Below are 283,897 nucleotides of genomic sequence, written 5' to 3'. Positions count from 1 at the left end.
CTTAGGAGCCTTTTTGGAGACTTCCCAGCAGAAATCCCCCAGCTCCACAAGGGCTCCTTCTTTACTTTTGGAGACATGGCACTTAACTGATTTTTAATCCATTCAGTGTTTGCTGGCTTCGTTTTTAAATCATTCTTTTTGCTTATTCAGAATGTCAGGCAGGACCAAAGCCAGAGCCTCACAGAAGTCAGAGTGCAGCCGGAGTACTGCCTTCTCCTGGCACGGGGAGCTGAGGGACAGCCCCATGGGCAAGGGATCCTTCCCACTGCACAGGCAGGCTCCCTGCCTGCCCCCTGCCCAGACTCATGCAGCTGCAGAAGTGATACGAAGGCATGACTTTATTCTCAAACATCTGAGTTTGGTGGGGGTGTCCATCCCTCTGCAGCTCACCTACTTTCCCCCAGCACTGCAGTTACTGAAGCGATGCAGGAGGAATGGGGAGAGGGGAAAGGAAGAAGCCACTGAAGGAGAAATTAAATGCAAATAAATGCACTATCTGCCAAAACACCATCCTCAAAGTAATATATCAAAGTCTCAGCGCAGGCAGTAAACTCTTGACAGTATTAGGCTAGAAAGATGGAAGTTTTTCCTTCCTGAAGTGCTTTCATATCTGAGTATTTTCTCCAAAACTTCAGCTTTTTCCAGATGTTGACTGTGCTAAATTAGCATTACACATCAGCCCACTTGTTTTCTAGAGGAAAAGCAGGGAACACTGCATTTGGACCTTGGCCAAACCGGGATGGAGCCACACTGACAGTTGGCAGGTGGGGGCTCGTTCAAGAAAGCTAAGACGGGTGTTAATAGGTTATTAACATTTTAGAAGATCAGTTGGGCTGGAGGGCAAAATCATTGAGGATCCATACGAGAATTGATCTTCCATATTTTCACTTGCAAGTCAGCATAAGAAGGAGGGGTCCCTTGGTGCCACTGAGACAAAATCGAGTCTGATTGATGATGGTTCATCCTGCAACTGCATCCTGGTGTGAGGCATGCTACGCTCCCAATTTGGGGAGAGTCGGGTGATGGGAAGCAGGAGAAGCTATTCTTCTGCCCTACAGAACACTGGGTACCTCCCACCACAGAGACTCCCCCAGGCTCTCCAGATTCCTCCCTGCCCCCAGCAGCAGCTGGCAGCCACCCACCATGCTGATGGATGCCCCAGTCACTGCTCAGCTGCTGGGCACGGTCTCCCCCAGCCTCAGAGCCACCCAAATGGCACCTGTGTTAGCACCCAGTCAGAAAACCCACCCTCCCTGCTCATTCCCTCAGCTTAGCTATGAAAAGTCATGCTTCGGGGGCGGTGCCTCTCATCCACCTTCACAGCCACTGCTGCAGCCACCACTGCCACTGAAAGCAGCTATCTCCAGCCTCCAGCACTTTGGAGACATGGGTAATCATTCTGGAGTAATTACCAGCTTACACCCTTGGAGGAGTTTGCTGGTGAAAAGTTGCTGGCAGCTAATTACTCCAATTACTTCCTGACACACAGAGCCCAGGTGCCCAGGGCTCTCTGCAGCAGCACACAGCACTGCTCAGGAGCTCCCCACTCCCCACATGCCTCCCTCCCCAGGGCACTGGATCTCCTCCTGTAGGACTGTACAGGGTATGCTGGGGTGGATGGGTGGTGGTGAGGACCCACCAGCACCAAGGACATGGAGCTAAGTGGTAGCTGAAGAGATGCCCCACCGGCTCAGCACTGCTCCTCTGGGGCTGCCCCACCACATAGCTCAGGCCCAAGGATGCTACAGGAGGACCCTAAGCCTCCCTTCCTCAAGCAGGCTGATGCCCAAGAAAGCTCAGCAGGGATTTCTAGTGCAGGTACCTCTCAGCCTAAGAGGCTGGTGGTCAATGAAACCAGACTGCCTCTGGAGCAGGACTGGGGTGCAGTAAGGACTGAGAAGTCCCAGGCATACTGACGAAAGAAAAATAAGTTACTTGCAGGCATGGGGGCACTATTATATCTCAACTCCTAACAAGGTCACTTAATTCCCCATCCTCCTGCAAAGGCCTGAGGGTAAGGCAGACAGTACTCAGACTTGCTATTAGACCCTGCCTTATGGACTGAGCTTGTAGATAAAGGACTCAAGAGGCTCTCCCCTCACAGTGGTAGGGTGCTCTGGGAAATAAGAGCAGGTAATGCAGTTATCACCACCCTCCTCAGTGGTAGCAGCTAACCCAAGACCCACTACAGCTGTCCTGCACAGCTATGCTGGCAGACATCACAGAGAAGATCACACACTAAGGAGACAAGGCTCTCTGGAGACCCCCAGCAGAGCCTGGGCAGACAGGGACCCCCACAGCCCTGCATCCCAGGGCACTAGTGAAAAACAGCTGGTGTCAACCTCTCAGTTCAGCACCAGCACTTCAAGGCAGGAGCACCTGCTAACATCTCAGACATCACCACATCTCTGCCACCACACAGAGCTGGCCCACGGCATCATCCCCAGCCTTGCATCTGACCTGGGAGGCAAGTCCTGGCCTCTCACCAAGCAGAGGACAGCCCCTGCTAGGCCTCCAGAGCACCACAAAGCAGATGGTCCCAGTCAGGACCTTGACAGGAGCAGGGATTGAGGTGCACACAGGCTCTCCCCACCCACAAGCCAGTTTCAGAAAGCAGCCAGGGAGGGGAAACACATTGCCCAGAAATCACACAAGCAAGAGTAAAAAACTGCACAGGACCAGGAGTGGAAGAGTCTTTATTGCTTTGGTTTCTTTAAGTGAGATATTTTTGCAGCAAGCCTGGATGCTCACAATGCAAAGAGACACCTGTATTGTATTCAGCTTGCAGCATGGCACAGGGGACACTAGGCACACAAAGTTCAGTCTCTCTGCCTTCTCCCAGGCACCACAGAAGAGAGACCCTAGGGAAGTAAGGCACCTGCCAGCTGTGAGAGAGTAAAGGATTGTGTGAAAGGTTATTGCTACAAGACCAGAAAGGTCAGGGACAGCTTCTCCAGAGCCTGCAAAGGACACTGGCTTCTAATTTAGCATTCCCAGCAGACAGACTACAGTGGGGGCACAAACAAATCCCCTCCCTCTACCAGCCTCTGCTCCCTCTAGGGAAAAATCAGGGCAGCCAGAGGCAGGTATTAAGAGCCAGAAAGCCAAGGTGGCATCGGTGCTGACCCCAAGTGAAGCTTTTATTCCACTTAGCTAGGAAGAACCCAGATCAAAGATGCTCCTCCTGTAAAGCTGAGCACTCCCCAAGCCCCTCCTCACCTGCAGCTAAACCAGCACTGCTCTGCTCACCAAGGAGACACTGGGCACCTCCACATTACTCATTCAAGCAAGTGCCTGGGGCAGAGAGACCTTCACATCCTCTGTCTCAAGAGGCCTGGCAACATCCTGCGATGCTTGCACAGTACTGCCTCCCTTGCCTACCCTTCAAGCACAAAGAGAGGACAACCCCCTTGCCCCCTCCTTTGGGGCAGCTCAGTGCCTTCTCCTTCCACTCCTCCCATCTCTTAGAATGGGCACTGCGAGGATGCTCCCAAACCTGATTGAACCACACAGAAAAGAAAGCCAGAGACTAGGAACAAAAAACCAAACTGAAACAAAAGTTAGAGCAGGGCCCGGGCACACCACCAGAGAGCCAAAGGGCACATCAGCAGAGGAGCTGCGGCCAAGCCAGCTGGCAACCAGCACTCAGGCATCCACAAGTGTCAGCCCATCGTGCAGGGCACGTTTCCACATGTAATAGGTAGAACGGGCTGTGAGTGGGAAGCGGGCACTGAACTCCTTATAGGTGGGGAAGGTCTTCGACTCAAAGCGCTGCTGGAGGAACAGCTTGGCCTGTGCCTTGAACTGGGCAGTGGCAATCACATCCATCACGAACATCTGGTTGTTGGCTCTCTCCGACATGGCATACCCTGAAACAGTGGTGTTGTACGGCACGGTTGGCACTGACTTGTCTAGGTGCTTGGTGGCTACCTCCATGCAGCACTGGGGCTTAAGGCCTGGCTCTGCTCTTGGAGGCACCAGGGAAGCCACCCGGTTCAGTGGCCGGCCAGAGCCGGTCCAGGGCAGGCGATGCTGCCCATGGGCCCAGCCACTGCCCTTCCAAAACCAGTAGGCTGTGGAGGAGAGAGACGGGTAGCGCAGGCGGTACTTGCAGAATGGCAGCCGCCATTGCTGGACCTGCCTCCTGGCCACATCTCGCAGCTGCTTTCTCCAGCACAGAGAGGGCTTGAGCTGCAGGAGACTCCTGGGCGCTGGCCGATCTCCATTCAGCCTCTTCCTAACCGGCACGCTGCTTGGCTTCAGCTGCAGGAATGGCTTTCCTATCGCTAGAGGTTTCTGGTTATCCAAGTGAGTCTGGGGGGGTTTGAAGTTGGGGTTCTCCTTGATTGCTTTTCTTCGCCAGTTGTAGTAAGTGGACCTGGAGATGCCAGGGAAGCTGCGCTTGAAGCACCTGTAAGGCACCAGAGTGTTCATGGAAATGCATTTTTCCAGGTAGGATTTGGCTCCTTGCATGAAGATTCCTGCTTGGATGGGGTCTAGGGAAGGACTTGGGGTTCTAAAGCTCACCCCTGAATTTGCTGGCTCATCCACATTGGCCTTTTTTGGGACATCCCTGCAAAGCTCCTGCAACCTGTGGGCCTCAGCCAGAGCAGAGGCATCACCATTGACCATGCTCTGCATCTCATGCTTCCAGGCATAGTATGTGGATCGGGAAATTTCTGGAAACATTTGTCGGAAGTGCTGGAGGGGGATTATATTGCCCTCCTGAAAGCAGGACTGGAGGAAGTGTTTAGCTGCAAACCTGGCAGCTGCTTTCTGCCGGTGTTCACGAGACTGGCGCTTCCAGCGGTAGAAGGTGCTCTTGGTAATGCTGTACCGGTCACGCAGGTTGGAGTAGGTCAGCTGTGGGTCACTGTTCAGCAGCTCAAGGGTCTTCATGGGCTGGACAGGAGGCTCTGGCGAAGGCATTGTGGGTTCTAGCTCCTCCAGGCCAACCACAGCCACAAAGTACTGTGCTTTGAAGACTTGCCGAGAAAGCTGCTGCCCTGACCACATGATGTGGAGTGTGGAGGTTCGTGGGCCACACTTCCTGGGCCGGATGAGCCGGTTGAAATAGGGCCGGATCTTCAAGTTGCTCATGGGGTAGATGGAGTAGATGTTACACTGCAGTACTGAGGCAAGAGCATAGACATGCCACATATTGGCAAAGGTGCCAGGAAAACAGGTAGCTTTGATATCAGCATCAAAGATGGCCTCCAGGATAGCCATGGGGAGGCTGGTCATCTCTGGGGTCTCCTCAGTGCAGAGGGAGTAGCGGGCAGCCTGCAGCATCACCTTGGAGTCAATCATACCATTCAAGTAGTATTGCTTGTGCAGCAGCATCTCCACCACCGTACGCACCTGCAGCTCCAGGCTGAGGCTGGGGTTGCCCCAGAGCAGCACACTGGCAGCCTCAAAGAGGCGGTTCCCCTCACCTTTGCAAACCAGAGGCAGCATGTTACTTGGGGCGTCCTCAGGATAGAGACTCCTGGCTACCCGGTCAACCTCCAGCTCCTCTTGGAACTGCCTCCCACAATAGCCAGGCAGGGAGAAAGATGACAAGGTCCTCTCTGCCTCCAGCGCGGCACTGGTGAGGCCCTCCAGACCAAAGCATTCGGTGGCTTCCTGCAGCTCCTGCAGCACAGACTGCACCAGCTGGTGCCGCTGGATCATCCTAAAGGATGGCAAAAAGAATGAAGATGGAGATGAAGTCAGTGCATGCTCCAGACTGCCAGGGGACCTGGCCTCCAGGTCCAGCCCTTCCCCAAAGGGCAGAACAGGGGAAGAGGGTAGAGGAAAGGCCACTGGTCACCCCTCCACTTGCACTCCCAAGGACAAAGGAAGAAGTCTGGGTCCCTACAGGCAGAGCTGGGACAGGGATACAGGCTCAGCTTGCTCTCCAGTGACTTCCTGTGGGCAGCACACATAGCCTCCAGAAACACTTGTCTAAGTGAAACTAAAGAGTGACTATATCCATTGGAGTGGTAAGCTGGGTCACCTCCTACCCCTGCACACTTGGCTTTGCGCCTAGTCTCATCCCTACACTTGTTTCTCCCACCAGTAGCTCCATCCCTTTTGTTTTAGCACCCCACTTCCAGCACCCAGAGAGAAGAAAGCCTCAAAGGTGAAACACTTGTCATCTCTGCAGAAAGAGACCTGTGATGGACCAATGCTGCGTGGGGGTGTGGAGGGACCTGGCTCAAGGTGTTCAAGCCCAAAAGAAGAAGGGGCAAGGACCTTGCCTCCTCCCTCAGAGCAGGGCACTAGAGTTGCACCACCCATTGCATGCACTGAAAGCTGCTGTCACAGAACCTGGGATGGGAGGAAGAGCCAAAGCCAGCCCAAGCCACAGTTACTACTGCCTGAGCTGACACTAGGTGTCACTTGCTGCTCAGCAGACACACACCACCGGCCAGGGAAAAGCTGCAAAAAGAGGGCTTCTGCTAGACCAGCTACTAGGCAGGAGGCAACCCAAAAGTGCAGACAGCATGAGCACTGGGTGGGTAGTTCAGAGGCTGTATGGAACACTCTTCCCTGCCTGAGCCCATCCCAATCCTGTCCTCCCTCCCTCCGCATGCCAGTTCCCACTCTGGCAATCCAGAGGGTCAAACCTGCATTCCCCTCTTCATCAGCTTTTTGACACCTATGTGGCTTTGCTCTTGCCACTCCAGGAGCTTTCATGACAACTGCATGGTCCTTACCCCATGATCCAGCTCCATCAGTGCAACTCTCTTAGGCACCGTTTCCCCACCAGCCAGCCCAGGTCCTCACCCCAGCCAGCCCAAGTCCAACTCTTGAGCCAGTTTTCCCAGGGACCACAACATTTCACCCAAACAGGGAACGCAGTCTCCTCCATATTCTTACCCTAAGGCTCATTCACACACCACCCCCAACATGCAGGGCATCACTATGTAGTCTACTTGATTCACTTTGCAGCCAGAGACCCACCTTCTCACACTTCACAAGTATCACGACACACTCATGGGTCCACAGTGAGACAGCAGAGCCAGGTAGGAAAAGCAGCAGCTCTGCAGTAAAGCAGGTGTCCTGCCTGACCTCTCCTAATTCTCAGCCCTGCACACTGCTGCAGTTATTATTGCTGTAGCATCTACAGCCCCTGGCCATGCCCAAACAGCAAATGGAATGAGGTGCCACAAAATCACATGGCTGCATCCTGGCTACTTTATCACAGGGATCCTCCAAGCTGCTGCTACCCCTTGCCTTTAATCAGCTAGTCTGCTGGCCCTTCTCCTGCTCCAAGCTCCTCCAGTCTCCTGCACGTCTGAGGCCAGGGCCCTCTTACAGCTGTTCCCACAGCTGTGGGTCATCAGGTATCAGAGACAATGCAAGAGAACACACACAGCTGTGAAGCCAGGGAGATAAACTTGTCCTAAAATCCTGGTCTGAGCAAGTATGGGGTTGTCACTTTAGGTCAGATCTGTACTTTTGTTCTCCTGGAGGTTCAAAGAAAGTTATTCTGTAGAGCAGTGTTTTGCCTAACCCCGTGGTGAACAATGTGTGCTAGAGGAGCTGAAGCAGAGGTGTTCCTTGTGAGAGCCACAGGGCTGGCAGAACTCAAGTTCTTCTCCATGGCCTGCCAAACCCTTTCAGTGTTTAGCATCTCCCCCTAGAGCAGCCACTGCTGCCTCCCCTTTCAGCCCCTGCAGTCCAGCTGAGCACTTGCCTGCCAGCAGAGCCAGGAAAGGCAAGACAAGCTTTTCCCCTGGAGGGGGGTGAGAAGCTAACACAGGCTAGGGAGCAATAGCAACAACCCTGGTCTTTATGGCCTGGTGGGCATTTCCCACCCCCTTATAGCTTAGGGGGGGAGGAGGGAGGTAAAGGGAGAGCTGCAGGCAAAGGACTTAATCCTTTTCTTCAGCAATAACCCCACAGCCTCAATGTCACTGTCTGCTCCTGCTGCCCGGAGCAGTGGGAAAGCAATCCTAAGGCAAAACCCACAGCTGAAGAAGCACAGGACAGGGTGGAGAGGAGCCAGGTAAGCCAAAACAGCTAAACTGGGGGCTTGGGTTCATCACTGATTAAAACTCAGCAGCTCTCAATGCAGAGGACCTGCTGCAAAGGGAACATTTTTCCCCGCACACTCATGGCAAAGCCAGCTGAACACGACAGGCAAGTGCTCCCTAAACCACCTCAGCACCAGGAGGTAACCAAGGGAGCTTTTTGCCCCTGATAAAGGAGGCTTTACCTAACCTGGCTGCTTTTGCATTGTAACAGATAAGCAAACACTTGCAGATCACGTTCCCTCACCTAAACTGATGGGCTGGTGGCATCCAGTAGTGCAAGTTCCCCCAGCCAGCCCCAAAAACACTCTCACCAGCAGGAATCCAGGAGACCTCAGCCCTCGCCACCCTGGTTCCCTTGGGACTGCCAGTGCCTTGCAGGAGCAGGCATGTCCATACACCCCAGCCCAGCTGCATTAGGCAGCTCACATGCCAGCCTCAACTTCAGGCTCAGGCCACCCCAGCAGTAAGGGCTCTCATTTGAGAGGAGATTTGAACCACCATAACCACACAACAGAAGCTGTAGTTTCCAGGAGCTGTCTAGGCTAGAAAAATAACCACACAAGAAATCCACGGGGGTTTCCTGTGGGTGAGCAGGACTGGCAGCCCAGGCAGAGGGAGCAGCCCGCTCTGCCTGCAAACACCCGCATCTCCACCAAAGCCCAGAAACGGGCCAATGTTCACCTGGAGAGAGGAAAGCCACGGACCCGCCTTAACCTAGGCCAAAGCACTCTGGCTAAGCCTGGTTTCAGCCATCTCTCAGGCAGGGGCACCGACCGCTCGAGTGCAAGCGGCGCCTGACAGCCGCCTCCAGCCCCGTCCACCCGTGAGAGCGCACCCGCCGCAGCCTCCGCGGCCGCTCCCACCTCTCCCGAAGGCGGCGGAGGCGACTCCGTGCAGCTGCCCCCGGGACGGGGACAGCCCTACGCCCCGGGTGGGAGCACGGGCGGCCGCTCCCCTCGCCCGGGAGACAAAGGGAGCAACAGCCCCGGGGCGGGGAAGAGGTGGCCGGTGCCCGGGCAGCCACCGAGCAGGGACCGAGGGCAGGGTGGGACGGGGCGCCTGCCCTCCGGGGGAGGGTGCCCGCCGCGGCAGGGCAGCCCACGGGGTCAGGATTAGGGAGGGACAGCGGGCAGCCGCGGCCCCGACGGCCCCGACTCCGCACTCACCTGGCTCCACGGGTCGCGCCCCGCCCGGCCCCTCGGCCGCCCCGCACCTTTAAGGGCGGCGGCAGGAAGCGGCGCGGACCCGCCGCCGCCGCCGCCCCGGTGCCAGCCCCGCAGTGACCCTCGGGAGCGGGCGGCAGCGTGCGGCGCCGGGCCGAGCGGAGCCGGGCCGGGCCGGGCCGCCCCTCCCCGCCTGCCCCCTCCCTCCCCTCCCCCGCCAGGAAGCGGGCCATCCCCGCGGCCCCGGCCCAGATGAAAGCGGAGCGGGCCGGGGGTCACTTCCAAAGCTAAAGTGATAATGGCCATTGTCCCGCCGCCGCCGCCGCGCTTAAAGGGCCCGCTGCCTCCCGCCGCTCTGCCCCGCTGTGCCCCGGTGCTCCCCGGCACCCTGCCGCCCCACAGCATCCTCCTGCCCTCTGCCCCGCCCGGGGCTGCAGCCACACGATGGGCGACAGACCCCACCGGGGCTGGGGGGTGGGAGCTGGGTGCCAGCATGGGGCACCCCTCGAGTCCCACAGGGTACAGACAGGCCCCGAGTGGGTGTCACTGCAGCCATGGGACCGTGGGGTTGGCACAGCCCACGTGCATGTCTGCTCCCTCTTCCCACTCGCTCCTGCCGTGGCCACGGTCTTTCCTCTAGGCTGCCAGCTAGGAGATAGCTGCCCTTTCCTCTCCCCTCCCTAAGTGGTGCCCCTGGCAAGGGAATGCTGGTGGGACCCCCGGGGTTGTAGGGCTGACGAAGGGCAGCTGTGCTGCTCCCTTCAAAACCTTCTTGTTTGTCTGCAGGAGGCACCAAAATGATGGCAGGCTTTTTGCTGCCCTTGGCTCTGGGTAGCCTCCTGGATGGGCTTGTGTCCCCCTGCCCATGCCTGGGCCTTTGGTGAAGCAGCCTTCCTTCCGCTATCTCTGCCCCGCTGCCTCCCCAGCCTAATCTCAAGACCGAGGTCCCCTTCCTTAACTCCCGCTCGCACAATGGATTCATCCTATCCCTCAGGCATCACGTGAGGCAGTGCAAACAGCCTGTGCGCCAGGCACCTCACTCCAGCATCGCTGAGCTGCCAACGTCAGCTCCAGCCCATGTCTTCTTCACAAGCCCAGAACCCATAGAGCTTCCTCCAGGACCTGACTCATTCCAAGCTACACCACCCCAAAATGGGTCCTTGAGGAGCCTATCTACTCTTGGGTGTGAGGGCTGGGAGCGCTTTAATGGCAGGGGTGCACAGCTTGGAAAACGGGGAAGAGTTGGGCTCTTCACCAGATTGTCTTGGTGCTTCATGTCCCCTGGTTTGTGTAGCTCTGGTTGCAGGCAGCATCTAGTTTCTACTCCCCAGCCTACCCTCGGGGAACCTGGGCCACACCACAACCCCCTCACACAGTGAGGGACGTGAAATAAGTCCTGATGTCAGACATGGCAAGGGCTTCCTTCCCTGCATGCCACCATCTGCAGGGAACCTCATGGTGGCCACTCATTTCTGCTTCAGCATTTGATAATGAGAGGGGAGAATCCACGTATGGGATTCTTTTGCAATTTGGGCAGAAAACTAAACATGGACCTTTCAAACAGAGGAAATGTGCTCAGCTCCCTCTCTTGCTGCCCTCCCTTCCATGGTAGTCTGGGAGCAAGCACTGCAGCACACAAGGCATACCTTCGCTGCCCTGCATCCTACCGCCCCCAGAAGCACATACCCCAAGAGCATTTTTTCCTACTTCTCTTGTCTCACCTCTGAGCCCAGGAGCATGGGGGAGGCTGGGTGCAGAGAGTTTGCCAGGAGGAACGGGCTCCCTGGAAGCTGACTGTGAGTCGTCCCAGCCTCAGCTAGGAACCACCACCCCAGCTCACACTGGACCTCGGCCATCAATGCTCACAGGGGTCACTCTCGCTGGACACAGAAAAGTTACAGCACAAGGAAGAGAGACCTAAACCACCCCTTGGTGAGCTTTTTCCCCCCTCGGGCAATCATCATATCTCCCAAGCCAGCTCCACTCTCACTATCAACCTGGCCAGTCCTGGATCTTTTCCCTAGCAGGCTGGTGTTCATATCCACAGCTGCTGAGCTCCCCTTCTCATCCTTCATCCTTTTAACTTCTTTGGTTGCAAATGCAAAGCAGTGCTCACAGGGCAGTGAGACACTGGCAAATGCCAGAGTCAGCAGGGTCAGTGATTAACATAGGAGCTGGAAAACACACAAAGAGACAGCCTGGGCAGTTCTGTTATGCAGATGACTGCACACACTGGCTTCCAGCATATAAACAAGTAGTTAGCATTTTTCTGTTCCTTGGAGGAGTTCGGTGGGGGACCAGTGTGCTCCCTGGTTTGGTGCAGCATGCTTCAGCATGACAGTAGGCCGTGGAGACCTTTGCAGTTTAGCTCTGGCTGCCAGAAGCTTTTCTGCCTGTTGTGCTTTTACCTGCCTGCTGCAGCATCTCCTCTCAGACAAGTCCCAGAGCAAAGGTGCAGAGGTGTCCAGCTGCACATGGGTCTCCGGGCACTATGTTTCCATCCACACTGGAAGGCAGGTTTTACTGCTCCAAGTTTGGGCATGGAGTCTTTTCCCAGGCCAAGAGCAACCTCCATGTTCAGTAGATAAAATTGTCATTGGTAGGGGACCTCCAGGTGTGGAGGGACTCAGAGCATCCTGCCCACTGCAGCACTGTCCATGGCTGCAGAGGAGACCGTTCAGGTAGGATGGGATATGGCAGAAACAGCTGGGACAGCCAAATGCCATTCAGGCCAAGTCAGACTGGGGACCGGTTGCCAAAACCACCTCTGGAATTGGAACAGGTTGACCTAAATGGGCTAAATAGACATGTCCATCCCCTCAAAGCCATTGCCAGTGCCCTGGCTTCTGTTTTTTCCACCTTTCTCCCTCCAGGGAACTGCAGAGTCAGAATCTTCCTTCTGAGAAGTTGGGGGAGCTGGAACTGCTGAGACGCTGACAGGACTGAAAGCATGGGGGATTCCAGGAGGGTCCTAAGTCTGGTCTATTGGCTGGGTTTCTCCCCTGTGACCGGCATTGCTCCATGAGGAGAAAGCGATGAGCAGAGCTTGCAGCCTGAGATGGCAACAGAAATAGGGTTGTTGTGGCTGCAGTCTGCCCACCAGTTTTAGTGGGAAGGAAGGTCAAGTGCTTCTGGTGTAACTATGCCCAACAGGGCCCTGGAAAACATGGAGTGCACCCCAGTCTTTGTAGTATCTTGCTCAAACTGAATGACAGAAGTCCTGTTTTGGGGTTCATGTTGTCTGGTACTTCTTATTCCCAGCCCTGAAACCATCTCTGAACCCACTGCCTCGTGCCTGAGCTGGAGCCCTTAAAGGGATGCTCAGATAGACAGACTGCTGGGTTCTACAGAGAGGTCCTGTGAGGCACCCTCATGTCTGTGCATGCCCCAGGACGATGCTGGGCACCAGCAGACAGACGACTTTGTTCAGTTCTGCTCACATCACACCAAGAAGGAGAGAGGCAAACTACAGGGGGTTTTCAGCTAGGAGCAATGGAGCTGGAGTGATTGAATTACAGGATACGACGCAAGGAGCAAAATCTATTTAGTGGTGCAGAAGTGAGAACTGATGGGCAGGGACAGCCATGTGCATCAACCTCAGCGAGCAAGAGCAGTTAACAGGGGTGACTTCAGCTGTGCAACTGAGGACAGAAGGATGGCACAGAGGGAAGAAGAATGTGGCCTGAACTTTAGGACAGCTTGGCAGCAAGGCCCAGCCAGTAGTTTCATCACTCCCCAAGGGACACAGGGAGCTGGCCTGGGGGCTAGGTCCCATCTTAGATGGGATGATGTTCAGGACTGACCAGTCTAATGCACAAGGAATGCACAGAAGAGCAGGTCTGCCTGTTCCCTGCCCTGGGATAGCAAAGCCCTGACAGTAGGTCCCATCTCTAATTCTCCTCTGCTTGGCACAGGGCTGTTCTCCCTTCTGGCTTCTGTCCAGCTGGGCTCCCTCTTCCTTCCTGCTCCATGAGATGGGAAGGAAGGTTTGAACTTGGTGCCAGTACTGTGCCCTTGCTCCCCAAGGCTTCCCAAGACTCCCCAAGGCTCCCAGGCACACGGGAAGGAATTAAGAGTGAAGCACCAAGCGCAGTACCACAGCTCCGGGTGAGGACCAGGAGTCTTGGTTACATCCTGGGGTCCTGGCCATAGGTGGGAGGGGTGGGGGAGAGCTGGGAACTGCAAGAGATTCAAAGTCAAGATCAAAGCGTTTCACTCTGAAGCCCTAACACTCTCCTTTCCTCCCACTTGCACATAAAAGCACTCTGCCCTCAGCAGGCTCTCTGCTGGGGAGGGTGGGTGGAGGAGGGGGTTGCTTTCCCCCTCACTTTTCCTGTGTTACTAATAACTCTTCCCAGAGGTGAAATGGTGAAAATTCTTCCACCCCTCCTCCCACATGCCTGCTTCTTGCCCAGATCCAAAGGGCCTGAAGCCATTTCAATGACTAGTGAGTTCATGGCAGACCTGGCCTGCTTTGGGGTGTTACCAGCTGCTGCCGGCACAGGGGAGATGCAGGGAGCAAGGCCTTTGAAGTGTACAGTAGAAAGCCACTGTTTAGAGGCAAAGCATGAGGAGGGAGGATTGAAAAGAAAGCAGAGCAGTTTGGCCCACAGGAGGGGGAAAGGCTAATTAAGGCACAGAGCGTGGAGGAGGAAAAGGCAGAATCATTAAGATATCACAGCAGGAGCCTGTGGTGGGCCTCCCTGGAGGTTTAAGCCATGCCAAGCCTGGCTTCTGCTGTTCACTCCCCCTCGGCTCTCCATTCCCACCCTCTGCTTTGGGGTGGCACAGGAGTGTGGGGGACCGTGTCAGTCAGTTCAGGTTGCTGATCCAGCTGAAAATGAGTTGGTTTAGTTCATGCCCTAATACAGACAGAGCTGAAACTCAGTCTCCATTACCCCTTCCTTGCTAATGATCAGAGAGAGGGCTAAAGCTTGTAGGTGATCCCAAACTGAAGAAGCTGCAAGCTCGAGTGAGGACAGGCATATATGAAGCAGCTGGAGACCGGAAACATGGGCAGGAAACGGCAGATTCAATTTTGGAAGGCCCAGGAAGGCGATACTCTTCTGGCAGTGCTTTATTACGCAATATTGCACAAACCCAAAACCTGGGACGGGAAACCCAAGGGAAAGCAAGCTGCAGAGTCAAGGCTGCAGTTTTGTGTTTCTTTTGGTGGTCACGGCAGCTGCTGTTTGTTTCAGAGAGTGCCCAGGGCCACTTACCCCCAAAGGCACTGAAAGATGTGTTTGTCAGGCTGCTCCCTACATCCCAGCTACAGGCCAACAGGCAAAGAGGGACCAGAGGGAAGTGGCAGCACAGGGGGGCAGTGGGGACCATTGGGATGCAGGGGCTGGGAGGCTGTGGGTGTGGGAGGACCTGGACAGGGACTTCCCCCACCAGTCCTGGGCAGGGGGAAAATGCATGGGACAGCAGGCAGGGGAGGACGGGGGATGGGATGTTTCACACCTAGCAAGCAGGAGCAGATGGGGCTGGGGTTAAACACGACAAGGAATTAACTTGCACTGCCACAGGGAGCCCAGGACTTGGCAAGCCATGCCCGGCTCTCTCTTCCCTGGGTCCACGGCAGACTGTTTAGTAACTGGTTAGCAATGCGGAGGGGGTTTCTCTTGGGTCTGTAGCTAGTCAGGGAGCCGAGATATGGCCCTGCAGTGTAAACAGAGCCATACAACCCTGCTCAAGTTGTGATTCCCCAGTCCTTTCCCAAGCCCTGCCCCCAGGCACACTCTGAAATGGCCATGGTGTTTGCTGGGGGAGAAACATGAGAAGCAGAGCCAGAGTGCTGTAAAAGATGTAAATGTTTCGGTCTTGAGAGCAGCTCTGAGTTTCTAGGGCACAGCCCGGGCAGGGGGATGGAGAAGCACTGAGAAGGCACTTCTCTGTTGTTCTTGATCTTGGCTGCCTTAGGAAGGGTCCCAGGAAAAATCCTCGAGCTGATTCACTAAAGGGAGCTCACAGCATGTGCTTTATCAGGTGGTGGTCGTGGGGTGACAGGGACACGACAAAGGGCAGGGAGGAGGAGGAAGAGGTAGGAGAAAGGGTTTGGGATAGACAGTTGTGACGGTCTCATCTCGGTGTGAGATCCCCTGGCTCCCTTGGTGCTGGGAAGCCATTTCATCAGCAGGGGAGGGAAGTGGAGGAATATTCCCTCGCTGTAAGGTGGGCAAGGGAGAAGGGAGTCAGATCAGTCCCAGTAAGCACTGGCATGGTGACACACACAATTGCCACAGCCGCTATACTGTACCATGAGAGGACGTCTAGAAGCACCCGTCACCCAGGTCTGATGCAACAGCTGAGAAAAAACCAGATCCTTTTAACATAAAAATTAGTCACCGCTGAGGTCAGGTTTTCAGAGGGCTGATCTCTGCCCTCTAGAGCTTAACCTTTAGGTATGACTGATAGCATTGTGAATTCCAGCAGTAAAAGAGCTGAGAGAAGGGAGATGAGGGCAAGGAGAAAGGGACACCACTGAGGAAACAGACTGATGCGCATTCCTTCATACCTGAACATATTACCCCGATTTTGTGTTTTAAAGTGCCTGGACCCATGAGCAGATAGCAGCAGAGCAAAGATGAGGGAGACAAAGCTGAGGGAGAAGAAGAAAGAGAGGGCTGGGTGGTTGGGAACTGCCAGGAGAACAAAGATACTTGGGGTATGGAAAGAGGGATCTACACAGTTTGTGCAGAAGCCCAAAGACTCTGCAGAAGAAGCAGCATAAACAAGATGGTAGGTGTGAGAGGTGCTTGAGGTAGGAAGGGACTCCAGCTTGTATCTGTTATCATCAGACATGCCCAGAAATGTACTTGCACTGAAACATTTCATAACCTAGAGTTCAGGTGACAATTCAAACCTGGAAAAAAATTAGTTGGTTTCTGTATTAAACTTGGGATCACTGAGAAGCCAGAGGATCAATTCACTGACACAGCCCATTGCTGCTTTCTTGGAGTCCCCCTCTACCCTCTGCTCAGGTTTTCACCCTGCCCCACTCCCTTTAGTGCAGGAAAGCGGGGAGCACACGCTGCTGGTCACCACCACGCCGGGGATCGCTGCCTTATCCTGAGGTCCCTGCTTGAGAAGTCCCCTGCAGACAGCGGCCACCACAAGTTGTGTGTCCTTTTAGAGCAACCCGAAACTTTGCTACCTGCCCCAAAATAAGCAAGAGGGGCTGGAATCGGCCCTGCCCCTCCCTTCCCGTGTCCCCTGTGACAAGTGGGCTCCTCCCTCAGGAGAAAAGGCGGCAGGCAGGCGGCGAGGGGGCGATGAAGGACGCGAGCACACCCCCGCAGCCCCGGGGACCGGGAGGAGGCCGCAGGGCCGGGCAGCCCGAGTGCTCCCCCTCCCTTCCCTCCCGGCGCCGGCAGGGGGCGCTATGTCCCGCGGGCAGCGCGGCGCCTCGCCAGGGGGCGCTCCCTCCCGGTCGCCGGGCGGGGAGAGGCGGCGCTGGCGGGCGGGGTCTCTATGGTGACGCCGCAGTCGGAAGCGCTGGGCGGCACGGCGGCGGCCGCCCCTGCCCGGGCGGGCGGCGCGGGCCTCATGGACGGCGAGGAGAGGTGATGAATATTCATGTTGTAGCGCCCGGGGGGGCGGGACCTCTTGCCCGGGCGGGTCCGGCCGCGCGCTGATGGCGGGCGGCAGCGCCCGGGCGGGGGGCCGGTGAGGAGGGGCTGGGCTGGGCTGGGCTGGACTGGACTGGGGGTTCCTCCGCGGCCGGGGTCCCGGCGGGGTGGAGGGGAGGGAAGGTGGGCACTCCCGAGAGCTCACCGTCGTCCCCGCGTCCCCCTCCGTTGCAGGCATCCCCCCGCGCAGCTGGACGGGCTGTTCTGGCGGCGCTTCCTGCGGCTGCAGGCTGTCCTCTTCCCGGGGTGGCCCTCCCCGGGCGTCCTGATGTTCCTGACGCTGCTCTGTGTCGCCTTGCTGGGTGAGGCTGGGGTGGTGGGGCGGGGGGCTGCTCCCCGCGCCTGCTCCCCGTTCCCCCGTGCTCCCCACGCCTTTGCCGTGTTACCACTGTCCTTCATTTCCTTCCCGTGCTCGCCTCTTTCCTCCAGAGCAGCTGGTTATTTACCAGGTCGGCATCATCCCCAGCCAGTACTACGAGGTCCTCGGGAACAAGGACTTCTCCGGCTTCAAAACACTGACTGCTGTTGCCCTCACCCTGATCGTGCTGAACTCCATGGTAAGACAGGCCGGAGGCTCCTGTGTCTTGGGAGGGGAGGAGAGGGGAATGCTTCCTGTGGCTCTTGGCGTGATTCTGGCGACGAAGGGTCTAGGTCTGCCCTTGCCCTGGTAAGTAGCTATGTGTGGGACAGATCACTGGTACAAACTGTTGGTTTTTATTTCATTTTGGGAAATCCTTGTTCTTCTCACTTATCTCTTCCTGTCTGTCTCTGCCTTTATTCCAGCTAAAAAGCTTTGACCAGTTTATCTGCAACATGATGTACGTGAGCTGGAGGAAATCCCTCACTGAATACCTCCACAGCTGCTACTTCCAGGGCCAGGTCTACTACAACCTGCACGTGCTGCGCGAGGACATCGATAACCCGTAGGCTGCCTGTGGCTTCTCTCAGCCTCTTGCTTGGCTTCCTGTGGGCTGCTCCATGCCTTTTCCTGACTTCTCTGTGTCCCTGGGTAGGGGCTTGAACCCTGGAAGCTTTTGCCATCTAGGCAGAAATACCCACATCTGCCTTGGGTGGGAGGTGGTACCTGTGGCTGGAAACTCCTGTGACTGCTGGTCATGATGGCTTTAGGGGTAGGATGTTTCTGTTGCGAGGAAAATGGAGGCCTGCCAGAACAGGGATCTAGTGCTGCTGTAAAATATACTGTCTGCAAACTCAACCCTTGGCACGCAGTGTGACGTTGCAAAGGGCCTGGCTGTAGTCAGAGAGCACTGCCTGTCCTTGGCCTTCATGCAGCCAGGGCATTAGGACAGTCCCTGTTGTTCTGTTTGAACTTCAGACACCAGTCTCCAGCTGAATACAATTTTGTTGAGTTGGGTTTTTAGTGGTTTTGATAACCCATGAGAGCCATATCCAGAAAGCGCTTTGTTTTGCACTGTATGAGGGCTGCATTTCCCCTTTCCTGTTCCTAGAAGGAAATGTGAGGTGTGACTTGAAATATGAGAGGGGTGTTCAGTTCCTCCTTGCTTATCCCAGCCAATGCTGACATCCCCTTTCCTGTTTGCTTCATACACTGTCCTGCTTACTGCAGAGCTGCTTGTCTGCCTGGGCTGTGCAGCAAAGGTCAAACACCTCCCTTCCTTACAACAGCCTGCTGACTCTGGCCTTCCAGCCTGTCCTTGCACACAGGACACTGCTGTTGTAGTTATGCACTTTGAAGATTTAAAGATCCCACATTAGATATCATGTGAGAGGTAAAGGCTTTTTTTTTTCCCCTCCAGAGCTTAAATAAGTTATTATTAAACACTTGCTGAAAAACTAGAAACCAGGGGATAACTTTTTCCAAATTGTGTGGCTTTATTCAGTTGTTTTGAGACCCCAAGCTCTCCTCCCCTGGAGGGAGCACCCCTCATCTCTAGTCACTGCACTGGTGCCATCTCTCACATTGATGGCACCAGAGGAGACCAAGCCTGGGGTCCCTGTGAGAAATGGCTGTGTTGCAGGGACTGCTAACTATTGCTAATAGTGGTGGCCTCAAGGAAACGAAGCAGCCTCTGTGCTTCTGCTGCCCGGTGCTCCTGGCTGCCTGTCCTTGCCCCTTCATTGCACAGTGTGGTAGTTTGTGTGGCTGCACAGTGAAATCGTGCTGGGTATCTCAGATAGTGTTTTTGTCTGTGTCGGTTTTCAGCCAGACCCGTTCCCTGGATGGTTCTGCTGGCCCAGTGCTAGGAGACAGCCCAAGTAATAGCAACCAGCTGTGCACAGGGGCAGCAGTAAGCAAGGAAAGGGTCAAACAGCCCTACTGCCAAACATGAAATCACAGTTTCATCATGCTGATGCGGTGTCCAGCTGCTGTCGGGGTTACTCCCACCCTCTTTAAACGTTCATTTCTGATAGTGTTTTGCAGTGGTATGGAGTTGCAAGGAGAGGTCAAAAAGCTGTGCCTGTCACCAACGCATGCAGTGCTTCCCAGGCACACTGGCCATGGCCAGAAGCTCCTGCATGCCTGCCTTTTCCTTTGGCGGGGTGGGGGGAAGGCAAGAACAGAGGCCCCTCACCACCTGACTATCCTGCTCAGGTTTATTTTTAACCAGGGCATGTGTTCAATTGTGCAGTGCAATGCATGAGATAACTGGGTCGGTCTGCTCCGCAGCAATAGAGCCAGCTCTCCTGACCTTAGAAGACTGAATGTGTGGGATTGCTGCGAAGTATTTTTCATTACCACCTTGCTTCTGCTCAAACATCAAATCTTATTGTTTGGTATCTTTTTTGGTGCCACTACAAAAATTCTCTTTATCTTGCAATTCCTTGATGAGAATTTTTTCTCTGCACTGAGTACTTAGAGAATGAACTAGACCAATGAAGTGCAAACCAAACTGAGAGTTAGTTGCACGGTGTCATCGATATAGAAGGAACGAAGAGTGGGTTCTGAGTGGCATACAAACACTTGCAGCGCCTAGCAGGGCATTTGAGTTGTTGTTTATGTGTTATCATTACACATTGCTTAATAGCTTGGAAAAAGCAATATCCTGCCTTGAGTCTATAGCGTGTCTTAAATGGTAACTATGGGAACAATTACAGTCTGAGGAAAAGGAAAAATAATGACTGTAAGGTCAGTCAGGGTGAGAGCTGCCCCAAAATTAAATCCTTTGCTGTTTCAGGACTGCAGAATAGTTGAGAGATGAATGTCCTTGTGAGTGTACCTGCACTGATGGCTAAGCAGGAGTCCAGCCTTGCTCTTTACTGGACTCCAGCATTTGCAGTCATGGCCTTTCCACCTGTGCTTAGTGCATCAGACTGAAGCCCTCATCCATGTGCTCTGGACAGGTTAGGTGCCGAGGGAGTAAATATGCTGAAATCCTTTCGAGTTACCCCAAGTGCAACTCCTGTGCAGCAGTGGGATGGATGGGACTTGAGGGTCTGTCACCCACGTGCCTGCTGCCGATGGGACAAGGAAGCTTGGTGCGCTTCTGCCTGCTCTTGTGGGATGGGGGTGGTTGGAAGCACATTCCTCCTTGTAGCAAAGGGGCACTCCATGCAGAGTGAAGGGACCAGCTGCTGTGGAAGGGTGGCTTTGATGGAAGTGTTTGCTGGCGAAGGCCTGGCCTGTACCCTAGCCAGTCCTAGTAGCCCTGGTGCCTGAGATGCAGGACCAGTACTGAAGCTTTGGGGGACAGTCAGTAGTTTTTGGTAGTACAGGGGTGAGTCCAGGAGAGGAGTAAAGGACAAGGATGTAGAGGCCTTTAGCACAGAGTTGGACAGTGTTGTTGAAAGTGGAACAAGGGGTTAATACAAGGAATGGGGTGAAAGTAACAGCAGGAGATGTTCTTCCTGGGTGGCTGGAAGGCCCTTGGCTGAGTCCTGCTGAGAATTTCTAAGGAAATTGTCCTGTGGGGGAACAGGAGTCACAGTTGCAGGACCCTCCCCAGCGGGGTTGTTTACTTGCACCCTATCCTAAGTTCAGGCAATGAAACAGCCTGGCTTGTGCCCTGTTAGGGAGTTAGTACTGGTTCTTGTTCCTGGGCTTTGACACTGTCAATGGCTCTTTGCGTTGAGCAGGGACCAGCGCATCAGCCAGGATGTGGAGAGGTTCTGCAGGCAGCTAAGCTCCATGGCCAGCAAGCTCATCATCTCTCCCTTCACGCTGGCCTACTACACATACCAGTGCTTCCACAGGTAAAGACCCATCCTGATCCTGCTTTCACACCTCTTATTCTCTTTTTTGGAGCCTGGCACACACATTACAACTCCCCAGAGAGATGCTTGTACATATGGGTGGGTGGTCTCTGCACTCCAGAGGGAATTCTGCCTTGGGGATGCTGGGTGCACAGTGCTGGCCCCCAAACCTCTGTGAAAGCCAAGAAAGGTGACAACTGAGGGCTCTAACTGCTTGAGCCCAAGGGTGCTTGGGTGTCCTTTTGTTTGGACTATTAGCTGACCTCTTTTTTCCCTCCTATGTAGCACAGGCTGGCTAGGCCCAGTGAGCATCTTTGGGTATTTCATTATTGGGACGATCGTCAATAAGGTATTGATGAGCCCGATTGTGTCTAAACTTGTGCAGCAGGAAAAACTGGAAGGGGATTTCAGGTGAGTCCCAGCACAACAGCTTTCGCTGTCTCTTGGCAGCTCCTGCAAAAGCTGCATTTTTGTCCCTGTTCAGTGCTGTGTGCGCAGCTACTCTTGTCCGTGGCTTTCCTCACGCTCAGAGAAACCTACCTGCACAATGCTGCCCCGAAGGCTGTGTACTGAGCCCCTGCCACCCCTTTCACTGCCCTGTGTCATGGCAGGCAGTGCCCTTGGTTCAGTCTCCTGGTTCAGTCTCTGACAGAAATCATGTTTTTGCTACACCACCACCTTCATGAAATGCCTAAAACAGCACAGTCTTTCCATATGCCTTGTAACTCATCTCTTCCCCTTCCCCTGCAGGGTTGGCTGGGTGTGTGGCAGGGGCTTTCCAGCTTTCCCTGGGGCTTGGGGCATCCAGGGACAGCAGCAGAAGCTGGTGTGACACAGGGAGTCCAGACCCAGGGCAGTTGATTGTCGTGATCCTGTATGGTGGAGATGCTGGGCTGGTACATGGGAAGCCCAAGGGCTGAGAAGATGGGCACAGACAGCGGGATATCAAACAAATGTGCCACTGAGCTGGCCCAGAATGATGTCATCTTGTGCTAAGCCTTGATCTGTGGTGCCTTTTTGAGCCTATCAAGTATTTCTGTCAAGAGATGCCTCAGATCAGTGCTCTGACAGATGCAAGACAAGTTTCCTCTAGCAAGGATGTTGGCTACATAATTCACTGGGCATTTGTGCACAATCCTGATGATTTTTTTCTGGGTTGTCCAGGTTCAAGCACATGCAGATTCGTGTCAATGCGGAACCAGCTGCCTTCTACAGGTTAGTAGCATTCATTTCTTTATGTCCTTGTAAGGATCCTCCCAGTTCAGGGCATCCTTGTTGTATTTATGTATCCCAGAGGAGTCCAAGTCCTGTTGCTGCAGTTGGAGCTTTGTCCCCTCTACCTTGCTGCAGTGTCATACAGCCTGACACTCTCTTCTCCTTTGCATTCTGTGCATCATCTGCAGAAATACGCCACAGCAGGTGGAGACAACTATTTTTTCTCTGCCTCCCTTCTAACATCCCCAGAGGCCTGATACAGATTTGGTGCTGGCTTAGAGACCATTGCTGATGTTTTACCAGATCCTTACCTGGAATATTTCTCAAGGTCTCATTATGTCTTGTCAGGATGTTCCCCCAGGGACTTGTTGCAGGTTACTTCTGGCCACATCCTGCTGCTGCCAGCCTGTGTGTCTTCTGTGGCTATGCTAGCTGTTGCCTGGCCTCCTTACCTCTGCTTGCTCCTCCAGGTCAGCCTGTGCCCTGACCCTCCCAACACTGTACTGCTGCTCTCTGAATTTGCTCAGTGCCATTTACCTCAGAGCTGAGCACACAGTCGGGAGCCTGGCAGCACCTCCCCACTTAGTGATGCCATGAAGCCTGTTGAGCTGCTGCTTGGAGCCTTTAAGATGTTTCACAGAAATGGCTAGAACCCAGGAAGAGGGCCACGATTTTACTGTAGCTTGTGTTGGGGTGCCTGGTCGGTGACAGGAGGTTGTTGCACCTCTCTTGTCACATGTCTGCCTTTGCCCTTCACATTGAAGAAGCGCGATTTCACCAGGAATTAAAGCATGCGGTAGCTGTCCTGCCTCTGGTCTTACCTGCTTGTGATCTGTATTTGGTTCCTTCATGCTGTACTGACTGAGCATTTCAACTGTTGTGATACTGTCCTCAAAGTGGTTTGATTCAAAATCACCAATTTCATAAAGATTTATATTGACAGGTGTGAAACCGATGTAAATAACTGAAATCAATCTTGGTTTGCATTGGCAAGTTTGAGTTATTTCTTTGTGGACTAGTTGATTCTTATTGGTTGATGATAATTTTTCTTAATGGAGAAGATACTCTAATTACATGCATTTATTTAAGCTGCAGTACTTTTCCTCAAAATTTTGAAGTTTTTTATTCAATTACTAAGTAGAAAATGGAAAGTGAACTATTATACCAGAAAACAGTGTGTCTTACTTCAGTACAATTCATTAGTAGAAAAGCTTCACTTGATGGGAAACTAGAATTTATTCAAATTGTACAAAACCAGGAATTTTCATGATATAAATCTTAATTAAAAACAAAGAAATTTTCTAGGAATGCAACCTTTTAAAATCCTGCAAGAGGAGGAGCACATGGCAAGTGGCTGGTTTTGACTGCAGGACTTCTCTAGCTTGTAGAAGCTGTTAGAACTTGTCCTCTTGAACCTACCTAACCATTGATTTGGTAAAGGAAGAAAAACCTGAGCACTGTCACCTTTTTACTACTTTGGTTTCTAAGCCTTTGGCAAACTTACTTTAAAAGTGAACTGAATGGGAGGAAAAGCCAAAACCAATATAGCAATCTCTCATCTGCAAAAGAAATAATAGCTCTGGTCCCCAGTGTCTTCCTCATCCTTAACTCCATGTGTCCAAGGCTTTGTCATTTCTGAATACCCATCAGCAAAGTCCGCAGCTCAGTAGTTACATGAGATGGGTTGTAGGGCAGTAATGCCAAATTGAATTCTAGCCAGATGTATTTTTGAGAAAGAAAATGTATTTTTCTATGAACCAAGAATAATTAGAACTGAGACTCTTCAAAAATCTTAATTTGTATTTTTATGTGCAGCTTTCGGTCCTATCTGCTTGGGCTCTAGTGACTCTGCAGTTGTGCAGACTATGATGGGAGCGTGGGTGTGTGCCGGGCACAAGCATGAGTTGGTTGGCAGGGGTAATAGCTGCCGCGGCAGGTGGGAGTCTGGAATGAGATATGGAGTGCTCTCTGCATTTTGCCACCTGAGGGCAGCCCAGCCCTTGCGAAGGAGCAGAAGGAGCCGTCATGTTTGCTGAAGGTGGTGGTTTAGAGCTGAGATGTGCCTCCTTGGTACTGGCTCAGCCTGGCTGTGGGAGCATTACTGCTAGCTCGGGTGGTGGGTGACCCCCTAATGCCTGCAGAGATAACCCTGGGAAAGTGGGGGGTGGGCGGGCGCTGTAGGGCTGGGGTCACCAGCTCTGGGGCTGCACTGCTTGCAGCTTGTTTGTGTCCCACTCCTGTGGGGTGGGGAGCAGGAGGAGGTGGACTGGGGCTGCTGGCTGTGCAGGTGGTATGGACTGGCAGTCACCTCCTGCACTTGCCTCCGCCCTTTCCTTTCTGGTTCTGGCTGTGTAGCAGTGCTGTCCCTCTCTTCCACCAGGCTCAGCTTGGAAAGTGTGTTTGACCTTGGGTGTGCATTGCTCCAGGCTGGGGCCTCACTGACCGTGTCTGGCCTTGTATCTCCTCCTCCTGTATGTGACAGCAGCATCACCAGCTCTGGGAGAGATTTGCAGGGTTGCTTGTTTCAGACAGAGTTTCTTGGTGAAGCTTTTCAGGAACGCACTTTTGGCTGTTCAGTTCCTGCTCAACAAAGAGTTTATTGCTCGGAGGCTAAGGTGCCACATTCTTTTCAAGCCTCAGTCCTAAAGCCCATGCTTTGATCTCATTGTGGTGCTCCCAGAATGTCTGTGGCGTGTTGCAATCTTATTTTACAGGGCCGGGCGAGTGGAGCACATGCGCACGGATAGGAGGCTGCAGAGCCTTCTGCAGTCCCAGAGGGAGCTGATAGGCAAGGAGCTGTGGCTATACAGTGAGTGGGGAGTTTGGGGGGTGAAGTGGGACATGTGGTAGCTCCGTTGCGGTCCACAGGCTTGGGAACCCTACTGCTAGAGCAGCAGTGCTGGGTTTTCTTCTCCCACCTCTTTCTGGTGCATGAAAACCCTGAGGGTGAACAGAGGGTGCCTCTTGCAGTCCTAAATGGGAATCCTGGTGTGAAAAAGCATTGTAGAGAGCCAAGTTGTGGAGGACCCAGTTAAGTCAGAGAACATGAGCCCCAAAAGGGGAATCTGCAGGAATCTGTGCTTTTTGTGGGGCAGGTGTTCAATGGCCAGGAAGAGAGGGAAGGGCTTGAACTTTGAGGAAGGAGAAGACTGTGTGGTTGGGAGAAGTGGAAACTTCTTTCCTACAGAGCCTGTTCCTTGAGCATAGCTGTCCCCTGAAAATCTCCCTTCTCCCATTGTCACTGGGTCCAGGTTTGGGGGTTAAATGATCACTATCAAGACAGGTCTTCCAGATCTCACCAGCATAGTGAGCTTCTGAGCAGCATAAGGTAGGGAGAGCCCTGAATGCGGGTGTGTGTGTGGGAGTTTGGGGTCTTAAGTCTTTCTGCCTGTCCTACGCTCCAAGACAGACTTCATGGCCAACCATCTTGCCCCAGAGCTTCCTTTTTGCCCTCCCTCCTGTTTCGTGTGAATCAGCCAGGCCCCTGAAGAGTAGAAACAAGCAGGCAGAGTGGCTTTTGCCCCATGGTGGTTCATGAACTGTGTGTCTGGATGACGTTTCTCTGCTCAGGGGCTTGCCCCAAGGTGCTCTTTGCTTAGCAAATGGATTTTCACCCTGGTGCTTGTGCTGTCCCGTGAAATGGGTTCTTCTGCTGTGGTGTATCCTGAAGGGCTGAAGCAAGACCATGGGTCTTTCTCTGGCCAGGCTTATGGGCTGCACTTGAGCCTGGCTGGGAAAGAGGTTCCCACCCTAACTCACTGTCTTCTTTCAATGTGCTTCTGCCCAGTTGGGATCAACACCTTTGACTACCTGGGCAGCATCCTGAGCTACATGGTCATTGCCATTCCCATCTTTACTGGGGTCTACAGTGAACTGAGTCCAACAGAGCTCAGCGCCCTTGTCAGCAAGGTGAGCAAAGGGGTGATCTCCCAGACCCCATTGTGGTGGGTGAGCAGGCACTGAGGATGGAGGTTTCATTTGGGGCTAGTGGCATTGGGGCTGGATAACCTGCAGCAACTGACCCTCAGGTTAGACTGTCCCTGCCCATGGTGGCTTGGAAGTGGGAGCTTGGTGCCAGCTGGTGTATGATTAACCTGTGGGTAAGAGCCTTCAAGGGCATGTCTATGTAAGTGTTTCCTAGCTCAGGCCTCTGCATCTGAAAAAATGGGAGGTTGGAAAGCCTCTGGCTTTCAGCAGTGTGGGTGAGGATGGGGTCCATGCAGTGCTGTGGGTCCAGATTATGCACTGGGCTTCTGCTCATGGTGAGGCTGGCCACCTGCGAGGCTGAGCTGGCTTTCATTCACATTCCTGACCTGACTCATTCCCAGATACTCAAAACTGGCCTGTGATAGAGAGTGCAGAGCTAAAAATAGCTAAGTGGGCACTGCAGGCTGAGATACCCAGCTCTGAGCCATGTATGGTGCTGGGGCAGGGCTGGTGGAATGGATGTGTGTGGCTTAGATGGGGTGAGCGTGCTGGGCCCATGGCTGGCCAGCAGGTACTCTGCAAACACCATCCCTGGGTGGCGGGAGATGTGTCCACCTGGCAAAAACCGCTGTACTGAGCAGGGAAGTCCTACTCCCTCCAAATATGGTCATCTTCACTCACACTGCCGTGGGTGACTTCTCCATCCCTCCTTTGTCTTGCTGGGACTGCTGATGTGGCCAGATGTCTGGACTCATTGGCTGCTTCCTTGCAGCCATGGTGGAAGGGGCAGTGCCCCAGCTCAGCGCTGACCCTTGCTCTGGCATGTGATTTCTCCCCAGAATGCCTTTGTTTCCATCTACCTCATTGGCTGCTTCAGCCAGCTCATAAATATCTCCAGCACCATGACTGATGTAGCTGGCTACACGCACAGGTGAGCTTCTCTACAGGCAGGTCTCTGCAGGAAAGAGAAGTGTGGGACAAGACTCTGCCCAGGTCTGTACTAATTAAATAAGAAGCAGTTGCTTGTGAGCAAGCGTGGACAAGTTTGGATATTGTGAGGAGGCTGCTGGAGTTGTCCCTGGCATTCATGCAACCTCTTGTTTGTCTAGGATTGGTGAACTGCAGGAGACCTTGCTGAGCCTTGGCAGAAAAAAAAATGCTAACTACTCAGAAGCCAAAGTCAGCTGGGATTTGGACAGGTGAGTCTCCTCTCAGCAACTGGCTGGCTTGTAGCTTACATGCCAGAGTGTGGGGCTGTCACAGGATGGAGGTGGCCCTTGGTGTCGGAGCCTGTTGCACGCAGTTGATTGGAGAAGGCAGTGCTCACTGCGATTTGTCATTCCTGGCGTGTGTGGGGCAGGGCTGCTGTCACAGAGGCACAGGATGTCTAAAGTGCCTGATCTTTGCCAGTCTCAGCATCGTCACCCCAGATCTCTCCTCCTTTGTCTTGGTGGTGGCCCAGCAGCCTTTCTGGGGAGAACCCAGTGCCAAGGGACACAGCTTTCCTTCTGGAGCAAGTGACGCTCTCAGTGCCATCCTCTGGCAAGCTGCTCATCAAGGACCTGAGCCTCAGGATCTCACAAGGAAACAGCGTGATGATTGTGGGGAACACTGGCACAGGGAAGACATCTCTCCTGAGGGTCCTTGGGGGACTGTGGGAGAGCACACGGGGTAAGGACTGCTGCTTGCCGCAGCTTTCTCTTTCTCAACCAGGGCTGCCCTGAGTTTGGAAAGTGGCAGTGTGGGGTTGTGAGTCCAGTGCCACCTTGTGATAGTGAATGTGTCACTGATGCATTGAAGCCACCCATCTCTATTGCATACTCTGCTCTGGGTCTCATTGTTTTGCCCTGTGTAGCAAATATAACTTTTCTGGGATTTGTTGGCTACTTTACAGGGCAGGACTGCACAGAGGGTGGTGGGGAGATGTTGGCTGGCACTGCAGGCTTGGCATGAGTGTGTTTCTGTGCAGGGAGCATCAAGATGCTGACCTGCTTTGGCCCCCGGGGAGTGGTGTTCCTGCCGCAGCGGCCCTTCTTCACCGACGGAAGCCTTCGTGAGCAGGTGAGCCCAGGGGCTGCTTCTGCTTTGGCCCCAGTTCTGCTCCCAGCTGTAGTTGTGCCCTGTGAACCTGTGTGCTGCAGAAAGGCCTGTAAGAGGGAGGATGCCTGTAGCTGATCCTTCCCTCATGCCTGAGTTCATGGCACCACTGTTGCATCTCTGGTGGACTGTGTCCAGCTCCCTCTGATGTGGCTTCTTTTGCTCTCTTAAACAGGTGATCTATCCCCTGAAGGAAATCTATCCAGTTTCAGGTATGTGGAAATTCATTAGAGCAATTAGCCAACCCTGTGGTGTCAGCTCCCTGTCCTGTACCCAGTGCAACTTCTCCCCTACCATGCCCCATTAGGTGTACTCATCTGTTTTGGTTTTGTTACCCTCTGTGTTCCCTCCCTTTTGGGGTGGAACATACCCTCTTGATAAGAACATATTCTCTTGGTGCAATGAGGACAAGCTGGCCATGCTTTACATGTTGTGCTAGATGTGATATATGTTGAGGCACCTTGCTGTTGGGATACATCTGTCTGGTACAGCCTGCCTTTGGGCAAGCTATGCTTGCCTTCATCTCATTTTCCATCCTGCTCTGTCTTTCACTGTTCCTCTTTTTCCTCGGCCTTGTGTGCTGCCAAGGTCAGACTACATGAATCCTTTCTCTCCCCTGCCCTCTTCCCAAGCTGACCACACGTGGTCTGCTGCAGCTTACAGATGTCCACGTTTAAGTTTCTGTCTGAGTGAAGCAGTGGTACATGCTGCTTTCAAACACTGGGGAGTCACAGTCTTGCAGAGAGTAACTGTAGCCATCAGCTACTGTTGTGGCTTTTCAGGAGCTTCAGAGAGGTCCATGGCAAATGCACAGCACTTCCGCTCAGCTTCCAGAGCTGCCGACTATACCAGCTCATGTGTATGTTCTGCTCCACAGCTGGTTCACTTTGAGGTTTTTCCCACCCCACATAAGATTCTTTTGTTCACCTGAGCCCTGCTCCCATGACTCCACCACCTGCAGCGTACAGTGGGCAGTCCACCGTTAGAGAGCGGCTGGTGGGCAGGGTCTTGGCAACTGAAGCCTGGATCCTTGTGTTCTGGCTGTGTCCGTCTGTGACCATGGACTAAGTCAAGTTTTAGGTATATCTGTGGGGCCCAGTTACCTCCTGGCATGCTGCTCACATGCATGGTTGATATTTTTAAGGAAGGTCAGTCTTTGGGAGCACCCTGTGCCAAAGCTCAGGACCTGGTATATTTAAGTGGTTGAGTCAGCTACGCTGGACCTCAGGAGACCCTCCAGTACTTCTGTCCTGCCCCACTGACCCCTCCTTGCTGCTGTTGCCTCAGCACGCATTGTCTCTGCTTATACTTTACTGCCTTCTCCCCTAGGGCCTGCAGATGATGAGAGAATTGTGCGATGCCTTGAGCTGGCTGGGCTGGTGAGTTCCCGGTAGTGCTGCTACCTTCTTTCCTGTTGTTGCCAGTAAGGGAAGAAGAGATAAGGTTTTGTTGCAGCACAGCATGACCTTGTGCTGGACACATGGGAGGACTTTGTGTGCAGCTGAGACAGGACTGTCCATGGGACAGGCAGAGGAGGAGGGATATGGAGCAACTTCAGCTCAAGCAGGAAAAGAGAGTAGCAGGAAGGGGGTGGTTATGCTCAGGGCCATGGGCTGACAGGATTGGGGCCTGTGTTCACAAATCTGCTGTGTGCTCTCTGCAGATTGATTTGCTGGAGAGGGCTGAAGGACTGGACGAGCAGGTGGACTGGAACTGGTAAGGGAGCTTGCTGTCTGTGTGAATTTGGGTGATCCCTCTGGGTGGGGAACACTTCTAAGCAGGTGCATATTGCTGCTGGACTTATGAACATCCATGTTCTGTGGGAGGTGGGCAGTATACAGGGGTAAAGCCTTCATGCCCCAAGCATCAATGCTAACAATCACCAGCCATGCTGCTCTGCAGGCAGCTGATTGTGCACAGGGGTGCAGAACCTGCCCCAGCATGGAGGGGGACACGAGGGACACACAAGGACAGTAGCTTTCTGGAGTCTCTGCTAACAGCAACGATAAGCTCTTCAGCAAACAAGTTTTTTGTTGAGGGAGATTTTGCATCTTGAACCTGCTGTAGGTATGACGTCCTGTCCCCAGGGGAGATGCAGAGGCTCTCATTTGCACGGCTCTTCTACCTCCAGCCAAAATATGCGGGTGAGTGAGTGACTGCAAAAGAGAAGAGGGGGAGTGGGAAGGCAGGGCCTTTGGTGTAAAGAGAAGCTGGTACAGAGGCAGCTCATGAAATCCCTTCTTTGCTAGGAACATGCTTCGTCTTGGCCATTATTTTAGCAGTGTAGCACACAGAGGATTCAGGGGTGAAAATATTTAATTATCTGTGCGGAGGTGATAAATCAAGAGGCTGTATATAAGACATTCTTTTCTTAGGGAACTAGTGATTAGTGTTCTTGGTCCAGGTCTGATGGCACCTGAAGAAGCCCCCTTTCAGCATGCTCATCAGTTGCCACATAAAGAAGCATGCATGCTAGAGAGCATGGCGTCAGCTGCTGTCTCTGAAGCTCATGAACCTCTGTAGGGTTGTGGAAGCAATGTGGGAAATTTAGCTGTGACACTGCAAAAGAAGAAAAGGAGCAATGGGAGAAATGGTCCTGAGAGATCACAGAAGCAGCTCCTATTAGCGGATAGGGCTAATTCCTTTGCACGCCTGGATTGCTGGTCACTGCGGGGGGATGTTGGAGGACTTGCCATGAGGGCTAGGGTGGGTGTGGGTACCTCTCTTCCCCTGAAGCCTGCAGCATGGCTCAGTGCTGTCTGGGTAGAAGGAGCCTGTGGATTGCAAACTGTGTAGAGATTATGTAAACCAAATTGCATTTTTCTGCTCCAGATCTGTAGTATTTACCCTTAATTGACAGGAAGGTGCCTCACCTGGGTGCTCCAGGTGGGATGTGGGCCAGCGGTGTGCACAGGCTGCTCAGCCCGGTGCTCTGGCACATGGCCTGCCTTGAGAAGGTCACGTCTTGGCTTTCACAGTGGTGGGGATGAGGCAGTGGCTGGCAACTGTTGAGGGAGAGGAATGAGGTGAACGGCACTGTTCAGGTGGATTTGAGGGCTTGTGGGGAAGGGCAGTTGACTGACACCAGTTGTGCCAGAGGAAAAACAGAGTCCTCAGGCTTCTCACTTGCATTCTGCAGATGCTCTTGGTGAACTCTGGTTAATATGTGAGGTGTTCTTGGCAGTTGCTGCTCTTTTGCCTAGGGGAAGATGACTGGCTGGGAGAGGATTTGTGGGGCTTACAACTTTTCTCTCAGTGCTAGATGAAGCCACTGGCGCCCTGACAGAAGAGGTGGAGCATGAACTATACCGTGTGTGCCTTCAGCTAGGCATGACGCTGATCAGTGTGGGACATAGGGCCAGCCTGGAAAAGGTGAGATGGGGAGTCAGCGCTCCACACCTCCCTGGGGGTGGCAAGACAGGGGAGGTAGAGAGGGTTCCTGGCGAGCAGAGGGGAGTGACTGAGGCTGGTGAGCCTCACTGTGGGAGGACATGCCCTCATAGAGACATCCCTCAGTCATTGTGTTATTGAATTGCAGTTCCACAGCTGGATTTTGAAACTTCATGGGGAGGGAAGATGGGAGCTCACTCGATGCGAGAAGATGAAACGGCTCCCAGCTGGGGAAGGATGCTGAAAAACATGCCTTTGTCTGGCCAGCTGCAGAACCTGCACACGTGTGGGAGAGCTCCGGAGCTGCTGAGCCAGCAGCTGTCAACAAGGGATTCACCCAGTGCAAGACGAGTTCTGGATTTTGCGGACGGACACAGAGCCAAGTCTGAACTCAGAGTGTGGGGTTCTGCTGGGAGCAGACACATCTATGCTATCCTTCTCCCAGCCCCCTCCTTCTGCCTCCCTGCCTCTCATGGGGGAAAGGCCTGAGCTGCTAGGCTGCCCAGAGAGAAGATGCAGCCTCATGGGGCTTATAGAAGCAATGGCCTGAGGAACCTCACTTGTCTAGGATGCAGTGGTGTGAGGCTAGGATGCAGCCTACTGTTCTGCCCTCTGTGCTTCACTGGGACCCCTCTTTAATACACAGCTCTGTAGGACAGACTTCTGTACCTGTGGCTGTCTTCAGGGTTGTGCTCCCCAGCAGCAGCCAAGGGATACACTGTAAGGAGAGGAGAATGTTGGCACAGAGAAGGGGCATGCCTCTGCTCTCCTGACAACACAGAGTTACAGGTCAAAGGAACATTTTTGTATTAAAATCTGGGGCCTGTTTTCCAACGATGTTTATGGAAAAGAGTCAGTATTCGTTAAACAGACTGCTGCATCTTTTCCTTTTGGGGTTTGCTCTGGAGGAGATGCTTGTGTATTGGCAATTGTCCTGGGCTAGACTACTGCTGAAGAGCAGATTGGGGTAGGAGTAATACACCTATCTGGGGCTGGGCATCCTGCCCTGCTGCTACCTCCACAGCTACTGCAAGACCCAAGGAGGGCTTTTGGCCCTCTGCTTTTAGGGGAGGAAACAGAGCTTGTCTCCCCTTAGTGTTCTGCCTATGATGAGTAGTCATGTTCTCTCCCCTGCCTCCCATAGGTTTTGGAGGTTTTGAGGGTCTCTGCTGCAGAGTGGTCACTCTGAGACTGGAGTGGAGGTATGGGCTCTGAGCACTTACTGGCCACCAGTTGCTTAGTGACATTTCTGGATGTGGCCCTTGTTCTGCAGTGAAGGAGCAGGAGGTGGCTGCTGGCAGAGCCAAGCTAGCAGCTCTTCTGTCCCTCCACCTGCTGCTTGCATCTTTCTATGATCTGCTGCACAGCTCATCCAGAGTAGTTAGGTCCCCAAGCTCATTGCCTTGTTCTCCACAATTTTCTTTAGTACCTGACACATAATCTTCCCTGAGCATGTCTTGGGCAGCTGGTGGGAAGGAGTAGAGCTAATGCTGAGGGAAAGTGGTTGGCCAGGCAGCTGGGGTGGGTGTCGGACCATCCTGCATGTGTTACCTCAGTGTACTTTGGAGCTGTGTACTTGGCAATCTTCTGTGAGATCAGGTCCCGTAGTTCAGCAGCAAGAGTCTCCTGTGCGTAGCCATTGCCCTTCTTCAGCACACAAAACACATAGGCTCCTGGCAGAAGGACCACCAGGTTACTGAGCAATGAATGCAGCATGCTCCCAAGAGCCTGTGTGGGCCTAGTGCCAAGAGAGATCCCTCTCTGCTGGTAGGCTCAGGGCATGCTCTGTAGCCTGAGCTGTAAGTGATTTTGGCCATGGCGCTACTGCTGCTGCCTTATGCAGAGCCCAGCTGGTCTCTTGTGTAGGTTGTGATGGCTGAGCTGAGATCCCCACTAACATGCTGTACAACATTTGCATGGCATTGTTACCCGGGGTTGGTGTGGCAGTGCCGCTCCCCACTGCAGTGCAGTAGCCCTGGGAGAGACATTCCAGGGGCAGGAAAGCAAACATCGTACCTTCTCCCTTTATCTCATGTGGGTAGCCAACGACAGCAGACTCAGCCACTGCCACATGGTGATTCTGGAAGAGAACAGGTCTAGGATTTGGATCAGTGCTTTTGCCAGGCTGGCTGCCACCTGGGAGCTGCCCTGACCTGGCTTGGCTGCTGCAGCCCATGCAGAGCGATAAGGAACAGCCTCAGATAGCCTCTGCCCTTTTTCCTTCTTGCCTCAGCAGGTCTGTCTGCAAACACAAGTTTTCCCCCCTGCACCTGGACACTTCAGGCTTGCACCTTCTAGACTCTATTCTGTGCCACCAGGTTGCTCCTCCAGTTTGCTCCATCAGGTCCTACAATCTTACTGGCCCACAGATGCTCCTCCTTGACATGTCCAGCTGCCACTTTGGGATTCACTTGCTTACAGCTTCAACCTTATCAGGCTTTGTCCCTTCCTTGCTGCAGAGAGCCAGAAGGGGAGGGGAGAGGGTGGGAAGTGGTTCCCACAGGCAGGCTCTGGGCCAACGCTGTTCCCTGCTGCTATAGCAGCAGTGTGTTTCTATCCAGGTATTTCAAAGAGGCTTCCCTGAGCACCACCAGTGCGCCTTTGTTGTCCCTTTGAATGGCTTTACCTCCCACCCACACCTCTTACCACAACATCCTCCACCTCTGCAGTGCCCAGCTGGTTTCTGCTGATGTTAATGATGTCATCCAGTCATCCTGTCAGCTCATAGTAGTCCTCACTGGTACGATACATGCCATCCCCAGTGAAGAAAAACCCTGCAGTGGCCAGAACCACGCCACAGTCACTTGTTGCTGCTTGCCAGCCATGCACTCACCTCAGCCCTTTCTCCTCTCTGTTGGCACCAGGGCTCATGTACTCTGTTCCTTCCTCAACTGCTCAGGGTGAAGGTGTCTGCCTTCCTTGTTAGTCTTCTGCCTCTGTTGGTACCTGCTCTTTCATCAGGCTCTTTCCCTCATTCTGCAGCATGCTGGTTAATGCCCAGACTGCCTCATTACTGCAAGCCGGGAGTGCTTTGCTCCAGTGCAGGTGCCTGTGCTCCTGCTGCTTCTCCCCTTTGCTTGCCATTGAGCCACACACTCTTGGGCTTGCTCAGTGCCTCTGGATGAGTGACAGAAACTGACAGGGTTTGCAAGAGATGCACTAAGAGGCCTCTCTGTGCTTGAGGGGACTGGGAGCAGAAGGGCAAATCCACTGCCCTAAAACCAGGTGATCCAATGGGGAAGGTTGGTGAGAGAGACTCATTCCCAGGGCAGTGCGGAGGTATTGGGCATGGGGAGATGAAGGGCCTCAACACTGTGGAGGATCTGTGCAAGAATGGAGCAGCAGTACCAGCTCTCCTGAGTCCTGCCACCGTGCAGAAAACCAGCAGGCAGACCCAATCGTACCCAACCAAACACCTTTGCAGTGACCTGCCATATGTTCTCCTTACCTGGATAAAGAGTCAGATAGGTTTCCAGAAATCTCTTGTAGAGATTTTAAATGGTTTGTGGCATACCTGGCCAGGCTTGTGAGATGCAAAGGGCTCCAGAGATGATGTTTTCCAGAAGGACATTTCCCTGTAAAACAGTTACCTTTTAGTAACCATGGCTGAGGGCACTTGGGATCTTTAGTCATTGCCTATTTAACAACCCTATGATGGGAATGTCAGGCAAGGCGGTGAGGAAAGTCCTGTGCCCCTGACTCCAACAGGACAGGCTCAGTCTCTCCCAGCAGATGTCTGCAACCAGCTGCCTACCACGGTGGGACGCAGGGCCCCTCCAGGGAGGCTGGCTGTCCCTGCTCAGCTACCTTGCCTTGGAAAGACGTGCCAGGGAGCTCAGGCACAGCCTGCCTTGTCACGACAGAGCAGGCTAGAAAACAACTCAACTTCTGCACTATTTGGAAGAACAGCTTTACTCTTAGTCCCTTTCCAGGAAAGAAGGTTGCCGTCTAGCAGAGCTGAGCAGGAAAGATGCACTTACAGATCTCCACTCCCATCCGCAAGTACATGCTGCAAGTGCCCAGGGGCAAGCAGGCTGAGTCACTGCCTGGCCTGCAGTTATAAATGTACCTTGTCATCCAGGAGGGAGGGGCTGATCCCAAAAAAGGGTCTCATAGCCATGCCTGGAAGGGTTTCGGCTCCAGGATTAGAAGGACAGGGTGAGATACAGATGCCTCCTGTTTCTGAAGCAAAAGAAACTGTCATGTTCATCAAATTCAGGGACAAGAGGAAAGCCAGGTAGCACTGCTTGGCCAACATGCTTTGCCCTGGCCCTCACTGCACCCTACTGGATCACAGGCTGGGGCTGCATTTACCAGAGCTGGGGAAGATTTTCTGCAGAAGGATGATCCTGCTTGTTTTGTTCAGCAGAGATCTGCTCCCTACCATCAACTCCCCCATGTTTCTCTGGGTTAGATTTAAAGGCCATTTCTGCTCTCATGTTTTGGTGCCTGTGGCCCCTTATGGCATTGCTCATACAAGAGTGTCAGTAATAACTGCTCCCACTTGGCCAACAAAGCAGCAGGTCACTCCTGAAACTTGGAGCAGAAGCTGGAATGAGGGTTTGTATGCATCTCACTGGTTTGCCACTACGTGTCCACTACTGGGCACCGTGTCTCGCCAACTACATGGAAGTACCATGCCCACACCTCCTTGTTGATGGGTTCCGTTACTGCAAGAGGAAAACAAGGGGGACAGAGCTGAGAGATTAGGTCAAAGACGCAGCGTCCCAGGGCCTGCTCACGGAGCTACCCCCAAATAGCACAGTCTCCCGACTTTCTGCTCATATGTGCTGCTGATCTTGGCATTTGTGGGAAGAGGCACAACCTGATGCCCAAGGATTTGCTGCTCCAGTCCATGCCGCCAGCAGTTACCTGAGCCAAGCACTTTGAGAGAAGAGCGGTCGTACTTCTTCACCCATTCATCACCATATCTCAGGAGCAGGCAGATGGCAGCAGGTGCCCCGTAGAACTGGTTAATTTTTAACCTCTCCACTGTTTCCCAGTATCAGCCTGGAATGGAAACAGGGCCAGTGACCATCCACACAGGTCCTCCCAGCCCGAGACCAAGACAAGAGGAGAGGAGGTGAGAGCAAGGGCTCTCTAGCAGTGTCTGGACCCTCAGCAAAGAGAATCCTACACTAGAAAGGACTAAAGCAATTCAGGAGCAGCACCGTCCCCTTTTCTTCTACATCACCTAGGTCTGGTACTCTCCCTGCTGCAGGGAGGGACAGGGAGAAACAGCTTTACCCCTGGAGAAGCAGCAGTGGCTTCCTAACCAGAGGAAGAGACTCTTCCCCTCGCAGCTCTCCACTGGGCACAGCAGCAGCAGAACCATTGCTGCCTGAGTCCTGGTATCGAGCCGCCAGCTCCCTGCATGCTGCGGGTCTCTCAGGATGGCTGTGGCATGTCCCAGCTCCCTGGAGACACCTTCTCACTCACCAGGGTTAGGATGGACAGGAGTGCTCTCAAAAAGGACTGTGGTGCCGCCATTGCACAGGGGGGCGTAGACCACATTGGTGTGCCCCGTGATCCAGCTGATGTCTGCCACACAGCCAAAGATGTCCCTGTCCTGGTAGTCGAACACATACTGCACAAGAGAGGAGAGGCAGTGAGGGGTACAGCCTGGCCTGCCCTCTCGGCAAGGGGGACAACAGAGAGCAGCGTACCCTCCCTCAGCCCTATTGTTACTGCATCCTTCCATCTTCCCATCACCCCTGCAGGGACACCTTCTTCCTGCAGAAAACATTATCAGAAAAAATAAAATGTCAGGTGCCTTATGAAGGTGCAGGAGAAGAGAGTCACTTAAAAATTAAAACCAAAACAAAACTAACCAAAAAAAAACACCAAACCCAAAACAAAGTAAAATTTGCTCTTTCTCAAAGGAGAGAGCTACAGCCTTTCCTTCCTTTTGCTGGTGTCTAGATAAGGCTGATCCAAGTATCCTGTAGCATCAAAACAGGAGAACTTTCGGGGTGAGGATGGTCCCTCCACACCTACATGACCACATGGAAGGAGAGGAGTTGTAGGCAAGGGCAATGTGGTGGAGGACTCCGTGAGCCACCCCCAGGCACTGCTGGGCTCCAAACACACAGTAAACACTCAGGAAAACCCTGAGCTCAGCAAGGAGCCCAGCGTAGGAGCACTGAGGCAGCAAGCAGAGGGAGCATGAGATGCTTCAGCCCAGAGCCGCCCCAGCTTGCCCGCAGGAGTTGGCACCTCTCCGCCTCAGCTGGGTGAGCACAGCCTTGTGCCTGCAGGTGGGCAGAAAGCAGAACAAGCTCTTCTTCCCACTGCCCCATTTATTCCTCAGGAGACCCTTGGCTGCAAGGCTGGAGTATGAGGGAAAGCTGCCTGCCCTGTGCAGGGCAGAAGAGAGTGCTGTCAGATTGGCAGCAACACGTCCAGCTTCCTCAAGCACTCTCCTTCATTTCCTTCACTTAGTGCCAGGCAAGCTCCCCAGGGCCTACTCCCTCTCATACTAGCCCATCCCTTCTCACCTTCTGCTCTAGCATCTGCTGTTTCGGACCTTCCCATCTCTTCCTGCAGCTCCCTGTCTGCAGGCTGCCAGCTGGGGACTCCGGGGCTTCAAGTGCTCCAGAGTGCTTGTAATGGAAACTTCCCCTGCTTGCTCTGTCTCTTTTCAACTGAGCAGTGAATTATGGTAGCAGCGGTCTGCCCCATCCAACTGTGAGATCTGAGCATGCCAGCCCTGTGTCACAGTTTCCAGCACTAATGTGCTAACGCGGCCACGTGCTGCTTGCTCCCTGCATTGCCACTCTGGGATGGCAGCCCTGGCTCTCGCAAACCAGCTCTGATGGTCTCAGGAGGGTCACGTATCATGCTGGGCACAGCTGTACAGACAACTAGCTCAGGGGAAAAACAAGGGCTTCCACACACATGCTGCACACACCCCAGGAGGTCTGGCCTCCAGCACTCATGGCTGACAGAGAAGACCCAGCCACCCCTGACCTTGCTGTCTCATAGGTTATGTGGTCTGAGGCACTACTGGAACTTCAGCCACACACAGGGAGAGCCAGACCCAAAGTTAAAGGACTGTTTAGAGACGAACTCCCTCTCCCAGAGGACTCCATATAATGTCTTAGGAAATGTCCCTTGCAACCCTTCCTGCAGCCAAGTGCAGCTCCATGCTGTGCTCAGTGCCCTTTTATCCAGCTCTGTTAGAATTTGCTTTGGGCATGCTAGGGGTTAGAGTCTTTCCTCTTGCCAAAGATGACCCACACTCTTCAGGTATAGGCCCTTTGCCTGGAGGGTACTTACTGGCTTTTACTCATATCCTCAAATGTGCCCCTCCCAGAAATACTGCCTTCGCTCTCCCACCTGATTTGGGGTAGTTACACTCAGGCTAAGCAAGCCAGAGTTTTCAGGAGAAAATGGGCTTCTTCCTCCTCACCCAGTAATATAAAATTATCCTTGCAAGGATGAGCATCCCACCCAATGATTCAGTCTAGGATAGGACTGTGAAAGAAAGAAGAATGCCAAGAAGGTAGCTCAGAGGAGTATGTGTTTGGGAGGTCCTGCTCCAGAGCATGTGTTGCTCCTCCCCACTACCTGTAAGCAGATGTGCTCTGAGTTGATGCCCTAGGAGGCCTTCCCAGAGACTTTGCTATAAAGATGAGCTTGTGGTGCAACAAGGTAGCACATCTATTCCCTGCACTGCCTATGAGCTGCTAGCTCCTGAGTACTCTGTGGCTGGGATCCATTACCTTTGTGTATAAGAGCAGCAAATACCCAGTTTGGGAATGAGCCAGAACCTTGGGTTTGCCGGTGCTGCCTGACAGGTAAAGAAGGAACAACATGTCTTCACTGTCCATGACAGCAGGCTCACAGCACACATCCTTCTTCATCAGCTTCTGCAAGACAGAGCAGTTCTCTCTTGGGGTCTCACAGGCTTCCCTGTGTTGTCCCTACAACCACTTGCGCACCTCTCCCCCAAGCCTCCCTCTGAGCACCTGCGCCACCCTGCTCCCCCCATACCATCCTCCCCACCTCTGTACCTCTGCTCCCCTTGTTTACCAGCCTGAGCTCTCTTTCATCTTGCTGAGCTGGCAAGTGCTCTCCTCAGCCATAGCAGACCTGCTGAGTAAGAGGCAGCTATTTTTAAACTGCTGCTGCTCTGACCAGCACAGAAGTCTTCCAGGAAGCCTTTCTAGCACTAATTCCTTGCAGATGGGATAAGCAGAGGTGGAGAGACCGCTGCACAGCTCCAGGGAGCTAACAGAAATGCACAGCAGTGGCTCACCTCTTCAGAAATGGTGCTCCTTGCTGGCAGCCTGGCCAGCCTGTGTGCCACGAGTAACGGGCACGTGAGCAACCTCACTGCCTGCTGCCTCTGACAAGCTGCAAGCAGCACTCGCAGGGGGTGCCAGGTCCGCTAGCAGAGCAGTGTGTGACAGTGCAGTGGCAGTCCAAGGCTGGGCTCACTATGTGTCAGCCTGTGGCTGGGGTGTTTCTAGCCCCTGGTTGACCCTGCTGTGAGCCCTGACAATATAGGGTTGGTGCTGTGGTAAAAGGCACCAGTTGCCCATTCTGATGGCTCCTGCGACTGTCCTGAACTTGTGTGTAGCTCCAGCTGCTGCTGTTGCTGCAGGACAATGTCCCCACATCGTGTCAAAGCCAGCAAAACTGCCATGGCCAGCCAGGACCCTCTCTCCCCACCCTGTCCCTGCTCCCAGAGCACGTTGCCCAGGGGAAGCGGCACTAGTGCCAGGCAGCCTCTTACCTCCTCCAGTGGCACGTCCAGGGCTGTCATGGGAACCTTGCTGTCAGTCCTCATGGAAACCAGAACCCATTTCACTCCTGGGCACTGCTTTACAGCCTGGTCCATTGTCTTTAGCTCAATAATCTTGCCTCCTCTCAGCCCCTGGTTCACCATAATCACCATCTCTGGCCCACAGAAGGCAGAAGAGCCACATAAGCCACAAGGCTCTACCATGACCCTGCATCTCTCCCTCTGTCTCCCAGCCCCTGTTACCTGTCCTCGCTTTAGCAAAAAACAGCAGCTTTGCATCTTTGTTTCCCGTTTATTCCTGCCTGTGTTGCATCCCCTCAGAGGAGACACTGTATCCCAGCCCTTCAGTCTCTTGCATGAAGGAGAGAACCAGTCCCTCCCATGGGCTGGAAGATATTTAGTGAGCCCATGCCATTTCCTGGAGTGCTAATCCCTGCTCCATGACTGTACATCATGGCAGGACACCCTCAGTTAGCCTAGGGAGTCTCACTCAGAAAACCTTTGCCATCAGCACTACCCTGAGCCCCCAGCTGCCGAACCAACAAGCTAAGCACCGTCCCGCAAGGGGAACACACGTCGCTGTTACCCACTGGCTCTTACCATCCCAGATCCTGTCTGCTAGGGACTCTGCACTGAAGCTGGCGATCACCAGAGCATGCACAGCCCCGAAGCGGGCACAGGCCAGCATGCTAGCCACTGCTAGTGGGCATGGGGGCATGTAGGTTGTCACCCTGTCACCCTGTTTCACCCCTTGCCATTTCAAAGCGTTTCCCAGGCGGTACATCAGCTCCATCAGTTCCCTGCCCAAAGCAATGGCACAGAGACTTTCTTGCAGGTCTTACCTGCACACATAAAGATGGGGGGCCCCAGAGTCACAGGTATGCAGCTCACATCCCTACACACTCTAAGCCCCCATGCTGGAAGTCCATGGAACAGCCATAAAATGTCAGTGGGAAGGAAAAGAGAGGACAGTCACTAACATGGGCCATTATTTATGGAAAAGAAATAAATCAGAACGGCCTCTGTACAGAGCCTGACACTCTCATTGGCTAGCATGAGAAGAAAGGCATAGGGCCAGCAACGGTGACTGGCAATTCGTCAGGCTTAGCAAGCCCACAACATCTCAGCTGACTTTCCCAATGACAGCCCATACATTTCTTATCAACTTGTACAACTAGAGCAACTTACCACCCTGCAAGACTGGAGGGTACACATGACAAGTTAGATATCTTCCCCCATGAAAACAGGGCCCTGTGCTTTGCTAAAGCTGGGAAGGTCAAGTCATCCAGTGAGAACAACAGCTGTAGGAAAGCGGTAAGCAAAATGATGCCTCTCCTGAGAAGCATCCCTCCCAGAAACCACGGCTTGGCTGTCAGTGGCTCATTTCATGGAAAAGCTCTCCAGGGGAGATTGGCAGGGGTGGATGGTCATGTTTGTCACATGAGGTCTGGAGCCAGCGAGGCCAGCAGGACTTGCTCTGCATGCAGAGGGATTTACGTGGATTCTGCAGTGGAGACTCAGAGTGGGCAAATTGAGCTGGAAAGTGTGGGATCCCAGACCAACCTAGAAGGGCTGGACAGATGGTCCCCCCAGAGAGCCAAACCCAGCAGTGTTGCTGATGTGTGGATGAGCATGGGATTTCCCTACACCCATGTGGCTGTGAAGCCTGCATCTCTTGCAGGCCATTTACCTGCAAGTTTAGACAACAGGAACCTTGCTGGGAAGGCATACATGTGACTTTCCCATGTGGTCTTACCTACAAGCATTGCAGTGCTGCCATGAAGGGCTTACATCTGCCTCTCTGGCTAGGTAGGGACCCCTCGGGGCCCAGAGGGTTAATCAGGAGGTAGGCTGAAGTCTCAGATCAGCACAGGCAAGCCAACAGCCACCATACTGTTGATCTATCTATGCGAAGGAACGCTGCAACCCCTCACATGACCCACATCAGCAAATCAGCCCTGTGCAGTGTTCATGCATGTTGCAATACATCTCTTGTACGCTCAGAGGTAAGTACTGACCTGTATGTGACCCGCACCTCCTTCATCCCACATTAAGGCAACCTTGTCTGGGTCTACGTGGACATGTTGGTCCAGACAATTCACTGGAAAAGATGAACCCAGTCTCATTGCCAGAGCAACCCTCAGTACCTCTTAACTCCCATAAAGCCCTCACTGGCTGTCCCACTTTCAGATCAGAATCAGGGCCGTATGCGAGTCTTCTCAGCGCTAGCTTTGTGCATCCACTGAGGCAACCTTTGTGGATACCAGCTGGCAGATCACAAGCACTGTCCCAAGCCCATTACACTCCTCACCACTCCAATACCTACCAATCCCCACTATCAGCTTCCCCCTTAATTGCAACCTAATACAGCCCAGAGTAGAAACTGCCTGAAGTCCCTTTGGACGTCACATCCCCAGCACCCTCAGAGGGCCTGGCAAACATAACTCAGCCACCACTCCATCCAATACTGCCTTGCAGCTGCCTCTGGGGTGGACTAGGGAAAATTTTAGTGGCAGTGCTCCTAAATAACAAATGTGGGATGAAACAAAGCTCTGCGCAGGAAGGCTGCAGGATGCGTTTGTCCAAGATGGAAGAGAGCCAGGGCCAGGAGTGCACAGCCCTGGCTTTCCAGGGACATGGCAGGCTGAGGCTTTCACTGTAATTCTTCTGAGAAAGGTTTCCTGCATTGCTGGCAGCTGCAGTTTCCTCAGAAGCCTTGTTCCACCCTGTGTTTTCCTTAAACCTGCTACTTAGGTCATGGGATAATTCAGCAGTCCCAGTTTGCATACTAAAATGCCTTTTTCTCCTGACCATTTGTATTGTTGCGGGAGAGAAGGAAACACACAAAAAGGGGAACAGTAAGATCTCAAATCCCAAAGGCAAATGACTCCTGCTGTCCTGTCCAAATGGACTGTGTAAGACCTGATTTATGAGAAGTCTGTCTCATATTTTGAACACTGGGACCAACAGTGCTGTGACCACAGTGTCACGAGCCCCTGTGTCTTCTCCTAGTGCCCCCTCTAACACTGTAGCCCCAGCCACAGAAGAGCCTCCCATGGCTGTGGGGACTTCCAATACTGCTCATTGCTCCCGTGTTTTGCTTTCTGCAGATACATACTGCCTTTGCTGGGCAGGGATAACCTAGTGCAATACTGCCCGTTGAATGCATAGGGTTCAGTGCTGCTGCCTGTGGTCCTGCAGAACAGAATCTGCACTGCTGTGGGATCCACAGAGGCTGAGAGAGAGCAGCCTGGCTCCCAGCACACCCTGATCCAGCTGCAGTCCCTCCTGTAAGACCTGGTTCCTCCCTTAGGACCAGTCACATCCTTACACTGCAGACACTGCAGGACCAACCAGACCTTTTGGGGATCCCCCTCATTGCAACCCTTTAACTCCGTGCTCCTCCAGTCTGCTCCTGGGGCTGAAGCCCTTTGCAGAGAGGCACCCATAGGCACTTGATAGGCTCCCATGTCTGTCTCCCTCCTTACCTGCCACATTCAGCTTCCTGCCCAGGAACCAAGAGACCCTGCCCTGCTGCAGGTCACAGTCGTGGACAGAGTGGAAGGGTGTGATCCAGGTGAGCCGGCTCCTCCGTAGCGCTCCCCAGAAGGTGTCCCCCTGCTCCACTGACACCTTGTACAAGCCTTATTGATCCTTGGGTCTGGGAAAGGTGATGGCTTCAGGCATGTAGGTGATGAGGGGCCCGTGGCTCCAGGCTCGGGCAGCCACCCAGATGCCAGGGGGGCATCTGGGAACCTGAGGAAGAGCTTTGGGGCAGCAAGCCCTGGCCAGCAGCCTGGCCATCATTGCAGGGCATCTGCCTCTCACCAAGAAGATGGATGGCTGGAGCCCTTGCAGCTGCACAGGACAACCAGCCAGTGCAAGACAGGCCCCTGTGGGAGCTGGGGCTGTGTTGCCCTGGACCAACTGGACACAAAGCAGCTCTCCCGCACAGGGAGCCTGGGCACTCCTCCTCCCCCACCTTGTTCCTCTCCTTGTCTCTTCCAGAGCACTATGGGAAAAAGAAATTCAATCCCTTTAAGGGAGGAGAAAATGGTGGGCTGTAAAAATATTTGACTGAAAATAACCTTCATGCTAATCTGAGTCCTGACGGCTGCCCTTGAACAAGAGCCAGGTTCAGTGGATGCCTGGGCCAGGCTCTACCAGCCCACTCCCATTCATGCTCTCCCAGGGCTGTGCTGTGTCTCTGGACCCCCTGCTTCACCTCCACTCACCTCCCTCCCACCTCCCTCTACTCATCCCCATCCCTTTTCTCCCCACAGCGCCCCAGCTGCAGCTCCCCAGTCCTCTGCCAGCCACGAGGGCAGCCTGGGGCAGCTCACCTGCAAAAGTTAGAGCCCCCTCCATGCTATTCTTGGGTAATGGGACCATCCCCTTCCTAGAATTAAGACCCATTCCCTGCAGAGCACTAGGCTGTGCTGTCTCCAATGGGCCAGGGAAGGTTTTTCTCCTGCAGCTGTCTGCTGCAGGAGGGGGATATCGCATCCCATCCCACCTCACTGCTGGGCAGCTATCAGAGCTGTCCCCTCCGGCAAGCTGGGCTGGGCTCTCTGCCTCCTCCCAAACACTTCAGACCAGTCTGTACCACAGGGTGGACTGGGAGCACTCAACAAGGCCGTGGTGGAGCAAGGGGTGGTGGTTTGATGTGAAACACTGCAGTCCATTTCCTCATGCTGAGACCTCCCACCACCCACTGTAGTAGAGCTAAGCTGCTTCCCTGCCTCGACACAGCTTTTTTGATACCTTCCTTTCATTCAGACCCTATATAGGTAGTGTTTTTTAAGGCAGAGCTTGGAGGTTTCCTTAATTTCATTGACCAGGTTGCCCTCCCTTCCTGGGGGCATGAGAGAGGAGCAGAAAGACTCTCCCTGCAAGCAGGGCTGTTCTGAGCCGGACACATGGATGGGATCAACAGCAGAGGTGAGAGGGTTAGTAGATCTCCTCTTTGCTCTTCATAGTGCGGCACCACTCATGGTTTGCAGGGCTGATGTTTGGTGAATAGGCTGAACACCAGTGTGGGAGACAGGCACTATTTGACAGCAGGTGCACTCATCCCAGACCACACACCTGGTTTGTATCAGAGCTGCCCCCAGAGCTAGAAGAGGACCTACAAGGGCTCTGTCCCCCCAGGGAAACAGTCCTGTGGATGTGCAGCCCCTCCACAAAGTCAGGCCCAAGCAGCCTCATTGTTTCACAAGCAAAGTTTCTCATTCCCTATGGACATCTGCTCTGCCTCAGTCTTTTTGCCCTGCAAGACATCAGTTTTTTCCATCAGACCATCCCCAGATGCCCTTAGCAGGGCAGACAAATCTCAGCTCCTTCTCTGGTAACTCAGTATAGGCTGCTCTCAAATCGGAGCTCGTCTTGCTGGACGAGCAAATCCCTGTTGGTGCCCTTCCCTCTCAGCAAACTCCCCTGCGCTTGCAGCATCTGGCTGCTGCCTCCACTCCTCAGGCCAGCTGGGCTCTGCAGCCTGCTCCTGGCAGAGAGGCTGAGCCTGCCCGAAGGTCTGCCCGGTGCATGTGATATGGAGCGACCCAAAGCACCAGGGCTGTTCTGGATGCTGAAGTGACTTGTTCTCTGACCAGTTGTATGCCATGATGCCTAACTTTTGCACCAGGTACAATCACATCCCTTTCAGCTTTGTCTTTCACTGCAAAGGGAGAGCAGCACCCAAGCCTCGTCTTCTCCATGCCTGGGTAGGGAGGAATGTACAGACCTCTCTCTGTGCCACTTTGGAGCTCCCACCTCTCTCTGGCTTGTGGTCTGATGTCCAACCTCCTCTCAGCTTTGGCTGAATTCACCCTCCTTAAACATCAGTGACTGGACTCATACAGAGTATTCCCGTTTAGTTTTATTCTTGTTCATATCTTTACAGAAAATGGCACATAAATCACAGATGCTGGATGACTAGAAGTTGTTACAGCTCCATATCTCAAACACCTCAACACTGAATTCTTTTCTCATGGTATATACATTATTTACACACCATGGGCTATCATCTAACACGTCAAACGACTGGGGGACAAAGACAAACGGGCTCAATGGAGGGGCTTAACCTTTGACGGAAGAAAAACAGTAGCTCTGGGGAAAGGGTGCTCACAGCTGAAAGCAGGACAGAAAGGGTTGCCTGGAAGTCACTGTCCTACGGCTTTCAGAGGGGAATAGCGCCTTACCAGGATGGGAAGGTAATGGAACCACGGAGCAGGTTTGGCTGCATGGGTCCACGTGTGCTTGTGTGGAGCCAGCTAGAAGAAATATGTACATGTTATGGGGTGGATCAGGGTGGATGTGCATGGCTGTCATTCCCTTTAACACTCAGAGGGTGAGCTGGACAAACTTAATTCAATAACTACATTGGGCAGATGTTGTTTTCTCACCTGGAATAATGTATTCATCATTTGGCCCCTCTGCAGGGGTGCAGGGCATTGGCATTTGGGGCAGACTCAGACCCGGCTGTGGTGACCAGCCCTGTGGGAGCCAGCAACATGGGCTGGGTCACCTCAAGGTGACAGGTGGGACCAGGGTGTCATGTCTGTGGGCTAAACTTGCCTCTTCCTGCCAAACAGAGACAAAACTCAACTGCCCTAAAGCTGCAGCCCCTTCCCGGCAGACCCCAGTGCCAGGCAGGGAGAGATGGGGTGGAAGGTGCAAACCTTCCTGGATGGAGAGTCACCTGGATGGAGAGTCACCATTTCATGCAAATACTGCCATGGACTTGTCCCGCTGTGGCCTGGGACAGAGGCAGAGGTGATGGCCAGGGGAAGGCGGCGGGTCTGCCTGGGGCACAGTGGGGCAGGGTGCCAGGGCAAGGGGCCCAAGCAGCACTGGGGAGAGACGTGCACCAAGAAGGGGCATGGAAGCAGGGGACAGGCTCGCTCCAAGATGGCTGGTGGGGTCTGGGGCTGGAGCAGGAGGAGAGAGCCCCAGAGCTGGTCACGAGGCCGGAGGGACCCAGAGCCTCAGTGTCTTCTTGGGTGGTGACGATGATGGGACACTTCCCGGTCCCCCAGAAGGAAGGGGTGGGAGTGTGAGGAAGGCCCGGCAGGGCAGAGGAGCGAGGGGCAGTGGTACGCTCGAGGGGAGCAGGCAGGGGGACACCTCTGCCAGGCAACCCCAAATGCAGAGACTGGGGCCCCGCTCCCCAGGCAGGGGTGGCCGGGGGGTGCCTGGCAGTCCAAGGGGGAATGTGGCCCCCAGAGGACACAGTGTCTGTCGGGGCTGGCTTCTGCCACCTCTTCCCCCCCTAGATCAGCTTCTCCTCCTTCTGCGACAAGTTCAACTTCTCTGTCTGTCTCTCATCCTCCGCTGCTGTCGCCTCCTCCCCTGTCTCCAGCTTCCTGCCTGGGGCTGGGGTGTCCCCAGCAATGGTCCCCAGGACTTTGGTGCTGTGCTCCTGAGCTTTGGCCCTGAGGGCAGCAATGCTGTTTTCTCTCAGTTCCTCCTGGGAAATGGTGGTTTTGGGATCCGGGCCCCTCTCTTCCTTGTCACCCTTGTCAAGTTTGGGCAGGGCCTGGCGCTCCACCTCCGTCTTCCTCCCCGCCTCAGCCGCTGCCTCCAGAGACTTTTTGTGCATCCCTAAAAAGAATTGTTGGTATTCGGGTTTAGAAAAGCGCCTGGGCATGGGAAAGCCATCTTGAACTGAAAACAGCAAAGATAAAGAGAGGCCAGAATTAAGGAAAAGCAGAAACCCTTGCTTCACGCAGCAGTCACGGCGAGCCGCTCACTCTGGCCCCCACGCGAGGGCAGCCCAGCCCTAGCATCCATGGCCTCGGGCCTGCGCCCAAAGGTCTATAATTACTCTCCCCTTCATTTCTCTCTGTGAACCTAAAGCTAACTTGTCCCTGCATGGGGACGAGGGTCTCAGACAGCAGCACAGTTGCCTGAGCTTCACTGAGGGTGGGGAGGGAGAGCCCCCATTGCCTATTCCTGTATCAACCCGCTCCTCACACAACCCACCCCTCTGCCTCTCTCAGTTTCACAGATAGAAGGACAGACAGGACAGTCCATCGTCAAGACACCAGACACTAGTTTTGGGGCAGAACCAGCCTGAAAGGTCAGAAGGTGGGAAGTAAAGAGCAGAAGTGTGGTAGGGTAGCTGCTCCCTCCAAGTCTGCGCCGAAAAACAAGTGAAACCAGGCAGAAATGCAGCTCCCCAGATGCAGAGAGCAGGAGGAGGCAGCAGCAGGTTCCTCCTGGGAATTGGAGAGGGGAGAGCACATCCTGGCACCCCATACAGCATCATGGGGCTGGAAGAGTCAGACTGGGTTGACCTCCTGCCTTGGGCAAGGGTTGGAGCCCCTGCTCCAGGGCTGAGTGTAAGGGATGCTCACACCACAGGAGTCGAAGGCTAACACCAGCCTGAGCATGGGGCACAAATTCCTGCCCTGGCCAGATCCTGCCGGTCAGGATCCAAGGACCATCAGGGATTTGGGATGAGCAGCCAGACCCTATTGACAAGGGCTGTAGTGGGAGGGGGATGGAGGGTGGCGGGGTAGGGGGGGCCTCACCCCGCTGCCCTCCACCCATGTTATTGACACAGCTCTGGTTTCTTCTTTGCATCCCCCACTTCATCTCAACCCACTTGCCCTCCCCTATGAATGCGGCTGCTCTCTTACCCAGGAGCCAAGGGGCGCAGGACTCCATGATGCCATCCTTGGCAGACTTGAGGATGGACTCAGGCAGCGGGATGGAGTGACGCACCATGGCACCATAGAGCCCGTACTCAGCCATCACGCTGCTCCTGCCCCAGCACTTCTCCCTCTTCCGCCATTTGGCCCGGCGGTTCTGGAACCAAACCTGGGGTGGGTGACAAGGAGGGACATGGGTTTTTTTGGGGGAGAAGGTGTGCCACTCCCCTTCCCACATGGGAACACACAGGTGCTTATACAGTGGGATGAAAGCAGACAGGCATATGCTCATCCCAAAAGCATTGTGACCTCTTCCCCTGTGCAGCAGCCGCCAGGTATCTCCCCCTCCCTCGCTTGCAGAAGAGGTGAGGGCCAAGCGTGAAAGCAGGTCCCATCCCTCTCTGCAGGATGTAATTAATTTGCCATCGTGGCGTCTTTTTCTAGCGGCTTTTGGCTCTCATGCCTGGGATTTTCTTTCATTATTTACTGGGTGTCTGAGCTGCGGCACGGAGCTGCAGGCAGCGGTGCCTGCAGGGAGGGCTGGCATGGGGGTGGATGCTTGGGAGAGGCAGGAGAAGGGGGAAGCTGATCTGTGCGCTTCTCCCTGAATTCCCAGTTTGAAAAGCCCCTCATCTTCTCAGAAAATTGGCAGAATAATCTCTGAGCTGTGACCTGGGGGGCAGCCAGCAGAGAGGCGGGTGGCAATGGGGGGGGGGGGGGGGGGGAGGGGGGAGATATGCTCGCAGAAATCTATTAGCGCTCTCTCTCTGATTTCCATTCCTCTTGTCTCCCTCGCCCTCCTCCCTCCCCAGCTCCCCTCCCTTCCCGCCGAGCAGAGGCATCAGCTTTAGATGAAAAATTGCTCGAGGTCTATTCAGAAGGAGGCAAAGGAAGAGTCAGCCCCAGGGGCAGCCCAGGCCTGATTGAAAAATAAGTTAATTTCAGTTTGAATCGATGGGCCTCAGGCACTGAAATATCACGGGAAATTAAAGCAGCTGGTCCCCAGGGAACCACACCATTGACCTGCGCTAATTAATGCCATGGAGTTACCAGGCCCCTCTCCGAGAGGCAGCCCCTCCCTCCCCACGGACACCCCAAACACCTCCTCATTTAACTAATTAGACTCACAGAAAATTGGGTGTTAATTTGTTTAGGATTTTTTTTCTTTTCTATTTTTTCCCTCCCTTTCCCGGAAAGTACACGGCAGAATGGAAATGAATGGCGGGGTCTCGCTGGCAGATGGATGCTCGGGGTCACTCCGCAATCTTCTCCGACTTGATTGCTTGATTAGGTCGTTAGCACATTAAAAAAAAAAATTGCTTGCCGTCTGGCGCTGGCCTGATGAGTGGGATGAGGCGGGAATCGCCTGGGTAATTTATCTTTTTATACTGCAAAGAATTTGATTTCAATCTGCAGATATATGGAGGTGCCTTTGACACCTGTTTAACATTACAGAGCTGACAGCTTAACCCTCTCTTGTCCCCACCTCCCGTAGCCGTGGGGGACCTTAGACTGCAGTGGGGAGCACTTGGGGACCGTGGCAGACCCCCAGCTCTGCCGCAGGGACCACAAGACTGATGCCATGGAGTGAGGTCCAGCTCTCAGCTGGCAAGGCAAGCCCTACTCTTCTACCTGTGCAGAGGGGAGTTGCCCAGCATGGAAGCCTTACTGGGAGAGAGCTGCAGGGTAGGTGAGTGGCTTGATAGCAGATGTGACAGCCAGCCTTGGCTGTTCCTGGGAGCCTGGCCATCCTGGCCCCAAAGAGATCTCTGTGGAGTGGGTAGGGTGGTGGTCCCAGGAGCTGTGATCCCAGCTTCTCCCAGCAGAAGACACTCTGTGCATGTCAGAGGGGATTTTACAGCCAGGCTGCTTCACCACATGTCACCTCCTTTGCATGATAAACAGTGTGAGTTACACTTTCATACTACCAATATGTAACCCCTGGACCATGGAAGGCTTCGGTTCCACTGGGACCTGATCAAGGGCCCTCAGGATTGCACAGCTTCCTCTCTCCACCCACTCCTCCATGCCTGCGTGTCCCACGGGTTTGCTCGATAGTGCAGTCAGCAGGATGCTGGCAGGGTCTCTCACTCCACCAGACAGGGGCAGTGGGGCAGCCACTCCCAACACCTGCATGCTGCGAGGGAGCAGCTCAACCCACTGGGGCCAGGAGAGGGATCCACCCTGTTCTGCCCTGGATAAACCAATGCAGTATGTCACTTGCCACAGAGCTCCTTGCTATCTCCCTTGGCTTCAGGAATAAATTCCTGCACAATCCAAGGGCTGGTGCCCACAGATCTGCCTTTGTTTGGGGCTCTAGTGACAACTTGCCATGTACCCAGAGCGGCTTGCAGGGCTCGGCTCTGCACAGCTGGCTCTGTCACCAGTTGCCACACCTGGGATCTCAGCCAGGAACAGGTTTTTCCATCAAGTACCACATGGGCAACTTTTTAAACTCTTCTTGATCCTCTTTTATCACCCCTCCCTTTCCCCTCCCTCCTGCCTTGATGCCCCAAACATCTTCCCACATGCCTCATGCTCCCCTGCCCTCCTCCTGGGCCAGCCCCAGCGCTGCCCACTGCCATTAAACCTGCTGCCCTGGAGCATCCCTTTTCCCATGGCAGGGCCACACAAATGCCAGAGCCAGCAGAAGCTTTGCCAGCTGGCAGGCCAATTTTGACTAGAGCCGGTGGAAAATTTTCAATCAAAAAATGCTGATTCAATCGCACAGGAAAAACTGCATCTGGCCAGTGGAAGTGTGATCAAAATTATCTATGGCTTTCTTCTGAATGCTGTATTTTAATCTCAGCCACCTAAGACATGCAAAATCTATGCTTTAAAGCCAAATGGGAAAATCAAAATGACATCACACATCCGTAAGATCATTCTGAGATTTCCCAAACCGATTTTTGTCATTTGATGAGAATTTCCTCTTGGTTTTGGCTAGGAAAAAGGAGTTTGAAATCCCAGAATTTCTAGCAGAACAGAAGTCAGGAGGACTGAACATCTTGCTTTAACACCAGGACCCATATCTTCATCTCAGGCATGAAGTCGAGTGAAACCAATGATGCTAAATACTGAATATTTCTGGGGTCAGACCCCAGGCCAGTATCTCTGCCACAAGACCATCCTGAGGCACAGGGAGGGAAGAGCTCCAGCATGGCATTGGCAGCCTCCATGCCATTTCAGATCAGCAGAATTATTCCCCATGGCCCATTCTTGGGATTTTGCTCTCATTCAGATGGCTCCATCGGTGGGATGAAATATTCTGGGAGATCTTACTGCTTTCTTCAGACCTCTTAGCGTGTTACCAAAATTTTCCTGTGCCTTGATTCTGAACTGAATTACACACTAGTTTTAGTAATTCTGAGGTAATTTTGGCTGTGTTGGTACATCAGCCACAACTTCCAAATATGCAGTTGTTTATTATTGGCATCTCACTTTTCCTGGAGAAGGTCTCACCCTTACACGTAAATTTACTTGCGGTTTTGATATTCCATGTCTTCTCTGGCTGCTTTTTGTTTTTGCTTGGAGATATCTACTCTACAACTCCCTCCAGCTCTGTAAAATTCAGCCTGCTTCAAGCAATGTTTAGGTTTGTCCACGTTTCCTCTTGCCCCTTCTCATCATGTGGATCAGCTCAGCTTTGTGAAATGCTTTATTGACGTGGCTGTGTACCACCCACCTTCCTTCTCACTTGCTTTAATCTGATTCTCTGTTATACAGCCCAGGGTATGGTGAAAAGATCGTGTTTGTGCTTCCACACTTCATGAGCAGTGGTGAAAACTGCTGTGATTAATGTTAGACTGAAGCATGCCAGATGTTTGTGCAAAGCTATCACAATCTGATGCGCAGAGGTGTCGTTTGGACCAATGTGCTACATCTTAAGATGATTTACAGCTTTTTATTATTACACAAGCACCCTCGGTGAAACATGGGAAGCTTGTTCCAGGAACCCTGTCCTCAAAAAATGGACAACAGAATATAGAGGACAGGTTTGTCTTGCTATCCACCAGGTGCGTTAGCGTCTAAGTTCAGCCCATGCATCACGTTTGCTGTTTAGCAGCCCAAAGCCCTTTCCTGGGCTGCTCCTGAGGCTCCAAAGTGCTGCCCTTGGCACATCAAGGGCTGGATGTGGGGTGGTCACTGCTGTGGCCGAGCTGGGGGCAGGAGGCAAGCATGACTCTGACAAAGCTGCCAGACACCTTCTGTGTGCAGCAGCAGCATAAGACGATGTTCACTGCACACCGCAAGTTGGGTATGCCTGCACACCCTGCAGAAACTGCAGTCGTTTCCATATCAATGGGCTTTGGTTCTCTATGCATAGAAAAGCTGCAAGATCAAAACACGTCACCTTGCAAAACCTGGTCTCAATACGAAACAGGCAAATAGATGGTGGTAACATAACACGTCACTCAGAGAGGATCTGCCCATCAACCTAATCCCTATCATTTGGTCAGAGCTGAGCATCACACACTGAACCCACTGGGCACATCACGCTGACACTGTCTCCTCCAAGAGCAGCCACAGCCTATGAATCAAGATAGCAGCAAACACCAGCACCTTCAGTGCGCCTGGATCCTTGTTCCACATGCCTGTTCTTCTGAGGCCCCCTTACTGAAATCAGCAGTATTGCAAAGTCTTATAAAAGGAGACGTTTCTAGCCTCCATCATCATCTAATTCTCACCCTTGGTGCCCACTGCCCAAAGCAGTAAAAGTTGAGGCACTCTGTGCTCAACCACAGGGTTGCAGCATTTCAGAGCCAAGACTGGCAAGGTTATTCTTGCCAGTTTCCTTCTCTGAATCACAAATGATGACTGATACTTCCTCAGATTATTGATGATGCAGAAGAGCAAATTGTAGTAGGAGGAATCTCTCATTTTGTAAAGGGACATGAGACTCAATGTGTCCTTGTTATCCGCATTCATCATATTAGTTTGTTTACCTAATCAGCTCCTGAAACATTGTCTGCTAAAGAGAGAAGTCTCCCTGAGGTTTGTCATGTGCCAGGAATCTGAATTAGCAAAGGGATATTTTAAGGTGTATAGGGCGTTGCTGTATATTGCTTCTGTATTGTTTCAACCTAAAATTTTCACTGGTTACACTCATTTTCTTGTCTGCTACTTTTCAAGCTGGGGCACACAGATAGAATTGGTAGTGGCCTTTTTTGTCTTTCTAAATAAAAAAATGTTATTTTCTCTGCCCAACCATTCCTCATCTCTTCAAGGAAAATTCCAGGCTAGATAATGGGGAGTTTTTGCTTCACCAAATCTTACATACTGCCTTTGACATATCATTATAACAGGGGTCTTTCAAGTAACAAGCTTTATGGAGCACAAGATGGTCCCAGCCCAAAGTGGTGCATGCTGAAATGTCCACTAGAAGGCCACAAGCAAATGCACATCCACACATGCACAGACACACAGACACACCAGCACTCTCCCCACCAGCACATGAGGAGCAGCCACATGCACCTGTTGGCAAACCAGCAATTAAAGCAAGGGTCAAAATCCCAAGTCCCTCCAGCAGCAATGCTGAGACCATTTACCCCCCTGCCGCCCTCCCATCCCTCTTTGGATTAACAGGTGTATCTTCTTTGCTCTCTGACAATTTCCATGGCACAAACCAGCTTTGGGGAGCTGAACTGTCACTCTGTATGATCCCTACAAAGAAGCCATTTCTGATACTGGGCTCTGTCCTGCCCAGCCAGCCAGGCAGCCTGCGAGCTTTCTGGACTTCTTCTGTGTCATTGCCTTGGGTTGTAATCTGCTGTCATGGTCCCACCTGATGTGATGGTGCTGACAGCTTTCTGACCCAACACACTTATGTCCATCCAAGACACTCTTCACCCAGGGATCCAGCATTCTCAGGCTGAACCGTGCAGAAGCTTCTCACATTCATCCCTGAGATCTCTTCCCTCTACGGCATTTACTGCCGTGGGAAACATCCAGACACCTACACCAATGCCTTGTAGTTGTTTATGTCCCTTTCACCAACACGCTTCTCTGGACTGATCCTGTCACCTCACTGTATACACAGCAAAGCATTGGCACAAAGAAACTCTCTTTCTCAGTGCAAGCTCTTCACACCTCTGCCCGCATACCGTTTTCTCCTCTCCTGGACTAGAAAAACCTGGTCAGGCCTGCTATTTCCCTCACAGCAGAACACTACTAAAATCAAGCCCAGCAGCATACCTGTCACTTCCCCACTTGAAGCCCTTTGGTGAGTCCAGCTGCAAACCAGAGAACACCTCCAGCTCACCTCCACGGCCGGGGCCCTGCTGCCATCTCAGCACTCAGTTCCTCCTGACAGCTACACATCTCCCTTTCTTTCTTCTTCCTTTCCAACGAAAGCCTCTACAGTGAGAGTATTCAAAAAGAAAACTTCCTCTGAAAAAATAGCAGTCTCCTCACCTTCATATTGGGCAGAGCCAGTGACCCTGGCTGGGTTCAATCTGAGGATGTGAGCACTGCAACGAACAGCCTTATAGCTTCCTTGGAGCTTGTCTCATCCGCGCTCATGGGACCTGGGGCTTTATAATGAATTGCCACAAGAGTCTAAAGTCTGACTGGGTCCTGGGGCTCCCCTGAATCCCTCCCCTGTACTGATCACCCCAGGAAAGCTTCCTGTCCCCAGGCTGCTGGTGGATACTGCACCACTTGTGTAAGCCTGGAAATGGTTTATTGCTGTCTTTTCAAATGTAATGTTAAAATTATTGGCACTGTTTATGGTGACATCACTTTCTATGGCTGGTGTAAAGTGGGTATGAAGTTAAATGAGAGCAGTAAAGGTTGTACCTGGGCTGCATGGCTGATCGCAGGACTCATCATCCTTCCTCTCACTAAACACAGGGAAAGAGCTTTCTGAGCTCACATTAGAAAGAGCAATTCCCATACACAGCATGGCAAGAGCCCTTCCTGGTAATAGGTAGAGTCATGTCTGACCCGCTTGGCTAACAGGTCCAACCAGACATGCTGAGATGAGCTGTGAGATGGTACTCATCCCTCTTGAGCAAAGACATGACGGTTCATCCAAGCTTGGTCTCCTCTAAGCGAAACTAGCACAGGGCACACATTGAATATGGGCTCAATACACTACCCCGCAAAAATGTACATGCTATTACCATGCCACCGGTCCCGCAGGCCAGGCCTGCCTCTGAATCCTGCTCTTAAAAGCATTATGTGGGCCAAGTATAGCTCCTTGTTGCAATTTATCTGACTTATGCAGCCAAAGCTGTAAAACCCCTCTTCACCAGGGAATATGTCTTAAACCATGTCCCCTTGGCAAAGCTGGGGTTTTCACCTGGCCTTGCCACCTCATGTGATGACATGTCTTCTCACTTGTAACCTACAAAAACTGGAGAACTTCATCAGGTGCAGGGGTCCCATCTTCCCTAAAGAAAAACAAGTGTGCGCATGATATGCATGATAGGTATAGTGAGATTGGTGGGTCAGTACACACTCGATCTGTGCAACACATCTGCACAGCAAATGCATCCCCGATACATTGATTTCATCATTGCCAGACCATGATGCCAGCTGACCAGCAGCTTAGCTGGAGCTACACCTCTATATAGGCTGGGACATTGCGGATAAACACACAAATTCCTCCTTTCCTAACATGCTGATTGAAAAACAGGAAAACCATCAGGGTCCTGAGTGCATGATAGTCACAGGAAAGCTGGCAAGAGTGCGCCCATCATCCTAGTCCACACAAACCCAGGGCGACGTTTGTCATTGTCACAAAGGGTAAGACTGCACATACATCCTTTGGGAGCTCACAATGCCTGGCTCCATTAACCATGCTGCTATCCTGCCTGTATACTTTCGTTTTGCCTCCTTTTGCCCCCCTAACACTGCTCTGAATGTCCTCAGACACAGAGGAAACCTTAGCATAGATCTTCATAAACATCCATATGCAATGTGGGGACACACCATATTATTACCTTCATGTTAGAGCAAGATGAATCAGGGCAGTCAGAGGAGAAATGTCACATCCCCTTCATGATGCCTTTCTATGGGCACCAAAACCAGAGCTTGGGACGCCAGCCTTCCTCAGATGCTGTGGAGCGCTGCCTGTTCTCTGGGGCTGCCTCTTGCATGCCATTAGCAGCCACACGTTGCCCTTTCCGTTATCAGTACACACAGAGCAAAGGGCAAAGGTGTGATCTGGCCTTCTCCAGAAGAAAAATGTAGGAGCCAGAGGCTGTGCACCAGCAGGAGATGATGTCTGCAGCACTACCTGGTGCAGCACTGTTCCCCAAGATAAGGCTCAAGCCTGTCCCTGCATGCATGGGGACAGCCTGCAAAGTTCCCCCCTGAGGGCTACAGCGTGAGCTCAACAATGCACAGGAACTCTTGGTGCACTGAAGCATTATCTGGAAGATATCTAGGGAAATGTGTTATGTATTGTAAAATGTTGCAACATGTTGAAATAGTTTTCATGCAGCAGCTTGGACTGAGCACCAAAAGGAGAAAGTTGCAGTCCTTTACAATCTTCCCTTAGGAAGATACATGGTAAGGATGGTGTTTGCAATTCCTTGCCTCATGCAGTAAGAGATATCTAATCACCCAACCTCGGCAAATCCTTCACCAGGCTGTCTTGAATCTGGGGAAGGAGGAGGACCACCAGGGCCAAAGAGCAGGCCGTAAGAGCAGTTTGTTCCCTGACCGCCACCCAAGAGGTCAGCACTGGCAGTTACGTTGGCTGCAATGGGGTGGCCCTTCAGCACTCTACTCCTACTACATGTCTGCTCCTGGCTCTACATGTTCCTCAGCTCTGTGTACCCTTCACCTTCTTTGGGTAATTCACGACTCAAGGAATTTTCACATGACACCTTACAGCTGCAGAAGACTCATGCTCCAGGCACTGGCTGCTGCTGTGCCGCTGACGCCTGCAGCTGACATTGTCAGCTCAGGCTAGTGCACAGCACAGCTAATGCTGTGACCTGCAGAGCCATCAACAAGCAACCCACTCACGGACGTTGCTCGCAACAGGGCAGCACATCCAAGCTCACCAGGACATTCCCAGGTATTCCCCCATGCTTAGTCTACCCAAGCTAAAATCTCCCAGGCAGGGACCCTCCCTTAATTGCCCTTTAGTCGCTGAAGCCTTGGTCTCAGTCACAGTCAACATACAGGCTCAAGGAGTTGGTCCAATTAACTAACAAATGGCGGGGTGCTGTAGGGACAGTCACGGGGGACTCTGAGTTGGAAGGATGGCAGTGAAGCCAAAGATACAAGGGACCTAGAGATATCAGAAACAGCTGATGGATATAAAACAAGTTATCTTGGAACGGACATCACCGGCACACCTGGCTGAGAGCAGTGACCAGCAGAGATACTCATCATGTACATTTACATGATGAGTTGGGTAGATCCTTCCAAGGGCTTGTTTCCCAACAACGCTCAGAGTTCAGCCTCCCTCTGGCTGAGCCAAACAGTGCCTTTAGAGAGTGAAAGGGTAGCACGAATGAGGTATTTCCCCCAGCAGCATATCCTGCAGACGCCGCAGCTGCAAGTGAGCCAGAGCTTCCCAGACGCAGGGGTGGGCAGCCTGGCTGCACTGGCCTGGCTGAACAACATGGGTGCGGGCTAACCCAGCCTGGCAAAGTGCGGCTGCTTATCCTCACTGTAGCAAGTCAGTTCCAACAGCCAGGCAGGAGTCAGTCAGTAGGCTATTTCTAGACTATGGACGGGACATAATCCCCATGTTTACAAATGTGCAACATGCATGCCATGGGCCTTTATATAAGTCTCAGGAAGGTGACCAGGTGTAAGCAATGTTTCACTTGCATTCCCTTGCTATGAATTTGGAGAGAAAGCTGCAGCTGAAGGCTCTAATAACTACCAGGCAAAGTTTCAGCTCTGCCTTTGCTCAGCTGGGAGCCTAACAGAAACCTGGCACAGAAAGTAGGGAGCAAACTGTGCTTCTCACACCAGGTGGGGCCTAAACAGGACATCTCTTGCCACTCCCAGGACAACGCCACTCAGAGCAGACAGAAGAGCCCCTTATGCTTTCTCACAGCCTCTTATGAAGGTGGTCTGGTCCCTGGACCCTGTTATTGTAGCAACAGTTTGTTCTCCAACTAAGTTCCTCTTTTCTGCTCTACAGAAAGACCTGCGAGCCTCACACATGTGAAGATGAAGGTCATCTGTATGTCTGTTGAGAACTGGACTTCTCAGCGCTGCACAGGCCTGTGCAAAGTCTGGCTTGCAGAACACCCACAAAGAAGGACAATGAAGAGGCAGAGAGGTTCATGCTGCCAGAGAAGAATCAGAAGAACTTGTTGAGATCTATCAGGGTAAAAGATAAACACTATAGAGAAAAATAGACCCATTAAGAAATAAAGGGGAGAGTAAATTAACCATGTCTGTAAAGTGCTTGTGTTATTGAACTGTTAAAAAAATCCCTATTCAAAGTCAGGAAAGGAGGAAAACTTTATAATAAAGGGTCATTAAAGGAAAACGTGAACACACAACCATCAGCTGGTCGCTCTGCCAGCTATCCTAAGGTTGCAGGGGAATTAACTATTGAACTTGCTGGGTTGCCCAATAATTTTTTAAAAAAATCAGTTGTGAAAAAGTGCAGTAGTATCAGAAGAGAGAAAGAAAGTTCATCATTAAAAGGAGTGAATGCAATTGTTCCCAGCACAGAGATTTAGGGTAGCATTTCCAGAAGAGCTTAAGTGATTGAGAAACTACAGTGCCTAAGCTAACTCAGAGAAGTGTTACCCATAACCTACCATTGTTAAGAAAATAGGGGGGTAAATTTAAGGAAGGGTTGTTGCAGCCTGGCATTAAGCCTGCAGAGCCATTCCTCATTCCCCTGGCTGTAATGGGGAAAGTCTTTGCCAAGGCACGCCACAGCAACAGGCTACGGCATATTTTGTTGCTTGCCTGTCTTTGCTCTTGCAGGGAGCTTAAGTGCCCCAACACTGGAAGGTATCTGACCCTCGGAGATGGTGTCTCCAAACCATGGAGAGAACAAGGAAGGCACTGTCAAAGCAAAGCCCCATTTCCCTCCAAATACTGTGGAGGAACACACCAAAATCACACAGTCCCTTATGCTGTGACAGCCATAAACATCTTGCAAGGAACAGAGCAGTGGGCAAGGACAGGCAAGCTTGGTTTTATTTGTTTTTCTGTCCAATTTAGAAAATTGGTCAGTGGCTGAAGCAACTCAGGGACTGAACATAGAGGGATAAAAACGTACCTGGGTATACAAAATATTCATACTTCTATGTGTCCATCTCTGCACTAAAAACCACCTTTTGAACTGCACCTACAGCCTTAGCTGTACCAGGGTAAATCCCACAAGATTGTCTAGCAGCAAGCAGCAGACTCCCCATTTCACAATAAGCTGAAGAGAAGTTCCCAGTTTCTGTCCTGTCTCCTGCCACATTTTATTCCTGTGTCCAAAGGCATGTGGCATTAAGAGTTTTCAGACAGTAAATCCTTTTGGGAAGGCTTGCCTGGGCCCCTGCTTTTGCCCATCACCCAGCCCCTCTCTTTGCAGCTCTGGTAATTAACTTGTAAACGAAGTTCTAGCACATGGACTGAAAATGGGCCATAGATAAAGGGTAATGAAAACACTCTGTTACAGAAAGGGCCAAATTAAACAACTCTTAATTGAAAAATGGAAATTAATATGAATTTAGATCAACTAAACAAGCATGTTATTGAAGAGGCAGCAAAGTGAATGAACTCCTCACATACCAATTAAAGACATGGAGGCAGAGAGGCACCATACGCCACGAGAAACACTCATAATGATATTCTCACCAAGCCAGTAAGTTTGATTAGTTTTATTACTCTCACTTGTACCCTTCCTACATTTCTAAAAGCATAGGGGAAGTTAATGACTGTGATCTGGTATCACACTGCTGTGGCTCAGGAATTATTGGCAAAGGTAGCCAGCACTAGCGGCTCAGCAATATTTCATGATTAACTTCTTGCAGGGTTCTTAAAAAAAATTAAGATATTGAAACGGTTGGCTCACACAGCAGCAATACTTTCAGCTTCTCCATCACCTTGGTAATCTACCTCCAACCAACCTAACTGCTCTGCTAATTACCCTCCAGCTACAAGACCTCCGTGAATGTGCTGCATAGAGATACGGGTGGGAACCCGCTGGCACTGTGTCTCATGCTGGCCTGTCTTTCTTCTAAGTGTGAGAGTCACCCAAAGTTTTAGCAAGAATAGACAGGTCCTCACTTATTGAGAGTAATAGTGACAAGCATACCACCAGTGCTTTCGGCAGCACTAAGAAATCCCTCGGCGGCCATTCCAGGCACAGATGCAGGAAAGGTCAGCAATTGCATGGAGCAATCATCCCCATTCCACACTTACACTGTGGGATTAGGACTACAGTTCGACATTCTGCAGCAAGCAGGAAAAGCTGGTGGAAGGGGGAGAAGCCAGGGCTGCTAAAGCTGCATAAAGCAAATTTTTCCTTCACACTGTCTATCATGTTCCTTGAGGAGACTCCGTGGGTTCACTCCTGAGCTCCTGCTCAGTGCAATACAGATTCCTCAGGCCTTTCCAAATTACGTTTACCTCTAAACACAGAACAATTTTGCAAACTGAAGCAAGGTAAGCCTCTTCTGGAGAAACACTCTTGGTATGAATGCTTCCCTCCAAATGACCACCCCTCCTGATTCCTCCATCCCCATTCAATTCCTAAAGGGCTACACAGTGATACCGAACTGTGTTAATCTGATAGCAGCTAAAACAATACAATTTTAATTAGAGTTTTAGTTGGCTTTGGGGGTTTTTTTTAGCCAAAATTGACCTCTTATCTGCCTGACAAAGCTTGCTGGATGCACAGACAATCCCCACTCCTCAAGCATGGCACCAGTATCTCCTTGGGCTTCCTCTTGCTTATGTGAGCAATTTTATTTTGTCCCAAAATGCTTCATCCGTGTAATTACCATAAAATCATTTAACAGCAAGAACTGACAATTTTTAGCACGTTTATTCTCTTTTTTAATTGATTAGTTCCCTTAAAAGGTCTATCTAGTTTCCCCACAATGGCAGTCAGGATCTTATTTTTTGGAAACACTGAACAGATTAATTGATTTGTTTGATCAGTAGGAGACATACTGTAATGACAAACATACACAGTCATTTCAATAATTCCAAATCAAACTGTTACTGAGCTTTGATATTGTAGATACTGGTGTTTAAAGTTTGGAACTGTCACATATTAATAAATTCAATAGGGATAACTTATCTAAAATCTACACATTACACTTAAGAGTATCTGTTATGAGAAACACACTGATTTAAGTCAGGTGTCAGAATACTTGTCAGCTCGAGGCCATTCTGAATATTTCATGTTGTCTACTAAGGATATACTTCCCTGCAGGAACCTATTTACCTCACCTGGATTTTACAGAATGGTCTGGGTTTATTCTAATAGCATCACTTCCACTCTTCTGAATATTCTTTCAAATACATAGCCTTCCTTAACATAGCCTTTTTCAAGTATCTTGCAAAATGGCCACAGTGACATCTGCTCTGACTTGTGCAAAGTGTCTCACCAGGAAAATTAAATTCTTTTCCCACGTTGTCCAACGGGTGGATGCTTATGTTCCTTCTGGGAGCAGCCAGCTCAATACAGGAGGAAGATGCATGCAATGTGAAAGAGTGCTGCCTTGAAAAAAAGCACACGTTCATCTTCTCATTAAATGGAAGATTTGAATATTTTTTCCTGAATTCAATGTTCTCTCAAACCAATAACTTTCTTGGCCTCTGATGGCTATTTGTAGCATTCTGCTGAAGGCTTTACATGCAAGCAGTTCCTATATATCATTCTCTCAATTGCACCCTTTGAATTTCACTTTCATATTGAATTTCACAGGTGATTTACTTTTTCTTTGACGACTACCTCCTGAGAAATAATTCCATGAATTAAAATAAGGAGTTGATATCACTCTTAGGTGTGGATCCAGTGGAAACCCACAGGAAACGCTGTGAAAGTTCACAGCGTGGGATGCTCACAACAATCTTAGAAAACCCTTTCATTAATGACCTACAAGAGGGAGAGAACAATGTTGAAAGATGGGAGGAACTGCAAGCTACAATGAAAATGCAAAAATATAGAGCTCCCTTGAGCAGTTAGAAACTCATGCAAGGAAAAAAAAATGATGACATGAAATTATGATTATGAAGAAGGGGATAAAGAGTCATTGTCAGCTGTCCCTTCCAAGGGGCATTAAATGATGCTAATAGATTCAAAACAAGATTTACTTCACTGCTGCAGAACTTGCTGTGGGATATTAAGATATTTACCTGTGTTCAAAATCCCAGGAGGCTGTCAAAGTACTCAGTAAGTATCACTAGATATCTGCCCTGCTCTCATACTCTTCTCTAACATCCACCTCTTGCTATTTTCAGAGATGGTAAGGCTGTTGTTATCCTTGTTAGGCAAAGTTAATAAAATGCCAAACAAAACCCAGAACACTGGCGGGAAAATCCTGGGGATTAAAAAAAAAAAAAAATCTGTCTAAAAAAGCTTGAAGTGACCGAATTAGATAAATAGAAAAAATAAATATCAAAGCAAGTAGACCAGTGATAATCTGAGGCTGTTTGTGCAAGGACTCGGAAGTCTAGCTGAACCGGTGAGAACATACCCAGTGTGCAGCTGTAGGCATGTGGTCCCTTATCTCCAGGAAGACTGACAGGCAGGATGGGCTTCACAGAAGAACAACTACATGATTAAGAGACTAGCGTGTGATTTATGAAGAATGATTTAAGATCTTCACACAGCTTGCTTAAGAGATGATGAAAACCAAAAGCATCAGGCACAAGAAGAAATAGCTTAGATTTATTTAAAGAGTGTGAACATCATAACAAGGGGAGAAAGAATTAGGCTTATACAAAAGGGGCTAAAGTCAAAAAGGAACATGGAGTGAAAAATCAAGAAGCATGACCAAGGTTGGGAATCATCCTATCATGATTTGTGACAAACAAAAAACTATGGACAAGGAGACTTCACAGAATATGGTAAGGGATAATTGGGTGCTGGCCCATTGGAAAGGTCAGTGGTGCTCAGGACTACTACGTGACCCTGATGCTCACCCTGGGAGGGTGCTCATGCTCTCACACAGCAGATACCACAGAAATTCTGCTGGTTTTCATGATTTCTCCTTTCATGATGAGCAAAAGTGTTACTCACAAGCACTTTCTCCTGGCATACCTGTGCCATTAGCAACACCCGATGTTCAGAACAGCCACACAATTTAGTACTTCTGCTGTCCAAGTCTAACCTCATCTCTAGGGCAGAGGGGTCACAGTAAGGAGACTCCTAGGCTTAAAAACTCTGCAGTACAGGAAAAGTAGGCAGTCGTTTATTAGCCAGCTGCAGAATGACATGCTGGCAGCAAGTCAGTGACAGCTAAGATATGTTAGCCACTATTTCAATTCCACATCAAATAAAACACTGAGTCTCAGCACTAGAAGGATGCTCCAGATGCTGAAGCAGTACATGCAGTGTCCAGCTTTGCGCTCTCTGCCATAAAATCTCTCTCCACCTCACCCATAGTGAAGGCCCTCAGCCCTGGCCAGAGAAATGGTGCCTCTGCATTTCAAAATATACTGTGCCACTAGATGAACCTCTTCCTTCAAGAGGCCCTTTATGGGAAATCAAAGGATCTTCTTTCCAGCCCAGTATCAGATGGTGGCTGCAGGCAGTGCTAAACTCCCAACCGGTCCCCTCCCTCTTGACTTGATGCTCTACAGGGTCAGGAGTGGAGAAGTGACCCTCCATCCAGCTCACTCTCTAGAGGCAAAGCATCAGGGCCTGTTGCTCAGAGCAAAATCCTAATGCATCAGGTAGGATTTCAGGTGATGGGCCATTATTTCTGAAGACTGGTGGAAATCCTGTCAGCATACAGCTTATCTACAAGCTGTTAGGTCAGCAGGAGTCCTGCCAGCACAACAGGATAAGAAGCACAACTTGCTTTTATAAAAATGTCACTCTTGATTCAGCACAAGGATAAGGCTGGTGAGGGGGGCTCAGGACTAAGGGAAAAAGGGCTGCACTTTTTTTGGGGAGGGTCTACCTGTCCCTGCACAGGGTCATGCCTCAGCACCTTCCAGCATCAGCATTATATTGCTAAGAGCCTTCTGAGCTACCTTCCAAACCCACAAGGGAGCAGCCTCTTGGGCTGTCTCTTTAGCAAAGAGCACGAGCTGAAGGAACAGATTGGCAGGTGCTGGGCATACATGAGGACTGAGCAGAAGGATGAATCAGGGAAACCAGGTCACTCCCACCACCATGTGGCACTCAGGCCAATGCCTTTTGTAGAAACTGTTGTGCACCAGCCATAGAGGAAGCCACCGCCACTGTGCAGGGGACAAGGCCTGTTTAGCCCCAAACAAGTGAAGAAACATCACCTGCACCAGCAAAAATGGGTTAAAGCCTTGGCCATTACAGCCCTGTGCCTTGTGCAGCAACATGGCAGGAGCAGGGCATGAGGGGGAAGGAGGCAGCAGAAGCCGCTGGAGTGTATCCTTGTGAATGTCATGTTTGGTCTGCCCAAGCACATTGTGTCTCCCATGGTGTACACAGCAGCTGTGTCTTCTCCAGACTGTAGTGATGGCTTGCATACTGGCTGCCATGCATGCCAAAGGCTGGTGCCCCCACAGCCCTGTGGCTCAGGCTGCTCCTTGCCACCAGAGGATTCACCACACAGTGGTGATGTTCCACACAGTCTTGTGTCATGCCTCCTCATGGTGGCATGACAGGACTGGCATGCGATTAAACCTCAAACATTAAAAATCACTCCCAGAAACTTCCAGGGAAACTTCAGTTGAGAAGGCAAATGCAGTGGAAGTGCAGAGACGGTGCAAACACCTCACTGGGACTTACCCATCATTCCCACACTGTGGTCCTAGCTGCCTGTGACATCCCTGCGCATCCTCCTGCACCCAAAGGAGCAGAGATGAGGTCTTTCCCACCCACACTGCCCACCCAGACCCAGTCTCTGGGAGGCTCTCTTCTTGCCTATACCACCAAGTCCTTGAAATGCCACGGTGTTTCCTTGCACACCAGTTCCACTTCAGTGATTGAGCATCCCCTCAGCTATGCACACGCTGAATCACCATTACAACATGCCATGTACAGCACATGTTGACATACAAACACCCAATACAACTCTGCCAAGAACAGCTGATCTGTCTACCTACTCATCAAGGGCAGGGGAGTGGACAGTCTGGGGAGGTCTATTCAAAGCAACGTCAGCCTTCCCATGTTGCTACCTTTTCTTCAGGGAGAGACGAACATGGCTGAGAGGGGCAGGATAAGGGGGTCCAAGAGATATGATTACCTGTATCCTGTCTTCTGGCAACTCTGTTTTCATGGCCAACATCTCTCTAGCATATACGTCAGGATAGTGGGCCTCATTGAAGGCCTTTTCCAGCTCCTCCAGTTGGTAGGATGTGAAGATTGTCCTGAGGGGAGTAAAACTCTTTGATCAAAAAACATAAGAAGAAGAAGCAAAGATGATGAAGAGTCAGAGAAATGAACACAGAAGCTTCAGAAGCCTGGGTAACCTGATAACGTATGGCTTTCCCCCCCCATCTCCTGCGTTTCTGTGCACAAAAGGTCAAGTGCCAGGGTGAAAGGAGAACCAGAAAATGCCAGAAGACAGCGCTTTAAACAGTTACAAATCACCTTCCCGTTAGGGACTTCCCTCTGGAGACGGTCCCTCCCCAGCAACAAGCACCTGCAACCGGCAGCAATGGCAGCTGCTCTTACATATCAGACCCTACTGCCTCTTGTGAGGATCCTGGGGGTGTCCCTACCCCTCACCCCTCCTCTGACAGGAGGTCACACCCACCCCTGGCCTGGCTTAAAACCAACCTCCTCCCCCTCTTGCATCCAGAGGTTTCTTAACCCTTTGATAGTCACACTGCGTTAAAGAAGCATCCCCTAGGCACCCCATCTGGAGAAGTGCTGAGCCCTTCCCAGCTGCTGGTCCTTAGCCTCTTCAATCTCCACAAGCAAATAATCCTCCCCTGGAGCCCTGGCCCTCAGCTGAATCCTCCAAAGGTTTTATCCACTCAGCTCTCCACTGCTTTTCACCAGTCCTTCCCTATGAGACCCAGTGCCAGCTCCTTTCCTCTGCCTTTACCCTGGTTGCTTCCACTCCGATATCCCATTAGCTGCTCCCTGCCAGTTTGCATTACCCCATTATCCTCTGGAAATCCTCCTGGACCGCCCTGGGTGGGTGGCAGCCCAACCCGCCTCTGCGCAGCCAGTTCTCAGCTCTGGACAACCAGATTGAAAAATCAGCAGCTGGAAAGCTGAGACGGATGAAAGCCCTTCTCCAGGGGACCCTTCTCCAGGGTCTCGGACCAATTCCACTCCCCTGAGGGCTAAAACTCCCACCCTCCAACCCCACCCTCCCAGTGCACAAAACACATTTTTCAATAAAAACTAACAACACTCCAATGGAAAAAAAAATGCAGCCTTTGTTCAAAGCAAATGTATAAATATGCCATCAAACTAAGAAACATGTAGCTCCCAGAAGGGGGAAGGAAAGAGGAAAAAAAAGTATTTTTCTAAAATACATCCGAATTTCAGAAAAGCCTTACAATTCCAGAGAGCATAAACAGAAAATCTCAGCAATATCTTCTGCTATTCAGAATCAAAAGGATTCCACCAGATCGATAACGTTACTAACAAAAGCAGCATGCAAATGCAAGAGACCTGCCGGCAATCAGATCCTTCTCTAAATTCATTCGTAAATCCATTCTCTTTTCAAATAGTTTTCCTTCAGCTCTGACAAACCTGTGAACTCTAGGGACAGCAGAGTCACATTAACTCGTGTATTTTCTCTCTCTGGGACCACAGGAAAAATTATTCCAATTTGATCCAGTTTAGATTTCAAGCATTCTGCTCCAGCCTCCTCTGACCAGAGCGCCGAAGCCCAGCAAGGCTCACCGGCGGGAGGGTTTTGCCTGATATTCAACTGAAGTTTTCCCTTTTTAGATGTCGTTCCTGTCTCTTTCGCAATATACAATCCACTCTCCTTTTTAGCGTTTCTATCCTGCAGATATCTGCAGACTATTGGGCTGTCACCTCCCAGCCCGTTCCTGGCACAACTAGAGGTCTTAACCATTTAGTACAACTACAGCGAAATACTGCAGGTTTGTTTCTGTCTAGTACTGAAAATAAATCTGAATTTCGTTTCCTCTCTCTCACCCAGCCCGTGACCTGTACACCAGCCGCTACTGTGTTTTCACCCAGCCCTGTCTGGTCCACAAAGAAAACGGACCCGTATTTACCCCAGAGCACCCAGACTGGGAGCAGTTGCCTGGTGAGGGACCCCGGGTTTGGGATGAGCCCTCCAGACCAAGCCTCCTGTTGCACGACCAGCAGAACGTCTCCTGGGAGAGTCCGCCTCCTTCCACCCCGCATCCTGCTTAGCTTTCACTGGGGCAGCTTTTAATCCACCCTTCCTGCACCGTGGCAGGATTGATTTAATTATTGCTAAATCACCCTCGGTGGATGGTGCCTGGCCTTCCTTTGTCCTGACTCTCCGGCCACAGCAATGCCAGAACCGGGCACGGGATTTTTCGTTTCTATTTGTAAGGCGCAGACAAACCAACTCCATTTAACTGCCGGATAAGTCAGGAAAAGTCTGTTACCCTGACTATTCCCGAGGGGAAACCAAATCCCCTCTGGATCTCCCAAAGTGGATCTTCGTTGCTTTAAGCCATTCTCCAGCCTTCTTCAGCTTCTCTGCAGGCTGTGGCTGAGTTCCAACTATTTGATCTATCGGCAAAACATTTATTTATAAGTAATAAAATATTTAAATCGTTGATAAAAATTGTCCCTTGCCGATAGCCAATATTAAGATCGCTATATGCGGAGCAGAGAACAGTTTTGATTATTTAACTGCCTCAGTTTCGGACAGGTTGATGATTTTTTTCCCCCTGAACACCGTGATCCGCATCCCGCCCAGATGCTCACGGGATGCTCGGGTTTGCGGCTCGGGATACCTGGATCCGCAGCCAGAAAAATTAAATAACCTGACGCCTGCGGCCGATCCCCCCGCTCCCTACTGGCGGGTCGCCAAAACGGGCTGATTTTGGAGAAAGAAAAAAGCAAAGGTGGCAGGGGAGCAGCCGCCGGGGCTCTCCGGCGGCCGGGCCCAGAGGGGTGTTTCGCTGGGGGCCGGAGCGGGGCGGGAGCGGACCGGGCCCGCCGGGGCGGTGGGGCTCGGCGCTGCCGGTGCCCGGTGCCCCGGGGAGGGGGGCGGCGGGAGCCGGCGGGGTGGCGGCCGCTCGCTTACCTGTGCCGCCTCTTCTTTCGTTTCTTGCTCTGGTTTAGGGAGGATTTGGACATTTTCCGGTCGCTGGAGGAGACATCCTCGGAATCTGCGGAGAGACAGGCAGCGGCCGTGGGCCGGGGCTCCTTCCTCGCCGGGGACCCCCGGGCAGGGCCGGGCCCGGCGGCTCCGCTCCCTCCGGCTGCTCCGGCCGGAGCTTTCGTTGCGATCGCGCCGCGGACGGGGCCCGCCGCCGGCCGCTCCCTCCAGCCGGCGCGGCCCCAGCGCTGCTCCCGGTCCCGGCGCCGGTCCCGGTCCGGGCGGCTCGGGGCGATCCACCCGGCCAGGGAAGGCTCTGGGCCGGGACCGGGCTCTCGCTCCCTGCTCTTTCCCCCGGAGTCGTTTGCTGGGAATGCTGTTGTCGCGCTGCTAAAATGCAGAGACGGCAAGCTCAACAACACCGTAGGAAAATGGGGGAGCTGCAGCCCCCTCCCCGCCGCCGAACACCCGCGGCCGCCTGCCCCGCCCGGGGATCCCGCACTTCGCCGCAAAAACACTGGAGCGGGGAGGAAAAAAAGATTGAGGTTTATGCAGCTACCAGGAAACAAAACAGATCCCGGGCGGAGCAGGTGCCCGCCCGTGGCCCCCCCCGCTCCCCAGGGGTGCCCCGGCCCGGGGGTGCTGCGGGCAGGGCGGCACCGCCTTCGCCCCGAAGGAGCAGCGGGGGGACGGAGCCGGGACCCGCATTTCGATGGACGCCGCTGTACCCCGCGGCGGCGGGGGCTGGCCCCGGGGCTGGCCCCGCTCCTGCCCGTGGCGACCAGCCACCCGCCCGGCCCCGTCGCCGCGCTGCCCGGCGGGCCGTGCTGCGGGCGGGGGCGGGGGGCACGGCACCGGCCGAGCCGGCCACCGCGCCGCTCCGGACGGCTCCGGCCGCTCCCAGGAGGAGGCTGGGTGTTGCCCCCGGGGCCGGGACCGCGAGCTTGCTGCCTGCCATCCCGGGGGGACCCGCGGCGGCCTGGGAGCGGGGCCTGCGGGCAGGGTTGCGGATGGCTGCGCCGTCTAGGAAAGGGATACCGAGCGGCCCCTAATTCCCCGGCAACGAGTTGGGGTCGCCGGGGCCGCGGGGGGGCTGCTTCGCCGGGGCTCCGCGCATCCCCGGGCCGGGTGCCCCTGGCCGAGCCATCACACCGCGGCTGCAGCCCCGGGCGGGGGGAAGACGCGCTCCCGCCGGCTCGCCCACCCTCCTCCTCCTCGGGACCGAAACGAAATCGCCTTCCCGCCGCCGGGCACGGGGCCTGCCGCCGGTGCGCCGGGTGCCGGCGACTGCAGGGGAGGGCGGGCAGCGGCGGTGGCGGGGCGCAGCGGGGTCCCCGGGGGCCGGGGACGCGCCTACCTGAGCTGGCCGTCTGGCTGCTGTCCAGCTGCCCGGGGGCCCGGGCCAGGGGCTGCAGGTGGACGCTCTGGGGGTCGGAGAGCACCTCCAGGAAGGTGGGCTGGGTGTAGAAGCCGGGGATGCCGCCGGCCCCCAGCAGCCCCATGCCCACGCCGCCCACCCCGGCGGGGCTGAGCACGGAGCGGGCCGCCAGCAAGTGCCCGGCGGGCAGCGAGTCCAGGGCGGCCCGAGGGTGCGACGGCGGCTCCTTGTTCAAGCCCAGGATCTCCTGGATGCCGAAGCCGGTGCAGCGGGGAGGGGTGGGCCCGGAGCTGGGCTTGGCCCCCGCCGCGGGGGGCGGCGGAGGCGGCGGGGGCGCGGCGGCGGGGGCGGCGGCCGCGCCGTCGGGCTTGGGCTTACCGGGCAGGCTGGGGGCCAGCGCCGCGCCCGCTTTGCCCGTCATGCTGCGGCCGGCGGTCCCTGGTGCCCGCTCCGGGAATGCCTGGGAGCCCCCGGCTCAGGCCCCTTTTATCCGCCCAGCCGGGAGCCCGAGCGGGGTCAGAGCCGCGCAGCCAATCACAGGGGCCAGCCGCGATTAGGGATGCCAAAAAGCCGGCACCGGCGGCGGCGGGGCCGCTGCTCGGCGGGCTGGGGCCGGTGCCCGCCGCCGGGCTGGGGCCGGTGCCCGCCCCCGCGCCCCGGCGGGCCGCCCCGGCGGGCAGGCCCCGGCCCCGCTGCGCCTCCGGCCCTGCTGGGGGAGGTGGGGTGAGGGACGGACAGAGGTATCCGTGCTTTCAGAAACAGGGCTCCAGCCTGGCCGCCCACGGCAGCGGGCACCGGGCACCGAGAGGAGGTGCGCAAAACAGCCGTGGAGGAAAACGCTGGCGTCCCCGGCTTTCTTGCTCATCCCGTATTCTGAGATAAATACCTGTCAGCAGGGAAATAAGGGTGCACAGAGGAAACCTAAGGATTAAAGCCGAGATGTGCTCCTTGAGATTGTAGAGCTGGAAGCACTCTACTTTGGAGAACCATCCGGTGTCATGCCATCAGAGGTGGTGGAATAGCTGCTTGGGCTCTCTAGACACCCCTGCCCATGAGCACGGTTTCTGAGCCACACAGTCCTACAGGAACTGAAAGCGCCTTTCACCACCTGTGGACAAGACACCACACACCTCGTCCCTGCCAGCCCTACCCCAACCAAAGACATTAAATCAAGAGAAAGCCTAAGGCATCCCGTTTCACTCTAGCTGAGGCAACAGCTCCACCACAGCATGTACCTTGATAGCTGTAAATAGTCCACAGCAACTTTAGGTCTCTGCTCATGGTGGCCAGTTAATCAGTGGGACACTAAGCTGGGTCTGGGACTGCAGCTCCAGATCAGCACAAAAAGCCCATCTTCCATCTCAGCTCTGAGGGGATGCGTTTCCCCGTCCATCCTCTTCCCAGCTTTGCAGGTCTCTGGGTTTGGTCCATCAGGCCTAGGGGCTCTTGCCTTCCTCTCAAGGGGAGGTTCTTCTGGTCTGTGAAGGAGTCTCTGCAGTGCCCAGTGCGTGATGGCACAGTGAGGGCTGGGAACTGCCTCTGAAATCGGAGGGATCTGTCCAGGGTGGCCACAGGTTTTTTGATATGCCCACAGGCTGTGTCCCGCATACTCCAGCAATCCTGATTTAGAGTCCTGGCCTGCCAAAGGATTGGGGCTGTGGCAGATGCTCAATGTCATGCCTTTCCTGAGCAAACTGAGGGCACTTCCACCCCAATGGCAGTATTGCCAAGGCTGTCTCCTGTCAGAGCTGCGAGGGAGTCATGTACCAACTTGGTGTTTGAGATATTCCCAGCTGTGACTGTAAAGCAACTCATGTCTCCACAGCAATGGAAATAGTTCATAGGAGGTGAATAAAGGCTGCCAGGGCACTGCGGGCACCATTTGCTCCATAAGGGACAGGGAGCTGGGAGCCAAGGGTGATAAACACAGCCACCACTGCAGGAACCCCCTAGCCAGGGCCCCATCCCACCATACCTTAGCAAGGCAAGCAGAGCAGTTTGTGGGCAGTAGCCAGGATCAGCCACCAGTCCAGATCACAGGAGGAGTTGATGGGGATGAGGCAGATCCCAGTTCAAGCTGGGAAGTCAAGTCCCTGGCTGAGGTCCAGATGAGTGGGGCACTTGGCCAGGTACAGGTACTGCTGCAGAGTAGCTCAGGCAGGAGCCAGGAATGAGCCTCAGCTTCAAAGCAGCTGCCAAGCAAAGGAGGGGGAAATGCCTACTAAGGCTCCCTCCAGGTCTTCCCCAACAACAGCCCGTATCAGTGAGCTGACCTTGAGCAGCCAGCTTTGCTCCTAGAAGTCAGGGAGGCTGCGCTACAGGCCCTGACAGGGTCGCCACAACCCATCCTACCACCTCAAACCTTGGTTGTATCTTGTCTGTGTTAGCGAATGCATGGTTTGCCATCTGTCCCACCCTGCCGGGGCTCCCCAAGCGTGGCACGGAATTTCCTTCCCCAGCATTCAGCCTGGAGTTACACAAACCCTGCTTCAGCATGACTGGGTCTGTTAGGATAAAAATTCAAGCTATCAGGTTGCCAATAAATTATTCAGAACTTTATTCTTATTATTCCTTTAATTTTCAAGTTCTCCAGGAACTCATTCAAATTTCTCCAGAAATGGGTCCTCCACACACACTTCTGATTCAGCTCTGCATTACCTGGGTTATATGGCCCCAAGCTGCAGTCCGCTGCAGAACCAAGACCACTAGGTCTGAAGACCTCTGAAATGTTGCAACGATCTCTCTTTGGTGCCAGCATCCGCGGGAGGAGGTGCATGCTGTGGCTCTGCCTAAAGAACTGCCCAGGGCTCACACAGGGTGTGGAGATGCACAGGGGCTGGCTCTCAACTTGAGCCCATGTTGTCATCCTTTATGTGCACCACCCTTTGCCTCCTTTTTCTTTCAGACCTAACTCTTCATCCCTACCCGAGGACATGTACAGGGGGGTGGGTTATTTGAGTATGATGTTTAAGTAGTTAAGTACTAGCTTAAGCAGTACTGCCACAGAGCCCAACTTGGCTTCATCAGAGCTTTTCAGCCTGAGGTCCGCTCCACAGCATGTGTCACCTCTATCATTTTGTGATCCTTGACTGGTGATTGGAAGCAAGCATTGTAGTTCATGCAAAGTTAATGCTCTGAGCACTGCCAGGCTGTAGAGTCGTAGATGTAGGGTCTTGCTGATATGTACTGGAATTTCGTGGGTTTTGTCATTGCTTTCCTCCAAACACCTGCCCACTGGGGTGTCTTGTTGGCTTTGCAATAGAATGTCACCCAATGGTATCCTGCATATCTTCACCTCCATTCCTCCTGGGGGTGCGGGAGGGCCCTCCGTTCTGCTGGCCATGCCTCCAAAGCTGTGAGGACAGCTCTGTCCTCTTCTGCCAAGTTCTTTGTAAGTCTCTGGTCACAGAGCTGCAAAACTCAGTGCTTGGCTGCCTGCTTTTCAGTACGCCTTCTCTTATTCCTCTTTGCCTTTCAACAAGTATTTGCGATTAGGAAACTGAACTTATATTTCAGTACTTACATGTATTTCAAGACCTCTGTGACTACTCTCTGGCAACATTTTCAGCCTGTCTTGACCAGAAGAAATTCTGGCTTTATGTGAGCTTTCCTCATCTAAATGGCCTAGATGCTCTCTTGGGGAGAGGAACCTCAGTAACCTCAGATCCTCTCACATTTTCCTGATCCAACTCATCCTTTGCCTTCTTCCATTATTCTGCTGCATTATCCTTGATGCTGAACTTTTCCACTTATCCCATTTCTCTTTGCACATCTGTCCTTCATCCAGGGCACACATACTGGGCTGACTTGGTTCTTCATCCAGTCTTGACTTTCTCCCAGCCTCCTTCTGTGCCCATGGACATCCTGAATCCCAGTGGAAGCAATGTTTGTCATCAGCCCCTCAGTCTGCACAGAAGTGTCACTTCTCCATTCCTATCACATAAGTCTGTTGTGTGTAATTTCTTCCAGCATAAGGTTCAAAGCTGCCTTGCCCTTTGTCTAGACAAACGTAAGTGGATTCACACCAATAGGTCATAGGCCTGATCTCCCTGTGCTCTTTCATCTCCTCCACAATGGCTTTTGGGTCCTTCCAGCACAGCCTCACTTGTCTTGGTCTCCTCTGCATGTTCTCCCAGTGGAAGTGGCCACACAGCTCCTGCCCATGTCCATGCAGCTACTGCCTATCTCCTTTTAAATCATATATGGGGAAAAACGCTTTGAATAAAAGTCTCTCCCAGTACATTTTTATTTTAGCTGTGTTCTTTCACTTTGGGGAGCACTGGTGATCTACTGAAGTCGCAGGCACTGGGCATTTTCACATTATCCTTCCACCATATGTTACAGCGTAGATGGATATAGGACATGATGATGCTAATATGACAAGAACAAACACTTGCTGTATTAACAAAAACTGCTGAGACACAAAGAGTGACTAGAGCTACCTTCCCACAGATGTTGCAGATTCTGTCACATAAAGTCTTCAAATCAAGGCTGAAAGTCTTTTTAAGAGATGATCTGTAACTCACCCATAAGTTATTGGCCTGATGCAGAAATTATTTGGTGAAGTTTTGTAGCCTATTTTATGTTGAAGTTCAGGCTAGAAGGTTGCAATGCTCCCTTCAGGCCCTAAAATCTCGGATTCCATGGAGCTCATGTTGCCTGTTAGATATGTTCTACCTAAAAAGAAGCCTTCACATATAAGAAGCTTCTGATGTCTATTACAGTGTCCTATGGAACATATCTTTTTCTTTACATGTCAGTATATTGACGTCTAAATAATCACTGGAGATACAAAGTACATGATGACAAGGAGATTATGGCACCTGCCATGCCCATTGCTAAATGCTCTCAGCTGGCACCTGCTGGCTGAGTTACTGCAGCCCTGAGCAGACCTCTCTGTTTCTGCCTGCTCTGAATTATCCTGGTAGTCCTGAGCTGCATCTCTTAACTCCTGGGTAAAACCTGCATCCTACTGAAGTCAGAGGGACCTTGGTCACTGACACTTAACAGAGCTAGGATTTCACTTTGTGTAGCACTTCTAGCATTTTCCTTTTTTCCCATTATACCTCACCTTCTCTCCGGACACAGATGCATCCATATTTCTTGTCTTGTTTCTCTCCCGTGGTTGACTACCTCCAGTCATGCCATGTGGGCATCCAGCTTCTAGGACTCAACCACACCACACCAGAGGCCATTGCTCTGCCCTCCAGTTTTTCTGTGGCAAGGACAGAATAACTCATGACACCATTTCCTCTGGCATTTGTCAGCTTGAGGTATTGAGCAGCTCTGCCCTGCTCAGGACAAGGGGTTAGACAGTATCTTTTTCTGCATAGGGCTTCTGAGGAGTAAGGGCTGGACACCAAGCTTTCAATTAGCTGAATATATCAGCTACTCCCAGTTACCTGTAAATCAGAGAGAAAAATCAGAGATTGGCCTTCGGGCCAATCCGGAGTGGGTACGGCGTGTCAGTGTCCCATCACATCTGATCCCACCTCCTCTCTCTGACAGCTGGCAGTGCTGAATGGGGCAACACCAGAGGGTCCTTGCCACTTTCTCCCATCCCCTAAAATAGAAGACAATATGCAATGAATAAAGGTTTCTGTCTCCTTTTGAAAGAAGCTTGCTAAAAGTGATATTTAGACCAAGCTAGACCCATAGTGTAGACATGCTTGTATATGTTCTGGAGCAACTGAGCATATTTTTGCTCAACCAATTTCAAGTGCTTCTGGTGTTGACTCATTAGAAAGCAACAAAGCAACCAGACATGGGCTATACCAGGCTACAAGCAAGTGGATTAAAATCTGTTCAGCATAGATAATTTTAAAGACAGTGGCATAGGAAAGTAATGACACTTGACCTGGTCAACCTAAACAAAGCTGCCATGAATGTGTATAAAGATTCCCTTGATCCACTGTAACTTTGGGCCACCTCATTAGTCATTTAATTCTAATACTAATTTTTGGGTGAGGATGTCCTGCTCAGTTCTAATTACACATTGTGCCAAAGGATTTTCTCTGGTGCGTTGTCCTTTAACTGTGTTAAGCTTTCCCGTTTCTTGGTTTGTCAGGAAGAATAAATTTGGGAATCAATTTGGTGTCCTTTCCATCATCAGGTGACAAAATAGTCTGTCCTGTTTAAAGGAAAGCATGTGTTTGAGTTTGGAGGGAGATCCGGGGAGATCAAGTTTTGTCCAGGGCATGGAGCCTTTAAAGAAAATAAACATATAGGAAAATATTACTAGACCCAGCTTGGGGCTGGGTCTAGGCCTGTAGGCGAGTGTCCATACTGGGGAGAGTATACAAGATAAAGGCAAGAATCTAAAGCAACTTTCTAGCCATTCCATGGCCTGGGTACACCCTGCTCTACCCATTCTGGGTACTGGGCTTCAGGACAGATCTGGACTCATTGGTGAGGGACCAGAAAAAATGAGATGTCCAGAAAGCATAGATTTCTTTCATCTAGAGAGAAGCTGACTGAGGAAAGATACCATCGAATCTTCAAATACATTTTAAAAAATGTAGCAGTGGTGAGCTTCCAAAATTGTCCACTATATCTACTAAGGACAGTAGATGCAGTGGACAATATGGGAGACAGCTTAGCCTGTAGCAAGACAGTAGTAGAAGCTCTCTAACAGTAAGGAGAGTGTTAGGACAGGATGCCTATCGTCTGTAGGACAGGCATTAGGATAGGATGCCTATCTTGGAGAAACTTCATTGGGTGGGTTTAATGACAGGTAACACAAACATCTCAAATAAGATGAGATGAGAAGGCCTGCCGAGGTCCTTATGAGCTGTAATTGCTATGTTTCTACGGATAAGAAGTGAAGATGCCAAGAATCACTTATTCCACTGTCATTTAGAAGACATAAGCCTTCTACCAAGGGTCAAGTCTAACGATCAAATTTGGGAAGACAAGTGGCTTTTTTTTTCCCAGAGGAAGCAATCATGTTTTCCAGACCCTAAGCATTAACTAAAGCAAAAATTATCTTGCCTATAAAATTGCATCAATAATCTTAAAATTACAAAGTGAACATGAAATAATGCCAGGGAATCTGAGCAGCCTGAAGCTCCAGTGCTGTAGGGATCTGCTGTTATTCATGTCACTTATTGCTGGTGGTGACAGTTCAAATTTCATTGTCTCACTTTCTTATTTTGGAAACAAGTTTGCATTTCATACTGGAATGAGAAGTCTAAGCAGGTAAAGGCTTGTTCTTACGGATTAACCAGATGTCTTTCATTAAGTTGGTTGTGAGGGAGCTCAGCATCCTCCCAGCTTTGGCAAATGTGCTTGGCTGTAACCCACTGCAAATGGCACCTTGCCTGGGAGCATGCTGTGGGCTTTTGGCTGTAGCATTGGGAAGAAGTACCCAGGTGGGATTTTTCCCTCCAGTACACCCACAGAGAGGTTAGGGTTTCCAAAGATGAGGTGCACAGACAATCTCAAAATGATCTAACGAGGTGGTGGGATCAGCTGCAACCTTCCTCACCACACTGCCTATGGGGAGCATGTGCCAGGAGGCAGGCTGCTGCAGCAGCTCCCACCACAGCACCCACCAGCAGCTGCAGTGATGCCCTTGCCCACACTCATGCCACCGCCACAGGGCTCTGCCCCTCCTGCAGGTCATGCCTGGAAGCTGCTATCCCATGTGCGGGGTGTGAAGCTGTGGGTAGGGGGAGTGTGGCCGGGACATTGGGTCTGTCCAGGCAGGAGACTTGGAAAGGCAGCATGCCCCAGCAGCAGGGATGGGTTTCTTCTCTGCCTTGCCCCACTCCTTTTAAGCTGCTCAGGTGGCAGGAAAGGAAAGGAAACTCAAGCTCCCAGACCTCTGCTCAGAATAACCACTTAGTGCAGCTCCTCCTTCCAGCATGCAGCAAGCTGTGTTTCCAGGTCCCAGAGGTGATGCCCAGGGAGGCCAGCTGGGTGAGCTGGTTGGGGACCCTCCTCCTCAGTGGGGTGCTCCCACAGGCGGATATTGCCCAGATCCCAAGCTGGGCACCTTGCCATGCCCAGCATGAGCTCAGGATGACACCGGGAGCTGCCATGATGTGTTACAGGTCCTGGAGCATGGGGCAATCCAGCACCCCAGCTGAAGATTGTGGGTGGAATAGAGACATCCTGGGCACATGGCATTGGCTGGGGCAGGGACGCTGGGGTGAGAGGCAATTATTCAGAAGACGTGGGCTGGTGTAACCTCAGATGTGCATGGGTTTGGGGGTGCAGTACAGTGCCATGGTGGGATGTGGGTAAAAACCACCCCTGGGGAGGTGGGGTCAGGAGCAAAACTTCTTCCCTGCAGCTACTCAGCACCACATCCTGCCTTCCCCTGTGTCCAGAGAGGCTGCGTAAGCTCCTGCATACCAAGAAGGACCAAGACCATCCAGTGGCCTCCTTACTCGGAACCTTTTTAGGAGGGATTTTAATTCATGTAAATGAGTGTTTTTAATTTGTTATACTGGCCTTTATCTCTATTACCATCTCATTTGCTTTTAAACCTAGTTTTGCCATCCTGACTGAATTCCATTTGATGCATTAGGAGTAATTCTCTTCCCAAGGGGTTAGACATTTTCTCTCCACATAAAAGTCGCTTATTTTGGATAAAGAGACGATTAGATTTATCTTTAATATTTTAATGGCAGCCAGGATTATTGGGTGGGCAGCCCTGGTTTCGGTTGTTGTTGGGGGATTAGACTCTAATAAACTCTTCAGATTGGGATTTTTTTTTCTGTTTTGCACAAAGTACTTGTATTTATTTAAAAAAAAATCACTTCTTTTTGAGTCATAAATTCCATTTGCTGTTTCCTATTAGTAGTAAATCAAGTTGATTAAATTCGTAGTGACTATTTGCACATATATCTTTTTAATTTTAACATCCACAACATAAAATCTTTAATGGTGCAATTTGAAATACCTGCAACATACATTGCTGTTGCTGTTTAAACAGATGGAAATGAGGATCCCGAGGGAGGGTGGCGGGAGAGACGAAGGGATGGAGAGACGGACAGACAGACGGATGTTGAAAACGGGGTGACCTGGCTACCCCCCTCGCATGAAATGTTACAGATCTGGGGTTTTGTAAGGAGACAGAATTTGGAAAGAGCTGCCTTCCTCCCCTCAAAATCACCAGCGTCTCTGGTGAGCAAAAGGAGCTCGCAGCCCTCCCAGGGCTGCAAGTCCAGCTCGCCTCGCAGCCCTTCCAGTGCCAGGAGCCAGGCAGCCCCTGGAAGAGAAGCGTTCAGAGCATTTGCTCAGAGCAGATGCTTGCGGGGCTGGGCGGGTGCAAACCCCAAGAGCGGGCGCCCCTTGCCCCTCGGGCTCTGCACCCTGCCTTGGCTGTCCTGGATCCTAGTTTAGGCTAATCGGAAACTTGGTAATAGAATAAAATGTCAGCAAAGTAGAAATCAATAAGTGTTAATGCTCCAGGACTTTCACTGCTGGGCTCCCCTTTCGGACTTCCCCCTCCCACACCATCCTGTCCCTTTGATTTCAGTCCCTTCTCTAATCCCCACCTCATCAGCTCCGGGAAGGGCTGATCTGCAGCAGAAAATCCCTCATTCGGGGCAAAATCAGCTTAATTTGCAGCAATTTGTAGCAGGTCTTTGCTGGGATTTGAGTCTCAAAATTATCCCGCGGGTGGGGGCTGCAGCCCCCTGCAATATGGGCAGAGATTTCCCCGCTCTTCTGCTTGCAGAGATTTGTCTGGGGAGTAATTACAGCCGGGGCCCCCGGCCCGGCCCGGCCCGGCCCGCCGCCGCCGCGCCCCTCGGCCCGCGGGGCCTGGCACCGGGCGAGCGGCCGAACACGCCGCCGCCCGGATTAGCAGCATTAGCGGCCAGCGCTGAGCAACAATTAATCATTTGCTGGTAAATACAAGGGGGAGCCTCCCCCGGCTGGCGGGGAGGGAGGGGAGAAGGGGGTGGCTGACCGGCCCACACACCCCCCACCCCGACGTGCAATGGAGCAGTGAGGGAAGGGAAGGGAAGGCAGGCACCCGGGGACCGTGTGGCCTCGGGACGGGAGATCAGAGCGGGCAACTTTCCTTCCGCTAATGCCGCTAATTACAGGCGGGAGCTCCGGCCTCGGCCTCGGCGGGATCCCAGGCGCGGGGACCCCCGGTTCCCCCGGGGCAGGCAGGGTGCCGCCGGCAGGAGTCCCCCCTTGCAGGGCCGGGGGCCCGCAGCTTCCCCCGCCCCCTTCCCGCGGGGGGCAGCCCCCGGTGGAGCCGGACCAGCTCCAGGCTGCTGCGGTGCCGCTTCTACACGGCGGGGCGAAGGTGCCCGACTCCACAATCCCGATAATCCCGGGGAACGCGTGCCCAAAGGGGAGCATTATCTGGAGCGCAGCTTGTTTTCCAGGAGAGGGAGAAATGACGCGGCGTGGAGGCAGCTGTTGTCACGGCGCGTTTAGGTGTCGGGTTAGCGCTTCGCTTGGCACCCCGTGGCCTTCTTGGTAAAAAATTAGCTTGAGGTGAAATCGGAATTACACACATTAAATGAATTAAAAGCCGACTAATTAGTGGGTCTGAAAAATTCAGCAGGGAATCGTCCACTGGTGGAGAAGTTATGAAGATGGGTTGCCTGGAGATGGGTTCTTGGTCCATACTGTGTAATATCTTTGTGGCGACTCAGAAGAAAATACGAAATCAATGCTGGTAATGATTCCTACTTGACATAAAAATTGGTGGAGTGATAAATAATGATGGGAGCAGGTCAGTTATACTGAGCAATCTGGATCATTTGGCAGGCTCTGCTCATTTGAACAATATGTGATTTTAATATAGCCAAATGCAAGATCATACATCTCAGAACAGAAAATGAAGGTCACAGGATGCTGCCATGGAAAGCAGTGGCTCTGAGGAGAATGCAGGAGATGTGGCACATAATAAAGACTACACGTGGATTTTTGGTGTAATCTGCTCTATCAGACCTATGCAATTTTTCGATGTATCGGCAAGAAAATATTGCCTAGCAGGATGAGGATGGTCTTGGCGTCCCAAGGCCGTAACAGATTCATACTGTGTCCCCTTCTGTTGTCTGCATTTCCAAAAACAACACCAAAGAACTGGAAACCATTCAGACAAGAGCTTCAGGAGCAACCGTGAGCTGGAAAACCCACCGTACAGTGAGAATTAAGCAGCTCAATCTATTCAGCTTGTTAGGGAGAAAATTAGGAGGTGGCTTGGTCACCCTCTGTAAGTAGTTAGGAGAGACGCTTTTGGAGGGTGGAAGGTTCTTTAATTTATTAGACAAAGGCATAACAGGATTCAGCACTGGAAGGTCAAGCTAGCTAATTCATAATTAAATTAATTAATTTAATTTAATATAAGTATTAATATAAGGCCTGGATTTTTCACAGTGAGGATAATTAGTAGAGTAGGTGAGATATTTTTAAAAGATCATCTTGTTGGAAAAAAGCTGTTTTGATGGAAATGTTTTGGGTTTTGACAGAAAAATAGTTGTCTACAGAAATTCCTACAGCAATGTATTTTGAAATAGTTTGTTTAATAAAATTGTCCTGAAATGTATTTTTCTCACGTTAATTTATGCATTATCATTTTATGTTATTGTACTATCTTCACGTTATATCATGAAAAATCATTGAAATCTATTTTCATTTTAATTTTCAAACTGTTAAGTACATTTGCTATGTGGTACTGAATGAATCCTGAATTGATGGAAGCTTCTTTCGTTATAACACAGCAGAGAATCTTCACGCTGCCAGAAGTGTGAAATATTTCATGTGCCATGAAGTTTCTGATGACCTTAATGATTTTAACATATAAAATAGGAATCACTATCTCTGTTGCCAGTCTTAGCGTGTTGCCACCAATAGGTGTGTGTATGCTGCAGGCAGTGCTTGCTGTCAGCTGTTGCTGATGACCTGTAAGACTAGTGGAAAGAAAAAATGAAACAAAGTTACAAACCAGCATTTTAAAATTACAGCGTTAATTCTCCGTGGAAAGAAAATACTTTAAAATGTTAGAATTTCCCATAGTATGAGAAAACCTGATTTACAGCCACCTCTAATATTTCAGCATTAAAACTGTTTACCTGAGGAATTGCCTTTCCTGCTTAAACCTTCTAAAATACGTGCTCCAGCACAGACAAAGCTTACAGCCCTGGCATCCATTGCATTGCGCAGGGGTCTCAGGAGATGCAACCAGGTGTCCTTGCAGACGAAACAGGGAGGGAAGATGATGTGGTATGGGCCGCCCCTCCCAGCACCCTGCAGCTGCTAACAGGTCTTTGATCCATGGCACCAGAGAAGAGCTAATCCAAAGAAATTACCCCAAACATCTACAGCACAGGTGCCAGGTCTTCAGCACCAACGGTCACCAGTGCCTCCTGGCCACCCCTAGTGACTTAATAACATGCACAGCAGACAGAGAAATGTCTAATGGAAGCCATGGAGCCAATAGAGAGCACGGTCATGGAGAATTAGGGTGGAGGGATGGAGTCAAAAGATCCCTTGTGTGGGCAACCCCTGGAGGGTGTAAACAGGTGATATTCCCAAACCAGGGCTGTGTGGAGGCTCACTGTGACCCCATGGTACCCTTGCTCCTACTGCAGGGAGGACTGTTGTGCTCCAGCTGCCCAGGCATCTAGCAGCAGGTGTCAATGGCACCACTTTGGTTTGAATCACTGGAGTCCCATCAGCCCTCTGCTTCCCCTGTGGTGACCCAAAGGACTGAGATGGCAAAATGAGCCCAGGATACCCTTTTGTTTCCTCTGACTCTGTATTAGCAGCTGGGATATCTCATGTCTATCCCAGTTTCAGGTTGCCTGGGATAGGTCCCATGTTTATTAACACTCCCGGGCCTCTTTCTCATCCTACATGCTTGCATAATATCTTCCAATATGCATCACATTTTGTTGGAAAACATGTCCCTTTCTGTTGGAAAATAACCTCTATTTAGCAAAGCATCTCTGACTTCATCCTTGTGTGGAGCTGCGCAGCCCACCTTCAAGTCAGCATGGATTTCTTAAAATGCCAGAGTCTCACTCCCCATGCTCTTTACGACCCAACCTAGGAGACTTAAAAGAGCATTTTGACAGTCTGGGTCAGAGGAAGCCTCTATCAGTGCTGCTGCTCTGGTGTGGTAAAGCACGAGCAAAGCTGGCTGACAGCTGCCTGCTAGAGGTTTGGTTTGTGAGGCAGAGGTGGAGCCCAGGGGAATGAGCCATGACGTAGGCATGTTTGTTAGGTGGAAATGGGTTAAAGAGACAAGGAAGTACTTTGTGCTGAACTGGGGTGTTTGGAGGCCCTGGAGGGAAAGTGGTGCTTGCTCCTCAGGGTTGAGGCTGGGCGAAGCCAATGGCGCAGGACGTTCCACTGCCTCTCCCAGGCAGCGTGCAGGAGTATCAGCGGGAGAAGGTCCTGCACAGGGGGTGGCCTGGAGATGCCACCTGGCTTTGGTGTGCTAAAAGCCATTGTCTTCTGACAAAGGTAGGGCAGGAGTGGACTGCAGTGCTTCTGGTCCCTCTGCTCATGCCATGGCACTGCCCTTCACCTTCAGACTCCTAACAAAGCCTACACTGAAAAATACAGCTAAACATTGCTCAGGGCATTGCAATACACTCTTAGATTTGTTGTAAATAAGCATCCTTTCCCCGAAAACCTCTGTAACAACCATCAACAAAACCAGCTTCAAAGTGAGGCTCCTCCAGAGGTTAATAACCATTAGAAAAGCAGATACCAAAACCCTGATGGAAACAAAGCAAAAAAAGGGAGAATGAAAATATGTGTTAAGGGTTTGATTATGCTTCCAGTTCACACATCCCCTAACATAAATCTAAACCTGGGAAAATTAATGGTAGAGAAACATTTCAGTAATCCCTTTACCTTTGAATCTCTGCAACAGAAATACCAAGGTGCATAATGCTTTCATGTGGGCTTCAGAGACAAATTCATAAAACAGAACAAAACACTTTTTTCGAAACATAAAACATTAATATACCTTCAGTAACTTTGGCTTGTCTTGCATTAACCTAAGGGGCAGATTTGATACCTCTCCTCGTATTATCATGTTGAATAATACTCACAGAAGCCAATGGAACTACTTGTGAGTAAAATATTACTCAAAAAGGTAAGACTATCAAAGCCAAATCATATGTAAATAATATCCTTCAAAGTCTGCTGAACATGTCTTCTTGCCACAGAGAACTAACACTTTAATTATCAAAATATAAAAATGCTTACTGCAAAAGCCCAACTGTCCAAAGTTTTTTAATTAAGTCCATAAAAAAATTATATTAGGTTGGAAATTATGGAAGGCTTTAAATAATGCATGACGCTTCTTTTTTTGAGCATTAGGTTGGCTTCAGTTAGTGTTGTCAAACCTTTTGCAGCAGTGGTGGTGGAGACACGTTTTAATAAAAGCTGAAATTTTCTTGTAATCTTTTGATTCTTAGAGGTCTTTGTGAAAAACCACAAATACACTGAGATGCGTGGCATCATCATAAAATTTGGCAACAACATAGAAATTACAATCAATGAATTATTTTGCTTGCAGTGACCTGTAAAGGAGATGCGTTACCTTAACAATATCTTGATCAGCTTCCTTCAAAACTGACAGGCCATCCTGGAGTTACCGACTAAATAGGAATAAATGCAGACCCTGTGCTTCCAGAACTTACACAGACTAGCTCACCAGAATAAACCTTCATAAATATTTTTGAAGGGCAATGTGGGCTTTCCACAGGAAAAACAAGATAATTGACCAAGACTGCATGTTACTGGAGTGACAAAGTAAACCTTCACATTTACACTTGTGCTAATGAAAGGGGGTGAATGACAGGGTAGTCAAAACTTTACACATTTTGTAGTAATTAATTTCTATTACTTTTTAAATGGTTGGGGTTTTTTGATGCTAACATTCTCAGAACTGATTTTGTGAAATATTTGCTGCTTGTTAGTGCAGTTGTAATATTAACTAAATTCTAACATTAAATTCCTTTACGTCTAGAGATAACCTCCTATTTTAAAGAAATAAAAGGTGCATTAAAGGGTAAAATAACCACCAACTTCCATCACAATGTCATTGATTACCTCAGCAAAATGGTCTGAAGTCCATTAAATTGTGTGTTAAGTTTTCTCTCTGGGCTTCAGGCCTTTGGTCTCTCTGATCTCTACTTCTCCTTGGTAGAGCTGACTGGGGTTATGCTCTCCAGCTGCACAGAGCCAGGCTGGATACCTCAAAATGCAGCAGCTCCTGTAAAGCTGGCACTACAGTCTTTACCTAAGCTGAGGAAGCCTGTAATAATTAAAAAGGGAGAGAACTGTTCACCATACAACTGAAAGAAACTCCTCCTTAAAGTTTTCTTTGACTAAGCGGTGTAGAAGATAACAAAAACACCAACATACAAAGTGTTATTTATATCAAATGTTTTGTACGAAATTACATTCATAGGATGCTCAGATGCCATGGTAATGAACACAGCGTAAAAGTAAAGATTAGATGCTTCAAATAGATGTTTGTAAATAATATTATATGCAAATACTTCCATGCACAACACTGCTGCACCTGAAACTTTTGGAGCCTGAGCCATGCTTGGTCCTTCTCCCCTCCTTGTTAACTCAGACCTCTCTGCAGCAAAACAAGATCTCAGCTTCAAATTCCTGTGGAAGTGATGAACCTGATCTGATGTCACAAATGTCAATGTTACAGGATAGATCTTAGTACTGGCGCAGCTTGGGAACGAGGATTTAATTTGATGCTGGAGTTTCAGTTGACTTTCCAAACACTGCAATTGTCCCTGAGTGATGGAGCAGACATCTATGGACTGGTTTTGGGGAAAGGATATGGACTACAGATGGTTCAGTGCTTAGAAGAGAGAAAGGTGGACCTGCTGCTGTAAGCAGTGCTCTTAAGGGTGACATCTGAAGGGGGAGCAGAGCTTCTAACTCAGAAGCAAGGTGTCAGGGAAGACAGCATTCACACAGTAAGCCAAGATGCTGAAGGTTTTAAATACCTGGTACCTGAGTAGAGTTAGATGAGTCTGTGACAGTGAATCATGTTTGAGTTTTCAGCTTCATTTTTCTTGTAAAAGAGTCTTTCTCTAAGAAATATCTCTAATCGTTACTGCCCACATCTGACAAGCTCCATGTTGAACTAGGGGGTAAATTTGACTTAAGTTGTTAACTGGTAGTTTCCAAACCATGTTATGAAATTACCTGCAATAAACAGTCCATTCCAGCTCAGCAGCAGACATCAACAAATTATCTTTTTCCTTGTTCTAATTTACAAGAGGAGTACAAATAAAGTAATATATTTTTTAGTTATTTAGCTTCATGCCATCGCAAATCACAGCGGGTGATGGAGGTTTGCACCAGGAGTCCTAGCTGACATAGGTAGGTGACAGTGGGGAGGGAGGGAGCTCTGTTAGACAAGGTGGGAGACCCCCACATAGCATTCAACTAGCAGGGTGATGTAATTCTCTCCCAATTTTTTTCTGCCTCCAATACCTAGAAAAGTGCTGCAGTCTGTCTTTCAGCCTGGCTCTGGGGCATAGTTGCTGTATGCCTGGGAGAGGAGAAAATATCACTGAAAAAATAAATCCATGACAAGATTCCTGGAAAAGTCCCCGGGCGCTCAGGGACTTGCTGCTGGTTCTTCCTGGTGCAAGAGGAGGAGCCAGAGCCTCTGTGCTGCTTATGATTTTATTACATCCAGCACAACATAGAAATTGCTCTGCACGACTCCGAAAGACACGGAGAGGGAAACCTGAAAAGAGTCTGGCTTAGGAACCTGGGGAAAAGGCAGCGATTCAGGAAATGTTTAACAGAAAAGTGAGAGTATAATGACACCATCATTAACATGGCTTGAAAGACAGGACATTAATGCAGCTGAAAGCTCTTGCTGGTCGGAACTGCCACGACACCTCCAGCTCCACGGGTATATCAGCTGCTGGAGGCACTTTGACTCTGTTGACGTAGGTATGTATAATCAGGAGGAGAAAGTGGAGAGAAGGCACAAGAGGGACGGAGACCAAGAAACGAAAAAGAAAGAAGAGGGGGGTGGAGAGAGAGGAAAGAAAGGACAGAGATAAAAGGGAAAAGGAGAAAGAGAGAAAATGGGGGGGGAGAAGAAGAGAAATGGGGAAGGCAAGCAAGCGAGACTGTATTTGTATAATTACTGTGGATTGGCTCGGATTAAGGGCAACTAGCTATCTCTTGGTTTTTCCTTTTTATATAACAACTAATCTCCTTCTAATCAGTTATTATTAAATTATATTCCATTTTTAATTCATTCACAGATCATTGGTGGCACAGTTCGGACATCTGGACAGATAATTGAATAGAGATAATTTATGTAAATGAGGAACAGTTGTGTACAGAGGTGGGGGAGGGGAGATTTCGGCTCCTGAGGCTGTTGACCTAATGAGGAGTCTCCAAAAGCTGCCCTTGCTTCCTGAGAAGACTCAGGTGTGAGGGGGGATGCTGGGTATATTTGGGTTTTGTGTTCTGGATATTAACACACATACAAGAGGCCATCAAGCCTGAGTTGTCTCACTTGACCCAAGGGACCAACCTGTATTGAACATAATTTCTCCCAAGGCTGAAGACACTGACCAAATCAGCATCTGAAGATGTCCCTTCCCTCTCAGGAAGAGGTTGTTTCTAACCCAGATCTTTTCATCACCCCGATTCAGTGTGGTGCCCCAGCATTGTGCTGACCTGTCCATGGGGCTGGGGCAGCAGCACAGCAGCTGCTCCATTTCAGTTATCCCAGGTGGACTCGAGCAGCCCAGGGAAAGGCCCTGGGCGATGATGGTCTCTCCCAGGGAGTGAGCCCCCAGCTCAACCCACTCAGGGCAGCTGAGTGGCCTGAGCCAGGGCAGAGGGACAGAGCAGGCTTGGCTCAGCCACAGGCACACCAGGCTTCACAAGTGACTGAATGTCATTTCCCCATGCCCAGGGGCTGCTGTCTCGCAAAATTAAAATTTCTCAACAGCTAGTGACCTGCTGCCAGCACTGCTGGGTGGCTGAACACAAGCTGGCTGCCAAGCCTAGTACCTTGTGCAGGCCTAATCTTAACCCCGGGAACTATTTCTTACTCCTCAAAAATGCCTCTGTGCTCTTTGATAGACAGACATGGTCTAATCCCTCATTGCATGTCTTGAACACTGAATTTGTGAATCAGGACAAACTGATGTAGGTAGCCTTCAAAGAGAGCTTTCATGATCAAAGGCAATAGCCAAGCACCACAGAGGATCTGGACTAAAGCATTGTGTTAGCAGCAATAGAAAAAGCTTTCCCAAAATTCCTGCTTATTGTCATCTATATGGGAACTGTTAGAATGGGCAAATGGACATCTGGAGTCAAATAATGTCCAGAGAGAGAACAAAATGCGGCAATGGGATTCATCAGACCTAGTGTGAACCCCTGCAGCACAGGGAGTCTACACTGAGAACATTCCCATTCTATCCAGAGGTCTCTGGTCAATAAGCTCAATAGAGCCTAGGGCACAGTTCATCTTATCTTGAAACAGTTGTCCACACTGGATTAGAGTAATTGAATCTCCATTGACTTTATTGACAAGATTGATATTGACTACAGAAGTAAAGTAGCCCATGACTAGCTTAGGTGTAGGCATCTAAAGTTAGGTGAGATGGAGCCCACTCTAAGGGAGACAAGGTATTATTCTGTTTTTTCAGTAATGGAACAGCACAAATGCATATTCCTCTGCCTCAGAACAAGGGCAAAGATTAAAAAGAAGTTCTTGTTCTGGGCTGTGGATGTATTATTTTTTTGCTACATTTGGATGCCTCAGAGCTAGGTGCTGAAGAAACAAGCATGGTATATAATTTTATCTTCCAAATGGGGAAAGAATGCTAGACTCAGTTGCAATGGCAAAAATCTAATTTCCATCACTTTATCATAACAGCAGGAATTTTGCTGTGCATACTGAATTGTCTTAGCGTTATGGAACTGTTAGAGGAAGGGAACACCACAGATGCATTCAATGTGTGGGAAAACTACTCACAAGATTTGTTTGTCAAAATAAATTCAGGTTGAATTGCCAAGGACACAATCCAAATGAAATGAAACTGGTTCAAGTGACCTTCTTGCCTGGTGTCAGAAATACGCTGGGCTTTGTTCAGCTCTGTGGTTTATTTTCTTGATTAAAAAAAAATTCCTTTTCAGGTCTGTCCTTGAGGTTCTAATTAGCAAAATGGGAAATTGCCACTGGGAAACTTATTGTGAATTTTCAGATAGGAGTTATCAATGAGAATGAGAATGCAGGTAGATGACTGTAAATAATAGGCTCTGAGTGTAACTGTCAGGTTGGGACAGAAGTTCTCCAACAAGGAGAGTTTAAATCTGCCCTTCTTCAAGTCTTCATAAACCATGGAGAAAGCAGACCAAGCTGTATATTAATGCCATTTGCAGATGATACCGAGTTGGAAGAATTTGTGCTCATCACAGGGAGAGAACCAGAATGCTGCAGCGAAAAGAACATAGGTGGGAGGCAACTCAGCAAACTGTCATAAGGGGAAAATCTCAGAACCAAAAATAGGCCTGAGAGACAGACAGCTGGACAGTGAGAACAGCTGGAAATAATAGTTTGGTGTGATCACAACATACGTTTGCAATATGACAAAGTTTAAGGTTTGAGACAGCTCCACATTCAGAAGTATGACATTGTGGAGCTGCCCATTAATGCTATTAGCTCTAATGTTAAGACTCAAATTTTTTGTGCAGTCTTCCACATTTGTGTTTTAAGGAAATACTGACAAACTGAACAGAGTCTAGAGAAGAGGAAAGAAAATGACTGAGAACTCATGGTTTTGGTCTGTGAGTCATGCATAGATGTGCCTGACTTGCTTAAGTGGTAACTAAAGGGAGGGGAGTAGTAATCCCTCAGCTACCAGAAAGGCACAAAATCTGATTTGGGCTAGTATCAGGAACAGGAGTGGTAGTCACTAAGTGAAATGTAAATCACAGACCGCCCATGCACAGGATAAAGGTGAGAATTGAGAGGGGCTGGATGTTATAGACTGATACTTTCCCCCAGAATAACTGGTAGAACTGTAGGAGCTCTGTCATGGGGAAAATTTACTAGATTGGATGTTGCCCTTTAACTGGTGGTAGCCACCAGTGCCCGACACAGGAACTGTGCAATGCTGCTGACCCCTTACATCCTGCATGCTTGGCTTGTACAGGTCCTGGTGAAGGCATCTGCATTGCAGGAAACTCCTGCACCATGTACCACAATCTGCCCCAAACCTCCTCACCCTCTTCCCCAACTTCTTTGACATGTTTTCCTGCAATATTCTGTACACCTTGTGTCTTTCCTGATACTGCCCTTCCTTAAGCATACTGAGGGCTTCTGAATATCTTAGGGTCTCAAATAATTTTTCCTTATGAGCTTTAAACTATTCTGGTAACTGCTAATATAGTCTTTTAAGAAGGGAGTATTGCATTTTTAAATCATATTTTATAATATTAAGCCTCCTTTTCTGTTACAATAGAAAAGCTTCTTAAGAAAGGGAGCATTGCTGTGTGTCCTACCCATATCCAGTCTGGAGTATTGTATTTCCTTTGCAAACTTATTCAGTAGTCAAACCTCCTTGACATTTATCTTTAAGAATGTTTGAAATAGTTGCTTTTAGAACAAACACAACTGTGGGACATTTACCTCCATTTCATCTCCAGTTTCCCTCACTTCATCATGGACTTAGTCAACTGCATTTCCCAAAGGAGCAGGTGGGCTGTGATGACACTGCAGACTTGGACGTAACTGACTCTCAGAGAGCTTTGAAGACCAGAGCTAATAGCCTGGCTTGGCAGACATTGCAACGTGAGAATCAGCACAACAACTAGAACACAAGACTGAGGTGCTCATAGTGGCCTGAAGAAAGATGGAGGCTGGGAATGTGTCCACCTTTAGTCCCAGGTACAGTGAATTTAAGTCTAAGGCCCATCTGGCCAAGGAACCATGATCCTCTCATGGTCCATCTCTCATCTCAAAATAAATCATGAAAGCCTTTGCTCTTCTCAGACAGACAAGGGTGTGTGGAACATCAAGTGTGATACAAGGGTATGATACATCCTGGCTTGTATCAAGGGTAGTGTGGCCAGCAGGAGTAGGGAACTGATTGTGCCTCTGTAATTGGCACTGGTGAGGCTGCACCTAGAATATTGTGTTCAGTTTTGGGCTCCTCAGTACAAGAAAGTCATTGAGGTGCTGGAGTGTGTTGAAAGAAGAGCAACAAAGCTGGTGAAGGGTCTAGAGCACAAATCTTCTGAGGAGTAGCTGAGGGAACTGGGATTGTTTAGCCTGGAGAAGAGCAGGCTGAGGGGAGACCTTATCGCTCTCTACAACTACCTGAAAGGAGGTTGTAGCGAGGTGGGTGTTGAGCTCTTCTCCCAAGTAACTAGTGCTAGGATGAGAGGAAGTGGCCTCAGGTTGTGTCAGCGGAGGCTTAGATTGGATATTAGGAAAAATTTCTTCACTGAAACGGTTGTCAAGCACTTGAAGAGGCTGCCCAGGGAATTGGCTGAGTCACCATCCCTGAAGGTATTTAAAAGACATGCAGATGTGTCGCTTAGGGACATGGTTTAGTGTTGGACTTGGCAGTGTTAGGTTAATGGTTGGGCTCGATGATCTTAAAGGTCTTTTCCAACCTAAACAATTATTTGATTCTATGATTCTACTCTATGAACAGGAATGCATGGGGCCAAGGAAAGAAGGTGACAGAGGACAAACATACAGACTGAAAACAGCCGGGAATACAGAAAAAGGGGCAAGGAAAAATTTTCCAACCTTTACTTGAGACTCCATTACTTGAAATTCCATTACTTGAGGTGGATACTTATTCCAGCCTGATTTCCAAAATCTCCCCAAGGAAATGTTGCAGAAATAGCTACTTCTATTAAGGTATATAGGTAGTTTATAGTAAGTCTTCAAGCCACTGATTGATTTATATTTCCTAGCAGGGAGGATCCCAGAAGATGGTAGGGGCCAACACTTTGTCCATCTCAAGGGTTCGGTCATCTCTTAGACCTCCATCATTTCTCAGGTCTCCATTCTGTCATCATTCCTGGTTAGTAAGCACATGCTGGGGTGTGAGTGAGCAGAGCAGTGATGTGCTCAGTGAACCACTGAGTGGTTCACTCAGTGGCACTTCCTTATGCCTCATGCTTCTCCATGTACTTCCATCTCCAATATTGCTGAAGGTTAGATGGTGGATGGCAGAAATGAGGAGATGGACACCTAGAAAACTAGGACTGGAAGGGACCCGGGGAGGCCATCTCTTCCTCCTCTCTGCCTTGTGGCATGGCTGGCTATATCTGTCTCATCCTTGACAGGTGGACAAATACCTAAGCAATCTCCTCCAGCGTCTCCTTTGCAGTCTCTCTCCCCTGCCCTCATTTTTCTTAATTTTGCTCCTAATGTCTAACACAGACCTTTCTTGCTATGATTTCCTGGGGACTTACCTGCCTGCCATGGGCACAGAGGACAGATTTTTCCTTCTCCCTTTACAGCTTTCATGCCTGTGGATTTTCTTTTATCTCCTCTCAGTCTTCCCTCATCAAGTTACACAACTCCACTTCTTCCAGTTTTTCCTTGCAGGACATATCTCAGATCATTCTTGTTGCCCTCATTTAGTCACCCTCCAATGGGTCCACATTGAAAGGCAATGCCAAAACTAGACTCAGAACACCAACTGAAGTCTCACCAATGCTAATTAGAAGGAAAGTTAATTTCCAGAGGTCTTGACAGCTGTAGTCTTATTTATTCCTTACAGTAGGATGTTTGCTTTTTTGCAACAGCATACTGTTTTTGACAGGGCTTGTAATCCATTCTAACCCCTACTGCTTTTTTTGGAAGAATTGCTGCCTAACAAGTTGTTTTCCAACCCCTGTTTATGCATTTCATTTTTTCTGCATCACTGACATTCTTTGCATGGTTTCTCACTGACTGTCATCTATGTTTTTTCAACCATTTTTGCAATTTGCCAAGATGATTTTGAATGCTAAGCCTGTCCTCCAGTATACTTAAAGTGCCTTCCAGGTCTGTGTCTTCCTGATGTGCCCGCTCTCTCTTTTGTCATCCATGTTGTTAATTAAATCAGTGAGCAGAACCAGATCCATAACAGATCTTCGTGGCGCTATTCTCAATATATCCTTTATTTTGGTAGTAAACCACTAAGGACTATTCACTGAACACAGTTATTAAGCTAATTTTTTATCTCTCTAACAGTAGTCTCTGCTAGGTTATATTTCCATACTTTACTCATAAGGATATCTTTTGAAATGGAGCCTAAACAGCTTACTGAAGTAAAGACACACAACATCTTCTGTTCCTTCCTTATCTCAAGACCTGTTGCCTTCTGACAGCAAGAAATTAGAGTGACTGGAAAGGACTAATCCTTGACAAATCCACACTGAATGCAATTGGTTGTCTCATTTGCCTTTGATATTTAGAAATAACTTGGTGATTTATTGCAGAATTTTAATGGGAATTAAGCTGACTGGTCCATAATTACCCATCACCCTTTCCTTCACTTTCGAGTGATGTCTGTGGTTTTCCTGTACTCCACCACATCTCTACAGGTTCTGGAAGTCAGCCACTACTGACTCTGAGACTGCTGTAGCCAAATCTCTAAGTACCTCCAATGAAGCTCATTATGCCCAATAAATCTGAATACATCTAACTCAATTACATTATCTCTACCATACTCTTTCCTTATTCTCTGCCGAGATCTTACCTCTTTATCACTGTTATTAGTTTCTCTAATATTATCCTCTGTCGATAATTTTCACTCCCTGTTGAGCAGTGATCCAATATTTTGCTTAGTGTTCCTCTTGCTACTAATGAATTTACAGAATGATTTCTTGTTCCCTTTGATTATCTTGCTACTTGCAAACTTATTTTACGCTTGGCCTTTTAATTGTTCCTGCATGCCTCTGCTGTTCTCCTATATCCACCTTTTGTGCTCCAGCCTACTGCTTATCTTCTGCATCCTTCCTTCACAGGTGTGAGGTCAATGGGGAATTTGTGAACTAACCAGGTTGTTTTAAAAATATTTTTTCCTATTTTACTAGAAGGCTGCCCCTACTGGAGCAGAGAAGGACAAGGTGGCTCAGATAAATAAAGCTTGTGCTGCACGATCTTGTTGTTGTCCCACCTTGTGCCAGTGGAAGAAGGTTAAGGGGCAGGTTGCAGGTTGGCAATTGGATTGAGAGATGCCAGAGGCAGGGAAATGCAGGACAGCTTTTTCCCACAGTTGTGTTTGTTGTAAAAGCAACTATTTTGAACATTATTAAAGATCATAACCACAGCTCTAATGACATTTGTTTGAAGGCAGTGTAGGCTGCATGCTTGGGTTCTACAGCTTGAGGCGTTAGCCCGCTACTCCAACCTGGGTGAAGCTAGTTGGTCTGACCCTCAGTCCACTGACTAACAGTGCCGGGAGTGGGTGAGTTGAGGAGGGGTGGGAGACCAGGCACCCAGGGACAATGCCAGGGTCCTGGCATGCCCCCGTGGTGTGGTCCTGTCACCTCTTGCTATACCACCACCAAGCCTTGACAAAGCCAGGGGCTGAGTGCATGGGCAGAGGGCTTGGGGCGATGCCAGAGTGAGGTCCTCCTCAGCGCTCTGTCACATCACCTTGCCAATGCTGCCCCAGTCTTCTCCAGCACCCCAGCACCAGTGTCCTTGCCTCTTTATACTCTCCCTTTTGCCCTGACAACAGGTCCTCCTCTTCTTCCTCCTCCTCCTGACACCCTGGGGATCTATGCAGACAGTTCCCCACCCTGCACTCCTCATTAACACCCCTCCAAACCCGGCAGGTGCAGACACCCCCAGCAGCTCCTTTCCCCTCCAATCCCCTCCCCTTCCCTTCCATAATCTATCTACATATTAAAATGAGTTTGTCCCTGATTTACATGCGTAAGAAGGGATGTAATAATGAGGACGTAGATTAGAAGATTTAGCACAATCGTTTGTGTAGATTGTGTCCCATCAAAGGGCAGCTCTGACGAGCCGAGATTAAGGAGCAAACAGCTGCTGCTGGAATTCAGTCCATTTGTTTGCTGTTTTCTCTCTTGACTCCAGCAAACAGTCTCATTAACATGCAAGTGATTTGCCCCTTAAGCCTTTTCCTGTTTATTATTGGGGGAGTTGCTGACAACGGCTTTGTAGAGTCCCTGGCCCAGTTCTGAGAGATCGACGTGCAAATCAAGATTAAAATGGGAAGTAATTAAAAACAAAGAAGGGGCCACCAACACCTTGGTCCCCTCTTCCTTTTGAGTGGTCTTAAAGTTAGGGCACCTGGAGAAGCTGTAGGGCGGGGGAAAAGGGAATGCTGCCCACCACGCCTGTGTGCCCTGGCGGGTTCCTCTCAGCCGGCGGGCAGGGCTCTCCCTTTCTCCTGCTCTCCTCCACTCCCCCCCTGCCTCCCCCCCCCTCAAAATGTCTGGCTGTCTACTAAACTCATTTGCAGACTTTGCTTCAACGGCCCCATTTGGCGGCACCTTCCATATGGTCCCTGCTTGCTCCCCGCCACAGCCTCAGGATGCTGGGCAGCGCACCCTGCACCAGCTGCTGCCTTCATGTGTGCAGCCCCTAGCCCAGGGCCACCAGTGCCCACTGCCCTCTAGCAGTGGTGTCCCCATCCACCACCGTGACCCCACCAACAGGCCCTGCTGCCTTCAGCGTCCATGGTGGGCGAGGGACTGGGACACTCAGGGATCATGCAGCGGCCACACTCATGGGCATGGATGGTGATGCACTGAGGGCTCTTCATGCAAGGGTCTCCTGGAGCCACCCTGGTTGTGAAGGATAGCTCAGGTCACTGGAGCAACTGGAACAAATCAGCACGGTGTCTGTATTTCAGTAGCATTCAGATTCAGCTGGGTAACTGCCACGGCTCCAGGTGAATGCCACTGGTGCCCTCAGCACCTCCAAGGTGGCACAGCACCAACCAATGCCACTCCCTGGGCTCTTCTGCCTCTTTGTGTCTGGGCTTTTAGCTGCCCAGGGCTGGCCAGACCCTGCTTGGAGGTGGCTTTGTGCTGACCCGCTGCTGGTGAGAGCACAGGGACAGCGATGGTGTGGTCATCTGCTGGCTCCCTGTGTCTGGTGCACCCTATCCGCAGCTGGCTAGGGATGCCTACTGTGAGGGATGGCACGAAGGATTTCCTGGGCTGAGAGGGAGAGTGTCACATAAATCCCCTGCAAAGCAAGCAGCATTTTCTCTCCATTTATCAGAGCACTTGCTGTATCCCCTGCAAGACAAGTAAAAATAAAATGAGGCCTAGAAAACTTGCTCTGGAAACAGTACTGGTTATTATCTGTGTGCCTACACAGACAAGCAGGGACAGATGTGGGTTTGCTCTGGCTGGCAGCCGGCTCCAGCCTGGCAGCGTGGAGCTGTGCTGGAGCATCTCCACACCCAGCTTCATGTCTTGGTCCCCCTCAAGGCCCCTGGCTCAGGCACAGCTGCTCCAGGACCCAAGGTGGCTCCAGCCCAGGGACACAGCACGCTTGCACCTTGCTAAGCAGACATGCATGCACACGGGTGCACTCTACCCTGAGTGCCAGGGTGAGGCTGCTCAAGAAGTGCTACCATACAACACTGAATAGTTATGAAATTTGTGACCTCCTTTCGTGGTTTTCGTAAGTGCCTGATGTTGACAGGCTGCTGTGCCCCTTTCTGTGGGGCCCAGGGCCAGCAGGAGCTCAGGACAGGCAGACCACTCTAGGCTAGCCCAAAACCCCTGGCCTGGGGGGCTGGCCATTGTTTTTGGTGAGGTTACCCAGTTATCGCTGAAGTTAGTTTCATGCATGACCGGGGGGAGGCTGCAGCACTGCAGACATGATCGCAGATTGCATTGTAATGAACAGGTGTAGGCGAATCATGATGCGCGTTTTAAGTACTTTCTAACCTGAGTGCTTTATTTTTATAATCTTGGGGTAGAGCTGCACAGAGGGTTGGTCAGGAAGAGCTCGCTCTCCTCCTCGCTTCAGCTAGCTGTCAAGTCCAGAGAAGCTCACAGCTTTTGTAGAATTGACTGTTCAGAGCAGCAGTGCCTTCCCCTCAAACCACTTCTGCTACTTACCAGGGCAATGCAGCAAGGAACAACCAAACCAAAATGTGTCCGGCCTTGATGTTATGGCATTGCGCAAAGTAAATGAGGTGGTGGTCGTGACCCTTACAAACACCCAGTACTGCATACAGACAGAATGACAGGCAAGTTTTTGTGATTTCCCTACTGTTGTTTCTAATTCATTGACCAAAATAATTAATGAAATAGTTATAGCTTTTGCTTTTTCAGACTCAGAAAATGGCAGTTTCACTGCTCACCCAGCTTTTTTTTTTGTGTTTGTTATGATAGTGGCAAGGGGGAGAAGAGCATTTTCCCAGCCAGGGCACTACCTGCAGGACAGCAAAGTCTGGGACAGCTGAAGTGGCCAGTAAGGTTCAGACAATGTCAGGGATAGGAATAAATATCTATCTTTTTCTGACTTGTACCTAAATAGCTGCTGGATTCCTTTGATCTACTTTGGTGCTGCTCCCGTACCCTTCATTCTCCTCTCCAGGATGCACCTTGCCAGCCAGTGGCCAGGCTCCAGGGGTGCTCCCCTAAGAGGTGGCCATCTGCAGTCCCAGCCAGGCCCTCTGCTTCCCCAGCAAGGCAGTGCTCGGCTGTACAGCGCCTTGCACGCTCGCCCGCCATGCAGCCCCATTGGCAGGGAGGTCTGCAGGCAGCAGCTGCAGCAGCAGCAGCGCCCCCCCAGCAACAACACTGCCTCTCTCAGCACGATTTTTCGGTCTGTAACAACACAGCCCTGTTGCAATTGATTTTCAGTGGATCATTGAAAGCTGCTCCATCAGTCTAGCCCTAACAGATTTCTACTGCCTGCTTCGCTGTTGTTTTGGGTTTTTTTCATTTCGATAGAGTTTTGGTTTATAATAGAATAAAGTTTCTGTGGCTTGGGCATTTATCCTCATAAACATCTGAGCCCTTTTTGCTCAAACACAGCACAGTCAAAGCAACCGCCTCTTCCTTGGATGGAGATCAGATGTGGAGAACTTCACACTCCCAGACTGAAAGAGTTATGAGTGATTAAGAAGGCAGCCGATAATAGAAATGCTTAGTCAACCTTGATGTAAGTCATTTGAGTGCTCCAGATCTAAATGGGAATCAGCCAGTGAAATCAATGTGCAACTGCAGCATGCCCGTAAATAAAGAGGGAGCTGCAGGACAGCACTGCTTGCCGCAGCTCATGTCATCATCTGCAACACCATCACACAGAGCATCCCTCCCAAGCTGGTCCTTGGGAATATGCTGATGGACCCCAAAGAGTGGGGCCAGTGCTTCAGCCAAAGGAAGACATGTGATGGAGGTGGGGAGGAATAGAAGAAAAAACCCTCATAAATTGAGGAACATGATGATACTGGGGTGGTTTCTGACTCCCAAAAAAAGAGCTGTCTCCCCAGGAGGGTCTAGAGATTTGCCCTGAGATGGCAGGTGCAGGGGAAGCTCTGAAAAGTGGTGTCTTTGCCAAGGAGACAGAGGGGACACTGAGTCCCCAAGCATCTCATGGGCTCCTGCATTATGTGTGCAGAGGGGTCCCTGCCCAAACCTCCTTTTGCAGTAATAAACACTCAACTGAGAATAGGGCAGGCAGAAAAAAAAGAGGGACCTCGTGGGTCCAGCTGCAGCATGTGCCACTGCGTGAGCTGGGAAGGTGGGGGAGTCTCTAATCCCCCGGGGCCAGGCCAGCTGCCAAGATCCGGCTCATTTCCCAGCATGGCAGGACTGCAGCCCCCCTCTCGTCACCCAAGGACACCCTTCCAGGGCAGGGGCTGCCTGCAGCCTCTCTTCTCAGGGCTTGTGCTCCAAATAGGTGCAGGCACAGAAATGCCACATTTGATGTGCACCTTCTCTTAAGAGGTCCAGGGGACTTTTGGGCCTTGCATAGACAACTAGCAGGGTTGAGGGGGCAGGCTGCATCTCCCTAACTTGCCCCTCTAGTTACTGGTGGTTTCATGCACCATCTTTGCCAGGCCTGGGCTGGGCTGTTGCCTTCTGGACACAAACAGAGAGATTTTTAATCAAAGCCACTCCAATGCAGGCAGCTTCTCTCTTCAGAGCTAAGAGATCTACTCACCCACCCTCCACCGCATTCTTCTTCCCTCAACTATGATTATTGTTGCATTACTGTTGCTATTATGTCATAAATTGACGTCTTGTGTTCCTGATTGTTATCCAGGGATTCTGCTCTAATCTTGACGATTGCTAATGCAGTGTAAATCCAGCGGGCTGGGTGATAATCTGGCTACGTAAAAAAAAAAAAAGGACTTTCTAGGCATAATCAAAACCTTTCACTTTAATATTGTGCACAATACTTTTACTGTGAAATTGCATTTCCCTCAGCCCTTCTCTGCGGCTCAGAAAGGCCCTGTGCTCTCTTTGCATTTAAATAAAGCACAGGGCACAGGATCTGGCCCCCAGCGCAGCAGAGAGCAGTTCACGTCCTGTGCTCCAGTGACATCTGAAAGTTGGCAGGAGTACTTCTCCCTCCCCGGCCCCAGCAGGGAACGCCTCCCCTCCGCCAAACAGAGCTCTGGAGGATGGGGGTTTTTTGGGTTGTGTTAATTTCACATGAAAATTAATGCAATATGACTCATTTGTATAGGTAGTAGTTAATACCCATTGAAACTCTATTTTCCATCTACATATATCTTCACACCATTAAGCAGGTGCGCTCATAACCAAGGTGGGCCTGAGTCAGTGAACATGAGGTGTGTTTCAGTCCCCCTTCTCAGACTGACATTAAAAGCACAGGAGTGCAGAAAGCACGGCAAACCAGGGAGAGAAAATGCGGATGGCAAGTTGATACATTAAGGCACAGTGGCACAAATATTAAGCAAGCAAAACCCCCACCCGACACCCACGCCACAGCTTTTTGCAGGCCAGGCCCCCCAAGCAGCGCCTGGGGGCTGCCCCACGCTGTTGGGGGCAGGAAAGCCTCCACTCCTCACCTCCGTGGGCCCCCATCCCTGTGCCCCGCCACCACGCTGCCCCACAGCGGCAGGCCTGGGGCCGGGGGGCGGCGGGGCCCCGGGCGCCCGCAAGCGGGTCGGGCGCCCGGGTGTCGGTGGTGCAGCGTCCGGGAATGCGCCGCTGATCCTAACCAAGTTTGCCAGCCATGCTTTTCTCATGGCTCCCGCACAATGGCCCGTTTTCTGCCCACCTGCCGATTATGCTTAATTAGGCGAGGAGTTGATTAATTTGAGGTAATTGACAGCTAATTACAGGCCTGAGGGCTCATTAACTTGACGTCCTGTCTGAGGGAATCGGCTGGAGGGGGTCAGGTGATGTGCAGCCCCCCTCCGGCACCCGCTCACCTGGGCGGCCCGGGGATGAGGACAAGCGAGGCCGCCCCGTGGGAGCTGGGATGCTGCAGGGCCATGGCCGCAGGCGCCTAGGGAAGGCAAACACCCCCAGAGGGAACATGGCATGAGGGATGCTGTGGGGCAGGAGGGCTCCTCTCAGTGATAAAGAAGGCTCTGGGTGAGAGGAGTTTTGGAAGTTGGTAATGGGGCGGGGGGCTTACGGAGCAAATGGCCAAGGATGTGGGTAGGAGGGGAGGGGGATGTGGATGGGGTGAGGGCTCCCAAGGCTGCGGTTCGCTGTAGGGTTGGCCAGCAGTCCCCACGATGCCCGTGGCTCCAGTGGGGGTCTGTGGTGGCGGAGGGCTGCCACAAGTCCATTGCCCCAACAGGAGCCCACAGCAGCTGCTGGCAGGCTGCAAACACCCATGCTCACAGTACAGCAGGTCTTTGCAAGGCATCATTAGTTGCTTCATACTTACAGCAGAGAATCCAACTACTGATTGAAAACACAGGGAATTTTTTCTTTCAATAAGGCTTTTCTCAGTTGCTCTTTACTGTCTGCAAATCATGAGACAGTAAGAGAGCTGTTTGCCTAATATCCTATATGTCCTCCCTCATCGGATAATTTGGGCATGTTCTCTGGATTTACAAATTTATCCTTATCTTGCCCTTCTGGAGCCGGTGGGATCCCTGCACAGAGAGAGGCTAAATGACATAACCAAAGTCACACTGAAAATCTAAGAGCTGAGTCTAGCTTTTTCAAGCCCTAAACCCAAGCTCTGACCATAAAACCAGCTTCACCATATTCCCCAAGCACAAGGCAGGATACCTGAACATGACTGACACCTGCCAGAGGTCTGGCCTTGCAGCCACTCATCTCCTGGGGGACAGGCAGCTGCAGTGGAATGCTGACAGGTCTCGGATGTTCCTGGCAATGCTGAGGAGAGGGGCATGGGAGGCCTATATACCTTGCTGCTGTCTATTTATGTCAGGCAGGATGTGGCTGAAGAAATGTGCTTGAAAGGTCACAAAGGGATGTCCAAGGTCTGTGGTGGCTTCTTGGTGCTGTGGGATTGCTAACCACTGTTAGAATCCACCTCATCTTGCCCCAGACATGGTACATCCTGGATGTAACAACTGATTATTCAGCTTCGTTCAGGATGCAGAGGTAAGCCAGCATAGAAAGTGGCAGAGGGGTTGAATTAAAAGTAAGCCATGCCTGTGAGCAGAGCAACTACAGCACACCATAGTAGCTGGACTGTCCTAGGAGCCACAGGCTCCATACCAAGGTACTTTGCACTGCTGCTGGGCATGAAGGCTTGGATAACTGAAGTGGAAGGAATGGGATCTCCTGGCAAAATTGCAGACAGCTCTTCCTGGGTGCCCATATGGAAGTCTGATGAAGAATCCCAAAAATCATCTTAAACCACAATCTGACCTGACCGCTGGCGCTCTTCAGCCAAAAGAAGCTGCATCGCAACTGCAGCCTTCTCAAATGCTTCCCTTCACCCACTGGCATCACCCCTCTGCCTTACTTTGGCCTTACTTCTGCCTGTGGCTCCTATGAAAGCACTGTGCTGTCCTCACATTCTTGGTGTGATCAGAAGGGATGATAAATAGCTAGAGGTGTCTCATCTGCATGTTGCTGACAGTGGATTTTAGAAATCTGACTAAACAACTTGCTTCGATATCCTGCTACTGCATTTCACAGCTAACATACACACTGCCCTTTATCGCTTTGAAAGGTACTGGGGTTTCATTTTCTAGGCTCTCTTGTTTAAATTTCATGGAGCTGGGTAAAGCTGAGTTGTCTTTATGGCAAATATTATTTAATACCCTCTTCCCATTTGTTGTTCCTTCTTTCTACCCTAAATACAGCCAGACTCAGTGATGATTCATGGTATGGAGGCCAAATGGACCCATGTGATGAATAAATTTTGCTCACCTGCTCAGAACCTCTCCCATGTCTGTCTCTTTCAGGAGAAAGTGTCCATAATTTAAGTTGTATTTGAGAAGAGAACGCCCCAACAACCTTTACTATGGAATTTGTCACTTAGAACCTGGGAGAGGAGTTATTTGGAGAGACCCAGGCAAGTATTTTCCTCTTTTTATCTCTTGATCCATTGTTGAAACTGGCTAAACCTTGGTCATTTCTCATCTTGACTATTACAAGGCTGTTGCCTTCTAGTGTAAATACAAAGCCTATACGTTGGTACAATGGTATTAACTGTTAGGTATAGCACTGGGCCACCTAGTAGTGAATATCTTTTCTGTGTTGACACAGATTCCATCAGTAGTGCATGAAAGTCTCATAAACAGGCATACATTTAACCATATACATTTTCTATCAGATCACAACGTTATCATCAGTTTAAAGATGGAGCACTAGGACCCAGGTAGATTAAGTGGTTGCCTGCATTTAACAGGATGCCTGAGGTAGATCCAGACAGGAAATGGGCATTCTCTGTGTTTTAACTCTCTGAACCTTTAGAGCTCTCTCTTGCTACAGAAAGCCTCACCCACCAAGCACCGCAGTGTGATGCTGAGTGCCTTTCTGAAGGAGGAATGTTTCATGGGGACCACGACTCTTCCAAGGCCTAAGCTTTAGGAAAACTTAAGTTTTTCGATACTGAATATTTGCCTGAATTCTCAAGTCATCACTAAAAGCCAGAAGCCCCACTCAACCGAGTCAAGAGCTCCTGTCTATAAGGAAATTGCTGAGTCCAGGCTTAGGGGGTTAGTTCTAGTAGCAGGAAATATTACACAGCTGTAAACCTCTGGGTAGGCAGCAACAGATATGATCCTTGAGAGACTGGTAAGTAGCCTCACTAGGATTGTCACATCAGATCGACGGATCAGGATAGTGTAGGATCCTTCATTTGAGAGGTGGTTCTTCAGAGCAATCCACGCTATAGCGGTATATTTGGACTTCAACTGATGTCACCTCAGCTGGAAAGACTGGTTACTGGTATATGTTCATGACAATTTATTAGTATTTGAATACAGGTCACTTGGACATCCAGAATATGAATATGTATGTCCAGAATCCAGGACATACAGAAAGGGTCATCCCCTTTCTGTACTAAGTCAGTGGATGCTGGAGAAAAAAAAATTGAAAACTCACCAGTACTCAAAGAGAAGTATATAATTCTGATGGCCTGTTTTACAGTAATAGAAGTGCAAATATTCCCTATGCAAACTACATGCAAGCTTTCTAAATAAGTTGGCAGAATGGAAATTATTGCTGAGATCAAAGACAGGGTAACCTGTCTGTATTTAATTTGCTTTTTATCTCAGAATTTTTGGCTTTGGAATCCTCTGGCTCTTGGGACTCCAAAGAAGAGGGGAAGGTCTCAGCAAATCATTGGTCAGTGGGAGCCAACTCTACCTTGAAAAGCAATCTGGACTTCCAGCAGGTTGGAGTGTTTTAGGAAGTCTCCAGATTTCAAGGAAGAGGGTAAGATATTCCTACTTCTGATCATTACCAAAGTAGTTGCAAGGATGCAGCTCCTGATGTCCATGCCAGTGTAAGATGCTGCATCAGCCATCACTTGAAGCAGTCATCTGTGCTGCCTGGACAAGAACCGTGCTCAGATGTGGACTGGTGACATGGCTTGTTCTTTCTGGGGTACCCTTTCCATTGCTTTCCTCATTAGACATCGCTCAGGCCATTTCAGGAGGAAAAGCGTTTGCTCTAAAATACTAAGATTTTCTAGAATCTTCATCTGTTCTTCTCTGATTTGGCAGACATGAGCTGTTGTTCAGCACTAACATCCCTGGACCATGTGTCCTGCCGTGGATGCCTACCTCATACCTGCATTTGCAGCTGAAGCTGTGTCTGAACCTGTTCACAACACTATTTGTAATCAGTGACTTTTTTTAAAGCAACCTGCTGATTCTCCAGTATCTTAATTTAATTTGGGTACCTCTGTGGCATGAGATAATACAACAGGCCAAGAGGACGACTCTGAGCCCAAGGAGTATGAATGTCCGGAGGGAGGGATTTCTTAGCTCTGAGTTTTCTGAAATAATTCCAGCTCTTTTTCTTACCGAAGATAATTTCTGTAACACATGGACGGAGTGGCCACCAAAAATAAGCTTTTCCTATTAGGTCTGGCTCTGGAAGTCTTTTTTTTTTTCCCCAGATACACAGGGTTTGTGTGAATTAACACAAAGCTGTGATGCCAACAACCACAGCTGGATGAAACATTGCTTTAAAATCCATATCATAACTACTATGTATGTATATATGCCCATGTTTGTGCATGCGTATGTTGGCACCTACTCTGCAGAGGCTGGAATGACAACTCTCCCAGATCTGTGAGAAGGCTGGTAGTAGCATCACTGAATTTTAGGTCAAGATTCTGGTAAACAGCTTCAAAAACTACCACAAAAATCCTTAGCCCATGGTTACACCAACCAGGTCAACTTCCTAGTTCTGAAGTTCAAAAAAAGGTATTTTTCAGGTGCTGCCTGTGTAAGTGACATAGCTCCCAATCACCAGCAAACCAGCCTGTATTTTACGCTTATATGAGACCTCAGAATTTAAATTCTATACTCACAACCCAAATGCATGAGAATTCATCTCGTTTTAGGTTAGCAGAAGAAATAGCAATTGTGAAATTTATCATTAGCCCAAATGTATTTTTATTTTGCTGATGAATAAATGTTGAATGACTGACCTTTGTGCTAGTATTTTTCCCATTATTTCTGTAGGAATTTTATATTAAATTTTCCATAAAATGTTGGAATTTTTCAAGACATTTGATCCAAATAAGAACAAACCACCTTATTCTCATGTGTCCTGCATTTTAATGTTTCAAGGTGAGAGGAGAACTGAAAGCCATCAGGTTCCATGCAGTAGAAAATAAGGAATATTTTTGAACACTTAGCTTACATGAGACTGTTTATGTTCATGCGCAGCAGTTCTGACCTGTCGCAAACTTGTTTGAATTAAACTGAAGGGTCCTAAGGGGGACCTCATATCAAATTTGTCTGAGGGTGCTGCAAGGCAGTGTGAACCACAAGAATCAAACAGAAGGAAACCTTTTTGTTTAGATCAGCAAGTCACCAGGAGGACTAGTCTCCTGGAGTCCCTGAGAGCAGCTGGTTACCTTGGAAAGAAAAAGCCACCAAGCAAGTTTCTCCTTCCTAGAATCTACTTCTCTGTACATCCAAGCGAGGACCAGAAGTCCAGAGTGAAGAGGGCACTTCGGTAAATGCGGGACTGGCAAGAGGGTATCAAATGATCTGCCATCCAACAGCAGAAGTCAGGTGCAAGCAGTAAAAGGTTTGCCTGTGCCCCATCTTTTGACTAATGCACCAACCAACAGTACCTCCTGCAGATCAGGGGAAGTGAATCTGAGGAAAGGAGTATGGGGACGGCTGATTCAGAGTATCTATCCACACTTTCTCCCAAATAAAGGTATTTTTAAGTTGTGTAGCTGCTAGACATTAAAAGACATCAGATCCTGGCCCCTTCAAAGTACAGATTCTGTTTACTTTGCTATAACTCCGAGCTGGGATTCATAACCAGTTTAGGAGGACAGCTTCTCAGAATTTATAGAGGTTGATTATTTTAGTATTAGTTTGATGACTGATCTCCAATCCAGTGCTGAGACTAAACTAATTTACGGACCTGATAAGACAGTGTTCTTTTGTTTGCTTCCCTCAATAATACATATAGCTTACATATGTATATAAATATCTAGGTAGCTTATTTGGATGCTATTTTTATTTCATTTTAGTTTAAGACTTTTAAGAACTTTACAATAAAAAACATATACAAATACCCTCCTGATACTTCTTCAGTAGGCAATAACTGTTGTCCAGAATTGATATTACCAGGCAAAAAGCCTGACTGGATTCGCTTAAGAAGTTAATGATTTCCACAGGTTTGTTTCACTGACAGCACATTTGGCTCATCAGATATATAACACTCTGCCCATACATTCAAGTTTTTAGGACGGGGGCTTGTGACAGAGAGACATCTATCCTTCTGCTACAAGGAAAATGACAAATGTTACTTTTTTTACCACAGAAAATAATTTTGTTAAGTTACAAAAACTAGGAAGCTGCTTAGAGAGTAAAATAATAGAGTAAAAAAAAGGGGAAAAAATCAGTAACCACCTAGGGATAAGAAAACAAGCATCAGCACTAGGGATTTATAAAGAACAAATTGTGCTGGAGAAACCTGATTGCTTTTTTTAATAGAATTATAAAATTAGTGGATGAAGAGAACACGATGGATTTGATACATTTGGATTTTAGTAAAGATTTGATACATAAATCCTACTCAAAATTAATTCAAACTGGCTTAGCTACACCACCACATGGAATGAAAAATTGGCTGGAGACCCACAAATAAAGGATAATGATGCATAAAATGGTATTGCATTGGAGGGAGAGGTCTCCCCCCCTCCCTCCCAGACATTAGCAGTCACTTCTGTCCTATTTAACACCTCTTGACATGACACCTTCTGCCTGGAAATCAGGAAATTCTGTTAAGAGAGTGAAATATAGAAGGACATGTAGGATAGACCAGCTGAAAATAAAATGGGATCCCAGTAAAAGATCATGTATTGTTCAAACCACAGTATCCAGTCACGAGGAGGTCCCTAGAAAACACCAGATCAGAGTCACTGCAGCAGAACCCAACAAGATGGGAACTTGCAGTGAAGGACAGCAGAAAAATAGCTGGAGCATCTGAGTAATAGAGCTGCAATTCATCCCAGTATAGAAAGATGAGAAGACTTTTGCAGTATCTGTGTCCCACATGTGCTCTCAATGTGGTCCCGGGCAGGTTTTGGTGGTATAGCTGGTAGGGGAGCTCCTGGAGTCTCTCCTATCGCATGCCAGAGACAAAACTGCAGCAAGACATTTTTCTCCCCAGAAACAACCAGCGCAGACGCTCACAGTGAAGTTAGCCTGATTTGGGAGGAGGGCTTTAAATAGTTCCATGTTAATTTTTCTTTTTAATGTAAAACCATGAAAGAAAATGGCAGCAAAGCAAATTAAATGCATTAATAGCAGACTCAAATCCCAATTTTCCTAATGTTTTCCCCTTTCTATCATTCACTCAGTCCATTTACAATTTCAGCTATTCACCATCTTATCTTAGCACCCATCCGCAGCTGTACATGGGTGTCCCAATGACTTTGGAACCTGTAGGCCAATTTCAGACAACTTTGCAGAGGATAGGTAATACATTTCTGTGTTTTGTTACGTTAATCAGCTGACAAAAGAAATCCAATGACTGCCCTCACTGAAGTGTAAGCATACCCTCTGTTAGGCATCAGAGAATCCACACATGATGCAATCTTGAGAGACATATCTACAAGAAAAACCATGCTTCCCTGGCTGGTTCCACCGCTCATGAAACTTCTGCTTTTCTCTGGCCTCCTTCTTACTGAAAACCACTACCTATTCCTATTTGTTCCCCTTCTGTTTTGCTCTTTTCACTATTTCTCTTCTTAAACTGTATTTCTAGCAGTCTGCCTTCTTCACTCTTTTGCATTCTCCCCAACTTCCTGCCCATGCCTTGTTGTCTTCCAAACTGTGCTTTCTTATCTTTCTTGTCTCCTCTCCTCTGTTTTTAAGTCCCTATTTTTAAATTCTTCTCACTTTCCTGTATTTTTTCCAGTCTTCCATATCACTCCATTTCCACAGTCCTCTCCCACCAAAATAGGTTGCTAATAATATTTTGACACTTGCTAGTGAAAATCCTGTAAACCTTACCCAGATGCATTACGTTAATGGGGTACACTAATATTTATTGTACCAAGTTCCTCCCTTTCCAAACTATTGAAGTGAATGAGAGAAGTTATCTCTCTCTTTGACTAGAGCAAATAGTATTAAGCTCCCTATAGTGCTGCACTGATCGTTTTAATGACATTCTCTATTAAGGCAGGATCAGACCCACAGAGCATCAGAGCAAGAGCAAGGATTTCAACATGGCAAACATTTGGACTGAGCAAGTGTAGAACTACATGAAATCTGGAAAGTAGCACTTACACCCTCTCTGCCTGAGTGTAAAGGGCTCAGGAAGGTCAGAATAAGTGCTCTACATCAATGAAGATGTTCTAATTATTATTAGACTCTCTATAAAGCCCATAGCTCTCCTAAATGCATGTGTACATCGTGCTCACTGTGGCAGTTAATAGAACTGTAAGAAACCTTGATTTTTAGTGTTCTGTTTTTAAATTCTCAATCTTTAACACTGCATTGAAGTGACTTTTTAAAAATTTCATTCTCTGAATAGTTCTTACAGGTCTTTGAAAGAAGATTAAAAACAAAATAAATAAAAATGCAGAAGCCTAAGCAACTGGCAGGCATTAGTAATTTAAATAATAATAAATTACAGTGCAATACCAGACATTTTAAAGCCACATCTAGTTAATGAAACAACAAGGCAGATGGAAGCAGTGGAAGGGCCACTGGATTGTGGCTGAGAAGTTATAGGGTTTAAACTGTGTTTGCTGGATAACCTCTAACAAGTCTCTTTACATCTTGGTGTCTACTTTTCGCCTCCTACTCTTTTATTGCTTCATCTGCTCATAAGCCCTTGAGGACAGAGACTTTCACCTAATTATGTGTTTCTATGATTTGCAGCACAATAAAGTTTCGATACTTGCTGAGGTCACTGTGACTTAAATGACTACTGTAATGCAACTGATAAACTGCTAAAGAGATGTCCTCCAAACACCACTCCAGGCCACAGGTACCGTACAATTAGTAAGTGGTACATGAATGCCAGAAGGCCTTAGTGAAGGACACAAGAAGCCATTGCACCCTTTCCCTCCATCTGCATATTTTTCACCCATCTTCACAATATTCTCGAGTGTTGCTAATCTGTATGAAGGATGTTCTTCACCAGAATGTGTTCCTCACAAGGACACAAACCCAACAATTTTTCAGTCGATCTTTATCTGCATTTGGAAGTCAGAAAACTGGCATGATATTATTAAAACAGCAAGATGGCAGGCCAGTAAAATAGAGGTGCAATAAGCAAGGACCCTAATACTTCCTTGGGCAAAGAAACCAAGATAAAGTGGGAAAATGAGCAATGTGTCTTCTTGGATACTTTTCTCCTGGTGTCTGCCAGTGAGGTTCAGTCTCTTGAGGGAGGCTTGACATGGGAAGTATCCCCAACCCTTACTCAGGGAGGTCACTCGACCCCTGAGCTTCCAGAGCATGAAAATGGAGGTGGCTATGATAGTCTTTAGTTTTCTGCCATTGATTTGGGACTCCTCCTTAGACCAAGACTGAAGCATCTGGAAGGCAAGGTTAGTGGCCACTCGGTGTTAACAGGCAGTAACAGTAGTTTTTCGTTCTTCAGAAACTGGTGTTATGGATCTGTTCTGCTGGGACACTTGAAAGCAATGGTGATGTGGGTTTCACTGAGCATCCACCAGAGAGCCTCAGGTCCAGTGGAGTAATTGCATTCCTGTGTTTCTCTTTCTGCCTCTTTCTATTCATGAGGCAGCATAAAAGCTGCCAGCTCACTGGGGTAAGGCAGGAGCAATAAAGCTTTTTTCCTTTCCTCTCTGGGTTTTAGTAAGAGGATTACATATCTCCTCCTTCTAGAATAAACCTCTTTGCAGGGAAGATACTTCTCAAGCCCTCTTTGGAGATCAGTCCCTGCATCAAGACTCCTAAGATTCAAGCCATCACAGCAGCCAGTAGGAAAGGGAAAGGCTTTTACAGCTCTGGAGGGCTAGCACATGGTATACATGCTGCCACGGGGAAAGGGTCCTTTCTGGGTTCACAGCTATCAGAGACAGAAAAGTAAGGAGGCACAAGCACAAAGCAGAGTTCAGGCTTCCTCCAAGATGACAGGAGGCTGTTGCTGGAGCCTTGGAAAGACACAGCTAACCCTCTTGCTGGAACAGCTTCACCATCAGGGACAAATAACCCAAGAAAGAAAAGAGGGAACCTCTTGTTACTTCAACACTTGACCAAATATGTCTCAAAACAGTACCCAGGCATGCATGAGTGCACGCAGTGAGTACATTGTTAAAACAGAGAAAGCAAATTGTAAGCTTTAAGACATCATTATATATTTTACTACATCTAGCCCAAAGACACTGATTAATTAAGGACCTTTAGAAAGAACATAACATCTAAATCAGACTTAATCACTAATGTACTGCCATAACTTTGGAAACATCAACCAGCAATTACTTCTGCAAGTTACTACATTCCTTCACAAATACACCTATGCATTAAAATGAAAGTCTGTGTGACAAGTAAATAAAACTACTCACTTCCACCGACCCTCCTCAGCATCCACTGTTCCCTTCCGCTGAGGTTATCTCCGCTGATGTGGCACTATGAACTTGCTCTGGCTTCTGTTTCGTCTTCCATCTCTCCCGTCCCTCTCTCTACTCTCACTGTAGCAGGTTTAGGCTAATGGCATGAAAGTGCACATTTATTTTTTTTTTTAGCGTTTCTTATGGCTTCTTTGGTCATCATCTTCACCTGCCTTAACGTATGTGAATCATTTCAATTTTGCCTAGCTGCCTTTCTGGGGCAAAAGAAACATCCTGATACACATGTACATCTTGTTTCTCACCTCAGACCATAAGCATCCCACCACCAGCATAGAGAGGGATAGTCTGGTTCACCTCCATGTCACCTCTCGTCTTTCCAGCTTTCCCCTTCCTGGCCAAACCAGGACCTGTGATGATCACAACAACTCACAGGAGAGGTATTTGTTGACAGCACCTGGAAGCCTCAGGTCACTCCCTGCTGCCCACTTCCCACCTCTGCAGGGCAGAAGATGACAGTTTGCACTCTGTGAAGGAGCACTGGGGAGAAGGAATTGCTGGAGCTCAACCTGATGCTGCTGCAGTGCTATGCACTTTCCCTCCCTCTGTTGACCATTATTTTAATGGGTCTTCTGCACTTTTGGATGGCTGATTGACGCATCACACATAAACCCCCTTCCCCTCATACACGCAGCATTTGCCTGGCTTGCCCAGCGAGATGGTTGGGTTTTGGAAGCACCAGGTGCAGCTGCTGGGACCGCTGGTTGGAGAAACATTTGCCTCCTGAGCCCGTTAATTAGCACAGTAACGGTAACTGTGCTCCATTAGCCAACCCATGTGGTCAAGTCCCCTCCCCGTCCAGCAACCTTGCCCTTAATGAGAGCTGGAAGGGGGACACTCACAAAACACTGCCTCAGAATAATATTCGGCTTTGTCCACGCCGGTAACAAGAGCTGACAGGATCACTACGTCCATTTCTCTTCTAATTAGCACACTTCCAGCTCGGCCTGAGCCAGCAGCCAGAGAAAAGCGATCGGACAACCGTGCCGAATCACAAACACAAAGAGGCCCATTCCCCGTAATTAGGTGAGACAATCCCTCAGTCTTTTCTCGGCTGGAGCTTGCCGGTAAGAGTCTCGCTGTTTTGGTAAGTCCCAGCAACACAAGTTACACGTCTCCCCAGGACACTAATAAGCCCCTAATTGTCTTCCGCTTCACACGGCTTGTACCATAGGTCTGACTTGGGGGAATTCTTCTAACGAGCGGCAGCCAGCCCTCCCTGTGCCGCAGACGGACAGGGAGCCGCCTCTTGGGCACCGGGAGGAGAAGGGGGACGGGGAGAAACAGCCAGAAAAGCAGCCCAGGCTCTGGGGCCGAGCTACACAGCACGGGGCCTGTGGCTGGGCGGGCAGCCACCTGTTGCTGGGGACATGGACCTTCTCTACCCTCTCTCCGTCGCCACCGTCCACCTGCATGGTGGTAACCCGAGTTCAACTCTCTGGCCTGCCTTCTCTTTTCTCGTCTCCAGTGGACACAGGCACCTGCACTTCCATGCAGAAATGTACCGTCAAAACTGAACATTTGATTGCAAAGATTTGCCTTAAGTCTCTGCTAAGGCTTGTTGGGGGCTACCCTTAGACAAATGCAGCACCTGGCATGTGCTTTGCTCCAGTGAGGCCATGCTGCTGGTCTGCCTCCAAGCTCAGGCTGGGAAGAAGCATGGGTGTAAATGAGACCCTGTCAATTCCCATGAAAGGGAACACATGCTGGGTCTCACAGGACAGGTTTCTAAAGATGCCCACAAAATGATTAAAAACCCAAGAACTTCGAGAAGTTGTGAGGTGGGTAGGGTACCCCAGCTCAAAGTCCCTGATCAAAACAAGGCAAAGAAAGACCTACTCCCTCTATCTTTCAGTCTGACACTTTCTTGAGAAACCATCAACCAAATATTTTTCAGCAAAACATTTTCCCTAAGTTTTGATGACAAGCTCATTTTGAGCAAAATATCACAGCTGATCCTGTTAAGGATACTCAGGGCCTGCAGATCCCTTTGCCTTCTGTGCAGCTGATTACAAACTGATCCCCCCTGCAAATCAGGCCAACGGGTTGGCAGCCCAATCCAAAGTGCTTCCTCCACCAGTTTTGCATGTGCTATTTGGCTTCAGTGTGCTAAGCAGGTGGAGAAGCCTAAGACAGGGTGACAAACTAATCTATGCAGAGTACAAGAGGAAGACAGGCACCAGTGATTACCTTGAAAGACAAATTAGGATAATCAATTAAAACTAGCTATAACTAATAAGTTACTTTAATACAGGGAGAGGAAAACGAACTTACGGCCACAGAACCAGGCCACCTGAACATCCATGCCCACGCCCATGTGGCCCACTTGGGTCACACTGCTGGTCTCTTGTCCCTAATTCTCATGTAGCTGATGAGCCCTCTTCCTGCCTTTTCGTACATAACCTGCTGTGTTTTGGGCTATTGTAGTAAGTGGAAGATGGCAAATGGCAAATTTCTGATGCTTCAGAATTAGCTTTAAAATTCTGCGATTACAAGGAAAGTTGTTAGTCACACCCAGTATTTTTGGGAGGGGAATCTTCCCTGGCATCCAAGTGCCTGCAAGCACAAAATTTAATTACCCTGTATTATTACACCTACTCATCAGCCATTGGCCACAGAGCCAGCCCTTCAAGCGATAAGAACCAAGTCAAGTACTTTGTACCCCCAGAGATCTGGTCAATAAATAAGGTGCAAGGTCATTCTTATTACCCATTTTTTCTACTAGCAATTAAGTAAGGGCTTTCAAGCTCAGCCCTCTTCCTCTTTTCTGTTCCTTACCAAGGTGTCTATAACAGAGACAGGCAGGGAGCATTCTGGCTTCACTAGTCACTGATCTGTATTATAGGAATCAGCAGGCAAGCCAGAGGTCAACCACACAAACCCAACAAGAAAATGCCTATTCTGTACACGCATCAGCTGCCCGGAGTCAGCCATCCTGCTCAAAGGGACATGACGGAAAAGGTCAAGTCTAAAAATCGGCAATTTCAGTGGATGATGAAGTCAAAATGTGAAGAGATCCTGCCATGCTGAAAATCTAGCACAATCTAAATAAAAATGGCATTATTCCACACAGTCTATGCAGAATGTGAACTACACTCTTTTGAAACTGGATCAGCCCATACTTCTCTGGCCACTTGAGCTTTTAAGTATCTTTACATGGACTTCAAATGACTGGCCACAACTGACTTCAGGATTTTGCATTTCACATCCTCCTGAAAGAAACTCATAGCACTGGCTTGCAGAGATAACACATCTCTAGAATAGCTTTGATTCTAAGAATCACAGTATCATATGAAAACAAAAGGATCCAGTCTTCTTGTCTTTCTCTGCTTCCTTGTTTTCATTTTTTTCTTTTTGTTTTCCTTTTCTTAACTTTTAAAAATATCAAGGTTCACCTCTTACCAGGGCAATGAGTATTTGGCACCACACATACAGTATCTTTGGAAGTATTTGGCACACTGGCAGGTGTATATGCTGGGATGTGCATGGAGCAACGGTGAGTTCTGATATTTATGTGGTGGGACATTTTACTGTAGTGATTATAGAAATGTGTTTACAACATTTGCATCTGTTGTTCTCATCACATTGATTCAGTTCAGAGTTTTCTGGTCCACAGGAAGTTTCTGTCCAACTGTGATTTTGCTGGACTGGAGATACAGAGAGGATCTTCTGGGAAATTTTCTTTCAGTAAATTATCTTCTATAGCCTGATTATTTAATGACTTTTTAAAAAGTGTCAGTACAGAATGGTATATAAAATTGAGGTACAACATTAAGGAGTAAGGATTATTTTCATGTTATATTAAGTTAGCATGCCATATTTAAATAGTTCACTCAATGACATGACACATTTCCCTGTTAAGAGTTGTCTCTTTTGATTGCACATATCTAAAAATTTCTATTAGTTGAGAAGTATTACAGAAATATTTATGCACTGTTACTGAACTTGTGTTAGGATAGGAGTCCAGGATTTCAGACCATATGACAAAGATGTAATTTATCTTTTTTACATACCACATAGGCTGATGATGGAATTACCCAGTATCACTTCCTCAGCATGAAGTGGTTGGCATAACTGTTATCATGATTTGGAAAAAGTGTTGCCTAAGGCAAGTTACTGCGGGCGAAGATGAAGTGGATGAGATTAGCTGCATGCACAGACTACGAATCTAAGTGATGATCCTGTTCTTAGAGATACTCAAAACAGGATTTAGCTCATGATGATGTGGGAGAAAACAGCAGAGGAACGAAGTATAAACTGTAATTAGGACTTACACACCTCCACAGTATGCTCACACACTGAATACCGTGCAATTTTGATTATGCCATCTCAGGCTGTATAGAAGACAGACAATTGAACATTGTGAACATAAGGAAGGCAAACATAACCATGGAACCAAAAACATAACAGAGCTGAAAAATCATAAGTAGAGCACAGACAGCAAAGAAAAAAACCAAACAACTGTTTCTGACAATAAAAGAAATGAAAGGCTCAACGTGTTTTAAACTTGCTTACCTGTTAATTCCGAACAATGACTTCCCCCACTCCTTTTTTTTTTTTTAACTTTTCTTTGTGTATCTGAATTATGGAACTCACCGTCCAGGGGCATTTTAGAAAACAGAAGTACAGACAAATTAGGACTAAGACAAATTATGGAGGGTAGGGTCTACTGTGGACCAGATTCAACTGAAACAGATTGCTGGATGCTGGGTAAGTTACCCTAAAGCAAAATCGCACTGTGTAAGCCTTTTATTTATATCCTTCCCTATGAGTCTACAACTGTTTATAATCAAAGAGAAGATTACAGATAAGATGGGATTGAGATTTGACTTGTAATAGCACCTTACATTTTTATGTAACTTAAAAATCAGTAAGATAAACCAGAATAAGGTTCAAACATGACCTCCAAGTTGAATTAGTCACTTTTCACTAATCTGTTATTTCTAGGTGACTTGTTGAGGGAAATACAAAGCAGAGTTGAGAACAGTGGTTATAGGATTGTTCCAAAGTTGTTAATTTTATAATGGCAAAACACTGAGTTAAATGGAATATTATGCTCTTCAATTGCCAGTGCAACTAGACTTTTGTTTGATAATTATTAATAAAACAAACAAGAATTTCTTCTCAGTACAATTAAACATCAAAGCATTTGATACTCCAAGACTGAAGTGAATAGCCTTTACAAGCGAGTATATGTAACACTGGCATTTAAAAGGAACTAAATACATACTGGGTTTATTTCCAAGAACCTCACAGTAACATTTAACATACCAACACATTAAAATTTTATAAAGTAATGCATTAGCTCAATTAATATTACTAAATCTTCATCATCTTATACTCTTATCTTATCCTCATGTCGTTAATTTATCAAAACTTTTTTTTCTTCTTTCAAAATACAGAAGGTTATCAGCAACAAAAAGTCATCCAGATTTTCTTGCATAGATAGATACTGCAGGGGTGTCAGGAAGGACATCACTGAAGGGAAAAAATAGGGTTCAAAAGGGTATGAAAACCCTTAGTACCATTTGGATATTGCCAAATATTTATTTACTGATGGGAATGGAGCATCCACAGGCCAAACCCTGAGGTGGTGGCATGCAGAAGTGTGAAGAAAAGCCTGATTTGCCTAGGTGGCTAAGCAAAAGCTTTTGCATCTCGGGCTATTCTGGAAACCCAGATGAATCTCTGAGCTTTGCATTTGTTTATTATCAAACCACAAAGCAGTAACAGACAGATTACAATTCTCTGGCTAACACATAAAAATACATATAAATATTACCAATTAAAAAAACACATAACCTCTACAGATGACAAGTACAAAGCCAATAAATATCACAATTCTAAAGCATACATTACTGGCTGCCCAACAGGAGATAATTACTGCATATGGTAAAAGGGTTTTCTTTGGGTTTTTTAAAAAAACACATGTACGTTATTAAAAACCATCTAGTCTGAAATGCCTTACTCAACATACCAGAAAATGTACATACACTTCTGTGCCCCGCTTTCATTTCTTCTCCTATAGTCCTCCTCCTTTCAGATCTCAATTTCTTAATGTTTTGGATCAACAAACCTCTAGAAAATGCATAAACTTGTATAGGTGTTAGAGGTGAAGTATCCCATTATGTCATATATGTGTGTATATATATTATGTACCTAGTATACAAACTTAAACTTGCATTCAAAATGTATAATTTAATACTTATAGCTACATCAACATCGGTTCACACCAGCAGGTTTTTTCTCTGTCTCTGAACTACCACTCTTAGCTTCTCTTCACATTTATCTGTCTTAACTCTTGCGTTCTGAAGGGATGGATTTCCTGTTAAGCTCAGCCCTGCATAAAATATGAAGTACAGAAATAAATCAGTTAAGTTTAAAATCAGACTCCTGACATTCCTAAGTATTCCGTATTTGTGCTGAGGTCTTCCCAGGATGTGGGTTTTAACTGCTTAAACTTAGTTAACAGGAGCTGTCCAAAACGAGCCTAGTTCTGACCAGTAATAACCAAGACCACAGACTGCAAACCAAAAGGCCACCAACATTTTAGTAAGAATTCAGAGAAGTTTACTTGATTAAAAAATCTCCTCCTCTTTATTGCACATGCACCTGAAAAGTCTCCTCTCTCTGCAAAGACAGAAAAATGCAATGCTCTAAGGACAGTCTATTTCCAAGTCATTTCTCCTCTCACGTGTGACTGCGGCCTGGGAAATGACAAGTTTTGAGAAGGTCTGCATGCTAAAACTAACATTTCTAAATGGAAATAAAACCCTGCTCTACATCCAATGTTTCAATATTACATTGTAACCTAAAAAGAACATATTTACTAACGCTTAAAATGTTTTCTAGGAGAAGCAAAGAGGATGAAATGAAAAAAAATTCTTCTCTTAAATAAAAGCCTGAATGTGCTCCTTACCTCTTCTCAGGGGTGACATGCAGAAGTGCATAAACAGAAGACATTAAACTGTAAGATGAATAGAACCCAAAACTGTGTGCTGAAAGAGACCAGGTCACAGAAAATTTGACTCTAAAAATTGTGGGTTTATAGGGGAAGAAAATGTTGAGGTTGCTGTTTTGTAAGTAATTAAAAATACCACAAAATGCTCTTTTCAGAAGCGTTAAGATTCTGTATAAACAGACCATCCTTGCAGTGTGGCTAACAATCCTGTTGCCCCTTCTTGGGGTGCTAACTGAAAACATTACCACCTTTCAGCTTTGTGACTTTCTTCAGTTTCTAGTTCTGTAAGCAGAGAATTGCAGTGGACTGACAACGCTGTTCCTTTGTGTACTGGCCAAAGTTTCTGTAGGGATATTTTCCTTCATGACACAGTAACACCTCTTACTGCCTATGGTCTGTCAGTCTTGATTTTACTAGAGAACCGTTTAGCGGCAAGGTGAAGCTCCTGCTACACTGGAGGTCTAGAGGTCCTCCTTGGAGTACCAGACATGCTTCTCTAAAGGGAGCGAGTAACTGGAATCTAACACACAGACTACACTCAACTTCAACACTAAAAGCATATGCTTCTGCTGAATCAGTGTTATCGGCCAACTCACACCCCAAACTCTGCTCATATCTTTCAGCACAGAAGTTTCACATATGAAATCAACACGTCTAAGACAGAAGACACAAAAGGGTCAATGCCTCATGATGCGCATTGGCCAGTGTCAGATCTGATGTGTACTCCAAACAGGTGCTGCCCCTGAGAGCAACTGAATAAGGACACTATGGCTGTTCACTTTGAAGAGCTGATTAAAACAGATAACTTTGCCACAGCACATCAGGGCCGAGTCCTCCTGTTGGACGTCTTACAGTCAGATGAATTTCAACGTAACCAATTGCAGTCCTTGTGACCTGTGTATGCAATACACGTCTCCCCTGTAATGAGATGAGCTGTGGAAGCAAAAAGAAATGTTTGCTTCTGAAGGTCTGGAGCAAGAGCTTTGTACTTCTAAGAAGTCTTGGGGTTCATCTGGATCCACAGTACGTAAAATGATCTAGTTGGGGTATTTTTGTCCAAACTCCAGATATGGCAGCTACTTCTTGGGTTTCTCTAGGATGTTCAGGAATTTTCCTCGAGTCATTTCTCTAGCTGAAATCACAAGGGAGGAAAAATATATTAATATTTTTTTTTAAAGCCAAGAAACCCAAACAATTGTGTAATTTACAGATTTTAACCACAGCATAAGAAATTAATTTAGATTTCTGCTTATACCATAGGGAGTAAGGATTTTTTTATTTATTTGCTTATTAAAGTTGAAAATAAATAAAACTGCATTCCAGCTTGAATTCCTGACATCCTAGAAATGCAGGCAGGGCCTGGAATCTTCTAAACTCAGCAATAATTCCCACAGCCTGTCTCATTACATACAATCTATGCTTTCTATTCCTACTGCATTATGCTCTTGCAGCATCTCCTTTTCTATGTACTATCCGTCTCTGAATGGTGTAATCCAGATCTCCATCACTCTATCTCAGAGCAATTGTTCCTGGATGTTATAATCCATCAGAGATTATGGAACTCTCTCTTTCTCCATTTCAGGATTATTGGTCCCTCGATGCTATGATCTTCAACAGAAATTAGACAGCATTTTCTCTCTCTCAGCAGTGTCAGTCCCTGGATGCTGTAATATAATGGGGTTTATATTCCTTCAATGCAGTTCATCTATGGACGGTGTAATAAAGTAAAGTTTATAGAGCTTTGGTCTTCTCTCTCTCTCTACATTGTCGGTCCTTTGATGTTTAATACAGCAAGGCAAGGTTTATATGTCTCTCTCTCACTCTTGGCACCATCAATCTCTGGTAGCTGTATTACAGCAGGGTTTACACAGCCACTTTTCTGCACGAGACATTTCTGACTTGTGAGCCCATAAGCTCACAAGCTGGCAGAGCTGCCCTAATACTATCTTTGTCTTGCAATAACAATGCAATGCATCAAAGACAACACAATTAGCAATTGATTCCTGGAGAATGACAATCTTCCCACCGGTGCTTCCCTTCATTTCTTTTAAATAAAGGTGTAAGCTTTGTGCTGGACTGACAGGCATCAAAACATGGAGGTTTTTATTCACGGGATTGATGAAAGCATGCATGTTTCCCACACCTAGCCTAAAGAGACTCTGAAAGGAGATGGGAATTCATTTTCTGTTTTATCCATGCAATTCTTTACCTCTTTACCAAGAGGAGCACCTGAAATTACAATTACCATAAAAACTGGAGGTGGGTTTGTTGCTTATGTTGGGTTTTCTTTTGACATTACTGACTATCTGTTAGAACAGAACTAAAATGTAATAAAAATTTTCAGCTTAAAACATTCAATACACACGCTCAGGTAAAGACATTTTGTTATACTTTAGTAAAGGTTAGAATTTGTGCCTTAAAGCCTCTTCTTTAAATTATCGCATTCTCATTTGTCTATCCAAAATTGTACCACAAGGTACTGTCACCAACAAGATCCCTGTAAAACAATCAGTGGTATTATGAACTGCCTGGTACATATTGATATTCATAGGCTGCGAAGTCCACTGCCATGAGTAGAACATGCTTCAGACTGGCTGCAGATTCAGGCAGATCACTGCATTCGTTGCCTGGTTCATGTCTCCAGCTGTGAGTTATATCATCTGGGATCCATTCCCAACTCTGCTTCTGATTCACAGCATGAACTGCCACAAAAGTACTCATTTGTACCTCTACTTCCCCGTCCACAAGATAGCTTGTATCTTTTAAGTGCTGCTGAAGTGACACAAGGATAGAAGGTGCTGCAGAAGGGCAAAGTGAATTGTTATTTTGTCAGGAACTAAGTTGTTACACACAAAGAACATGATGAAATAAAAATGTGAGTTTTTAAAAATTTCAGCTAGGAATAGATTTGCAGCACCAGTTCTTTGACACCTCCCCGCCTTGCACCATCAACAGTGCATGGTTTTAAAACACTCTTAACGGAGAAAGCACAAAGTCGAAGTGTAGTTGATAGAGTGGAAAGTTTTCCAGAGTGCAAGTCCCATATAGAAGATATACGAATGCATGACAATTCTGTTCCCCCATAGAGGGCTGCACCCTATAAATCAGGCAGAGAGCATATACTCCTTCTGCGTGCTGAGCGAAATTACTGTGGGTTGGGGGTTGCTCCAGAGCACGTGCCCTCCTGTTCACTTGTCATTGGAGATGTTAACATTTCTGATTAATTCACAGACCTCTCATTTTACTCTTCATTCCTTTATCCTTGCTTTCCTGTTCTGCTGCAGCTTAAAGATTCTTACCGACCTGCTACAATAATCACCGCCCGCTTCCCCCCCCAACCTGGTGAAATTGTTTAGTGATGCCAACCGCGCTTTTAATTTGCAAGACATCAGACACAGAGGTAATTTATACCAACATCTGTTCATTTCTGACTTCTGAAACAAACTCGCACATGCTGCTACAAAATCCCATTAGGAGCAGGAGACAGCCTTCTGCTATTCTGTATTCCTCTTCTCCTCTCATAACTCCGGCTTGCATTGGGGCTTTACTTTGAAAGATGTGATGCCAAACTGAAAGAAAGGACCTTACATCTTTGTATGTGTATGAAAATGGCCAGGAAATAACATCCTCATATCACAAAAAAAAAAAAATCACAGCCAAACTAAGGGCAAGTTTCCACAAACATTAACAATCATGTTTTCCCTGCTTCAGCTGCTTCTCTTATCTGCCCAGGAACCACAGTTCAATGTATTCCTGGTAAACACAGTCCAAATACATATTACATGGTACTGCGTTCAAATGTCTTGGCTATTCCTTCCCCATTGTTCCTCTTTAATCTGCACTGGAGTATGATTTGAGCTTGGGTTTTGCACAGAAAAGCCTCTAATTAAACTGACTCCTCTGCTCAGTATTGCTTCTGATAAATTAATTCTTAATAATGGGAATATCATTTCCAATAGGGCCTTTTGGAGCTTGCTGGAGTGAGGGAAGAGCTTGTGAATGAAGAAACCATCACCCACATTCTAAATATGACTACAGTCTAAGAGAGACCGTAAAACCTGCCTTAAGCAACTACCCAAGGGACAAGCAGAAGCCAGTTGCGTAGCAGATAGAGGTGGATTTTTTAATTAAAAGGTTGGACAAAACTGTAATGAAAACCTTAGGGATTTTTTCTTTAAAATGGTTGCTTAAACCACGGACTTCAAAGTGAAGAGAGGCTTGAGCACAGGTTTCATTGTACCAGCTGAAGAGGGGGCTTGAGTGCAGGTTTCATTGTACCAGCAGACACCACAGAGGCTGTGCAGCATGAAACAGAAACATGAATCTCCATGTCAAGTCATGATTTACAACCTTGCCAATGCTGTGCATCTACTACAATAGAAAAATCAGCACTCGGTATGATCACAATAGCTTGGATACAAATTAATCTCACCTACTAGGGAGGAGGAAGAGGATACCAAAGACCATAGAAAAACTCTTTAAGATGTTATCAGCACTGGTTACAATAGAAGTTGAGTGCTTTAATAGACTCTTTCAGAGAAATGTACTGAAAAATGGTATCAGGCTACTATAATTAACTGAGAAAACTGTACTGTACGAATTAAGTTTGCTGCCTGGCAAGTTCTGCCAAGCAGATCTCAAGGACAGGTATTAGGTAGGAAAGGCCGGGGCTGAAAGGAGAAGAGGAGATTTCCATTTGATAGGGGAGCAGAATAAGGTTTAATATAATCTCCTCTTTAGAACTTCAATCCCTCAATCCCAAATTTAGCCTTGTTGCCTGGGGCTCCTTTTCTGCTACAATTGTCCCCAGGCTGCCTCTCTGCAGTAAATTTTGTGGTTGCTGGTTGAAAAGATTCAGTAGTATAGATTGATTTCCTACAAGTGAGGAGATGAGGGATTACCAAAAGCAGTCCTGGTTAACAAGATTGGGTACAGAATCTCCTGCTAGAGCAGCCCACTCTGCCAGTGCTTTGCATCCTTTCACTATGACATATGGGTTTCATTACACAAAGATTTTCCTGATTTTAACTTGGAGGCGATTACATTGGAAACTCAGAGCTATCTTTACATCTGTAGCAATTTAAAGGTTAAGTAACTTTTAATCAAATGACAAAGACTCATAATGTTTTTTCCTCGATTGAAAATGAAAACTGCTGTTCTGGATATTCCTTCCAGTGACAACTTAATTAGAAAAAAAACCACTGCACTGGAGATTGGGGTCCAGCCTGATTGCTCCCCATAAAAAGCCTTCTCACACATATGATAGCACAGGACATACTGTGTCATAAGGTCTGGATGGCCAGGAAATAATGGAAGGATTTAGTTCTGTAAAATCAGCAATGAAAACAGTGATTTACACTTATATAAGCAACTTTCATCCAGGAGAATCCCTAAGCAACACACATATGTACACACTTTAACATAATATATACTTAAATGCAAAAGCACAACACATTTGATATCACACATTTATCATGATCATTATACCTTCCACTGCTTATTACTTCTGGGCTTATCTAAATATCTCAAAACAAAGCCTGTGAGCATCTTCAAATCACAGCTATTTTAAAATAAAAATAAGTCACCAACTAAAGCAGCAATTCTCTGCCTCTCCCCCAGATGTACAACTTACGGGACAAATTTGACTGTGCTCCTCCTCTGACCTGAAAATGTAGCCTTGTTGAAATCTAAAGGTTTTGATACTAAAAGGAACTGGAAATACAATTAATGGCCTGTGAACAGAACATGTTTTTAGCCCTGAAATGCCTTGTAGTATCACACTTTGAATGCTACATTCTTGACTACAAAAAGGTTTTTTTAGGCACTGTCATACTTTGGTAGCTTATCAGTTATTCCTCCCATTCAGTTGTATTTATGGTAACTAAAGGACTTGTTTTTCAACATGGAAGGATTTCTTTAAAATATTAATCATGCACTCCCAAACTACTACTGTGTCTTTGGGCTACACAGAAAACAAAAATAAAAGGGTTTATTTCTGAAGAACTATCAGTGGAAATTACCAGTTCAGGGCAAAGAACATGAGTTGCAGAGAGACAGCAGAACACTCCTCTGGTTTTTAACACTTCTATCACAAGGGTCTGTTGCATCAGAAGTTTCTTCTTTTGTCCTGAGGCACAATGTTAGTATAAGAAGACATAGCCATTCTTTTTCCTAGTTGGTAGGACATAAAAAAGGCCTACAGGAATCTGCCTGTGAGTAACCAAGAGAGTCTTGCTTGACTGGACTTGTGAAAGCCAATGGCAAAGCCACATCTTTTGGCTACGCTCAACTAGTATTGCGTTTGGAAGGGAAATAAAAAAATCAGCCCCGGGGTGGGGGGGGAGTGAAGGCAAAAAGGCAATCTAAAACCAGCAAAAATATTTAAGATTTGCATTATTACCAAACAGCCGTCAAAGGAAAAAAGAGGCTTATTTCAGACAAGACCAACAGAATATTATTACCCAGCCAACATAATCCGAACTTCTATCAGAGAAAGAGATCTGTATGGACCACTTTCTATCTTGAGACCAGATCCCCAAACTCCTACCACAACCTGGATGCCTGCTGGCACCAACCTGCTCCTCTTCCTTCATAAAAAGGCCTCCAATTATCCTGCTAACTGTGTACTTCCTTAATGTAATTGCCAAATGAACTGCTACTTGATGACTGAGGGCCTTTGACAAATACTTATCAGTGAATGCTACACCAAGGCTAATTTCATAAAGAGCTGGAGCTGCCATCTCAGGAGAGCAGTGGTTAGCGAAAGAAATGTCAGTTGCCTTTACGGAAGGTAGAACTAGCACATGCAGGTACTCAGACCTGTGCTTCAGGAACTGTTACATTTACACTGAAGACCAGCATAATCATCTAGCACTCCTGAAACACATTTTTCAGGTAAGACGACAGAATCAGCATAAACTTCCAGGTGGAATAAACTTGCATTACCGTGGCATCTTTCAATAATCAATATCAAAGCACTTGCAAAGTTTATCAAGCTTCACAATATTCTTGAGACATACAGTGATTTAATTCCCACCTTACAGATGGGGTCACAGCCTCAGTAAGGAGTGATGTACAGATGTATACTAAAGGAGTCAGCAACCATGCTAGAACTCAGGCTCTGAAAGATGAGCTCTGTCAAGTCTTGCTGCAGCATTTTAAAATATTAACACCACCCTTGGTACAAAACATCACCGTCCTTCCCTTGGTGAGTGAGACAGCAGAATCTGCATTTACTTCAGCTGTAGTTCACAGTGTGGCATTACTTGTTTTTAAATGCCAAGGAAGGTGGGGGTTTGCAAAAAACCAGGCTGTGAACCAGAGCAGGTGAGGCACATGGACCACTCCTCACAGTGTGCTATGAAAGAAGTAATCTCTGACAGAGTAGTAGTAAATAGCTGAGACTGATAAAGTTTTAAAGCACTGAAACAATTTAGTGAGTGTTAGCTAGAGCCTTAAGAATTGGAATCATATACCTAATGCTTTTCTGAATCATGAAATCCTCATGTGACCTCTTTCCACCTCATTTTTCTCCCCCCACAGTAGTGGTGTTTTATCATATACCTGATGAGAGATCTCCAGTGATCATTCAGGATTATCTAGAATGGTGGCAACAGATCTGCTGCAGATTAAGATATCCTCAAAAATGTTATTATTGCTATCAATAAATACTAAAATTATATCAGCTCTAAAAAAATTAGATTCCCTCTCTGCAGAATAATTTACCTTGTTCTCCTAATCAGATTTCCCTACCTTGCAAGGCAGCACTGTTCTGTTTGCACTCAGTTGCAAACAATGATGTTCACAGAGCTTTGAATGCAAAAACTACAGACAGTATTCATTCACATACAGATGGGCAAAGCCAGTCAATGAAAACGCTTGAAGTAAGGGGCAATGACAGCCCTGCCAATGCCCGGGGAGCTACTAAACTTATGTTCCAGGTCACAGGTATTAGAATGCACAGATATTTTGCCCTGAGTGACCCCCATATTAAAGGAAACCCTTACAGTACCTCCCACTTCTAGAAGCTGCCTGCAGCCAGCATCCTGTGGAGCCAAAGATCTGATTCCCTTTGACCCCCAAAGCAGGGAAAGAGTTACATCTTCTCTTTGCGAGGCCAATAAAAACCTCTCTTGATTATAATTTAGATAAGAGCCACTGGATTGAATAATAATGTCTGAAACTCCCCTGGCTGTTTCACCTTGAGACGTCCATCACTGGGTTAAACATGATGCTAATTGCATTTGGATTGATTAATTTCTCTCACTCCTGTCTATTCGAATAATGCTTAACAAAATAATCACAGCACCCAGAGCCAAATCTTCTCCGTCAAAGGAATGAAGCCATCAGAACTAGCAGAGATGAAAGAAATGAAGATGACCCGTAATTACTGCTACGGTGATATCATTACCATATTATAGAAAATGAGTGTATGTGGGGGGAGTGGGGGCTGCGATTATTATTTATTTTTTAATGGAACCTCACATCCCAAGAATATAGATCTGACACAGTGGAGCATACAGGAATACAGAACTAAAAAATTATTGCGCATTAAATTGCAAAATACAGTGAACACTGGGACTCTAGATGCATCGAGTGTTTTGTAGTGTGAGCTGCTGTTTATTCACGTCACTATTTCTTCATTGCAATAATACTTTGTGTATATAACTAGCATAGAGATTTAAGATGCTTACCTTCCCAAAAAGATCCTCAGATATCTGCAACAGAAATCACCCATAACCCTGATATTCAAGCCATTCTCCTTCAGTATTATTACAAGTCATCTTACTTTGAACACTGGCATTCAGATTTTTAAACCACAAGACCTAACTTGATACTCAAAGAAAAGCCAGCATGCAAGAAATTTTTATTCTTAAATGCTGATTCCTCCTATCTGAAGGCAGTTATAAATTCCATCAGCAGCAACAGTAGATCACTTTCAACCGTTCATTATGCTGGTTATACAAAGGTATCAAATGTATCAAGTCCGGAAGAATTTAAACTAGGATTTAAAAAAATAATTAAAAAAACAAAAAACAACACCCACACCCCCACAAAAACCCCACACAAACAAAAAAAAAACACCCACCAGAACCACAACCCTAACATCCAAAAGGAAGGCCTTCTGCTCCCTTTATTCTCCCAAATACACTCCCAAAGCCCCTCTCATTTGAGAAACAAATAGCTTGGCAATTGTATAAGATCTTCAGACACCTGTGCACTGCAATTCTAATTGTGGTTTATACAGTTCACTTCTCTCAGTGCTGCTTATGTCTGCCCCCTAGTCTCATACCGAAGACAAAAAAAACACACACAACTAGCAGCATAAAATATTTATTCTGGAATAAAGCCAAGGTCAAATACACAAAAAAATTTCACATGCCAAAAATGTCAAGACCTAAGACCAGGCACTGACTCATGAAGCTAATTAAACACAGAAGAATGATGTTCAAGTATTTACAAGACTAAGGGAAAGAAATTCAAGTTATGCTTCTAATATTAAAACCAGTATGAAAAGCAATTTTATATAAAAATTGTGGATATTTTCAAGTATAACTGAAAGGGACTTCACTAGCGTAAGTTATCACTGGAACAGCTACAGCTTGGGAGAGCTTCGACCACCAAGTCCCACAGATGTGGGAGGCAAATGGTGGGAAAGTTGCATGTTTTAACAAGAGGCACTCTAAAGGTTTTTTTTCTACCTGCTTGTACCAAAAGGAAAACAATCTCTTCCTGGCAGCCCAACCCCTGCGAAGGACCAAGCGTTCCTTATGATTTAAGATTTCTCACCACAGTATCTCAAAGAGGAATCTTCTTTATCGAGCAACATGGAGAAATTAGATCAAAACTGTTCACTCAAGAACTCTTGAGCATAAAACACATGAAGAAGCTAAAGGTGGAGAGATCTGCACTGAATATACACAGAGAGCTGGCTATGAAAGGTTTCTGGATGTGAACGGACGCTTCTCAGAAGGCATGCAGGCAGAAGCGCTGCCCAAGCTCTCGCAAAACAGTCCACTGTGATGTGGTGCCCCTGCCTACACTGGGGAGCAGGTATTTACCAGTTGGGAGCAAAGCAGGTGAACCTTGAAAGTAACAACTTTTTCAAGTCTTATCAGTGGCTGGGACACACAGGCCATCACAAAATCTGAGCCCAGGAGCCAATGGGAACAAAGGGATTAAGAGTTATTAGGAGTAGGGAGAATTACATATTTACAGTACAGTTACTGAAAAATAATCATGTAATGATTATGTAAGTCCCTATACTCCTTTTGGCTAATAATGTGGGATACACACTGTACGGTTATGCAAGTCAGGGCACACAGATCCAATCAGAAGACATCAAGGCGTGTTTACGAGGAGGCTTGCAGCTCTGGTTCAAGAACAGTACGGCTTCCTTGACCTCCAAAAGGCAGAAACAAGCCCCTGTCAGGAGGTTAGCTAATGGTTTGAGCTGTGAAGCAGAACTGATTTTTTAAATTTAACCTCTGTCAACAAGCTTCGTGGGAACAGATACCTGGATGAAAGCTCATACTATGGTAGTCTGTGTTTGTTTGTCCAGAGATACGTCTTTACTTTAAAAAGCAGACTAAACTTTTAAAAATGTTTTCTAATGCCAAGATTCCTTATTGAAACATTTTTCCATGCAGATGACTGCAGCCCTTGACGTGACAATGAATTATCAATACTGAAGGTCTCTATGAAAAGAAGATTCACACTTTTTATGGCTGAACAATATTATTCTGTATTGTTTGATTTACACATGAAGTAAAACAAGATTCCTTTTGCCATCAGTACAACAATACAGCACATGAAATTAGACAGAGGACTTGTTTAATTTCAAAAAAATCAAAGTAAAAATTCTGTATGAGCAAATACAAGTAAATGAATGAAATCTCAGTGTTCCAAAGCTAAAGTTTCAACCTTAGTTAAACCAGAATTATGGAAAAGCAGCAATACTCAGTTTGTGGACTGCAGCAGAAAATCTTCACAATTGCCTCCATCATTTTACTCTTTCCTCCACATGAATCAAAGGCATTTTCTTTAATGACTACCCTTATCCCTATCCTCATCCTTCCCAGTATATTCAATGCTTGCTTTAGTCCAGCTTTTTCAGTTTCACTACTGACTAACTACTTTCATGCACTCTGCCTGCCACAATCCTCTTCTCCTGGCAAAAACACCCTGAGCTGAGGAATATCTGAAAGTCCGGAAGAGAGTTCAGGGAATTCAAAACTATCTTTACCAACTCTAAGTTGGTCACAAGACATCTGAGGAAATACACTGATTTAGAAATGTTACAGTTTTTACAGCATCCAAATGCTACTGTTGTATTATAGTTGCATATATATATATTATATACCTATACTTGCATAGTATATAAATATACTATTTATACTATAAATGTCGAGTTCAAATGACTAGAGAAAAAAATGTCTGTTTGGAAGAGTTAAAAATCATGGGGAAAATTTTTGTTACTCAGAGAAACTATCACTAGTTTTAATCTGACCTACTTGATAACAAAATAGTAATACCACTCAAGGCTGTTTGGAGTAGATATTAAAATATAAACAATGCAGGCTCTGCTACAATTATTACAATTTAGCTGTTAACGAGCTCAAAGGCAACTAGGCAAGGCTCAGTCATAAAAGCAGATGTAAAAGATGCACCCAAAAATAAACCCTCCCAGACCCATGAAGAAATGTGAGAACTTCTTTCATAAACACCCTCACACTTCTAGTACCCATGGGTTTCGAAGAAAAGGTTAAAGGCATGATTCAAATACAAGAATTACAGGGGTATCGGAGCCTGCAGATAACTCCTGCGAGTAGCAGCCAGAAGAAACTCCAGTTTCTTGAAACCCAGAAATACAGGGTACTAGTCAACTGTCATTCGTAAAAAAAACCCAGGCCAAAACCAAACAAAACAATATTTTTCACTCCAGAAGGTCTACTGAGAGCAGCCCAGTAAGCTTAGGTACTCTTTTGCTTCCAAAAATCTCTTCATGTTTATTCCCAGTCCATTAATACTACTGGTCTGAGGCCACGTCTACCGCTACTTTCTTCTCTTAAAAAAGCTGAATACAGTGCCGTAGCTATCTTTTAATGAGCAGACTAGTGTTCTTCATCCATTGCTGGAAACCAAGAATGGAAACACTGCAGTAAAGCAGAATGCAAACCATCTAAAAGACAGCTCAGAAAGTAAAGGAGAAGGTAGTGAGGGCCATGAGGAGTCTCCATAGATTTTAGTGACTGTTGGGATTGCTTTTAGGGTTGAGGGTCATTGAAGAAACTTTGGAAGCCAGGAGAACCCAGAAGACTCCATGATCCAGTGACAATGGGACTATCGGACATATTTGGAGGTAGAAAGGCACAGCGGAGTAGAAAAGGTATATGTAAAAAGAGGATATAAGGAAAAAAGTGATGAGTGAAGAAAATCTAATCTATGAGAAGTGAACAGCTCAAATGATAAGGTATACAGTACAATATCATATAAGGAAAATTGTATCGAATCAGAGAATCATCCAGGTTTGAAGGGACCTTGGCAGGTCTCCAGTCAACCTTCTGTTCAGAACAGACAGGCTGTTTAGGGCTTTAGCCAGTCAAGTCTTAAAAACATCCATGAATGGAGACTGCACAACCTCTCTTGGCCATCCTTCCAATAATTGACTGCTCCACAATGAAAAAGTTTTCTCTTTAATCCAGTCAAAAACCTTCCTGCTTCAATTTATAACTGTTGTCTCTTGTCCTCTCACCATGCAGCACTGTGCAGAGCCAGACTCCATCTTCTCAATAACCTCCTTGCAGGTACTAGCAGGCAGCTATCAGGTCCCTCTGAAGTCACCTCTTCTCTGTGCTGAACAAGCCCCATTCCCTTGGCCTCTGTTTACAGGGCAAGTGCTCCATCCCCCTGATCATCTTGGTGGCCCTCTGCTGAACTCACTCCAATTTAGTCCTAGTCGTCTTCATGATGGGGCCATGGAGGACACCACTGCATGTGGCATTGCAGATACAGTCTAATGACTGCCGAGTAGAGGTAGATAATCAACTCCCTTGATCTACTGGCCATGCTTCTATCAACAGATGTATTGTTGATGATGATGAGATGAAAAGAATATAATCTTACATTCCTTTCCCAAATATTGCCTACCTGCTATATTCCTGTTCAACACTGTCTCCTAGTCCCAAACCTCCACCCATCCACTGCTTCACTTGTTGCTCCAGGAAACCTGAGCACCCTGGTCAAGAGCCAGGGCACTTCATGCCCTGAGACGGGGAGGAACTGTTTTCTCCTCCAAGTTTTATATGCAAATGTTATAGTAAACAGAAATTGTAAGCCTTTTTAAAAAATTAATATGCTCTCTATTTTCAAGTAAGCCAGATACTAGATGTGAAAAACTTGAGGCAACAGAGAACTGTCTGTTGAAAACTGAATGACAGCTTGGCCTGCTACCCAGAAACATCCATCACCCAAGCCCTTTTCTGTTGGGATTTGTGTTGAATGACGTCTTCTGCAGGTTAACAATTAGTTTTTAGCATAAGAGTCCTGTGTCATTGTCGTCATCTCCCCAGGAGAGAGAAACAGGCTGAGTGATTTTTAGATTATATGCTCTGATAAGACACCGGCTCCTGACTCCCTGTGTGCTTGTGCCATGCAGGCCACCTGCTCTATGGAGCTGCCACTGGGGACACCCTCAGAAAGGTTTAATAATAATGTTCTCTCTAGAGACGTAACTCAGAGCATGCTTTGCATTTACATTCTCTATCACTGACTAAAATCTTGTATTAAAAAATCCTATCAATAGGTAGGATCTATGACTAGCCACTAAAACACCACAGTAATACAGTATATTGTAGAAATATTATTTCCTATTAAATAACAATCTGTCAGGTCAGTAGTCATAAAAACTGTAAATGGACACAGCAATTGATAGAGGAGGGCAGATCAGTGATCTACCCAGTCAGGTATCCTCTCTGACTGTACCCAATATCAGAAACACTGCAGGGGAAAAAAAAAGGCAAGGAACCCCATTATGAAGACATATGGAATAATAATCTCTGAAAGATTCCTCCTCTTCCTAAGTGCTTGTTTTGTATCTTGAAGCAGTTGATATTTTCTACTTCATTTTGTATTTTATTCTGCTGTAACTAGAAATGTTCCCATCATCCCTTTAATTGCCTGATTCCTTTTCAATAGCTGCTAAGTACATGGTCTGAAAAAAAAAATTCCAGTGTGGCAGAAAGTTCCACATCAAATTATTCATTGTGTAAAAAGCATTCCTTTTTGCTACTTTTAATCTGACTGGCTTCCATTACTTTCTTCTGAATTCCCCTCTCTTATTCTTTTCAGGTTTGGGAGTCAATAGGAATTTTCAATTTACCTTCTCAATTGTAGAGATGTAAAATAACAATGGCACTACCTTCCAAAATCAGAGATCAATTTTTTTTTCACACTCTCATGAAGAAATCTCTTGATTTATAAGCAGCTCTCTAGAAGTGAGTGGCATATTTCACACCATCTCTAAATTATTCCTACCAAAAGACTGCCTGAAGTGACAGAGTATCTGAAGTTACAAGAGAGAGAAGAGGACTTAATTCCTTCCTGGGAAAAGATAATGAAACCTTATGCAGAAATATGGGTTGTAAAGCATAAACAATTATTGAAGTCAAGCAGAAGTGGTGGGAAACAGCACTTTTGCTCTGTTTTGGAGCTTCACTCAAGCCTGAAGGCATACATGAGTAGAGCAATCCACTCTGCTTCCCCATGCTGGGGACTGTGCTTCCACCTGCCTGTTCTGGATCATCCCAGGAGCTCAGGAAGCTTGAGGGGTACATGCAAAACATGGTTAAATGCTGCCACATTGACCAGCTGAACACAAACTCCGATTACTTTGTGTAACTAAATTGTCATGAAATAGATTTGTCATGAAAATTCTGCCAAACAGCACGTTTTGAATTCAGAAACATCAAAACCCCATTTAAAAACCCAACATATAGAATATCCGAACAACTTAGCATAACTATTCTTATCAGTCCAAGTATAAAGTGCTACCCAGTGAAGTCGGCCCAAGTATAGATCCTTGTGTCACCACCTCCTATCCAACTCAACTTATGCCAAATATTTTGAAACCTACTCTTTACAAACCTACCAAAGTGACAAACCTTTGTTAAGGAAAAAAACTACATCAGTATAGTTTAACTAAATCTTTGTGATTACAATTGCATACGAAGATCATACGTGATTTGTTAACTTTCCCAGACTTACCTAACCAGAAGTAAATAGCAAATTACAATTACAACTTCTTGAAAAAAAGATTTTGCTATTTACGTACATAACATAAAACATTTAAAGACCCTTCAAGCAGCCTGCAATTTATACAGAAAGTAAAGGTCCAGAGAACAAATTTTACTCCACTCTGTTTCATAATAGAAGAAAAAGAAAGGCTGTGACTAATTGTTTCCATGTTCAAACTTCAAGTATGTCCTCTTCTGTTTCTGATAATAGTTCCGAACGATATTATTTTGGTGTCAGAACGCATTATCTCAAATACAACAAGTATAAGTTGTGTTACTTATAGGGAAAGTTTTCTCTGATAGGTACAATTTTGGGGCTAGAATGACAGCATGCCCCAGCCAACAGCACTTTAGCCTGCAAATGGAAACCTGTTTTTTATTCCTGATGCAGTCACTCCTACTATGTGACTTCTCCATCCATCCCTCAGGTTCCCCCGCCCATGAATATATCTTTCTCTGGCAAGTTCCAAGATTGAGGGAATAGAATTATTATGAAACAAGAAAATCCCATTTTAATCTCATGAATATTGTTTTAGATCCATGCCAACTGAATTAAGGTTCCAGACTCAGATGCCTAGGTTGAGAACCTCATATAAATCTACAGAAAGATAAAAATGCCTCCAAAACAGCAGTTAAGTTTATTTAAGATTCGTCTGCTTGTACAGCTTAGAGTGATTCTATTTCTGATTTGGAGAGCCCACGTAGGTGTCAAAAGGTAACAGCTGTGGACACCAGTCCCAGACGTCAGGCATATCTATGTGGCATTTCCTAGTACTGCTTTGTTAAGCAGTCAGTTAAAAGAGCCTTGAACACTCCTGCAGAAGACTGTTTTTTATGTAATCAAAGCCCTTCAAGGAATACTCCACAAAGTTTATTCCCTACATGTCTGCTGTTAGGACATGTAATGCCAAAGCAGAAGAAGCCAACATGTTCAACAAGGTGTCAATAAAAAGAGAAGAAAACAGCCAAGGTGCTAGCTTGACAATACCTTTAAATAAATACAGCTAGCTAGCAATGCTGAGCACATCGTGAGTAATTATTTTGATGCCTGGAAGTTGTTGTTGATCAAGTACCCTCTCCTTGAGGGTACAGTACTCTGCTAGATGGTGTACGAACACAGGACACATTATTTCTGCCCTAAGGAGCTTAGGAGAGACACTACATAAATACAGATGGACAATAGAGGTACACAGTTAAATGAGACATCACTGAAAAGGATCACACATCATCTTAACAGTTATGAAGATTTCTATACATACTGTACAGAAAGGTGGAAGGAGGATGAGCTAGCTCCCTGGATGTTTATAGAGTATGTCTTTGAAGTGTGCAGGGAAAACAGTTTCTTAGAAAACACAGCAAGGGGTCATAGTAATTTGCATTCTTGACAACAAACACTTCCAGTCTATCTTTCTGTTACTGAATGCAGTATATTACATAAAGCACCAGAAAAACCATGAAGAGAAAGAAGTGGTTTGATACAATACCAAAGTGTGTCGGGAAACGTATGGAGATCTTGATCACAGTCAAAATGATGAACTCATCTTTACGAGTGGAACAAGATTTGTTAAGATCAAAGATTCTGAAAAATGTGTAATATTATAAGAACTTGAATAAGAGCTGTATGAATAGATAGGAGAGGTTTTATTTCATAGCTGTTATATAGAAAAATGGAAGAACATTTAGGTTACAGCTTGGATGCCCGGACTTACCGGAGAGTCACGCATTATACTTGGTCAGAAGGCTAAATGAGGGACAGAACAGCAGCAGTGCTCACAGTCATCAAAAGAGGGATCACAGACAATTTGTTTGGAATAGGAGAAGGAAAGAGTAAAAAGCTCCAGTTTCCACATCTACTCAAGTCCTCATAGTCTTCAAGTCCCTTTCCTATAGAGGAAATGAAAGGGCTGGTAGAAGATATTTTTAATCCCATAGGTTCTAGAAAGGTAGCAAAGTTCATTAGCTCCCAGTGTGGTCTAAATACCATGAAATGGGTATGTTGCTAACTTACAGTCACAATATGGAACAATATATAAACAATATGAGGCAAGAAAAGCCATGCTACATAGTTCTCATGTGGGCATTCATGCTAACTCCACGTGACGGTTGTGTTTCATGTACATAAATTTTACCATTTCTTTCAAATTACTGCTCAGGAATAATAAAACACTACCTTGCACGAGTACAGTAATGCTTGTACAGAAATTACATTAAACATCATCAACATCCACAGTCTCTCCTCCTCCCAGTGACTCTCACACAAAGGGCCTACAAAATCCTACTGCCACCCGCCTAAGAAATTCTCTCACTGGGACAGAGGCTGCCATCAGCTTGAAGAACTTGTGCCATCTCTGGGAATCCAGCAGCAGGTCTGAGCTAGTGAGTGCTGTGCGACTACTCAAAAGGATGAGCACTTAACATTGCCATTGGTGCTGAGCTTATTGAAAGATCACTGCTTATTTGCCCACATGACACAAATACCAAGGTGACTGGCAGACAAGCAGAGGGACAGACAAACAATGTAAGTCAGGAAGGAAAAGCCTACTAATAGGGCTTGCCCAAATGCTAAATGTTTAAAGGAGTACTTTGAAATCCTGAAAATCAATTTTCTTGCAGGGTACAGTACACCAGCCTTAAATTCCTTTCTTGTAAATCCATGGATGTGTTGGCTTTTGTTTTACCCATTAGGCAGGGGGCACTCAAAGTCCTCATTAGGAAGTGATCTGCAGCTATGCACCAGAGAAGAGTACAGCCTGTAGGATTTCAGATTTCATTTAAGGCACAGCTTAGCAAGAAGGGATAGCAGCAGGTACATTTTCAATGCCATCTGCTGGGTAAGATGGACAACTCTAATAAACGTGAGAAACCACTGTTTTCATCTGTCATCATCAATACATACCAACAATTCCCTCCTCTTCATACCTTACCTAAACAGATCTCAAAATTGAAGTTGTCTTAATAAGCACTTTTTATTCCCCCCACTTAGTCAATGCATCCAAGAAAGAAAATAAGCCAATAGTTATGAAAATGTTTGGATGTGTAAAAATGACTGCATGTTACTCCTGCTGAGAATTCAGGGGGTTCTGACACTAGAAAATATTCAAATTAGTTTTGATGAGAAGAGCCTGATGCCTAGGTTGCAAAACATATTTCTGCACTTGGCTCATCTCATTTCCCATCCTAGAAAAGCTAATACTTCTTTCTGAAGACAGCAATGAAAAAGTCACAAGACAGGAAAGTTTCTTCCTCTTGCCTGAAGATTATTTTTCCCATTGGAAAGACCAACAACTGACAGTGTTCACTCAGCTAAAGGAGTAGAAACAGACTTATGTGTCACAATAAAATGCAACAGACCACTACTTTGAAGAGACATGCAACTTCTATTGCTAAGGAAGTCCAACTCAGAAAATACCCTAGAATTTGAGAACAGGTATTTATTAATACAGAGTGAATAAAACATCGCTTGATCTTGAAGATGAGTGACAACTTCCTGGCTTTTGTGAATTATAACTTACATTCTGGTTGTTCAAATTGCAAAGCTTCATAAAATGTGTCTCAACCATTTGCAGAAACCACTGACGCTACAGACACCTATAATTTCTCATAAAGGACATCTGGACAAGTTCCTCTTGTGACACTGTAACCAAAGAACTTCTGGAGGCTCTGGTGGAATAACCCTCTTGGTCTATCATGCCATACACAGCCTATCGGATCACCTGGATTCAGTAAAAAAAAGAGGGACAGATATGAAATGGGGGTCTGGCATGAGGTTGATAAAATTCATATAAGAGATGCTGCAACAGATTGCACTCCCAGGTCCTCAAATATGAAAATCATACTTGCTGACGTGAAAAAACAATTGTTAATAAACAGATATTCTGCTCTTCAAGACTCCATATGGCAGTCTGATGGATTAAACACCAGCAGAGTGTTGATCACTCTAAAAGCTCATATTGAGATGATCTGGAAAATCTGTCTATCTACAATTTACGAATTCTGGTTAATTTAATTAAAATGCTGCATCACTAAGTGCCTTAATATGTGGAAAGCCATAAGCTTGTGAGGTTCCTGGCACATGCCTGCTTTCAGAAGAAGCTACACAACAAACTAGCAAGAGTCTCCTTTCTAATTCAGGGTATGCAAAGGAAGACTCCTGAGCTACAAAATCAGTCTAAGTTTACATGCAGGAAGAGGAGAGCAGAAAAATCTCCAAAATAGGCAGAGGGACAGGTGATATGGTGAGGCTAAGGATGCCAGTAGCATGAAGGAAGCAAGGACATAGGCTGTCATGGTACTTGTCACTTCTTTGAAAGGGGCTAACCAAGGTTAAAGGAAACTAGATGGGTTACAAATAGTTAGCAGTCTGAGAAATAGAGAAGAGTGGGGTTCAGGAGAGGAACTGTCCCCTTGAAAGGTGACAAAAGCCAGGAATTCCCAAGACAGAAGGAGCCCATGATCAATATGCTTGGCCAAAGGTAAACCCAATGCTGTAATCTACCTTCACCAAGGGAGGCTTCAGAACTGGCTGCTTCATAGATTGAGACAGGCTACAGCACATACACGATCAATTACTGCAATTTAGCTAAGGGGTGGTACCTGTTAATTTTCAATTTAGTGCCAACACCATGAAATAGAATCCTTGAGGCTGAGCCAGCTTAGAAAATTCTTTTCCTTACTAGAAGTATGGCTGGATGAAAGAATACAGATATTCCCAATGCAGAAACCCTCTGACAAAAGACAAGTGAGTAGACTGCTGGGGTGTGGAAGCAGATGATAGTTTGGGAAACCTTTTCTGCATCTGCAGCAGTTAAAGGAAGCCAAGGCATTCCCAGTATGCTCATTACTGTCTCTGTAATGGACCCATCCATATTTATCAATATTTTTCTTACACTTAATAATAGCTACTTTTGTTCTTCCTAAACCAAAAATGATGATGCTGGGTTCAGTTCTTAGCAGCTGAAGCTGAGGATGCAGCATCTACGGTTTTCCAGGCATGACTGCTAAAATTTGAGAGAAGTCTGAAAGAGGAAAGTGGTGTTATCAGGGAGATATCATGGAGGAATAGACAGAAATTCCCATGTTACTACTGCCTCAGTCTACTATAATTCAGCAAAGCATAAATCCTTTTTTTCTCTTTGCATTCTCAAAACTATCTAGAGTAAAGAGAAAAATTTCTAGAAGGAATGAACAGCAATTTTCCCCAGGAACACATTAGTTTAGGCTCATTTTTTGTTAAGAAACATTAAACAGAATCAATTTGGATTTTGTTTTGTAAAACGATCATCTTATTTGGGAAAAGAGGAGCAGTCTCTCTAGTATGGCAGTTGGCCCCCTACTTGTACAGGCAGATGAGGTTCTGCCTGCAAAACCCAGGAGGATCTGCTCACTTTCTGCAACAGAGGATAGGGCACGTGAAGTTGTGAAGAAGGCCTGATTGTGTTCTATGCCTAGCACAGTATTATAAAGGAAGACTGTAAGAAGACCCATTAAAGGCCACTTCAGCTGTGTTTCTACAATTCATTGCACGACAAGAAAGAAAGCTGACGTTTCACAATGCATACCCCTATACTAATCTTTCCCATAATGGTAGAACTCAGAAAAATTGATCTGGAGTAAATAAAAATCAAAGCCATGTGCTTAGAGAATAAAACCCATTTTAAAAAAGCCAGATCACATTTACATTTCACTCTCCAATATCATCTCTACGCTTCCTCTAGAGTATTTCCAACTACTTTTCAGGACATGTGACCGAGCATGCTGGAGCCAAAGTTATTTCCATATTCAAATACAAGCATAACAGTCAAGAAAAAAGTGCCTAAGACAGAAAGCAAGGTGGTGGAAAACACCTTCCTTCCCCTAAATCTTCTCTGTTTCAGAGAGACCAAGCAGGCTGGCTTCAAAACAAGAGCAAGTGGAATAACCAAACAAAAGCAGATCTGAAAGGTGAGCAAACTCCACAAGCCACACAATCATTACTGTGTCGACAGCACACTTGTTAAAAATGTATATTTTAATTTTCTGTATTGCTAAAGGTCCCAATTTGCCCAGGGATCTAGCTAAGCTGCCATTTTCTAACACGACAGAGTCTAATCTTTATTTAATGGATTTAGCATCTATCTTCACTAGAGTGGTCTCTAAGGGAAAGGGGAGGGGAGTATGAAGGGGCATGAAGAGATGATCAGAGCCCCCCTCTCCTTCATCCATCCGGCGCTCATGTTTGTGTTCAAAATTCAATTACCTCCTTATTGATACTTCACAGAGATATTTAAGCTGCAAACATGAAGCCCTGATTTCCCAGGGGGCCATGCCCCTCTCTATTTCACTGCTCTGCTTCCCCCAGGGTGAATTCCTGAGGCGTCCATATTAATAGGTAATCAGTCACAATTCATTTATTAAACAGCTAGCAAGGTTTATCAGCCTGCCCTGATTAGCCGGAAGAAGCCACTGAATTCCTAATTTATTTATGGAAATGTAAGTGTCTTTTTGAATTCCATTCATGAAAGACAGGGGTGCCGTGGGCCCGGCACACTGAATTCTAACAGGGAAGCAGCAGGCAACCTGGAGACTGGGGACTTTGCAACTTCAGGCCGGGAAATGCACTACAGTGACCCTAGCCTGATCAATAGATTTAGGGCCAGAACTGCATACAAGCATTCACAAGCTGGCTCTTCAGGGAGTAGTCCTTGCCACCCACTTCAACTAAAGAATTACCATCCTGATAGCTCAGGGTGTGGATTGGCTGAACAGTGTTCCCTAAACAGAGCAGGTGATGTGGTGATACTGGGTCAAAATAAATTTAATGTTTTTTTAAAAAAAAGGCATTTTTAAAAGTTCCAATAAAACATTCAGAATAGTGCTGAAAACACCTGCCAGGTAACACTAATATAAGCATTAACATATAAAGTTCAGCTTTTTGAAAACTGCAGACTGCTAAAACCTTTAAATTATTTTTGCTATAATCATTTCAACTGAACCGGTTTTCAAATGCACCAAACACTGCCACTGTACTTTCAAACTAAGACACAGAAGCTCAGTGATGCAGAAGGTGAAAATGGCTAACAAAAACAACAAAAGTCACTTCCCTGTTGTTTTAAACAGCGGAATGGAGAACTCAGTAAAAAGCAGACCTCGAAGTGAAAGGACTTTTATACATGCACTTAATACACCTTAAGGCAATTAGGATACAGTATCTGATACCATAAAACTTATATACAGGCCTCTGAAGGTTCAAGGCCACCACTGGTGAAAAACAGTTTCTTTTTATCAGTCTCAGTTGTGCAGTGATCTCTGAAACTCAGAGTCACCTGAATTTTACTGACTGTAGTTACTTAACCATAAAACAACTAGGAATGCAAAACCACAGAAAATGTTTATTTCCTTTTTCTTCTCCATACAAATTTGTGCCAAGTAACTTTCACTGCATCCCCCTCTGTGTTCAGTGGCTTTTCTGAACAGCTCAATTGGGAAGTAAAGGCAGGGACTGTATTTTTAAATTCTCTGAACATGGAGGACGTCCCTCAGGCAGACGCAATAACCAAAAGGGTATATTTAACACATTTTTTCCTAAATTATTTAGATATCAATACATTTAACAATGTATGGTGTTACACGGAATATAGACAGAAGCATGTTTAAACATATTGGGAGCATTTCTGTAACACTAACTCTGAGACGCTGTTACCAGACATTTTGTCCAGTGACCTCAGTACTCTGATCTGATTACTAACCAACTAGGAAAATATTCAGAACTAACAAGTCAAAGCATAAATAATGGTGGATGCACATGCCACTCCACAATATTTTAAGTTATTTTGGTTCAATCACGATTACTTGAAAATATATTTTAAATAAAAATGCAAAATCTTGTGTAGTTTAAAACTGGCTACACCTGTGTTTACCCTCTGAATTTACAAGCACAAGGTCACTAGTTGCATACAGGCTTTTAATTTGCTGAAGATCTCATTATGCAAAAATTTCACTAGTGTATTAAAACCAATATAAAATCCCCACTTCAACTAAACTAGAACAACCCATACCCTTCAATAAAAAAGGATATGATTTCCTCTCAAATTACAGTGGTCAGACATGAAAAGATGTAGTACATGCAATAAATATATCAAAAATGCAGGAGGAAAGAATGTTTGAATTCATCTATGACCAGAACTCGTGTGTTGCAGGTGTCTGAAGTCAGGGATGGCATGGGGAAACAAATCCCGGAAGAAGCATCTTTTCACTGCCCAAAAAAGTAATCAATAGCTTAATTGTTATTAGTTTGTATTTTATGCAGACAAGGGTAATTCAGCATATCTTTCCTACTACAAAAAGTAGCTCCTAGAGGAAGGAGAAAACAGGATTTACGGGAAAGATTTCTCAATATCTTTCCTCTTTTGTATAAGGAGGATTTCCACACTGGTACAACCAGCAGACATCACAGGATTTTACAACAGGCCCAAACATCTAATCAAGATGTGGCTCTCAACAGCCAGTTTCTCCAGCCCTCATTGCTTGGGGAACTGCAAATGCTACCAATGAAAATAAAACAACCTGTTCCTTTCCTGAATCTAACAATACTTCACCTTTTCCCCCTTCAGCAGTAAATTCACTACAGTGATTTCAAGCGAGGGCTTTGCAGAGTACACAAGACAGAACTCACCACAGAGCAGGTGAAGTAGGACGCTCCTGCATGTTCTTACTGGGGAGCTCACTGAGCATCAAACTCATCACTACTTTCACTCCCTCAATACCTAAGCTCCTTATCATACACAAAACTGCAGCACCATCCATAACAGGCATCGAACCCAAATGTGTCGGAGAATAAAAGCTGTAATCACATTGCAGCCTTCACAGATATTATTTCTAGTCTTCTCACAAATGCAGCACTGGTTTTCTGAAACCAGACAATTGCTCCAGGAGGTGCTAAGTGTTGTCATTCACATCAGTAAATATATCTTCCTTGGCTATGTTTAAGACATCAGCGTTAGCACTGACGTTATTATGCACCGCTGCTTAAGTTAGTGCATGCACCCAAAAGGGCTTACCTACCCAACTGCACTGTCAGCACAAAACCACAAATATGGAAAAGCAAACCTACAAAACTGTAAGAGAATAGAATTTAGTATTACAACAGAGAGCACAGCACTATAATCTTTAACTGCTTGACTAATTTTTAAACTAACCATTTTGAAGTCCATTTTAATGTAACCAAATCTGATACAGAATACCCAGTCAAACCCAGCAGGTTACTGCACATCTACCAAGGCAGAACTGGGATTCATGTCCCTGTGTAACACCCAAAGGAAGGGTGTGGAAATAAAAACCAAAAGTATTACATAGGTATTCCTTCCTTTCTAAATGCCACTTGATACACCTTGATGACAAATGCCTATTACTCTGCTGAAAATTACTGCTCATGCTTTCATCCTGTCTCATCTAGTCATCCATCTTATCCATTTATTTCTAACACTCCTGTAACACTGTCCATATACTTCTAAGGTTACTACAGTAACGAACTGCATGATTATAATAAAGGCTGTGATAATTATTTCCTGTCTCACACACATAGCCAGTGCTGAAAACATCATACTTCTAGTGACTTACACAAAGAACTTCACAAACCGCATACACAAAAATTATTTCCTACACTTAAATGCTGTAACTTAAGTGACAGCCATTTACACACAGAGCAGAACACAATTCAGAATAAAAATGAGAATCTCTAATTGACACTGGAGAAAATTAGATTCTAATTGCATATGCTGTATTTTGCTGATGACAAGGTTAGCATTTGCAAAAAAAAGTGTTATGAGTTCTTTAATGACCAACAGGTTATTAAGACCTTTCTCATATAACTCATTAGAAATGTAACATTTCCAACAGCAGAGAGCCCTCTAGAGCTACCACAGGATAACAGTTCAGCAACCAACGGAGAGAAGGGCACCAACGCTACTTATTGCCACACTTGGGCTCTTCACAGGTCCCTCTCCAGCTACTGATCAAACCTGATTTTACTTGGTTCAGCAGAACAGAGATTAAATCCTAGAGTGAGAAAGCAGAAGCCACATTTTAATTTGAAGAAAAATGAAGCTAATATTTGTTGAATTGCTGCTGAACCTAGAAAGCTTTAAAATGTAACAACAGGTATTGGAGATGTCGTGCAAGGACCTAAAGAGAGACTTATATTATTTATAATACAGATGTTTTTAAAACATCACCAAATGTCTGGAAAGCCAGATTTTACATGACAGTGTATACTGACACCAAAATAACAGGCACTTTGAACAGTTTAAACAATATGTGGATGTATGCCTTGTAGCACAGAAACCTCTCCATATGGAAATGCCCTATATGTAAAATAATTTCTATATAGAAAATATATTCTGCTGACCTTTACTATAATAAGCTTCACTAGCTTTCACTAAAACAGTGCTCAGAAGAACACACAAGTGAAATCTGATTAATTGGTTATTAGGATGTCTTTAAATTACCTCCACTCTTATGCTTGTGCTGTAGGAAACAATCAGTAAAAATATGTCCTCAAAACTAAATTATGAATCGAAAATCTCTACTTATGCAGCATGGAGTTTCCTATTCCCATCTCTCCAATTACAGTAAAAAGTTGTAAGATAAATCACAGGAAAATAATCGAACTATATCCTTTACCTTTACTGTCAAGCCTTACCACCGTGAGAAGCAGTAAATGCAACTTGATTCTCTCCTCATTGTGACCAAAAATTTCTGCAAGAATAAAATTTCTGAAAAAATAAACCCACCCATTTTCTCAGAACCAAAACCCATCTATACATAACGTTTTGGGACTGACAAGTGAAGTACAGCATGCCAACCACAGGTTTGGTTCCACATTTTAAGAGCCTTAAACCACTGGAAGTTATGAGCTTAACTTTCTGGGTGTTAATGTATCAGGCTTAATTATGATATGAGTTTGCAGTGTGCTCAGGGAACAAAAATCTCTTGGACACTTCAAAGAATCCACAAACAGCCTTCAAACATGATTTCATGGGCAAGTATAAAGTAATGTTTTATTATCAAAATAAATTTCTAAGAGCCAGCACTTCACTCAAGGGGGGAGATGAAGAACAAACTTGCAGTGAATATGATGAGAAGAGGTAGTATGTTTACTCTGCTGGCAATGGCATTAAACATCCTTTTTTGATGTCCAGCTAGAACTCAAAAAGCCACTGCAAAACCCTCCTGTACTAACAGAGACAATTCAAAACGTTTCAACACCCAAACAAATTCACATTACGATCAAGAGCTGGATTTTTAATAGAGAAGTCAGCAATAGGTATGTAGTAAATTAATTTGGTTTAGTGGGACAGGATCTTTTTTTTTTTTCTTAAAAAAGACACTTTTTAAACAAGGGAATTCAGGCAAGAAATTAAGTCAAAGAAGCTTCCTAGCCACATGATCAAAATTTTTCTTGTGACTTTCTAAACTGTACCTCTTTCCCACAGCTCAGGCTGGGTCTCATTTACAAGCTCCGTTTCCTAAAGTGGCCTTTTAGGATGCTCTTGAAGAGTTGGAGGTAAGTGCTCTCTCTAAATTCTAGTCTTCTCAGAAGATTGCCCTTAGGCCTGAAACCAGACAGACCTACACTTACTGAGTAATATATGAGTAACAGCAACAAAACATGGGTTTCAACGCCTAAATTCATAAAGTGACTGGAATGAATTAGTATGACCTATTTTAACTTGTCCCGAATTTACTAAGATACTTCACATTGATTTCAGAGTGGGCTGAATTGAGTCACCTAAAACCAGAGATGAAACAAAAATAAGATTTAGTACCAAAAAATTAGGTTCATTCCCTTCACATTCACTCCCTGCACATTTCTGTCTTATTGTCTGACCTTGTGCATCTGTTGCATAGTCTCATGATCGATCTAGTATTAAAAACCCTACCTTCAGCCAATCTGTCCTTTCATGTCTCAGTATTATGCAATTGGTAGGTATCTGGTGAATATACACTTCCAAGCATCCTCAACAACTAGGATGAAGAAAATGTTTTCCATTTGACAAGGTCTCCCCTTTCCTACCTCTTTTTCAAGCTCCCCCTCTTGGACACTCAGCTTTGTGAATAAATCCATTCTCTCCTCACAGCTTTCTCAAGTAGTAGCAACATGAATTTCACTCTTCCTCTGTCCAAGCCAGCACCAAGACAGAGGACACCCGTTATTTTCACTCTGTAGACTCTCAGAAAAGACCAGCCTTATAAGCAGCAAAGTAAACCACAAGAGGTCTCAGTCCAGTACGACAGTATCACACCAGATCCAGTTAATTCATACATGAGAAGTCCCTTTCTAGCCATTAAAAACTTATATTTGTTTAACAAAAACAAACTGTATAGAAATTAATAGAAAACCCCAGAGAAACAATATTTAAATCAATCTAAAGAAATCCGTAAGAGGAAATAAAGGCAAAGTAAAATTTGCTAGGAGATCAAGTGTTATATTATTAGACTAATGGATACAGCCTGGGGGGGAAATGTAAGCTTTCATGCACTCAAGTTATTAGCTCTTTAATTAAAAATTATGTGACATTATGTTGTTAAATTTAACAAGATTCTGAAGAAGTATTACATAAAAATGTAGGAATAGGTAAATTTTCAATAGATTAAGCTATAGAAGCTTCATGTTTCAGGGAATACTCCAGCTGCTCTTGGGGAGGGTTGGCAAGAAACCTCCCATAGCCTGCTCTTCCATAACTGCACAGAATGGTGAGTGGCTCTTCACACTGAGAGAGTCCACTGTCAGGGGCAAAAGACTGGAAGAGTACTGGTCTGAGTATGGCAATTCTCACAGTCCTGTTAGAAATTGTTTCCTGAATTGATACAATGTTGTGACCTATGCTATTTTGGCAGAAAACCTCCATTTAACCCAACCCGCTTCATCTGCCAACCCCAACACAGCACTTAAACAAGCAAACAAAAAACCCATCCAAAACCCAGCAAAAAAACCCACCCCCCCAGACAAAAAGGTTATTCAGGAAGTCAGAAGTGCAGTTCCTCATTCCAGCTATTTTTATCTCAAGCCCACTCCTATATTCAATAATGCTTTTCTAAAGGAGAAAATCATCAGAAAAAAAATCACTTTGTTTTATATAGATTGCTCAGTTCTCTGTCCTAAACCCGCAAAAGCTCATGGCCATAAAACTCCAGTCCTGTTGGGACACATGAATATGCTAGGGTTTTTACAATCTTTTTATTCTATCTTACATCCAGTTTTCAATGCCTAACAAAACGCAAATAGCTATCATTACTTCCACACTATTAATACCAGTGATCCTTTGATATTCTGAAATAAAGTTATTATGTTCCTTTATAATCAAGCACAATCTCTGTGCATCAAGGGTCGGCACCACAGAAAACAAGGCTTAGACCGAAAAAATATGTTCAGGTGAAATCAGCTGGACACACCTGGGCAGAGACAATGAGCAAATCCACACGAAGACCTGAGGGGAGCAAGAACACACAGTCATCCTCATTAGAAACACATCAGGGCAGTAAACTAGATGTAAACCGAGGGTCACAGCAGAGAAGTCAGCTTCTTTTCCCTCCCCCCATAAAATCTCTATTTCTGCAGGAGATATATGGGAACTAGTTATGAAAGTCAAGCAATTAAAAAGCATTTCTGAGGTATTCATGGGACTGTACCAGCCGCAAGTGCCTGACAGCTCTACGCGTGTGCAAGTCCCTGGAGAGCCATCACACTTCAATTACTATCACTAACATTAGTCATTATCGGGCTGGCTTCAGTCCCTGGGGAAAGCAGCTTGTGATGACAATATCCAGCCTCTCCTTGTAAAACAATTCATTAGGCAAAGCGGAACAGCTGGGGCAGCCACGTGGAGGTCTGCAGAGTGGCCGCCCCACAGGGACCTCCAGCCCCACTTTTCCTTTTGGAGAGGGGCAGCCACCGCCCCCATGACAGCTGTAAAAGCCTCTGGGGACACTTCAGGTTTAATCAGTGCTCCTTATACTCAGGGGAAGCATTTGATTGCAAACTTAAACTAATGGCACTCAGAAGGTTACAACAATCATCAGATAAGAGGCTTTAGGGCATTTTTATCTTGTTCTAATGCTCACAAGTTAATGAGGCAATAAGAGACAGATAACTATCAGCCTTGGTCTAGCAACATTATGGAGACAGAGCTGCATTTACTGAAGATGCAAGACATAACGTGGCAAGTTCATTACTGATCTTATGGAAGACTTCATGCTCAGAACAACTGAAACCACTCAATAAAGCAACAAAATGCTAGGAGATTTTTCACATAGCCTTGTATGCATTATCTCTTGATTCAAAACAGAGAAAAGTAAAAAAGAACATAGCAATACCCCTCCAACATATGTTCAGCCTATTTGACAAATACACGGTTATGTCCTTTCTCAAAGCACAAATGCGGCTGAATGAAACAGTGAGATTGATCCTGACGTACTGAGTAACTGCTACCTCTGAGCTAGCAGGGCAAACGCGCCACCAAACAGATAAATAATCCCTGGTATTAGTATGTATACATACTAATGATTTTAGCCTTTATGCTGCTTGTAAATAGAAATATTTGTATTTATAATGTCTGTAAACAGTTGAGAATAGGCTTGCTTTTCTTAGTTACCTTGCTTGGGCCGCAGAGTGAAGAGCACTTGATATCAGGATCTGTTTCGTCACCACATTCGCATTTTACTTTCAGTGATGACATACACAATATTCTAATGATGCCTTCCTGTGGCATATAATAGGAGGAAGCAGAGGACAATAACAAACAGCATAAAGGATGGGATACTGTGTTTGGTTTGCGTGGCCAGGTTTTGGTAGCAGCGGGGCTACAAGTGAGAAGCCGCTAGAAGCTTCCCCCATGTCTGATTGAGCCAGTGCCAGCTAACTCCAAGACAGACCTGCCACTGGCCAAGGTCCAGCCCATCAACGGTGATAGTGCCTCTGGGATAACACAGTAAAGAAGGGGGGGGGGGAGAAACTGTGACAGAACCAGAGCAGCAGAGAGAAGAGTGAGAATATGTGAGAGAAACAACCCTGCAGACACCAAAGTCAGTGAAGAAGGAGGGGAAGGAGGTGCTTCAGACATCAGAGCAGAGATTCCCCCACAGCCTCTGGTGAAGACCATGGTGAGGCAGGCTGTCCCCCTGCAGCCCATGGAGGGCCCCACGCTGGAGCAGGTGGATGCTGAAAGGAGGCTGTGACCCTGTGGGAAGCCCACGCTGGAGCAGGTTTGCTGGCAGGACTTGTGACCCCATGGGGAACCCACACTGGAGCACTTCGTGAAGTACTGCAGCCCATGGGAAGGACTCATGTTGGAGAAGTTTGTGGAGGACTGTCTCCCATGGGAGGGACCCCACACTGAAGCAAGGGAAGAGAGTGAGGAGTCCTCCCCTTGAGGAGGAAGGAGCAGTAGAGACAATGAGTGAGGAACTGACCACAACCCTCATTCCTCACCCCCTGTGCCGCTCTGAGAAACTGGGAGTGAAGTTAAGCCTGGGAAAAAGGGATGGGTGGGAGGAAGGTGTTTTAAGATTTGGGTTTTATTTCTCATTACCCTCTGTGACTTCGAATTGGCTATAAATTAGATTAATTTTCCTGAGTCAAGTCTGTTTTGCCCATGACAGTAATTGCTGAGTGATCTCTCCCTGTCCTTATCTCGACCCATGAGCTTTTTGTTATATTTTCTCTCCCCTGTCCAGCTGAGGAGGGAGAGTGAGAGAGCAGCTTTGGTGGTTACCTGGTGTTCAGCCAGGCAACTCACCACAGATACTTAATGATAATGGCTTTATATGCTGTTTTTCCAATATCTTGCAAAGAACATTAACATGAACTCCACCTTATACTTGGGGAAATAGGGACACATGCGAAGGCAAATAAACCAACCAAGCAGAACACTGGTACTGCCAGAAACTGAACCAAGGTCTCCAATACCACACTCCAGTGAAATTCTTCACTAGGATCAGCTGCTGCTATTCAAATAGGTCCAGCTACCCATACTGTGGAAAAAAATTCTCTCTTCGCTGCTGCCAGAAGCCAAAATTCACAGGAAAACATTTCAGACAGAGGTGATATAAGGATGATCTTTCCAATATTTGTAGATACAGAGGAAATGAGCTATTAAAACAGAAGTAGAAAAGTTTTAATTGGATAAAGGTATAGACAGCAAAAGAATTTTAAATAATAAATACAAATCAGTTGTAAAGGTCTGAGAATCCCTGCCAGAGCATCTCCTGAAATTTGTTTGGCACTTTTGTGTTTTTAAAACATAATGCAAAAATGCACGCAACCTTATGCTTGATCAAACTTTTCCCCGTCTTCAATTCCTCCACTGACAGTAGCCTACAAGTTAGCCTGTCAGAATGAGAGTAGCAAAAAATAGGCTTCTGACAGCATAATGTAAGAACATTTTGTTTGTAGTCATGTTTCTTTCTGTGCCAAGTGTGTGGCAGGTAGAAATGCTTTAATGTGACAGCCCATTCCTTTACTTCTGTGGCTAAAAACTCTTCAGTCAAGCCCCATTGACCCCTTGCTTGTCTAGACAGATGATGGTGGTTTCACTCCTCATTTAGGCTGAGACACACAAGAACCTCTGTGTATGTTGAGGACCATTCTCTTCCTCTGCTTAAAGAATGATACTGAATGGACTGTATCTTCCTGCACAGAAAAACAGGCTCCCCAGCCCAAGTTGCACAGACTCATAATCAGCTCTGTGGATGAAAGTATTTGGAAGTCCTTTCATCATCCCCCAAAGCAGGAAAGCCATCACTGCAATATGAGAATCCTTAGGTTTCTTGATCCTAATCAGGCTGCTCACATGGAGGCAGACTTGCACCTGAGATGATCTGCTCAAAGCTCATAGGCTGAACTAACTGTTTGATGCTGAGTTCAGCTGAGATTGGGGAATGTAGGCTTTGAATTAACTAACTTCTAGAAAGGATCATCGAATCACAGGATCATCGAATCACTGGATGATCTGGGTTACAAGGGCTGGGGAGGTCTCCTACTCAAAGTACTGTTGATTATGGGGTCAGATCATGTTGCTTAAGGCTTTATTCAGTCAGGTCTGGAAAACCTCCAAGGACAGAGACTGCACAACCATCCTGGTTGCACAACATGTTCCACTGCTTCACTGACAAATGTTAATATTCCAGATGTCCTCAAAAAGCACAAATTACTGCTTTGAGTAGCATACCAAAAATCCTGCAGAAGCTAATGGTGATGAATCAGATGAGTGATTTCAGAGTCTTCAAAGCAGTTTGGTCAGTTAGCCTGCAGATTAATCAGATCTCTTCCTTTTCTTTACCACTAGCACTGAAAAGGTTCCCTTCTCCGAAGCACAGTAAGCATCTAGATCAACTTTCACTCATCGACATAAACTCAACAACTCTTTTCCAGAAAGGATCAAACTATTGCAGCATTTCGTCCTACTATCGAACAAACTATAGGAGCCAAAGGGGACTTTCAGAAGAGACATTTTTACACAGGAATACCAGGGTGTAACACAGGTGTTTTGTGGGGTTTTTTGGGGGTTTTTTGTTTGTTTGTTTTTTGTTTTGTTTTTTGTTGGGTTTTTTTGGTTGGTTGGTTGGTTTGGTTTGTTTTAATATAGCAAGCAATACATCCTGGTTGAAGTACCTTTCAGAGGTGACCTTTGTTTTAACGAAATCAGATCCACAAACTACGGATGGGGATGTAGATAAGGAGAGGAGGAAGATGCAAGAAAAGGCAAAAAGACAGACATTTCAATAAAGATCAGGTAAAAAGCATCTCATAGTAACTCAGTTTTTATTCAGAACGTTGCTGTTGCATTGAGCAAGATCAACAGCAGTTTTAAGAGTTATCTGCCAGTTATTGGGCCACATGGTATGTAGTCCTTATATTACTTTAGAAACTCAGTTACCAGAGCTAGATTGACACTGTCTAACACTCGAAAAGCTCCCCTTTGTAGTTCCAACACTAGGCTCCAGAATAAACCAACATGCAATGGCAGACGTCATCTTAGCATTTCTAACACTCCTATGCACATCTCAAAGCTATCTACACAATCAAGAGTTTACATTGTTTATGATAATCTCCCTTTTGTAAAAGGTGTCCAGCAGACTTAGAAAAATTCAGTCAGCTGCATTTGGGGGTCTCAATGCACCCCTGGCATAATGGAAATTTCGGGTTTTACAGTCACTTTGAATATTTAAAAATAATTCTGTGAGAAAATAATTACCTTTTTACTGTGACAAAAGATTAGTAAGTCACAGACAAAAAAATCCAACCCAAACTATACAATCAAACAAAAGGAGATTCCATACACAAATACATCAACAACAGGCACCAAACAGAAAAATAAAAGCAGAGACAAGCCGCATAAGTTTGAACTTTTGACACATTTAGGAGAGTTTTAGAGATTTTCCCCCTTTTCTCAGACTCCAACAGTACACACCTCCTTCTGCAGCAAGCAGAGTCATCAATGCCTGGAGATTAGGATGCTCTATTAGTAATCGCCATTGAAATCCACAATAGCACTTTCCGCTCAGAGTAGGGGAGGGGGAAGAAGGCAAAGATGCAGAAATTTCTTGAAGCTTAGAGAAATATTTATTCTACTTCACCAGAAGACAGAGAACACCCTAAGGATCCATGCAGTATTTTTTCCATATATGACAGTTACCTAGATACAGCATTTGTTTTATGGTAAGAATGCACAATTTATGCATATGGGTAGTATCACATTTGATATCATCAGCAGACTGTATCTCCCTGATTTTGTATTTAAAAACAGTCTAGACCCACTTTTTTTTTCCCTGCATGTAGAGGGCAACTCAACCACACACCCCCTTATTTGAAAAAACAATAGCAGCCAAGGTCCAGACTCAAATTTCCATCCTTGCCATCGCAACCTAATCTCCTGGCAAGTTAATGCAAATCAAAGCGAACACTTCTCTGACACTGGTAGCAAAGCGTGTTCGTCTCCCAAGAGAGACCTGTAAAACAGGACAGTCACTGACAGCAGTACAATTACTGACACAGATACAGACTTTATGGACATGTTTATCTCTGCTGTAAATCCACACTCTCTCTCCACTCCGATTCATGAGTCATAAAGAAATTGCAGATAATGAAAAAGTTGGAGAAATTTACAGCGTGTCGGAAACCTCAGACAGCCAGAAGAAATTAAAGAGCTGACTGAGGATAAATCACACAGGTACAATTAAAACTTCCTATACCTTCTTCACTTCCAAACTGGGGCACAAGCCAATGGAGATGATGAAAAGTTGAGGTCATGACTCCTCTGACTGTAATAATTTCTTAACTACCTACATGCCAAAATTAGCCAATTCACAGCTCACATATGAATGGCAATTTCAAGCCAGCATTCTGATGTCTTGCTCTTCCAACAGGAGCTGCCCTAGAAGAATCCTGCCTGTAAATAAGCCACCCAGTAAGCAGTATAAGGCAAGGTGATTTTCTTGTCCCTCTGCGGATGCAGGGTATCTCTTACCATAGTGCTGTGCATCAAAATGAACAAGCAGGTGTGGGAGGAGGGTATAAAGAGAATCAGGAGAAAGGCCAAGGTTTCACATGGAAATCATAGCAGCTTGGACATCACGGTGACGTGGCCATATAAACACCTTAATGAACAATGTCAGCGTTCTTTTCACCTCTCTGAAACAATTGAATAAGGACCAAGAATTACTACGAATGCAAACTGAAAACAGCCTCCATATTTTTTCCTACCAAGGAAAAAAAAAACCCAACCATTGCAACTGAATGTGTAGTTCCTGAAAAACTCTGTGATCATCTCCTAACCCACAAATGAAGCATCCAAAACATGAGACATTTTCTGGGAGAAGTCTACTAACTGTGCTAAGTAAATCCTTAAGCTAACTGCACATTACAGAAAGCCAGTGCCCAAAGAGCATAATTTTGCTGTCCAGCTATAAAACTCTGCCTTCAAGCTTTGAAGCACATGAAGTATACTATTTCACATAAAGTCCTTGCCAAACACAGTACTAAATAACAAAATAAGGGAGAAATATGCTTTCACGCAAAACTGAAACACGATGAAGATTCATTCAGCACGGCAGGGAATGTAGAAACTAACCGAGAAAAAAAAAGAGTTGCTACAAAGAAACTTCTAAGCAGAGCAGAAATAACCAAAGTGCAGGCACATCAAACTCCTTCCTCCTTTGCAGGAGGGATCAGCTTGCAAGAGTAAATAAACTGTGCATTTTAAGTTTAAAGACATAACGAGGACAAAACTTGGCATACAATGTTCTCTTTTGAATCCAACATAATTAGAACAATGTAGGCGATGACAAAACATTTCCTTCTTTCCTGTTTCAGATTAATACAGACACTCTAGTGCTAGAAGCACTATACTTCTGGAGGTGCCAGCTTTTAACAAAGAAAAAGTGAGCATCCTCTTTACTCTTTTGTCAGCAGTCAAGATGCGAAGAACATTGCTATATTTTTCTAATAACAGGCACTGCAACCCCACTGTGGGATCTAGAATTGGATCCATATCACATGATCCTCTTTTACTTTATTTCCTTCTTCCTTCTCCAAAAGCCAGTTCTCTTCTCCAGCTCCACCACAACACTTTAGGCAGTCTATTTCTCCAAGGAAATGAGGAAAGAGTTCACGTTCAGGGAAGAGTCTGCTCTTTTACATAGACTCCAAAACCTCATTTTGGCTAACAAGAAACTTTAAGAATCCAGTTCACCTTTTCATGCAGCTTCCCAGACTGCAGTGAGTGGACATACAGAATGGACCAATGAGAGCTATCCAAATACGTCATGAGACAGACACTTCACTGACACTCTGAATATTAAAACACTCTTTACTTACACATACCTGTTGATATGTTGATTTCCTACAAATGTATGAATCTGAAACATTTTGTTACATACAGACCAGAAAAGGCACTAGGCAAATGTACTGCAGGAAGTAGCGGCATGTTCACAAATGTAAGGTAAGGCTTCTGAGCTTAAAAAGCCTCTGTGTCGACTAACTCAGGACTAAATAAAAAGTCGTTATGGTCAGGAAATATTTTTATCTGATCAATTACATCATTGATATAAGTCTGTTTAGGTAGGAAGGCCAGGTGTTTTGCATGGAGCCTAAATGCTGCATGTTGGTACTACATGTAGACACTCCTAGAAAAGAGAATGCATTAAAGAAAGGAAAGACATGTTTCAGAAAGAGGACACGTTGTACTCCCTCCTTTCCTTACTTTGATTCTGATTCACCAACTTACACAAAGTTCAAGTTTAATAACTGTCATGCCCTGTTTTTCAGTTTAATAGGTAATACAAGTTCAGTCCACCAAAGATGGAGCCCCTGATTTAAACATATCCTACCTACGATCAGCATCAAAAAAGGAGAAAAACTGAAACAAAACCAAAAAAACCCCAAACCAGACAACTCAATGAGTGAATTCACATTCAACAATGTAAAGAAGAGCTACCCTAGCTTTGAAATTATCCATGTCAAGAGTAGCCTGCAAGGATCATAGGCAGAACTAATTAGATATGTTTCAAAATATGCTACAGTCAAATCCTGCTGAAGGAAAAAGATGAAAGTGCTCTACCCCTCCAAACCTACAAAAAACCTGAACTTGCAGGCAAGAGACCACGATTGACAGTGTTTATCTGAGAGAAATGAAAAACCAAAGAACACCAGTCTGAAAAAGAGTGGTGATCTGTAAATAGCCTGGAGTTCAAAAGGACTCCTTTATGATTTTCCAGAAATTTCAGAAGCTGCAGAGGACTACAATTCACAACCAAGGACAGCTTAACTTGGGAGCAAGGTAGCTGTTCCTCATTCATGTGCCTATCCATCTCTTGCTGTCTCTGGAATGGTCTCTCCATTATCAGGACACCTCAGTGATTTCTGGTAGTGGTTGCTTAACTACCGTGCAGTCTAGCCTATTACTACAATAAATAAACAAAAACTCCACTGTCAAACAAAGGGTCCCCCCAGTCCACCAACCTGACTCTGACATGCCAGTGGAAAATGCCTATAGAAAAGTGTAAGAGTGGGGAAGCACATAGCTGTACCTGCCTAGTAATCTCTCCCAGCCTTCTGCATCTCCAAGATTTCTAAGCCACTGGTGACTTCCCTGTGGTCAGACACCCCTGATGGATTTATCTTCCAAAAATTTGTCTCATTTACTGAGCAAGATAAACTCCATGCCCACAACCTCCAGCAGTGATGAGTTCTGACTTCAATGCGCAGCACAAGCATCTCCTCGTGTCTACCCTGACATGCTATTTTACTCTCTCCAGCTCCTACACTATGTCGTACCCGATTCACACCTTCTCAGCATTAATACATTTTACAGATCTTTTCCACATGCTGCACCAGTTTTCTCCCTCCAGGCTAAAAGCTTCTAGTCATGTACTCATTCTTCATATTAAGGAAAACTATCACTGACTGACTAAACCCTGGCTGACTTTTCCTTTATCAGTCTGGGGTGCTATAAGATGGCCAACTTTCTGCTGTTCACCTGACATCTCCCAGGTCATCCAGGTTTAATTCTTGGGCCCTTGATAGCTAGCATCAAATAGCTCTTCCACTGTACTCCTGGTATTTAATTTGCTTGAACATACATGGAAAATAAATCAGTATTACAAAGAAAATAGGAGCAAAGTTGCTGAAGTCCAGTAGAAACCAGGGCACACAAAACCACAGGGGACTATGCATAGGGAGACTTGGTTGAGCATGTTCAGTAACTGTCTTATTGCCCTTTCAAGAGTGTGCGGATTTGACATTGGATAATATAGCCATTCTCACATCCCTCATTTTACAGGAAGAAAAGCACAAAACAGCTTCAACTCCAAATAAAATCTAACGTAAGAGAGCAGACTAGCAAAAATCACTGACAGGGAGATTATAAATGGTGTTCACATCTGTGGGGTCAGTTATCCCACATTTTCTAATATTTAAGGCAGATACTGCACAAAAGCACCATTACCTCCACAAACTTATTAGGGTTTGAAAAGAATAGGCTTTTCAGGAAGTCTTGCACTACTGATATCACCAAAGCTATACTGTGACATCATAGCAGCCAGATAATCTCTCTGGCATCAGTGAGATTCTATAAACACTGCTGTGATACCAGACATATATATTCATACATTTTAGGACTTCTGAATGAGTATAGAAGCTGTTATCTGAAAAATATCAGAGATTCACACGGGAGCAATAGCAGGGCCTTCAGAAAGTCCCTGGACAACCACATTCCCTCAGTGACATCGTGCTTTTCCTGCTTCCTCATCCTACCTCTCTGCTGCTTTTACATACAGATTTGTTCCAAAGTTGGGGAAAAAAACAGATTTTTTTTAATTTTACTTTTTGCATGTGTGTGTGTAGTTCTCAGATACACCTCTCTGTATATGTGTATTCAAAAGGATGACAGGACAGACCTTTAAAAATAACTGCCATCAAAGATACAAGGCATAGCCAGAGAGTGCAGAGACGCAGTCAGAAAAGCAAAAGCCCAATTTGAATTGAAACTGGCTGTAGACATAAAAAATAACAAGGGTTCTTCCTACATGTCAACCACAAGCAGAAAAAGAAGGAAAACATAGGCCCACTGTTAAACAGAAAAGGAGAATCAACCACCAATGATGCAGAAAAGGCAGAGGTCCTCAACACCTTCTTCACCTCTGTCTTTACCAGCACTGTAGGGTCCCATGCTTTGGGAACAAAATTGCCAATTGAACCAAACACCGACCCACCATCGGTGAAGGAAGAATTAGTATATGAATTACTACAGGAGCTTGACTCCCACAAATCAATGGGCCCTGACGCCATCCACCTGAGGGTGTTGAGAGAGCTGGCTGACATCATCGCAAGGCCACTCTTCATAATCTTTGAGAAGACATGGAGAACAGGGGATGTCCCAGAGGACTGGAGAAAGGCTATCTACAAGAAGGGCTCGAGGGAGGATCCGGGTAACTATAGGCCCATCAGCCTTACTTCAATCCCTGGGAAAGTTATGGAAGGAATCCCCCTGGGGTCCATCACAAGTCAATTGAAGCACATGATTGGGAAAAGCCAACATGGCTTCACTAAGGGCAGATCGAGCTTGACAAACCTGGTGGCCTTCTATGACAAAGTGACTTGTCTGGTTGACATGGGGTGGGCGGTGGACATTGTCTACCTGGACTTCTCCAAGGCCTTTGATACAGTTCCCCACAGTCTCCTCCTGGAGAAATTGTGTTATGGCCTAGACAAGTGGTCTGTACAGTGGGTGGGGAACTGGCTGACAGGCCGCACCCAAAGGGTGGTGGTAAATAGATCTTTCTCACACTGGCAACCTGTCACTAGTGGAGACCCCCAGGGATCGATACTGGGCCCAATGTTATTCAACATCTTCATAAGTGATCTAGATAATAGCATCAAGTGGAGCCTGATGAAGTTTGCTGATGACACCAAGTTGAGTGGGGAAGTAGGCACTCCAGAAAGGAGAGCTGCTCTGCAGGGAGATCTGGATAGGCTGGAGGAGTGGGCCAGCAAGAACCTTACGAAGTTCAACAAGGACAAGTGTAAGATCATGCACCTGGGAAAACATAATCCAGGAGTGCAGCCCAGACTGGGATCCACCTGGCTGGAGAGCAGCTCTGTGGAAAGGGACCTGGGGGTCCTGGTGGACAGGAAGTTCAACATGAGTGAACAGTGTGCTGCTGCAGCCAAGGCGGCCAACAGGATGCTGGGTTGCATGAAAAAGGGCATCACCAGCAGAGATAAAGAAGTCATTATCCCACTCTACTCAGCGCTGGCCAGGCCACACCTGGAGTACTGTGTACAGTTCTGGTCCCTGCTATACAAAAAGGATGTGGACAGGCTGGAAGGGGTCCAGAGAAGGGCCACCAAGATGATCAAAGGACTGGGAAGCTGCCATATGAGGATGGGCTGGGAGAACTGGGTTTGTTCAGCCTTGAGAAAAGGAGGCTCAGAGGGGATCTCATCACCGTGTACCAGTACCTAAGGGGTAGTTACAAAGAAGATGGAGACTCCCTTTTCACAAGGAGTCACATGGAGAGGACAAGGGGGAATGGACACAAGTTGCTCTTGGGGAGATTCCGATTGGACGTGAGAGGGAAATTTTTCACAGTGAGGACAGTCACCATTGGAATAATCTCCCCAGGGAAGTGGTTGACTCAGCCACGTTGGACACCTTCAAGAGTCATCTGGACAGGGTGCTGGGTCATCTTGTTTAGACTCTGCTCTTCCCAGAAAGGTTGGACTAGATGATCCCTGAGGTCCCTTCCAACCTGTGATTCTGTGATAATAAAAATCTCTTAACACCAAGCTAAGTTTGCTTACTTGCAATGCATGCACTTCCCAGAGCTGCTAGCTCATGAAAGCAAGGCTTTAAAAATCTTCTGATGTCAACTTCAGCAGTTTCTCTGAAAGCTGTAGTGGGTCATACAGCAGAAAAAGTAGAGCTAGGTATCTAAATTTGCAGTTATTTACACAAACTGTTTTGAAACTTGCTGCTTTGTGGGCCACAAACACTAAGTCAGGATCTGCGACTGGGTTCCCAGATAAAATCTACCTCCCTCTTGCTTGCCACATCAGCTGGGGTCTCCTCATTCTGCAGTGCTCACTACCCCAACTCCAAGCAAAGCTAGAGGGACATGGCAGGGAAAAAGTCCCATAACAAGGCAGTATGCCTACACCTTTTTTTTTTTATTTTCCCAGACTTCTACCAACAGCAGAGATGAGACTTACTGAATGGCTGCAGCACACATTCAGCAGTGATACTATGCCTCTCAAAGTCACCCTAAATACATGAACAATTAAAAGTACATGTGTTCACTGAGCACTGTTCCTCCTTCCACCCTTTTCAATACCCACATTAACAGGGACAACAAAATCCACACAAAGCAGGATTTTTAATACTAAAAACAGGTTTGATGTATTCTAACCAATAAAATAACTCTTTAACAGAAGGAAAACAGCAGCTCTAATGAGAGAGCTCAATCAAAAAGAGAAAAGCAGTAACTAGCAAGAGAACAAGGTAGAATTTTACATAACTTAAAAAGGAGGCAAGGAAACAAGCTGAGACCTCAGAAGAGGTGTTGAGAAGTAATTTATTTTTTAAAGATTTTATTATTGATACCAGGTCCTGAGCCTGGAAGCTGCTGGAGACTCCAGAACCACCTTGCAGCAAAGAATAAATACATAAACCAGACACCTAACGGTAGCCTATCCTTTAAGAGGAGAGTAAAAAAAAAAAAGAACAAAAAAAATTGGTTCATGCTACAAAAGTCCTCCTTCATTCAAGGCAGGCTATCCTTTAGGTGAATTCTGTGCTTAGGAAGGGAAGAATATTCTGCAAGGAACAGACATCAGCGAGCAGGAATTCACCTACTAGCATGCCAGGAAGAAAGCTGAAGAAGAGATTCCCCATGATCACCTTCGAGATCCTTTCTGATCCACAAAAAAGATCTTTACATAAGCCATCAGCAAATTAAATGGTGCAAATAAGAAATTCTGATTTATGGAACAATGCCCATCTCTTATTGGCAGTTTAATGGTCTGCATCTTAGTAAAAGAGAAATGAAAGTACAGGAGATCATGCAGCCAGCAGTCAGAAATATATTTTTTAAAGAGCTCACTTATCCATTAGGTTAAAAAAAAATGATGACAAGGTTGCAAAGTATCTGCCAAACAGAAGTCTTTTTAAACTACAAAGGTAAAACACCACCAAAAATAAGCAACTTATCTTGTCTGATTAGGAACTAAATAGATTAGGTACTACCGAAGCTAGCAGAATTGGATACACGGCTGAGGTCAACAGTTACCTTATGCAGAAATAAGTAACTGAACCCTCAGACAAGAAGGAGGGAACTGACATTATCAAAAATAGCATTAACCATTTCAAATGTCAAAGGTCTCCTTTGACGACGTCATCCCACATGCTCAGACACTGATGTGTTATCAGATAAACCTGCTGCAGTCTAAACAGGTACATGCTACACTGTACAGAAATTGTAACAGAGGGTAAGAAGCCTGACTTTTCCAATGCCCATATAAAATACCGCAGGAAGCTCTAACATTATTCCAGCCTGAATGACATTCACTGTATCTCAGACCTCTAACAGTAAAAGTCACCTCTGAAGTTTCTAGTCAACTCTTTCTTGAACTTACTGTTACAATCCAAGCAGAGCAAGTCTATTTGGTTTCATCTGATGAAGAAAACTTTCACAGAGCTCTGCACTAATTAAGATACAATCATTTAAATGACTTAAGAATACACATCTTAAAGGGCAGACCAGTGAAACAGCAGTGGCTGTAAAACTGGCTACTTTTAAATGTGGAGGACAACTGTAAACCAAACCAGATGTCAAACAAGCTGGAAAGAAAATATAAGTTATATGTTAACAATTTAATTTGATTCACAGAGCCATGGGGCTTCAACAAAATAGCCAGGGTTACAGAAAGTAAAGGTAACCCTACAGGAAAAAAGAGGGGAGAAAGTTACTTGTAAAGAAGAGAGATCTGTGAGAAGCAAGCAACCAAACAAGGAACTGAGAAATCCATGGCCAAAAGGTTAGGGACAGCAGGAATTATGTATGATAATAATGTGGAATCCAGCTAATAGTATTCAACCATTCTTATATGAAAGCAGCAAAGACGGGCAAAGCATTTGTTCCAAATTTGTCAAGAATGCCTGCTTATATAGACAAAATAGTAAGACAGTTCATACGAATTTAAGAAACAAGGTATGTAATTCAGTAATTATGAATTTATCAAACTACATAATGTCAAATCAATTGCTCAGATTTCGATTTTAGTGTTGCAACAGTACCTTGATGAATAAACTTTTCAAAAGGTACCCAGTCCCACCTATCACTTTGCCTAATGAATTCTAATGCAAAACTGCCATGAAGTGTCTTGTGAACTGGTTCAATAACAGACCTCACAAGATAACTATGAAGTCACTCAATAGACACACTTGTCAGGGAGTGCTGCAGGAATCATTCTGGTCCTGTACAGTATTTTATCAATACCTTGGATGAAAACAAAAGTCTTTGAAAATATAAAGGATTTGAGATGGGATGTAGAAGAAGAGAGTTTGAAGGAAAAGTAAGTTGCTAGCACAATGAAGCAGAATTGTTTCTCACACTCAATACAGATAAAAACTTTTGAAAATACTGTAAAAAAAAAAAAAAAGATGGTGCACATTCAGAAAAGGAAATATGTCACAGAAAATCTTGGGAAGAACTTCAAATCATGACTGAAACAGTACTGTTTTATAAAAAAAGCAGCAAGACTTCTAAGGAAGCCTCATGTTGCCATCTAGAGGAGACTGGTCAGCAGCAGTTCTAATCCTGCTTTTGATCACCAGTTGCAATTAACAAGTCCAAAGGGGACTATTAAATTTCAATACACAAAGATACAATCAAATCAAATACCTCTGGACCAAAAACACAAGTCCCTTAACATTAATAAATACATCTTTTGGATTTTTCTTCTTGTTTTCTCACTTATCTAAGTCTGTAAGAGAAAAGAACTTAAAGACAGTATTAGGAAAAACAGTCCTGAAAAGATGTTCAAACTCTGCATCTAATCTTCTGTGAAAATTTTCCTAAGATAAACGTGTATTATGACACACAAATCAATCTATTGTAGCCTAAAGGAAACCAGACTTCAGTGACAGGCAGTTAGAAGCAAGCTTTCATAAAGCTTGAAAATTCAAGATTTCAGTTACTATAGACTAAAGGTTTTAATGTTGGACTTCAGATTGTTCGCTCACTTTGTCTTCTTTCTGTATGTTTGTTCTCAGTAAAAGTAAATGGAAATGCAGGCAACAAATAAATATTGCTAAGGAAACAACCACCTTGTTAGCTTTAATATAACTCAGGCTCTGCTTAAAGCCCACTTAGCAGAAGGCTGTCTGATATCTAAGCCTACAGTTTAACTGAGAAAGCCAATCATCAGCCAGTCTTTGTATTTGACTCAGTTTTACATTGTTACACTTTTAACTTCTACTCCACTTTACACAGTCTTAACAGAGGTGAGCACCAAGTAAAATAAACTTGCAGGGAGTGTGTTAAAATAGGCTTAATGATCTGTTAATATGAAAGCATTAGGATATCCTAGGTTTACAGCCAGGAAAACTAAAGTCTATTACTGCTTTTTGTAATCCACTGAAAGACCTGTAAGTTTTAAAACCGTTGGTGCTTTGGGTAGCCCAAGAGTAGCTACAGCTAAGGCCTGTGCTGGGGGTGGGGAATCAAATATGTCAGTATATACAGGTAAGTAACATTTAAAAGAAACACAATCCTCTTGAAATCCTCAAAGCTGGATCAACCTGTTAACAGTCCTAAATGCAATGACGAAAGCAGCTCCTTCTTCAAAAAACTGATAAAAATTGGCTGTTTGTAAGTGGGATGAACGTCAACTTCAGTACCAAATAACATCACCTCCTGCCATAATTGAGTGTAGAAAAAAAATAACAGTTACAGAAGCAAAACACAGTATGAACACTAAGTGATAGCAGAATCCTGCACACAAGTGTAAGTTTCCCTGTGGAGGCAGTGCATGAAGTTTGACAGAAGTACTGCCACAAGTATTCCAAGAAATAGCTTTACTACCTCAGTGGGATATTAAGCAGTGACCTGATTTATCTAAATCAACGTTAAGTCAGGAACAGAAGTCCATGTGCTGCTAGACAACACTAGACTGACATATGACCTCTTGTTATTTCTGCTAAGATGTTTCCCCTGTGCAGGTAAGTTGGAGATATAAGCTTGCGCTCTCATCTTGTTTTGGAAGGTCACTAACCGTGACTGTCAGACACTCGCCAAATCTGCCAACATGCTTTTCCAGCTACAAATGCACCAGGAGCACACGCTTTAGTCGGAATATTTGCAATGCAGTCAGTCGCATCTGCGTACAGCACTTACATTCATCCAGTCCCAGCTGATAAGCCAGGTTCTGCAGGCCACGAACTTTTTCCATCAGGTTAGCTGTAGTGAGGCTCCCCAATTCTAAGAGAGAAAAGTGTGAATTTTAACACTGTTTATAGCCTTCTAGTGACAGTTTACCTGTTTAGTACTTCACAGAGCACTTTCAAGTCAGTGACTTCAAGTCACTTCCAACAACATCTATTTCCAGTGAAAAGAGTACATTCAAAATTCAAGATGATGACACCCCTGATTATAACATCCTGAGAAAAGACCAGCTTCCTCTACTGAAAAAGACAGCCACAAATCTGGTTCATACTGTAATCTGCCACGAGTGCAATAAGCAATTTGCCCCATATTTTGCAAGTTCTTTTAAGTTCACATTGCTCTGCGAACAAGCTACAAAAGCTTATGTTAGGGAATGGACTTACTGTACATTAATAATGTGTGTCTAAGCAAATTTCTTGCAGCAAGTAAAAGCTGATTTGTCACACTTTCACTCTGGAACACTTTATCTATAGTTCACAGGAGAGGCAGAGCATGCTCAAGGATGTTTACTGCAACAGCTGTAAGATGCAACAAATATACATGCTAGCTAGCCCTTCTGTAACATGCTCATGCAGCCTTACCATTTGATTAGAGAACTTGAATCTGTGAGAGAAGACACATGCAGAGAACATCACTGAACAAGTCAATCAGCAAGTCTAGGCTGCTCACAAAGTCTGATCACTAAAAAATTCATGCCACTTCTCAAAATACAGGAGACACCAACTACAGTTATGCAGTGAGAGACTGGCAAGCAAGGTAAATGAAGCATATGTAACACTACACTGCTTCAACTAGTTATTGCATGCTTGTTTTGAAAAATGAGCCTGCCACCAACATCTGGATATTCTTTTGGAGACAACTAGACTAGTGAAAAATATGTTAACAAGATAAAGAGACTCTCGAGCTGGAGATTCAGCAAATGTGAGGGCTAGAGATCTGAAGCCACATGCCCCCTCCAGAATATTTAAAGAACAAGCGTTTTAAGCCTCTTAAGTAATGGATTCCCATCTGCTTGGGCAACATTACTTCCTACACACAATATCTATACTTACCCTTTAACATATCAATATCATCATTTTCTAATTCAGCCATCCACTTGGGAGGAGAACTTGTAATAGGCTGTTTTGAAATAAATAAAAGTTCATACTCAGAAAAGTGCATTTTTAGAATTATACAACAAAGCCTGATCACGTACGGAAAATTAGTTAGAATCACAGAATCATAGAATGTCCTGAGCTGGAGGGGAACAGCAAGGACCATTGAGCCCAACTCCTTTCCTTGCATAGAACAACCCCAAAATTCACACCGTGTGTCTGAGGATGTGGTCCATAGTGCTTCTTGAATATCATCAGGCTTGGAGCCATGACTACCTCCCAGGGGAGCCTGTTCCAGCACTCCACCACCCTCTGGGTGAAGAACCTTTGCCTAATATCCAACCTAAACCTCCCCTGGCACATCTTCCTGCCATTCCCTCGGGTCCTATCGTTGGTCACCAGAGAGAAAAGACCAGCACCTGCTCCTCCTTCTCCCCTTGTGAGGAAGCTGTAGACTGCAATGAGGTCTGCCCTCAGTCTCCTCTTCTCCAGGTTGAACAAAACAAGTGACTTTAGCTGCTCCTCATATGGTTTCTCCTCTAAACCCTTCACCAACTTCATGACCCTCCTCTGAACGCTCCCTAGCAGCTTTGTATCCCTAATATACCGTGGCACCCAAAACTGCACGCAGCACTCGAGGTGAGGCCGCACCAGCACAGAGTAGAGCGGGACAATCACCTCCCTCGACTGTCAGTTACACTAACACCAAAAGTATGTGAGTTCCAGGTGCTCTGTAGAGATATTTTTATGTTTAGCCTTACTTTCTAGCTTTCCCTGGACTTTTTAGAGTTAAAAGCAGCACACTGCCACCCACAAACCAAAGTTGGTATGAAAAGCAGGATTTCCTAATGTTTAAAACCGTTTATTTCTTCCAAAGTATAATTCTCATTCACAGTAAATTGTATGTGGTATAAAAGAGATATTAAAAACTAAAGGGTTATGCCAGCATATACTGGAGTTATAATTGAGATTGGCTTTATAGAACAAAGATGTAAAGCCCCCAGGAGGAAAGAGTAGATCTACCACCACACGGGAAGGGGGCAAACGCGAAAGGCGAAGCAGCGACCACTCACGCTTTTGAAGGAGGCGGCGAACTCGGCAACCCCGGGCACTGGGAAGAGAAAAGGAAGGGCGGCGGGGGGTGAGGGCCCCTGGCGGCAGCACCCCCGGCCACCGTGGGCTCAGCCACCTCCCGCTGACAGACGGCCGTGGGCCCGCCGGACTTACGCTGCTCGGGCCACAGGTCCGGGGAGGCGCGGTCCAGCTTCTCGAAGCTCAGCAACGAGGCCTCCAGGTCAGCACCTGCAACAGAGAGAAGGGGGGGGGGGGGGGCGGTGAGACGCCGGCCGGGCCCCACCGGCAGGGCAGGGCAGGGCAGGGCAGGGCAGGGCAGGGCAGGGCAGGGCAGGGCAGGGCAGGGCAGGGAAGGGAAGGGAAGGGAAGGGAAGGGAAGGGAAGGGAAGGGAAGGGAAGGGAAGGGAAGGGAAGGGAAGGGAAGGGAAGGGAAGGGAAGGGAAGGGAAGGACGGCGGGGTGAGGTGAGGTGAGGGGAAGGGAGCGGCTGCGCCCACCCGTCCCGCCTCACCGTCCGCGGGAGCCGCCATCTTGCTCGCCTCACGTGACGCGTCGCCGCTGCTCGCGGGACATCCCCCCGCCACGTGACCCCACCCTCGCGGCCAAGCCCGAGAGGGAGAGGAAAAACAAACCCCCGCCCCTCCGGCCCCCACGTGCCGCTCCCGCCGCCACCGCTAGGAGGCGTCGCCGCGGGGCGGTGCTCGGCCAATCCGGGCTCCGGGCGACAGGTGGGCGGCTTAGGCCTCGCGGCCAATCCGCGACCCGGGACGAGGGGCGGGAGGGGTGGGGGGGAGGACGCGACAGGTTTTCTGACGGCGATTGGCTGCGGGCGGCGCGGGCTCCGCCGGAGGGGGGGCGCGGAGTGGGCGAGGCCGGTGTGCGGCGGGCCAATGAGCGGGCGGGGGCGGTGCCGCGGGCGGGGGGAGGCGTGGGGCGCCGTCGGGGTCTGAGACGAAGCGACCCTCGGCTGGGATGGCGGCGGCGACGGCGGCGCGCAGCGCCTGGGGCGGGCGGCGGCGCGTGGCGCTGAGGGTGAGGCTCGGGGGATCTGAGGGGGGGGAGTCGCGGGCGGCCTGGCCCCGGGGCCCCGCGGGTGGGACGGTCCCGAGCGGGGGTAGCCGATGGTGCCGTGGCGGGGTTGGGTGGGTGCCGGGGGCGGTCGGGAACCCTGAGGAACAGGGCTGGTCTGTGCTTCCCCTCCCGTCCAGCTGCCGCGGAGAACCGGTGCCCCCTGGATCGCTTCAGCCGCCGCCTCCTTCTCCTCCTCCTCCTCGGTGGTGAGTGCCCGTCCACCTTCCCTCGGGTCCTTTCCGCCGGCTCGGCTCAGCTCGGCTTGGCTCGGCTCAGCTCGGCTCGGCTCCCCTCCCCTCCCCATGGCTTCGGGCTGGTATTTCTGGAACAAACATTCGGGACTGCCCTCACTGGGCAGGGGGGGCCCGCGCTCAACGGGAGGGAAGGAAAAAAAAAGTTCAATGTCAGGTTTGTTTGTCTCCGGAGGTGAGAAGTGCCCGCCCGGGCACCTCCCGCCGCGGTGTAGCCGCTCGGGAGTCGCCTCACATGACAGCTTGCAGCGAGCCCGGCCTGGCTCAGCAGGTACGCCTGAGGGCGGTATGTTAGTTCAGTTAATCGCATCCAGATTTGTTTTTCCCATGTTCCTTAAGCAGCACACGTTGTGCTACATAGACACCAATTTTTTTTTCCAATTCTTAGATTTCTTTTACTATGTGTAATACCTTTTCAGTGTCTCCCAGCCAGCACGGGTTCATGAGAGGATAGTCCTGCTTAAGAAACTTAATTTCTTCTATGACAAGGTTACCCACCTAGTTGACCAAGGACAGCCAGTCGATGCGATCTTTTTGGATTTCAGTAAAGCTTTCGATGCTGTCTCTCACAGTATCCTCCTGGACAAAATGCCCAGCACACAGCTGGATAAACACATAATGCAGTGGGTGAGCGATTGGCTGGTTGGTTGGGCTCAAAGGGTTACAGTAAATGGGGTTACATCAGGCTGGTGGCCAGTCACTAGTGGGGTTCCCCAGGGATCCATCTTAGTGCCAGTACTCTTTAATGTCTTTGTAAATTACTTGGGTGCAGGACTGGAAGGAATACTAATTAAGTCTGCTGATGACACAAGATTAGGAGGAGCTGTTGACACTCTCAAGGGCAGAGAGGCCCTGCAGAGAGATCTAGACAAATTAAAGAGCTGGGCAATCACCAACTATATGAAGTTTAAAAAGGGCAAGTGCCAGATTTTGCACCTGGGGCACGGCAACCCTGGATGTACATAATGACTGGGGAACGAGAGGTTGCAGAGCAGCCCTGCAGAGAGGGACCTGGGGGTTCTGGTCAACGGCAAGTTGAACATGAGCCGACAGTGTGCCCTGGCAGCCAAGAGGGCCAACCACGTCCTGGGGCGCATCAAGCACTGCATTGCAGCCGGTCGAGGGAGGTGATTGTCCCGCTCTACTCTGTGCTGGTGCGGCCTCACCTCGAGTGCTGCGTGCAGTTTTGGGTGCCACGGTATATTAGGGATACAAAGCTGCTAGGGAGCGTTCAGAGGAGGGTCATGAAGTTGGTGAAGGGTTTAGAGGAGAAAACATATGAGGAGCAGCTAAAGTCACTTGTTTTGTTCAACCTGGAGAAGAGGAGACTGAGGGCAGACCTCATTGCGGTCTACAGCTTCCTCACAAGGGGAGAAGGAGGAGCAGGTGCTGGTCTTTTCTCTCTGGTGACCAACGATAGGACCCGAGGGAATGGCAGGAAGATGTGCCAGGGGAGGTTTAGGTTGGATATTAGGCAAAGGTTCTTCACCCAGAGGGTGGTGGAGTGCTGGAACAGGCTCCCCTGGGAGGTAGTCATGGCTCCAAGCCTGATGATATTCAAGAAGCACTATGGACCACATCCTCAGACACACGGTGTGAATTTTGGGGTTGTTCTATGCAAGGAAAGGAGTTGGGCTCAATGATCCTTGCTGTTCCCCTCCAGCTCAGGACATTCTATGATTCTGTGATTCAGTAAGATCAGCAAAAGTGAATATAGAATATATGACTACTGATAATGTGCAAAAAAAGATTGTTTCAAGCTGTGTGGGCTGGCCTTATATAATCTATTTATGGCAGAGAGAGAGGATCTGATTTCCTTTGGGCAGTATCGAACAACTTTAACTGTTATAGTACCTTTTTTGTTCTGGTATCCATGGCTGTACATTCTCCAAGTTCTGAACAGCTAAATCACGATTCTCTAAATAGTCTGCTTTACTACAGTCCTTGTCTGCATAGCAGGCTCATTCTCTACAGAGAAAAGGTGGTGACCTTATGGACGAAGTGCGATCAATCTTAATTTAGCATTTCATGGCTTGCTAACTATTTTTTTTTAATATGCAATTTTCTAGATATCCCTTTTAAGCAATTCAAAAAAACATAAATTCCATTGCACTCTAGTGATTGTGGGTCATAAAGCACTGGAGCTTGTAGGTTCACTGCATATACGTGGCACTTGGGCTAATGGAGTGACTGATAGCAGTAGGAGTTCGTCATTCTTCAGTCCAGCACTAGAGACCTTTTCTGACAATCAGGAGACTCAGTCAAGGGACTAAGTGATATTTCCTGCACTTCTTTCCAGGTTGTAGAGGGGAATATGTTTTCATAGGCACAGACTTCTGCCCTTCTTTCCCAAGTGTAATTCCAGCTACATAATCATCTGCAACTTTTTTTTTTTATTTACTCCTGCTGTTACCTCCCAAATCACTAGGTCTTGCTTATCCATTAACAGCCTTACTTCACACTTCTAATCCTAGCTTTCTCATCACCAAGCTTTCTCAGCTTGTCCCAAGTCTCATTGCTGTTCACTTTTTTCGTTCTCATTCACTTTTCACTGCCATTACTTGTCCAGCCAACAGCATTTATATTCTCAGTTCTTCCTCTGATCTTTTTTCCTTCATTACACCTTGGATAGCACCCCAATCCTCATTTCCCCATTAGAATTCCACACCCTAATTTCTTCACAGAGTTCCCTGATATATTTGGGTTTATATCCCAGTTCTGTTGATCTGTCCCATTTCTGTTCAACAGCAGATCCATTTCCCATTCCTCTTACCTGTTCTCCCCAAGCCACTGTTTTGTGGCATGATGAACTGGTTCTTGCTTTCTCCTAGTTCTCTCCTTACCTCCCAGTATCAACTCCTAGTTTCTAGTTTCTTAATTTATATAGTCTCAGTCTATTTTCCTGCATGATACAGTTTTGTTGCCTATCCAGTGCTAGGTACAGCTTCTACCTCTGCTTTTCCTTCTGCCCTACATTTACCTGAACTCCTTTTTCCAAACTTTGCTTTTCTGTCCTCTGCATCTGAGTCGGAGAGTTCTGTTTTCCATGCTGCCTGCCAGGACAGTAACTGTGAACTCAGCAGATGCAGAGTCCTTGCTCTTAATTGCAGGACCAAGTGGGGAGCAGGGAAAGTCCAATTTTATGCCTGTAGCTATGAACTGAAGAGATGAACCTACTTAGTGCCTTGGTGGGAAGGAAACACATACTACAGTGTGCACTGGGTACATGGAATTCTCACAAGGTGAATTGTTAACTGTTTCTTCAGAACATTTATGAATTGCAGTTTTTCAGTTTTCTAACTTGGTAAACATTGGGTGATTACATAGATTGAAATATTTCTGAACGTAAGCATAGGAATGTATTTTTTCTATAACTGTTTTTAGAAAGAATTTTGGCCATTTTGGTGTAAAGTGAGAGAAAAATGGGGCAGAGAGCATGAAAAAAATCAGCTGGGGTTAGCTGGGTTTTGCTGAAAATACTGGATCTAGACTGTAGTGGGCAGCATAGCGATAAATGATGAAGGCTTTCATGTAATAAGGCACACTGGTATTTAGGCACCTTGAGACAAAGATCACTCACTGTCCAGTGTTTTGTCCTCCACAGCCAACAACCAAACTCTTAATTGATGGGAAATTTGTTGAGTCCAAAACTACTGAATGGATTGATATCCACAACCCGGTAAGTGAAATGGTCTCAGCTTCTGTATTAGCGACCACTGTGCAACAAGGCTCTGTGCCTCTGTTGAAGCATTTGGCAAAAGGGGAAAGTACATACTTTCTTGAGAAAGGTTTAGCCTTGGAGCTTAAGTTGGATTTAGCACTGTGTAATTGCTTCTTAATTTCCTTTTCACAAGAAATGTCGATCTTAGGAAAGTGATAATCTCCTTTATGTCCCCTGTGTGGCAAAACCCTGATCTCCAGAAAGGAAGCTTAAACTCTGCTTACATTTATTTTTTGATCATAGTAAGGGTCTGTGATCAATATGTCTAATTTCTGAATGGTTTCTTTCATCCTGTGTGATTTGATGCCAGCTGTATGTGAAGTCCTGATAGAGACTGATTTCACTCTCAGGCCAAGGTAGAAAATCCTGACAGCTGAAGCTCTTCTCCTTTCAGAGAGCTTCTATCTATGAGCCACAATATTCATAGTGAATTTAGAGGTTGGTTGCTATGCAGTGCAAAATAATCTTAGATTAGTGGCACTTTTACTTGCCTGAGTCCTCCACCAAAGACAGACGGAAATGAGGTTGCACTCAGAATTCTGACCCTTCTGACCCCCCTAGTAAGCGCTGGGACAGCAGCTTCTAAAACTTTTCTGTGTAAAGCCCTATTTTGATTTGCTTTGTGGAAGCGATCAGAGCAGCGAGCCATGTTCATGAAGCTCATTTGGACTCTATGTGGCGACCAACGTTCTTGTTTAATTTTCTTTCTCTTGATTTGAGTCGTTTCTCTCTTAGTGATGTGCCTGATGTTTTTGTTGTGTCAAAGCAGACTTAATCTTTAAGAGTGCATTAGAAGGAGGTTAAACTGGCAAAGACAAGCTTTTAAAGTTAAAATACTCTAGAACTAAGGTTGCTTGTAAAAATCTTACTGTGGTCTACTGGTCTAGGGAAACTAACATCAGTGCCAATTGCACAGTCATGAACTGCTTTTTCCAAAGGAACTTTGCTTCATATAATGCACAAGAGGGACAGCAGATGAGCCAAGATGATGCAAAGGGAAAAGACCACAGTCCACAGAAACCTTTGCCTTATACTCTTTAGAAGCTTCGAGATAGACAAGTCACTTCAACTCCAACTTGGAAGTCAGCACTGCATTTACAGCATTTTGGGTGCCTAATTTGAGATGTGTAAAGTGCAGGTTTTCAGAGCTACCCCAGGCCTTTTGTGTGCACCAAGGAAGGAGTCTCTTGTGCTCTCCCCTCAGAAGTACAGCTCCTTGTAGAAGAAGGATATTAGGTGTGTGGTGTAAAAGGGCTGTTGAATGGTTGGCAGGGACAGATTGAAAAAACTGAGGTTTTATGCAGTTTGTTTTTTCCTTCAGGCCACAAATGAAGTGGTTGGCCGTGTACCAAAAGCCACAGCTAGTGAGATGGAGGCAGCTGTGGCTTCCTGCAAAAAGGCTTTTTGGAACTGGTCAGAAACATCTGTTTTGAGTCGCCAGCAAATTTTCCTGCGTTATCAACAACTCATCAAAGACAATCTGGTGAGACACCATGGCTGTGTGTGATGGCTGTTGCTGAATGCATTGCAGTTTACTTTAGGAATTAAATGGAGAGCCTCAGGGTTTACAGAGTTCTTGATGGGGAGGTGTTGCCATGATTGAGGAGCCAACTGAGACGCTTGTCATTGAGAGGTGTAGCAAATAGGGATAGAGAGGCAGTGCTTCATAGGAAATATTATTCTGCATTTGTCCCTTTACCAAAAGAACACAAGAAGAACTTTCAGACTTAATGGACAATTTGCCAGTTGATAAAGGCAAGGGAGAGAAGTATGTTACTATGTCTTTGGATTTTCCTGATTGTTTTTTGGTGTGTCTGTGATGTGACACCTGAAAGCTGCAGAGTACAAGCTAACCCATGGTTGTTTTTTCTAAAATGTCACCAGTGTGGCTTATTGGCTTTCTGTCTATGAGGAGCAAATCAGTCAGCATAGGCTTCTCCAGGTTCTGCTTAGACTGTTCATTGTGTTGTTCAAATCTGTTAAACTGTCTTATCCCTACACCCTATTTCACAGGCAGGTGCTTTTCTCATGTTCATAAACTTTGTGTTTTCCATTTTCAGAAAGAAATTTCAAAAATCATCACCTTTGAGCAAGGGAAGACCCTGGCTGATGCTGAGGGAGATGTGTTCCGAGGCCTCCGTAAGCTGCTGGCTCCTCCTGTTAAAAAAGGGGCTTTGAGAATCCATAGGAAGGGAGGAGGTCTCCTGAGCAACTAATTGTTCTGGGAGTCTCTACATGGAGCTCCCTTTATAGCTTCCTACTGAAAGAAAAGGGGCAATTGTAACTCTAACCGGAAAAGTTCCCTAAGACAGGGTTTCCTTAAATCACGTCCAAGTTGTTAGATCCTTCCTTTTCCTAGGAGTGACTACAGATTACTGTAAAGGGATACAAACATCTCACGTGTGCTCAGATGTCTAAAGTTGAGTCCCACCTGGGACAATACTCCTATACCTATGCTTCTTTTACCAGGGCTGTTCTGTCTGTGCTCCTATCACAATGACATATAATGCACTCAAGAGAGAATCCATTCACAATGAGCTCACAGTGCTTGGCAGAGCAAAGGGATTTTCTGGAGCACAATGAGGTTTAAGTTCTGGAGAAGGAGGCTGGAAGAAAGACTTGGGTCAAGGCAGTGGTGAGAAGGGAGTTCGGGGACTAATTGTTAATAGTGGCATATTGCCCTTTCTGCTGCAGAGGTGGTTGAACATGCTTGCAGTGTGACATCCCTCATACTGGGAGAGACCATGCCCTCCATCACTAAAGACATGGACACTTATACCTATCGTCTACCTCTGGGTGTGTGTGCTGGAATTGCACCATTCAACTTCCCAGCCATGATTCCTCTTTGGATGTTCCCCATGGCTATGGTTTGTGGAAACACCTTCTTGATGAAACCATCTGAGCGCGTACCAGGAGCACTCATGTTCCTTGCCAAGCTGTTTCAGGATGCTGGTGCCCCCGATGGCACCCTGAATATCATCCATGGACAACACGAAGGTAATAATAGCCCTTCTTGAGACATGGCTGGAGTGTGTAAATGTTGTGTTGTATGTTCACTGGAGGTAACATTTGGAGATTCTGATACTGCTGCTGTTAGATAGGTTTGGACAGATGCTTCAGCCCTCTTGGTGGAGATGAAGGGAGGTGACTGGGAGATGATCTGCTATCTTACACCAAAGCACAGAGATAATGGTGGACGGAGATAATGGCGGGGGTCAGAGTTCCCAAGGCATATAAGTGCTCAAATTCTATTTCGCAACCTAAGCTCCAACTGAAATAAGGAGATAAATCATCTTGGATTCCCAAGGAAGCCTGAACAAGAATTAAATGCATCACTGAATATGCAGTGAATGCCAGTATTCTAGCTCCTAACATGATATTTTTTACAGCACACAAGTAGCTTCAGAACATGATACAAACAGGCAACAGTAACTTCTCTTTGGCATCATTCAGGCACTCTGGGAGATGCCCAAAGCATGAAGAGATGGCAGAGAGCCAGGCATATGAGGACAGGGGCAGGAGTACACGTGCTGAGAAATTAGTGGAGAGATGCATAGTCAGGCAGTGGGGGAACTCAGGTGTATGAAACACAGAGACAAGAATTTCAATAAGAAGAAAGATACATAGATTTAGCACTGTGGGGATGGGAACAGAAGGAAGCCTTTGTGCACCACAGTTATAATGTATTATTTCCTATTTGAAGCTGTGAATTTCATTTGTGACCATCCGGATATCAGAGCAATCAGCTTTGTGGGATCTAATCAGGCTGGCGAGTACATCTATGAGAGAGGATCCCGGAATGGCAAGAGAGTCCAGGCCAACATGGTAATGCCTCTGAATGGAGCACACTTCAGAACGTAGACTGCCTGTGTCTCCTGTGAATGTTAAGAGAGACGATGGCACTGAGCATCAGAAGCTGACTTTGCTACTGATAGTTAAGTGATGAGGCTGCTCTTCTTGCCAGCCTGTTGGTAGCAGAGACATAGCTATTATATGAAGATACTACCAGAGAGCTAGAGAAGAAGTGGACTGGGGTGGTTAATAATGGGAGACTGTGTATGTGTTATCTTTCAGGGAGCCAAGAACCATGGTGTGGTGATGCCTGATGCCAATAAAGAGAACACCTTGAACCAGCTGGTTGGAGCTGCTTTTGGCGCAGCCGGCCAACGCTGCATGGCCCTGTCTACAGCAATTCTAGTGGGAGAAGCTCAGAAATGGCTGCCAGAGCTTGTGGACAGGGCCAAAAATCTACGTGTAAATGCAGGTACAGACTGTGATAATTTCTTAAAAGGTGCTTCACTTCTGTACAGCTGTAGCTATTTACGTCAGTGTATCTGCCATACTAGACTGTTATTAATTCTAGGAGAATTATCTTTTTGTTATGTTCAATAAAGCCCTGCAAAGGGGAAAAGTTTCCTTTCTGAGAAGAGTCTGTTGATGAATTTTGGTTTCCCAGTGATCTAAAATTATGCTTATGACTTCTGTTATTTGTTGATTAGGAGAGTTGCAGGCTATTACTCCTGTTTATTAATGTGCTATGTCTCAGAAACATCAGGATTTTCAGATTTTTTACTGCCAGTGTAGTTATCTCCCTGATGCCTGTGAAGAGGAAGCTGTCAGGGTTAAAAACTTGGCATCTCTGCCTCTTCACAGGAGACCAGCCTGGAGCAGATCTAGGGCCTCTAATCAGTCCCCAAGCTAAGGAACGGGTTTGCCATCTGATTGAGAAAGGAGTGAAAGAAGGTGCCAGCCTTCTTCTGGATGGACGTACTATCAAAGTTAAGGGCTATGAAAATGGCAATTTTGTTGGGCCAACAATCCTTGCCAATGTCAAGGTAAGATGACCAAAACCAGTGCTTGGTAGTGTATTTTGCAGGGTCCATTGAAAAACGGGTTATCCACATCAGTCCATGATCAATAATCATACCAGGTAGAAAGCCTATAAATGGCTCAGCCTTCCCTTGCACAATTCCAATGAAGTGTTCATTGTAATGCTGTTGTAGAGGTGATAAAAGGATTTGCAGTAGTGCAACATACTCTGAATGCAATTAATGATCTTAACTCAAATTGATTGCAGCCACTTAAAAGAAGATATGGGCAGTTTGCACTGTGTTAAACTAAATGTCCATTGAGCACAGTGTAATATCTGTAGTAATGGTCAGCAGCAGATGCTCAAGGAAGAGTATGATGAACAGCCAAACTTGCAAATTTCCTTCCTCGATTATAAGATCCTACAGTTTGTAATTTAAGGACTTGCAGAAACAGAAGTTAAATATTTGTGGAAATCTTCACAAAAATAATTTAGGATAAGGTACAAAAACTCGTCGTTGAATATATTCACAAGTTCATTGAGTCAGCCTTTCAATATAATGCACAGTGTACAACGGATGGACACTGATGTGGGGAAATATTCTTTACCAGGCACACATCCATGTGAGTTTCCAGACCTAAATTCATTCTTTTATGTTTATGCAATTAGCTGTTACGATTTCCTTTAATATTAAAGTATTCAATTCCTTGTGGGCCTTTTGGTGAGTGATTCCATGATAGCAAACCAATCTTGATAATTCTGCTATTGTACTCTATATTTGTAGAATTTTATTGATTTCATGCTATTATATAATTCAGGCTTTTAATTTACCTTAGAATTTTCTTGCCTTATTTTCATTAAACATCTTAAAATACTCCACTTTCCCGTGATGTCATAAATATTGTTAGGTATTTAAAAGTAAAAGTTTCACTGAGATTTTGTGATTCTTAGTTTCCTTATACAGTGGTTAATAATATGGACAGCCATGTAAAACTTACAGCTTGTCAAATTAATGTTTTGTAAGTTGCTGTATTAGCTATTAGTGATTAAAGTACTCTCCAGCTGGTGTTTTTATATTTGTCAGATGTTGCTAATTATCAGACATAAATCCTGGACAGTGAGTTGGAAAGGATAGCAGGTTCTAGTCACTCTGTCAACAAGAACTGAAGCAAATTGTCCTGAATTAATCCCAATCTTAATCAGTCTTGGTCAGAGTAGACCTGTAAGTGAGGTTAGGCAGGTAGTGAAGGCAGAAAGTGCTCTGAGATGAAAAGCGGTGCCCTCTTCAGTGGACTAGATAGGTGGCAGGGAAATGGTGAAAAGGCAAGGAGGACTTGAAGGATGGCCTGTGGCAATGCAGTATGACGGGTGATCCTAGGAATATCCTGAGCATTAACGGCATGTGTGTTTATTATATCCTGTTTACTAGGACATTTTTATTATATCCCATTTATTATATCCTTATATACAAGCTGCTTTTTCTGCTGTTTGTCTTGGTAGCCAAACATGACTTGCTACAAGGAGGAAATCTTTGGGCCGGTGTTAGTGGTTCTGGAAGCAGACACTTTGGATGACGCCATTGAGATGGTGAACAGTAACCCCTATGGAAATGGAACTGCAATCTTTACCACCAACGGAGCCACAGCTCGGAAATATTCTCACTTAGTAGATGTGGGGCAGGTATGCTGAAGCTAGAATTGTTGCTATTAGTACTCACTGTTTCAGTGGGTAGCCATCCAGCTAGAGTGACTAATCACTGACTACTCAGCCAACAGTACCCAGCCTCAGATTTAAGGAAACAAAATGCAGTAGCTCTTGGAGAGTGCCCTGCAATTTGCTACTTCCTGTGATTAACTTGGCACCTTTCCTTTGGTTTAGGTCGGTGTCAATGTTCCAATCCCAGTACCTCTGCCCATGTTCTCTTTCACCGGCTCTCGTGCTTCTTTCAGAGGAGACACCAATTTCTATGGCAAGCAGGTAACTTACTGATTCAGAGTACTCTGTTGGGTTGAATTGTGATAAATCACATTATAAATGGCAGTGGGGAGATGGTCATCTGTGGTGGGCTGACGTTGGCTGGATTGCAGGTGGGTGACAGAGAGGAGAAAATATACCGAAAGGTTCATGGGTCGAGATAAGGACGGGGGAGATCACTCACTAATTACTGTCATGGGCAAAACAGACTCGACCTGGGGAAAATAATTTAATATATTACCAATTAGAAGTCAGAGCAGGGTAATGAGTAATAAAACCAAATCTTAAAAAACCTTCCCCCAACCCTGCCCTTTTTCCCAGGCTTAACTTCACTCCCAGTTTCCTACCTCCTCCCTGCCAGCACTGCAGGGAAGCCTCACACTTCAGGGGAGGACTCCTCACACTTCCTCTGCTCCATCATGGGTCCCTCTCACAGGGTGCAGTCCTTCAGGAACAGACTGCTGCAGCATGGGTCCCCCGCAGGGTCACAAGTCCTGCCAGCAAACCTGCTCCAGCGTGGGCTTCTCTCTCCACGGGTCCACAGGTCCTGCCAGGAGCCTGCTTCAGCATGGGCTTCCCACAGGGTCACAGCCTCCTTTCAGCATCCACCTGCTCCAGTGTGGGGCCCTCCATGGGCTGCAGGTGGATATCTGCTCTGCTGTGGACCTCCATGGGCTGTGGGAGAATCTCTGCTCTGGTGCCTGGAGCACCTCCTTCCCCTCCTTCTTCACTGATTTTGGTGTCTGCAGGGTTGTTTCTCTCGCATATTCTCACTCTTCTCTCTGATGCTCTGGTTCCGTCGCAGTTTCCCCCCCCAGCCCCTTCTTCTTTACTATGTTATCCCAGAGGCGCTACCACTGTCGCTGATGGGCTGGACCTTGGCCAGTGGCAGGTCCATCTTGGAGCTGGCTGGCACTGGCCCAGTCAGACATGGGGGAAGCTTCTAGAAGCTTCTCACAGAAGCCACCCCTGTAGCTCCCGTGCTACCAAAACCTGGCCATGTAAACCCAATACATCATCAGACCTCATTAGTAAGGAGACTTCTAATCCATCTCAGCCAGGAAACTGAAGACCAGCCAGTAAGTACAGTCACCATAATGTTAAAATAGTCAGTTTCTTCTTTTATTTTTTCTTAAATATGCAAGAACAAGTCTGTTTTTCAGGAGATTTGAGAAGGGAGCAAGAACTAAGTAGCAACCTTTCTCACAGAACCAGAATCTTTGGGGAACTGGTAAAAGGAACAGACTGACAGGAATTGTTCCCGCAGAGGAAAACTCAGCCCTCTGTAGATAAAACTGACACACCAGTAGCACAGACCTGAAGAATTCATAAGGCCAAACCTGATCCTTGCGTTTCTCCTTTCCTCCAGGGAGTGCAGTTCTACACACAGGTGAAAACTATAATTTCTCAGTGGAAAGAGGAAGATGCCACCGTCACCAAGCCTGCTGTGGTTATGCCAACTATGGGAAACTAAATCAGCCTTTGCAGATGCTGTTCCTGGTGCCCTTCCCCTCCTATGCTGCACTTATGAACTTTGTCCTGTCATCATTTCCTTGGGAATGAATAGAAAGCTCCATTTTCTCAAGGACCTCTGTGTGCAGATCAGGCAGGCTCATGTAACACACGGTCTGGTTTTCTGTTGCTGTCAGTGGTTTTAGGCTAGCTGAACTCAATTTTTTTTCCTACAACAGAGGAAACAACCTTATCTAATTGAAAGGGCAGACAGTGAGATTGGTCTTAATACGTATTTCTTTCCAGACCTGCTGAACTTGAACATTACTCTGGTTTTCACTTTGATATCTTTAGCCTTAGTGACTCACTCCCAGCTACATCCTGTAGCAGTTTTCTTTACCTCTTTATCTTACATCTTAAGATTTTGAGTTCACCGTACTCAAAGATGACGACTCATTTTAAGTGACATAACTGGGACACCTTGGGTGTCTCATCGAAGTGACTTTACATACAGTGAAGACAGTAAGTTTGGGAGTCAAAAATGTCAGTGTCATCTGTTGAGCAGTTTCCAAAACACTTGGGAAACAGCTTTCAAAGGATTTTTCATGAAAGCATATTTGTGTGCTTGTCTGAGGATGAAAAAAATACCTGTGTGGTACCGTGACCTTCACTGTGCCTCTGACGGCTTGAAAACTTCTGTTCCTGTTGTGCATGTGGCTTGTATTCTCCAGCTTGCTGTCAATTCCGTTACACCCAAAAGTTGTTTGGTGCCTTTTACTGAGCTAACAGATATGTGCCTACAGGTCCTGTAACATAATGAAACTGTGGAAGCAGAGAGAAGCATGTATATGTGTCTTAGTGTCACAGCATCATGTGGGTCTGGATGGAGGGGAGAGTAAGTGGACAGGTCAGTAGGAAGGATGAACACATTTTTTTAATCCCAGAGCAGCCAGGCCTGCTCTGTTGGTCTGTTTTCCTGACTACAGCTGTATTTCTTGTGTTGATTGATTGACTCCTTGTCACATTTGCTCAAACAGTCATGTTCTCTAGGGATTGCAGGTCCCATTACAAGAGAAGGGTAAGACTTGGTGTACCCTGTTTTTAAGAATCCATACATTTGGAGCTGGAGAGCTCCAAATTTTTATTCCTGGTTTCTGGAAGATGATGCAGCTATTGGGAACTCATTCAAGCACCCATGGAAAATAGTATTATTCTAATAATTGTAACCATGACTTGTTCTAATTAAACAACCTGAATGTGAACACTTTGTATCCTGCCTTCTGGTAAAGATGCCTTGTAACTGGCAGTTATGTATTAGTGCCATTGCTGTGCATTCACTGATGTTTGTAGCTTGGTTTTTTCCTCTGCTATACCCTAGAGGGAAATTCTCACCACGCAATTTGATTACAAATTAAAACTGTGCTAATACATTTCTGCAGAATATGACTGTTTCTTGGTAAGACATTATATAGGTGTGATGTTGACTTTATTCCCTTCTTTGCAGAGGCTGGTCTGTGACTCCTGTAACCCATGTATACAGCCTCCTTTTACAGTATTTCAGGGACCTCTGTTCTAATTTCTTCATACAGCATTTCAAGGAAAGCCTTGTTGCTGTTTCCACATACACATCATTTGATCACAGAGACTCGTAAACTTCACGTAAATTACTTCATTATAAACTGAAAATATATCTTCATCAAATTATAGCAACACCTATGTACAGAGTTCTAACCACTAGTCCAAATCCTAGTGCATTGTACAGGGTCATCCGGGCTCCTGGCTTGGGAAGGAATAAAATCTTTACTTTAAGAAGGAGGAAAGTAACTATATTTCAGATGGATTTCAAACACGTAGTCAAAGTAGCTGTGCAGCAGACAGGATTTGGAATTCGCAGCTTTGCTCACAAGACAAATTCCAAAATGAAAAGTGCAGATGAGGCGGTAATTGCTGTGGCTGCTGTTCCTGCGAAGCATACAGCTGCCTTACTCTGTCTGTGGTGTTAACTTCCGAATACACGGATGGATTACTGCAGAAGATGATGAGTCTGATATTTTGGCCTGCTGTGTAATGAATATTAGGTCAGGAGAAGTATTTTCTGTGCTGCGAAGGTAAAATATTCTAGGTAAATCGCTATGAAGACATTGGCATTCATTCATGCACCTGGGAATGGAATGCTAATTAACAGCCTCTAATATTGTCTACAGTCATTCAGTTTCAAAACACCTTAGTTTTCTTCCTAATCAGTATTGCTATTCTGAACTTTCTGTTGTCCTATTAAAACCCATTATATCTCTCCTTTAGAAATTCTAAAATCCAGGTTCCCTAATAACAAAAGCAGTGTTTATGAAGCTGACCTGCTCCATGAAGAATTTCATAAGTATTCTCACCCTTTCTCCAGACCTGTTCTAGACACTTGTATAATCTTTTCATTTGTGTGCAAACATCTTTTCTGATTATCTGCATTTCCAACAGCATTTTTTAGACAGATGGTTTTAAATAATTGTACTAGAAATACGAATCTTGTATCTGCCTTTTTTAGTTAATGAAATGCCTTTTTTAGATCAAGTCCTTTTCAGTCAGCAGATGCTGACTGATCATGATGTACCTGCCTCATCTCACCCTGTTACTGCTTTCCACCTGTTTATTCTCATTTTTATTTCAACTTTCACTATAAAAATTAAGCTAAAGAATATATCTTCTATATTACACAAAAGTATATTCTAGGTATAAAGTATCTCATAATAAATTTCTTTAGACTCTATTGAAGTACAATTTTATAGTCAACCCTTTGACTCCTGTTATAAAATGTTTCTTGCCTAGAAGGCACTGCAGTCTAGATTCTCAAAGCTATTTGATACTCGTAAGTCCAAAAATTATGTTAAAATAGTTTAACCACCTTTGAGAATTGGGCCCTGTGACTTCAACCTCTGTTTTTTTCCCCCGTCTGTACAAAAAAGGGCTACAACTCACTCGAACTCCCATTTCTGGAGGTGGCAGTCTGCCTCTCCAAAGGAGGTGTCTCTCATCTTCCCATATAAATCCCTCCAGGGCTCCTGCTTATGAACTTCATCTAGTCATTTGATGTCTGAGCATTACATTGTGTTTTATGTGCCTGACTGCCTCATGTCTGACATGATGGCACACCAGAACCCCTCCCTGCTTATTCCTCCAGGGTAAGCTGACATTGCTTGCCTTGGAGTGTTACAATCAGCTACAGAGCTGTATCTGAGTTGGTATCTGAAAATCAGGCGTATGAATCTTCCTCCTGGTCCATTCTCTCCAAGTGATTCTATACTGAATGCAACATCACCTTAACAGAATTTGCCTTTTAATCAAAACTCACTGTGCTAGCTGAAAATATGTCACCTTGTGTGATCATGGTCTTTCACAGGACAATCCTCCAAAAATAATAAAGCTGCTTTTCAGTGAGAGAAGGCTTTAAGGGGGCACGAGATCAACTATTTTTTTCATGAGAGACGAGTCTAAATGCCTGCTGCCAGAAGAAAGATCAACATGACCAGAAATTTCAAAATACGTAAAAAATTCCTCTCCCTTGTCACACATATATTTCTTTGTGTATAGACATGCTAATATAGGCCTTCAGACAAACCTAAGTATTCTAAAGTGGGAGGGATGACAGACAATTGCATCCTCAGCCAGGACTGAGGAGACAGTGTGGTATAATCTAGTATCTTACCCAATTTCGCTTTCTTCTTTAGTATCGTCAGGAGCTGGAGGTGAAGTAGCCAAAACTCTGGTGTATTTCCTGTGAGGAAGGCACAAGAGCAAAGTAACCCTCATCTAATGGTGATTTACACTCAGCCAGGTTTCTGATCCCACACCAAGCATTTTCTAAAACAAACAGCAACCAAGAAATGCCAGGGCACCTGAACTATTGCAGCACACTCTCCAAAATCAGCACTATGAATCAAACATGAGTTCAGTTCGCTATGGAATTCTGCATTTTGTGGCAAAACCATTACAAGGGAATGTGGAGAAACAAAAAAAAATGTTTTTTAACAAACTGGGTTTAATCATATGTCAACTTAAAATGAAGTGTTTGTATTCCATTCCTCAAGCTTTCATACTCTACAGCTTTACGTGTGCTCTTGTATGGTGGCAAATACCGACAAAAGGAGTTAGATCCATACATAAACTGGAACGATAAAAGTTGATGGATGAATCATTTAGTTATACATTTCTTACTTCCACTGCAATAATCTTAACAATAATTTGCTAAAATTCCATTAATATAACTTTTGCTAACAAAATTTAAATTTAATTTTAAAAAAATTAAATAAACTCTTTTAACATAGAGAAGCTGATATTCCACCCTAAGCATTAGGCCTCCCCAGACTACACTAAACATCACAGCATTTTAGATTTCTCTTTGGTCCTTCCTATGCCCCAGTTCACAGTTTCTAACATACTTAATGGTGTTTGAACTTTGAATTTCCAGTGTAAGTCATATTCTAGGAATCTCTAAAGTCATACTACCAAGTTTCTTATGCAGACAGCCATAGAGTAAGTACACTTTTAATAATCTAGTTGTGGATATTTGTGCTTTTTAATACCAGACGATTGTGCTATGGTACTCTTTTTAAAAGGAAATATATGTGGGGAGTGCGACTGTCACAATATACATTATTTATTTGTTTGGTGAAGATGGTTAGGGATTCATTAGTGACTAAAAATATCAAACACACTGCACTGAGCAAATTTAATTCTCCTCACTTCCCTCTTTCCTCAGCATTACCAAAACTTACTTCCACTTACTTTTCTTCTGGTACTGCACACAAAGATGTAACAGCGTAGTCTGGTGCATGTCCAAAATCAGTATAGAGTATATGAACTTCTTCAAAAGGTTAAATCACCTTTTTCAAAAGGTTAAAGTATCTCACACCAAGCCACACAGTTGGCTAGATTCTTATGTTAGATTCAGAGTTTCTTGGAATCCCCTGACCTGGAGTTATCAGCCCAGATCCTGCAACAGGGAAAGTGCAGCATTCACCTCCAGAAGAAACAGAATATTACCATGGATTTGTGCCATTCATTTTGGCAAAAAGCAATCGCAGAACACGTTCTTTTTGTTCCCATGTCAACTCGCTGATATCCACCTTTTCAAACTGGATTTTTTCCCTGAAAAACACAGAAAAGATCAATGTAGTAGATTTCAAAGGCATATCTGTCATGGATTCTGTATGTGTAAAACAGGTTTTAAATACTACCTCTATATTGCTCTTGTTCAGCTATTTATAGCATGTAAATTAAAAAAATAAATGTAAGCACACAGTGCTGTCTTTCTGACTTCTAAATCTATAGCTCTCTAAACTCAGTAGAATAAAACCAATTATTTCTGTTACACGTGTAGTGGTTATAAATACTGGGAGGGGGAGGAATAGTACTAACATGTATTAGTTTCAAGTACGTTGTCCTACCCTTGCTTCTCATGTTCATACATAAAAGGGTCAATACATATAACCAATTTTCATTCTCAGTTCCAGTCTCCCCCTTCTCTTGGTGCAAGGAGAAGCTTCCTTAGATCCCAATAACTATTTTCACCTCTCATTTTGTCATGAAGTGTTTCTGCTGTATCATTTTTGAGATACCCTGAACCTAACAAACCATTCCGACTGATTGCGTGTCGCCAAGTTATTCAATAGCCAACGCATACTAAGCAAACACTTTATCTGGGAGTAGGATAACGTTGATCTCTCACCAAGGATCTATGCAAACTTCACCTATGAGGGACCTTAACTCTATGGCTTAAAACCCAAATGCCTGGACACTGCTGGTTTGTAGGCATAGATTTCTAGCAGGAGGTTGGAGACCTGTAATCCTGGCCACTGCGGCATGTGTAGCCCTAATTTAAACTAAGATGCATCCTAATACAAATTCTGAGATACTCACAAATCTCAGATTTTGTTTCATTCACTGTAAAATGTAATCCTGTCAACCAGTACTGTACTGCATGTGATCCCCGTTTTGATATGGCAGTGTCTGTTTCATGTAATGGCTTGATTTTTAGATTATTATGAAGCTTGAGGAAAACAGCATTTGAAAGCACAATGCAAAGCAGGGGCTTCTGACATATGGAAAACAGTTGAAAATAGACTGGATTTGCCTTCTACTGGATGTTACTGTTAAAGTGATCAGCAACATAGTAAAGAGCTGTTAGCATCTTAATTGTAATTTTTAGGCTTCAGTGTTGTTAGCTCACCGGAGTGAGTAAAAAGCAAAAGAGCAATGCTGGAAGAGCAATGCCTATAAAACCAAAAAAGCTTAAAGAAGCGACAATAACTATTAAAAGGAAACTGCAGAAGCATATCTATATTGTAAGATCCATACAAAATTCCACAGCAGGTGGCAGAATATGCAAATAACTCTTTCAAGTTTAATCGATAGAAATAATGACTGAAATGATAGCCTAGTTGAAATTAGGTGCCCACAAAGTCATTACTACCTGATAGAGTTTTACACCTATCATACAGTTATTCTTCCTACAGAAGCCTCCACAAGCCTTCAAAATCTAGACAATATTATCACGCTAAGGGTTTTTTCAGGTGTGCTAGGAAGATAGACACTAGTTTTTGATGTTTCAATACCAGTAGCATTTCTCTGCTTCCTCTAGGTCTCTGTACACACTATTTGTGCTATTTATGTTGCTTTTGAATGTTTTGATTTTGGGAAATTCTTCCTTCCCTGCACATGCCTCCATCATTTTTCTGTAATAAGCAGTTTGGGCCTTTTTCTTGTAATGCTTTCTACTGGATATGATTTCCTGCTTCACATGTTCCAGAGCATCTAGGAAGAACCTTTCCACCTCAGTCCTCTCATTTAAGATATTCCGGGCTAGCTTCTTCACTCGGTTCATCTCCCGATCCTTCATTTCTAGTAGTTGCTGCAGTTTCTTGATCTCCACCATGCTTGCCTGGTTTTCTATCAGTGCCTGATGCTGTGTTTTCTGAGTCTCTCTCACAGATTCTCTGGTCCTGCGACATAAGGCTGTCTCCAGCTTTTCCACTTTATGCTGCAGCTCTCTAATCTGTGCTTTCTGGCGATTGATCTGTAGGATCTTTCTTTGAATCAAACCCTCATGGGTTTCCTAAAAGATGAGAAGAAATTATCTGGGCTTTTATTTCATTTGCACCAAATCTGAAGTTTTTTTTCCCCAACACTGACAATGTAGTAAACATGCTGGCACTTTCACATTGGAGAGTGAATAATTCCCTGGGATCAGGTTTTTGTTTACAAGAGAGGCCAGATAAAGAAGGCTTGGTATGTAGTATACGTTACAGAAAGACCTATTCTTTATGGGCCAGCATAGGAAACCCTTCCTTCTTTCTCCTCCATAATTAAGATAGAATGAGGGATCTTCTTCAGACAACTCCGAGTTCAGTAACTGCAGAGGCATCTGACCAGGGAGAGGTTAGTCTCAGTAAATTTACATCTGTATCCAGATGTACCCCTTCCTGGAGAGGAATGAAACAGAATTAAAACCAGAGCAGACACCTTCTCCTGTAACAGAAGAGTTTTGTCCTCTTCTAACTTCTGTTTGATTTTCTGCAATTCCATTGTCTCTTTCAGCTGGTAAGCAAATGCACAGTGAAGACGAACATTCTCCTTAAACACCTCTCTCCCAGTGCTGTTCAGCTGCCTGGACAGAGGGAAGCAAAATCCAAGAGCTTTAAGCACAAACTTTCTTGCTTCTTTACTATTAAAATCAATATTTCAGTGTCCTAATTTCAGAGCTAAGCTGTAAAATTCTTACAGGTCTGTACCAAGTTTTCATAGCTTTGCTTCTAGCCCTACATCTGGACTGGATGAATGAAGAAAACAGTGGTACCACTGTGATAATATTACCTCCAGTTCTCCCCTGGAACCAGCATGAGTCTTACAGTTTAAATGTAAGTGCTGACATCATCTTGACATTTAAAATATAAAAACAGCCTAGGTCGTCACTCATTTTGCCCTTCAAAGCCCACGTAGTAACATGGGCAACTTGTCATGTAGAACACAGTGCTAAAATGGTTTTGTAAAGTAGAAAACAGGAAAAGCAAGTGTTTCTTACAGAACAGCCTCATGCTGGGCAGCCTCTGCCATCATTATCTGCTTTCTCTCAACATCACCTTCCAGTCTTTCCTGAAAGGAAGAAAAGCCTGTTTAGATTTTGCATGAGACCTGTGGCACCGAAGCTAAAAATCTGAAGTGTAAATTCTAAAATCACACCCACAGTTTTCAGCTTACCCAACTTCTTGCTAGAGAAAGAATGAACCCCCAAGGACACTGAAATCTGTGATGGAAGTGCGGAATATGGCCCTTCTGTGATCCTGACATCCCATGTTTTTCCTTTTCCTAGGTAGGCTAGGAAAGCTCTACCTAGCCTCCAACTCATTCATCACACTTGTATTGACACAGGGAACTGCAAAATGCTCAGTAAAGGGCTGTGAAAACTATATAAACCAGATTAGTCAGTGGAAGAAATCATGTTGTTCTAACAAAAGTTTCTTTAACTGCCTGTCAGTCTTTACCTTTTCTTGAAGAAACCTCCTCTCCATTCTCGCAACCACTTCCTGATGTCTCCTGTTTGAGATCTCCATACTCTCTTTTAACTACGATAAAAAATAAAATTTCTTTAATGATGATGTTTTATTTCAGCTGTATAACTAAAAGTTTGGATGTAGTCTTCAAGAAGGAATTCGGTAGTCTTTCCTGCACCACCTACAGTCTTCATCAGATTTTTACACTGCCTATAAAATTCACTTAACATTGTCACATGTATTATTGCTTTGCTTCCCCTTCATAGTTCACCTATGCCCATATTTTCACATCACTGACAGTCATTCGCACACACTCAGCCACTCTGTTTAATGCTCAATTTTAGAAAAACTGCTTTATTTTGTCTATTCATTCAGTCATCAAGATCATTGAAAGTCCAACACCTCAAGTGTTCTTTGAAAAATACCTAACTCATATTTAATTTAAATTTAATTTAAAAGCAGCTATATATTAATAACCCAAATGCTGTTGACCAATCATTTGTCTCCATGGAAAGCATTTGGTGTTGTTCTAAGCTCCTTCTTGTGGTTAAAAAAAATTCCTGTAGAGCTGAGTCAGCAAGGCACTTGAATTGCTCAAGGCACTGTTTTCATGTCATCGGTCAGATGGGATACTTTTTTGTCGCAGCTGAAATGTTTTACAGGAAATACTACTATTTGATATTTGTATGATAGCTCCAAAGTATCTCTGATTAGGTCATGTTCTGTATAAGTGCTTAGTGAAAGACATTAGACCATTTATTTTCTAAATGGCTTATGAGGTTGAAAAGATGATACAATATTAGCATTGATATCCTAACTGAGCTGACTACTGAGAAATCAGACTTGTACTGCTTACAGCCAATTGCTAGCTCCTCCACAATTTCTTTAAAGTGTGTACTAGATGCTCTAGTCCATCCATAGATATGTTTGATTGATTCCATGTCACTGTAAAAAAACAAAACCAACCCTCCAGTGCTGGACCATTACAGAAGTGAGTTCTGGCTATAGAACTTGCATTTGATCAGCCTAGTGCTTTTCCTCACTCTCCATAAAGAAAGCAGTCCAGTAGATCGGCCATGTCTGTTCTCCTCCATTCCCAAACTCTATGCTGCCATGCAGACAGAAAAGTTGCTTTTCAAATACATACTGCAAATGTATATTTATGACAAACTTAGATCTTCCAGCTCTTTTTCCATAGCTGCTTTCTCCCTGTGGAACTCCTTTATTAATTTCAGTTCTAATTGAATTTGGCCAATTTCTCCAACTTTTTTCTGAAATTTCTCTTCCAATTCTTTTATTTGTTGGGTATAATAATCTGCCCGCAGATCAGAAATTCTCAATAAGAAAGCAAAATGAGAGAAACCAATCACTGAATACTGTAACATAAAACAGAGCGCACAGACTGAATGTCTGAACTTGTACCGAGCTGCAGTGTTCTAAAAAACACAAGGAATTAATCTTTAGAAGAAATGCTGCAAACTCAGGAAAAGTTACCCTCCAGTAAAATAGCAAGTCTAGAAATGAAGAGTAACTTTAAAGCAATGATACAAATATCATTGTATTTGGTTTGCATGGCCAGGTTTTGGTAGCAGCAGGGCTACAGGGGTGGCTTCTGTGAGAAGCTTCTAGAAGCTTCCCCCATGTCTGACTGGGCCAGTGCCAGCCAGCTCCAAGATGGACCTGCCACTGGCCAAGGTCCAGCCCATCAGCGACAGTGGTAGCGCCTCTGGGATAACATAGTAAAGAAGAAGGGGCGGGGGGGGGGAAACTGCGACGGAACCAGAGCATCAGAGAGAAGAGTGAGAATATGTGAGAGAAACAACCCTGCAGACACCAAAGTCAGTGAAGAAGGAGGGGAAGGAGGTGCTCCAGGCACCAGAGCAGAGATTCTCCCACAGCCCATGGAGGTCCACAGCAGAGCAGATATCCACCTGCAGCCCATGGAGGGCCCCACACTGGAGCAGGTGGATGCTGAAAGGAGGCTGTGACCCTGTGGGAAGCCCATGCTGAAGCAGGCTCCTGGCAGGACCTGTGGACCCGTGGAGAGAGAAGCCCACGCTGGAGCAGGTTTGCTGGCAGGACTTGTGACCCTGCGGGGGACCCATGCTGCAGCAGTCTGTTCCTGAAGGACTGCACCCTGTGGAACGGACCCACGCTGGGGCAGTTCATGAAAAACTGCAGCCCATGGGAAGGACCCATGTTGGAGAAGTTTGTGGAAGACTGTCTCCTGTGGGAGGGACCCCATGCTGGAGCAGGGGAAGAGGGTGAGGAGTCCTCCCCCTGAGGAGGAAGGAGCATCAGAGACCGTATGTGATGAACGGACCACAGCCCCCATTCCCTGTCTCCCTGTGCCACGAGAGGGGAGGAGGTAGAGAAATTGGGAGTGAAGTTAAGCCTGGGAGAAGATGGGAGGGGTGGGGGAAAGTAATAATTTTCTCAGTTCTCTTTAAGAATTCTCAGTTCAACAGTAACAAATGAAGGAGAACTATAAAAGAATTCAAAGTAGTTATTATCACAGTAAAAATGAAACATGTTTTTGCTGTGCCTCTGACCTCACCGTTAGCCAGCTGGTTCCTAATACTATTTCAGATACTATAAAATATTCCTACTACTATCTGAATAATACTACAGAGTCATCCACACCACCATTTTTTTTAAGTTCTTTCTTCATGCAATATTTTTTCATCAAAACCTGTAATGGTTAACTGCCCTAGCTTGTTCCTCATACTAATATCAGAAATACTTTTCAGCCTGCTCAGAAGATCCACTGTTTTGAGGACAATGAGAAAAGTTCATTCACCAGCTGCTGCTTCTCTTCCTGTGCTTGCTGCTTCAAATCAATCAGCTCCTGCTTCAGTTTCTCAGTCTGTGAAAAAAGAAATCAAGAAACAATAACTGCAATAACTGGGGCGGGGGGGTAAGGGGGGGTTGGAGTTTCCTTGCTGTGTTCTTCTCTTCAAATTTAATTATGAGAAGACACAGAAAGAGGGGAAAGATCCTTCATTTGCAGTGTTCAGGCCAATTACACCATGTTTAAAACTGCTTTGTACTAAGCATAGGAAATAATGAAAGCTTAAACTATAAAAACCCACATGTATTAGACACAAACAGATCTGTGACTCTACTGAAGAATTAAAACTATGTGGACAGAGGGTTTTCTTCCCCACTGTTTTGGATAGTGGTGCAGTGTTAGTGAAGCAGTTTAGAAAAGGAGGAAAAAAAGAGAGAAAAACAGGCAGCTGGAAAAAGGTCTGAGTAAGATCTTCTATACTGGATAGGCTGAAAGAAAACAGTTATATACATATATAACTGCTGGTGGGATGTGAGCAAGGAAAATTGTCTCCTACCATTTGACCTCATCAATGTCCTGGGGATCAGAGCTTTGTATGCTCTTATACAATAAATACGATGTTAAGATAATTTTAGTTTAGTTTCCATTTTCAGCTTCTTTTTCTAACTGAAAAAGGGTTTTGCTTGGTACTTGGATCCAGAAGAGTAGGAACGGGACTGAAGTAATCTGCAATAGAGGAAATGGAAGCTACAGCATAGGGCTTTTTATTCTTCATTGTGTTCTAGGTAGAGTCCAGCTCTGTTTTCTCTACAACCTTCTCCAGGTAGCTAAAACTGTTGTAAGGGGCCTCAGGCAAGAATGCACTCAAGGACATAATGTTCACAAGCATGATTGGGACATCCGGGAGGGATGCAAACAACCTAGCAGCAGGAAACAAAACAAAAGGAACCAAAATCATCTCCATCAAGGTAGGAGTCAGAACACCAGTTGAAACCAACACGCCTTGCAACACACTGTGACAAGACTACCCGATCGGCCAACTCACGACCATATGTGGAAGAACTCAAAAGTTCATGGAAAGGACACAAAAAACCTGAACACAGTTCAACAAACTACTAGAGACCACCGGAGACCACCTGATAGCGCTTCAGGGGCTCCCAAGGGTCTTAAAACACATGGGTAATTAAGATGCAAGTATTACATAAATTCATTCTATTTCTTGGAACTAATTATAACTATTCCGGGAAATCTAACGCATATGTATATAACTGAGCAATATAAGCTTTGTCTATCGCGACTTGCGGTATGCACGCTAGGAGGAATTATCCCCCGTGCATCCGGCGCCGTAATAAAGAATGCCTGCTTCTTAACACTGCCTTGGTGTTACGGAGTTTTATTCCCGATTTCGGTGACAAAAGCAGCGCATTCCCCCTCAGCTTTCTCTCGTTTCAGCCTAAACAAGCGCTTCAGCCTCGTCTTGTGCGTCACGTGCTGAAGTCCCCGGCCGCTTGGGTGCCCCCCTCCGCCCCTCATCGCCCCTTCCTTGTGCTGAGTGGGAGCAAAGCTGGACGCCGTCCTGCCGGGGCGGTGGGGCAGGACCCGCCGCTCGGTGTTGTGCCGAACGGGAAGCTGTGTGGGGAGGCCGGGGGGGGGGGGGGGGGAGGGGGGCTCGCCCGCCCGCCTGCCTGCGCGCACACCTCCTCCGCCTCCTCCCGGCCCTGCTTCGTGAGGAAGGCCGCCACGGCCGCCGCCTCCCTCTCGGCGCGCTGCTGCCGCCACAGCAGCTCCGCGTTCCTCCTGGCTAGCCGGCGGGCGGCTTCCCGGTACTCAGCCCGGCACGCCTCGGTCGCCGCCAGCCGAGCTTCCCGGAGTGCCGCGTCGGCATCGCCCCGCTCCTCCTCAGCCACCGGGGCCGACGGCGGCCGACAGGAGCGGGAGGTGCCGCCACAGCACAACGACCGGCACCCGCCCGCCATGGACCCCACGACGGCGGAGGCCCCGCCCCGGTTACCGGGGGGCCGCGGACGAGAAGCGCACGGCGTCCCGTTCCTATGGAAACCGGGCGGCGCCGTTTCCCCACACCCCCCCCCCGCGTTGACGCGCAAACTCACGCGACTGGGCCGCGTCACGCGGGCGCGCTGACGTGACACGCAGGACCGGCGAGATGTGGCGCTGCCAGCGCTCCGAGCGACCGGTGAGCGCGCGCGCAGCGGCGGGGGCGGGCGGGGGGTGTGTGGCAGCGCGCGCTGCCATGGAAACCACGCCCCTTCCCGCCGCCCCACCCGAGCGGCGCCGGGATCGGGCCCGCTCGGGGCTGCCGCCGCTGTCCTGCCGGGCGCCGCGGAGGAGCGGGCACAGAGCCGCTCGGGGCTGGGGGAGCCGCCCCCCCTCCCCCCGTTCCCGTCCCCGCTCCCGGCGCCCCGGGTGTGGCGGCGGGGTGGTGTCGGGGGGCGGCGTCAGACTCGCCACAGCCGACAAGCCGGCGGCGTTTCCGTTCGTTGCCGCGGCGCTGCCGCCTGGGGCGGGCAGAAGGACGCGCCGTCCGCTGCCGGTGCCGGCGGCGGGTCCCGGACGCCGGGCGCGCTCTTGGGCTGGGGGAGAGAAAACGGAGGTAGGGGTGCGTGATTTTTAGGCGCGTTCAGTGTAAGGGTTGAGATTGCAGCTGCTTGACGCGGAGGAAGGGATCATGCTTTGCCGTTGAGGTGTATAAAAGTTAAAAAGTCGTACGGCCGTAACGGTGGTTAGGTGTGGGAACGGGGCGGCGGGTGCCTGTCGCCACATTACTCCCGGTGAAGCTCTGGTGAATGCTTTCAAGGCACGCAGCTAGCAGCATCATGCTGAAATTTGCACTGGAGTTCTCCCGGAGTTCAGATTGCACCCCAAGGCAAGGCCCCCTGCACCCAAAATCTAAGAATACCGGTTGGCGCAATAAAAAAATGCAGTTTACAGCCCCCGAGGGAGTACAGCGACAAAGGTGTAAAGGGGCGCTCGCTAACACGCTGCGGGAGCGCAGGGCTAACGCGGCAGCTGCTTGGAAAGCTGCCGTGGGCGAATCAAGTAGGGAAATTGAAAACTCACTTGGCCAGAAATGAGAATAAATAAATAATGTGTATTGGGAGCCTCAGGACGGGGAAAAGGAAGATTAAAAACTGCTGATAACGCATGTTTGTGAGCTGGTTCTATCTTTTTCTAGCATTTAAAGCTCTAGATCAAGATTTTTACCCCAGATGTCTGTGTGCAAAGAAAATTGCACCATTGTCTTTATGGAAACGCTGGGAAACCTTGCCAATGAATTAAGTTATTCTTTCTGTTGTTTTTTAATCTGGGTACCTTTAAAAAGCATAAATTTTTGTCAAAACAATCCAAGAAGGTATTTTTTTACTAGATAAAAATAAGTCCGGAAAAATGTAATTACTTTTTGTTTCTGTTTAAAAAAAAAAAAAAGTGAAAATGTATTTGTCTGATCGTGAGTGTTGAGTGTAAAAGCTGCTTGTCTGGGAAATAGGTTTTGTTCCTGTTTTAGTGCAGAAGATAGACCTCCCAGTCTGAATGATTTTTGGTGTGCATGAGCAATAAGTAACAGTATGAATTGAATTACATGATTAGTCTATTTTGTTTCCTAAAATAATTGCCTAAATATCTACACCTCGTAAATATTTGTAATTATTTTCTAATATTTTTCTTTATATCCAAATGTTTCCCAGTAGTATTTTAGGAGACAGAGGGGAATCCTTGTGTATGTCTGCTTTTCCTTCCCCTCGGATCCCTCCTTTTTACAGGGAGGTGCCCTGTCGCTGTGTTTTGGGTTTTCAGTGTGCTTCTGTCAGAGATATCCAAGCACGTGGGTGAGACGTTCTTGTCTTGAAAATTACCAGTGTTTCTGTGTGTGGCAAACTCTAAGTAAGGCTGTATTTTCCTGTCTTAAAGTTTATTCTTATTATTCTGGCATTGGTTTTACTTTTGTTGTTTAAGGGGAGCTTGGTCAGGGTGGGTTTTTTTGCTTCCTATTCCTGCTTTCAGTCTTGGCAGTCTATGCAGCATCCCAGTATTTTTGGATCGTACAATCTGTGTAGCTCCCAAATCTTTATATTGGATGTGCTTGAACTTTTTGGCTTAGTATCTAAAATCGGCCGTACACGGATGGTATTTAGATATGTTTCTCTGTGTTGGGAAGTGAGTGTTCTACCTTGTGTCATTGGATTCAAGGCCAGTGGTGTTGGGGTCATCTGCAAAGTTTGTGTAAATCTTTTACTAACTTGTTGAACTCGGTTAACTTTCAACTTCTTTAAATTCATCCCGTGTAATTATCTGAGCATGTTAAACTGCTTGTATTGAGCAATGATAAACTGAAATTTGAATAAAGCAACTCAACCGATATTTCATGGGCCTCCATGACCTTATAATTTGCCTGATACATAGTCCACTCCTACTAGCTGAAAGCGACGGTGAAGAAAAGAAGTGCAGGTGCACAGTCTCTTGCCTTAGCGCTCGGAAGTGGTTTTCATTAGGAATCTCCAGAGTGGAATAACACTTGCTTCCATCCTGCTTCAGGTGTGTGCCTAACGTATTCACAATTGATGTTGATTATTGCTGCTCATTTATAAAGGCAGTAACTGGAGCCTACTGATGTTGATCTGTGCCTTTTACCTGCTTGCTTATATTAATGAACTTGTTTTGAACAGCATATTTCTGTTACCCTGTTTTCTCCTTTCTGTTTGTTGTTCATTTTATTCGTCCTCTTGTATTCTGATAGCAGCTAGGATTTTAAGTCGTTTGAGAGGAACTCTTCTGGAAGTATTTTTCCTTCTGAGTAACTAATCTCTAGCCTATCTCTACCCTAAATTTTTTCTTCCATTCTTTCTTCTGACCCTCGCGTTCCAAATTCCTTTTCCATTGCCATTTCTGTTATGCTCTGCCATTTCCCTCTCTTGTCTCTTGATTTCTTACTCTCCTCATCTACTTTCATGCTTTGTGTGCACACTGTTTTGCTAGTGCGCTTGGTTAAATGGCCTGCACCAGTCACCGAAGAGGCTCAATGTCCTTTTTTTTCATTCTTAATGAGAGTGGAGAAAAATAAAATCCCAAGGTTGTTAGCTTTGGGTTTTTGTCTTTGGGGGATTTTTTTTGTCCTTAAGAGTATAAAGATGGAAAGGAAAAGAAGTCAGGGGAGAAGTAGAAAATGGAAAGTGTGAAATGGTGGTGGATGTCCAAGAAGGGACAGAGAAGAGGAGCTTAGTGAGGGAGTGTTTCATGGGAGGCTAAGGCTCATCCACTAGTAGACCTGGGAAGAAAAGTATGTGTTAATGATGACAGTTGCTCAGACATTTTCGGTTCATCGGAGATTCTGAGGCTTGCATAAGTGTCACATGTGCTGTTTGTAATAGAACCCTGGAGTTTGTTCTTAAGGCAGGTGCTTGGGTTGTATTTGTGATTGTTCAGTAAGGAGAATCCTTACATTGCATGAGAATAACAACACCTCTTCTGACCAGCTGGAAGCTAGAGCTCATTAATGTGTTTATGTTCTGTTAAAACACACAGCTTCTTGGATTTTCAGTAGACCTCCTTGCTGCAGTGAAGCAAATGTGGGTGATGCCAGCTGCATCTTAGTACAAATCCCTAGCTACGAAGCTGCCAAACGGCTCAGTGCTTTTCGTGACATTTTTTCAGGATTGGACTTTCAAGTTATTACAGGTTAGAACTAAGTTTTTATTCATTTCCACATAAATTGCAAGTGCTTTAGAAACTATTACAGTTAGAGTTGATCTGTCACAGAGGGTGGCCAGGGCTATTGCCCATCGGTGGAATTGTAAAGTCACTTTTTCCTCTTCTCAGAATGTTCTTCAAAGGCAGAGTGGGTCAAGAGCTTGTGCTTCTGCCTGCAATGCTCTGCATTTGCTAGGAACAGGAAGATAGAAATAAAGGTCACAGAAGACAAGCAAGGTTACGTACCCTTCTGCAGTGGGCTGTGCGTTTTGTTTGCCCTAGAGATAGCTGAACACTTGAGTCAGAGAGGGACTCAAGGAATGACCCCTTGTGACGCTGTTGACTGACAATGGGTAAAAGTTAATCTTACTTTGCTGTAACTGGGGACAAAGGTGAAGGATGGAAATAATAAAAGTCATACGAGGGCTAAAACTGGGATAAAAGGTAGTGGAGGATAAGTGAGTTCTTTGGGCGTGGGAGAAAGGTGTGTGTGAATAGAGGCTGTGTCAGGTTCACAGAGGAAGGAAAGGAGAAACGTTAGGATTAGGAATGAAAATGTAGGATAGAGACGGCAAAAAGATTTCCAGAGAATTAATGTTGTGGGGTTGAGCAGATCGCTAAAAGATAATAAAATGTAAGGGCTAGAGGTGGGTGAGGGTCTCAGGCAGAGCAGATGAACAGGCATATGAAGTAGAATATTCAGTGCTGTGGGTGGATGGATGTGTTACCAAGTGTCTGGATAATGATAAGGAGCTATGCTCCTTCTGTATGCTGGGAGCTCTGCGTGTATATCAACGCAGGCGATACTGCATATGGTAGGACATCTGGCTGCACGTTCTTTCCTGCTGTTAATATATAGCTATCTTTGTTATTTGCGTTTTATCCTCCTTTTTACCTGGGCACCTAATGAACCCTATCGTTTCTGTGCCTGTATCTTTCCTGTATTAGCATTTCTCAGGAAAAATTTATGCAGACAGATGCATGTTAACAGAGAGGAGGTGTAGTTGTATCTTGATATCCCATAATGTGTCACACAACTTCGGGGCCTTGCCTTATAGAAGCTGTGTAAACAACCTGAGTGTTCAGGGCAACTGGTCTAGGCGTGAGTGTGTGGTGGGGTTTTTTTGTAATTCTGAAAATGAAAACTGTGTCAGGAGAAAACGATGAAACACGAAAATGAAGACAGAAAAGTTTGAAAAATACAGAGTCAGAGCCCAGGTGTACCTTATGGTTCAGCCCCTCTTGTGCAGCACAGGCTTTTCTTGGAGACAGGGATGCTGCTGGAAGGATATGTCTTCACTCTCCCTGTGCTCTAATCTCTCCCAGCAGCTGTTCTTAGCCTGAGATGAAATTCTCTTTGTTTGTGACTCTGAATAACGCTTGTGTTCTGCCACAGCGTTTCAAGTGTGTAAATGTTAGGGCAAAGCAGTTCTGCCCTGAGCTCCCCTTCAGTGATGCCTCTCTTCAGGTAACATTTGGGCTTTTTGGAGGTGCTGGGGTCTCTGAATGTTAATAACGTTCAAGCCAAATCGGAGAAGAAAAAAGTCTGAAAGTCAAAACTAGAAATACTGGGAAGCAAACTACTTTAACCCTTCTGCGTTTGGGAAGTGGAGAAACCTTTACTCTGAAAGAACAAATCACTTAGATGCAGTTGTAGCACTACAAGCAGTAAATCACATCTTTTGGAAGATGTGTTGAGAAGTGTCTAAAGGGCAGAATATATGTGTACAGACTGATTTCTTGGGTTTTTCTTTTCCCTGCAGACTTTTTAAGGAGAGAGCTCTTGGTAATTTCCATTCCTGCTTTTTTTCCTCTACAGGACCTGCTGCAGCTCTGTGATTGCTGATCCATGCTTGACTGCCTCCAGGGGTCCTGGCAAGATGGCACCTTCCAGACTTCCCAGCCTTCTAGCATTGGCATTTTCCTCTTTGTCCTTTGTTCTTTCCCATTCAAACAGGGAGATGTGGTTTCAGGATTTCTTTCCACCTAATGTGTGCCCTGTAAATGCCAAAGCCAACACTTTTTATGGCATAATGTTTGACGCAGGAAGCACTGGAACCCGGATTCACATTTACACCTTTGTGCAGAAGAGCCCAGGTAAGACCCCGTGTCAGTCTGTGTACTTGGAGTATGTTGACTTAGGTTCCAACTTCCCAAAAGAGTTTTTTTTCCCCAGTGCAGCATTTGGGAACAACTGAAGATTTCTACTCTTTGTCCTTCAAATGGTTCTCTGGCAGATGATTATTGTCCATTTGTGGTGGTGTTTTGCTCTGAAAATGTCTTTTGAAACTCGGAGGTTTAATTCTGGGTATACTGGAGACTTCTGAATTTCCAAAGATTTTCGTCTATGCTGCTGTTTAAAGGGATGGCTTGTTGAGTTGGAGAAAGGATTATGCTGGTTTTGTCAAGTTGCATGTACCTTGAATTATATCAAGAGATACTTAAATTTTGCAAATGTTTATATGTCACATTTTGTAGCAAATTAAAATCAGTAAATTAAAGAGTTACAAGCACTTGAAGGTCTGAGCCATTTGCAGGAGAACTCCTGTGCACAGATGCACCACACTCCAGTATATCTGCTTCTGACACAGTGCAGAGGTACCCAAGCTGGCTGCATGTGCAGCTGGATTCAGGAGGGTGAATTAGCTTGGGTACAGTGAGCCAGCAAATATGCAGAGGTTGAAGGCTGGTTGATGGGACTCAGCTAATAAGCCCTTCAGGGCCACAAATAGTCCCTATGTGGCTTCATGTGATTTCAGCCTTAGTTTGGAAGGACTGGTACAACATCCAGCTCTGACAGACTCAGCTTGACTTGTAATATGCAGTACTCAAGGATGGCTTCTAGACCCAAGCTGCTCTGGGAGCAATGGTCACACTTTGCAGCCAAGTGCTTGAGCCCCATCAACTCTGTTCTGTGTTTGTGAGTTGGATGAATCACCTAAGAATAACCAGGAGTTGACTCTGTGTGTCTTCATATGAATTAGTATTTCTCAGTTAGCTTGGGGACAAAAAGGGAAAGAAATTTTAAGATTAGGCAACAGTCATACTACATTGCTATAACTCATTGTAGCTCACAAATACAAAATGAACATATTTCTGATTATAACATGTTCTTAATAAATTGTTTGAGAACTTGCAGGATACAAGGGCAACAGCCTGATAAATATGTTCCTGAAGTGAAGGAGCAGTGCTTGTTTTAGGAGGGGAATATTATTGTTTTCAAGGGGAAATCAAAGATAGTAACTTTACAGGGGATGCAGGCAACCTTTCTGAAACTAAAGAAAAAGATTTGCCTTGCTGACTGTTTCATGTAATGTTTATGTAATGTTTCATTTGTGCAGAAAACCTTCCAGAGCTGGAAGGGGAAATCTTTGAGTCTGTGAAGCCAGGTCTTTCTGCTTATGCTGATCAGCCTGAAAAGGTAAGGCTCTCCTTCATTCCCTGTGAGTTGGTCTTGCTTCTACTAATAATACTTGGATTTTACCAAGCAGTTCAAGTATTAATAAGTGTAACTGCAGAGAGTCAAGAAAAAATGTAAAGGTTCTACTGCTGGCTCTCTAAACATGTTGCCGTGCCTTTGTGAGTTAATTTCTACACAATGAAATGGGAGCTATTGCTTTACATATTTCATCAAAGGAACAATGGCTTAATTACTTGCTTAAATGCTATATGTAACTGGACTATCTGCCTTTGAGAATTTCAAAGACAAAGTGGCTTTTGGCTCTAGTAGCACCCATATTCAATGTTTATTTCTCCTATAGCTACCCCAAATATGAGTAAATATATACTCCTATCTCATTTAGTAATAATTTTCTCAGTTTTCCTTTTGGTTGAAACTTTCAGTGCAGGTCGCAGTTCAAAATGGCCATATTTTATTTTAATTTCTTAGTTTAGAAGTAAGGGCTTAAGACCACAGGGATTTTCTTTATTAGTCATCTTACACTGACAAGCAAAGAGGGCTCATTCATCTGACTCCTAAAAATGTTTATTTAATTATTTTGTGTGGATAGTCAGATCTACAAAAGTTAATTTTGCTAAGAAGTTATGGAGAAGGGGAAGAATAAAGATGCGCTTAGTATGTTAAGTCAGGCCTTAATAGTTCTTTAAGTGTATTCTCTGCTTCCAATAATTAGATTCTTTCCTGTTATTTTTGGAACCATGGCTTGGAAGCCAGTGCTCAGTGATATGCAGGACCTGCTTTGGTCATGCTCAGTTCAAATATTTGGTTACAGTTTTAGCTGAATAATGATTTAGGTACAGGCAGTTACTCTTCTACTGCCTCAGGATTTTTCTTGTTTTGTTTTTATACAGAGCTTTTCAAAACACAGTTGGACAGTTCCATCTTCCACAATCAGATGTATTAATTACATATATCTGTACAATGTATTAATTAAAATATAAATTTATAATTTTAATAAGAAATTGAAGTTTGGTGCAATCCTTTTTATTTTTGGGTGTGTGTGGGTGTGTGTGTGAATTAGTGCATAGTACACTTGTTCCATGCTGCTCTATTGGATGAGGAGTCAGAAATGAGCAACAGAGCAGAGAGCACTAAAATAATCCTGTTGTTGTGATACAGAGGGCCAGTCCTGAAGAAAGCTGCCATTTCCCACGTCCCCTGTGCTGACAGTAAGCTCTTTCACAAGCTAAAGGAGGTGCCAGAGAAATGATAGCTTAGGTACTCTACCTTGTGTGCTTTAGCAGTCTTGTCTTGGAGTTGGGGGCTAGCATAGCGGGTATTTTCAGGTTTCTCAGTTTGCTCAGTTGCATTCAGTGCTACAGGAGTTTGAGTGAAAAACTTCATGGAAAAGTGAATGACTTTTGGGTTTTTTTTAAACTTTGATGAGGTCTCCCATTATTTCACTGAATTGTCTTTTTTGTTGGGTAGGAGAAGAGTTCACTGCAAAAGAAATTTCTAAACATTTCACAGGAGAATGTTTATTGCTAATGTCAAACTGTAATTCTTAGCATAGTGTAAATAACTGAGAGCCCAGCAGTGATGCCTGTACCTTGTGTGGTAACCATTCTACAGCTGGCATTTTAATTACGCTACTTTCTATGGACACACTTGGAATTCTTATATTGCATTTAATTAAATCTACAGACATTCCTCCTGACCTTTGCAGCTTCAGTTAGTAACTGTACCAGTTTCTTCATACTGCAAGGTGTCCAAGTTTTGTCAGATACTCAGTTCCCTTGCCTCCCTCCATCCTTCCAAACACTTTCCACAATGACATTTCTCTCACCTAAGAGATATCTCTGAATACACTTGTCCTTCCAATGCAGACATTCTCTCTAAGGCTCTTGTGAGATGTCTAGCACAGTTTTTATCCTTATCTTGAGTGTGGATGAGGTATCTTCTGCTATTGAATACTGGTTTCACTAGTGTTGAGAGGAAATTGGGAGGCCTATTTTTTGATGGTCTGTAGAAGGAAATCATAAGAAAAACAACATCTTTTTCCTTCTAGGGTGCTGAAACCGTCAAAAGATTGCTGGACATGGCCATAGATGCCGTGCCACCTCATCTCTGGAAGAAGACCCCAGTAGTTTTAAAAGCCACAGCTGGACTGCGCTTGCTGTCAGAGGAGAAAGCTCAGGCTCTGCTTTTAGAGGTAATACTAAGATCTTTTGGATGCACTAGTATTCCTCTCCTGTTTTGTCTTTCATGCTCAGTTCTCCATTCTATTTAGCATAAAAGAATTTCAGCTGTGAACAGTGACTGTAATCCCATGATAGGATGGAACTCACAGACTTTCTTGTGTAGTCCTGAAACCTTCTGTCTTGATGTGGATAGAAGGCATGGAGAAAGAGACCTACAATACTTGTTTCTTTCTTTCCTGGCTCTTGCAAGAAGAATTTTGTCTTCTCCACACACTTGTCTTATTTTGTACTGCTGTGAAAAAGGAAACTTTCTCTGTCACCATTAGAGCAGAACAAGACTCTTAAGACCAAGGAATCTAATCATTATTTCTTTCTTCAGGTGAGAGAAGTCTTCGAGGAATCACCATTTCTTGTTCCAGAGGACAGCGTTAGCATCATGGACGGGTCTTATGAAGGTATGTTTTTAGAAGGAGGAAAAAGTGAAAGCAAAGAGGAGTTGGGGAAAGAGAGAGATATGTATTATGGATATTAGAGGGGAAGAGAAATGGTCACTAAACTGAGGGAAAAAATAAAAGGTTTCTAGCCCTGTTTGAAACAATTCAGTCCTGCTTTTCCTAGATGTTGATTACTTGGTCATCTGTTAGACTGCGAATGCAGATACACAAGTTTTATGAGTTAGCCAGGTGAAGGTTCATCCAAAATTTTCTGAGGTTCCAGAAGAGAACCTCATCTCAGAAATAAGTAAGTAGGCTAACCAGTGGAAGCCTGCTCCTGGGAACTGGTGGAAGAAAGATGGTGTTCATCTCTGAAAGGCTACATGATCACATATAGCAAGCTGGGAAGGTTATGGAAAGTGCCTAGTAAATTCTGCAATATCAGCATTAAAAATAAACTATTATGATTAGCTCCTGAATTTTCAGGTTACGTTTGGAAGCATTGTGAATGTTAGAGGAGAATGAAGGATAATTGGCAAGTATTAAAAAATAAGCTAAAGAACTAAATAATAAAATAATACATTTAAAATATATTCTGATTGGAAAAATGGAGCTAGTAAAGTAGCAAAGGAAGTAACCTAAAATACAAGAAAAGGTGAAATACATTGTAGGTTTGGAGTAAGTGGTGATTTTTGCAGTGCAGAACAGAGCACTGTAACATTTTGGCTACATTTCCAGACGTGTTACCTTGGAGAATAGGCAGGTAATAAGCCTTCTGCATGGATGCCTGAAAGAGCCATCTGTGATGGTATGTTCAGTTCTGAACACTTCATTATGGCAGATATATCGCCAGTTTGGAAGGCGTTCAAGGAAAGCAAAAAGAATTATCATGACGCTTAAACAATTAATAAATGGAGGAAGATTAAAGAGCAAAATCTGTCCATATGTGCCAAAAGAAAAGGACAAGGAACATGAAGTCTGCAAGTATTCAATGAAGTATGGTTCATGGATAGCTTGTCGTTAGGATTAATGGGTGAATTGTATAGTAGGGGGAAGTGTTGTATTGACAGGGAGCAGGACCAGCGAGGCATACTTGAGCACAGTGTAGCCTGGCTAGGTTTATTGAAAAGTCCTACCTCTTCTACTGTCATGTTTGCCTATGCTTGGGTGAGAATCATGCCAGAGGCAAGCAAGCCACTGGAGTCAATGGGGAATCATTTGTGGTTTACTGGTTGCCAGTATGCCTGTAGTGTAATTACAGAAACCACAACTTTTAAAACACAGAGTGGTGTGTTTGCAGTTTTCACATTAGGAATTGTGATGCTGGGAGGGGGGAAAAGTGCCCAAGGAAACTTGTGAATTGTGTCAGCTCATTACTTTGCATATTGTTTGGCTAATAGACATGATTTGTACATGCTGTAGTTGCATGGATGTTACAAACATTCTACCTGTCCCATCTTATGAGATTTTAATGAATCAATAATGCATCATATCACTTAATTATAAGTTTGAATTAATCTCTGAAGTATGGCGTGGTTATGTTAAGTTGGTAATGATTTCCAGGTAAATAAATAATATGTGGAGGGGTGGTAAGGGTGGGCAGGTTTTGGGAATATTCAGTGGTGACTTTTTTTTTTCTTTCCTTTTTCACTGCAGGAATTTTAGCCTGGATCACTGTGAACTTTTTGACAGGTAGTTAATTCTGTATAATTTCTCTCTAAATATGGACTTAAGTCTTGTCTGCAGAGACCATCACCCTAAGTTCCTCTGCCTTGGTTGCCATGTCCTGCTTTTCCTCCCTGCTGTGGCACCAGTGCTAACGCAGTGGATTGTCTCGGGCAGACTGCGTTCCAGAGGGTGAGCCACACCTGTAGTAAGAAGGAGGCATCTTAATCCAGAAGCTGCCAGGATTTACTTGGGACTGGGAGGTACTGGAGAGCTGGTTTCTGTAACGTAGGTAGGGGAGTGGTACTGCTAATCTGTTAGAAGGTGGGAACAAGGTTTTACAATATTCTTCATCCCAGCATGAACTATGCAGCTAAAATGATATAACAGGGAGTGCACTGGTGCTTTAGGCCTACTGGCTCTAAGAAATTCTGGGAATGGAGTCTCGTGAAGAGAAGAGAAAATCAGTACTTTAGTGGATACATGAGCAAGCAAAAAAGCTGCTGTGGGTGAAGAGAAATAGCTGGTTCTGCTCTTACTATCCTTCCTCTTCTACTGCTCTTGACCAGCTGGAGGTGGTTACAAAACTTACGTACCCACCCTGGCGTTCTTCTGCAGGAGATACTTCATCTCTTACTTTTGCTGGACTTCCAGCTTCTGCTGGGTAGCCAGAGATTTATCTGCTTTTGTCTCTTTGGGGATGAAATTGAAATCAAGGAAAAAAGTCCTGTGAATCTCGTTGTAATAGTTTCTGTTTGCCTACCTTTTCTCTGTGATGTTTTTTGTCTTTGAAGGCCACCTCAGCCCTCCTGTATTGCTGTGATAATGCGATAACCTGGTGGCTGCCTGAACATGCATGCAGTGTTCTGCACTTGGGGCTGTTCTGAGCATGATGTTGTTTGCAGGGCAGCTGTCTGGCCAGAACCAGCATACTGTTGGGACTCTGGACTTGGGAGGAGCCTCAACCCAAATCACATTCCTGCCACAGTTTGAGGTGAGGAGTGGTTAAAAGAGCGTGCGCTGGGACTGCAGGGCCAGTGGAGAGACGTGAGCACTGCTGTGCTCTCTGGTATCATTTTGTCACCACTGTCTCATCATCTGTGGTGTACAGAACATCTGTATTTCTGTTCCCTTTGACATCAGCAGTTGGCTGATAGGCACTTGCAGACAAAGGAGCCTGGATAACAAGGAAGAAAAAAGAAAGAAAGCAAATGGGTAAAACCAAAGAGAAACAGCTTTTGTTTTCTAGACCCAGCCTGGGAAAGCCCCATTAATGCAGACAATTGTTTTGTATTCAATAAATGTAGAACATTTCCAGGGAGTATTCTTGTATATTACAAGAAATTTAGAGTTTGCCCTGAGTTTGTTTTCTTCTCTTCTCCATTCCAGTCTGATAGCAGATCCTTACTAAATTTTGGAAGGGGGTGTCTCATGGGGCAGACGGCTTTTATAATAACACAGCCAATCCCTCCTTGTTTTCTTATGAATTTCTTCTCATTTCTTTGAGAATTCCCCTCTCTGTCCCTTAGTCCATCTCTGCTGGATTTATCAGGAATTCTGTAGCTCTTTAGAAACAGTTTGAACAGGACCCAGGTCTGAAGTTTTTGTGGGAAAATTACATGGGTATCGGAAGGGCACTATAGCATTCTGTACCTTGATATTGTGAAGTTGTTTTTGTCCCTTTTTCTGAAGGAATCCTTTGTTTAACATTTTTTTGTTTACAGAAATTGAGATTCTCAAAGGGTGTTCAGGGATCACAAAACACATATTTTTCGTATCAGGATATTTTAATTCTGCAATGGTGGGGTCATGCTGAAAATTGACGTGCTACCTTATCTTGCTCAGCAAAAGCCTCAAGTACTCTTGGTTTGCCCTCTGTTTTGTGTTGATAACACCTGCTGAAGTGGGCGCTGGACCAACAGGAAAGGGTGTCGCATGTCAGGGTTTTTGAGGATAAACAGGACTGTGAAGTAGGCTGACCTGCAGCCCAGGATTCAAACCTCTTCTTAGAGCCTTGCAGGAAAATGCCTCGAGGGTTTGCTACTGACCCAGGACCAAGGGTGTGAATTTGTAAGGCAGTGTGGAAGTCAAGGTTCACGTCGCCTGCTTGTACGCTATGTCTGCTTCTTGCCTGCATTGCCCAGTTCATACAAAAAAGCACATACATAGCTCAGTATGTTTCTGAAGAGTTTTTCCCATCTGATGGAATTAGCAGGGATTTCCCCCTTTGATGTGCAGAGGGGTTTTTTTCCCTTCTTGCAATCTGAGGCAAGCACATGTTCGCTCTTTTATTCATTTTGAACAAAATACTGTAATAGTAAGAGATTCATTAATGAAATATAAATTACAAGCAAATAGAGGACATATAATGGAGCTGTTTTAAAGCTAGTGTTATGCTTCTCATGGTGTTATTGCCAAGGTGAAGAGCAACTGAAAACCAATCATAATCACCATGAAATTGTCTGTCCAGTGCCTGCCTTGTTTGGGACGGGTGTGAGGATTTCTACATATTTGGAAAGTAAGGCATGAAAAAAGCCAGTTGTTTTCTCCTAACAATTTTTTTTTTTCAGGATCTCTTCTTAAAAGTTTTTGTAATGTAAGGTTTAGGAACAGAACTCAAAATATGGCAGAGTCTGGATATGTTGGGTCAAGGATGTGACTGCCATTCCAATGAAAATCTATCTGAGGCCCAAAACAAATTCCAATTTGTATGTGTCTGGGAGAAACTCAAGCTGAATGCTGCCAAATCTCTTTCAGCTTCAAGCAGGCTTCTGTCTAGGACTCTACAGTTCCAGATCGGAGTTATTTTTGCTATATCTGCATACTTGAGTGGTAACTACAGGGACTCTGCAGCTTCAGTCCTCTCTGAGATTCTGCTGCTTGGCCCAGAGTAACAGAGTGTCTGATACGAATGCACAGGGCCAAGAAGGGATGGGAGAATGAGGTCACTAGCAGAGGAAAGACAGAAACAGAGATTGAGACCTGCAGCACTGGAAGTAAAGGAACAGCAAAGGAATGAGACCTGAACTGGTACAGATCTACAAGAATATGACAGTCTGGCAAGAAAGTAGGCACTGAGTGCCAGTGGGGCTGAGATGTGCATGGAGGAAAGGCTGTGAAAGGAGGAAAACTGGAGGTTGTGAGACAAGGGGTTAATTTAGAGGAGAGCACGTAAAGCAGGAGATGAAGCAGCCCTAAGACTGGGAATGAGTGGTCACAGTGTTTCTTTGAGTATCAGCATGACATTTAATATGGTGAAAATGTGACTTATACTTCACTTTGCATTTTTAATTCTTCTGAGTTCCTGAATTGAGATGTTTAGTCTGACCTGCAAAAGTTCATAGTGCTTTTATGTCAGCTGATTTTGAAGGGGACTGTGTATATAAAGACTAGCACAGAAGTAAAGTACTCTGAAAATTAAGGTGTACTGAATTAGAAAGTATTTTCATCCTGATCTGTTGCACTTCCCTATCATACATTGAAGTAACAAAAAGATGCATATAAATGAACTCTATTAAAAGCTGCAGATATTACAGCAGTGGGCACCATTGGAAAACTGTTCTTCGTTTTCAAAGCAGATCAGATGAGTGTGCAGTAAACCCTATGGGTATACCTGTGATATTAGATCAAAGTTGGTTATTTTTTATTGCATAATAGAAACTAAAAGATTTCTTCTTTTACTTAACTTTTAGGAAACTTTGAAGGAAACCCCTGGGGATTTTCTTACCTCATTTGAAATGTTTAATAGCACCTACAAGCTCTATACCCACAGGTGAGGAGCCTAAAGGCTGCTGTCTCCACTGGGAAAATCAGTCTTTCTGCAGCCCCTGAGCTAACCAAAAATGGCCATGTCATCCTGTTACCAGCTCTTGGGACCATTACTTTTTTTACTAGCTTTCTTATCTGCTTGAAACATTAGTTCAAGTGGAAATGTTCCAAGATCATGGTTTACATCACTGTAAGGGAATATTAGTCAGTCTGTCAAATGACGAGGAAGCATTATGAGCCACTATATTTAAGGGGAAGAATTCTCAATTCAAGCCAGATATTCTGGACCAAGCAGAAAGGTCGATATCATGCCAGTAGTCAGAACTGAACCTGGTCAGAGATTTGGAAGGAGGATCTTCCTGAGACTTTTTCCTTCTTCAAAATGGCACATCTCATCAGCAACCGGACAAAAAGTAAAACCTAGGCTGATGTAAACCAAAGAGAGACAACCACAGGCAGCTGATACAGACCATGGAGCACAACAGATTCTTGAAGCAATTTGAGGGGATACTTGACCTGGAATAATGTAATTGTGTTAATTGCATTAAGCTAACAAGTTTCTGAGATGTCTGCAGTCAAATCCAGAGAGTTTATCCACATGACTTAGAGTCCAGTGAGAACGTGACCATGTATAATAGAGTCATAGAGTCAGAGTCACAGAATGGTTTGGGTTGGAAGGAACCTTTAGAGGTCTCAGCCCATTACTAGTGGGGTGAAGGTTATCATCTCAGTCAGTTACAGAATATGCTTACTTGACAGAAAAGCTGGTTTAATAGTCCTCCTCTCCTACTGCTTATATTTACTGATGTAACTGGTTCCTGTATTCACCAATACAGTCCATTAGGTCACTTAAAATAACTGGGATTGAAAATCATCTCCTAAAAATGAGGGAGCTGGAGGTTAGCTGAAGTCCAGTTATTCTGTAAACATTTGCACTGACATAACTAAAGGGATAAGTAGCCAAACGTAGAGGTGGAAATGAAAGGCAAGAGGTTTTTAATCTAGCTGTGTTGCTGAAGCCAGCAATGTGTAATGACATTCTCATAAATGTTGTTCACATCCTAGCTTCTAATGAGTATAGTAGTAGTCTGTGGAGTCAAACAGAGGTGAATTTCACACAAAGGCACAGCTCCTGTTTAGTGGGAGGTTCTGCAGTTCTCCTATTAGTTCTGCCCTACGAGTACATAGCCTTATGTGCATGATGTAAGAATGGCCATCCTCTTCCCCATGCACTCCTCACATATTCTTTCTCCCTTGTTTTTAAGACTATGCATTTTTGCTTTTGGTGAATGTCTTTTAGAAATGTCACATCAGCTCTAACCACTTTGCAGTTTTAGATTTACCCATTTTACAGCTCTTTGTAATTCTTGGGTTAGTGTCACTCTTTTGGTACTTGGAATTGTTCTGGCAAAGGGAACTCTGTTTTAGAGAGGGGAGACTTGTGGGAAGCAGAGAAAGGAAATTTGGTTTGGGTGTTCCAGGGTTTAGGAAGAGGCTGTGGGTGAAGCATACCAGATGTGCAAGAATTAAAACTGTAATGTCTGTCTTTGTTGTTTGCAGCTATTTGGGGTTTGGACTAAAAGCTGCCAGACTAGCAACACTTGGAGCTTTGAATATGGAAGGTATGTTCATATGATAAAACATCCAAGATTTTTGAAGAGGTCATTAGATTTAGTCTTGTGTCAGCAGCCCATTCCCCATGTCTTCACTTCTGTATCTTTTGCTTTTCTATGTTTTCACTGGTATAGATCTGTCTGGAGACAAGCTGCCACTTGATAAGGAGTTGTCTTGTGAGACAGCTGCTTTTCCCTAATTTCAGGTTCAGCCAGCAGTGAGACCAAGTGCAAATTCCAGAAATGCACACATGGGAACATACAAACACCATATAGACATGGCCAGCCACAAACACACAGCTTTGCAAGCATCCACAGAAACACAAACAGCACAAATGCATCCTTTTTCTAAGGATTGCTGCTTAGGACAAACCAACTTTATAGGTCTCTCTGGTATCTGGCTGGCCTGCTATGTTCCCTAGACCTCCTGGACTGACTAGTCCAGCTTGAAGTTCACCAGCATCTCACACACGCTCTCACTAACCTGAATTCACACTTACATTCCTGAGTCTTTCCAGTCTCTGACCCAGACCTTAAGTCCTTCCAGTTTTCATGTTGAGACCTCGGGCCTTTTGTCCAGTCTCTGGCCAGGACCTGGAGTCTTTCCACCTTCTGGATTCTTACTTGCCAGCTAGATGGACTTCTGATAATTCCTGGAATGTACTCAAATAAAAAATTGTTGGGAACAGGGTATAAGAAGATAGGACAGACTGCAGTGATTGGTCACAGGCTCAGCCAGAAAAGCATACTGACCAGCTGCCTGCTTAGTTGTGATTGCCTTCTTCTGTCATCCCCTCCGTAGTCCCACATTTGCACTTCCCTGATCCCTTGATTTCCCCTTTCCCTGCCTTTGAGCCTTCCCCTAAATATCCCATAGTCAATTTTGCACAGTCCCACAATCCTGCTCAACCATTCTGTAAGAAGTTTACTTTTTCTGTGAGACCTGTGCTGGCCACAATAATCATGTTTTCTCCTTACCAGTCACAATATTTCTGGCTGAACCTTTCAAGGGTACGTTCATTGGATCCTGTAGTGGCCATTGATCAGTGTCTTAGGAGTTTTTGTCTTCATTGCTCAGTTGCTTTGTTTGCCTCAGTTTTCTGCTGTTTATTAGGGTTTGTGTATCTGTGTGTTGAATGAATTACCTCTCTTGTTTCTTGTCTTCTGTGGTGAATGGCCATTATCCAGATATCCTTCTACCATTTATATCTCATTAACAAATGACAAGCCCAGCTGCTCTGCAGCTTGCAGGACAAAATGGACACAACTTTTCCAGACTGAGGCTGGTCCTTAATTCATAATCAGTTTGTGCAGCATCCATCAATTCAGATTTTCATACTTCTGCTTGAAGACCTTAATGAAGATCTTTCAGCCTCTTCTGTTCTGGTTCTGCATATTCATTGATAACTGTGTTAAATTCTATCCTTTTGGACTCTCCCCTCTGGTTGCATTCCAGCTGTGGATGGGCAGATGTTCCGCAGTTCCTGTTTGCCAAAGCAGCTGGAGGCAGAGTGGCACTTTGGGGGAGTGAAATACCGGTATGGTGGCAACAAAGAAGGTAAACTATGGAGCCTTGTTGCTTCTTGTAAGATAAGTCTTGTCTTAAGAATCTGAGTGTTTTCTTGGCAAATACTCTATCAGTTGCCTTGGATTATGAATGATACTTGTCCAGTCATAGATGTGGACGTTTGACAGATCCAAAGAAAAATCTGAAGCTGTAAGAGTAGCTGGCCTGTGCTCCCCGTACTCTGAGATCACTCTCTGTCATCTCTTATTACAAACACTACCTTTATAGGAAACATTCAGAGTTACTTGTGCAAATAAGAGAGCTTTTTCTGAGGCTTTGTGCAAAACTCTGGCTGCGTTAGGGTACCATAACTGGTAGGCCAAAGTGTATCTCACTTGTGGAACTATTTCTTAAGATACTATCCCTAACACTGCATACAGAGGGTGAAGCTGCTACCATCAGTGACTAGAACAGATCCCTTTGGTGACTGATGCTGCTTTGCTTCACCATGGGGAAGAGGAGAGCTGAGTTTTATGTGTGTTGAGTGGATGGATAAAACTACACTGTGCTGGAGAGGGAAAGTAAGATTTTTATCTAGCAGTTGGTAGCAAATGTAAATGAGATTCTGCTGACCACAGAACATAACAATGGGAGTTTTGTCTGATGTGGAGGAAGCTTTTCATGCACCTATGCAAACACTAGTTTGCGCAGTGCACCTTTCAGATATTGCTATGATCTGCTCCAACCAGTTCCACCTGATGATGGTGATAGATAAGGATCTAGAGGCCTTGCCTGCATGCAGGTGCCATGCTGGATTACAGAAGGGATATCTAAGCTCTTCTCACCTCTTCTGATGCTTTAATATCTGCTTCTTCCGTTTTTCATCCTATTGCCACTGGTTCTTCCATCTCCTGGATATGCTTCTCTGGCTCACCCCGTCTGTGTCTTCCTGACAGGAGAAACAGGATTCAAGCCTTGCTACTTGGACGTACTCAAGGTTGTCAAAGGGAAACTGCACCAACCAGATGAGATTCGTGGAAGTTCCTTCTACGCTTTCTCCTATTACTATGATCGTGCAGTTGACACCAACCTAATAGGTAACTTGGTTTGGGATAATCTACTATATGTGTGTCGACCAGAAGGTAGACAGAGGAACCCTGGAGGCTGGAGCCAAGGGGAGCAGGGGAAAGGAACATCGTTGAAAAAGGGGAAATGAACAAAATACCTTCAGGGAATGAACGCGTCAATGCAGTTGGATGTTCAGAGTTCAGCAGATGAGTTTTGTGCTCTGAGCTCCAGTTATACTTGCAGCTGCCTTCTCTTACCAACAGATCTCACTCCTAGTCCAGTATCACCAAATTGCACTCTGGGGACGACTTAGATAAAGAACACAAATGCCTTCAGATCTATGACAATGTTTTCTCACCTCTTCCTTTTCAGATTATGAACAGGGAGGTGTTCTGGAAGTGAAAGATTTTGAAAGAAAAGCCAAAGAAGGTAATAGTCATGAAACTTGGGAAACTGGTGGGGATGAGAAATAACAAAAATATTATTGTCTCTAGGCAGTACATAATGTAAGTTTAACTTTTAGAAAGATGTTTGTTTAACCTTTATTCCACTTATACCTTCCATGTCATGTTACTTAGCTTTTAGTAGCCAACACCTGTAACTGGTGCAGAAGAAATCACTAAAGAGCAGCAAGGGGAAACAAGGCGTTAGCAGCTTTGCAGTTCTGCTCAGGAGAGGAGGGAGATAGTTCATAAACGTCAGTACAAAAGAAAGTGAATTTGCTGTATCAAGAGCTCCTTTCAAACTGCAACTCTCTGAGTTTAGGAGTGCTGACTCCTGTAAGTCTGTCACCTTAAATCCTTTTTAATGTCTAGCAAAATGCAGGAAGAGAGCAGAGGTTGTTTAAGTCTGACAGTCTCTTCTGCATTCCTTTCCCTCCCCCTGACTTTTTTCCCTGAGTGCTTGTTCTAGTTTTGTTGCCTCCTCCTGTGAATAAAAAGCTCCCACCTTACCAGGCTATTGAGCAAGACATTAACCTCTGAATTGTGATCATCCTCATGATAAGTAGTACACCGTATTTGTCACCAGAAGAATCTTAATTATGTAGTTCAGGACCAATTTCTTTCTAAAATAGGAACTAAATTCTAATGATTTTTCAGTTAAACTTAATCCCCCTAGAAGCTCAGATGGTTTTGAATAGGGGGATTAGGCTCTAAAGTTTGAGTGTGTTTTGTTTTGTTTCCCTGGATACTGAGAGAGCTTATTTCCAAAGATGCAATTAAGATGTCATCTAACACTATCAAACCATTTATTTAGTTTTAGAGCATCGGGAGATCAATTCTGTGATCCTAAATTAATGGTCCTCTTTCTCATTTCAATAGCAGGAGGATGCTGCTTATCAGTTTCTTAAAAAGAAGTGAACTCTGCTCTTGATGCTTGTAGAACAGGGCAGTAACAGTAGGTCCAGAAGACAACGCTTACTGCAAATCTATTTCCTGGTGGCTGTCACCCTTACTGTGGAATCTTGAGACTTAGCTGCAGTGAGGGAGTGGTTGGTTGGGCAATAGCCTCTTCCATGCCCTTGAACACATGTGGTTGGAAAAGAAGATAAAAGCTGCTGCCAACCTAGAAGATGGCGTCCATTTCTGGAGCCGTCCTTGGAGACTGGACAAGGAAGACAAATGATGCTGTCTTCTTGAAAGACTCCCTGCCAGTTATCAGTTGAGCAGAGATTCAGCCTTCAAAAGAACTATGTAGTTTATGTTGCTGTTAATATAAGATGTAGTTATGATGAAGTTAAGAGAAACTGGAAGTACTATATGGTTTATTCTCCAAGATTATAGAACATGTATTCTATTAATGTACCCATTAATAGAAGTGGGTGGCTTGTTTTAGTAGGCTTTGGCTTGAGGTCAGTTCAAATGTATAACGTGGATAAGAGCTTCTTTATTTTGCTGAGATCCTTTTTTTTTTTTTTCTTCTTCTCTAGTCTGTGATAACATGGAGAGGTACAACTCAGCCAGTCCTTTCCTCTGCATGGATCTTACTTACATCACTGCTTTACTAAAGGAAGGTTTTGGATTTAGGGACAACACACTCTTACAGGTGAGAAAAAACATTTAAATGCTGAGGCCAGCTCCCAAATTTCTCTTATCAATCAACATGCCTTAGTTTGTTTTTCTGGCTCTTTATCTACTGAGTCTTTCTAGGGTCTTATGTGTAGTTGCTGTCATCTGTGCAACATACGAATCTAGAGAACTGTTGGGAACAACTTTTTCTTCCTTTGTAGTTAACAAAGAAAGTGAACAACATAGAGACAAGCTGGACTTTGGGTGCTACCTTTCACCTACTGCAGTCTCTGGGCATAACCTATTGAGCTGTGACGTTCCTGTGGACTTCAGCGTTTCTGAAAAGCTGTGAAAGCAAATTGAAATCTCAAGGTATGTTGTTCAGCTGGAGTTGGTCACAGAGCAGAACGTGGACCAAAGCTGTAGACCACATCTTCACCCTGGATTGGCATCATGCATAATGAGAGTTGTCACAGTATGGTTTATAATTGAGATTGCCATAAATGATCCAGAAGCTGCCTTCTGAAAGTCAAAAGGCCTAAACTGCAGCAGAGTATCCACAAGGGCCTCAAAGCCAGCTTTCACCAGCACATTTGTATAGCAACCCATTGCTAGAAGCACAGAGTACCTGGCATGTGGTGGTAGACTAGAGACACATGATTCCCCTCCCCTTTTTATTTTAAATACCCATAACTTAAGTTTGCTTGTGAGATGTTAAATACAGAACTTAAAGATGGCATCAACAGTCATTCAGAGAAAAGTGAACAACTCTGGATGCTGCCAGCCTCAGCCTTCCAAGTACCTGGCTATTAGCTTAGCTAATACATTGCAATAAGACTCCAGTCTTTCAAAAAGGGGCCTGCTATAAGCACACTTTGGGCATGGTTTTGGGAAAGGTGTTGGCTAAAACATAGGTTGTAACTTACCAAGCATTTCTTTAGGCAGCAGTCGTTTCCTACACAGAACGTGCTTGGCTGTGTTCCTTTTTGCTGCCCTTTAGAAATCTGTGCAGCTCTACTGTACATCTGGCTACCAGACCTGAGAACTAACTTGATTGATTTTGCATGTAGTCATAACACATAGTTGTGCTGGCACAGCTAGAGCAGCGCCAGCTATTTAAACTCCACTGCCAAAACAAATGCTTGTCACATTACACCCACAAGAAAATGAATGGTGCAGTCAGGTGAAATGGCTGATCTGATAGCTCACTTCGCTGCGAGAGGCAGTTCCATTTCTCTGCTCTCAGGAAGGCACTCCCACAGCTGCCTTTCATCTGATGCTGGTGTTACTCCGGTTCCTTGGTGAACCAATTCACGACACCAAACCTGAGTTAAATCAGCTCACCAAAGAGTCAAGTCTAGCGCTAGCACAAGGGAAATAGGCATTGCGCAGCACGGAGGGACCTGCTGGGCCAGCGAGCTGTTACAACAGCACAGTCCATTTTCTTGAGTGAGCTCTAAGGTGTGGTTTTCCATCTGAAAGTTTGGACTTATTGCTTCCTGCGCTCTCCTTAGGAACCTCCTCTGAATGCAGAGATGTGGTGAAACAATTTGTTTTTGCAGTTGTTTAATAGGCAAAAATAGGAAGAAAGCAGAATTAGCATCAGAAACTGAGAACAAGAGCAGAAGTAGCTTTGCTTTCTTATCCCTGGTTTGCTTACTCTTTATTGATTTTAAATTGTTTTAAGCTTAATTTCTCTTTAACTTAATATAGTGGAGTTGGACCCATAAAAAGGTGTGTGCAGCCCTGCATCGCTCTGGAATTATTTTTAACATACAGCAGGGCTTTAGAACAGCACATCCAGCAAAAGGGTTGCATCTGTTTAGGAAGTCCAAAACTTCTGTCAGGATAGCATGAAGCTATTTGAGTAACAATTTAAAGTGAATCTTGCCCTCTCTTTCACACCAAAACCCATAGAAGCAATGAGAGATCAATGTTTTAAATAAAGCATCTTGTCAGATAAGCTAGAAAGCTGGGCTGTAGGATCCTGGGTTTTTTTTTAATTGGCTGTAGAAAATATCAAGATCATATGAATACCTTGAGGCTCCAAGTGCAGACCTTGCATTGTCCTTAATAGAAACAGCTGTAGACACTTTTTCCAGCCCATGAAATAGTTAGCAGATAGCTCACGTCTGCTCCTATTTAACAAAAAATTAGTATCATCTACTCGCCACAGCATGTGCAACATAAAGATGAATTTACCCCAGTCAGAAGAACAGAGAGGTATTACGTAGGTGACTAAGGGAAGCTTTTATCCACTGATCTCTTGTGATGAACACTCATGTCAGGCACTTGCACTTACCTATTTGCTGTAACACACCTTTCCCACTTCTGTAAAACCAAAGACTGCCCTCACGTTACCTTCTCTGCAAACTGAAAGTAAGTGGCAATTCCCAGCAAGGGAAGGAAGTAGTACGCTTATGCCTCACTGATCTTGCCAAGCAGTTTGGAGACTCAGAAATTTGCCTTACTGTGACCATTACTCCACTTCCTCTAGTTAGCAGCACAAGTCTGACTGTGGCTCATTAAGCTACCCCCTTCTCCTGTCTCAGGTTTTATGGTGCTAGGGTGCAAGGAGTTCAGTCAGCAAGAAGAGTCCAAGGGTTGGTGACCTGTACTGGTCCCACCACTGACACCTTACTGTAAATTCAGGCTGTTTCTTTGAAATATGAAATGCTCATCCTACCTGTACTCCTTACCAGAACCTGTTTTGAGCTCCATGTTGGGAAATTCCTCCATGTCACACCAAACTCTTGCTTCCTTGCTAGGAGCTTCTGTTTGAACATGAAGAAACAGCCACAAATACTTCTTATTCCCGTTCCTAGTGTTGGGCAAAACTTAGTACATGGTCTGGTCTGCACAACAAGGTGACTGCAAACGCATTCTTTTTGTCTTCAGTAAACAATTGTATTCACTTCTGTATTCCCAGAGAACACAAAGTAGGATGCAGCAGTTACCGGCCAGGCTGCATTGCTCCTGAGAACCAGCTAATTTAATAATCCAGAAGTCATCTTTCAGTCTGAGCCAGTGCTATGACAAACTCTTACTAGGCCTTGGGGCTGAGCCATAAGTAGCAAGGCTGTATTTGAAACAGGGAAGGTGGGATGTTAAAGGTGAGGAACAAGCAGCAGCAGCGTGTCTGCCAACTGAACAGACGCTAGCCCTGAGGAGTACTTAAGAGTTTGGTTTTTGTCTGAAGGGAAGATGGTCTAGAACAAGACATGTACCACACAGAAGTTTCTTTTCCGTGTCCCTTGCCTCAAACTCTGGTACTACAAATGCTAGGTGGGAGCATCTGCTTGCCAGTACCAAAGTTGCATTAAATCTGAATGCTCAGGGCCTTCATTTGTCAGTGGCACAGTTCATTACCTGAAGCAAAACTGCTGCTCTCTATCAGGGGCCTGGTCCTGCAGTCATGAGAAACAAAAATTCAGCTCAAAGATTTCCTTGGCAAGAAATTGCAGAATTGAGCCCCTGCTGTTTACATCTGAACTACTCAAGGAGGGGGGGGGATATAGAGAAGCCAGTCAAGTCCTCACACTTACCCTAGTGCAATGAGATTATTTATTAGCTTAACAAAAGACTAAGCAGCCTTTTAAAAGAAGAGTTCTGCTTGCAGCCCTTATTTTTATCTCATCCTTTGTAATGTCTTTTAGCCAGTCACTAACAGGAACTGCCTAATATGAGTGACTGAAGAAGCACAAGTAATGGCTTTCAGTGCAAAACTTGTGTTGGTTTCTTCTGATGTCAATTCCTGATACTGCTTAACCGTAGATGTAAATCTTGCCCATGGGCAGTACTCAATGTTGTGAGTGTCAAATGTCTAATGCAGGAGGCTGGTGTTTGGAACCTAAGACAGAATATCTTGAATGTCTATTTTAGTAATTAAAGCATTTTTAACAATATTCAAGATGTTGTGGTGCAGTTTTCTTTGCTAAATATTATTGTTGTCTTGCATCTCTTTTTCATGGAGCCCTTAAGACTAGCCACTTCCACAAGAAATACCATTATTAAATACAGCACCAAGAGAAGGGCAGGGAAGAAGGTGAGAGACACATTAGAGCTTTAAAACATATCTGCCATTGTGAGCTAGCTCTCCTCTACTGAAAACTATCCCTCCTTTCTGAGTCCAGGAAGTGCCATGAACTCAGGTGTGATATTACAGCTCTAGAAATCACACAAGAGAAAACTGAAAGTAATTAAGCAGTAGAAGTTGTAGCTGGCAAAATTCAGCACTGCATTTGCCACCTCAGTCTTCAGTTCAAAAGGCCCAAATTGAAAGTACATTATGCAGACAGTTTTGTGGCTGAAGATATCACGGTACTACAGGAAGAGACCCTAAATCCTCTTGAGGAGAGCAGATGAGACAGAACTTCTGCATGAACCACTGGATGATGCAGTACACAGCTCAATCCCTCAGTTTTATTGTTAAATTAAAATAACACAATTCAAAAGATTCAAGTCAGTCACAGTCCTTACAAGGGCAATGCATTCACTGGCAAGCTGCTGTTCCAAACTGGCAACAGATCACTTGCTGGCAAAAGCCATGATTTGCTCCTAAAAGAAGGAAAGAAAAAGATAAGTAATTAATAAACTGGTAATCAGCATACATTGTAGAAAGCATCTATAAGCTCTTTTGTATATATTTTATATATCAGAAAAGAGGTCTTTATTTGGTTTTCTGCTTTAAACAGAGAAGCAGAAAAAAAATCTGAGCACCAAAGCTGCAGCATAGTCCTCTTTTTAGTCTAACTAATAAAGACGTCTTGCCAGTGGCAGCTACTACACCTGAGGAATTTACTGCTCTTCAACTCACATAGCATCTTAGTCTTTGACTGTACACAAAGGAAATAGGCCACCTGTGTTTCATAGGAAGAGGGTGGCTTGATTTGTGGAATGAAACATTCGAATCCAGAAATGAGGACTCTAATTTGAGGCTGCTTGGGAGCTTTGAGAGTGGGTGGCTTAAGGAACCTCATGAAAATCCAGCAACTAGGTCAAGATGGTGCAGAATTTAGGCAGACAGGCTGCAAACAGAGGGTCTGTGTTAAGACTGAACCTCCCCACCACTGCCTTCCTCAGGTAATTTCTGTTAGAGACTTGCACTTCTGCCCTGGGGGAACAATTTCACAAGGCAAAACAGCACAGACACAGATAATTCATTTGAGCTGCACACCACATCTGTCAAGTCACCCGATGTCTTAGTCTTAGTGAAGCTGCGTCTTCATGGGGCTGTTTTTTCATAGTGCATTTCTGGAATGCTGTTCAAGGTTCCATTTTCATTCCATAGCAAAATAAAGCCAAAGGTTTCTAGCGACTTCTAACCTGTAACTACTGATACAAAGTATAGACACTTAGATCCTTGTCTTCCTTTGTGCTGCAGGAGAAACCATTACTACTGAGCCATCAGTTATTTAGGAACTCCTCAGGCTCATTCAGGACACTGAACGGATCCATTTGAACAAGCAGCATTTTCCAACCAAAAATGTTTAATTTAGAAGAAAAAAATCTTTGCAGCTTGTGTACATTTCACAAATAGTTCTGGACCCTTCCTATGGCCCTCACTAAAGTGAGATTCTTACTTTAACAGGAGGCAGGGCATTTGTTGCTTGCAATCCCCATGTCCTCAGCAACACCAAGGGAGCCAGACTGGTGGAGTAAAGCCTCTTTAGCACATCAATAGCAGCTATCAAAGAGACATTGTGCCTCTGGCGTTCTGTCTCAAACTTTAAAAGATGTTTTAAGGAGCCTGGAAGAAATAATTGAATGCTCATGTTAAATTTCAGTTGCCACAAAAGAATTATGCATCTCACCTATATAGCAGTCTCCACTGACAACTGAGAAGACAGAAAAAGAACAGAGAGATGGCCTGTTTTGATAAAGGCCTCCTTCCATCAGATAGGGGTCTTCAACTCATCACCTCTTTATCTACCATCCTGCAGAATTTGGGTTTTTTTTAAAGCAGCTTTGAGATTTGTGGGATGGGAACTGCATCCAAACATCTTTAACTGCTCCACAGCCAACAGACTTTGGAACAGTTTTGCTTCAAAGGTGCTTGTGCCTTTCAAACACCATATAGCAGAGCGCTTAACCTGCAAACAGAGATAGTGCTTGTCCTGATGTTAGCAGCGAAGGCCTGTAAGACTAACTATCTTACTGCCACTTCATTGCCTTGGATGCTTACCCAGATCACTCCCATTGAAGGCTGCTGCACTGAGGTGATGGACTAAACATGCAATATCCCCAAAGCCCAGGTTCACACCTTGTCCTGCAAGCGGATGGACTCTGTGCGCTGCATCTCTGGAGCAAGAGAAGACAGAAATTTTTATCCCTTCTTGAAGAAAGCCATAAAGGCGGACAAACCCCACAAGGGACCAGTATAGTACTCCTCACCTCTCTGCAGTGAACACCACCTCATGGCAGCACATACACTTTATCCAGTACCTCCTTGCACGCTATGCTGCACTACCTGACTGCCTCTCCAGTTGGAAGAAGCAAGACAAAGGGGAAATAACAAAAAGCACTTCTGAAAGGAAAAATTATAAGGAGGCAGCTAGCCAGAAGTCGTCTCTCAGATCACACGAGGAACAGGCCTTAATGTTTTTGTAAGTATACCTCCTGTTGCACCGAGGTCATCATGCGTACATTTCACAAACACAAAGTAGTTGGATACCATGAATACAAAGGAGAAGTGGGATATCATTGAGTAGAAACAAAATCAGGTTCTTTTATGAGCAGACTTAACTGTAAAGGACAAAGCCAGACACTGATAAGGGAGCCTTAAGGTTAGAGAAGTGAAGTTTGGGTATGTAATGTAAGATCATGCACTTTAACAAGTTATAAAGCACAGAGCGGGTCACAAGTTGGAAAGATGAAAAGCATCCGAAGCGTAATACAGCACCCAAGAATCACTATAAGCTACCAGTGTATTGCAGCTGTGGTGGAGAAAAAAGTACTTGGAATCGTAGAATGTAAAAGATGAGATATTTCCCTATTTCTATAGGCCACAGTACAAAAGCCTAATAATTTGTAAGTTTTGTCATTTGTGTTCAAGAAAGGTGACTTTAAAGCTCAAACTGGTACACAGAATGCCTGCCACAGTATCTGGGGAAGTACACAATATCTGGGTCCAGCATGAGATACTGGATTGTTTCGCTGGACTACCCAAACCAGAAAAGGGAAATAATTACCTTGCAATTTACACAGAAAACACACACGATTGATGGACAGGGCGCTACAAAAGGACTTTGTTGGCACAAGAGCGCACAGCACAAACTGGGCCTGGATAAAGTCAAGCTGAAACTATAAATTATTTCTAACCATCTCATTTTTTGCCTGAGAGCTGCTGTACTTGCATCATTTCTAACCACATGCCACCCACTCACACAAGGGCTATCACGGGGGACCTTACCCGATAAGAGCCACGCGGTGCTGGACGTACTCTGTTGCGTGCCCCATTCCAAGAGGGAACATGGCTCGGCTCTCTGAATCTACTTTCGCGATGCTTGGGGGCAGCTGACGGACAGCAGTCCCTGAGGGTTTCAGGAATGAAATAGCAGATCGAAACATGGCCCCAGCAGTATCAATGAAGTCAGAGTGGTTTACATTGCTCCACTGAAAACGCACAAACAAGTCTTTAGATATAAACTCACAGTAGACATATTAAACGATCCAGCTGAAAAAAAATCTGAATGAGCACCAAATACTGAATTTTAACCACTTTGACAAAACTATACAGTAGAAGAAACTATCTTCATCGGTTTAGGACATATGATTTTCCAACTAGGATGAGCCTACTCTTCCCACCTTTTGGAAATTTCAACTTCTGTGACTTTCAGAATGAACCTAATTCAGTCCCAAGGGGGTCATCCTTTCTTTGCTACGTGCCTTTTTAATACCATCCTCACCAGAGGAAGGTACTTGAGAATCCACCTCTCTTATTACTGTCCTTTAAGCAGTACAGTTCCATTGTATTTCTCGTGATTACCACAAAGTCAGCCTCATACCCACCACGAGGCTGGTACTCACAAAGGCAGAGTTGATGCTATCCACAAAACTTTCTTCATCCATACTGAGAAGTTCTGATGCATGTTCATGAGATGTAGACCAGACCAGAGAGCTGGCTGTGTCAGACAGCTAGTTTAAGAGAATGTCAAGGGTATCAAGAGGAAAAGCAGCAAAAATAAATGATCAGTGCAAAGATTTCCCCACTGTCCTGCCCCACACCAGTCCCTTTGCACATTGCTCTTCCAGCCCAACTCGCTACAAGTGAGAAATACCAAGAATAAAGTGAGAAGGCAGGATGGGAAAACAAATGCAATAACTGAAAAGTAAAGGGCAGATGAACAAATTCTTAACAGAGTTACTAGAAAAGAACAGACTAAAATAAAAAAAACAATACAGAGACCATGAGTCATCTTACCGGAAGCAGCGCGACTGGCCCTGTGGGAAGGAACCTTTGCCATGCTACATTATTGTCTGTGGCCTACAGTGGAAAAAAGCAAGTGGACAGTTACAAACTAGTGACCTGGATCACCTGCTTAAGCTGTTCTGCTGCTTATGAAAGAGTCAATTAGCAGAATTTCACCTCAGACAAATGAAGAGTTGCCACCACAGCTGACTGGTCATATTGATGCTCAATGTTCTTAATTTCAGCTTCCTTCCGGACTACAGAGTTATGACCATCCGCACCAATCTGCAAAACAAAGAGATACAAAGCAACCTCTTCAGCTGCCCCTAAGAAAACTGATATTCCAGTCTATGAACCTCAGCCTGCATGTGCTCATTTTTTGTTTATTCAGGAAAAAAAAAAAAAGGACTACCTAGAAACCAGAATAGGTGGCCCCTTCTGCTCCTGTCCAATTCAGCACAGTCTTCTTGCATCAGGTGCAGAAAAGACTATGCACTGTGTCCCATAGCATCTCTGACAGAGTTAGCCACTCACCTCATTCAAGCCCTCCACATGGGTGGAGCAGCACACATGAAATCAGAACCAAATCCAGTGGAAAGGACTTGGGTGAGAGATGATGCCTGATCAACAGAAATAAAAAGTTTAGTTACCAGCAGTTTGGTCTGAAGTCTGCGTCCATCAGCTAACTCAATTTGGACCCAAGGGCTTGTGTCACAGCTGTGAGAGGGAAGGGGCCAGGTATACCCGACTGCTCTGCTCCCATAGAAAACCTCCACCCGATCTGATGGGAACACAAAGTACTATGGTCACAGCATGACACAGACATGAAAAAAAAGAAACATCACTACAACAGCAAAGGCCACGCATGTCTTAATGGCACCCTAAGAACTGCCCCTACAATTTTCAAGGCACCCTGAAAGAACAGACCTGGCCAACCCTTTGTCACCGCAAGGCCTGCTCAGGATAGAAAGCTACAGATCTTTTCATTAGGTCTGTTTTTGGAGAGATTATGTTCTGGACAACTACATATGCAACTGTTTTCTTGCTGTGTAGCCTCCAGAAGACAGATTTATCCCCCCCACCCCAATTCAAGAAGCTGCCTACATCTCAGAGTTATTTGTTAGATGAATTATCTTTCTCCTCATAACTTAGCGCACCCAACAGAAGGCAACTAGTTGAAGACTCTCTGCAGGAAACAAAATATTAAAGAAGTGGTCCACTACCTGCTACTGCATCTAACTGTTTTGTGAGAGCAGACATAATGACATCATTCTCCACTATGTAACCCATGTCATCTAAGTCATCTTTCTCAAAAACGATCATGGCTTCTGAACAAGCATCCCACACCTACAAAGGAAAAATACAATACATGAAGCTACACATGATAAGTGCTGTTCCTTTCCTGGACCATTAATGTATCCGGACATGGCAGTTTAGAAATACAGACCTAGAGGCAACATCCTGGACTGCTGTCCACTCCTAGCTACTGAAGTACCTCACAATTCCTTTCATACAATGATCCAGCTTCCTCTCAAAAACTAACCGCAAAGGAAGTTTGTTATCCCTACTTACCTGTTAACATACATAACATAATTCACATAAAAAGCTACCCTGCAACCTTGTTGTGGGTTAACCCTGGCAGGCAGCTCAGCCCCACACAGCCGCTCGCTGCCCCCAAGTGGGATGGGGGACAGAATCAGAAGGGTAAAAGTGCCAAAACTCAAGGGTTGAGATAAAGTCAGTTTAATAAGTGAAGCAAAAGCTGCATGTGTAAACAAAGCAAAACAAGTCATTAATTAGCTACTTCCCATTCATAGGTAGGTGTTCAGCCATTTCCAGGAAAGCAGGGCTCCATCATGTGTTACAACTACTTGGAAAGACAAATGCCATCACTCTGCACCCCCCGCCTCCTCCTTCATTCCCCAGCTTTATACGCTGGGCATGACTTTGTATGGCATGGGATATCCCTTTGGTCAGTTGGGGTCAGCTGTCCTGGCTGTGTCCCCTCCCAGCTTCCTGTGCACCCCCAGCCTCCTCCCTGGTGGGGTGGGGTGAGAAGCAGAAAAGGCCTTGGCACTATGTAAGCACTGCTCAGCGATAGCTAATACATGCCTGTGTTAGCAATGGTTTTCATAAAAAATCCAAAACAAAGCCCCATACTAGCTACTATGAAGAAAATTAACTCTATCACAGCAAAAACCAATACACACCTTTACCTTTACTTCCTGACTAGTACCCATGCCTCAATGGGCAACAGATATAGCTTTCGTTAGGAATCAGCCTTTCATCCTGTAACATCAAAGACTCTGAGGACAGGTATTCCTTGGTAGACTGCTACCCCCAAAAAGTAACAGGAATCATCATAAGCATGACCTGCCCTTTGCCAAAGAAAAAAAACCTTTGAACCATTAACATAAGTACTTCTGAGAATTCAAAGTAGACAGACACATAGCATATCTGCAGCCCTAAGTAAGGCACCTGCATTCGCCGGAACGGTTTGAGTCTCAGGCTGCAGACATGATCCCAGGCACCAAAACCTACAAGAGAAAAAGGTCACAAATGCATGGAGATGCAGGTTCACATGTGACATTTAGACCCAAACAAAACCAAAGCTCACTCCACGCTCTCCTCCTCCCTCCTTGACTAGCAATGCCCAGGCTCTATTTGCACCATCACTAGGCAGGGCCAGGTCTGCCTCAACACTTCCACAGCTCCAGCATCACATCATTTTACTGTTAACACAAGCCAGTAGAAAAGGGAGTTTTCCATAAATGCTGTGACTTAACAGTCAACTCTCACTGTCCTATCGCTGAGCAATAGACACAGAAATGTACAGCCATCATTGTTTAGGACTTTCCTCATAAAGAATCAAGGCTCAAATCTGTCTTTAAAATTAAAATTGCCCAGGAGAAGGCTGTGCTGCCTTTCAGTTTGTAGTATTCATGCTACACCAGAAGGCTGTGCTGCCACTGAGCGAGACCTGGACAGGCTGGAGAGCTGGGCCAAGGGGAACCTGATGAAATTCAACAAGAGCAAATGCAAGGTCCTGCACCTGGGGAGGAACAACCCCCCGCACCAGTACAGGCTGGGGGGCTGAACTACTGGAAAGTGGCTCTGCTGAGAAGGACCTGGGAGTGCTGGTGGACAAGCTGACCCTGAGCCACCGATGTGCCCTTGTGACCAAGAAGGCCAACAGTATCCTGGGCTGCATTAAAAGCAGTATGGCCAGCAGATCAAGAGGGGTTATCCTCCCCCTCTACTCTGCCCTAGTGAGGCCACATCTGGAGTACTGCATCCAGTTCTAGGCCCCCTAGTTCAAGAAAGGGAACTACTGGAGAGAGTCCAGCAGAGAGCTATGAAGATGATCAGGGGACTGAAGCCTCTCCCTTATGAGGAAAGGCAGAGACATCTGGGTTTGTTTAGCCTGGAGAAGAGAAGACTGATGGGGGATCTTATCAATGCTTATAATGAAGGGCAGGTGTCAAGAGGATGGGGCCAGACTCTTTTCAGTGATGTGGGCAATGAGTACAAACTGGAACACAGGAAGTTCCACCTGAATATGAGGAAAAGCTTCTTTACTGTGAGGGTGCCAGAGCAGTGGCACAGGCTGCCCAGGGAGGTTGTGGAGTCTCCTTCTCTGTGCCCCCTGCTCTAGGTGTGCCTGATCAAGCAGGGGGTTGGATGAAATGATCTCCAGAGGTCCCTTCCAACCCCTACCACTCTGTGATTCTGTGAAGAGAGTTACCAGACCACAACACTAAGTATGTGCTGCTTTTGTGAACAAAACATTCCAGATGCTATAGAGAGCACCTTATAACCTTTCACTAGGCTAATGTCACAAATATTTATATAACAAATCAGACCAAGATACCACAACACAGATCCCTGTTATCAAGGGAAGCCTGATTTAATCACCACAATTCAGCATATAGAATACTAAGAGACAAAGGCAAATAATTACTTTGAGTTTAGGATGAAGGTGACACATGCTCGAAGAGGTTTTGTTTAAACAAAATAAAAACAGCCCAAATATACTGTTAAAAATGCAAACAATCAAAATTACACTTACTGCTTAGGAGGGTTGCTGATCCTGGGGATATGGAACTGACCCTGTTACTGAAACTGTCTGGCATGCGATCATATTCTTTCCTAGGACCAGCCTCCAGCAAAGCAATCTTCTTACCGTGGAAGTGGATATCATGCCCTAAAATAAGCAAATATAAACTTTGTTACAATACTCCTGCCAAAAAACTAATTTTTAAATTTCTGTATCAGTTACATCTATGCATTTTTGTAAGATAGGGTAGATGCAAAACTTAAATGCATTTACAGTACAGGTTTTCACTAGGCAGGTAAACTTTTGTATTTTAAAGCTTTATGACTACAATCCTGTTCTGAGACTGACAACCCTTCTGCAGTTAAAGAAAGGATTAAACATTTTCTTTTTGTACAAAGTTTATATTTTTGTACAAATTTGTACATATTTTGTTATGAAATTTCATTATTGAACTATTAGCAAGTTAAATCTGCAACATTTACTCCAAGCACAGAATGCATTTTTTCAGAGCTTAAGCGCAAATTCACTAATTAGAACAAGAAATAAAAATAGAACTTCTATGATACTTAGCAACTACATTAATGTTTTCTTTATCCTTGTATTCTGACAGTGGAGCAGCACAGCCAATTTAGCCTTTAACTTTCAATTAAAGAGAACTGAAAAAAACCTGAAAGGGTGACTGAAGTAAAGAGTAAACCCCATTACAGCTGAATTAGCTATGCCTATTGCACCCGACTGCCACAGTTGCAGAAGGGACCGAGACCAGGAACAGTGTCCTTTTAACACGCAGTTTGCTGCTGCAGCAGCCCTAACAGCAGCGGTACCTTGAACACACATTCTAGGTTACACATAACATAACCTCATCTATTGAAAGGCCCCAGACCTGCACATAGCCCTAAGATATCACTGCTGGAGGGGATCCTTATGCTGTCTCAATTCCACTGTGGCCTTCTTTAACAATACAGGCAGAGCAATGGTAAGTTTCCAAGGCAAACCCTTATCCTTGCAAAACACTTGCTGCTTAGGACCTTTGCTCTTCTTGCACCCTTTTCTTTGGGCTTCTGCCTCTATTGCGCCCTTCAGAACCAACGCTGCAAACACAGAAGCAGCCGGTACTCTCAGGCTCTCCGGTGGCGCGATCCCAGCACAAACCCATTTTATCTTGCTGCGCTCACGGGACGCGGTGCGGGAGGCCCAGAGGCCTCCGAGCCTCGCGCCACCGCGGCGGCAGGGGCCGGGGCCGGGACCCCCGCGGGGGCCGGGGCGGGCCGGAGGGTCACGGCCTTACCCAGCGCGGCGGCCATGGCGCTCCCGACCATGCCCCCGCCCGACACCACCACATCGTACAGCGGCGCGGCGGCACCGGCGGCGGAGCGGAGCGGGGCCCGCGGCCCGGCCCGCAGCCGCGCACCCAGCGCAGCCCGCAGACCCCTGCCCCACACGGCCGCCATCACTGCGGAAGTGACGGCACGCCGACAGCCGCAGGGCGGAAGTCACTCCGGGAAACCATGACAACGCGGCTTGCCCGCGGGCGGGCACTACGCACAGCACGGGAGAAGCTATCTTGGGGTGTGATTGGCTGCTTGAGGCCCAAAAGGTGAGGCTAGAACGGTGCCGGCTCCGCTGATTGGCGGGAGCCGGATGGGCGCTGCCGGCGGGCTGAGGCGGCGGGCGGCAGGTGACGGCGGTGGCCCGGCCACGGCGGCGACGCCAGGCAGGGTGGCGGGGCTCGGGCCCCCGAAACCATCACTCATCGGTTTGTTTTTCATCCAGGTGACGCGGCACCCCTCAGGCTGTGTAACGGCCCGATCCCTGTGCCTGCCGCCGCGGGCGAGGAGCTGGGGGCGACCCCGCGGGATGGGGGGTCGGCGGCCGCTCTTAGCGCCGGGCTCACCGCACCGGGCGAAGCTGGGGGCTGGCCCCGGGGTGTTGGAAGAGGACGAGGAGGTGGCGGGTTTCAGGCCGGACGCGGCAGCCCTGCATGACAAGCCGCGGGAAGTGCGCAGGTAGGGCAGTACCCGGTAAGGGTGGCACAATGGCATAGAATCATTAAAGTTGGAAAGACCTCTAGGATTATCAAGTCCAACCGTCAACCCAACACCACCATGGCTCCTAAACCATGTCCCAAAGTGCCACGTGTTTTTTTAATAGCCCCAGGTTTGGTGACTCCACCACCCCTCTGGGCAGCCTCTTCCAATGCCTGACCATGCTTTCAGTGAAGAAATTTTTCCTAATATCCAATCTAAACCTCCCCTGACGCAGCTTGAAGCCATTTTCCCTCATTCTATCACTAGTAACTTGAGAGAGGAGACCAACACCCACCTCACTGCGACCTTCTTTCAGGTAGTTGTAGAGAGCAATAAGGTCTCCCCTCAGCCTCCTCTTCTCCAGACTAACCAACCCCAGTTCCCTCAGCTGCTCCTCTTAAGACTTGCTCTCCAGACCCTTCACCAGCTTCTGACCAGGGACAGGCAGAGCACGAAGTCCCCGGGTGCATGTGTACAGCACCAATACACTGGGCGCAAATGTACTCACAGAGGGGAGGATGGGGCCAACAGGTGTCCATGTAAGTGGCGTTCACATAAAACGTGAACAGCACAAATCCCATTTCTGCTTGTCAGCTAATGACACTTAAATTTGCTAGTAGATCACACACGTTTCTATCCAGCGTCCAGTCTTCAGAGCTGTGGTGTCTCCAATATCTAGCTCTCAGACCTCCTGTCTTTTTCTGTGGTTAGTCCAGCTTGAAGTTCACTAGCAGATCACACGCATGCACGCACTTACAAAAGAAATAGTTAGTTTATGAAGAAGAAATACTGCAGCAATCACCAGGCAAGTGTATTGACCAGCAGCCTGTTTGCACATGATTGGCACCTTCTGTTTTCCCACTTTTTCCAATTTTCCTGTTCTTGATCCACCTTGATCCTTCCATTCTCCTGCATTTATTCCTTCCCTAAATATCTCTAAGTTTTACTCAGTTTCACAGTCACCCTCAAACATCCTGTGAGAGGTTTGCTATTTCAATTAGACCCATGACAGTGGTTTTTTTTTTTCTTTTTATCAATTAATGGTCTTCTTATCAGCTACAAAGTTTCCAGCTGAACCTCTTAAGAGTTCCACTGAAGCAGTTCCTTGCAGTGGCATTTCCGTCAGTTTCTTCGGAATTCTGGTGTTTGGTACTGTTCGTTAGGATTTGTGCATCTGTGTGCTTAATTTATCACATCTCCTGAGCTTGTCTTTATGTTAAGTAGCTATCAGCCTGGTATCCCTAAAGTGGAACTTCCTGGTTTACTTGTGGCCTTTCTGGCAATAGAGTACTAGCAGTGTAATAAATCCCATTAAAAAGCTAAGTAGGCAGAACCGCCATTTTATGCATGGAAAACAGAAAACAATCAAATCTTTGCTCATGAACTTTGGTAGCAAAGTGAAATACAGAGCCCAAGAACAGCAGGGTCTTTTAACAACCACTCAGCCTATGGTATCTTTCTCTTGATCAACAGTGTCTCCCTTCTTTTAATTCTATTTTTTTAATAACTTCCCTTATTTCCCCTTCATAATGTCTGTCTTGTCTTAGTCATACATCTGGTAAAAGGCAGTCCAGTTCTTTGATTGACCTCACCTCGGACAGTACCTGGGATCAGCAAAAGCTTCGTTTGTTTCCTAAATCCCGCTTGAGGCCAAAAAGCGCTTCATCTCCCTGGATTCCTTCCATCACCATCCCTCAGCCCTTTCAAATGACACTGCGGGAAGCTTGCAAGAAGTCCCAGTTGATGAAGTCCTACAGGTTTCTTGAACTAGACAATCAGAGAGACAAAAGGCAAAGCCAGGACGAAGCAGAATGTCAGAAACAATTCCGGGCACAGCCTGTACCTGCCCATGTGTTTCTGCCTCTTTATCAGGAAATAATGGAGCAGAATGAGATTCGCAGGCAAACAGCAACACAGAAAAGAAAGGAGCTGCTACTTTCATCCCAGCGGCCCTTCAGTTTCCTGGAGAAGGAGGAGAAAAAGAAAGAAGCTATCAGACAGAAGTTCCTGGCAGCAGCAACCCCAAAGGAGAGCTCCAAACAGAAGCAAGCCTGTAAAAAAGTTCCTAAATCTACTTACGATCCACTTCTTGGAGATAAACTCAAAGGTAAAATGCCAGGGCTCTTCCTGTAAAAACAACTCCCTGTCTGCCCCTCGCTGCCCCTGTGCTGGGAGGTAGGATCATGGGCCACAGGGCATTACTTGGCATATGAAGCCAATATCGTGACATCCCCTGGTGTTGTCTAGTCGCGCATGTATCACTGGTCATTACATTCCACATAGATATCCTTAGTGTCCTAAATTTAGTAGCCTTGTTTCAGTGTTGGCAGCAGCAGTTCTGTACCACTCCCCAGCACATATGGGTACATTGAGCTCTTCAGACAGATTTCTATATCCTTTCTGCTGCAAATCATGACAGTTAGGGAATCCTTTCCTGCACTGAATTCCATACCTTTGGTTATGCTAAAGGGACTTAGATGCTTTGTGGCACAAACGTGACAACATGTAGTGCCAGAAGTGTCCACGGTCCATGCAGTATCTTGGAACTGGCAATTTTACTCCCACCCGAGTGCTCTGTGCTGGTCTGGACCCCTAGGAGAAAAATATTTTCTGAGCCCAAATCACACAATTAGTTTGGTTCTAAGCAATAGTGCAGTAGTCCAGTCTCTCCTGCCATTCTCTGATGTTTTCAGTTACCTTCCCACTCACTTTCCACCATGCCATTAAGTGCTAAGACAGGGCAGGTAGGTGCTGGGACCTTTCTAGTCAGAGGGACAGCCAAGGAGATTCTCCTGATGCTTGTTTGCTTTCAGACGGCTTAAGCCCCTACAGTTATGTCTGAAGTAAGCAATAGAGACTTCACGCTTGAATATAGGAACTAAACCAGTCCTTGATAATCCTCATTGCTTTTCTCACCCCTTTTTTTTACTGCTTCCCACTGATTTCTTCTGGAGTATACAGCAGTTCAGTTTTCATCAGAAAACATTCTGTTGTGGGGTACTAAACTAAATAGATTAGAAAGGTAAAAGAGAGCAAAGGACAAGCCATTGTTCTGTTTCTGTCTGGTATATGAGAAAGGAGGAGGAATGAATGTTTCATAGCTCAGTCAAAGCAAACTTATAAATAGACTCAAAAAAAAGTCTTATTTTGCAAACAGCAGTATTGGGTTTTTTCTAAAAGCAAAAAAAACCACCCCACAGCCAGCTGTTTGCATTTTCTCAAATATTTAGTGCTGCACAGGAAAGGACTCAGTTTGATGCTATATCCTGAGACACATTCTTCCTATGGAAAGTTTGTCACAGAAGTCAGAAGACATGATCCATCCACCAAATGCTTCTTACTTAAAATCTTTTCCAGTACAAACACTGCTTAATATTACATTAAAAAGCCATCATCGGTTGCAAGTATATTTGAACAGCCCCTTTGGATCACACAGTCAACATGACAAAGTCCTGTATGAAAAGTAGAACCTTGATTAACACAACACATGTGCAAGACAAAGGGCACAAGTTAGCTGGTACCCCTAGGAACAGGAATAGGAGGAGAAAGCCTGTTCAGTAACTTACCCTGGTAAGTGAGAGACATCTAGAGATTAATGCCCAAGAAAGACTGCCATGTTTTTTCTGGTATCTTTGTTTTCTTTTTCCTGGGAGGCAGAGGAAAGAGAGGCTAGGAAGTATGGATAGAGGACACAGGACGTCTGGTCTCTCCTATATATGTAGCTGCCATCATAAAGAAAAGTTTAGAGTTGTGCAGCGGCGGTTTCACAGCCTTTTATGTCACTCATATTCTTCTAATTGCTTTGCTTTTGATTTATTAGAAGCTGAACTCTACAGAGAAATCCGCATTCAAATGAGAGCCAAGGATTTGCTTGAGAGCTCCGTAGCTCTTATAGATACTAGCAGCTCTCAGAGGGAGCCTCAGTCCCGAACTGCCACTAAAACCAAGCAAGAGAGACTTGGGTTCTTGCAGGACAAAAGTTTCAGCTTCAAGCCAAGGATTAATCCAACAATACCGGATTTTGAAGGACTTTACTGGGCATTTCAGAGGGAAGCAGTAAGGAGACAAGAAATCAAAGAGGCAACTCGTAATAAGCCATTCAAGCTAAGAACCTCCAACCTCCGTGGCAGGCAGAGGCAGGCTAATGAAAAAATACAGGTGAGATGACTGGATATTTCTGTGGTACTGCTTTCTCTGATCAAGATAGCAACTTCTTAAATTTATAGCATTTATTTGTGGATGGTTAATGTCCTGTGACCTCTGCCTTTGCCTTGGGAGTACTGCAGAATTCTAGGACAAACCAGAGAACAAAATTCTGCACAAACAGACGAGCTATGACAGCTAAGGCTCAGCCACCCGTCCATACTCCTGATCACACCTCCTTCCCCTCATCCCTCAGCCTCTCCCCATGTTAACCCCTACTGATGGAAGAGAGAAGAATGAGCGCATTGCCCACAGACCCCAACTGTCCTCTTTGGTAGAGAAAGAACAGATGAGATTCTGTCCTGTGAACAAATACACTGAATGAAGTGCCATTTTTTTCAGGATTCTCAGCAACTTTCCAAGGTTTCAGTGCCAAGAAGTCATTCTCTGACTGGACTTCCCTCTCTCTGTTTGAACACCCTTCCAGTGCATATTACAGATGCAACTAGAAAAAGGGAATCTGCTATTAGGTAAGTAGAAAAGTTTGTCTGCAAGACCATGCTCCAACTAATGGCCAAAATGGAAGGGAAGAAATCAATCCATTATCACATCTACTATACCAACAATACTTTTCCTAAATGTTTCTCTGTCTTCTTTCTTTGCTAATTCTTGACCTGCCTCCCAGTTGATCTGGGAGCTGCACACTTGCATGTCTGAAATTTTGCTTTTCTCCTTAGAGGACTATGAAAGTGAAATTCCCTGCTAGCATGTTGTCTGGCAGTCTAAAGTGAGCTCATTACTAACTTTTTTCTATATAGATGCTCCCAAGATAACAAAAAGGAAGGGGACAAAGAAGGAATTTATTGGCTGGAGAAACAGAAAAAGAAATGTCAAGCTATTCAAAAGTCAGTGAACAGCAGAGCAAAAGCCCTCGATCCGCATAAAAGTCTAGAGGAAACACACAAGAAGTCGTCGAAACAGAACTGGTCAGTATCCTGTTCTGCACAGAAATAACCATTTTCTCTACTAATTGGGGATCATCAGATAAATCTTTAGGAGGAATCGGGTTTTAAAACATTCCTAGCCTAAATTTTTTGGCTGTCATACCCACTCCACATTAATTTGGATTTCTTAACAATTACACCCCAATCTTTCCATACAGAACAGTTTCCTTCAGATTAACATTTGTAGAAAATGATTTGTACAAAAAAGCCAACTGAAATGTATCACTTGGTAAAACACATGTAAGACAAGGTTTTCTAAAAATGTGAACGCTGGTTCTCTGCCTATGCTCCAGTAGTAAACCTTTGCTCGTGGATCCATAACTTGCCAGCAATAGCAGTGTTTTGCCCAGCATTCGGAATCATGACAATTACCAGAGCTATTTAAAGGACAAAACGGTTATTGAGAATTCCTTGTTCCTGATCAGCTACAGTTAGAAGGAACCTGTATTAGAGAACTTTTCCATTTCAGGCAAAATATGAGAGCGAGAACAAAAGAATACAGAAAGGAGCTGGAAGAAATGCAGCTGCGAGTCAAGAACAGACCATACCTCTTTGAACAGGTCACTAAGGTAACTGGTCAAAGCTCCAGAGTGTTTCTGCGCAACAGGATACATTGTCTTTCATTAAAGATAGGCATTAAGAAAACTAGTCTCAAGTTAAGTCATGGGTAAGAAGGTGCAAATAGTTGCATAGTCTCATGACTTTGCTCAAAATAACACCTGGAAGGCCACCAAAGTATAATTGAAATTCCTTCCCACCACCTGAAGAACCACTCAGACTTATTTCTTGGCTGTAGAGCTTTCCAGTTCCTAGTACATACTGCAATCAAAATATAAGGTCTGATCAGAATTAAGACCTTATCACACCAGAAATTATATGCATACCTATTCTGTACCTCAATACCACAGCCTACAGTCTAGAAATCTTACACTTTTCCTAAAACCCTTCCATTTGAGCACTTTTTCTTTGTACCTCTAGTGCTACTAGGAAAACATTAATGACAGTTATGTCGCTTCTGTCACCTACAAGCTCCGCTTTCTGGGGTTGCGTTCAGCACATTTCATCTGGAAACCTATATTGCAACAGAGGTGTAGATACAATCTTTACTCTCTACAAAGTATACTTTTTCCTGGGTTGTCTTTTAGTTCTGTCTCCTTGCAGGGATGGTATCTGGTTAGAGCCAAAGTGACAATACATTTACAACATGCTGATTTGAGATTTCTCAACAGAACGTACCCTCCTGGGTCAGATTTTCTGTTCAGATGAGTGGTTAATGGAGGCAGAGAGCACATTTGTATGATAAATATTGGTAGCGTTTCCGTTTGCCAGGTTGGAAGAATTCACCAGTATTGATAGCATTCCCTCATGTTGACACAAGATTTCTATCCCTCCACATAGACCACTTTAATCTTTTAGAACTGGCCAGTCCATCTGGAAAACAATCATCTCAGACTACGTTAATTTGCAAGGTTTATTTGGAGGCAGTGAGGACATAGGATCCAGGATGCTTGGTTTTCAGTCTCTTGAAGATGAGCTGATAGGAAGCTACTTCACATGTGCTCTCAGTTTATTGAACCCTACTGTGGTTAGTGCTTGCAAATTATAAGCAAACATGCTTCCAGAATTTCTCATAACCCTTTTTTGCACATATTCTCAATTTGAGTGTCAGAGTAAGCACTCGGACACAGTATGCTAGTCTGGTAAGACTGGAATGCTGTAGAAGCAGAACAGAAGAAGGAAGAAAAAAAGAACAGAAGCCGGAAAGAGCTCTGGCTTTGAGAGATGGGAGACATTCTCCTAGTATTTGGTTTTGGTACTGTACTGTATGATTTACAAAAATTCTGGACGGGGGATTTGCTGTCCTCTTGTTCTCATTAGAAGCGTCAGCCATGAACAACTTGACCATTTTGGGGAAGCCCCAGTTCTATGTGCTTACTGTTTTTGATTTCATAGCATGATGCTCGTCAAGGAGCAGAGCGTCGCTACAGACACACCCTCCAGCAGGTTGGGCTAAGTGAAGAATTTGTAAGGAAAAAAGGGAAAGATGCCACTGACTTGCTGGAAGAATCTGACATCCACAGGTAATAAAAACAATGCAATATGGCTCTTTTGCCTTTGAGTAGGAATATTTTCCGTATTTATGAAAGTATTCCAATTTATATAATCGAGTGCAGGCAAAATTAAATCAACTTCACTCCTCTTATTAAGCATCATGGCATCTCTGTCTTAACTCCTATGACTGCGATTTATTTCTTATGTATGGAGCAGAGCAGCACGTACCATTTCTGGTATTAGACAATCACTGTTTCTGCAGAGCACCCAAGCCTCGGAGTGAAAAGGACAACTGTACTGTCCAGGAAGGGGAACCTCAAGAGGAACAGAATAGACGGGAAATGGCACCATGAGATCTAGCAGAAGAATCCATTGACCATCTCTTGATATTTTAATTCAAGATTCTCCAGGTTAATCCTCAGCAACTTTCTGATTTAGGCTGACACCTAAGAATTGCTCTGGGGTAAGCGAGATGTGAGAACTTAGTAAAGGAGAAAAAGACCAACTGTTGTTTAGAGCATGACTTGTCCAACGAAGCAAACCCTGCGGCCTTCCTTAGTCTTCACAAGTGTTCCCTGTGTGAGCCACTTCTCTTTCTTTACCAGGCAAAAAAGCAAGTTTAAAAAGTTGAAGCACTATCTTTGGACAAAAGTGGATATGAAAGATTGAAGAGGTACATACTCTAGTGTCAGCTCCTGTGTTCATGCCACAGAAGCATAGAGAAAGGGGAGAATGCCTTTCAGTGTGCTAAACCTTGGTTTATACAATGCGTTAGAATGCTTAAAAAAAAAAATAGCAGGATTTGACCTACCTTGGCAGAAGACTCAGAGGGAAGTCCTCTGGTGTTAACTCTTCAGTCTGCTCTGCTCCTTCCCCCCATGAAGAAGCAGCAATAGTCTTTCTACATTAAAATATCTCCCATACTTCGTGCTGTTGTTTTATTTAATTATTAAACTGTTCTTATCTCAACCCATGAGCTTTACCCTTCTGATTCTCTCCCCCATTATTTGAAACATTTTTAACCTCTTACCAGTTTAGGTCATTAATTTAGCCTAAAAACCAACCAAAATTATGAAAAGGATGTAATTAAACTCGGGACTGCGGTTGTCCTCGTTCTACAGTTACTGTGATATCAAAGATGGACTCTGGTGGAAGAAAGGTCAGGTATTACCTGTCAGCATGTTGCGCTCAAATGGCTGGGGCATCTTAAATGGTATCGTTCACACATTAGTGGTCTTCCTTTTCCCGACAGTAATAACAATCTCAAAAATACAAACCCTTAGCACCTGGAATGTTTTCTGAGGATTATAATATCAAAGCACTTTGAGATTAAAAGATTTTTAAATGGCTATCAATGTTTCTGCGCTGTCCATTTTTTTAATCAGTCATCTTTTCCTCACTTTTTAAATGGAAGTTGTGTCTCTCTCCATCTTCCTTACTTCAGTCCATTTCTCCTTACACTGTAACAACAAAACCTCGTCATCAAATCAGAAATACAGTACCTGTAAGAGCTACCACATTAGATAAAGATATAAAACTGAGATCATGATATTTTTGATCATAACAAAGTACTAGATTCAAGAATTTATGGCCCCAAGGTTTCAGGCTGCTGTTCCACAGAGATCAATTCATGCTGATACATAATTGAATGCACTGGGTTGCAGCAGTCCTCCTTACTGACCCAAAGAATCTCCAACAAATCTGAGTTTAGGCTTGTATTTTTCCTTTTTTCTTCCTTTTCCAGTTGAAGAGCTTTCTACTCAATGCGTCTGCTGCATGCTGTGTCAGACTGAAATGCAGCCCTTCACTAGAGAAATTCCCAACAGGTTGGCACGGCTTCTTGCACTGTAGAGGCTTTCCACACTGAGAAGAGGCTTAAGCACCTGTGAGGGTTCAAGGCAGGCTGTTATCAGTGTACCGGTTTCTACATAGGTTTAATTGTGTACGACACACAAAGGCTGTTCTTTCTCCTGTATCCTCTAGAAGACAGCAGTGATGTAATCATATTGTCACCGTGCCTTGTCACATTGAAAGAGGAAGGAAAGAAGTTGTCTTTCATGGTGCAAGTCCGTGGTCTAAAGCCCATTGGGCTTGTATGGATATATCTGGAGCAGTGGGAGGGAAATTTTCATACATACATTTTAAGAGGTATTTACTAAAATTGTTTGCTACTTTCCATAGTAATACATGCTGGAAAAAGAAATTTCCAAGTATGTGAAGTGTAAAGGAAAATCTTAAGAAAGTAGGAACAAAGGTTTGGCTTTAAATTAATATATGATATTATGGCCATATCCCTTTAACAAATACTAAGGTGACATGCATGAATACAGTAACAGATAAATCCAAGTCTTAATATTGGTCAGAAATTGCTGAAATGGTGATGAAAGTAAAAGCATCAAACTAAGTAACTGAAACTCACTAGAACCTTTCTTGCTGAGAAGTGTTGTTCTGAAACTAGGATTACCCTTCCGCAATCCTAAAAGATTTGTAATCTCTTACTGTATCTCAAAAATGGCATGGAAATAAAGAATTTTCACTTTTGCTCTGGATTTTTGCATTTTATGGAAGTATTTTGTTAATTTTAGGTAAAAGAATTGCAGACTGTTCAGCTGACCTAAAAAATACTGCAGTAAAGAAGACATCTCATGAGAGCATCTCCCATCAATTTATGAGATGGTAGCCAAACCACATCAGATCCTGATTCACAGGTACCTGGTGGAGCTCCTACACGAAGCTCCAAATTGCAATGCCTTTAATGACAGCAGCACTAACTTTACATTCAGCCAGGGAGCAATATACACTAAAAGCATTCTCTTCACATAGGAGCTATTATAGACACGTAGTATCTTAGCAAAACTCTGCATTCTTAATAATCCCAATTCTGAAGAACGTCTTTAAGTTAACAAAAATTCAAAACATCTAGATGGTAGACTCATTTGAAGAGCTTCATATACCAAAGAAATTTTGGAGGAAAATGTGACTGGGGAAAGCAGGAAAAGACGACAGCAAATGTAATTAAATGATATCAAGTAGTACATTTATTCCAGATAGCATGTCAGCTTCTGACAGTGAGATGTATTAGAATAGAGTCTCTGAAGGTAAAGGATGGAAGGAAGGCCTGCTGCTCAAGAGACTGAATGTTTGTACAGCGCCTAGCACAATGAGGTCCTGGTCCTTAACTGGGGCTCCTAGGTGCTCCAGCAAAAGAAACGTGTTAGGCTTTAGGAGAATGGACTGCATAAACAGTTTTGAAATGGCGTTCCACGACATGGGCTAAATGACACCTAAGCAGCAGACTTCACCTTTTAAGCTCTGCAAGAGAGAAACTTGGTCCAGTAGGTCTTCTCCAACTCCAGTTTTAGGATTCATTCTCCATCTACCCACCTGCTCCATCCGTAGTTAAAGTAATGTTCACTCATCCTGCTGCAACATGGTGAGCCTCTAGGAGGAATGATCAATCCCACTTCAGTCACCACATATAAGAGGGCGGAAGAAAGAGCAGCTGGTCTCACCCTCCTCTACTCCAATAATAGACTCAGTGTCTGGCAGGTGCAGAGACTCAACACCAAGGCTGGGCTGAGAGTTCATGGACATGAGATTCTTACTATGCACTGTAGATTCTTCCAGCAAACTGCTGCCCATCAATGACTCTATTGTGCAAAAAAAAGGGCAAAACAAAATTCTCATGATGTAATGATACTGCAACATATGATACAATCCCTGCTCATCTCCAAGTCACATAGACTTATTCCCTAGACACCTACGTTATCCGTTCCTACGCTTTGGGCACCCAGCACTCCAATGGATAGTAGCTCCTATATTATGGTTTTGAGCTTTAGTATGGCGGGATCTCATGCAGGCTTGTCTTTCTCTTTAAATAATTCACACTGCATTAAAAAACAGCCTTCTTACAACAAGAACATATAACAAAGGGCACGAATTCCGTGTGAAAAAAAGATATCAGATTCACATCAGTTTTGAAAATAATAGACCTATCTGCCCCTTGACGACAATAAGGAAATACACCTTTGTCTTCTATTCTAGAAAAGGGGAAAGCGAGCAATCCATCCTCATCTCCAAGGATGCAGAACAGTCCTTTATTCCTTAGTGGCTTGTGGTCTTGTATTTTCACAACAACCATCTTCCTTTCTTTTTGACATCAACTATTTCTTTCCTGCACTTCTCCCTCACAGAGAGTGCCCTCCCTTCCTTACCTGGCTGTTCTCGCTCCCTGCTGCCAGCTGTTCCAATTCGGGAGTGGTGTTTCCTCATATGCACATTTCTGCTGCCACTCTGGGAAAATGTCTTCCCACAAATTTGGCACTGATGGGGCTTCACTCCTTGGAGTAGAAAGGGAAAAAATATCCCAAGAATTACCAAATCAGGAATAAAGACTTAATCAACCAAGAAGCCAATAATACTGTTTTGAAATGGCTGTTGACACCACTGGTGCTAAATCAGTGAAAAAAACTAATGAGAAATATTCCTGTTTCCGGGAGAGAAGTAAGCTTCCAGGACAGAAGAGTTTTAGGTATCAGTATTGCCAGCTGTTGGAAAACTTGAGTCTGAAGAGTAACATAAAGTCTTCAAGTCTGATGTATGAGAGGGAACAAGTTATTTGGAATCTTTTACTCAGTGACATGGAAATATTTCATGTCCCATACCTAGAATAAAATGACCAGAAGCAAGGAAGCTATCTCCTGCCATCACACAACAAATTGCAGCATCTGGTTTACATTACTGAGGAGAGACTGGATGATGACTTGTCACTGTGAAAAGATTTCAATTTTACAGAGCAGTCTATCATTTTCACAATACAACAAGTATGATGTCCACACGAGTGAGCTCAATAGCATGGAAGCCAAGGAGAAGCCAAGGAGACAGGAAAGAAAAAGCATGGAGAACTCGGGTAACCCCAAAAGTTACTACCCCAATAAAATCTCCCCTTCCCCAAGCAAGCCATATTCATTATGTGCTGATGACAGATCAATCAAAACAGAAGGTAGAAGCTTTGAAACACTTGTGAAATACATTTCCATCTAATACTTTGCTCAATTACAAGTATGTAGTACTAAAAAATGAAGGAAAACCCTACCTATGGCAGAAACCCACTCATGAGAGATTTCAGATTTTAATGGCTTTGATTAATATATAGAAGTACTAGATTCTCTCTTTCAAAAAAGAAAATGGTATCTATGAAACAGATATTCAATTTCATTACATTTTAGAAACAATATAAAGAATAAATTTTAAAAATGTAATTTGAATTTAGAAACAGGAGCAACAGAAAATATTAAAGTGTACAGGCTACAGGCACCACAAAGGAAGTCGTGAAATGCTATGATCAGAAGTCCTGTAGAAACCAGAGGATTTTCCTTAAGGAAAACAAACCAAAGTCCTACAACATAGATCTTTTCTGTGATAGGTCACCAAATGTCAGGTGAAGGCTCTTACCTGAGTGGACAACCAAATGTTTCCGAAGGCTGGAATATTCGGCAAAGGAGCGACCACATCCCTGTGCCTCACACAGAAAGGGTTTTTCCCCTACAAGGGAAAAGTAAGTTCTTAGATTTTGGGATCACAGCTTTTTGCCCAAGTCCCTCTGACGAGCTCTACCCCATTCTCTCTTACATTCTCCTTTTGTTGTTTTACATGCAACGAAGTTCAACAGAAATTACACATATGCTTCCTAAGGCTTTTAAAGCATTCTCTTCATCAGCTTTCAAGAGGAAACACTGACATTTTTTCTGAAATATTCTCAGATAATCATTCAGTGAAAGCGAAGCAAGGGTCTACTGTTTCTAACTAGATCTTCCAAGTGTATAAATACCAAAAGAGTAATATGAAAGTCCCTGGACTATGATGTATCTTCTATATGCAGTTCTTAAAAACCAACATTCTGCTTTGCACACTCCCACAATCCTGTTCCCTTTCTGCCTCTCAGTGCCAAAAATCCCATTAACTGTATTTCCCTTCATATCAGATTCTAGACTTTATTTCAGATCAGGATGAACTTGGCAAAATCCCGTGAGAGACGTGTCAGGCATTTATATTTATGTGTGGAGGAACAGTAATTCAAGGCACAATTTGTTCTCAGAGGCTGAAATTTGTTATTTTTATATATCTCCATGGCTATTTTTATATTTGTCCAAACAATGATAAATTGGGAGGTGACTACACTAATGCAGTGCAATATAATTAGTCTATCTAAACACCATCTTAATAAAACCTTAAATAAAATTAGGTAACTTTTGCCTGCAACATCCCACTAAAGAACTCAATATACCATGTTTAACACTATGATTTCATGTCTTTAACTAGGCTACTGTATCAGAGTAACAGCAAGTTCACAGGAGATGAAGCAAGCTATTTTAGCTCTTTTATTGCCTAACATATACATAGTTCTTTCAGAATAAACTTTTTAAAGTTGTTTCTGCTGTGATTTTGCCTTCAGAAGTCCTCTCCCTACAGTGCATTTTTCAGCTTCCTGTCTGCTATAGCATTCAACAGATCTGAGCAAAAGCGATCAACGCAGCATGTTCAGATTGGTGTGACAAAGCAGAAATATGTGGCAGATTCTCTAACACTGGTGGTACCTTCTGCCTTGTTATAAATATTTAAAACTTGGAAAGAAGGAAGAAAAACTACCATTGACAAAAATAACAGCACACAGCTCCATCTATAAGAAACCCTAGATCTATTTACACCTGCAGTTTTATAACACCTTTGGACTGATCAAACTCTTAATTGCACATTATCAATTTGCAGGTAAGTTATTATTTACTCCTCCAGAAGCTACTTCCTTGCTGGTTGCAGAACACTCATTCTGTCATGGAGGACTGTGCATGTGTCAGCTGGGCACATTAACTTTATCTCTGCCTTGGCTGGAAGCTTCAAGTGCAAAAGACAACTGTAAAAACAATGGCTGCTGTTACTACACATTCAAAATTTTATTATTGGTATAGATAATTTGTAACTATATTCCAACATCTGCCCCCAAACCGTGTGTTCTAGCTAGACTGCAACTTTGTTAAAATAGCAAGCTTTTTCCATGGGTATCTACAAAGTACATACCATATGGTAGTGTTAAGTAAGGCAGAAGGCATAAACAGCTGTTGGCAGCCCACGTGATCTGTGATTTCATTTTACTAGAGAGGCCTTGTGCTCTCGCAGTTGTCAAGGTTATTCTGAAATGTTAACCAACTGTAATGCAATGCTACCTTCCTAGGCCATCAGGGAATCTCTAACAATATTCCGAGAGGCTTGAACTGGGCCATTTCTTTAAGTGGTGTGATCACCCTGAGGCTTAAAAAAGCAATCAAACAAAGCCACCAGAATATTCACCATGAACTTTGCTAACTATTAAATTGCTGATCATTTCAGCAGTAACTTGTGTGCTTTTCTCAAACAAGTTTCTGGGATAAAAACACCTAAAGCACTTTATGCAGTTGTCAAGACTTTGGCTGGTACACCAACTTCTAAAAATACTGACAAGGCAGGATCAAATTCTCCAGAGCAGACAGCATAAACAAACCGTGTATAAAACACAGCACTATGAAATAAATGTTCTTGTTTTATTTAATATAAAAAGCTGAGCATGAGTTAGGAGTACATAAGCTCCAGCATATGGTAACATCCCGAATTAGCATTAGCACAAACAGAACAGCTTGCATGCCAAAATGCTGTCTTCTAATTATTGCCTTTTTCTACTAGACTTTGCTACTATATTTTTGCTACTCATTCCACTGTATTCCTCACTTCCCTAAATTTCCCAGAGGTAGTCACTCTACAAGCAGCACAGGTAACATAAGCTAGTCAGATTCAGCCAGATGTCAGTACAGCTACGACTGTGTCCACAGAACTCCACACTGGAGAAATATCCAAGCTATTGTGCCTTTCCAGAATTTAAAATAGCTTCTTTATAAAAAACAATTACAGCAGTTGTGTTCATTAACTATTCCCTTGGGAATAGTCTAGTTTCCCCCCAAAAAAACACACACCCCTCCCTCCATCAAACAACCTGATGGAGGAAGAGAATCTTCAGAGCATGGGTCTGAGCAGCGTACGGCACTGTCATATAGTATTGGAAGGGTGAAACCTATGTGAAATTATACAGGATAGTAAAGCGTGTAAGCAGTTGATTAATTTGACCTGTAGATCAATATGAATTGATAGAAAAGGGACATTAATGAAGGGCAGAGATAAACAATGTAATATTCTCAAAAGTTTGAGGATGGAGGAGGAAGTGGTTTATTTCTCAGTAAAGACCCCACCTCTGCAGACCACAAATAGGTGAGGTCTAAAACACACCGGTGTGAATTCGCAGGTGGTTCTTTAGATTTCCAGCTGTTGTGAACTGTTTCCCACAGCCCAGCTCTGTGCACACAAAGGGTTTTTCACCATTGTGAGTTCTCATGTGCACCTTCAGCCTCTGCAAGACGTAGAAACTTTTTCCACAGCCTTCTGCGGGGCAGGTGAAGGAGCGATCGTTCCTGGAAATCAACAAAATAGCTGTTTCATTACCAGCTACTGCAATGCATTTTTCACGAACACTTGACATCTTTTTTTGATTGAATGAAAAGCAGAAACATTTAAATAAAAATTAATTGTATCAGAAAACAGAGAGACTCAAATGAAGTGAGCGACCTAAGTCCTAAGGAACTAGAGTCTGGGTGGTCCACTGGAAGAACTTGTTCCAGTAATATCTTTTAATTGTATTACCTTGCCTATTCCCTACCCAGAATGATTTAGTAAAGCAGCACAACAGATTATATAGGAATGTTGTGGAATTTCAGTCACTGGAGGATCAAAAACGACTGTATGTGTACATATAACACAGGCAATTACTGCTGGCCCTGTCTCAGGGCAACATGATGGGTTCATGTCTATTGGAGTCCTTCCCAGTTTTTAAGCTTCTCATCTACAATTTACATTAGAAACTGCCAATTTCTTAGCTAAAAAAAAAAAGATTACAGCCATTTGTTAGAGCAAGCAACTTTGTTCAAGCATATATAAAAACATGATAGCATCCTACAAGTTCTAATGTTCACTATATCACAGAAGTGATACCTGTTAAAATACAAATATTCTAAACTGAACACTAACGAGGACCTGCAAAAATAATCTAAATCTGGTCAAAGTGTTTCAACATAAACGACCTCAAGCAAGCAACAGGCCTAGTATTTCTAAGAGTAACACTGGGTTTTCACAGCTTGTCGATGTCAAAAACTAATGGTATCCCAAATACAGAGCACAGTTTTTCAAAGTCATGATAACATATAGCTTTATTCTGCTCACCGGTGCGTTTTCAGATGATACTTGAAGTGAGCTGGCCACACAAATGTCCGATCACAGCCTTCAACTGTGCACTTCAGCTTCCTTTCCACCCGAGATAAATGAGGAATGGGGCTAGAGTCTTTTGGCTGCCCATCTCCTGAGCAAAGATGAACATTTTCACCTGGAAGAAAAAGCCCAGCAAAATCTAAGAAAGATACAGATTACTATAATGTGTCAAATTTAACACATAAAACCAGGATCATATCTGATACAAGACTGTAAAGCAAGTATATCCCTGGCTACTAATTGTTTACCATGTCCCGCATACTGCTGCCTAGCCCATTACAAGGATCAGACACAGATTTGCAGACTTCACCAGGCTCATACATGATTCCCAACAAGCTATCTGTATCAGTTCAGCTGCTACCAGATCAGGCTTATCACTGGAAGAATAGAAAGCCAATGCACCAAAAATTGTAAAAATGTTCTCTATATCAATATCAATGAACCAATTTTAAGTATGAGCTATTTTTAAAAACACCTTAGCTAAAAAAGAGGTATTGCATTTGTTTGCAATTATTTATTAAAATAACTAAATCACGAAGCATGTGACTAAATCCAATTATGTATTCTCCAGAAACCTGATGTCCAAACTCAGTGGAGCTAAGAAATCAGTACACAGTACTTTCAGCACATGAGTTACAGTACGCATTAAAAACAGACACTTGAAAGTGAAAATGAAAGTTGAAAGACAAGCAGCTGCAGTCAGAAAGGAGATACTCTTTGCATGTACCAGAGAACATGTGGACTACAATGGAACTGCTGCCTCTACTGAAGTTCATTCCTTGAGAAAAACTGAAGAGCTTGTTTATATTGCAGAAAAATTACAGGATTGTTCTGTATCATTCTGTCACTCTTGATTTGAAGACATGTCAGAATAGATTAAAAGCAAGAGAGTAAAAGAGAGAGGAAGAAACAAGCCAAAACCAGGGACCTTGTATGGAACATTCAACTTTTAAGACAGAAGCAGGGGATTTCCTACCATTATTGCTTGCTTTGGCATTCTTAGCGAGTTGTGCCCGAGTGGCAGCAATTAAACTGTCATGGGCCAATTCTTGCACTCGTAGGAACCAGGGGGTACTGCTGTCTGTGCTATCATGAGAGAGGAAGTCATTCCCAGAATCTTCTGCTTCATCTTGAACAAACACCAAGTGCTCTGCTGGAGACCCCAGCCCTAGAAAAAAGGCAACTTCATGAAACAGAAGGATAACGTAACAGAGGGAAATTTCTTTTGCTTTCCAGAGGCTAGTGTTCATGGCATAGATGCAATAGCTACACTGAAAAAGTCTTCACTGACCTCTACATTGTAGGAAGCTGTTGATGATTAAATGCTCCTGAAATAATCCCATAATGCCCAGAAAATTCTGTGATCTTTCCCCTTCATAAGCAGCAGGGACAGAGTTGTATCTCCTACATTCTGCTGTCCAGATGCAGCCGGATGACAAACAGAAGGAGAATTACCTGCTCTCGTTAGGTTGAGAAGAATAAATGAAGTGCTGTCACTGGGTTGGAGGTCTTGCAATAAACTGGAAGTCTCTGGAGCTGACAGAAGCTCAGATGGTTTCTGTACATTCTGTACCCTTGTTTCTTCTCCATCAGGGCCCACATTTACCTGGAGACTTCTCAAGACAGCAGATGAAGAAACATCTTTGGAAGAATTAGTGTGACTTGGAGAACTGAGATCTCTTTCATCATCTGATGAAGAAAGTGAAACCAGATTAAATAGAAGTATAAATACACTATGACTAAAAGATACTGATGAAGTCATTTTTCTAGGAAAAAAAAGCAGAACTTGAGAGAGATTGGAGGAGAAAGGAATTTTCTAACTAGTCAGACTTCACTGTTAAATAAGAAAAGTTTCAGTCACCCTTCCGAACTTGTTCCTCCATCCCTGGAATGCCTTATCAGCAAGAGGCAGTGCGCCACAGTGGCCCAGTGAGGACAGCTGTATGAAGGGCATGCTTGCAAAGATCTGCCGCATAGATTTTACCTGGCAACATGAGCCTGTTGCATTCTGAGGTCTCAGTAACAGGAAGTAGAGAAAGACAGGTGATGTCTTTTGGTTCCGATTCCACCAGCCCTTGCCCCAGTGGAATAGAAGTATTCTGAACAAACTGAACCAGCAGCTGAAAAAAAGATAGTGAAGATTAGGTCAAGAGCAACACCAATAATTTAAAAAGGTACTAAACCCAGCCCATTACCCTCTACTGTCTTGTAGGAGACACTGAATATAATCCTGTGAATGCACATCAAAGTAAATGGAAGCTTTTCCATTTACATTAATGACAAAGAAGGAATTGTTTGTATTTTTCATAAGTTCTTTAACATACAATAAACAGCTCTGGATCCTTGCATACTACTCTGAAGCTACTTAGGCTTTATTCTTTTTAAATTAATCTTTTACCAAGGTAAATTTTACAAATATATGCCATGTTTTAAGTCATATATTTGTAATTAAACTTTTACCACTTGATGCTTTACTACACTGTAATCTTCCAAGTAAATATTTCCCATGCTCAGCCTTTGGTACAGGTATTTTTTTAAAACATCATCTTTAGATACCTAACTGAAAGAAAGTTGACCTTTTTCAAATAAAAAAAGCAAGCAAAGGACTAGTTGCAAAGATGCCTAGCTAATGGCTATTCAAAATAGACAGGTAATGATCAGAAAAACAAGGTTGGGATGTCAAGGGGGAGATCACAGACAGTCTTATCCATCCAAATCAGCTACTCCTAAGACCATCAAAGATGGACAATTAAAGCCATTGTCCTTGGTGTGAAACCCACCCACTGTGGGCATTCAGCAGAAGAAACCCTCTCCAGAACACTATGCAAAATAAGGGGGACTATTGCATAAAAAGGTATAGGACTTATATTGGGATGTATTCCCTGGGGAGGACTTTGGGAGGGAGCAAGAGATGGGGGGGGGGGGGGCGGGGGGGATTGTTCAGGACTTATTCTGCATTGTTTAAGGGAAAGGCCGAAGGCAGGAAAAGGAAGGGATCAAGGTGAATCAGGGCAGAACAAACACAGGAAAATGGAGAGAGGAGGATGAAAGAGGCCCATTACATATAAGCAGGAAGTTGGTCAATTCGGTAATCTGGCGCAGTTCGTCCTGTCTTTTCATTAAACTCCATTCCTAACTATTTCCTGTGTGATCCCCCTCTCTAGAGTGTGTGTGTCATGTGCTAGAGAATTCCAAGCAGACTGGTTGGCAAGCAGAATGAGAGGCGTGGGCACATATCCTGGAGAAACCCATGAAGGTTATCTCTAGGCAGCAACCCTTGGAAACAGAACCAGTCACTTCGCACTGCCTGTGTTTATGTGGGTAAAGCTATGAGCATCCTACTTGTGTTAGTCTGTTTGGCGCCAGTCACATCTGTACAGTGCGTGTGTGTGTGTGCACCTATTTGAAAATTGTGTTAAACCTCACTAGTGGCTGGATCTAAGATCAGAAATAGGGAGCAGGCCCTCATCTTGATGGGCCCAGGAGGTGAGAAATGCCCGGGTCATTCAGTCCAGCAGATTCACCTATCCTTAACGTCAGTCAGCTCTGGCAATGCAAAAATTACTTCTGGCTAATGTAAAAATCTTGAGTTATAAAAAAGGAACCTGACATTTGAAAAGGAACTGAGAGTCAGACAAATGCCTTTCCTGACCCCTGAAAGTCTTCCCATATTTAACAAAGTTCAGAGCAGCAAAGCACGTGCCTTGTTCATTCATTCTGTCCCCTTGCCAACATCCCAAGCTTTTGTCAGATTACTGGATATAATGCTGAACTCCTCTTTACCTCCAAGGCACAGACACAGAAATGAGGCTCTCTTTTTTTTTTCCATTACCAATGCCACAGCAGTCCATACTAAATTATCCTGATTTAACCAGGGAAGCACTGCTGGGGGTTAGGGGATAATAGCCCAAATTTTGCAACGGACTGAATTGATTTTTCTGTGAACTCCACAAGTTTTTTAAACAAATACGGTCGCAAATCCCTCCCCTGTATGGAGTTAACTTCCGGAGACCAGGAAGACTGAAAGGGGTCAGTTGCAACAGACCCAGACACATGCTCCACATTTCAGAGAAAATGCCCCTCAAAAACCATATATATGATCTAATTATTTGGCTACAAATTCTGTCAATTAGACTTACTCCTATACTCACGTTCTCAAAATATTTTGAAAAACACAGATGAAAGAAATATGGAAAATAACAATATGCCAAAATGTTAGCCCTTAAGTCACTATTCCTTATCTCTAGGAAACCCTTTGACATAAAGAACCTGTATTCTGCTGCTGTTTAGCAAACAACCATATGCAACAGACTTCCTTTATCTTTGGCATTTAGAAGGAAACTGTACAAGATAGTTATTCAAAAGCTACTACCCTCAATATGACACATTTTAGCATGCATTCACGCAGAGTCGAGACGGAGTTGTCTGTGCCTTGAGATGGTTCATCAATGTCAAAAGAAACAGAGTAAAAAAAGCGTGATAAGCCCATGGTATATTTGTGATTAAAACCCAAAAGTCACCAATAATTTGATTCTTGGTATATTGATCCTAGTATGTAATTTTCAGAATTACTGGCATGTAATTCCAAAATATTTCTGTAGCAGATACCAGCCTTTTGAGCCTCTCCTACATCAGGATGAAGATCATTCTATCAAAGAAACTGCAAAGAAAACTTAATACGTTGAGTTCTGATTTCTCTATGCTTATTTCCTCTTGTGAAAACACTGGAAATACAGATGCTTCCTCAGACAATTTTACCTCAGAGTTACCAATGTCAGAGCCCTGAAGCCTTAATTGCCCCAAGCGGTCTTGCCTGGTACCCACACCCTCCACCCAGGGCCTCCACTTAAGCTCAGCCTGTGCTCTCTAGTCCCTTTCTGAGCTGTAGGTTTACCCTCAAGCCCTGTCTCCTGGATGGACCTCAGACTTTTACTGCATCAGTGTCTCCAGCCCCATCTCCTGCTACTCCTGATGGGACTCTCTGGATGGACCCTGGACCTGGTTCATTGCTTTGCCTTGTCCAGGGCTGTGGATGGACCCTGTTTCCAGCACCCATCTCTGCCTGCTGTGCTCAGGTGCTGCAGGACCATGCCAGGTCAGTGAGGGCACCACCTGCGCTGGGATCACCCTTGGCTCCCAGCTCACCCTCCCTTAGGAGCAGCCTGTCATCACTGACAATTACGAAGGTAAAAATTAAGTCTTGAAGTCATTCAGATGGCATTATGCCACAAGCCAGACCGGAGTTCAGTTTGAAAGGTTAGCATTTTTTCCTCTTAGGTACATTATAAGATTATCCAGAGGCCCTAGTCAGAAGCGGGAACTATTTTTACATTGTCAAAAAAATTCATAGGCAATATGAGACAGTCCCTCCCCCAAGGCCATGTGTTCTAATTTAAGATTTAAAAACATGGGGAAAAGGAATAAAAAGAGAAGGGAGTTAGGAATAACAGAGCAAAGCAAGCAGAAGAAAGAAGTTGGACAAAAAATTGTGAGCAGCAAGAGGCTTCTAAATTACTGTATTGTCTTTCATTTAAAAGCTGTTCACCACCCCTACTGCATCCTACTCCACCAGGAAACACTTGTTTTATGGACTTGTTCTATTTTTATACAGAAAGTCTTAGATAAAACTTTCCTCCTACACTAGCAAAACTTTGCTTCAAATCCTTCACTTCCACAGAACAATGTTAAGCCACTAGGGAAAAGCAAAATGCAGCAGCCACAAACAGATGCTCAAAAGAAGAGAGATCCCTTTAATTTTCTTTGTGAAGTAATAACAAGCTGGTAAAGAGAATTAAAAGGGGGCAAAAGAAGTAGAAGTAAACAAAAGGACATGAATCATGGTCATTGTTAAAATTTGGAATAAAAAACCCCCAACCCTTCTCAGAAACTAAAGCAAATGAATCACCAAATATATATTCCTCCCAACTCTACATTAAATACTTCAGAAAATAAAAATGTTCATGTGACAGTTATATCTTGACAGCCAAGTACTTTCAGAAACCTTCCTTCCTGTTCAAAATCATTGAACACCTTTGTGACAACTACAGCAACTGGCATATGGGGGAAAAAACTAATTACAAACACTGTGTGCTACTTTCTTAATTTTCTTTTAATTTGGTTTTGCAGCTGAAAGCAAATAGGAAATTGTAAGGGTACCTGGTAATTGGCTATTCAGCAAAAAAGACAGACTAGGAACAGGAGAGGTGATAAATTAAATGTGCAGATACACAAACTCTAACAAACTGCAGATAAGAGAGTAACAAAGACCAGAACCCCTGGGATGCTGATGGATGGGCCATTACAGGAACGACTCGAGTGTGACCTTGAAGAAATTTAACCAGAAACTTTGTAAGAGATAGGAACAATATTATCATGGGTTACCAGAACACTAGTAAACTTCTTACAGCATATGGGGGAAGTTCTGGGACCAGGTAAAATTTATTATGATGTCTTAAGAGGAAGCTGTGGGAATGTGAAAAACTTGTGGATGTTTATGGGAAGGATCAAACGTGGGGAAAGGGAGGGATCAAGGTGGATAGAGAGGAACAACCATGGGGAACAGGAAGGGGGTGGGGGATAATGTGGGTTGACCCACAGGCTGCAGGTCAGCGTTCCACTGTGCCTCATCACAGCAGTCTAACCTGTCGTCTTCTCAAATGCTATTTGCTCCTAAATAGTTTCCAAGTATGTTCTAGTTAACTTCAAGTTGGACTAGCCTGTGAATAGAAGGCAACAATCTGGAAACTTAATATCCTGGCCAGAGGCTGGATTAAAAAGCCCAGGGCCTGGAGATGGATACTGGAAGGACTCAAGATTTGGCAGAGACTGGGCAGATCCATGACTGTGAGTATGCACATCAGCTGAAAGACAACACGTGTGTGATACGCTAGCATATTTCAAATCTGATTACCTAATGAGTAGGAACAGAAGCAGGCCATTTGTGTTGGTGGGTGCCTGTAAAGGTACTGTGCTGCTGCATGTTAGTGTTTATAGCCATACACGTCTGTACTGCCTATGAGTGCATGGGCCCATATTGGCAGTTCAGGCTCAGCCTCCTGTCTGCCTGCACCTGGGAACAGTCCAGAGGTCTCTTGTCTGAAGGACCAGGAGGGGAGAAATCTCCTGGATGCTACAGTTCATCAGATCTTGTAACCACAAAATATCTGGCATCACAAACAGGATCCAGATGGGCTGTAAGTAATTCCTCAGATGGTGACTTTTAGAATCTCTGTGCAAGGAGGGGGACTGATCCTTCAGCAAATATGGCCAAAGTGCTAGAATTTGTAACCAAGCAGACAGAACATCTTGGCGCACCTGAATAGGAGTAGTTAGGGAAACTGAATGTACAGACTATTAACACAAAACGAATAAGAGGTGTAAAGTGGCTTTACTCTATAGCCAAGATATCAGTTGGAATTTGAAACATTTTTTTTTTATTGATTAATTGCAAAAGGACATCCTCAACTTAAGAGATTCAAACATTATGGGTCAGATGAGAGTCACACCAAGAGAATCTCTGGATACTTATGCCTGGGAGGGACAAAATGAGCAAAGTTCAGCTGCATCTTGCTATGAAGAATTTTATTTTTGGCTCTGCCATGCCACCTTCCTGAATATACCCTTCTTTTACTCCTTCTGCTGAAACACCACATAACTCTGAAAATCCTGTAAGTAATGTAGACAGTGTATGCACCAAAAATGTAAAATATTTCTTCTTGGCTCTTGTCACTAATCAAATAATTGTCATCCCTGCTGGTCAACAAGAGATGGTTGGACAGGATGATCCCAGGGTCTATCAGCAGAAGCAGTGCAGAATGTTTGTGCTACCAAGAAGCTTGGATAATGTCCCTGACCAGGGCAGGGGGAAGGGAGAAGAAAACCAACCAACCCCACCAAAACAAAATCTTCTTAAAGAAAAGGGAACCTCTCCTAAAGATCCTAAAAAACCAACACAAAACACTACGGAAACAAATTAAAATATGGCCACCTGGGATGGACTGGGTTGGTTTGTGTCCCATAACAGACCTGCTTCATCAGATGATTCAAAAGCCAAGAAGTGTCAGGCAGTTGCTTTGTTTGAGGTGGGGGTGGCTGGGACAGACACAGCGTGGTGGGGAAGGTTGCTCCAGTACTAATGTTCAGATCTATACTCCCACTGGTCAGCTGGAAAGCCAGACCATAGGGACCATGTTTTTAATCGATACTGTTTCTGTTCTAAATTTAACCAGTGAACCACCACAATATGAAGAACATTTGGCAGAAGGGAAAGGAGGGGCTGGAGCTGAAGGATGCAGAGGTCTGGAGGCTCATTAGCTAGAAGCTAGGGTTGCCCTCCTCCCATACAACTTCTGAGGAATTAATTAATTCACAAGAGTCTCGCCTTGTGAGGTTCTCATGAGGAGAGAAAGGAGAGGCTAAAAATACCTCCCTCCACCCTTTTTCAATAGCCAATTCAATTTATAGACCAGAGCTGTAGTTCACTTGATTGTGCTAGAGCTACCCCGACAGCAGAAAGCACCCTGCAGTGGAGCAGTGTGGTGGAGGTGGCTGGAAATATTTGCAGTTGTAACACATCACCCTGAAGGCTTAAAGCATGCAAAATGCAGATCTTATCAGTTCCCTGAGGAATGCTGGTAATACAGCTTTGGGGGCAGGGAGTCCAGAAGGAAAAAAAGCAGATCCATCTGCCTGTACAAACTGCCTCCAAGCAACTTTGTAACTTGCTACAGAAGGTCCACCTCTGCTCAAGCATTAAACATTTATTGGCACCTTGGTGGCTTTTTAGTTATAAAACCAGTAGCAAAGAAGTTTATGCAATCCATCCGTAGTGCTTTGATTAATGTTATCTAGATGTTACACAAATACAGTTATCTCTTAATACCTTTCTCCCATGGTAGGGGATATTTATCAAACATATATAAAATTATATATGTTCCTTTTCTGGGTTAAGTATAGGTGGCCAGTCCACCTGGGTGAAGGCCAGTAATTAATTACTTTGGCAGGATAGATGATGCACCATGACTCTGAGCTCCATATGGTCCCTACATACCATCACAACCCTATTGTGTCATGCTTGCCCTTTTGCCTAAGATTTTGTCACTGAAAGAACATCCGTGGCTATAGAAATTATGGTGCCATGGCTCACTGAAGGATATAAAATCATTACTAACCTCCAAAGGTACTTGAACTGCTGTTTGGGAAAGGTATAAAAAGAGTATCTACCAGTTTCACACCAAAGGAGTAGAAAATAGTACTAACTTGACACTCAACTTTCACAATCAGAACCAGAAAGAGGGTATGTAGAGATTTGGTAATCCACAGTGCAAATTAATCCCAATTTGTAGTATAAAATAGCCTTGATCACAACTGAGGAGCATGGTTTAGAAGACAGCATCTACAGAAAGGATGCCCTTTGCAACCACCACAGCTTTCATGTATCAGGCCTGTTCCTACTGAGAATGACTTACTCTATTCTGGGCTTGCTGGGAAGGAAATGCAACTCTGCTATGGGGAAGTAGCACTATTATGTAAACATGACTAATTAACAAATCCCTTACTGAAGTGAGAAAAGACAAGGCCTTCTTACAGCTCCCATTTGAGGAACAAGGGAACAAGCATTCCAACTATCCTGGCCCTCAGCTGCCAGAAATAACCTGTGGGGATCCACCCACTCACAGACTGAAGTAACAAAGTCCCCCCCCTTATCATTCAGAACTGGGGGAAAATTTGATAGGAGTTATGAGATATCAACCACAAGGCAGGAGAAAGGAACCCCTTGCAGCCCATACTGAGGCTACTCACGGATACTATGAATTTGCAACTACTTTTCCTGAAGGGCATGATTGGAAGGGCTTTGGCTACTCTGTTAAGAAATACCTCACCACATCAGCTGGGCTGTGATGAATTACCAGGCATGTGAGCATCATTCTCTTCAGAGTACCACTTTAAGATACCTGCTGTACTGCATATGGACTGAAAAGCAATAGAAACAGAAGACTCAACAAAAACAATTCTATTTACACCTGCGAACTTCCCCAAAAGGTACTTCATAGCAGTAATAAGTCCTCTGCTCTAGGAACCTTCTGAAGAAGTAAAGCTGAGAATCAAAAAAGCAAGGACACAAGGCAATACAGTCCTCTGTACTTTTAAGTGGGAGAATGTACAAATAGCTGGCTAATGGCTATCCAGCATAAAAGACAAAGGCAAGAAAGAGAAGAGGTAATAAACTGAACACACCTATGCAGTTGGGTTGAATGTAACAAACTGCAGGCGGTTGTATCTAGCAAATCACAGGTTAGAGTAACAAAGACCAGAACTCCTCAGGCACTAATGGATGGGCCACTGCTGAAGTGAAATCTTGAGGATGTTCAACCAGAACTCCTGACTGGTAAGAAAACAAAATTGTCTGGGATTACAGGGAAGACCAAACTTCTTATTGGATGCAACAAAGATGCAAAAGGATATGCTTACCATGCAATGTTTAGGGGGAAGATCAAAGGAGGAACCAAGGTGGGTAAGTGGAGGAAGAACCATGGGTGGGGGGAGAGAAGAGACTCCAATCATATGCTAGTCAGTACACTGCTGTGTCTGGTCACTGCAGTCCCTTCTATCTACTCACGAAACATATTCCTAAGTATTCTCCCCACAAGCAAGTACACTGCTAGTGAACTTCTAGTCTATTAACACATGAGGAGGAGGCAACCAGTCTGGAGAAACCAAAGACTCCATCCAGAAACTGGTTAAAAAACCCTGAGTCAGGGCACAGACACCAGAAAGACTTTAGGTCTGGCAGAGACCAGAGACATCTGTGAACGTGAGCATGCATGAGAGTTGAAGGAGGGTAAGATATATTCCACTAACAGACTTGTGTGTTGTTCCTGCTGTGTGTGTTTACCTCTTACAGGTACTTTACCCATGTCTGTGTTAATCTGTTTGTGGCCAGCTGCGCCCACATTGCGCGCACACATGCACATCACCGCAATTCATGCTCAGCTGTGCTACCAGCTGAGCCTGGGAACAGTCCAGCAGCCTCAAACAGAGCAACTGGGATCCCCCAGGCACTGCTGCCTACCACTTCTGCCAACTGCTCAATGGAAACACGAGTCCTTTAAAAAATAGAACTGGCTGATGCTAATAGAATAATCCAGACTCCCCAAAACCAAGTACAGTCAATTTGGTTTGAGGGAAACAAGTAGTCAATACAGTAATTTATTTTATTCTTGTAACAGAAAGAACATTATAATAGTGAAAAAAAATAACGTAACCTGAGAACAGGCAAGAATATTGGCTGACACTTGAAAGGAGGGGAAGAAACCTGCAATATTCTTTAATCTTTTACCATTCAAATCAAAATATTGAAGCATTAGAAGATGCCACTGAAAACACTTTAAGGAATTAATATGTAAGCAGCAAACTGAGTAAACTCATTGAACTTTTTCTAAGTGTTGCCCATTACCATTCCTGGTAACCAGATCCAGTTCATAATTGCTCACCTCAGGTTTGGATTCTAACTCATCCGATAACATTGATTCAAGTGTCCGATTCCTGCAGCTGTCCTCAGCAAGGCACAGATTTATTTTTTTTTTTTAGTTCAGAGAGAACAACACTCCCTGCTTATTCTCATATTTTCCTAAGGGTAAAACAGTGTGGTGGTCCTTCCACAAGAAGCTGTGTTGCACAAATATTCAATTTAACCTAAAACAACAAAAAAGGAAATATAAAGAGACAGGAACCAAACAATCATAACAAAGCAAAAAGAAGCATGCAATGTTGCACATGACTGTAAAATATACTTTACCAGGAAAACTCATTTACCCAGGTTCCTACATTTCTGTTCTGAGTCAGCAAAATAGCATCCTAACACTGCAAAATTAATTCTCAAAGGCTATTTACTGCATTTTATTTGCGATAGCTCATTTTCAATGGAAAATTAAATTCTTTATCCTGGAATCTTATGGGATCAACTGAAAATCACACAGGACATGCAAGAGTCAAGGAGACTGAATTTCCAGCCTGCAAAACAGTGAAATTACCCAAACTATTGATGAAAGGCAGCCACATACAAACAACTTGTCACCAAGAAATCTCCGTGTTTCCTGTCTATTAAGATGTTATATTTCTGATTATGAGAAATACCTCGATGAACACAAGTAGGTTAGAAGTTATTTCACAAATACCCATGCAATGTTAATTCTTTGGGCTACAAGGGAAAATAAGAGCAAGTTTGCAACTATTTTTGCCTACTGGGAAAACACTAGCGCCAGGAGAAGAAAGTGAACTACAAACAGTTCTTCCCCCCCTTCCATGACAATTACAAATCTATTGACTATAGTAAAAAATAACGAGAACACTGGATCAGCTAAAAAGAGAACCGCGAAGCCTTCTCCTAGCGCTCCTGGCAGCAAGCGGCGCGGCACGGGACGCTCGGTGCAGGAGCCTCGCCTCCTGCTGTGAGGGGACCACACACCCAACACGGCGAAAGCGGAGTCACTCGGACCAGCGCGGGAAGCCGGGACCAGCCCCACCTATTCACCCCCTGCCCGCCTTGAGCCCGCACCGGGGCGGCCGGCGGACCCCGAGCGACCCACGGGGCCGAGGGCCGGGGCTGGCAGGCCCGCGCCTCGCCCGAGAGGGCGCGCGGGGCGGCTGACGGACACCGGCCGGAGCCTTAAGGGGTGGGGTGGGGGGAGAATACGGACGGACGGGCAGACGGACAGACAGACCCCGGTGCCACGGGGCAGGACGGAGCGCCGCGCCCTTCCCCCCCGCGGGGCAGGTGCGCCACCCCTCCCCCACCGCGGCGGCCGGTCGGTCCGCCCGCCGCCGTGAGGGGCGGCCCCCGGCCGTAGGGCGGGGAAGGGAGGGCCAGTCCTCCCCTCCGCGCTCCCCGGCCCGCTGGGCTCCCGCGTTCCGCAGAAAGCAGCGAGGCCAGGGGGAGCGCCCCGGCCCCCGCCTCCCCCCGCCCGCCTTACCGGCATCTCAGCCGCCCGGATGTGACGGAGACACGGGCCGGAAATGCCAAAGCCTCGCGGGGGTGTGTATGGGGTGCTCCTTCTCCAGCTCTATGGTGAGCGCGCTACGGAGCGCCGCTTCCGCCCGCCGCCTCCGCTTCCGCCCGCCGCCGGTGCCTCTCCCGCCGCGCCCCCGGCGCTACCGGGTGCCCCGTGCCTGGCAGAGCCGCTGCCCGGGGTGGGGGCAGGAGTGAGAGAAAGTGTGTGGTTGTGTGCTTGTGTGTGTGGTTCCCCGGTTCCATCGGGATCGCTAGTAGGGCCGCGGCGTTCTGCTGCTGCCTGACTCCCCTTACAATAACCTCCTGATCTGGACAATATGTCACAGGTGAAGGCTATGCAGGAAGCTTACGGTTAAGTTCAACGTTTAACTGCTGAACTCACCTCGGCGTACGTCAAGGCAAAAGAGATGTTATTTCCGTGTGTTACTGCACACGTGGAAGCACTGATTCCCCACCAGGGCCTGGTTTCTGTTTCTGCTTTGCTCTGATGTGGTGTCTGTTCTCACAGGCGGCAACTTCACAGCAGCTCACTAATGACATGTGCCAAGTTAATAATTCCAGAAATGTACATGTCTTAACAACATCCCTAAAGCCCAAGAAGGGACTTTAATTTAGAAAGTCTGTTCGTTGCTTTCTGCTCATTAGCCATATCTTGCCCTCTGCAGGTGAGCAGGACAGAGCTCCTGACACAGCAGGGTCGGCAGCCTTTGCTCTTGGCATCAGCTGCCAAACTGGTGACCTTCAGGTCCAGTAAACTTTAACCTGGTTACGGCTAGTCTGCAGCTTTGGAGCCCCGTGCAGGCCCTTGACTCCTGTGCCAGAAGGGCTGCTGGGGGGGCAGTGCTGGCATTGGCACTGCTGAAAAACAATCCCAACAGGAGCTGCTGGGGCTGGCAACACCATGTTCCCCGGGGCCTGCTGGGCCCGCAGCCCATTCTGATCTGCAGCAGACTGTGCAAGAGCTGGTGGTCACTTTCCATGAAATGGCTGCCATCTCCCGCCTGCGAACTGCTTTGGAATGATTTCTTCTTTCCAGCCCCCCTGAGATGTGTGGTATGGCTCCTCTGCCTTTCAGCCCTGTGAAAATCTTGATTTGTGGCTTGAAGATTGGCGGTTCCCACCCTTGGCTTTAAACGTTCAGTGAGTGGCTTCATGGAGGGCTACGCACCGGAGTTGTGCTGACAGCCTAGTGCTTCAGCAAAAAGATGTTTGACCAGCTACCTGATGGAGCCACCCAGCAACATCCTAAAGTCTGCAAGCAAGTTGGGCGCAGGTCTTTTTCCGAGGTATCTTCCCATCAGCTTGCAATCACTGCATTAGCACTAACAAAAGCCTGCACCGTGAAACCAAATCTCAGCCAAGCTAAAGCACATTTCTGATGTCCAAGGCAGGGAAGACTGTGGTTCAACACCCAGAACTGGCCGCCTCAGAGGTTGCCTCAGTGCCATGCTGGCTGTGCAGATGGATCAGATCGGGGAGCCTCACCAAGTCTGGCATTTATCATGTCGGACCGCTTGGACGTAGCTGTGATGACCTGAAGCTTTAGACAGACCCATTTATTCACTCAAGCCCAAAAACCTGAAGTTAATAGCTCCCAAGTTTGTTGTTTTTAACATAACCCGGTAAACTGGAGCCACGTAAGTGACAAAAAAGTGACCGTGCAACAGTCACAGTAAAAGACCATTTCACCATGTTTATTATCACAGGCACGATCCCAGCATGCCACATTTTGCTGATCCAATACAATCCAAAGGCAACCAGAAATGCAGAACTACTAACTTCTTAAACCATTTTTTCTTGATGCCACTGTAGTAATGCCAGGGCACTGAGTCGTAAAGCTTGATTCTGTTATGGTTAAGATACCCAGTGATCTTGGAAGTGCTTTGACTCATCATCAGCTCAGCAACGTGGAAGTGTTGAGTAGGTATTGAAATAAGGAGACGTGTAGGCGCCTAAGTTCCCTTCATTTGCATCCTTCTAGGCCAGATGAGTTTGGCTGCTTCAGAGCTTGCATCTTGACTGCCTGGGGAATTTTAGTCTAATCTGATAGCGGAGTCTGCAGGGAGAGCAGCACAACGCTTACCTGAGTTGTTTGTGCAGGTCCGAATCACCCACACAGGTGTGTGAAGCAGCACTGGTCCCTAATGGGAGAAGAACTGCCAGGCTGGGAATTTCCTACAATCTCACTTTCTCAATAACATCTGGCCCTCCGGGATCCTTCTCTCTAATCAAGGAGAAGTGGAAGACTCAGTGACATTTCCCCCGTGACCAAATTCAGTAAGGGAACCGAAACTACCCCTGCTGTTAGACAAAGAAAATGTCTAGTCATGGAGTAAAGGGAGAGTGACAATTTAGATTTGGTTGTCGATAAATCTGTTTATAATGGGACCCTGTTCTGAACACAAGGAGGAGCCTAGGCTTCATTTCTCTTAGCACAGCTTTTGTTCCTTTATGTGTACATTTCTGCACACTCAGATATAACGCTGTTACATAAACTTATGTGCATTATTCCAACATACGGGCAATAATAACTTTTTTTCAATTAGGCTTTTAAAAATTTAAAACTTATAATCGCAATTAACATCACTTTGATGTTCAGCCTTTGCAGCGTCAGAATGCAACGCATCTCTAAATTGTCTCAAGAGTCCGCACGCACACGAGAAGCTATCTTCCTACGCCCGCAGCTGATGTTGGCACGGGTATCAGAAAGCTGATGAGTTTTAAGAAACGGTGGGAACTACGGTTTGGAGCATTTCCTCATGCACCCTCTCAGGCTCGCCGCAGGCCGGCCCCTCCGCCGCGCTTCCCCTTCCCTGCCCAGCAAGCGCCGTTCCCGCGGCAGCTGCTCAGGGAATTTCGCTGGCAGGAAGGCGGGGCACGCGCGAGGGAACGCGGCGGCCCGACACGCTTTCCGCGCTTTCTTGAGCACCCGGGGTAGTGGCGGGAGGGCCTCGCCCCGCTCCCGGGCCTCGCCCCGCTCCGCCTGAGGGCGGAGGAGCTCCCTCGCGGCGCGGCGCCGCTTGGACACTGGGGCGCTCCCGCCCCGCTCTGTCCCGGAGCCGGGGTCGTGAGGCGGAGGCAGCCTGCCCTCACGGTGAGGCGCCCGACTCCGCCGCGGCACGGAAGGGTTAACGGCCCACCCGCCCTCGCGGAGGCGGTTGGGCTCTCCCCGCCTCCCATTCGACCGGTGGCATGTTCCATTCCCCCCCCAAGGGGTAACCCCTCCTTCTGCCGCGGCGGCTCTCCTCTCCCCGCAGGAGCACATTAGCGGTACGTCATTTGCACACCCCCCCCCTCCGCAGGCTGAGTGGTAGGGCCCACACGGCGCCGCGCCGGCGGCCGGCCCACCCTTCTCTTCCCCCACCCCCCCCGCCGCGCTGGGCTGTGGTAGGGCCCGCTCCGCCCCTCCTCGCCCCGTGTCTTCCCCCCCCCCGGCGGCGGTGCGGGTGGTGCGTCCCGGCAGCAGCCGCGTCCCGGCCGGCGCCCGCCCCCTCCGCCTTGTCATTGATGTTGTTGTTTTTGTCGCAGGAGCCGGAGGCGAGGCCGGGGCCGCCGCCGGTGGCCACCGCAGCAGCAGCAGCGGGGCTCGGGCCGGCGCCAGGCATGTCGGTGTGCGGGGAGGCGGTGGGCGCCGGCTCCCTGCCCAGCGAGCTGGTGGTGCACATCTTCTCCTTCTTGGCGGGCCCCGACCGGCTGCGGGCCTCGGCCGCCTGCTCGCACTGGCGGGAGTGCCTCTTCTACCCGGCCCTATGGCCGCGCCTCCGCCTCAGCCTCCGCGTCTCGCCGGCCGAGCGTCCGCGGCTCGAGTTCCTCATGCGCAAGTGCGGCTGGTTCGTCCGGGAGCTCCGCGTACAGTTCGCCGCCGACAACTACCCCAGCGCCGGCGGCGGAGTGGGACCGGCGGCGGCGGCGGCGGGGGGGAGTGAGGGCGCCGCGGCGGCGGGCGACGGGGAGGCGCCGCCGCTGTGCCCGCGCTGGCTCGACTTGCTGAGGACGTACCTGGAGCTGGTGCTCTGCGTCCTGAGCAGCGTCCGCAACAACAGGTACCGCCGCCGGGGCGGCCCGCGGGGAGCCGTGGGGGAGCGGGCCCCGGGGGGAGCGGGCCCGCGCTTCTCCTCGCCTGACGGCGGCCTGAGGGGCGGCGGTGGCGGCCGGATGGCGAGGTTGCCCTAGAAGGCGCCTTTTTCGCTTTAAAATGAAACCTTACTACGGGCAGGCTTTAGAGGTCTTACGCACGGTTGAAAAGTAATTCATGTCGTGAGAAATCAGTATAGAGTGGGTTAAGATGGCAGCGCTGGTGCTTTTCTGGAGGGAGAGTGATGGAGTACTGCCCCGATGAAGCACTTCCACCTTTCCGCCTGTGAGGCGTTTTGTCTTGAAAAGCTCAGCCTTCACGCCAGCTCTCGTGTTACCTGCTGAACTGAGTCTGGACTCGTTTTAACGAGGAGGTGGCCTTGATGTTTGCTTACTGAAAAAATGCTTTGGCGTAGAACTTTCTTGGCACAATTGAACTTTAAATGATAGACGTCTTTTCCTGTGGCTTGGTCTTAAGATGTGTTTAGATCCTGCTTTTTCACGGACTTCCTTTAGCAGATTGGATAATTTCCTTAGGTTAGAGTTCTTTAAAATGAAAATATTTCTCTTTACTGTTTGTGGGTGAGGTCAAGATAAATATCTTTAAAAAAGATAATCAGATATCCTAATATGTGGCCTCTAGTCAGCACCTAGGACAGGAAAGCAAGGATATTACTGTTGGGTTATGATGCGTTTGGAAAGCCATGCAGATTTTAGGATAGGAGATGGTTAATATTCTTTCCGTCTGTGTGCATATAGCTTCACCTATCAAGGAAAAAATAAAAAAGGTACAAGTATTTCAGGGTATCTTTAGGATGAATTAAACCTTCTGGATGGCCTTTGGAAAACAGTCTGCAACTGAATCATGGTCTCATCACCACCCCTCATTGATTCTGGAGGGATTAGAGAGTAGTTTGAGGCCTTCCTTGCTGCTTTATTTTGAACTGTAGAGAGAGAACTTTAAATGTAATTCCTCGTTGGTTTGAGATGAATGCAAATGTGGTGTGTGAAGTCTCACTTTCAGTTCCTCTGCTCTGTTGGGCCCAGCAGGTACTTCCTGTGGCACAGCTGAGATGGCTGAGAGTTACAAACCTTACTTCTGAAAGTGGCTACTTGGTCCCGGCTCACCTTTAGCTTAATTTATCTCTTGCCCTGTGAATCCTTGTGTGTGTGCAGATCATCGTTATCTGCCTTGATCGGCCTTCTCTTGCCTTTCACTTAACTGTTGAATCTTTGGGAAATCCAGCTGATGTCATAAGTGGAAAAAATGTTGAAGCGATGTCAGTGATTATCTGATCTGAGATAAATATCACTACATGGACTTGGAATTTTAAAATAAATACTACCTGCAGGAGACATTGCCGGGGGGTTAGTTGGAAAAACTAGAATGCCCCCCTGCCCCACTGAAATATTAGGCCGTCAAAGTTAAATGTGTTGTGAGAAGGCTTTTGGTACACTTTTTCTTTTGAAAAAGATTAATTCTCCATGGCCTTATCTGAAACTTGTACAAGGACACTTGCTTTCTATAATTCCTCTTACAGATTCTGTATGCACAGCATGGCTCAGGACTGCAGTAAAACACTACGTAGAAGTAACTGCTTGCAGTACCTGTTCTCTGGTAGATTAGTGTAATTTCGGTGGTAAGCCAGGGGTGAAAAGTTTCCAGCTTTGAGAGGATTTTGCATTACTGTACTTTCTTGCTGTCTTCAAACAATTTGCATGCTGCTGTTTTGTTTTGAAATGAATAATGTATGACAGGGAAACACAGGGTACCTGGGTATTATAGCAGGCTTTCTTTTTATGAGCACTTTAAAAAATGGGGGGGGGGGGATATGGGATGATTTATATTAAATGTGTGACCATTTATTCAGATGTACTTTCTGAATAGAACCCTTTACAAGGTTTATTTTGATGTATTTCTTTTTTCTTGAAAGGTAACTACAGATAACTGATTAGTTTGCATGTAGAACATTGAATTTTATGTCTTTAAGTAGAGTTTTGAGATTGAAACAAGGTGGGAAGGAGGATTAATATATGCCAAATTGCTGCTTAGTTGTTATTGTGGCCACATGTCTAAACCAGAGGCATTGTTACCTGCCTGATGCTTAGTTTTTTGTCTAAGGGATGACTGCAGTCCAGTCACTTTCTCTGCTTCTGTTTATTCATCAGTAACTCAAGGATAATTATTAATTCCTTCTTGTGTTTGCTGCATGTCATTGTACGTGGGATAGCTGTTACGATTTCCAAAATAATAGAAAGGGCAGTGTTTTTAACTTCTGCAGTGGCTGAATCACTGTAAATGCATTCCTTTCAGAATTAAGTTTAAAACAGGATGGTTCTTTCATAACTCCTGTCAGCCCTTATGATAGCTTTTTGGCAGAGAATTTCAAAGAATTTCCATCTTATATTTCAGGACCAGGGAGGAAGAAATCTACTTTTGTGAAATGATACGCTGTTTCTTAACTGTGTAGTCTTGCTTTTAAATCTATTATTAAACAATACAGTAACAACCGCCCTCCTTGCAGGAAAAAAAAAGTACTTTAGATGGCTCTAGAATTCCTCGAGGATTTACAATACTGCAGGACCTAAGAAAAGTAATGGCTAAAAGTAATGCAATTTCTGGATGCTCTCTTGGGTAGAGGAGAATAATCTATATTTTTGCTAATAAAAGCATTTTCTGTACAACATAAAATTGCTAATTTCTAAGCAAATCTGCATGTTAAGTCTCTAGAAAAATATTTTGGAGCGACCTTTGCTAATTCTGATGGAATTAAGGAAATAACTACTTGTCTGCAATTTGGTTTAAAAACAACTGATGATATTCTGACAAGTATTATTGCTGGCAGCCAGTTATCAGCCAAAAAGGTACGTTCTGTCTGTCACATATTTGAGGTAGAGCTCAAGTCGCTGTAAACTTTATTTTGAGGGTGGCAGCATAGTACTCCCAAAATATTACTTAATAGGGCTGGAACCATGATGAGCTCTAAAAAATCTATAATTTATTTCATTAAAAGGTACTAAAGCAGCATTTATAGTGAGCTGTAAGTTTTCCATGAGCTGTTATGTTTATGACAATAAAAGAAGCAAAATAACAAAGTATATTATTGTTTAAACAGTTGATGTTCTACTTCCTATTTAAAAAAAAAAAAAAAGGCTAGGCGGGTGGGCGTAATGTTCTGTCGCAATATCTGGATGGACAAATTGGTTTTTAGTGGCTCTTAAGAGATCCTACTAATTTGTTCCTTCTCAAATTGATCTTTCAAAACTAACTTCTGGAAGGCAGGTGGGAGGGCAACAAACTTTCTGTGAGTCATTTCAGTGCATACAGCAGCTAATAAGCAACTGCCGATAGTTCAGTATGAAAATTCTGGGTTCTTTTATGTAACTCTGAAATCCCAAAGTGTGGCCTCTCCTCTAGCTGCCTGCAAAGGAAGATTAGGTAGTCATTCCTCCCCCCACCCTTTCCTCTGCAGTACATTAATTTGTGTGACTTGTTTGATCTTTGCTGTGAAAACAAAAATGCAGATTATAGTAAAATTGTGGTATCTTGATGAAGCATGGTATCTGTCTTGGAATTGCCAAAATTTGGTGAATTGCTCAAAACGGTAGACTGCATCTGTATTTGAGGTTTTCTAATGACTCTTTTCTGTTGTTTTGAGCAAGGCAGCTGAAACTGGCAAAAACTAGTATAATAATACAATATGTGCCTTACCGCTTTGTTTGAGTTGAATGTAAGCAAGGCTATTTTGTTCCTTTATTTTCATTGGGCGTTCAAAAAGGCCGACCAAGACTGAAGATGGAGCCTCATAACAAGTTCATTACTTTTAGTATGCTTTTTGAGATAGTGGAGAATAAATGGTTTAGAAATCCCCCCAAAACATGTGTTTTTCCCAGCTGTGTGTGTGTGTAGTACATAGGATTAAGACGCCATTATGACTTTTAGCAAAAGATGACAATTAACTTCTAAATAATTTTATTTCAGTAGCAATCACTTTACTAATTCTCTGGTATAAAGATGATATGTGAGCTGAATGCCATAGAGATTATATGACACTGCAAATAGTAGCAAAAAACTAATACTGTGTTGAACTGTGATCAGATTTGTTGATGGTAATAACTGTGCTGTGAATGGAAAAATAATTGGATGTTTTCATTGCTTAAATTTTGAGGCAGAGGACTTTTCCATGTGTTTCTGTAGCACATGAAATAGCAGTCAGATAGATGTTTTAAAAATGCGTGGGACACTAGTGAATAGTGTTTTTTGTGTCCTGTGGTTTGGTGGCTCTAAAATTAATACCTGCCTACAGTAGCACTCTCTGGGGGTATGAGTAGCACAAAACAAGACCTGTGTGTGATGTGAATATGCAGGTGATGCAAAATTGTTCTGAAGGTCCCATTTTGTCTCTTAGCTCTCAGAATTAAGTCACTGAGATCAGAAGATAAAAGCTTAATTACAGCATTGGCTGTGAATGCTGCCTTTCACACCAGGTGGAGGTTTCTGCTGTTTTCCCTGTCACACTAGACTCTCTCTTAGAGCTTTTGAGGAAAGAAGAGCCCAAAATACTCTCAGTGGTGGTGCCAGTGTCTTCGGTTTTCCCTGCCAAGCTTACTCCTCTTCAGTATGATCAGGCATTGTCTCAGTCAGATTTACAGAATATTGAGCATGTGGTTAGGGCTCAGTTTATATTAACGTAGCATCGGTACAGTATTACTGTATTTAAAATATTAAATTGTTAGAATTTCTGAAACAGTTGTAAAATCTAGGTAGTTTGCTCCAGTATTTGTCTGACTCGGTATAAAGCTTGCGGATCTTGCTATTAAGTTGTTGTTCACCTATAGAAGAAAAGTAGCAGGTGCAACAGTGAGTAGATTTCAGGAAAGTAGTGTATGGTTATTGAATGAAGGAATTTCAAAACATGTAAATTATGACTTATGGTAGATACCAATTACAGACTGCAATTTATACTTCATTAAAAAAATGTAAAACTTGGCTACTTGGTACTTCTCCCCCACACTTGGTAGAATATCAGCTCAATGTGTGGAGGTTAGTGAACTGGCACCAGAGCTTCCCTCCGCTTTGAGCAGTGTAATTGTATTGCGTGTTCCTCAAAGCTGATCTGAAATATTAGCATATGATTTGTAAGCCAGCAGAAATAAGAATTTATGTAACTCACTTAATTGTCAGCTACAGGTTAATTGGCATCTACTGTTTAAGATGAATTTTACTCATGTATCCATTTGTGATGAAACTGGAGTTTCTACCATGTTAATTATCAAGTGCAGACTAGTCCTTGCATGTTAGGAGTAAATCTAATTTACAGAGTGTATAAATAAAAAAAAATGTTGACCTGAAACTTAGTTAAAAAAATAAAAATCTTAAAAGTAAATGCCACACAGCTGCTCTAAAGCTGCAGTCATTTTCATATATCTCTTGCTTGATTTTTTTAGGAATACGCAAGATGCAAGTGAGAGAAATAAACTGTACGAGGGAAAGGAAAACTGACTGTCTAGTGCATTGAGTCATGTCCAGTATAAACTTAGAGGTTCTTCTTTCACTTCTTTTTAGGTATCCCTTTTAAAAATTAAAATTATATGTCATGGTGGACCACTAATCCTCTTTTGGTCACTGTTGGGAAATATTAGAACAGCTTCCCCTACTTTGACACAACAGAAATCAGACACTGATTGGGGTGAGCTTTTGCTTTTCCTGTCTGAGGTTTGTGTTGCCTCGATTGAGGCAGGTTTGGGGTCCCAGTTGTAACCCAGCTGCAACACATAAGTACTCAGACAGGGTTGTTTGTGGTTGTGTTCTACTCAGACATTAAATGCAGTATTAAATGTTAAAAGGAACAGGTATTTGATGTTTTTGTCTGTGACACTTAACACACATGTTCCAAGGATTAAAAAGTGCATGAAAGCACTGCTGAAAGTTTTCTTTATGATGCTGGCCTGCTGCAAACACTCCTGTGGTGACCTAAAACTGGCATTTGCTTTTACAGCTGGATTCAGCAGTTTGTGTAGTCCTCTTCCCCTTTATACTTGTCTCATTTTTTGTGGTTCCTTATGTGCCTGAATTCCAGGATGTTTCCCAAAACAGACTACGTGTTCCATGTAATAATGTGTTCTTATTGCCTGTGTTTGGCTTACCCAGAATGATTCCTCACAGTGTTTTAATTTTGTGTACAGATTCCTTTTTATTTGTTGTTTCATAGGAACCTCCAGAAGTTAAGTCTCTTCGGGGATATAAGCATTCTGCAGCAACATGGAAGTATATCAAATACATACCTCGGCAAGGTCGACCCTGATGGCAAGAAGATTAAGCAGTAAGTTATATTTGTAAATTATCAAACACATTAAAGTAGTAAAAAGAGATAACAGAACACAGATTTGCATGCCTCAAATACGTGACTGAGACATCTTGAAGTTTTTTAATAGGATGAGAATCTAAATTCTTAATTGAGTTGATTTCTGTTCCCACAATTTACGTGAAGTAGTCTGGTTTTGTGGCTTTTTTTTACCCCCCCTTCTCAGCAGGGTGAGAATCCTTTCTTTCATTTTTTCATTGTGTTCTGGAAGTGATATTATGTTAAAAGTACAAAAGGGGAGAAGAGATAGGGAGGGCTGTTACCAGCACCTCTACTATTCCTGTACATGAAAAAATTAGAAAAATAAGTAATCTGTGGTATGTCACAAGAACTGAGGATGTGTAGCAAGTAAACTTGAAAGAGGACATAAACACAAACAACTTCTTCCAAGTTGCATCTCAAAACTAGGTTATGTATTTGCAGAATTTCTGAAAGATCATAGCTCACAATGTGCTTGTTTAGTTCAGCAGCATATTTTAGCTTACCATAATTACATTACAGTACAGTTCTTGAATGCTTGTAATCAGAATAGCTAGTTCTTCTTCTCTGGAAAAGGTAAAAAGCTACTGACTTCTAGAATGAATTACCACGGAGGGAGTGATGTTAACTATTTTTGCTAAAACTATTTCTGCTAAAACTTTCCATACAGATAAAACCTGGATACCATAATTTCAATTAGTTTCAGTTTAAACATCTTTCTCCCAGTAGCTTGGGAGTAGACTAAGTACAGCCACTCTAGATCTTTGCTATTATTTTTAGAGTGTTTTTAGAACTCGTGTAGGTGTATTATCAAATCAGCGTGTGTATGTGAACACAACCGTCAAGCTAAATGTTTGGTCCTGGCTTAAATTTGTAAAACAGTGTAACTACAGATGTGGGTCACATACTGTGCCTTTGTCATCCATTACGCTTAGCATGCAGAGCTTGGAGCAATTTGGGATTCTGTTTAACATGTCTACTGTAGTGCAGTGTGCAGGTAAAAGAATGAGCTTTTACCGAATCAGCCTTTTTATAGCTTTCATTGTGGAAACATAAATATATAATCAAATTTTTGCCAAGGGGCTTGAAGAGAGTCATCGAAGTAGGTATTTACTCAGCTGAGTGCATAGTTAAACATTTTTTTCAAACAAATAACAAAAATATGCACATTTTGGAGCCATAAACCATTTAAAACTCATTATCTAATTTGAAGTTAGCCTTTTAGCTGAATATTGACCTTGGTACGTTTCGGTACTAGCAAATAAATGCTACTTCTTTTTTGTCTGTTAGCTTTGTTGGGATTTTCTTTAGAATAAAACGGTGTATTCGGTACCTGCTTGTCCTTTTCTAAATTAAAGGAAAGCTGGCAGTGTTTTATTCAATGTTCTCAAGTTCATCAGCACTAGCAGCAGGTTTACTTTGGGAAGTAAATCTTGATGGCTCCTTAGTCTTGCTGTTTGCACTTGGGGTTTGTATCAATTAAGTTGCAAAACATGGATACTGATAGCTAACACTGGAAGATACTGAGTGACCTTTGGAGACCGTGTTACTGGTAGTTGAGGATTTTTGGAACCCTCGTGGTGATAAACCTTACTAGGTGTTTCAGGAACTTCCCGCAATTAAAGCATTCAGGAAAGAAGACGTGACACTTTCTTAAGTCTGTAGCATTCAGCTGGGTGTAACAGACCATGTGTGAACGACAGAACAATTAGGATGCTCCCCCAGGTTAAGGCTGAGGGTTGTTCTGAGGGAGAGGAGGCTTTGGATTGTCTTTTCAAAAGTGTACTTTTGCAGTGATCAGCATGGGTTTGTAATGCTTGTTCTTTTTCTGTATAGCATATGTGTCCCTGGTTACTTTCTAAAATTCTCTTTACAACTTAGTTTGTAACTGTTGAGAAGTTCAGCGTAAACAGTACATTTGTCTTGAGTTGAACAAAGGGTAGTTGTTTAAATTTTTGGCTTTCTGAAAGCTGCTTCCCGTGATTGATCCGTGTGGGTTCAGATAGCTTGGTTCCAAAACAACCAGTTTAGCTTCTGTTATTAAACAACACATTTTGATTGATAGCCTTTAATTAAACAAATAGGCTCCATATGGACCTTAGTAATATGTTTCCTGTCCAGGGCCATCAATGTGCTTCAGTACTGGTCAGGTCTGGATTTTTGGGCTTAAACAGTAACTCAGCCTGTCTAGTCAGGCTTTGGTCTGTCCTCTGGCTGAAAGTGCCATTTTGGGCATTAATTGTGAAAGTAATTTATTTTGATTTTTTTTTTTTAATAGTTTGCTCCAGTATGATCACTTGTAGGTTTCAGATTGCTGCTTACAGGGAGCAAAGGGGGCTGATTAAGTACGCTTGAGGCCTCACTCGGTTATGTTGCTTTCTTGCATGTGCTGAGCTCTGCTTATATTTTGTGGTATTCTTACTAAACCATGCTTAAACTTCAGCTTTATAAGCAAGCTTTAAGATACCTGTGTGTAAGTTAGAATAAATGTTGTACTACATGCTCGGCAGTTGATGTAGAAGTTAGTATGATAATAAAGTAGGTGTTAATTCCCCAAAAATCACTTAATGTGTCTAAATTTCTAGAACACAGTTAAAAGTATTTTTGCAAACTCGAGTTAGGTGCAGCCTGTTTATAAAAAATAAGATGTATATAGGAATTTGCGGGGGAGGAAAAGCCCTGTTAGGGTGTTTGAAAAAATTATTTGAAATATGTTAAAATTAATGGCATGTGGTTTATATTGTGCTTCCTGCCTGGCCTTATATAAAGCAGGTATTAAAAACAATCCAAAAGTGATCGCTATTAAATATTCTCTATTGACATGTTTGATCTCCTTTTATTAAATTGGCAAAGAACTGGGGGAAGGTGGCTGGAAAGTTTCCCTAGAACCTACAGGTTGGTAGAGTATCAGCACAAATCTAAATACTTGCATAAATACTTCGGTGCTTGCACTAAAAAGTTGCTGTGTAGATAGCATTAAATCAGTATCTCTCTTTCAGAAAGTTTAGTGCAATTCCCACAGGGGAGAAAACTAACCCTACAGCTGCAGAGTTCTGTATAATATTTCTTTTCATTAAGTTGTGCAAGCACTAGGACAGTACTCTTCTAAGCTTAGATGTTTAAGTTGTATCAGAAGCACAATTTAAACAGCTTTTTAGTGCAGTGAGATGGTAGTATTCTACTGAGCATCTCAAAATTGATCTGTCATTTTTTTTCAATAGTTTTGTAAAATATTACAAGCACTCTTAAGATTGACTACTTGGACTATTGCAAAATAAATTCTACCATTGCTGCAATTATTACAGCACCTTTTGTAGATGTGTATGGTGCGGGGGGCGGGGTGAGTCTTTGTTCACTGGAAGAAATTACAGAGGTTCCTGTGGTAGAACCTTTTTCTTTGGGGGATTGTCAGAGAATTTGCCTTCAATTTAAGCATTGGCAGGAATAACTATGAAACAAACATTGCCAGGATCAAACAGGGCTCATCTGAACTGTAAAAGAATTCAGGAATAAAATAGCAAAAACTAGACTATCTGTGACTCTTGACCTGTTGTTTAAAACTGTGGTTTTGTGTCACAGTTGCCAATCCTCAGTTTAAAAAACAATGTTCAGAGAAGATCTGGAAGAACTGAAGTCTTTAAACCTGATGACTATACTAGGCAAAACCTTAAGAACTATTCTGAGGTGTTTAATAGATAAATACAATAACCACACCAACTTTTCCACTTACAAAGAGAAGTCAGGCCTTGCAAACCCGGTATATTCTTAGGAGAAGGAAGAAAGCACATGCAGGCAAGGCAGAGGATGAATAAGGATTGATCTTTTTAACTTTCTTACAACAGAGGGATTATGGGTCATCAAAAGTAGTAGGTGACAGGTTCAGAGGAAGCAAGAAGAGGGGGGAATCGCACTGCAGAGTTCTTAATTATTGGACATTAGAGTTGCTAAAAGCTTACTTGGCTTAAAGAGGAGCCTGGATAAATTTCTAGAAGTAAGGTCCCCGAGGGTTACTAAATACAGAAAGCCACCTCTGGCTCCAAAGGTTTGAGTTACAAATTTTTGGAAACTAAGGAGATATTTGAGAAGTATCCCTAAGTGCTTTCCTGGTTCTGCCGCGCTTAAGGTGTTTCTCAGCTGTCAGTCAGGATACTGGGCTAGATAAGGTTTTAATTTTGTCGGGACATTATCTTGATTAAAGATATGTGGATAAGAATAACAACTTTGTAACATTGTTTTGCTTAGATGTATGAAGCATACAGATATTCATAACAATAAAGGAAAAAGTGTTCTGTGCAAAACATTACCTAATTTGAGGTGCAAAGATTTCTGCTGATTTTGTACCAGAGGTGTTTACATCTTATATCTTGGTTTCATGGAACTGTCATAGCCCAGCTCGACTGCTTCCCTTAAATGCTGATCTTCCCTCCTGGCTGACCAGGGTTTGAGCTCAAACTCTCATGTGTCCTAGAATGTATATGCTCAAAGAATACTTGTCATTTGGGCGGGAGGACTCTTTTGGGCCTTAGCAGCAGTGGGATGAAGGCTGGAAAAATATTTATTTGGAGAAAGTTTGTAGAGTTTGACTGTACTATTTGAATTTAGTATTCAAAATTTTATCTTAAAATACTTTTGTTGTCTTCCTGAATTAAATATCTGACTTAAAGAACATCCCTTCATTAAAAAAATAAAGGGATAGGAGAGGTGGGATGCATCAGAATAAGTGCATAATACTCATGCAGCATAATAAATGGCATGAGGATTCTGGAAGTGCCACAATCATCTGAGATTGAAATGTTACCACGTCCAAGTTGTTTTGGTAAAACTTGAACCTGTTGACACTTGAAGATCCCAATAGTTGTACATTCAGGACTATTGAAAGGATCTTGTTATTTTGTTCTTTACCCTTTAAAGAGCAAAGTCAAGCAAGTAGTTTCAGATCATTCTAACTTATGCTCAGAGTCAACTTTCTGCAACCTTTTATTGAAAATAATTTTACTTTTCCCATATTGAATTCACAGTTCTGGAGAGGTTAGCAGATACAAAAAGCTGATTTTAAAAACAAGAACCTTGTTTTAAAAGCATTGCGGGTTTTCTCATTTGCATAACCTTAAGATTTATGCGGGAGGGTGTTAAATACGTGCTAAGAAATACATGAAATGAGGTTCATAGTGTGCCACTGTTTTTGAAAGACAAAGTACATAATTTTTCTCAAGATAGTTTACAGTTTTAACATTTTCAGTGCAGCGAAGGTCAAATTGCTGTGGGCGGTCTGCAGAGTCAGGTTCCAAAACTTGTAGTTCACAAGAACCATAGTAATGGCAGAATAAGGCCATAAATGAAAGAATAATAATAATTCTTGAATAAAAAAATAACAGAATGGTATGCAATTTGTAAGGCTAAACCATGTTTAATAGGATCATTGTCTGTTTTGTTTACTTGCAGAATACAACAGCTGTTTGAAGAGATATTAGGCAATAGCAGGCAATTGAAATGGCTGTCTTGTGGGTTTATGCTGCAAATAGTAACTCCCACGTCATTGTCCTCCTTATCAAACCCCATAGCCAACACCATGGAACATCTGAGCTTATTGGACAACCACATCCCTGGTAATACCACTCTTATCACTGCGGTTGAATTGGAGCGCTTTGTGAATCTGCGTTCGCTCGCTTTGGATTTCTGTGATTTTACAGCTGAAATGGCAAGAGTCCTGGCTGACAGCAACCATGTGCCTTTGCATCGACTGTCTCTCCTGGTCCACAGTGTTTCCATAATGCACAAGTCATTGGACAGTATGCCAGAAGATGAGAATTGGAAGGCGCTGACTCGCAACAGCGCTAACCTTCGGGTCTATATAATGGCTTTCGATGTCAAGAGTGATGATATGTTAAGGATTCTTAAGCCCAGTATCCCTCTAGAGAGGATTCACTTTGACAGCTACATCACCTGTGTTTCAGGGGCTGTTGTTGACCTCATATCCAGGCAGTATGACAAGTTCCTCACTCATTTCATACTAATGAATGATGTGATAGATATGTCTGGCTTCCCAGATCTTAGCGACAACCGGAATGAAGATCCACTTGTCTTATTAGCCTGGAGGTGCACAAGACTGTCTCTCCTAGCTGTTCATGGTAGGTAACATGTTGCACGGGCATAGTATGTGACTTTGAAATACTTTAAAACACTTCAGCCTTCATAATCACAATGTGTTTTAGTAGAGCAGTGTTCAAAAGCCTCCTGCACAGTTGCTATACACGCTGTTGTATGTTATACTGGTATTTTCACGTTTGAAAATATGAAGGCATTTGTTGTGTGTGAGTTCTAAACATACTTGTGGCATACTAACTTCTGTTGAGAAGTCACATAGGGTTTTCATAGACTTCTCACAGAAATGAGGATAACTAGGAATTGAGCATTCCAGGAGGCTTATCCTGAAAGTGCTCTGCCCTGTGCAAGTTCCACCAACTGGCTGGTTCTGTGAATGTGAACGCTGAAAACACTTGCTCCTTTACTGTGAGCTCATAGGCTGGCAAGATTAGATGATTGTGCTTCCTGTTTGTAAATAACATGGGTTAAGTGCCCCATGGCTGAGGGGAGGAAGTCTGTTACCAGTTGTAAGACTGCCAGCAGATGAAGGCTGAAAAGTATCATGTGGAGGGGGTTGCCTCACTGAGTGCATTAGTTTCACCAGTAATACCAGTGCTAGGTTTATTCCACCTATTTATTTGCCACATAATTGCAAATTTTAAAAAATATTGTGCATTTGTATTCAGTTCTGTCATCAGTACAGTACTTGCTAGAAGTTAGAGTTGTTTGGCAAATTCTAAGGCACCTGGAAATGAAATAATGCAGGATAGTTCTTTTTGTTTGTGCTGGAGTCAGCTTACCAAGACCAAGTTTGCCGATGCATGAAGCAGTTAAGTGATGACTCTGTATTGTGTTGCATAAGAATGGATGCCCATTTCCTGAGACTGCATGGGGGAGTAAATCTCCAGTCATTCAGCACAAACAGGAGAGACCTTCAGCAGTGAAGGTTGTACATTTGGATTTCCATTGGCTGAAGTCAGAAGGTCCTGCTGTATTTGCTAGAAAAAGTTTTTCCACTGTCTTGTACTGAAAAATAAGGGGAAGGGGGGAGGAGGGGGAATCAATTTGGCTGTCTCTCCTTTAGAGTTTCCAGGTCTGACAGATTTTGGATACTGGCACATGACCTTACTGCTCTAAATGTGGATTCTAGCAGTTTCTTTTAACATTTGAGTAAAAGTTTGAGAAGCTTTTTTTTTTTTTTTAACTTATGTGTTACCCTAAATCATCCTTCTACTACAGGGAAGTCTAATATATTATCAAAACTTAAAAAGATGGTAAAACATTTGAAAGTAAACTAGCGTAAGTGTCATTTAATATCAGCACATGTCTATTCAGTAGAGGGTGTTAGTCTGTGCAGAGTATTGGGAAAGCAAACACCTTCTATAGTTTCGTCTAGCAAACAGTTGTTGCTGCATCTTCTTTCTTTGGAGAGATGCTGTGTATACCTGGGGGAGAGAATAGCCAAATGTCACCCTTGCTCTGATGTTGGGATTCAGATTCTTTCCACTTCTTTTCTTCCCTCCTTGCAGCAGAGGCTAGGTAAGCTGCTTAGAAATGCCTCCTGATTTTTTTTTTTAAGCTGTGAATATGACTCCTCTGGTACTATATAGCATAAGCATCTTCTAGAGTAGCAACTGTGAGAAGAATATGACTAGAAAGAAAGATCTAGAATGCTGTGATGCTTCTGTACAGTGTCTTAGCCTCACACTTCCATTTTCTGAGGTTTACCAAAGAATTGTTTCTGGCTCCATATTCTTTATGATACTGTCAAGCTTCCTTCAGGAAAAAATGGTGGTTTTATTCAAGGTGCCATAATCTGCTTTATATGTAAGTGCTCAAGTTACAAGTGGTTATTGTTCAGTTTCCTGTGCTTCTCAGGATTTTTGGTTCTCCCTCTATTGCTATTGGTTTGCTCTGAAAAAAGCTCTGATTTACAAGTGGCGTTTTGGCTGCTGCTTGTCACTGACCAGGAGAGGAGCGGGAAAACATACCCTACGGACACTTTTCCTTGGGTGCTGCAAGATTCTCTTCTGTCTTTTGTGGAAAGTCATATTACCTTTCCACCAAGGTAGCATCTTCAGGAGCAGAGGAAAGCTGACTGAAGGGTATTAAAAACATTCTTGCAGAATGAAGGAAGGGTATGAAGAGTGTGTGGTGGTTTGGGATGGGGTGGGGACAGTAGGATAGTCAGAGTGATGTGATCTGGCACTGTGAATAAAAAGCACAGCCCGTCTATGGGGGCTGAAACCTGGCCCCCCCTTCTCCTTAAGAGAGGGACACTTCATGTGGATTTTCAAGACTTTGTGTTGTAAGCATATTGTGTTACCTGTGAGACTCTCAGTTTTATTCTGTCTGTGAGCAAAGCTAAAGTGGAACTTTTTACTAGCAAGGAAAAACACATTATGGTGTGCCCATGGTGAACTTGTAGTGAAGCAATCATCCCCTGTTACCTCTGAATACTTAGCTGGACAGAGGCTTTTTGGCTGCTGGAAGGTTACTAAGAAATTTCAGGCAAAACTTTTGAAAGGAGAGTTTATTTAAAATGAGATTAAGTTGAGAATAGGATGGTTGTTAGAGAGACTAGAGGATCTGACCATGAAAAGTTATATCAAAAGCCATATGCCTGAACCACAAGGATAGTACAGGGGATTTAACCACAGTTGTTGTTCCCTTTATTCTTACACTTTCCGTCAAGAATTTCTTCACTAAGTTCCTTTAAAATCAAGATACCTGGAAGGTGTTGTGAGCTCCTTCAAATCCTGACTGGGGACTGTCATTGTACAGGTGGAATTTTCCATTGGGTTTAATGTCCTACAGCCTTATTGACAGCTCCATCTTTTGTGGACAGTTGTATGGAGGTGAAGTATCAGCAGATGAAAACTGTGGGAATTAATACATTCCTAATGGTTAATATATCAGAAACGAGCCATACAGATGTGTGCAGGCTTCTTTGTTGAAAACCTATCCCAAGCAACATAATTACAGGAAACCTTAGAGACAAACAGTAGGAAAGAGTAAGAAAAAACAATAAAAAGTTCTCCTTTCTGTATTAGTTTGACATCAGTTTTCCTCACTCGTTAACTAGCTGTCTTATTTTGATACGTTATGGTGCAGAGCATGTTAACTGCACTGTTGAAGGCCAAACCACAGTTAGTTTTTCTTTCTCAGCAGTTTATCTATCCCAGTTCAAATACTGTGTGGACTGCAGCTTTACTTGGAATCTAGGTGGGCATCTCACCAAGAGGCTTAGCACCTGTGAGAGTGATGATGAAGGCAGAAATAAGCCTTTCCTTTTACAATGGAAGGGCTGACTTGGCAGAGCTCCCCAAAGGGGAAGTTCCCAGATCATCTGTGGTTTGCATCTGCTGCATAAGGAGGAGCTCAGCATTTGCCTTAGCCAGGGTACAGAATGCGAACAGGTGACTGGGGAGTAGGTGGTTTAGAAGAGGGATGCTGATATACGCTACTGGGAAGAGAGGGAAGCTTTGTAATTATGTTTAATCTCAGAATAACAAGATATATGTAGTCTATTTTATTTTAATACTGGTGTGACCTATTTCCTGGAGAGGCGTCTGGTTTGTGTGTGTTGGGGTTTTTTTGTTTGGTTGGTTTGTTTTGACATTCTCTTTTGTTTCAAGGTTTTTTTTAAGTCTACCTCTAACGCAACCAAAGCAAACTTCATATTTTTTTCTAGCAGAAGCACAGTTCTAGAAGAGTCCTTTTATACATTCACTTAAAATAATTGATTATTCACTTTTTTCATTCTATTTATTTATAGTACAAAGTAGATCACAGGACATTTGAAATTGTAGCTATAACTTAACTTGGAGGAAAGAAGTCTGCTTTTCTACAAATGGTGAGCAGACGAGATCTAGAAAAGCTTGGTCAAACTACCTGCAATATTTTTGATACTTCCTTATTCAGAATATAAAATGGGGCTCTACCACTTGCAACAACAACAAAAATAAAATAGGGGGATTCTGCCAGATGGAAGACAGCAAGATAGGTTGGGAAGGATGTTGAGATGCTCTGGTATTAAGTACTTCAGTAAAATGCCTTGTAGCAAAATGACAGAGCAGCTTTTTTTTTCCCCACTAGGTTACACAGTTTGGGCTCATAATCTTATTGCAATCGCTCGTCTTCGTGGCTCTGACCTGAAAGTTCTTGAAGTCACAGAAGAAAGCATTGATTTTGACCAAGGAGAACTGGCTGATCAGGATGTGGATCCAGTACACAATCTCATTGAGCAAGTATCTCTCGGATTGGGTCGACCTTGGCACGCAGTCATGGACATAGAGCTGCTCAGTGTCTTCACTGAGCCAACCCGTCACTTCTACAGAGAGATGCAAAGCTTCAGTGAAGGCATTTAGCTCCTTATTTACAATTCCTGTGGTTACATATGCAAGTAGGGTCCTATTATGTTTTTTCAGTAGCGTGAATTAACCCCTTTTGTGCTGTGTTTAATCAGTATTAGCTATATAGAATTATATATGTGTATTCTACTTCTTGATCAAAGAACGTAGTCGGGTATTGGTTTAGAAGCTGAAAGTGGCAGTGTTTAGGGTTTTCACGGTTAATGGACTCGTCTACCAAACGTTACAGAGATACGGCCGAAGGCTGTCTGAGGTTGCCGGCTAACTTTACTTTTATAGAGTAACTGCATTTTGAATGATTTTACTATGATATATATCGGAGTTCTGTGCTCAGGAGCCAACTCTTTTTAATACCCATATCCATAGTCCAGTGGATTTCTGTGCTGTCATTGTGCGCTTAATCTGGTAGCGTGCTACTAACTAGGTCTAAAAGGAAGAGAAGTCTATCCAGGGCTGTTCATTGTAAGAATATCACCTCGCTTTATTTCACGTGCAGATTCTGAAGCATGACTTAACTACCGTTCTCAGCTTTTCGTGGCTGTTAAGCGGTGGTGTGAAACACTAGCTTTTCAGGTGCCTGCACTTACAGATTCATTCCATAAGCTGTAGCCTTTTGGATTCCTTGCAAACTCCTCCTCGTGTATTCTCATGCTCTGCCATCTTCCTTAGAAGTTAGCTTTGGGCCAAAGTTTAAAAGAAAAGACCAAGAATATGCACTCCGATGAGGTAAAAACATAACAGCGAAGACTTCAGTACAAAGGTATACACCTGCAAACAAACATTAGTCGTGAAATCCCTAGCAACCGAGTCACTGGATTTTCTCTGTCAGCGCCTGTGTCAGCTGCCAAAGAATAGATTAAAAATGAAGAAGTGCCCACATGCTGGCAGGGGCAGGCCAACTTTTGGCCAGCCAGATACTGCTAGATTGTAATATATAAGGTCGAATTTCGACCTGTGGTACACAGCTGTGCTGTGGCTCAGTCAGCAACCTCAGAACTCTTAACAAACATGCACCTGTTTCACTGTGAATAGTGAATGTAAAGGAAGGAAAGGAAACAAATACAAAGCTTGTTCTATCACAGGTATGAGCTGCTATGATGCATGAAGAACATTCCATGAAGTATGTTTTAAAATCTTGTTATATCTGAGAGGCTTTAAAAGCCGATTTAACTGTTTCAGGGCAACCGCGGTACAGACGTGGTCTCTGTGAGACTTCCACCTGACCCCAGTTTTAAGTGGTACGAATGTTGTGCATTTAATGTTTAAAGGACAGTCTGCAATAATAAAGTAAGTGGCCAACGTGGGTGCCCAGCAGTGCTGAGACCTGGCTGCTATATTGTAAGCTTTGGAAAACACAATTTATGCAACAGATGTCCAGATATGATTCTATTTATGGAAAAAGTTTATATGTGTTTTACAAATGGTTTTACCATCTTATATTAAAATGACCTTTTGACAGGTGTGCGCTGTTTTGTCTCCAGTGAGCACATACCATGCGGATTTTATATGTACATCAGTAGAGTGAATCCACTGGCACAGTGTGTGTATATGCCAGATGTGGTGAGATTTTATCTTATAAATGTGATCAGATAAAAAAAAAAACTCCTGACAGAAAATGTAAGGAAACCAGCTGAATGTTTGAATTGATGACTGATGTTGTATGGTTTATGTTAAATGTATATTCTTTTAATCAATGAATAAAGCATTAAAAATTGATCACTGTATAAAATATTTTATTGTATCAGCATGAAGATTCTTAGAATTAAAACGCAACATCATTCATAAGCTGTGTATAACTGGTAGCTCCCGTTGTGTTTAGGTCAACAAAAGAGTCTAAAATAAGCCGTACAGTAATTTTCTTAATTTGGCTGAATTTTGTCAACTTTTTTGGGGGGGTGGAGGAAGGGGAAGGATGCTTTGCTAAAGATCAGACGATCAGACCAGTTAGCACAAACAGTATATCATGATATGACTTATTAGGCTGATACAGTAAACTGTGGATTGTAGAATATAGCAAACTATTTTTGAGAAATTCTTGCATCCGTTGCAATTGCTTAAATCAAAATATAATGTGCTGAAGAAAATGTGTAGTACTTCTTTGGTGTCCCACTATTAAATAGATTATGAATACCTGCAATGCTTCGGTTTGACGTTTTATCCGTACTCAAGAGTACGTAGCCGTGCATTCTGAATGAAAACTGCCGATGTCTGGTAAGCTGTTGACGAGCTGCCCTGCCCTGCCCTGCCCTGCAGTGGCTGATGGTGCTGTGAGAATTGTCTGAGTGGCTGTTCAGTGTGTGCGTGCCCAGCATGGATTTCATTTGAGCTTCTGAACATCATTTTACGATGGTCCAAACCGCTACCAGGCGTGAGAATCACACTGCTTGTGGTTTAAAGTCTCCTAGATCTTCTGGATTTGGTGTGCAGGATCATTTGCTGACTTGCTGAAGAGATGCTGCGGGTAACAAAGATAAGGTAAACACAGTTACAGCTTTTAATATTCCAGTAAAGTGAAATAAGGGGACTTGGTCTCAGTGCCTTTCAGGGCTCGGCCTCAGGAGGGAGGTTTATGTAGCAGTTAAAATCCGATAGCGATTGTTCAGCATCACCCGGACCTTAAATTTGGTCTTAAAGTGATCAAGATTTCTGGCTTTTTCTGTGCAACCTCCTGAAGCAAATGCTGCATCTTCTGGCTTAAACACAGTTGCGGGATGTTCGTTTTGTCTCTGCAGACTGCTGTGTTTCTATGGAGAACCGCCTCACTTCAGTTGGGAAGTAACTTGTTTACCTTTCTGTTATGTAAAGGAGTTTTTCTTTTTAGTCTAACCTATTTTCTGCTTTGTTTTTAAATAAGTTAATCTTGAAAGGTAAGATAAGGAGCAGGAGAAACAGGCTGCTTCGCTGAGGTAGAGCTGTGCGGTCCTTTCACTTGCCACAGTGCCTGAGGTGGGCCGTGTCGGTGGGTGCCCGCGGTTGGTGCACCAGATCCGATTTTCCATACGGTCTGAAGTCTAATCACGGGGTGTGGCTCATGTTCCAGGTACGGAGTCAATGTATTTAATACATCCAGGCTACTGTAATTTCCCTTTCTTCCCAAGTACAGGGAGTCCAGTAAGGCACGAGTGTGTGGTGAAGCTCGTACCTTGAGCAGTGTTGGAGAAATACACCTTGGATTGTCCTGTTGTCTTAGGAATAAAGAAAAGTTGTTTTGTTGTTTGTATTTTTAGCAATAATCTGAATTCGTGATACCAGGATGAAGGGATTCAAGCTGAGGCAATTTGAAATCAAGTGTTAGGAAACTGAGATGGTCCTAACGTGAAGGCATGCCAGTGTTGGGAGCAGGGCCTTACAAACGCTGTGGAATATCTTTGAGCTTGCGTAATCGCAACTGCGATTTTAAATTTTGTCTTTGTTTTTCCTAAAGAGACAGCGATGTCAAGTTAGTCGTGCTACATTCTATATTTAGCAGGAGGCACTTGGAATGTAAGCCCTTAATTGCTAAAACTGGATTGCTTTTTCTTTGGGGGGGATGGGGGACATCCCCATGTAAGCACTTGGGTGACCCCTCTTGGTTAAACATACCTAAATACATCTGGCAGGTTACTACACCCTGCTTCCGGCTGCATAAATCTGAGCTTGTTTTTAAATTGCTTGCCTGCAAATAAAATTTGGGGCTATTACTGGGGGCGGGGGGGAAAGTCTGAAATTACTCCATTTCCTCTGTGGGATGATGTCATTGCCCTGCATTATTGTAGTCCAGCTAACTTGTTTTGCCTGCAGCTTCCACTGTCATTGTGGCCGTAGAGTAGATTGTTGTGGTGGAGGAAGAATTGATTTTCGTAGACAGTTAACTTAGTTACAAGCTAGAACAAATATTTAACCCACACAGAGAAAATTTGTGTTTGTTTAGCAAATATTGTTACATTCATGAGTAGTTTGCAAGCCTGAATGGGAGCTGGGGGGATGGGGTGGGGGGCAGGGGGAGGGTTCTTACCGCAGCAGAGTGAGCAAGTGAAGGGCCTCTGCTCTCCACGGGCTCTGTACGGGGCGAGGTGAGCAGTGGCAGCTCTGGTGGGTCCTAGGACTCATACCGAGGGCAAGGGTGAAACAGTAGCTCCTTTTAGAATCCGGTGAAGTCTTTCAGGCAAATTTAGAGCCTTTAGAAAGCAACTAGTTGGCTAAAAGTAATGCAACAGCTGAATTAAGCTAAATAGCAGTTAAAATAATTCAATGAGGATGATGCTTTAAAATGCCTGTTGTCACATTTGTCCTTGGACATCTCCAGTACAAAGGCTTCCCTAAAGGCCTTTGAGGCCTTGACCAGGAGAAGAAAATTGCAGCGATGTGCGACGGAGGAGTTTTGCAGCTGAAATAAGCCTATGTGGAACTAATGGCAGGAGCAGGAGCACTGCCCTCCCTTGGCAGACTCAGCCTAAGCAGTTACAAAAAAAGTGGGCTGGATATATATTTTTTTTTTGCAAGGTCTAATTACGGGGCGTGGTGGCTGCATTTCTATTAAAGGCTGAATCTGTGGTGGGTGTGGGTGTGCGCACAGAATGGGGCGGGGGGGTGGCTGTTGAACTGCCCCCTGCTGCTACTGCTGGGGGCACTCGCTAAAAACAGTGTCCTTTATTTACCTCCAAGGGCCCCTTACCAAATGAGGATATTGTGAGGAATTAGATGGTTTTCAAGTTGAAGCTAAATCGACAGAAGACCTAATAGCTTCTGGCAGAAGCTTTTAAATCGTACGATAGTCAGTAAAAAGGGAGCCAGGCTCCGTCCGGATCCAGCACAGCATCGAACTGCCTGTGCCCTGGCTGCAGGTGAGTGCCCCGTCCTTGTGGCCATCGCCACAAGGGAAAAAGCAAAGCAGTGGATGAGACAAGAGCTTTTATAGGCATGAAATTATCACTGCTGCAGTTTGCCACTTCTTTCTTTTAACTCTGCTCTTTTTGTGAAGCCTAGTAATTGCTACAAAATGTGCATGGACAGAATCCATGTCAAATTGTTTGTCTGGATTTATGTTCGCTCATGTTCTTGACCGTTTTTGTTGCTTTTTTTGCTGTGTACTGGCTCTACTTGCTTCTGTGCTTGCTCTAGACAAGAAAGAAATTCTACCTTGCCTTGCAGTTTTAATTATCTGCACTATGTGTTAGGATGAGCATGTTTACAGATAAATCCCGAGTGCTCTCTCAAGTTCGTT

The 283,897-nt window shown here is 45.4% G+C and overlaps 11 protein-coding genes and 1 pseudogene across 28 annotated transcripts; 5 read left to right on the top strand and 7 right to left on the bottom strand.

The window, feature by feature from the left end:
• Nucleotides 1-2,759: 2,759 nt before the first annotated feature.
• On the bottom strand, nt 2,760-9,369 carry VRTN (vertebrae development associated). The gene is made up of 2 exons (XM_075104471.1): nt 9,191-9,369; nt 2,760-5,674 (listed from the first exon to the last, which is right to left on the bottom strand). Exon 2 carries the CDS (start codon nt 5,671-5,673, stop codon nt 3,646-3,648), a length of 2,028 nt encoding a protein of 675 aa, XP_074960572.1. The 5' UTR covers nt 5,674; nt 9,191-9,369; the 3' UTR covers nt 2,760-3,645.
• A 7,276-nt stretch (nt 9,370-16,645) lies between these two features.
• Nucleotides 16,646-32,461, top strand: ABCD4 (ATP binding cassette subfamily D member 4). Of its 4 annotated transcripts, none has more exons than XR_012662285.1 (19): nt 16,646-16,755; nt 16,996-17,123; nt 17,251-17,378; nt 17,605-17,744; nt 20,878-20,994; nt 21,280-21,405; nt 22,159-22,209; nt 24,924-25,018; nt 25,997-26,118; nt 26,976-27,067; nt 27,246-27,335; nt 27,547-27,807; nt 28,106-28,197; nt 28,409-28,445; nt 29,563-29,612; nt 29,897-29,949; nt 30,301-30,377; nt 31,490-31,605; nt 31,772-32,461. XR_012662285.1 is itself a non-coding variant. In XM_075103480.1 (19 exons), the coding sequence occupies exons 1-19, from the start codon at nt 16,664-16,666 to the stop codon at nt 31,865-31,867; spliced, it is 1,908 nt and encodes a 635-aa protein (XP_074959581.1). In that variant the 5' UTR covers nt 16,647-16,663; the 3' UTR covers nt 31,868-32,461. The 4 variants fall into 4 exon arrangements, 3 of the variants coding, with proteins under 3 accessions (XP_074959581.1, XP_074959583.1, XP_074959582.1); XM_075103480.1 differs by having other exon boundaries at nt 16,647-16,755; nt 27,602-27,807; XM_075103482.1 differs by having other exon boundaries at nt 16,675-16,755; nt 17,256-17,378; nt 27,602-27,807.
• Nucleotides 32,462-32,931: 470 nt separating this feature from the next.
• On the bottom strand, nt 32,932-44,179 carry LOC142061877 (acetyl-coenzyme A synthetase 2-like, mitochondrial; annotated as a pseudogene).
• Nucleotides 44,180-47,074: 2,895 nt separating this feature from the next.
• On the bottom strand, nt 47,075-71,143 carry VSX2 (visual system homeobox 2). Its single transcript, XM_075104470.1, has 5 exons — nt 70,702-71,143; nt 69,330-69,414; nt 66,357-66,480; nt 49,012-49,192; nt 47,075-47,971 (listed from the first exon to the last, which is right to left on the bottom strand). Exons 1-5 carry the CDS (start codon nt 71,141-71,143, stop codon nt 47,640-47,642), a joined length of 1,164 nt encoding a protein of 387 aa, XP_074960571.1. The 3' UTR covers nt 47,075-47,639.
• An 11,053-nt stretch (nt 71,144-82,196) lies between these two features.
• LIN52 (lin-52 DREAM MuvB core complex component) lies at nt 82,197-166,415 on the bottom strand. 6 transcript variants are annotated; one of them, XR_012662283.1, is made up of 7 exons: nt 166,309-166,414; nt 165,952-166,026; nt 165,798-165,835; nt 164,683-164,749; nt 163,583-163,666; nt 153,157-153,320; nt 117,093-119,496 (listed from the first exon to the last, which is right to left on the bottom strand). XR_012662283.1 is itself a non-coding variant. In XM_075103479.1 (6 exons), exons 1-6 carry the CDS (start codon nt 166,325-166,327, stop codon nt 82,582-82,584), a joined length of 309 nt encoding a protein of 102 aa, XP_074959580.1. In that variant the 5' UTR covers nt 166,328-166,415; the 3' UTR covers nt 82,197-82,581. The 6 variants fall into 6 exon arrangements, 4 of the variants coding, with proteins under 4 accessions (XP_074959580.1, XP_074959577.1, XP_074959579.1 ...); XR_012662284.1 differs by lacking the exon at nt 153,157-153,320 and adding an exon at nt 135,367-135,541 and having other exon boundaries at nt 119,426-119,496; nt 166,309-166,415; XM_075103479.1 differs by lacking the exons at nt 117,093-119,496; nt 153,157-153,320 and adding an exon at nt 82,197-82,607 and having other exon boundaries at nt 166,309-166,415.
• A 286-nt stretch (nt 166,416-166,701) lies between these two features.
• On the top strand, nt 166,702-180,506 carry ALDH6A1 (aldehyde dehydrogenase 6 family member A1). Of its 2 annotated transcripts, XM_075103462.1 has the most exons (13): nt 166,716-166,829; nt 167,006-167,074; nt 170,230-170,361; nt 170,724-170,798; nt 172,162-172,323; nt 172,901-172,979; nt 173,535-173,837; nt 174,544-174,665; nt 174,915-175,104; nt 175,494-175,675; nt 177,151-177,330; nt 177,529-177,627; nt 178,994-180,506. In XM_075103462.1, the coding sequence occupies exons 3-13, from the start codon at nt 170,287-170,289 to the stop codon at nt 179,096-179,098; spliced, it is 1,572 nt and encodes a 523-aa protein (XP_074959563.1). In that variant the 5' UTR covers nt 166,716-166,829; nt 167,006-167,074; nt 170,230-170,286; the 3' UTR covers nt 179,099-180,506. The 2 variants fall into 2 exon arrangements, with proteins under 2 accessions (XP_074959561.1, XP_074959563.1); XM_075103460.1 differs by lacking the exon at nt 170,230-170,361 and having other exon boundaries at nt 166,702-166,829.
• Nucleotides 180,507-180,909: 403 nt separating this feature from the next.
• Nucleotides 180,910-192,479, bottom strand: BBOF1 (basal body orientation factor 1). 3 transcript variants are annotated; one of them, XM_075103463.1, is made up of 9 exons: nt 192,105-192,479; nt 190,417-190,482; nt 187,608-187,688; nt 187,148-187,218; nt 186,589-186,733; nt 185,682-186,181; nt 184,111-184,215; nt 182,774-182,842; nt 180,910-181,176 (listed from the first exon to the last, which is right to left on the bottom strand). In XM_075103463.1, the coding sequence occupies exons 1-9, from the start codon at nt 192,381-192,383 to the stop codon at nt 181,059-181,061; spliced, it is 1,434 nt and encodes a 477-aa protein (XP_074959564.1). In that variant the 5' UTR covers nt 192,384-192,479; the 3' UTR covers nt 180,910-181,058. The 3 variants fall into 3 exon arrangements, with proteins under 3 accessions (XP_074959564.1, XP_074959565.1, XP_074959566.1); XM_075103464.1 differs by having other exon boundaries at nt 180,963-181,136; XM_075103465.1 differs by lacking the exons at nt 180,910-181,176; nt 182,774-182,842 and adding an exon at nt 183,033-183,232.
• Nucleotides 192,480-192,524: 45 nt separating this feature from the next.
• On the top strand, nt 192,525-217,680 carry ENTPD5 (ectonucleoside triphosphate diphosphohydrolase 5 (inactive)). 5 transcript variants are annotated; one of them, XM_075103471.1, is made up of 16 exons: nt 192,543-192,601; nt 194,841-194,958; nt 195,946-196,098; nt 197,930-198,207; nt 199,452-199,531; nt 201,579-201,722; nt 202,091-202,166; nt 203,802-203,837; nt 204,716-204,804; nt 207,503-207,582; nt 209,139-209,200; nt 210,648-210,749; nt 211,655-211,795; nt 212,139-212,195; nt 213,697-213,812; nt 213,997-217,680. In XM_075103471.1, exons 4-16 carry the CDS (start codon nt 197,991-197,993, stop codon nt 214,081-214,083), a joined length of 1,287 nt encoding a protein of 428 aa, XP_074959572.1. In that variant the 5' UTR covers nt 192,543-192,601; nt 194,841-194,958; nt 195,946-196,098; nt 197,930-197,990; the 3' UTR covers nt 214,084-217,680. The 5 variants fall into 5 exon arrangements, with proteins under 5 accessions (XP_074959571.1, XP_074959572.1, XP_074959574.1 ...); XM_075103473.1 differs by lacking the exon at nt 195,946-196,098; XM_075103469.1 differs by lacking the exons at nt 192,543-192,601; nt 195,946-196,098 and adding an exon at nt 192,880-193,018.
• Nucleotides 217,681-218,177: 497 nt separating this feature from the next.
• COQ6 (coenzyme Q6, monooxygenase) lies at nt 218,178-227,721 on the bottom strand. The gene is made up of 12 exons (XM_075103467.1): nt 227,531-227,721; nt 226,255-226,389; nt 224,664-224,722; nt 223,409-223,532; nt 222,836-222,966; nt 222,363-222,470; nt 222,198-222,260; nt 221,804-221,911; nt 221,187-221,389; nt 219,960-220,075; nt 219,358-219,524; nt 218,178-218,332 (listed from the first exon to the last, which is right to left on the bottom strand). Exons 1-12 carry the CDS (start codon nt 227,691-227,693, stop codon nt 218,303-218,305), a joined length of 1,407 nt encoding a protein of 468 aa, XP_074959568.1. The 5' UTR covers nt 227,694-227,721; the 3' UTR covers nt 218,178-218,302.
• Nucleotides 227,714-238,017, top strand: FAM161B (FAM161 centrosomal protein B). 3 transcript variants are annotated; one of them, XM_075103458.1, is made up of 9 exons: nt 227,714-227,839; nt 228,016-228,248; nt 229,817-230,376; nt 232,090-232,427; nt 232,815-232,942; nt 233,231-233,398; nt 233,886-233,985; nt 235,370-235,497; nt 235,731-238,017. In XM_075103458.1, the coding sequence occupies exons 2-9, from the start codon at nt 228,100-228,102 to the stop codon at nt 235,819-235,821; spliced, it is 1,662 nt and encodes a 553-aa protein (XP_074959559.1). In that variant the 5' UTR covers nt 227,714-227,839; nt 228,016-228,099; the 3' UTR covers nt 235,822-238,017. The 3 variants fall into 3 exon arrangements, with proteins under 3 accessions (XP_074959559.1, XP_074959558.1, XP_074959560.1); XM_075103459.1 differs by lacking the exon at nt 227,714-227,839 and adding an exon at nt 227,874-227,920; XM_075103457.1 differs by having other exon boundaries at nt 227,773-228,248.
• Nucleotides 238,018-238,483: 466 nt separating this feature from the next.
• Nucleotides 238,484-257,916, bottom strand: ZNF410 (zinc finger protein 410). Its single transcript, XM_075103468.1, has 10 exons — nt 257,782-257,916; nt 256,303-256,504; nt 246,795-246,930; nt 246,266-246,499; nt 245,787-245,978; nt 244,766-244,925; nt 243,779-243,960; nt 240,923-241,012; nt 239,683-239,808; nt 238,484-239,118 (listed from the first exon to the last, which is right to left on the bottom strand). The coding sequence occupies exons 2-10, from the start codon at nt 256,333-256,335 to the stop codon at nt 238,934-238,936; spliced, it is 1,338 nt and encodes a 445-aa protein (XP_074959569.1). The 5' UTR covers nt 256,336-256,504; nt 257,782-257,916; the 3' UTR covers nt 238,484-238,933.
• Nucleotides 257,917-261,241: 3,325 nt separating this feature from the next.
• On the top strand, nt 261,242-280,826 carry FBXO33 (F-box protein 33). The gene is made up of 4 exons (XM_075103474.1): nt 261,242-261,862; nt 268,106-268,216; nt 273,680-274,365; nt 278,420-280,826. The coding sequence occupies exons 1-4, from the start codon at nt 261,327-261,329 to the stop codon at nt 278,689-278,691; spliced, it is 1,605 nt and encodes a 534-aa protein (XP_074959575.1). The 5' UTR covers nt 261,242-261,326; the 3' UTR covers nt 278,692-280,826.
• Nucleotides 280,827-283,897: the final 3,071 nt, after the last annotated feature.

Source organism: Phalacrocorax aristotelis, chromosome 9 (assembly GCF_949628215.1).
Source record: "Phalacrocorax aristotelis chromosome 9, bGulAri2.1, whole genome shotgun sequence".
In the NCBI taxonomy this organism is placed as follows: Eukaryota; Metazoa; Chordata; class Aves; order Suliformes; family Phalacrocoracidae; genus Phalacrocorax; species Phalacrocorax aristotelis.
This window is presented reverse-complemented; position numbering and strand designations above follow the sequence as displayed.

Bases quoted from the DNA above. Each gene is read 5' to 3' on its own strand.
- FBXO33 (XM_075103474.1), top strand. From the start codon at position 261,327: ATGTTGTTGTTTTTGTCGCAGGAGCCGGAGGCGAGGCCGGGGCCGCCG. The intron at 268,217-273,679 runs GTAAGTTATATT...GTTTACTTGCAG, and splicing joins GATGGCAAGAAGATTAAGCA to AATACAACAGCTGTTTGAAG. The intron at 274,366-278,419 runs GTAGGTAACATG...TTTCCCCACTAG, and splicing joins GTCTCTCCTAGCTGTTCATG to GTTACACAGTTTGGGCTCAT.
- LIN52 (XM_075103476.1), bottom strand. The intron at 165,836-165,951 runs GTAAGTCCGGCG...TTCTCTTCCCAG, and splicing joins GGACCTGTGGCCCGAGCAGC to TGCCCGGGGTTGCCGAGTTC. The intron at 164,750-165,797 runs GTGAGTGGTCGC...ATTTCAAAACAG, and splicing joins TCGCCGCCTCCTTCAAAAGC to CCTATTACAAGTTCTCCTCC.
- ENTPD5 (XM_075103470.1), top strand. From the start codon at position 197,991: ATGGCACCTTCCAGACTTCCCAGCCTTCTAGCATTGGCATTTTCCTCT. The intron at 202,167-203,801 runs GTATGTTTTTAG...TTTTCACTGCAG, and splicing joins CATGGACGGGTCTTATGAAG to GAATTTTAGCCTGGATCACT. The intron at 207,583-209,138 runs GTGAGGAGCCTA...TGTTGTTTGCAG, and splicing joins TACAAGCTCTATACCCACAG to CTATTTGGGGTTTGGACTAA.
- ZNF410 (XM_075103468.1), bottom strand. From the start codon at position 256,335: ATGTTATCGGATGAGTTAGAATCCAAACCTGAG. The intron at 243,961-244,765 runs GTGAGCAGAATA...GTTGATTTCCAG, and splicing joins TATCATCTGAAAACGCACCG to GAACGATCGCTCCTTCACCT. The intron at 239,119-239,682 runs GTAAGGAAGGGA...TTTGCACAATAG, and splicing joins CAGGGAGCGAGAACAGCCAG to AGTCATTGATGGGCAGCAGT.
- BBOF1 (XM_075103463.1), bottom strand. From the start codon at position 192,383: ATGGCGGGCGGGTGCCGGTCGTTGTGCTGTGGCGGCACCTCCCGCTCC. The intron at 186,182-186,588 runs GTGTCTGCTCTG...CTCATCTTTTAG, and splicing joins CTCTTCTGTTACAGGAGAAG to GAAACCCATGAGGGTTTGAT. The intron at 182,843-184,110 runs GTAATATTCTGT...CCTTCCTCACAG, and splicing joins ATGAATGGCACAAATCCATG to GAAATACACCAGAGTTTTGG.
- FAM161B (XM_075103457.1), top strand. From the start codon at position 227,884: ATGGGCGCTGCCGGCGGGCTGAGGCGGCGGGCGGCAGGTGACGGCGGT. The intron at 230,377-232,089 runs GTAAAATGCCAG...TTGATTTATTAG, and splicing joins TCTTGGAGATAAACTCAAAG to AAGCTGAACTCTACAGAGAA. The intron at 232,943-233,230 runs GTAAGTAGAAAA...TTTTCTATATAG, and splicing joins AAAAGGGAATCTGCTATTAG to ATGCTCCCAAGATAACAAAA.
- ALDH6A1 (XM_075103460.1), top strand. From the start codon at position 166,770: ATGGCGGCGGCGACGGCGGCGCGCAGCGCCTGGGGCGGGCGGCGGCGC. The intron at 166,830-167,005 runs GTGAGGCTCGGG...CCTCCCGTCCAG, and splicing joins GGCGGCGCGTGGCGCTGAGG to CTGCCGCGGAGAACCGGTGC. The intron at 167,075-170,723 runs GTGAGTGCCCGT...TGTCCTCCACAG, and splicing joins TCTCCTCCTCCTCCTCGGTG to CCAACAACCAAACTCTTAAT.
- VSX2 (XM_075104470.1), bottom strand. From the start codon at position 71,143: ATGACGGGCAAAGCGGGCGCGGCGCTGGCCCCCAGCCTGCCCGGTAAG. The intron at 69,415-70,701 runs GTAGGCGCGTCC...GTCTCTCCGCAG, and splicing joins CAGCCAGACGGCCAGCTCAG to ATTCCGAGGATGTCTCCTCC. The intron at 66,481-69,329 runs GTAAGCGAGCGG...TACTCCCCTCAG, and splicing joins CGAAAGAAGAGGCGGCACAG to GACAATCTTCACATCCTACC.
- COQ6 (XM_075103467.1), bottom strand. From the start codon at position 227,693: ATGGCGGCCGTGTGGGGCAGGGGTCTGCGGGCTGCGCTGGGTGCGCGG. The intron at 224,723-226,254 runs GTAAGTGTAATT...TTTCTCTTGTAG, and splicing joins ATCAGCAACCCTCCTAAGCA to GTTTTGGTGCCTGGGATCAT. The intron at 222,967-223,408 runs GTAGTGGACCAC...TGTTCCCATCAG, and splicing joins ACAGTTAGATGCAGTAGCAG to ATCGGGTGGAGGTTTTCTAT.
- ABCD4 (XM_075103480.1), top strand. From the start codon at position 16,664: ATGGTGACGCCGCAGTCGGAAGCGCTGGGCGGCACGGCGGCGGCCGCC. The intron at 21,406-22,158 runs GTGAGTCCCAGC...TGGGTTGTCCAG, and splicing joins AAACTGGAAGGGGATTTCAG to GTTCAAGCACATGCAGATTC. The intron at 25,019-25,996 runs GTGAGTGGGGAG...GCTTCTGCCCAG, and splicing joins CAAGGAGCTGTGGCTATACA to TTGGGATCAACACCTTTGAC.
- VRTN (XM_075104471.1), bottom strand. From the start codon at position 5,673: ATGATCCAGCGGCACCAGCTGGTGCAGTCTGTGCTGCAGGAGCTGCAG.